At 36.7% G+C, this 288,358-nt stretch overlaps 15 protein-coding genes, 1 long non-coding RNA gene and 7 other non-coding genes across 32 annotated transcripts; 10 read left to right on the forward strand and 13 right to left on the reverse strand.

Annotated features, from left to right (window-relative positions):
* Nucleotides 1-7,773: 7,773 nt before the first annotated feature.
* On the reverse strand, nucleotides 7,774-10,365 carry LOC125064745 (U11/U12 small nuclear ribonucleoprotein 48 kDa protein-like). Its single transcript, XM_047671944.1, has 6 exons — nucleotides 10,150-10,365; nucleotides 9,850-10,012; nucleotides 9,578-9,640; nucleotides 9,055-9,196; nucleotides 8,526-8,670; nucleotides 7,774-8,327 (listed from the first exon to the last, which is right to left on the reverse strand). The coding sequence occupies exons 1-6, from the start codon at nucleotides 10,261-10,263 to the stop codon at nucleotides 7,806-7,808; spliced, it is 1,149 nt and encodes a 382-aa protein (XP_047527900.1). The 5' UTR covers nucleotides 10,264-10,365; the 3' UTR covers nucleotides 7,774-7,805.
* Nucleotides 10,366-10,817: 452 nt separating this feature from the next.
* On the forward strand, nucleotides 10,818-24,147 carry LOC125065014 (eIF-2-alpha kinase activator GCN1). Its single transcript, XM_047672407.1, has 39 exons — nucleotides 10,818-10,894; nucleotides 10,969-11,071; nucleotides 11,460-11,655; nucleotides 11,849-12,029; nucleotides 12,101-12,265; nucleotides 12,437-12,689; nucleotides 12,795-12,973; nucleotides 13,082-13,279; nucleotides 13,365-13,517; nucleotides 13,630-13,789; nucleotides 14,110-14,439; nucleotides 14,529-14,722; nucleotides 14,804-14,982; nucleotides 15,080-15,209; nucleotides 15,291-15,371; nucleotides 15,457-15,680; nucleotides 15,754-15,950; nucleotides 16,167-16,340; nucleotides 16,403-16,533; nucleotides 16,637-16,773; nucleotides 16,853-17,084; nucleotides 17,149-17,382; nucleotides 17,469-17,663; nucleotides 17,907-18,035; nucleotides 18,124-18,247; nucleotides 18,319-18,555; nucleotides 18,635-18,814; nucleotides 18,979-19,268; nucleotides 19,433-19,628; nucleotides 19,782-20,296; nucleotides 20,660-20,797; nucleotides 20,868-21,020; nucleotides 21,230-21,418; nucleotides 21,528-21,787; nucleotides 21,905-22,229; nucleotides 22,353-22,583; nucleotides 22,665-23,351; nucleotides 23,483-23,710; nucleotides 23,975-24,147. Exons 1-39 carry the CDS (start codon nucleotides 10,880-10,882, stop codon nucleotides 24,095-24,097), a joined length of 8,046 nt encoding a protein of 2,681 aa, XP_047528363.1. The 5' UTR covers nucleotides 10,818-10,879; the 3' UTR covers nucleotides 24,098-24,147.
* Nucleotides 24,148-31,824: 7,677 nt separating this feature from the next.
* On the reverse strand, nucleotides 31,825-32,806 carry LOC125064470 (selenoprotein M-like). The gene is made up of 2 exons (XM_047671523.1): nucleotides 32,549-32,806; nucleotides 31,825-32,474 (listed from the first exon to the last, which is right to left on the reverse strand). Exons 1-2 carry the CDS (start codon nucleotides 32,642-32,644, stop codon nucleotides 32,232-32,234), a joined length of 339 nt encoding a protein of 112 aa, XP_047527479.1. The 5' UTR covers nucleotides 32,645-32,806; the 3' UTR covers nucleotides 31,825-32,231.
* A 409-nt stretch (nucleotides 32,807-33,215) lies between these two features.
* Nucleotides 33,216-40,054, forward strand: LOC125064468 (caspase-14-like). 3 transcript variants are annotated; one of them, XM_047671520.1, is made up of 10 exons: nucleotides 33,216-33,361; nucleotides 34,997-35,284; nucleotides 35,505-35,691; nucleotides 36,048-36,128; nucleotides 36,797-36,913; nucleotides 37,200-37,378; nucleotides 37,835-38,061; nucleotides 38,294-38,469; nucleotides 38,533-38,768; nucleotides 39,406-40,054. In XM_047671520.1, the coding sequence occupies exons 2-9, from the start codon at nucleotides 35,153-35,155 to the stop codon at nucleotides 38,748-38,750; spliced, it is 1,317 nt and encodes a 438-aa protein (XP_047527476.1). In that variant the 5' UTR covers nucleotides 33,216-33,361; nucleotides 34,997-35,152; the 3' UTR covers nucleotides 38,751-38,768; nucleotides 39,406-40,054. The 3 variants fall into 3 exon arrangements, with proteins under 3 accessions (XP_047527476.1, XP_047527475.1, XP_047527477.1); XM_047671519.1 differs by lacking the exon at nucleotides 39,406-40,054 and having other exon boundaries at nucleotides 38,533-38,770; XM_047671521.1 differs by lacking the exons at nucleotides 33,216-33,361; nucleotides 34,997-35,284; nucleotides 39,406-40,054 and having other exon boundaries at nucleotides 35,553-35,691; nucleotides 36,048-36,144; nucleotides 38,533-38,770.
* A 129-nt stretch (nucleotides 40,055-40,183) lies between these two features.
* On the reverse strand, nucleotides 40,184-43,175 carry LOC125064469 (protein CNPPD1). Its single transcript, XM_047671522.1, has 5 exons — nucleotides 42,982-43,175; nucleotides 41,798-41,894; nucleotides 41,515-41,720; nucleotides 41,306-41,434; nucleotides 40,184-41,224 (listed from the first exon to the last, which is right to left on the reverse strand). Exons 1-5 carry the CDS (start codon nucleotides 43,030-43,032, stop codon nucleotides 40,469-40,471), a joined length of 1,239 nt encoding a protein of 412 aa, XP_047527478.1. The 5' UTR covers nucleotides 43,033-43,175; the 3' UTR covers nucleotides 40,184-40,468.
* Nucleotides 43,176-44,448: 1,273 nt separating this feature from the next.
* On the forward strand, nucleotides 44,449-53,272 carry LOC125065010. Of its 3 annotated transcripts, none has more exons than XM_047672398.1 (5): nucleotides 44,449-44,885; nucleotides 45,198-45,449; nucleotides 45,584-45,697; nucleotides 48,541-48,862; nucleotides 50,440-53,272. In XM_047672398.1, exons 1-5 carry the CDS (start codon nucleotides 44,748-44,750, stop codon nucleotides 50,622-50,624), a joined length of 1,011 nt encoding a protein of 336 aa, XP_047528354.1. In that variant the 5' UTR covers nucleotides 44,449-44,747; the 3' UTR covers nucleotides 50,625-53,272. The 3 variants fall into 3 exon arrangements, with proteins under 3 accessions (XP_047528354.1, XP_047528355.1, XP_047528356.1); XM_047672399.1 differs by having other exon boundaries at nucleotides 45,201-45,449; XM_047672400.1 differs by having other exon boundaries at nucleotides 45,216-45,449.
* A 493-nt stretch (nucleotides 53,273-53,765) lies between these two features.
* LOC125065011 lies at nucleotides 53,766-58,861 on the reverse strand. Its single transcript, XM_047672401.1, has 6 exons — nucleotides 58,457-58,861; nucleotides 58,245-58,370; nucleotides 57,337-57,378; nucleotides 57,197-57,264; nucleotides 56,610-56,813; nucleotides 53,766-56,535 (listed from the first exon to the last, which is right to left on the reverse strand). Exons 1-6 carry the CDS (start codon nucleotides 58,788-58,790, stop codon nucleotides 56,446-56,448), a joined length of 864 nt encoding a protein of 287 aa, XP_047528357.1. The 5' UTR covers nucleotides 58,791-58,861; the 3' UTR covers nucleotides 53,766-56,445.
* Nucleotides 58,862-59,383: 522 nt separating this feature from the next.
* Nucleotides 59,384-87,184, forward strand: LOC125064707 (vacuolar protein sorting-associated protein 13D). Its single transcript, XM_047671890.1, is given in 68 exon segments — nucleotides 59,384-59,527; nucleotides 59,643-59,833; nucleotides 61,394-61,573; nucleotides 61,655-61,903; nucleotides 62,180-62,347; nucleotides 62,470-62,623; nucleotides 62,737-62,918; nucleotides 63,040-63,383; nucleotides 63,467-63,784; nucleotides 63,859-64,033; nucleotides 64,108-64,297; nucleotides 64,717-64,837; nucleotides 64,956-65,079; nucleotides 65,270-65,428; nucleotides 65,546-65,662; nucleotides 66,332-66,510; nucleotides 66,587-66,744; nucleotides 66,826-67,128; nucleotides 67,207-67,340; nucleotides 67,844-67,985; nucleotides 68,088-68,318; nucleotides 68,393-68,588; nucleotides 68,683-68,811; nucleotides 68,929-69,091; nucleotides 69,175-69,327; nucleotides 69,395-69,547; nucleotides 69,881-70,001; nucleotides 70,084-70,220; nucleotides 70,336-70,569; nucleotides 70,676-70,855; nucleotides 71,274-71,415; nucleotides 71,496-71,790; nucleotides 71,871-72,033; nucleotides 72,237-72,438; nucleotides 72,526-72,705; nucleotides 72,792-73,108; nucleotides 73,287-73,411; nucleotides 73,480-73,617; nucleotides 74,090-74,231; nucleotides 74,384-74,554; nucleotides 74,641-74,743; nucleotides 75,388-75,551; nucleotides 75,625-75,723; nucleotides 75,807-76,012; nucleotides 77,417-77,582; nucleotides 77,681-77,814; nucleotides 78,103-78,337; nucleotides 78,423-78,573; nucleotides 79,332-79,563; nucleotides 79,933-80,113; nucleotides 80,547-80,732; nucleotides 80,831-81,034; nucleotides 81,102-81,320; nucleotides 81,513-81,863; nucleotides 82,904-83,127; nucleotides 83,470-83,577; nucleotides 83,668-83,779; nucleotides 83,863-84,097; nucleotides 84,567-84,734; nucleotides 84,867-84,910; nucleotides 84,912-85,088; nucleotides 85,172-85,341; nucleotides 85,444-85,618; nucleotides 85,705-85,887; nucleotides 85,967-86,141; nucleotides 86,233-86,364; nucleotides 86,435-86,879; nucleotides 86,968-87,184. Coding segments are annotated over 68 exon segments (12,453 nt in total). The 5' UTR covers nucleotides 59,384-59,430.
* Nucleotides 87,185-89,441: 2,257 nt separating this feature from the next.
* LOC125065009 (ester hydrolase C11orf54 homolog) lies at nucleotides 89,442-93,346 on the forward strand. Of its 3 annotated transcripts, XM_047672397.1 has the most exons (9): nucleotides 89,472-89,595; nucleotides 89,681-89,755; nucleotides 89,992-90,071; nucleotides 90,707-90,805; nucleotides 91,357-91,532; nucleotides 91,733-91,891; nucleotides 92,533-92,629; nucleotides 92,711-92,877; nucleotides 92,998-93,345. In XM_047672397.1, exons 3-9 carry the CDS (start codon nucleotides 89,993-89,995, stop codon nucleotides 93,169-93,171), a joined length of 951 nt encoding a protein of 316 aa, XP_047528353.1. In that variant the 5' UTR covers nucleotides 89,472-89,595; nucleotides 89,681-89,755; nucleotide 89,992; the 3' UTR covers nucleotides 93,172-93,345. The 3 variants fall into 3 exon arrangements, with proteins under 3 accessions (XP_047528352.1, XP_047528353.1, XP_047528351.1); XM_047672396.1 differs by lacking the exon at nucleotides 89,681-89,755 and having other exon boundaries at nucleotides 89,442-89,595; XM_047672395.1 differs by lacking the exons at nucleotides 89,472-89,595; nucleotides 89,681-89,755 and adding an exon at nucleotides 89,827-89,869 and having other exon boundaries at nucleotides 92,998-93,346.
* A 2,248-nt stretch (nucleotides 93,347-95,594) lies between these two features.
* Nucleotides 95,595-100,090, reverse strand: LOC125065008 (E3 ubiquitin-protein ligase RNF34). Of its 2 annotated transcripts, none has more exons than XM_047672393.1 (7): nucleotides 99,647-100,090; nucleotides 98,151-98,336; nucleotides 97,714-97,806; nucleotides 96,948-97,130; nucleotides 96,701-96,871; nucleotides 96,404-96,586; nucleotides 95,595-96,267 (listed from the first exon to the last, which is right to left on the reverse strand). In XM_047672393.1, exons 1-7 carry the CDS (start codon nucleotides 99,909-99,911, stop codon nucleotides 96,092-96,094), a joined length of 1,257 nt encoding a protein of 418 aa, XP_047528349.1. In that variant the 5' UTR covers nucleotides 99,912-100,090; the 3' UTR covers nucleotides 95,595-96,091. The 2 variants fall into 2 exon arrangements, with proteins under 2 accessions (XP_047528349.1, XP_047528348.1); XM_047672392.1 differs by having other exon boundaries at nucleotides 96,695-96,871.
* A 1,206-nt stretch (nucleotides 100,091-101,296) lies between these two features.
* On the reverse strand, nucleotides 101,297-101,378 carry Trnas-uga. Its single transcript has one exon. It is a non-coding gene; the product is annotated as a tRNA-Ser (tRNA).
* A 1,705-nt stretch (nucleotides 101,379-103,083) lies between these two features.
* Nucleotides 103,084-103,165, reverse strand: Trnas-uga. The gene has a single exon. It is a non-coding gene; the product is annotated as a tRNA-Ser (tRNA).
* A 2,158-nt stretch (nucleotides 103,166-105,323) lies between these two features.
* Nucleotides 105,324-105,405, reverse strand: Trnas-uga. Its single transcript has one exon. It is a non-coding gene; the product is annotated as a tRNA-Ser (tRNA).
* Nucleotides 105,406-107,539: 2,134 nt separating this feature from the next.
* On the forward strand, nucleotides 107,540-107,621 carry Trnas-uga. Its single transcript has one exon. It is a non-coding gene; the product is annotated as a tRNA-Ser (tRNA).
* A 1,238-nt stretch (nucleotides 107,622-108,859) lies between these two features.
* Trnas-uga lies at nucleotides 108,860-108,941 on the forward strand. Its single transcript has one exon. It is a non-coding gene; the product is annotated as a tRNA-Ser (tRNA).
* Nucleotides 108,942-111,537: 2,596 nt separating this feature from the next.
* Nucleotides 111,538-111,619, reverse strand: Trnas-uga. Its single transcript has one exon. It is a non-coding gene; the product is annotated as a tRNA-Ser (tRNA).
* Nucleotides 111,620-121,878: 10,259 nt separating this feature from the next.
* On the forward strand, nucleotides 121,879-170,232 carry LOC125064451 (probable GPI-anchored adhesin-like protein PGA55). The gene is made up of 6 exons (XM_047671472.1): nucleotides 121,879-122,074; nucleotides 149,205-149,281; nucleotides 164,964-165,008; nucleotides 165,350-165,529; nucleotides 166,197-166,388; nucleotides 167,019-170,232. The coding sequence occupies exons 1-6, from the start codon at nucleotides 122,067-122,069 to the stop codon at nucleotides 169,235-169,237; spliced, it is 2,721 nt and encodes a 906-aa protein (XP_047527428.1). The 5' UTR covers nucleotides 121,879-122,066; the 3' UTR covers nucleotides 169,238-170,232.
* Nucleotides 129,270-131,487, reverse strand: LOC125064452. Its single transcript, XR_007119590.1, has 3 exons — nucleotides 131,367-131,487; nucleotides 130,320-130,451; nucleotides 129,270-129,398 (listed from the first exon to the last, which is right to left on the reverse strand). It is a non-coding gene; the product is annotated as an uncharacterized LOC125064452 (long non-coding RNA).
* On the reverse strand, nucleotides 135,772-135,853 carry Trnas-uga. Its single transcript has one exon. It is a non-coding gene; the product is annotated as a tRNA-Ser (tRNA).
* Nucleotides 170,233-176,004: 5,772 nt separating the features above from the next.
* LOC125064746 lies at nucleotides 176,005-179,074 on the forward strand. Its single transcript, XM_047671945.1, has 3 exons — nucleotides 176,005-176,055; nucleotides 178,082-178,246; nucleotides 178,469-179,074. The coding sequence occupies exons 2-3, from the start codon at nucleotides 178,106-178,108 to the stop codon at nucleotides 178,610-178,612; spliced, it is 285 nt and encodes a 94-aa protein (XP_047527901.1). The 5' UTR covers nucleotides 176,005-176,055; nucleotides 178,082-178,105; the 3' UTR covers nucleotides 178,613-179,074.
* A 10,358-nt stretch (nucleotides 179,075-189,432) lies between these two features.
* LOC125064713 lies at nucleotides 189,433-203,710 on the forward strand. Its single transcript, XM_047671897.1, has 11 exons — nucleotides 189,433-189,487; nucleotides 199,281-199,331; nucleotides 199,452-199,664; nucleotides 199,849-199,929; nucleotides 200,012-200,236; nucleotides 200,375-200,584; nucleotides 200,651-201,404; nucleotides 201,474-201,904; nucleotides 201,983-202,096; nucleotides 202,169-202,363; nucleotides 202,548-203,710. Exons 1-11 carry the CDS (start codon nucleotides 189,433-189,435, stop codon nucleotides 203,525-203,527), a joined length of 3,309 nt encoding a protein of 1,102 aa, XP_047527853.1. The 3' UTR covers nucleotides 203,528-203,710.
* A 243-nt stretch (nucleotides 203,711-203,953) lies between these two features.
* Nucleotides 203,954-224,240, reverse strand: LOC125064911 (protein rhomboid-like). 3 transcript variants are annotated; one of them, XM_047672220.1, is made up of 7 exons: nucleotides 224,038-224,240; nucleotides 207,304-207,408; nucleotides 206,504-206,872; nucleotides 206,071-206,223; nucleotides 205,730-205,905; nucleotides 205,417-205,595; nucleotides 203,954-205,314 (listed from the first exon to the last, which is right to left on the reverse strand). In XM_047672220.1, the coding sequence occupies exons 2-7, from the start codon at nucleotides 207,331-207,333 to the stop codon at nucleotides 205,190-205,192; spliced, it is 1,032 nt and encodes a 343-aa protein (XP_047528176.1). In that variant the 5' UTR covers nucleotides 207,334-207,408; nucleotides 224,038-224,240; the 3' UTR covers nucleotides 203,954-205,189. The 3 variants fall into 3 exon arrangements, with proteins under 3 accessions (XP_047528176.1, XP_047528178.1, XP_047528177.1); XM_047672222.1 differs by lacking the exon at nucleotides 224,038-224,240 and adding an exon at nucleotides 210,951-210,969; XM_047672221.1 differs by lacking the exon at nucleotides 224,038-224,240 and adding an exon at nucleotides 210,927-210,945.
* Nucleotides 224,241-259,359: 35,119 nt separating this feature from the next.
* Nucleotides 259,360-264,254, reverse strand: LOC125064714 (UDP-glucosyltransferase 2-like). Its single transcript, XM_047671898.1, has 8 exons — nucleotides 264,114-264,254; nucleotides 262,232-262,319; nucleotides 261,450-261,627; nucleotides 260,958-261,134; nucleotides 260,427-260,649; nucleotides 260,131-260,350; nucleotides 259,759-259,978; nucleotides 259,360-259,633 (listed from the first exon to the last, which is right to left on the reverse strand). Exons 1-8 carry the CDS (start codon nucleotides 264,252-264,254, stop codon nucleotides 259,360-259,362), a joined length of 1,521 nt encoding a protein of 506 aa, XP_047527854.1.
* Nucleotides 264,255-288,358: the final 24,104 nt, after the last annotated feature.

A 288,358-nucleotide genomic window follows, 5' to 3' on the forward strand; every position in this document is an offset into this window, starting at 1 on the left:
TCGTCCGTCCCGACGTCGTGAAGGTAAAATAAGAATTTTATCTCGTGGTATTTTTAAAGCAATGAGATATGAACATTTACCAACCGATCTAAAATATGTCAATGGATATCTAAAGAAATGTACAAAATATTAAATACTGCATAGCCTATGTCCGACTTCAAATTATAAGTAAAAATGAAAGTTGAGTATCAATAGACTTTGTAGTTTTAGAACGAAACCGAAACAAACAAACCAACTGATTACATAAGTAATATGTACAACAACAAAATATTAATCAATTGTATCATTAATGTGCAGTTTTAACAATCTATTTTTATACAGTCGGCAGTCGGAGAAAGTAAGCACCTAAGTCATTATTCATGTTCAACAACAAATATTATATTCACGTAGGCCGCACTAAAAATTGCAAAAAAGAATGCCCATGAAAGTAAGGTAAGTACGTGGTCCCGCCATCGCATCGCTGAGTGATAGGTGCTGTGGTTCGGGAGTTTACTTTCCGGAAAACCACAAATTCACAAAATTCGCGCTCTCTCTTTGTAATATTAATATAGCGACCACCGAGTTCAAATTTTTTTAACAAAATTATGAAATTCATATTTGACCCGTGCGATGTTAGGAAAGTATTTGTCCTTATACCATCATATAAGTTATAACAACAATATACGAACTTTATAAGGAAAGAACTGACTATTATCAGTAATCTGTATACTCCTTATTTTTTTTAAATCTTTACTGTATATCAAAAACCACGACACGTAAAAAATTGTGATTGATAATTTTTGAATTAATTTATATGACAATAAAAACTAATAACTAAATATGTAGTAAAATTAATTAATTATATATATTTCACTGATTTTTTATGTGAGTTTCGTTGAATGTCACTATGAAGTTCATTGAAAATTAAATTCACGGGAATTCTTAACATCCATTGACATTTCACTTCGTTCGTTATCTCCAGTGGCGTAGCTATCGTAGGGCCAGGTGGTGCAGTGCACCAGGGCCCCTGAGCTCTGGGGGCCCTCTAACCTAAGCTATGAGAAGAGCTTTGAATAGAGATGAAGTATGGATTGAACTTACTAATGATATGTTCAACTCACTGTATCCTGTATCCTGTATTCTTATTACTATCTATAATTTTGAATGCCAATATACGTTAAAGAGGGGGCGAGGGCCCGATTCTTTTTTTATGCACCGGGGCCCTTACCCACCTAGCTACGCCACTGGTTATCTCTAGGATATTCTGTCATTTTCATGTGCACTACAACAAATTCTAGTCAGGCAGTTATGCTGCCATTGAGCTATAAAAATATTGTCAACTATCTTAGCAAATGGATTCCAAATTTTATACCAAAAAAAGCGCCTTATTTTTTATTCAGATTTAAATAATATTTCAATTTCTATCACCTAGTTCGTTTAAACAGAGAAAGATCTAAGTAGTATATGCAAACGTACGTTGCACAAACGATCGGCGCAGAGTACAGAACTGACTACACACACACTACACACTACAGACTACATATTATGCGCACTGCTCAGCGATCAGTCTGCGCACATCAGTGAGACACAATCAGTCATCTTCATGGTTATGCGCGTGTCTCGCTTCGTCGCCACTAATCATAAATTTTATAAAACTCGTGTTATCACAATATCGTAATTTGACCACTCGGTCGCAGTTCGTTAACTTGCCGTTCTGAGAATATGATTCATATTGTTGATACCGTTAGTTGAAACATTTAATTTGGTATAAAATACGCAGCGCAATTAAGTAATACTTAATGTACTTGTTAAGAGTTTTATCGACTCAAGATTCAGACGAAGGGTCAAATATTTGAAATTTGAGTTCATATTATATAAAAGCTCTGGCTTTAATAGTTATATATTTCAGACCTTTATATGCCTAACTAATGTTTTACTCTTGTGATAAGTTACCAGATTAAGGACATTATTTCTAAAATTGTAACTTGGAACATTTAATTTATGACGTGCAGTCATTCGTGAAGGTACGTTAGACTTGTGTTATTATCACTGTTTATTGTTCTACGAAGGCCTCTACTCTCAAGTTAGTTACGTGGAATTTCGATAAAGGTCGAGTTCATCCAGCCCCTACTCAAACAGTAATTTAGCACAATGCTAAATCCATATGTCTAATCATATATAATAAGTTAATCCCAGAGAAGTTTCCTGTAGTTTCCTGGCACAGGCTTTTCATATGCTTAAAAGGAGACTCCAACAACTTTATATTTAAGTACAAACTTGTTAAATAAAACATACTTTTTACTTTTACTTTACTTTAGAGATGTTGGAATATACAAAAATTCAAGCCTCTATACATAATAGATTTCTCTTTCATTATATTATTCAATCTTTCACTCATTCACTTTCGCTCACCACTCATTCAATCAACGAACAGCTTTACTTGATTATTTAATATTCATTATTAAAAACATTGTCAAACAGTGCAGACGTGTCTTATTATACCTACCCCATTTCCCTTCAGGTTATGGGCCCAGGTCATGTTTAAAGTTGTTTAAATAATTAAAATTAATAGTAAAAGTGTTACTCAAAATGGATTCGCGAAGTAAAAGAAATATACAACAATTTAACGGTGATCGCTATAGTACTTGGAAGTTTCGTATAAGGTCACTACTAGAAGAAATGCAGTTATTGCCTGTTATTGACGAAGAACCACCACCAATACCAGATAATGAGTGGATTAAGAAGAATATGCTAGCAAAAGGTACGATTGTAGATTACTTGGGTGACACATTTTTAAGCTTTGCAAGAGGTTCTTCTACTGCAAAATCCATAATGGCCGAACTAGACAAAGTATATGAGCGGAGGAGCTTAGCGACTCAATTGGCTTTACGTAAACAGTTACTTAATATGAAACTACAGCCAGATGTGACACTATTCGAACATTTTAACAATTTCGATAATATCATTACTGAATTAATATCGGCTGGTGCAAAATTGGATGAGATGGATAAAATATCACATTTACTTTTAACTCTACCCACATCATACGATGGTGTTATAACGGCACTGGAAACACTTGGAGAGGAACAATTGCATCTATCTTTTGTAAAAACTCGTCTTCTAGATCACGAAGTCAAACTAAAGAATACCACGACGACAGAACTCAAAGTTTTACATACATCAACGAATAAATTCAAATCGCAGAACAAAATTGGATTCGATAAAAGGAAATCATATAATTATTATAAAAAGAAGTCATACGCCGGAAATTCATCATATAAAATTTCAAAATTATATTGTGATTATTGTGGACGACGAAATCATATGAAGAAGGATTGTCGATTTTTCAAAAAGTTACAACAAAATGGAGGTAGTAGCGGCAGTAAAACAGCAGCTGCGAGCGCTTTGCAAATCAGAAACGATAACGAGGACAGTTTCGCATTTATGTTTTCAACGTGTAAGTTGTCAAATTCTTATAAATATCATATTAATAATATTGTTTTCATTTTAGATTCGGGTGCAACTGACCACGTTGTAAATAGTAAGGAATTATTTTCTTCCTACTCAGACTTCACAATACCGATTAAAATTGGTATAGCTAAGAACAATGAAAGCATTCAAGCGTTTGGTAAAGGTACAATAAATGTCACTACTAATTTAGGTTTTCAAGGGGCGATTAATAATGTATTATATGCGCCGGACGTGCCATGTAATTTAATATCTGTATATCGTATTCAACAAGCAGGTATGGTTGTTATATTTAAAAATAACAGTGTTTATATTAACAATAGTATCAAGTGTTTAGTATCGAGTGTTATCAGTAATAATTTATTTAAATTAGTTTTTCAAGTGCATACGCGATCTCAACATAATTTAAATTTGTCTCAAACTTCTACATCTTACGAACTATGGCATAAGCGTCTAGGTCACTTAAACAAAAATAAATTTAACATTCTAAAAAACTTAATTGATGATAGTTACCTAATTAATGATATTATGCCTAATGATACATTATGTGAGTCTTGCATACTTGGTAAACAGTCGCGGTTGCCCTTTGCAAAATCAAAAGATAAATCAGTCAGAAATAGGCCACTTTTTATAGTTCATTCCGATATTTGTGGTCCTATTACACCACCTACATTTGATGATAAAAATTATTTTATTACTTTTATTGACGATTTTACTCATTATACAGTAACGTATTTGATGCATTCTAAATCTGAAGCATATAAATGTATGAAAGACTACGTAACAAAATGTGAAAATTTATTTAATTCTAAAGTTGTTAATTTATATTGCGATAATGGCCGAGAGTACCTTTCAAACGAATTCAAAGAATTTTGTGTTGACAAAGGGATAATGTATCATTTAACGGTTCCTTACACCCCACAACAAAATGGTGTATCAGAAAGAATGAATCGTACATTAACCGAAATGGCTCGAACATTGGTTACAAGTGCGAAATTAAATAAAATATTTTGGGGTGAAGCTGTTTTAACAGCTACTTATTTAATTAACATACTACCCACTAAAACTCTGATAAATAAAACACCATACGAAATGTGGCATGGTAAAAGGCCGAAAATAAATCATTTAAAAATGTTAGGATCTACTGCATACGTTCATAACAAAGCTAGAAAAACTAAATTTGATGAGAAATCTTTCAAGTCAATATTGATCGGTTACGATGCAAACGGTTATAGATTATTCAATATCGAAAATAATCAAGTTTTTATAGCTCGCGATGTTATTTTTGACGAGTTAAACTTTGAAAAATCACGCCCTACACGTAGCAGTAGTGACAACATTGAAACCCTTTCAAAATTTAGTAAGCCCGAAATTGATTCGGCAAAGCTAAAAATAGATCAACAACAAGATTCTTTTAATGACAATTCGTTGGACGGTTCATCGAATACCACTAATTTAAGACGTAGCGAAAGAATTCGAGAATTACCCCCAAAGAATTATAAGCAAATGCACGATCCTGATTTATTTTTATCTCTTTTTAATGATACGCAATCTTTACCTACATCATATAAGAATATTTTCGATAGGCACGATTCTGATAAGTGGTTGAACGCTATACAGGATGAAATTGAGTCGCTTCGAAGCAACCAAACGTGGACATTAGTTATTAGACCGAAAAATGTTAATATTATAAGTTGCAAGTGGGTATTTACAATTAAAAATAATGAATTTGGTGAACCTACACGTTATAAAGCTCGGTTGGTTGCTCGAGGTTTCACTCAAGAGTATTTACAAGACTATCACGAAACGTTCGCACCAGTGGCTCGGATAACTACTTTTAGATTTATATTAGCACTGGCAAATCAGTTTGATTTACATTTACACCACATGGACGTTAAAACCGCGTTTCTAAATGGTATATTGAAAGAAAATATTTATATGGAAGTACCGGAAGGTATTTTAGCAAGTAATAACCAGGTTTGTAAATTGAATAAAACATTATATGGCCTAAAGCAGTCGTCCAGGTGTTGGTATGCACGGTTCGATCTCATTCTCAAGGAAATGGGTTTTAAGAACTCTGAATTAGATCCTTGTCTGTACATATTAGATAAAAATTGTATAGATAAAAACGTGTATATAGTTCTGTACGTTGATGATTTAATTATTACTACTAAAAATAGTAATTTATTACAAGCGTTTAAAAACAGTTTAATGCAAAAATTTCAAATGACTGATTTGAAGGACTTAAAACTATTTCTTGGTATTAGAATTCAAAGAACAACTAATACAATTTCTTTAGATCAAACAACATATTTGCAAAATGTTCTAAATAAATTTTCTATGAAAGATTGTAATCCATCGAATTCACCTTTTCCTTCTAAAATCAATTTTGTAGCTTTAAATTCAGACACTCACTATGATGCACCTTGTAAAAATGTTATAGGATGCCTTATGTATGCAATGCTTTGCACAAGGCCAGATATTTGTGCTTGTATTAATATATTAAGTAGATATCAATCTAAAAATAACGAAGAGTTGTGGAAATATTTAAAACATCTCTTACGATACATTAAAGGTACAATTAATTTAAAATTGGTTTATAAAAAATCTGAATATAAAGAGATAATAAGTGGGTATGCAGATTCCGACTGGGGAGGTGACGAGAACGACAGAAAAAGTACAACTGGCTATTTGTTTAAGGCTTTTAATAATTGTACAATTTCGTGGACCACACGAAAACAAAATACTGTCGCCGTCTCTTCAACGGAAGCTGAATACATGGCTCTCTTTGAGGCTGTGAGAGAAGCAGTCTGGATAAGGTCATTGTTAAATAGTATTTCTATACAAATAACAGAGCCTATTGTAATATTTGAAGACAATAATAGTTGTATATGTATTGCCAATAACCCCACAAATCACAAAAAATCTAAGCACATAGATATAAAATATCATTTTATTAGGGAACAAATCGCTAATCAAATAATAAAGCTAGAACCTATTTCCACAGGAAATCAACTAGCTGACATGTTCACAAAAGCGATACCTTCCAAGAGATTTATAGAATTAAGAAAGAATTTAAATTTGTTTTGAAAAATAATTCATGTTTTGTGTTAATCAAGTAAATGAAGGAATGAGTTTATTTAATAAATAAAACTATGGTTTATGTAACTAAATAGTTAGTATTTTATTTGTAAAAATGAGTAATGAAAGAAATTATGTTATGGTATTGTTATATTATATTAACTTGTATTTTTGAGGGGGACTGTTGGAATATACAAAAATTCAAGCCTCTATACATAATAGATTTCTCTTTCATTATATTATTCAATCTTTCACTCATTCACTTTCGCTCACCACTCATTCAATCAACGAACAGCTTTACTTGATTATTTAATATTCATTATTAAAAACATTGTCAAACAGTGCAGACGTGTCTTATTATACCTACCCCATTTCCCTTCAAGAGAAAATTTCGACTTATCTAGTGCACATATCAAATCAAATCTAATTATTCTTTGTTCAAGTCGGTCCAAAACCCATATACCTATATTATTGAATGTTAAATGTAAATATAAATATACCATCCATTATTATAAATCGATTCTATCGAGAAGAAACGGCAAGAAACTCTATAGTTTCCATATTCCCAAGTTTTTTTTTTGATAATGGTAGGCGGACGGTCAAATGGGCCACCTGGTGGTAAGTGGTCAACACCGCCCATAGATAATGGCGCTGTAAGAAATAATGATCATTCTTTATATCGCCAATGTACCAGAAACCTTGGGAAATAAGATGTTATGACCCTTGTCCTTGTAGTTACATTGGCTCACTCAACCTTCAAACCGGAACACAACAATACTAAGCACTGGCGTTATACGCAGTGGCGTAGCTAGGTGGGTAAGGGCCCCGGTGCATAGAAAAAGAATCGGGCCCTCGCCTCCTCTTTAACGTATATTGGCATTCAAAATTATAGATAGTAATAAAAATGGGATACAGGATACAGTGAGTTGAACATATCATTAGTAAGTTAAATCCATGAAGTATGGATTTATCTAACTCTATTCAAAGCTCTTTTCATAGCTTAGGTTAGAGGGCCCCCAGAGCTCAGGGGCCCTGGTGCACTGCACCACCTGGCCCTGCGATAGCTACGCCACTGGTTGTACGATAGAATATCTGATGAGTGGGTGGTACCTAACTAGACGGCTAACACAAAGCCCAACCACCAAGCTATTTAGGAGTAAAGGTAATAAGTTTTAAGGGTTTCCCAAGGTATCAGACAGTAATAAAAACTAATCTTATAAGAAAAAAAAATATTTTTATTACTTCATACACTTATGGTAATATTGACAGGCATATCTCTATCTGTTTTCTTTATGACGACTTTTGTCTTTGGTCGTGTGTTTTCCCAGTTTCCCATAGCGACTGTCGTAATCGTAATATCGCCTGTGCTCACTTTTCTCTTCTCTTCTATATTCATCTTTTCTGTCTCTATGTCTTTCTCTGTGATCATCGCTTCGTCTCTCTCTGTTCTTAGAACTATATATACGGTCCTCACTATGAGAATCGTTATTCTTTTCCCATCTTTTTCTATCATCATATCTACTACATCTTCTGTCTCTCTCTTTTGAATACGACGAACGTTCTCGCTCACTTCTAACTTCGGAGTGTCTAGCGTCCTTGTTACTGAACTTATCTGCGCTATCTCGTACGTAGTGCTCCCGATCATTGAAGTTTTCTCTCACATTTCCTGTCTTATACTTATCAATGTTTCGTGCGTGTTTGTCTTCATGTCTGTTTGTATAATTTCGTGACTTGTTACTAATTTTCTCACCAGTTTGCTCGATTTTAATTCCCGTATTTGAACCTGTGTATATTTCCATCTGTGAATAAAAGCACACATAATTAAAATATGTATATATGTTTTTGAATCTCATTCAATATCTTATTCTCAAATTCAGTCATTTAAAAGAGCCACGTAACAATTTTTAATATTCATTAAATTGAATAAATTTATATTAAAAACAATTTTATGCAATGCAGTAAATGTGTTAGGTTTATTTGTATGTATTAGTACACACTTGCGAGGCGATGAGATCCCTGAGTGTGCAGGAGTAGTTCCGGGCGGGCAGCGACACGCGGTACCGCGGGCGCCGGCGCCGCATGTCGCGCAGCTCGGCCAGCACCTCCAGCCGAGACTTCTGCTTGCTCTCCGATGGACCAGAACTACAGACGTTATAAAATATTTAAATATTACTAACATTCACTACTTGGTTTTTTTGATATGAGCTTTAAATTAAAGAATTTAAAGCTCATCAGTCTGGCTATTAAAGAATAGCCAGACTTAAAAATAGCTGTTAAATCTTATTATAGATATGAATACCGTGCCCCAGGAGGGATGTATTATTAGTTTACCTTTCCTCCTCATATCCGTACAATGATTGTTACTCTACTAAAAACATCCCGAAGGGAGTCTCAAGTTCCATATTTATAAATAGATATTTAAAATAGTAATTTGGTCCTGCAAAACACTTGCAATTTTAACTCTGTTCCAAACTAAATTCCCCTTAGAAAGTCAGAATTAAGTATAAAGTTCAATAACAAATATACCTGGGTAGTGCTAGATCGGAGAGGTCGTGAAATGATGGCATAGTGTTAACGACAGCATCGTGAATGGCTCTTCTTTCATCTGTTGTGTATGTTGTTGTAATCCGATCCAAAGTCAGTGGCTGAGACACTACACTTCCGTTACCTTTGTTGATGAGTTAAGCTTGCATTAAAGTTAAATTACCACATACTATCATATGGCTCTAAAGTAAAAGGTATTTCAATAAAATTATTTGTAAGTTACTATTAATATTGTTAACCAGAATATGGATCAGGTATATAAAACTTATTTTAATTTAAAATCAGTTTAAGACATATAGATAATAAATTGCAAATATGATGTCTCCATTATTATTTGTAGGACAAACAAATGTTATCTTATTAAAAAAGGATACATTATGTCAAGAGCATTTTCAAACTGCTATATACTGTAAGTACAAAAAGAAACAGAAAAGAAATTATATTATTGCAGATGTATAAAAACTATTTAATGTTATACTGCTTCAAATAACACATGAAACCTTACCTCTTTTAAACAATGAATCGTTTTCTGATGCTGAATCTATTATCTGTTTTATTTCATCGGAAGCTGAAAATAAGAATACAAAAATTATTTTTGTTTATTTGATTATTAGTAGTTGTTATTGCCTTGCTTGTTTATAAAAGACATCATTTTAAACAATATGTGAATTTAGGCATGGTAAATATAAAAGTAAATGACCAATTATTTAACACAGCATGTTGTATGTTTAATAAAAAAACCAACATTAAAGACTAACTATAATGTTAAAAACTTACTAAATTTTACAAGAGTCTTAGCACTTGGTTCCAAAGGCTCGGGCAAAAAGACATTTGAATGATATCCTTGATATTTAAGAAAACATTTATCTTCATGTACCTTTTGTTTTCTTAGTGGTATTCTATGATTTGTATCAAACTTGCATGTTACCAATGGCTCCGCCTTGAAATAAAAGTTAAAGGATAGAAATAAAAACATTTGAACTAACATAAATAAAATAATATAAAACGTATAAATATACATTGCTTAATTTTTAATGTAAATTAAACACTTATTTCACTTTTATAATAAACACTAACCTCCATTGATTTGTCTTTATCCCACTGTAAATTTTGAAGTATCATACTAACTTCTTCATCAACTTCTTTTATAAAATCTCGTAATTGTGACAAATACTCGTGTCGTGATTCCATCTTCTTTTATATAAAAATTAAGCATAAAAATTTATCTAATTAAAAGTATACAGACCCGCAAAGAAACATGAAAAAATAATGACAGTATGTTATGCCCATAACTATAAAATTATAGTCCTTACTCCTTATAATTTTATAGTTATATATATATATCAATTTGACAGTAAACATTCAACACATGGTATTGACGTTTATTACGATATTTCCGTTTAAAAATATAAACCAAATGAGTATGTAACGAACAAAGCTCAATATTAAAATTTTATTCAACTAGTATAAGTGTATTATCTATGATTTTATTTTAATCAAATTTACTTTAATATAGTAGAGATCCATTATGGATAATATATTAATTAATAAACATTTAAAAGATTTTTTTAATATGGTATCTATAAAATAACAAATTTAATTAAACCCATTTTATTTGCTCTTCAATTATTATCATAATTATGTAAATTATGTTAATAGGAATAAGGTTTGAGATTGTACATTTAGTGCATTTTTTTAAAAGGCTTTGACAGCTGTCATTACTTCAAGTATTCTTTTATCTGTGATGCCTAGGAAGACGTGTGCTTTTGCAGGCCGATCTTTCTGAAATTCTGAATGTTTTTAAAAAATGGCAGATTCTGAGGTAAATTCGATATTCACGCGATATTCGTTGCTATTGAACTAAAGTTTGTTCTTATTGTGTTTATTTTTTATCAGGTGTTGAAGACGTTAAAGGACATTCCATTTAAAATTCAGACCGCAAGTTTAAAAGAGAGACGCAAAGTTCTTCAAGAAATACAAATTGTTTTATCATCCCCTGGTAAGTCCATTAATTTTAGATAAAAGTAAATAACGTGATGTGAAAAATACGTGTCATATACTATAAAATAAAAAATATATAGTATAGTTAGGTTATCTAGGGTTTATAGAGTAGCTGTATTGATCCATTATTCTTTAGTTTACACTACGGAACTGAACATAGCTCCGATCCCCGGTGCATTCAACGAATATATTTCATATGTAGATGGCAGGAGAGTCCTGTACACTTAACTTCAGTGCAATATCAAAACTTCAGTAGCCACTATATATTTAAATTAAATTCATAAAATTTGTCTAAAGTTCAAATTCAAATATACTATGTATTTTCAAAATATAACTTAATAATTTAAACCTTTAATTATACAGATGTTTCTCTTATTTTTGTACAGGTATAACAGAGCCAGCTGTACGTTTTGTGTGTCGCATATTGCTTTTAACCTTAAACCGCTACCGGGATTCTACATCTCAGTACTATGTGAAGTGCCTTTTGGTATATCTCAGCAAAAACCATAGAGAATGGACTTTGAAAAATCTTTTGCCTTTATTACTGGAAGTATCTGAAAATTTAAAATGCACATCTCCTACGTAAGTGTCATGAAATGAAATATTATTCAATCGACTTTGAACATAAACCACAATGATTCTAACTATCCTAACTGCAGCATGCAGGAGGTAAATGCAAAAAAAACTATACCAAACCTCACTTATATTATGAAATAATACATTTTAATTTAAATACAATAAAATTCTTTGATTTAGCATTTGATTTTTTTTTTAGCAAAAGTACAAGTCAGACTGGTTTATATGCACTGCGTTGGACAACAATTTTAGTAGAGGGTTCTATTAATGCACCAGATGATGTCTTGGATTATACCACTCTGGTGCTGGCCCAGGCTAACTTGCTTGCTGTGGTCACCGCATATGGGGATAAAAAGAAAAATGAAAAAGGATATTCAATGGTAATTAAATGGAATTTTTTTTTCCATATATCATTAATTTTTATAATATTATAATTTATTTTTTTTTAAAGTTACATAATTCCTGGAAAGCAATGGGAAGTGAAAAACTTCAGAAATGGTTGAATGTGTTGCTCTCACAACCTCCGGATTCTGGGCCCCAAGTTTGTGTGGCATTCTCTGCATTGTGTCATCATGCAAAGCAGATAAAGGACGAAGTGTTTATCTCTAATCACAAGGTAAATATTGTACTTAGAACAAATCCATTTGTTAAATTATTATACTACTTAAAAAGATTAAATTTAAAACAGAAAAATCTACTTGAACTTATTAACAGCAATTACATTAATCCTGTCCATCTACAGCATAAAATCTCAATGGTTTATAATAATGTCCATACAACCTTGCAGGCAAAAATGCTCGACAGTTTGATCAAAAGCCTCATAACTGTCAAAGCTCGACCTAACTCAAATTTCATCAAGGGCTCATCAGACCTTCTACATTTGTTACAAACATCAGAAGTGCAAGAAACACTCCTCCCTGCTCTACAAAAAGCTATGCTTAGAAGTCCCGAAACCATAATTCAAGCTGTGGGGGAGGTGGTAGCCAATTTAAATGTGTATGTTGATGGAGCAGCTGTAGATATTGGCAAGAGTCTGATCGGTAAGAGTATTACTGTAGTGAATGCTGAACTATTATACAATTGAAAAAAAAATATCTAAAAGTGTTTTCTATACATAAACATGAATCTATATTCAATTGTGACAGTTAACCTCCACTCACGAGATGCGTGGGTGCGCAGCGAGGCGGAGGGAGCGTTGCGTGCTCTGGCACGGCGAGTGTCTGCTCCGGCGGCCGCAAGTGCTCTGCTCTCACATGCCTTCGCGCACTACAACGGTGCTAACGGGAAACTCACCTCCAGCGAGGACAAGATTGCCGTACTCAATGTGAGCTCATTTTTGGTCTTATTACAGAAGGATCATGGATTAAGTATAGTTTATCAGGCTAACAATCTTTATGTATAAGCAATATCAAATCATCAAAATCTCTCATAGGGCGTGAGCACATTGAAGGAGCTAGCAGTGTCGGAGGAGGAGCGCTCGAAGCTATTCGACGAAGTGGTGATACAGATATCCCGCGTGCTCGATAGTGAGTCTCACGAGCGAACGCTCGGGGCCGCTCTGGAGACCCTGCTCTGCTGGACGGAGAGCATAAATGCTCCATTACCTGAAAAGGTTCTGCAAATATACAAGGTAAGGTAGACGTTTTCTCGCCTCATCGGAGTCCCTGCACGGCACGGCGGTGGTGATTCACAGATCGCGTGGGCTCGTGTTACAGAAGGGGCTGTCCGCCAAGAGCGCGACGCAGGCGGTGCGCATCGCGTACACGTCGCTGGTGGCGCGCGCGCTGCGCCGCGGGCCCGCGCACGCCGACGCGCTGCGCGCCGCGCTGCTGGCCGCCGTGGAGCGGGCGGCGCAGCAGCCGCTGCAGGTACGCCGACACACTGACGAACTCGTCTCGCCTTCTGATTAATTTTAACTTTTGTTAACGAAGTATATGTATGTATATTTAAAAATGTAAAGATAAAATATGATACTCGTAGCACCTCGTCGTGAGCGAGGGTATCAGCGCGATGGCGGCGCTGGCGCAGCTGGACGAGGAGGGCACGCTGCCGGCGCAGGGCGCCGCGTGGGCGGCGCTGACGCACGCGCAAAAGCACGTGCTGCTGCACGACCGCGTGCTGGCCGCCGCGCCCGATGACGGTACTGTCCCCTTTCGCATCCCTTCATTCACTTCATTACTTCACTATTTTTATATTGATCTCTTTTACATTAGACATTATTATCAGTATTATATTGCTTTCGAGATATTGAATTGCGAGTTGACTATTATTTAAACATAACTAGCCAAGCAGTAAATCATTTTTAATTAAAAAAAAGTTTTATGCTTAAATTGTATTTTATTTATGTATTTTTATAGCATATTGTTTGAGACGAACGGCTTAATAAAGGGTTTCTTTTTTTATTTCATTTAATTGATGCATTTGCTCGAAGGTAGTGCTATAACATTTACCCCTTTATAGTCCTAACGCAGGTGGTGCTCCTATGCAGAATTGTATTGGGAAAGTACGAGAGTGTAGCGAAAGACCAAAATTCGCCAGTGATGAAGGCATTTATAATGGTACTTTTATCACCCATAAAGTCCGTTCGATCAGCCGCTCTAGAGGAGGCCAAATCGCTACTCGCTAATCAAGATAAAGCCTCCTTAGCAAAGAATCTAGTGGGGAAACTTAATGAAGTTCTGGATGAAGGAAAGATATTCAGTGTGAAGGAAAAGACACCACCTGAAGAGAAGGCTGATGTAACAGGGAAGATGATATTAGATTGTATTCACGCGCTGTGCGCGTTCAGAGGTGAGACTATATACTTCCAAATTTGATTTATAATGCTTCACTATTCCATACAAATGAATTGTATAATATCAAATTTTATTTTTGTATAGATTACAAACAAGAGGATTTAGAAATTCTCGCGCTTGAAGCACTGCCGTGCTCTCATCAGCCGCTAGTCGTCGCACTGGACAAGCGCGCCTGGCTCAAGGTGGTCGCCTATTTACGACTGGACTCTCAGCGTCTGGTCGCCTCCCATATCAACAAGTTGAAAAGCACATACATTACCGAGTTTACACCTAATGAGGTAATATACCATTTCAATTAAAGGAATCTATTTTTAAGCAATAGTTCCATTATCTTACAATGACATTCCAACTTCGGACAGACGGTGTGTGCGGTGGTGTCGACACTGGTGGGCTGCAGCGCTGAGGGGCTGGGCGGTGCGGCCCTGCGTGTGGCGCTGGAGGCGCTGCAGCGGCCCGAGCTGCTGGCCGTGACGCGCGACGACTACTTCGTCTACCTAACGCCGCAAGGGCACCTGTACGACAAGAGCGTCGTGCCAGGGTATGACGTCGATACTGTACAGTAGGACTCGTGTAGCACCAGGCATATCTATAAAATCGGAAAGGACTTGACTAACATAATATTATAATATCATTAGAAACGAAGACAGCAGGGAGATGAATTTAAAGCGCGAAAGCAAAGCCTACAGTTACAAGGAGCAGTTGGAGGAGATGCAACTTCGTCGCGAGATCGACGAGAAACGCCGGCGAGAGGGGAAGGTCAAGGAAGTGAGTACCGGTCGACGTCCGTCACGATCTACACTCGAATCGCTACCGATTTACCTCTCCATAACCCAAATGTATTCGCAGGTGCCCCTGACGGCGAAGCAGAAGGAAGCCATAAAAACTCAACTCGCCAAAGAGAGCGCCATCCGGGAACGCCTCACCCTGGTGAGCGGACACCTCTCGTTCCCGACGAGCACCAGCTCGTACCCCACTCGACGTACCCTACTCACACCCGTGCCCTCCTCGGCAGCTGAGCGGCGGCGTGGAGCGGGCGGCGGCGCTGCTGGAGGCGGTGGCGGCGGGCAGCCCGGCGGCGTTGGGCGCGGGCGCACGGCGCGTGCTGCGCGCGCTGCTGGCCGCGCTGCGCTCGCCGCTGGCCGCGCCGCGCCTGGCGCCCGCGCACCGCCGCTTGCGCTTGGCGCTGCTGCCGCGCCATCCGCAGCTGGCCGACCACGTCTCGCGCGTCACGCTCAGGTCGACGCCCTCTCCTAGCGAACGTAGTCGTCCGCAGTGCAGGATCCCTTCACCTTGCCGTTTTATGTCACAGGCTGCACCGGCCGCAGTGCGACCTGGACCCCAGCTGGGAGGAGGAGGATCTCGGAGAGGCGACGATTCGCACCATTAATTTGGTATACGCCGCGACTGCTGCCAAGGCCGGCAAGCCCGACGATGATATAGTTCCCGACGAGACCCATCACTTTACCGCTCCCGGGTTTTGCTACGTTTTCCCTCTGATTAAAGAAGGTGCGACTATGTTTATTTATAGCACTTTTTTTTAACGGAGACTTATCATCAATATTATTTAACCACAAAGCATGTGTTAAGTTAACAATTATTCTGACTTAAGTGAGCGGATGCAGCAGTTCCAGGCTAAAGGGACATAACATAAATATATTATTTGCATATACTTCATATTTTACATTTCATGTCGTAATCTTCACGCGTTGTATGGAAATATAGGTATGACGAGCAGCTGGGCGTCCTCCAACGAGACGATGGTGATGAACGGGCTGGCAGTGATCTCTCAGCACGCATCGCTGCGCGGCGACGCCAGCTGCCTTCTGTCGCGCGAGCAGCTGCACCCGCAGCTGTTTCCCATCGATCAAATGTTCCGGCTTCTGATCGACCTCATCAGTGAGTAGCGCTCCTAGGCTCGTGGCTCCGGCCGGCCCGTGCTCACCCCCGTGTCCGTGCAGGCGGCAGCAGCGGGCGCGTGATGGCGGCGTGCACGGTGGCGCTGCTGGACACGGCCGCCTGCGCCGCGCGCGCGCCGCTCTTCTTCGACGACGTGCTGTGCCTGCTGGACGGCTTGCAGAACCCGCTGGAGGTTAACCCACTTGCATCATTTATACATATTTATATTAAATATCAAAATCATCGGAATGGTCAGATGTTAATGTACATTTTTTAACTATTATATATATATGCAGGTGGTGCGCGACGCAGCACTGAGAGCGTTGCTGTGCGTGATAGAGTGTCTGCCGCCCTTCCTGGAGGATCCCGAGTATGCGCTCTCTCTCACCATGCGCCTCTATGTGGCCACTTTTGACGTGGCCGAGGATAACAAGTGCGTTTATACGACATTGGTTTTTACATGTAGGCGTACAGAATATATTTAATCACGTTTCGATGAAAACGACGCGCAGAACCCTGGCCACGGTGGTATGGTCCAAGCTCCCACGTGCCGAGTCGTGGATAACGGACGCCGCCGAGGAGATGCTCGAGCTGCTGCTGCAGCAAATACAGCACCCCGCGGAGGAGCTGCAGCAAGCCGCAGCCGACGCACTGGCGGAGCTGGTGGCGCGCGCGCCCGACCCGTCGGCCGTCGCCGACAGAGTGCTGCAGAGTCTTCACGACGTCTACGACGAGAAACTGCCGGTGCGTCTCCCTCCCAGTCCCTCGCCACGCAGTCGAACCCTCGTAACGAGCGCCTCGCCCGCAGCTGATCCCGGCCGTGCTGGACCAGTTCGGGCACGAGCAGGCGGCGGCGGTGGATGCGTGGGGCGCGCGGCGCGGCGTTGCCCTGGCGCTGCGCGCACTGGCCCCGCGCCTGGCGCCCGCCGCCGTGCCCGCCGCCATGGCCTTCTTCGTGCGCCGCTCGCTGTCCGACCGCAGCGAGCCCGTGCGCGAGGCCATGCTGGCCGCGGCCATGGCGATCGTCGAGCTGCACGGGAAGGTAAGCGCTTTCTGATCGTTTTCATTGGTCACTCGGTTTGATGGATTTACTTACGTAAGACCCGACTGTCGCTCGATGCTATTCAGGAAACGCTGAGCAGTCAGCTGCCAGTGTTCGAGCAGTTTCTGGATACGGCTCCTAAGTCTGGCGGCTACGATGCAGTTCGTCAGAGCGTGGTATTGCTGGTGGGGTCGCTGGCGCGTCACTTGGCACCCGACGACGAACGTCTCCGCCCCATCGCACTGCGTCTGGTTAATGCACTGTCGACGCCTAGCCAGCAGGTAACGTGGTTGCACCTTCTAATACTATACATTAAACGTAAAGGCTCATATGAAACACTTTTTTATTAACTATTTTATTTTATAATTGTCTATCCCGCTGAGTTTCTTTCGCCGGTTCTTCTCAGGTCCGAGGTGCTAAATTCCGAACCGGTGGTAGATTTTTGACAATCAATAAGCAAGTGCAAACACTTCTATATTGAATAAAGATTTTTGACTTTGACTTTGACTATACATGTTAATCAGGTACAAGAGGCAGTCAGCAACTGTCTTCCTCATCTAGTCACGTCACCTGCACTGGAGACCGACATCCCCGCCATAGTCGCCAAACTGCTCAAACAGCTACTCACTGCCGAAAAATACGGAGATAGGAAGGCGAGTCCGCAACTTTAAAAAAGTTTTGGATATTTTACTACATCCAAGTGATGTCATGTGATAATAAATCATAATTTAATTTATTCAGGGGGCCGCTTACGGTATAGCCGGTGTCATCAAGGGTCTCGGTATACTGTCGCTCAAGCAGCTGGACGTGATGGGCAAGCTCACAGATGCTATACAAGAGAAAAAGAACTACAAATATAGAGAAGGTACTGCAATTGAAAATTTAAAAAATAGTACGCAATGAAACAATTCCACACTAACGCGAGCTCGGCCGCAGGCGCGCTGTTCGGCTTCGAGATGCTGTGCAGCAAGCTGGGCCGCCTGTTCGAGCCCTACATCGTGCACGTGCTGCCGCACCTGCTCATGTGCTTCGGCGACCCGTCGCAGTACGTGCGCGCCGCGGCCGACGACACCGCCAAGCTCATCATGAGCCGCCTGTCCGCGCACGGGGTCAAGCTCGTGCTGCCCTCGCTGCTGGCGGCGCTGCAGGACGACAACTGGCGCACCAAAGCCGGTACGCCGACGTTCTGATATTCTTGTGAATAAACTCAATCATCGAAGGCAGCATCTCTAGAGGAGTGCCGATTTTGCAGGTTCGATCGAGCTGCTGGGCGCGATGGCATTCTGCGCTCCGAAGCAGTTGTCGTCGTGTCTGCCGTCCATCGTGCCCAAACTCATAGAAGTGTTGAGCGACTCGCACATGCGCGTGCAGGAGGCTGGCGCGGAAGCGCTTAAGGTCATCGGTTCCGTTATACGAAACCCCGAAATTCAAGGTAATGTAGAGAAAAAATAAATATTTTTGAGTTGTTGCATAGTCTTCTGACAAACTTTATAAAAATGAGCTGAATGTATTTATAGAGTATTAAAATGTCGTCGTTTTGTACGATAGATTTAACACTAATGATAATGAATAAATAATTTTGGTTTTGTCTCGTAGCAATCGTGCCCGTTCTGCTGCAAGCGCTCCAGGACCCGTCCAACAAGACGTCGCTGTGCCTGCAGACCCTGCTGGACACCAAATTCGTGCACTTCATAGACGCGCCGTCGCTGGCGCTCATCATGCCCGTGGTGGAGCGCGCCTTCCTCGACCGCAGCACGGAGACGCGCAAGATGGCGGCGCAGATCATCGGCAACATGTACTCGCTCACCGACCAGAAGGACCTCCTGCCCTACCTGCCCAGCATCGTTCCCGGTCTCAAGAGCTCGCTACTCGATCCTGTACCTGAGGTTATTATGATTTTCAAAAAGTAAGAAAACAGAAGGTTCCAATAAAGTCATGATGGATTGTGATCTCACCCTATAGGATTATTCTTCGTATTTTGTTTGTGTCGCACTAACAGCGTCGGGTGTGTAGAGTGATAAGGTAACATTTCGTTACAATTCGCCGGCAGGTGCGGTCGGTGTCGGCTCGAGCGCTGGGCGCTATGGTGCGCGGCATGGGCGAGAACAGCTTCGAGGATCTGCTGCCGTGGCTCATGCTCACGCTCACCTCGGAGTCCAGCTCCGTGGACCGCTCGGGCGCCGCACAGGGCCTGTCCGAGGTAGTGGCCGGCCTCGGCAGCCACAAGTTGCATAAGATCATGCCCGGTACGCTTCTTATTTTAATCTTTTAGCTTTCGCATATTTATTTTAAAATGACGTCTTACTTTACCCCAATTTGTCAAAATTCCTATTGGGATTTTCTTATAAGAAACAAAAATGGTAATATATTTTAACTTGCCATATTTTTCATCTTAACAGATATAATAGCTACAGCCGAGCGCCCCGACATCGCCCCGCACGTGAAGGATGGGTACATCATGATGTTTATATACATGCCAGGCGCCTTCACCGACGAGTTCACGCCCTACATAGGGCAGATCATCAACCCGATCCTTAAGGCTCTCGCCGACGAGAACGAGTACGTGCGCGAGACCGCACTCAAGGCCGGCCAGAGGATCGTCAACCTGTACGCGGAGACCGCTATCACGTTGCTGCTTCCGGAGCTGGAGCGCGGACTGTTTGACGACAACTGGCGCATCCGATACAGCTCCGTGCAACTACTGGGAGATCTACTCTACCGTATATCCGGCGTGTCCGGTAAGATGAGCACGGAGACGGCGTCGGAAGATGACAACTTCGGAACCGAGCACTCGCACAAAGCGATTATACGAGCGCTTGGACCAGATCGCAGGAACAGAGTGCTGGCCGGTCTATACATGGGCAGGAGTGACGTGGCACTGATGGTCAGACAGGCCGCGTTACACGTCTGGAAGGTGAGCTTGAAAACGTTAAATTTCTTGTCAAATACTTATTTATCTTCATCGCGTTTGATAAGTATTTCAGCCATAATACACTGCGACGAGCCTTATTTATTATTATTTATGAGGAGGGTTAAATGAAACACGTGTTTGCAGCCTAACGTCTAAGAGTACATTTGATTAATTATTATGCTTTATTACAAGCTTACATGCACTTATTACTAATCATCTTCTTAATATAGAAACTAAAACTTAAACACACACTAGAACAACACCTCGTTCGTTGATGAACCAATATATGTCTCAAGTTAATTAAGCTGTGTTGTATAATGTTTAACTGAGCAACTCCTCTGGATAAAAATAATTATCTCACTTCAGGTGGTCGTTACGAATACTCCGAAAACTCTCCGTGAAATATTGCCAACATTATTTAATCTTTTACTGGGCTGTTTGGCGTCCACGAGCTACGACAAGAGGCAAGTGGCTGCAAGGACACTCGGAGATCTCGTAAGAAAGGTAAGTTTTAAATCAACCAGTATCATAGCATCGCTCTAAATATTGTATCCTAACGCACGCGTGACTGCAGCTAGGCGAGCGAGTGCTGCCCGACATCGTGCCCATCCTGGAACGCGGGCTACGCTCCGAGCGCGCCGACCAGCGCCAGGGCGTCTGCATCGGCCTCGGGGAGATCCTCGCATCCACCTCGCGCGACGCCGTGCTCAGCTTCGCCGACGGCCTGGTAACGCATGATACATTGTTAATTGGTACTCATATTCGATTTACATATCACATACTCGTCCCATTGCTGAAAGTTATCGATCGATACTCGAAGGGTCGACATTCGAATTAACACCCTCGAAATAAAATGGCTAATGTTCGAATATCGAATAGTTAAAAGTAGCCTTATCTGTTCGTTTGTTAAACTACATGTGTCACGTGGTCCCGCAGGTGCCGACGGTGCGCACGGCGCTGTGCGACGAGCTGGCCGAGGTGCGCATGGCGGCGGCGCGCGCCTTCGACTCGCTGCACGCCACCATCGGCAACAAGGCGCTGGACGACATCCTGCCGCCCATGCTGGACGCGCTGAGGGACCCCGACCCGGCCGTCGCCGACGCGGCGCTCGACGGACTCAAGCAGGTCTGCGCTGCGTACTTCAGAGCAAACTAACAAAATAAGGATTTTTATTCAATCGCTACCATAAAACTCTGTACAAAATCACTCAAATATGGATGGCACTTCGGCTCAGGTGATGGCGATAAAGTCTCGTGCGGTCCTGCCGTACCTGGTGCCCGTGCTGACGGGGGCGGGCGGCGGCGCGGCCGACACGCGCGCGCTGTCGGCGCTGGCGGCGGCGGCGGGCGGCGCGCTGACCCGCCACCTGCCGCGCGTGCTGCCCGCGCTGCTGGCGGCGCTGGTGGCGGCGCGCGGCACCCCGGCCGAGGCGCGCGAGCTCGACTACTGCCGCGACGCACTTCTACCCGTTATCGACGACGCCGGAGTCAGAAGGTATACATACTTACTATTTATACTATACTTTATTTTCATAGAATCTAGATTCAAATATATTCTTATAGGATTTAGTAGTAATTTTGGTATCATAAAGTTAGTTGCCTGACTTTGCAGTATTATCGACACCCTGATGGAGTGCGTGCGCGGCGAGGGCGAGGAGGGCAAGCGACGCGCGGCGGCGGCGCTGCTGTGCGCGTTCGTGACTCACACGCGCGCCGACCTCATCCCGCACGTGCCGGCGCTGCTGCGGGGCCTGCTGCTGCTGTTCGCGGAGCGCGAGCGCGACGTGTTGCTGATGGCGTGGGAGGCGCTGTCCGCTCTCACCCGCATGCTCGAGGCGGAGAAGCAGCTCGGCTACGTGTCCGAAGTGCGCCAGGCGGTGCGGTATGCGGCAGCCGATCTCAAAGGAGAGCCCTTGCCCGGCTTCTGTCTCCCTAAGGTAATGTTGAAAATATTTAATAATCTTATATCAGAAAAACAGTCTGATCTTTTTTTAATAAATATTTTATATATATAAATACATATAATTTTTGTCTCAAATATATCTATTCATTATTCGTAGGGTATAGCACCAATTTTGCCATTGTTCCGGGAGGCCATCCTTAACGGTCTACCAGAAGAAAAAGAAAACGCTGCCCTGATGTTAGGCGAAGTCATCAAGCTGACGACAGCCAGTGCTATTCAACCTTCAGTGGTTCACATCACGGGTCCACTCATCCGTATCCTAGGTGATCGCTTTAACTCCAGCGTCAAAGCCGCCGTATTAGAAACACTAGCCCTACTACTATCTAAGGTAACAATCTTGACTATTGCATATCTTTTAATTCTAGTTTTTATATGTTAAATCTAACTTCATGGAATTGGCGGTTCGCAGGTTGGCGTAATGCTCAAACAATTTTTGCCGCAATTACAAACGACATTCGTCAAAGGATTGAGTGATCCGAATCGACCAGTGCGTATTAAAGCCGGCCTCGCCCTCTCCCAGCTAGTACTGATACACACCCGTGCCGACCCTCTGTTCCTCGAAGTGCACAACGGAGTCAAGAACGCAGAGGACTTGAACGTCAAAGAAACGATGCTTCAAGCTTTGAGAAGTGTTATAACTAACGGTGGAGACAAAATGTCGGAACAGCTCGCCCTCACAGTGTTAGCGATGCTGACGTGTCCCGCACTGCTGGCGCACCCGGAGGACCCGCCCCGCGGCGGTGCCGGCGGCTGTCTTGGGGCGCTGCTGCACTGTCTCGCACCTGCGCACCGCGACGCTGCGCTGCTGCACCACGTGCTTGCGGCCGGCAACCCGACCAATCAAAATGCCGCAACGGAAGACTGGCTTCTTACACATGGGCGCTCCTGTGCGCTTTTTGTAGCCCTCAAAGAGACACCGGAACAGATATACCGTGACCACTTTGAAGAGAAAATAGATAAAGCTCTCCTAGGCTACCTCACCAGTGATAAGACTCCTATCGTGTGCAATGGCATCCGAGGTATTGGCTACTTGATTCGCCATCTACTCAAGAAGGAGAGGCCCGTGCCGCCAAATATACTCTCACAGTTCGTTAGGGTAAGTATTTTTTCACCACCGACAACAAAACATCGTTATAGTATAAGTTAAAATATTCAAACCTATGATCATTTAATAAATATAAAATAATAATTAACCGAATTGACGCATTGTGGTTGTGTGATCCACAGAGCATGAACCACAGCAGCAACGAGGTGAAACAGCTGATGGCGCGCGCATGCACGCTGGTGGGCCGCGAGGGCGCGCTGCAGGCCCGCGGCGCGGGCGCCGACGTGCTGCGCGCTCTGCTGCCGGCGCTCGTCAACGGCACCAAGGAGAAGAACACCTACGTGCGTGCCAACTCGGAGATAGCTCTGCGTGCCGTTCTACGCCTGCCGCAGGACGACGCCTTCCACCAGGTGACAATATATTCAAATACAAATGAAAGACGTTTTGCCATTTAGAATATTTTCTTTCACTTCGATCTATACCATTTTGTACTTTTATGCAAACAGTGGTACCCAAAACATGTCATTTGTCTGTTTATTTTATTTTTATGAATTTAATTCGATTGTTAAAAAAATATTAGTGCAGGCAGGATAATAAACATTTAATAAAATTAAAAGTGCTTACATAATGTTTATTTTGGTTTGATTTGATTTAACTTAATGTTTCGTCAATAGCAATGCATGTCGCTGCTGGAGGAGGGCATGCGCGAGGCGCTGAGCGACGTGGTGACGCGCGTGCTGCGGCGCGCCGTGGTCGACGGCCGCGACGAGGATCTCGACTGCACGCTCATTACCTGAGCGATTACAATTTTATCAATTATAAATAAATATATCTGTTTATAAATATATTTTTGCCTTTTTATTTAAACGAATGATTCTAACCTTACGACCTTTTCATGCAGATCTATATGATAATTTTTTTATGCCAAACCAATTTCTGCCTCTTCATTATAACTGATGTCCTTTCCATTATAATATTATACATCTAAATGCGTTTTATTGTGACATGTTGAAGAATGGATAAAGTATACATAATTTGACATTATCATTTCTAAATATTAATTTATAATATTTTTTATTAAAAATTAATAAAGCGATACGACGCTACATATGATATAAAGAGATCCAAATTATTTAAATAATACACAAATAATTTATTAGTTAATAATTGCCACTCATATCATAATGATCACCAAATCTATAATTACTTATCTTGTCATCAGTGCGGACTGCGGACTAGCAGGGGGACGGAAGGGACGGCTCGCCCCGATCCTCCAGCCTTGAGGGGCCCCCGAAAGCATCCGCGTTCCCCAATTTAATTCTAAACAAGACTAAAAATGTGCTTAGTATCTACGTCCTACATAATTTCATCAAAAACTTCACTCTTCAGTCATCTAGACTTACCGCGGTACTAATATTCTTATTATTCCTTTAAATCCCAGGAATATATTTGCACTTCAGTATATTCACTCTTGAACGCCTACATTATTTACACTCACTACATTCTATTTACGTCGAAAAATAAAGAATGGCCTCATTTAAAATATATTGAATTTCATTACGTTTATATTTAATAGTTTATTAATGTATACTGATATTTTCGCGAACTTGTAAGAGTAAGACTGTTGGAATATACAAAAATTCAAGCCTCTATACATAATAGATTTCTCTTTCATTATATTATTCAATCTTTCACTCATTCACATTCGCTCACCACTCATTCAATCAACGAACAGCTTTACTTGATTATTTAATATTCATTATTAAAAACATTGTCAAACAGTGCAGACGTGTCTTATTATACCTACCCCATTTCCCTTCAGGTTATGGGCCCAGGTCATGTTTAAAGTTGTTTAAATAATTAAAATTAATAGTAAAAGTGTTACTCAAAATGGATTCGCGAAGTAAAAGAAATATACAACAATTTAACGGTGATCGCTATAGTACTTGGAAGTTTCGTATAAGGTCACTACTAGAAGAAATGCAGTTATTGCCTGTTATTGACGAAGAACCACCACCAATACCAGATAATGAGTGGATTAAGAAGAATATGCTAGCAAAAGGTACGATTGTAGATTACTTGGGTGACACATTTTTAAGCTTTGCAAGAGGTTCTTCTACTGCAAAATCCATAATGGCCGAACTAGACAAAGTATATGAGCGGAGGAGCTTAGCGACTCAATTAGCTTTACGTAAACAGTTACTTAATATGAAACTACAGCCAGATGTGACACTATTCGAACATTTTAACAATTTCGATAATATAATTACTGAATTAATATCGGCTGGTGCAAAATTGGATGAGATGGATAAAATATCACATTTACTTTTAACTCTACCCACATCATACGATGGTGTTATAACGGCACTGGAAACACTTGGAGAGGAACAATTGCATCTATCTTTTGTAAAAACTCGTCTTCTAGATCACGAAGTCAAACTAAAGAATACCACGACGACAGAACTCAAAGTTTTACATACATCAACGAATAAATTCAAATCGCAGAACAAAATTGGATTCGATAAAAGGAAATCATATAATTATTATAAAAAGAAGTCATACACCGGAAATTCATCATATAAAATTTCAAAATTATATTGTGATTATTGTGGACGACGAAATCATATGAAGAAGGATTGTCGATTTTTCAAAAAGTTACAACAAAATGGAGGTAGTAGCGGCAGTAAAACAGCAGCTGCGAGCGCTTTGCAAATCAGAAACGATAACGAGGACAGTTTCGCATTTATGTTTTCAACGTGTAAGTTGTCAAATTCTTATAAATATCATATTAATAATATTGTTTTCATTTTAGATTCGGGTGCAACTGACCACGTTGTAAATAGTAAGGAATTATTTTCTTCCTACTCAGACTTCACAATACCGATTAAAATTGGTATAGCTAAGAACAATGAAAGCATTCAAGCGTTTGGTAAAGGTACAATAAATGTCACTACTAATTTAGGTTTTCAAGGGGCGATTAATAATGTATTATATGCGCCGGACGTGCCATGTAATTTAATATCTGTATATCGTATTCAACAAGGAGGTATGGTTGTTATATTTAAAAATAACAGTGTTTATATTAACAATAGTATCAAGTGTTTAGTATCGAGTGTTATCAGTAATAATTTATTTAAATTAGTTTTTCAAGTGCATACGCGATCTCAACATAATTTAAATTTGTCTCAAACTTCTACATCTTACGAACTATGGCATAAGCGTCTAGGTCACTTAAACAAAAATAAATTTAACATTCTAAAAAACTTAATTGATGATAGTTACCTAATTAATGATATTATGCCTAATGATACATTATGTGAGTCTTGCATACTTGGTAAACAGTCGCGGTTGCCCTTTGCAAAATCAAAAGATAAATCAGTCAGAAATAGGCCACTTTTTATAGTTCATTCCGATATTTGTGGTCCTATTACACCACCTACATTTGATGATAAAAATTATTTTATTACTTTTATTGACGATTTTACTCATTATACAGTAACGTATTTGATGCATTCTAAATCTGAAGCATATAAATGTATGAAAGACTACGTAACAAAATGTGAAAATTTATTTAATTCTAAAGTTGTTAATTTATATTGCGATAATGGCCGAGAGTATCTTTCAAACGAATTCAAAGAATTTTGTGTTGAAAAAGGGATAATGTATCATTTAACGGTTCCTTACACCCCACAGCAAAATGGTGTATCAGAAAGAATGAATCGTACATTAACCGAAATGGCTCGAACATTGGTTACAAGTGCGAAATTAAATAAAATATTTTGGGGTGAAACTGTTTTAACAGCTACTTATTTAATTAACATACTACCCACTAAAACTCTGATAAATAAAACACCATACGAAATGTGGCATGGTAAAAGGCCGAAAATAAATCATTTAAAAATGTTTGGATCTACTGCATACGTTCATAACAAAGCTAGAAAAACTAAATTTGATGAGAAATCTTTCAAGTCAATATTGATCGGTTACGATGCAAACGGTTATAGATTATTCAATATCGAAAATAATCAAGTTTTTATAGCTCGCGATGTTATTTTTGACGAGTTAAACTTTGAAAAATCACGCCCTACACGTAGCAGTAGTGACAACATTGAAACCCTTTCAAAATTTAGTAAGCCCGAAATTGATTCGGCAAAGCTAAAAATAGATCAACAACAAGATTCTTTTAATGACAATTCGTTGGACGGTTCATCGAATACCACTAATTTAAGACGTAGCGAAAGAATTCGAGAATTACCCCCAAAGAATTATAAGCAAATGCACGATCCTGATTTATTTTTATCTCTTTTTAATGATACGCAATCTTTACCTACATCATATAAGAATATTTTCGATAGGCACGATTCTGATAAGTGGTTGAACGCTATACACGATGAAATTGAGTCGCTTCGAAGCAACCAAACGTGGACATTAGTTATTAGACCGAAAAATGTTAATATTATAAGTTGCAAGTGGGTATTTACAATTAAAAATAATGAATTTGGTGAACCTACACGTTATAAAGCTCGGTTGGTTGCTCGAGGTTTCACTCAAGAGTATTTACAAGACTATCACGAAACGTTCGCACCAGTGGCTCGGATAACTACTTTTAGATTTATATTAGCACTGGCAAATCAGTTTGATTTACATTTACACCACATGGACGTTAAAACCGCGTTTCTAAATGGTATATTGAAAGAAAATATTTATATGGAAGTACCGGAAGGTATTTTAGCAAGTAATAACCAGGTTTGTAAATTGAATAAAACATTATATGGCCTAAAGCAGTCGTCCAGGTGTTGGTATGCACGGTTCGATCTCATTCTCAAGGAAATGGGTTTTAAGAACTCTGAATTAGATCCTTGTCTGTACATATTAGATAAAAATTGTATAGATAAAAACGTGTATATAGTTCTGTACGTTGATGATTTAATTATTACTACTAAAAATAGTAATTTATTACAAGCGTTTAAAAACAGTTTAATGCAAAAATTTCAAATGACTGATTTGAAGGACTTAAAACTATTTCTTGGTATTAGAATTCAAAGAACAACTAATACAATTTCTTTAGATCAAACAACATATTTGCAAAATGTTCTAAATAAATTTTCTATGAAAGATTGTAATCCATCGAATTCACCTTTTCCTTCTAAAATCAATTTTGTAGCTTTAAATTCAGACACTCACTATGATGCACCTTGTAAAAATGTTATAGGATGCCTTATGTATGCAATGCTTTGCACAAGGCCAGATATTTGTGCTTGTATTAATATATTAAGTAGATATCAATCTAAAAATAACGAAGAGTTGTGGAAATATTTAAAACATCTCTTACGATACATTAAAGGTACAATTAATTTAAAATTGGTTTATAAAAAATCTGAATATAAAGAGATAATAAGTGGGTATGCAGATTCCGACTGGGGAGGTGACGAGAACGACAGAAAAAGTACAACTGGCTATTTGTTTAAGGCCTTTAATAATTGTACAATTTCGTGGACCACACGAAAACAAAATACTGTCGCCGTCTCTTCAACGGAAGCTGAATACATGGCTCTCTTTGAGGCTGTGAGAGAAGCAGTCTGGATAAGGTCATTGTTAAATAGTATTTCTATACAAATAACAGAGCCTATTGTAATATTTGAAGACAATAATAGTTGTATATGTATTGCCAATAACCCCACAAATCACAAAAAATCTAAGCACATAGATATAAAATATCATTTTATTAGGGAACAAATCGCTAATCAAATAATAAAGCTAGAACCTATTTCCACAGGAAATCAACTAGCTGACATGTTCACAAAAGCGATACCCTCCAAGAGATTTATAGAATTAAGAAAGAATTTAAATTTGTTTTGAAAAATAATTCATGTTTTGTGTTAATCAAGTAAATGAAGGAATGAGTTTATTTAATAAATAAAACTATGGTTTATGTAACTAAATAGTTAGTATTTTATTTGTAAAAATGAGTAATGAAAGAAATTATGTTATGGTATTGTTATATTATATTAACTTGTATTTTTGAGGGGGACTGTTGGAATATACAAAAATTCAAGCCTCTATACATAATAGATTTCTCTTTCATTATATTATTCAATCTTTCACTCATTCACATTCGCTCACCACTCATTCAATCAACGAACAGCTTTACTTGATTATTTAATATTCATTATTAAAAACATTGTCAAACAGTGCAGACGTGTCTTATTATACCTACCCCATTTCCCTTCAAAGACTTTTTTTTAATTAAGATAAACACTTATTTATACACACAAATGTAAACTAAATAAAAAGCTTGTAAAACTACATTTTTTTTAAAGCTGGGCTGCCTCATTCATTCGGGCCTCTGATGGACTTAGTCCGCCACTGCTTGTCGTCTATTATCTCACGAAAGCACGCCATGTAAAATTAGTTTTATTTTGCAATTTTTTAAAATAAAATATGGGAATGTTTGAAAAAATGAAATCATTCCCCCTCTCCGCGTTCGGCCGTGGGAGGAGGAATCGTTGATTTCATGCTTCATTTTAGCATAGGAATACATTTCGCCGAAAATGTACTACATCACTGCGTTAAGTGGAGGTCGCTTTATAATAATGGTAAAAGTTTTGAAAAGTCACTCTGTGTACAACGAAAATAATTATTTATCCCAAATCTGTCTTCAACTTTCAGTTCTTGATAGATGTTGAAATTTGAAAGTTCATGACTATGGAAATAATATAACAAGAAATCTTTTTTTTCCGAGAACTAAACCCAACACAGCCAAAACAGCGTTCAAATCTTATTCATAGGAGCTTTTTTTCAAATGTGAAGATTTGTTCAAAATACTTCCCACTAAATACTTATAATACTTCTCACTTCTTGACTGCAAATCTTGCCGAAAAACTTATAGGTAGTAAAGAAATTACCATTTTATGTATACAGCATTTTGACAAATATCAAAAATTTGTATGTTTTGCCAAAACTCGATTTCACAAAATAGCAATTAAGCATATAATATCGTATACCCGATCCATCGTAATTTCGCTAGTACAAGGTGGGATCGATAATAGATCAAATCGCAAGTGTACCAAAACTAAACAACGCTTAGAGTCCGTTTCAATATAACGCCTGAACTTTTCCAAAATAAATATGGCGCAGCCAACTGGTTAAATTAGCATTTTAATTAACAGCAGCCGTTCAACCAGCGGCCTGAATGACATCGGCCAATACAACTTCCAGTTCCATTCATAGAATATGGAGTCACATGTAAATAATAATATTTATATTGATAGTTATCGCGCCAATTACGTCGTTCGCAGCCGAAGGACTTAAAAAAAAACCGAAAGTACTTTAAAAGTGAATTTTTGTTTGACATCATAACTTTTGTTAGTAATTACGTAATAATTAACGCCGCCGCGCCGCAGCAAAAAAAGGATTGAGCTTAAAATTACGCCGCACGATTTTGGGGAAACAAAGTGCTATATTTTTTTTTCTATGGCATTGTTGGCGGAAGAGCATATGGGCCACCTGATGGTAAGTGGTCACCACCGCCCATAGACAAAGGCGCTGTAAGAAATATTAACCATTCCTTACATCACCTATGCGCCACCAACCTTGGGAACTAAGATGTTATGTCCCTTGTGCCTGTGATTACACTGGCTCGCTCACCCTTCTAACCGGAACACAACAATACAGTGTAGTGTTATTTGGCGGTAGAATATCTGATGAGAGGGTGGTACCTACCCAGACGGGCTTGCACAAAGCCCTACATTGATTACAAGAATATAGTTATTGTGGTTTCTTTTGATCACTTTGCTAGAAGCCTCAGATTTATACATTTGATTGCGCAAAATTGTTACTATACCGAATCTCAAACTCTTAACTCAATTTGGTCTTGTTAGTCTTAGTCTTACGCGAAGGGTGTGCAGCACCCGCCTGATGTAACAAAGCACAGGCACGATGTGCCTGATACGGAAGGCGAAGGTGGTGCACATCCCGTAGCGCCGAAGACAACTTTGTTTTCCAAGTTGTATAAACAAGCTAATTGTATGGTTAGAATTACAATATTTATTTTTGCTAATATCTCAGGATCAGGGCACTTTAAGTTAGGAGTCAGATCAAGAAGACTAAATAGAGTTAGAGAGAGAGTTAGGGCTTTTTTAACCAATTTAAAAAGAAGTCTAAAGCAAGTTTCCATATTCTATGAACGGAAATGAATTGGCTAAGTGTCAATGAAGACCGCTGACTGAACAAGTTAGTAAAGTGGCTATGCGTTTCATTGGATGGCTAATTATGCTAGTTGCCTGCAACATATATACATGTTGTCTTTAAGTCAACATTACATTATTAACCTTATTTAAATTTAGATGAATCAAAGGTATTGGCTAAATGGAAGTACAACAGGCTATTCTTTACTACTTCATTTGGCTTTGGTTACAATCTGTAAACTCTTATTGTTAAATAAAATAATTAATACAATCAAATACAGGTACAAATACTAAGATAGTCAATTTTTTTTAAAATATTTATTACAGAAATACATACATTATGAAATATAATGCAATCAAGTAAATGCTAGTTGTTTTCAATTCTACTTTCTTACATTATAAGGAATGTAAATGTTTAATACATAGTTATATTACATGCAGAATAAGACTTAAAAAAATACTACAGAACATGTTTTAGTCATTTTCATAATCAATGATAAGATTCTATCAATTGTATCAAATACCGCCACACTCCACAGTCAAAACAAAATACATATTAAGGACAGATAGTAATCATAAGTTAATAAAAATTGCAAAATTATTCCTCATTAAATTTTAATGTACATTGTTTTCTCTTTCAATTGATTTGGACAGGAAATTATATTAATTAAGTTATCTTTTTCTAAATGTATTATATTCATTTTACCTTATTTCAAATAAATTGCAGATATTTTACGACAATTTTTTAAAATTCTTCTTTTTTATTTTTCTTATTAAATCCTTTTTGAAGAAGTATGTCATTACATTCAACTCTATTTAGTTTTGATAGAGCAATTCGTTCCAATTCATTATCGTTTTCACCCAGAATAATAAGTATTGGGGGAGCGCCAGTTATGAATTGAACTTCCAGGCGTTCGTAGAATGGGGCGTCTTCCATGACGAAATTTTTCACTTCAGGAAGACGATTCAAGGAACAACCTCTACATGTCTGTAATAAATATTTAGTTTAATATAAAATTTTAAGTAAATACAATATTAAGCCTAGGTATTTCAAATTATTACCTCGATTCTTGCTGATACAATATCAGAATTCTCATAGGCTAAACTCGAAGTTGCGATGCAAATTGTGAGTAATAATATTTTTATTATGTGGGACATTTTAGGATTAGTTTCAATATAGTACTAATAAGTCGATATACAAAATCGAAATGACAGTTTCAATATTTTGACTTACTTTTTACAGTCACAAGAATCCTAAATATAGATTAACGACCTATCTTACTCTGTTATCTCTAACAGAAAAAGCTATTGGTCATTGAGTAACCACTCAGTAACCACTACGTTTTATTTTGACATATTTAGTCACAGATAACTATAATGTACTGACTTATCATAAAAATAGAAATTAAATAAAAACTTTCATTGAGTGCATGTATATTTTCTTTGTTTTCTATGTATAGTTTAAAAACAGTTATTTCCCTAACTAACTAACCAACTAATTTTATATTAAAATAATGATTTTAATTTTTATTTTTTAAATGTAAATAGAATACGAAAAACGCAAAAAAAAATCATCGAACCATGTAGCACAAAGAACGATAACGAACAATTGAAATATATATATATATATATATATATAAATTGATCTTTCTCCGCCAATTTAAGACATCTACTATCTGTCGTCTAGTCTTCTAGTCTTTGTTGTCTGTAATCCTAGTGCCAAGTGGTCTGACAGCTGACTGGTTGACAGGACATGATACAATTTATAAAAGTTGTAGCAACAAAACAAACGCTATTTCCTCTGTTTTCAAGTGTTTTCTTCGATATCCCATTAGTATCGGAATTTATTTGCACCAGTATCGCCACTCCTATAAGGTATAAGGTACCATATTCCTATAAAATACTCTCTGCTACAATGTTATAATAAACAAACTTCATTAAAATACTCTTCTTGGAGAATTTTGATATTGTAACATTTGTCGTGCCAGATTTATTTAATTGTTTAAATTGGTATTAAGGACACGATCCACTTAAAAATTCGATTGATAAATATTTAAATACTTTCATAGCCTTACTTTTCTGTTCATACGAATTAACACTGAAATTGCATTAGTCATTCCTCCCAATGTCAATTCTCTGCAATCCAATATTATAAATGATCTTTTTCGCCCATGGACACTGGCGCTACAATCTTAGTTGATCTAAAATCCCCTGTATATATAAATTCAAATCAAGTGTAACCAGTGAATTAGTATTGGTGGTTTTCAACAAGAAGCTGCTGCAAAAGGTCACTGGTGGTGAATATCTGACTTATTATGGTAAAAGGCATTGTTGTTCTGCTTCAAACTGAGTTAACTATAGTGCAATCTGCAAATAATGTTGATTTTATGATTATGATATATGAATATTTTATTTGAAACCCGGCATAGAGAAGATTGTAGTTAAAATTACATTATTATGTTCACAATGAGTATGACATTGATTTGCACACCTTCAAACATTCTTCTGTTGTCAGTTGACTGATATAGAATTAAATCTATTTCTACTGTATATTTACTATAAGCAACAAAATGTATTTGTTTGCAAACAATTATAATAATTGTAATATATATTTGTGTAAAACATGAAATTGTATTATTAATTTATCTTAAAACTTACCACTCATATAACCTATTGGAAAGCAGCAATACTTTATATTTTTGTGTTTCGGTTTGAAGGGTGAGTGAACAAGTGGAACTACAGGCACGAGGGACATAATAACTAAGTTTACAATGTTGGTGGCACATTATTGATGTAAGGGATGATTTAAATTTCTTATAGCACCAAAGTGTATGGGTGGTTGTGAACGGTTTGCTTACCTATTTCATAAAAAAAAACAATGTATCTTGTAGTATGTAGTTTTATTGTTCTGTCCATTGTTGTTTGAGTAACTTATCTTATCTCAAAGTTATCAATGACAGAAACTGTGTAGAAGACACAGTAGTAACAAAGTAGTTATATTTTCATATTTATATTCAATAAAAATTGTATTAACTCTTAATAAAATTTCAATAGTTAGAGAGATATTAGGAGAAGTGATGTTTATCAATTAATGTCAGCCAAGCTGGGTAAAGATTTAAGTAAATTAAGAGAGTATGGAAAATAGATTGCAAATGACTTGTTAGGTTTTTGTATTGATAGATACAATATTTGAGAAACCATTACAACCAATTAATTTTAAAGTTTCAAGCACTTAGTTTGATATTACTCTGGATAAATTAATTTTCACACCCAAACACACAAATCATTATTTTAAAAATAGTTAAACAAAAGAAAAAAGTGTTTTAAAATAACAACAAGACTTCGTTTTTCTTCCTTCTCTATTGCCTTCCCCCAAAGAAAAAGACGTGGACTTACAAATATGAGTTGCACCAAATATATTCCCATTGAATAATCAATTAGGATTTTCTGATTCACAACTCTTCTTTCTTAGACTATTTTCCTTATATTTTATAAATAATTACTTTATAGGACAGCAGTATCCCGTGAGGCAGCAACAGTGCCAAAACGCTCACATAATTATTTTGCATTGTAACTGCAACGAGAGCAACCACTGTTAGATGCATTATCAGTCTCCACTGTGAAAATATTTCACTTATTATTAGTACTTAAGCAGAAATATTTAAAATGCAAGACGAGGATCGCAAGGCAATACAAAACAATTTTATATCTCTCGTGGAACAAACAGATCTGGATGTAATGGTCTCATCCCTGTACGAAAAAGGAGTTTTCTCTGAGCGGATGATTGAACCATATAAGGTAAAAAATGTATAACATAGTTTTATTGTCAATTGTTTGGAAACTTTACTTACTTCTAACAATATTAATTAAAATTTTATTTAATAGATGTAATTGAAACAATTGTAATCTTAACATAACCTAACATGGTTATATTAGGTAATCTTAAGATTAGAATTCTATCCATTATTATATAACCAAAAATATGTATGAAATTTTTTATTTGTTTTTTTTTTTTCAGGATGTAAGCAAAGATGCTAAGTATCGTAAGCGCCAGTTGTATTTGGATGTTACACGACGCGGACCCCAGGCTTTTGGTCATTTGTTAGACGCACTTTCAGAAAACGGGTATTGGGACATAGTGCGGGACCTCGACCCCAACAGCTCTCTGCATGCACGTCGACAAAGAAACCCCGTGCCGAGCACAAGTGAATATACCATAATAAACAAACTTGAAACTTTAAATATTAAATAACTGCCTCAGGAAATTACTAAAATATAAACATATCAATAATAATTAATAAATGAGTATTCAACAATGTTTCTTAATGTTTGTATAAATTTTATCAGCCCTCACTTATACGGGATTATGTGAACACCATGTACTGTTCCTGACATTCTGAGAGACCTATTTATATGTGATAATCGATAATGCGTTTTATTCTGAACAATTGTAGTCACGGCGAAAAGAAAATTATTCCTAGTAGAACTTAATGTTCCGCAGATAAAACTTATATCAAATGCATATACATGTGTACCACCTATGTTTTTTTTCTGTTTCTAGGTGTCGGCTCGAATGAAAAGAATTTCGTCAGCTTGTGCACCGAGAAACTAAAGACCAAGAATGCAACCGACGTCAATAAAAGTGGGTAACGGAACAAGTGCGTTTCTTTAAAATGATCGTCTGTGCAGTGGCGGACTAAGAGGGGGGAGGAAGGGTTGGCTCGTCCCGGGCCTCCACTCTTGGGGTCCCCAAATGAATCCGCGTTCCTCTGATCAAATTCTTAACAAGACTTTAAAAATGTGCTTAGTTCTTACATAATTTCATTAAGATCAAAACACTACTCTCTTCAGCCATCTAGACTTTTTACGCGGTACTAATATTCTTATCATTCTTTTAACTTCGCTGAATACGTCCAACCCCAGGAATCCCTGTATCAAAAAGGGCAAATAATTCACTCTTGTACGCGTACATTTAAATCCACTAAATAACGTCGAAAAATAAACAATGGCCTTTAAATGTAAAAAAAAATAATGAATTTTAAATGTAAAATTCATTCATTTTCATCACGTTCATATTTAATAGCTTATTAGTGTGTACTGATATTTTCGTGAACAGGTAAGACCTTTTTAAAAATAAACATTTTACACACAAATGTTAACTTAGCAAAAAGCTTGCAAAAATACATTTTTTTAAAGCTGGGGTGCCTCATTCAGCTTTGCCGCCCCGGGCCCCTGACGGGTTTAGTCCGCCACTGCGTCTGGGTGCGAGCCCATGTGCCGGTGTGAGTGTGTACGTGCGTGTGTCCGCAGACCCCGCGCCGCCCGCGCCCCGCGCCCCCGCTGCCCCCGCGCGCTTGCCGGACCCCACCACCATACCTCACTTCCATGTTGTCAAATCTACTACGTTTTTTGAAGATAATGACAGTGGTATGCCTAACATTTTGATCATATAAATACTTTAACGTCACAAGTCTTTAATCAAGGTCAAATTAATAGATTTAAGTTAACTTAAAGTTGTTAAAAGTTAATAAGTTTTTCACGACTTAAATAGGTTAATAAGTCTATATTCAGCATCTGTTGTGACAATACGTAATCAGTTAATAACTAAAAGGCATCATATGATGAAGTAAGTAATTATAAAAATGTTATCTGCTATATACCATACTATTATATTTTTACATATAAATACATAACGTGAAAGTCGTGTCCGCAGACATCCCGCTGTACCGCACGCGTGGGCGTCGGCGCGGGTTCCTCGTGGTGTTCAGCTACGTGGAGTTCAACAACCTGGAGCCTTACCGGAACGGCGTCGACGTCGACTGCAAGAACCTGAAGTACCTCTTCGACGAGATCGGCTTCAAGGTCATCTCCTACCAGGACCTCACTAAATCGGTAGCTATTCATTATAGTATCCCTCCAGGCTCTAGCATATCAGAGAATGCCTTAGGGCATTCTCTGATGCTAGTTGCTTAGGCAAGTACGCGGTGAACGTTGCCGAGTTCGTATTCGTTGATTTCTCTATGTATTAAAACATTATAGAGAATATTTTGACTTAGAATTTATGAATCAATTAGTATTCCTAGCTTCTTTCATATTAAAATACTTATAGCATACTCTTTTATATTGTGCAATCATGAAACTTGAGTTGATCGTTTTCGTCCTCGTCCAAAGCATCCAATACAAAGTTTCCGTTTTTCAAGACGATCTTTCGTATAACACAAAGTGCTCTACTTTATTTGATCCTTAAACATACGTTCCGCTCTGTGATATATTTATATAGGTCATGATATATTTAGCGTAATGTTACCCGATATGTATGTATGTTATCGATGAGCTTGTCGTTTGCAGCAAACCCTGGAGACGCTGAAGGGTCTGAAGGAGGTGGTGGGGGGGGCGGAGTGCGTTTTCATCGTGGTGTCGTCGCACGGGTACGAGCGTCCGCGCAGCTCCGACAACGACATCCGCTGCAAGGACGGTGGCCTCATCGCCATTAGGGACATCATAGACTACTTCAACAACAAGAACTTCCCCGCTCTACAGGGAGTGCCCAAGGTGTTCATCTTCCAGCTGTGTCGGTGAGCATTTATTATCTCTAGTGGTCGCTCATTGGTCAAGATTCGACCGTCATGAATTGCTTACAAAATATAACATGAGTTGATTTAATGACGCGAAAACGAAGGTTCAGCTGGATCATTATTACAATAAAAAAATGTAAAAGCGTAGTTTTCTAAAAAAACCTACAATATTTTTACTGTACGTTTATTTAAAAAAAAAAAAAAGTCGGTTAAATAAAGTTTGTGTCGGCAGCGGAAACAACGAGGAGTCCGTGTGGCGCCCGGGCGCCGTGACGGACGGCGCCAGTCGCGGCGCCAGTCGCGGCGCCCCGCCGGCGCCCGCGCCGCCGCTGCTGGCGCCGCCCGACGCGCCCGCGCCGCGCGACCGCGTGTACTCCGACATACTCATCGCGCACTCCACGGTGCCGGGTACGTACGCGGCAGGGCGGGGCGGAGGGCGCCATGCGTGGGGCTGACGGTGTCGCGGTGCAGGTAACGTGGCGTACCGCGACAACGCGGCGGGCTCGTGGTACATCCAGGCGCTGTGCGAGGTGTTCGCGGCGCGCGCGCACGACTGCCACGTCGAGAAGCTGTTCACGCTGGTGGACAAGCGCCTGCACGCCGCCTTCCTCGTGCAGACCTCGTCGGTCGACCGCTGGGGCTTCAACTGCCGGCTCTACCTGCACCCCGGCCTCTACGAGTCGCAGTGACCTCGGGAATCCCTGCCGGTGCGTGGATATTTAATGATTAACTCACTTGCCCGTAGCGAAGGGCCCCTTTGAACATCATATCTATTTTAAATGATTGACTAATACTTACTTTTCTCTCTTAATCGTAATTTAAATAAATTTACTAGATCTCTTAAAATTAGTCAATTTTTAAGAAAGTTTGTTCCACCTACGTGCATTTATGGTATTTATGTTTCAATTTACAAAATATAAATTGTGTTAACTTATTCTAATTATTATTTAATTAAAGTACACGCAATCATAACAAGTAAGGGCAACATCAATAAGGATCTACGCTCCAGCTCAATTTTTTCTATTATTGATAGAAATTAGAAACCATACGAATGAACATGTAGGACGACAAGTTATTGGGTGTGTTAGTTCGAAGAATCTTAGTAGCCCGGAGTCTGTAAGTTGGACAGAAAGCTCGTAAAATTGTTGGTTCCTGAACCCTGAAACCCTTCCGATTGTGTCGGATTGGTCGACCCATCGGATTATTTGAGTGAGGGAATAGAGAAACCCATAAATATATAGGATTCCTTATTTTATAACACAATTAGTTTGCGTTACTTACTTTATTTAATAAAAAATATTTATAAAGGTTTTTATTTAGTTAATAACATAAGCCTCCTTACAGATGTGCAGCCTACAAACTATAAATAATGTAAATACTGATTTACTGCCATCCCTAAGTGAGTACCGCCGCCTGAAGTGTGCACTGCGGGCGACGCGGACAGAAAGGGGGGAGGGGGTTAACTGTGCTCTCCTATATGCTGCAAAATTTCGTTGCTCAAAAAGCTCGCTCAAGTTGATCACTAGCATACTATGTAGTACTATGAAGTGTCATTCGAAAGCTTTAATTTTTTATCAATTTGAATTTTTGGTGTCTTTAATGATTGTAATTATATGTATGATTAATAGAATCGACAGATAATGGATTTATAACAATGGAAATGAAAACAATTATCTTTGGTATAGAACTGGTTCATTTAATTTGTAAGGACTAAAAGCGGCAACCAGATCAGTGCAGCCATTTTTTTTTTGGTAGAACCTACATTCCATACTTTTTGGCGTAATTTTTGTATGTAACTTGTAATATGACTTATTTTTTAAACTTGAACATTGTATAAATATTGAAACGTTTTAAAGACATATTCTCACTGAACTTTTTAATTTAACTGTACGAAATACGTAAGTTGACAACAAAACAAGGAGTACTGTCCAGTTCTTGTTCGTTATCAACACTATGAATATATCGAACTGATGTGACTGTATAATAATGTGTACTCTTTGAGTGTATTTTGAATATATATTTTTTAACTATTTATAAAACATAGGATAATAAAAAGTGATACCATTTTAAAGTGATGTTTCTTTAATAACTTTACATCAATTATACATCGAATACAAAAATATATACAGTATTTTTTTTTGTTCTTTTTTGTTACATCAATAGATCAGTTGTAAGGTTTCACATACTAAGTTCCAAATGTAAAAACTATGTCTCGTTTTGTAATTTTTAACTAAATTCTAGTTAATGTTCTAGGAAGGTGTATAACATTAATGACTGAATACCTCGTAACTGTAGGTGATGTAACAACATTGCTTTTTTTATTGAGCTTTTTAATAAATAACATTTTTATTTGGAAATATCGCCGCATCGTCGCTGATATGAAACACTCCTTCGTATTGTATAAAACTTATCGATCGGACATGGAAGCTACGAATACACTCAGCTTACTCAGATTGAGCCATTGGCTAACACACCGCGCCTCGCTGATCTTACCGTCGGTATTGCATCGACCTGAACTTGTATAAGATTTATCGTAGTCCATTTCTTTTTTCAAAAAATCGACAAATTGGTTTATCTTTTCCAACCATCTCTGCATAGGGTTAATTAATGAGCTCTGGTAGAGCCAATTTAGCACGGACGTCTTCGACCACCATGTTTCGAAAGATTTCCAGTCGTAAGCTACGACACCATCGTACCATGTCTTTTTAGGGGAGCTCTCTTTCTGGTACTTATACCACTCATCGCAGCATCGGAGACTATATGCCGTCGTCGATTCGTCTGGAAGGCCGTAAGTATGTAGATCGACAGTGGCGTTGGAGAGTCGCGATTCAAGATCCGATCGATAGCTGTGATCGAGATTCGCGTCGAGGGCCACCGACGAGCCTCTAGCGGCCAGGGTCTGCATCGCTGGCAACCACGTGTGCGATATGACGAGGGTTGACGTGACGAGGGTGAGCAGACTGCTGACGTAGCTCAGCGTGACGCCTAGGCAGGCGGTCGACACGCTCTGCGCCAACTCGCTCAGCAGCGACGTACTGCACGCCACCGCCAGGTCAGAGTATGTGAAGAAACCGCGAAGCTGAGCCTGTCGAAGTGCCACCTGCCGCTCTAGCCACAGTAGACCATCCTCGAATGATTTCTCGCTTACAAACACATTCCAATCCTGAAATTATTGTTGCTTTAACACCAATGAAGATTAGGTTCATGTTGGGAAATAAATGAAAATGAGGACATAGATACTCACAATAGCATTAAGGAATTCCACTTCGAGCTTTTTGAGCTGGTCCAGCTCGAGGCCACCCGACACCGCCCACTCGGAACATATAACTTCGTCGTCTTCGCCGTCGTCTTGCAGAAACTTATTGCTCACCATCTGCGACGACAAACGAACATTAACTGTAAAGGAACGTTCGTCGGATACGACAAGACTCGCCAAATATCGTAATTTATCACCAAGGAGACGAGAAAGAGATCAGCGGGTGCAGCGGCAGAGAGGTAGTCGGGGTTGCAGCGTTTGAGACGCTCGAGGTAGAGTATGGCGAGCACGAGCGCGCAGGGCGACACGCAGGCCGAGCGCGCGATGTCGGCCGCCGCGTCCGCGTGCAGGCGGCGCAGCGAGCGCCCGCGCTGCGGCACCGACCACAGCTCGCACGATATCTCTGCAAATGGCATTGGGTTTTGAAAAGTCGGATACCAAATTAAAGTTTGTCTCTCATATGACATAAACACTACATACCAGTAACAGGCAGGCTCAGACAGGGCAAAGTAGGTAGTTGTCCATAGTATAGCGTTTTTGATATCCTCTTTAGAAATTCCTTGTGGTCTCCCATAGACTGAAAAATTTATTATAAAGAATATAAATAAGTTCTGATATGTTATATAATCTATTTTGTAAATTTATTAACCCTTAATCGGGCAGAACTAAAAATCTGTTTTTAATGGCTTACAAATATATTCTTGGGTCATGTTGGATATCAGTGTATATAAAATCATATATAAATTATTGAAACTGAAAATAATGAAATGTATTTATCTAAGATTATTTTTGTGTAAAAAATACAACCTAAAAAGTTGCCATTACAAAAACATTTGGGCAATTACGGGTTAAATAAGATTTTGCTTTTCAAGTTTATCTATGTATATAGGTCTTTCTTAGACCCAAATGTAGCTTGGTGATGTAAAGCTTAACTATAAAAAAGATGAGCTATAGATTCGAGTCTCTGCAGTTTAATCTCATTATTAAGAATGTACAGCATCTTTGCTATTTCAGATTCCGGAAAGGGAAGAATGCTATTCCAGAATGAATTTTGTGGGATTTACATAGTTAAGACAATCAACATGTTCAGTCATTTTGTAAATCACATCTTCTACTATGTTGCAATCTGTACAGGAAATCTATTAAATATGAGTCATAGAAGTTTTAATGCAAAAATATAGCTATGAATTATTTTGAAGATGACAATTTAAAGCTTTGTATGATTTAGAAATAAAATGAAATTGATTCGGTTTCAAATTTACTATTGCCTAATGCATGAAGTAGGTTATTTTTAGGTACTGCTAGTCTTAAGCACCATTGAATAATTTTAGATAAATCTTCACGAAATAACGATATCATACAAATGCATATTAAGCTGCATGATGTTAAATAGTATGCAATATGGATATTATTTCGCTATTCTATAAAACTAATAGCATGTGAGTAATACGATAATGTTATCGTAATACGTCATCCAACCTGTTGACAAAAACACCGAGTGTTCTTAAGTTATTATGTTAAAACACGCATTTATAATTTAAATCAGCGAATAACTTTAAGGAAGCAATTCCAACATAACGTTATCATCGATATCGCAAAATTAAAATATGTTGATTTTGTTTTTGTGTATGATTCGGCTACGTCGTGTTTGACCTCCTTTTTACCTTTATTTTGGCTCTTGATCCCTCCTTTCTCCTCTTTGATACATTTGACATGGTGGTTTATGCTGTTTTCTCTTTTGTGATGTACGAAAACATCTATTTTTTGTTATGGATAATTTATAAAATACCTAAGAATGAAAATAAAATAATTCTTAGGTACCTATAGGCTGACCACAACCACAAATCAAAATGTTTGCTCGAAATTTTGACAGATGACATTTAAGTCACAATATAATAGTATAATCATAAATAATTACCTATAAAGAATAGTAATTAATTAGGAAGGTATATATAAATAAATAGTTATAGTGCAAGTTTTAACTAGACCAATGGTTGTTCAAGTATGCAACACTTGTATTTTTTTTTTTTTATTGGGGGCAAACGAGCAGGAGGCTCACCTGATGGAAAGTGATTACCACCGCCCATGGACATCTGCAACACCAGGGGGGTTACAGGTGCGTTGCCGGCTTTTAAGAAATAAGTACGCTCTTTTCTTGAAGGTTCCCAAGTCTTATCGGTTCGGAAAAACCGCCGGCGAAAGCTGGTTCCACAGAGTGGTTGTGCGAGGCAGAAAATGTCTTAAAAATCGCGCTGTTGTGGATTTTCGGACATCTAGGTGGTGCAGGTGATATTTGGAATTTTGAGATTTCCGAAGGTGAAATTCATCAGCCGGGATTAATCCGAACAATTCCTCGGAACATTTCCCGTGAAATATTCTGTAGAAGATGCAGAGCGATCCAACATCTCTACGCAGAGCCAAAGGATCAAGCAGATCGGAGATGGCTTGGTCGTCGATAATTCGAGCCGCTCTACGTTGAATACGGTCAAATGGAAGGAGCTGGTACTGGGGAGCACCCGCCCAGAGGTGAGAGCAGTATTCCATGTGAGGCCGAATTTGCCTTTGAAAAATAGTCTTAGACGATGGGCCGACGTGAAATACTGTCTTGCCTTGCTGAGCACACCGAGCCTGCCGAGTTTTTTGATGCCAATTTGGCTTTGCCTTCCAATTGACCGCGGAACTGAACGAGGCTCGAAATATCAACGCCAAGTATTCCGATACTAGCTGTGGCGGCTATCGGAATGTTCTCGAATCATGGAGATACGACGAATGGCGTTTTTGCGGTTAACGCGCAAACTTGCGTCTTTTTGGGGTTGAAATGGACTAGGTTTAGCCGGCCCCAGTTAGAGACTTCGTTTAACGAAGACTCGATTTCAGACACAAGTTTGTTTCAGACACATATTTGTTATTTGTATATGAACTTTCTTTCCTGTTTAGCAGGATGTGTATAATTTTTTTATTTTTGCTTTTTTTCAATCCACAAGACAGAAATGAATTCCGATTACGATCATCATAGCAATCAACATAGCCTACATCTCAAGTGTTGTTTTCATATCTGTAAATATACAAGTTCCTTCTGTCATATATGAAGTTTCGGTATTGCTGTCATGTTACAATTGACATTTGTTGAACTAAATGATTGCGGCGAAGACAGAGTTTGTTACCAAACTTAATTAATTTTGATATTATTTGTTTATCGAACGTTTATGTAATTCCTACATTATCAAAAAATAAAATGTTGCTTGTAATATAATAGCATTAATTCAAGGTTTTAATGTTTACATAATTTTTGGGGTGTGTATGCTCTGTCAGTGATATTGATTTGTTTTATTTTGCGAATGATTGTTAAACAAAAATGTAGGTAATATCTATTTAAATATAAAAAAACCGGAAATGCATAAGAAGGGCATTTTGTTATAATGCATTCATAATGAAAACGAAAAGCTTTCTACTGTTTTCTACGTCAGTTTTCGCAATAAGTTTATTTTTGATAATTTTCCACTCCCAGCCACCGCAGTCGTTTCAAAGTATTGTCACACAAACGCATCAGCACATCAAAGATTTTCAGGTAATTTTCTGGTAATTTGTTATTTATAATAATTACATCATAGAAAGAATGATCATTGATTGCAGCAAGATTGTATACCATACTTATTTACTGTCAAAATACATTTTGAATCAGTTTTAAGTCTTCTGGATACTGATACACCCTAGTGATCATTGTGTTAAACACCAAAGGACTATTCAATGAATCATTGATGTTTTTTGAATGAAATAAATGTAATAAAATAGTACAATTGTAAAGCTTTTCTTGTGGGGATTGGTTTACTTTAATTGTCACAGTGCATGTAATTTTAAAGGCATTAATATCACAACAAAGCAGGTTTCTCTGACCCAGGAGCAACTGCGAGATGAAGAAGAGCAGCATCTGGTGCAGGAGGAGAGATACCTCCGCCTCGTGGGGCTGGAGGGGCATACAGATCTCTGGCACAACACTACAGTGCCGGTCATTGTCACTCATGCACGAAACGATGACCATGCCAATGTTGTTTCCTTCGTGCGGGATGCAGCTCAGCTCCCATACACAGTTCTCGTATATAACTTAGGATTAAAACCATATTCTCTGGCTGTGGTAAGGATGCATACTTAATTTTTTTAAATTATTTTGTAAGACATTAATAAAAAGTAAACAGAATAATAATATGTATAGTGTGGTTTAATTAATTATTAGTAACTGTATGTAATTTCAATGTTTACTAATTCCAGGTGTCAAACTATTGCAACTCATCAAAGTGTGCCATCATTGATTTCGACCTGCAGCTGTTCCCCTCACACGTCAGCGATGAGAGTATCACTGCATATCGCCCGCTTATTATCCAGGTCTATAATTTATGTCATTATTTTAATTTAAACTAGTTTAATTGCTGTAGACATTAAGGTCAAAGTCAAAGTCAAAGTCAAAAATCTTTATTCAATATAGAAGTGTTTGCACTTGCTTATTGATTGTCAAAAATCTACCACCGGTTCGGAATTTAGCACCTCGGACCTGAGAAGAACCGGCGAAAGAAACTCAGCGGGATATATTTTTTTTCATTTTTTTTTAACCATTTTCCATGTAGGTACAATGATAAGTATATATTAGTTGTTTGAAACAGCCTGGAGGCGATCATTTCATTCCCAAGGTGTGCAGTCAACTAAAAAGTCATTAGTGTTGTAATATCCTTTAGCACACAAACGCTCTTTAACGACTCTTTTGAATTTTATAATTGAATAATTTTGAACGTTTTCTGGGATCCTGTTGTAAAAACGTATACATTGCCCCAAAAAAGAGTTACTAACCCTGTGTAATCGGGTACTTGGAGTAACAAGTTTATTCTTGTTCCTAGTGTTAATAGAATGTACGTCACAATTTCTGGGAAAATCATTTATGTTTTTGCGTACATACATAACATTATCAAAAACAAATTGAGAAGCGACAGTCATTATTTTAATTTCTTTAAATTTACCTCTTAACGAATCTTTTGGGACCAGGTTATAAATTGCACGAATAGCCCTCTTCTGCAGTACAAAAATAGTATTAATGTCAGCTGCATTACCCCAGAGTAGGATGCCATACGACATTATATTATGGAAATAACTGAAGTACACAAGGCGTGCCGTATCCACATCAGTCAAAAGTCTAATTTTTTTTACCGCATAGGCTGCAGAGCTAAGTCTATTCGCCAATTTATTTATATGGGGGCCCCATTGGAGCTTAGAGTCTATTGTCATACCAAGGAACTCTGTTGATTCTAAAACATCTAATGCTTCCCCGTTTAAACGTACACTCGTTTTGACACATCTTACATTGGGAGTAGTGAATTTAATACATTTAGTCTTTTTACTATTTAACATTAAATTATTAACACTAAACCAATTTACTATTTCAGAGAGAGTATTGTTCACATCGTCATATATTGAAAGACGTCTTTTTATTTTAAAAATTAAAGAAGTATCATCAGCAAACAATACTATCTCGAGTTTATCACCTAGGAGATGTGGCAGGTCATTTATATAAACAAGGAAGAGAAATGGTCCAAGAATTGATCCTTGAGGGACCCCCACAGTAACTGGAGACCCGGGAGATCTCTTTCCATTTACATCAACCCTCTGAATGCGATTGCTCAGATACGAAATCAGAAGACTGAGTGCAGTGTCCCTAATTCCATAATGACGTAGCTTCCTGACCAAAGTTTCGTGTTGCACACAATCAAAGGCCTTAGATAAATCACAAAATATCCCTAAGGCATCCTGTGACTCCTCCCAGGCCCTGTAAATATTTTTAACGAGCTCAACACCAGCGTCAGTTGTCGAGCGACCCCTTGTAAATCCAAATTGTTTCTTGTGTAGCAACTTGTTATATATATCTGTATAAACGGATATACATTCTGAGATTGATTAATTACTCCTGAAATTAAATGACTATAATAATCACAAAACACTATGGTCGTAGCTCTGTATATACAACGGTAACTCATAATTTTATGTTTTCAAAACCTACCAATATTAATAAAGATCTTGACTTATAAAATGCCAATTGAGTGCGACTCGTCTGGAAATAAAATTCTATAGCAAACAGGCCCTGCGCTGTATGCCGTGACATAAACACAATCCTGGAGTTTGAAATGACTGTTTTATATTACATGTTCAGCGTTAAAATTTATATAACAGGCCATAATGATTATTGAAACTTTTATATTTAAAGTTATGAAACATGGTTGGGCGATGAGTTTATTGTTGTGTTTTATTTATATAAAAGTGTAGCTGCTCCGTGCGTTCGAACAAACAAACCTTACACATTTATTATATTAGTATAGCATTGTAATGACAAACTATATGAAATATTCTGTTAGTACAATAAGGTCGTATGTAAAGGTACTTAACAGGAAAACACAATGATTAATTATTTCCTTCAGTTTTGTATAACGTTCATAATTTACCCACTGTGGTTTTAATGGTAATTAATTAAGGAATAAAATATCTACTTTAATAGCACTAGCAGTAACATTCAAGTACGAGTTTCTATAATATTTAAGTGTTCGTTATTTAAAACGTGTCACGCATACTATATTGATAATGAACACGATTGACATGACATCATAAAATCCATTAAGTACATTCTTATCAGCCGATCCCTTATCTTATCGATGATAGAATATGAGACGTCTTCATTTTATGTTTTTTCGATAAGCGGCTCGACTTCAGTCGCAGCTATAATATCAATTATCTCGAGTGATGTGTAGCTAAAATATCAATTATCTCGATGTGACGCCATGCGACACGCGGGTTGATTAAAGTTACTAGTGAGAGATACGCGCAGCCGGGTCTTATATATTACTTATATTTCTATTAAAATATTAATTATTAGTTTATTTATTTTGGAAAAGAGGACATTATGTATGAACAAATAGGCCATATGAAAGTGAGCCACTTTCTCCTTTAGACACTGGCTCCATATGATGATGATGATTCATACATACCACGCTTTATACCTCGGCCATGGAGTCTAAGCTGTTACCTGTCAACAAAAACTCGACCACGGGTTTGGGATAACGAAGTACATAAATATCTTCTCATTATCACCGTCGTCATCTCCTGGACTAGTGTCCTACTACTACTACTTTGCACGTGTGCACTGTCGTATTAACTCAAATAGTATGAGCTAATGAGTCCGCGGCTCGCAGCACGCGCTGAGCCGCACGGGCGGCGTGATCTACTGCGAGGTGTCCCAGCGCTGGGCGGGCACCGCGGGCGCGCTGGCGGCGCTGTGGGCGCGCGTGTCGGGCGAGGGCGCGCTGGGCGTGCTGGCGTGGCCGCGCCGGGCCGCCGTCACGTCGCTGACGCACCCGCGCATGTTCCACTACCTGCGCGCCAGCACCGACGACTTCCTCTTCGTGCAGATGCTCGACGTGAGCCACCTGCTCGTGGCGCCGAGGCCCGCGCTGGCCGACGTCATGCGCCAGTGGATCCAGTGCGCGCTCACGCTCGACTGCATCATGCCCATAGGTAGGTCTAGCGCTTGCTGCCTGCGCAGCGCAGTTGGAGGGCGATGCATCGACAGCACCCCTTGTATTCGCGTATGGTGATGATGATATCGCCCTTCACCGATTTCGGTCACAGCGACCGTTCCCAAAGCGCTTTCAGAGTCACGGTAGTATAAGCACTCCCAGACTCTGGGATGCAATATATTTATATCGGTTCGACCTCGGTGTTTACGGCCTACTATGCAAGCCACTAGACCACTGAGTTATTTTCGCATATAATAACATACATGATTATTTTTAAACCATTAATAACCTCGCAGGACGAACACACTACTAGCAAAAAAAAACAATTTATCATACCAAACATTGAAATAGTTCGATCGATTGATCCTAATGTTTTAGATATAAAATCTACGCGGTAGCAAAATAAATAACTTGATAGAAATAAATTAAGCAATTACCCATGGAGGGGGGTAGCTGGCGGGGCTAAGAATAGGGTGACGCTTGAACTTGCCCTATCTATGTGCGGCACCCGCATCTAGCTTAGACCAATGTTGCATATCGATATCAATCGATATATCAATAGTTAAAGTGTAAGGAATAGTTTATCGATACTGTTGATATCAGCGATACTATGGATTGTATTGCAAAAACCAATAAAAATAATTGATATTTTTTGTGCGAGCAAAAAGTTTCAATCTGTTATACTGATTAAGTGAACCTATATTAGCAACACTGTTGCTGCTGTTGATAAATATTTTTTCTTTGATTTAAAATCACTGTCTACCAATAGTCCAAAAATATCGATACTATCAATAGTGCTCACGGAGAGTTATCTAGTCTATCTATAGTATATATCTAGACTATCGATAGTAGTGATACAAGACGATACCATTGATATAGCACTATCGATATCGTGAATAGTTTTCGAGGTAAACTATCAATAGTCAAACTATCGATGGTTCTGCAACACTGACGTAAACTGCGTAAGCAACAATTAAGTACTATCTTTATTATATCCGCGTAAAATCATTTGCCTCCTGTACCATACGCGGCGATAGAGGACGTTTTTTGATTTATATACAAACTGATGATACATTTTTTTTAATATTCTTTATTTTGGATTTCAAATATTGGTGTGAATGGACTCTCTATTGTATATTTTGACTATACTCTTTACTGTATCTGTTCGCTCTGTGGCGCCTGCGCATTGCGCACGTAACCATTTATTTCAACTTTTAATGTCACTTTAACAACCCAAGGTTGGTTAGAATATAAATCTAAGGCAAGGCAAAAATTGTGCCTCACGAGCAATTTAAACTTTTATCTAGCGGTAAAAGCATTCAACAAACAATGTTAGCTAAGTTTATTTAATTTCACGGTCATCTGTCCAAGGTCGAGGTCGCTTCATAAAAATATTGATAAATAAGAACGTAATTCCTATTTTTGTTATGAGACATAACGCCCGACAGACCCTACGCTGCTACACAGGTCTACTGCCGAGTAACGTTTTCGTTTCATTCTGTAATTCTGTATACATTGACGCGAACGCGAGGGAGTCGTAATATATATGATAACGAGGCGACCCGCCGTCCACAGGCGCGCAGTCGGGGGGCTGCCGCTTCGACAAGAAGCCTCAGTACCGGTACTCGGGCTGCCACGGGCAGGACGCGTCGGCGCTCAGCATCGTGCTGGGCGCGCGCGCCGCCTTCGACGAGTCGCGCTACGCCGCGTCCGCCGCGCGCTGCTGGCGCCGCGCGCCGCGCAACCGCACGGCCGACTGACGCGTGACGAGACCGCTGGCCCGCTCGTACCCGCGACCTTTACCCGACGTCACTCCTTAGTCTCATAAATTCCGCCGTGACGGTGACGGGCGCGCCGCGAGTGCTGAGTGATTTGTTTTGATGAATTTACAGTTGGCATTCCCAATCACAGGTAACTTTACATTTTTTTATAGATTATACCTTTTCTTATCCATGTATTGAGTGGTTCGATAATGACACGATCGGCGCGTGTGACGAATGTATTTAATGTGACTCTATGCTTTGCGAGCATTTCAGTGATCTAAAACAGTGATTTTTTTTATTTTGACATTAATGTATTTGTATATATGAAAATGCTGTGGATACTAACACTTCCTCTGGTTTAACCGTTGAACGGCTGTCGGTTGTGATTTAAATATTGCTTTTTTTGTTAATTTTAGTGAATTGTCACACTTATCTGTTTATAAGTTCGTACGGAGCGACCCAGGGCGACGTGGTCCGCGCCAGACCGCGGCGACTGAGTTAGCACTCCATGATAATCATTCTTTTGTAAATTGTAAATATATATTAGCACTTTATTAGTTATTTATTTGTACAATATAAACCATAGCACCCTATATACCACTGATAAGTTATATAGTACGTGTCATAAATTTTACAAGCTTATGTATTGTGTACAATTTATAATATTAAGTACAAAAAATTTGTAAAATTTACATACAATTTATGTACTTAATATCGCTCATATAATGTAAGTACCGAGCGTGCGAAACGCCCGTACAGTTAGCAAGAACAATGACATTTCCGACGTTAAATGTACGTTGAAACCGAGGAGGGTTCGAACTCACGCTCACGCAGCGACCGAGCGAGGCGACGCGCGACACGAGCTCGTGTTGGGCCCGCAGGACGTCGTCGCCGCGTTAGAACATCCGAATTGCTAATCAGTTAAATGTTCAGGATTTCATTATTACTGTGGAGAAGCGGTGATAATCGACTAGCCACTGAATATTAATCTTATTATAAAATTGAAAATGCACAACCATTCATACCAATTCAATGGATGGAACGCATCTAAAGGTCGGCTGTCTGTGTGTGACTCATCACACAAATGATTGTATTGCTTCTATACGCTACTGCCGTTCTCCTTACTTAATATTTTTGTAAAGATCGCTTATAACGCATATATCGTTGTTTTGTCTCAGTTACAGTTACAATATACAATTTAGGTAATTTGTACAAAGAGATTAAATTGAAATTTCGTCAAAGTTATTTAAAAGTAGCATCTGTATGGCAGTATAATTACACGCCGATTTCTGTCTTTCTGTGATCAGTGAGCTGACATTCGGAAGAAGAATACAAAGCATAGTGTGGTTATAGGTTATACGATAATTATTAACGGGGCGGTAGATGTTACGTCAACGTATTTTAATGTAGGTAGGTTGCCTATTTAAAGGCAATTAGCAATCTTATCAGCAATATTTTTGTAAACTAATATATTAATAATATATATTGACAAAACAAACCGATAATATACGACAATGTGTTGCCCTGATCAAAAATTTTTCTAAGATAATTTGTTATGGGACAATAAGAGCCTCAAACCACCCGGTGTCGTTGCCCTGAAATTAATCTCCTCTTATAACATTTGTTTCAATAAGTCCGTTTATTCAAATTCGTGGCAGCTAACGTGACGTAATCGGTGTCGATTACAAAACAATGTTAAAGGGAGAAATTTTTGAAGTGCTCTAAGAACAATTTTATAAATAATATTAAAAATGTAACATTAAAATGTATATGTTTCTAGTTGTAGGTGACCGCTTATATCTCGAATGCACAGCACCATTGGCGTAGCGAGCCCTTAGATCCGATGAGGGTCTCAGAAATCCATACTGATAAGAGAAATTGAAAACATTTCGCTTGTTTGCAATATTGGTTAATTTTGCAATATTTATTCTTACTTGTGCAAACTCCTGTAATTTTGATAACTAAACAATTTAAATTATTAAACTAATTTTGATTTAGTATTCCTATCTCAGTAATGACCTCCAGGGCCGGGCTACGCTTATGCATAGTATTCGTTCAGCGGTTAATTAACATTCGGTATAAAGTGACGTCGAAGTACACATTAGTAACGTAAAGGATCTCATATTAGTATAAAGTAAGGAGGGAGTATATAATTATTGTAAAATTATATTCCCTTATAAAAGTTGTAAACGACTTTTAGCAGACATTATACTATAAGATAAAATAAATCGAATGTTTGGTTTGTGGGTTCCGTTGTGAAATTTTCACATATTAAGAAACTCTTTTATTTTATCACAAAAATATCTTAAGTATGGAAGTACTGTGCCAGTGACGGCATTAAGAGTACTGTGCAATTTTGGCTGTGAAATATAATTGAATACAAAATTTGTAATATTGTGTTAATATGATAATTGATTTGTAAATAAAGACGTATGGAACCCTCAATTATATTGTAAACGAATTGTGCCTGTTTAATTTTACTCCACAAATTCAGATTATTTTCCAATAAACCGGAAATCAATATCTCAACTCACTTAATTTATTTGTAGTACAATCGGTTTTTAAATGTTTTGTAACGAAATTATATTGTCATCAAATTCGATTCGAAATGTCAACATTATTTAATTAGAGCGGTGTATGCGATTTATCAAAAATATGTAACACTTTGTTTCTGTGAATAAATTATTATGACAATCGAATGCTTGTTTTTTTTCTCTTTTTGTTTTATTATGTAACAAACAAGTGCCTATACTTGGTGTGTTTGTTCTTTATGAAAATCCAAACTTTACAATGATAATTGATTTTACTTTGATTGCCATCGTTCGCAATTGTTTCCATTTCAAACAAGCGAAGCAGCCTGGAGCACCTTGTAGCGTAATACATTTAAAGGGTGTGCACTTGGACACTGCCGCGACTTCGTCTGATGCACCAAACTTCAGACATACTATTTCTGAGTCACAGTCATATTTGCCGTTTTAATTGGATTTTGTAAATAATTATTATTCATTTAAAGTAATTAATGTAATATTTTTTTTTTAATTTGTTATTTAGAAAGTTAATTACGTAAAAGGCTATACCTAATTTTATCAAATGTCATATTCAATTCTGGTCGGTAATATATTAAATGAAAAGTCTGTACAGTTTTATAATCTTTTATTTCTTGTCGATGCATTAAAACGTATCTATAAATTAACAAAAATTGTCTAAAATAAACATTATTTCTATTCATCAATAAACTTTAAATTCTCAAACAATACATTAATAGTAGTATTTGTTACGTATATTTCACCTCTAGATAGTCTAGATAGCCTAAGGGATACAAATTGTGCATCCTGGGCAGAGTTGTGGACAAACACCACGAGGGCATTTAGACCGCAACAAAGGCAAACATCGTGAGGAGCTTGCGAGGAGCTGCTTGTGCTATACCTCCACGTATGTATCCATAAGGCATCAACCCTTATTGCGGCACCTCTAAACCTAAAGAGGTATTTGTTCAGTGTACTCTTATATTAATATGTGTGATGTTTCATATGAGATATATAAGTACTAGCGCAGACGACATGTAATACTTGAATCTTATTTTTGTTAACCCAGTAATATAAAATAATTATTTATAGAATTTGCAATGTTTATATCTTTGGTAATGAAACAAATTTACACAACACACCTTCCCCACCGTAGATATAATAATATAAAAAGGTAGATACTGTAAGTGCGACAGATTGTATATTCAATACAGCACGATTTGGTACATTTGACAAAATCAAATCCTCTGTACCGCGAAACGTAAGCTCGCACGCGACCGTATCTGCTGCGTTTACATTGCGTATTAACGAAACAACGTTCGTAGCGCTGAGTCAAAGCAGCGATAGACAAAAAATTTTATATAAGCTATGTTTTTCCAAGATTAAAAGTAATAATTCCAATATAGATTAGAATTTATTGATAATCACATAATTTTTTAATTTATATAGACTATTAAATGATAAAAGATCTCTATTCGCTCCATAGTAGTCTCTAAATTATGAGTATTCACATTTTAGTACCCCTAACGACGCCGATCGAAAGCAGGGAGAATTTTATTTTATTTTAGCGTACGGAATTGCCTTGCAAAATATGAACACTTAAGGTGTACTCGCGTTATCTATCTAGACTTCGAGATGTGTGACCACCGAACAAATAATAAATTGCAAAATGCTTAGCACAGTTAAGTAAGATGTGCTATATTAAATATATAAGTATACATAAAATATATATAGTTAATGATAAGTATAGCGTACAGATCTTCAAATAAACTTAAATTAAAATATAATACATTTCCATAGTTAACAAATTGTATATTTTAATTATAAAACATAAGTTCAATGACAATACTAAATAACAGAGATTTATCAAAGCCCATTGTGTAAATTTGATTTAAGTAGCGAGAAATAAAAGTTTTTAGGTTATAAATGTAGATTGTTGAAATTGTTCACTTCTCCATTTTGTCCTCATACAAAATAATACACATAATTTTACTTGGGTGCGTTGACTCAACTGGCTAATGGTGTAAGATAGGACCGATCGATTCGACCACTTTTTCTGAGTAGTTCTCCAGTCAATAGAAGCAGATTTATTAGCTCGTACTACTTGGAGACCAAGAACAGTCGGAAATTTGCTCGATATGATCTTACCCCAACGCATATAACGATATCATATTAATATCTTAATAACCTAAATCATTAATAGTAATACACATTGAAGGCAGTCTAGGAAAATACTAAGTCAAGTCACGATCTCGATTCCGACTTAACTTAGGCGGATAATATTTTCTTCGTTAATGTGAGCTTGTACTACGTACATCGTACATAATATATAGTATAACGAAATGACACGTTGGATTGCTAATACAATTATTCGAACGTCAGTAACAACTTACTATGGACGGTACCCGCAGCATTGTTAAGCAAAGTTTTTCATGTTTGTTTCTCATAATAATTGATGATATATATAGAATTCAATAGCTTACGTTTTGTTAGTATCTAACTATTAAAACATTTGAAAGTGGTTTGTGTTATTTAGATCTTTAGTTAATATCGAATATATTAATAAAATATATAGCTATGAAAAGTTAACTAGGTATATAATTACGAATAATGTGTTTACACTTGTGCTCGATACTGTGATTAATATTAAATATTAACAGTGCATTTGAATTGTGCTTCTATTTTTATTAGTCTTTATTCACAAAAGGAATATATTTCATATAAAATTTTAATAGTATTTAATAATTATATACACTATACAAGCGATTATAGTTATTTTATTTACTTATTCTAAATAGGACTATGTGACAAAGCTGTTACTTTAACAACTTCTCGTCAGAAAGCTGAAGCCACTTTCCCAATCTAAGTAACAATCTAAGTCCATTACACGAGTCGAACTCCTAGGGAACAAAATACTCGCACCTCATTGGTCGATATGTGCGCTCTGTTAGACTATCCTAAGAATTTATTAGGTCAATAAAGGTCACACGGAATAACCTATGAGCACCCAAGCTCGGTTCGAGGAAGTGACTTAAGACGATGCGTTAACATGAATATGCATGTTCATATTCATTTACGGTTTAAAACCCTGACAGGTCCACGTCCAGTCTGTTGAGTAGTGTTTGTGATATAAATAGAAGTGTGTATCTAGTATAACAATATCAAAAAGTTTTTATTTTTCGCCTGCTTAAATATTATTTTTTTCCATATATCATAGCGTTCCATGCTTTACTGATTTTTGACATCGATGTCAGTAAGCTAGTACGTAAAATAATTTTCAAATAGTCACACGATTATTTAGTCTCAGTTTTCTTCTCCTCGTCCTTGAAGAGCAGCGGTATCATCCCCAGGAAGCAGCCGAGCGTGATACCTAGCACCCGACCCTGAAACCGAACGTCGTCATAAGTAACGCTTCCCAGGCGAGCTCTCGGCGGCCGTATCAGAGGGAGGCGGGTACCATGTTGGCGAACCGGCGGCTGACGGGCATGTCGAGCTGCACGGGCGACAGCGCGGGCGCGCCGAGGCCGAGCAGCGCGGCGGCGCGCTCCACGTAGTACGACGAGCCGATGCCGATCACGTCGCTGAACGTGTTGCCCAGCGCCGCCGCCGCCATCGTCGACAGCGTGATGTACGCGCTCATGCTGCTCTCTATGCTGTCGCCCTGGTGGCGGACACGGAAACGTGACTCATTCCGAAATCAGTGCGAAACGAAAAGAAGCTGAAGCTCCAAAATGGTGCTCTTGGGAAACGAGGTTTAACTTTTTTAGGAAAAATAACCCATAAATTTAGATAAAAACGATTTTATGTTTGAATTAAATCGAATTAAATCGCGTTAAGAAGACTTAGGTGTGACATTTATTCTAAAAAAAAACAACAAACCTCTTTTTTTCTAAAGTACTTTTTTGTTTTTTTTTTCCTAAAGAAGTTCCCTGTATAGTACCATATATTATATTATTATTATTTGTCTAGAACACATTATATATAATAAGTAAAATATTTTTTATTTATTTTGCTATATGAAATTACTAATAAAGTTTAACTCACAGCAATTATCATGATGAAATTATCCAGGAATCCGAAACCAATGAACGGTATAGAATTTGCAAGTGACACTGAAAATATATGCAAATATGTTTAATTACTTATATTTAAAATATAAAAGTCGATAAAAAAATAACACTCACAATGAAGCAATTCCCTCGTTGAAGGTATCGGCACTTTGGCAGCTATAAATAAAATTCACTCATTACAGGTAATTTTCTTAAACAAAAAAAAACCATGAATTTTGGTTATAGCAATGATGAATGAATCCCTAAAATTAGATACTACGACTAGATCATACGAAATTTCAATGAATGTCTTCAAATATTTTGGAATCAAAAATTGATTTATTCGCATTTCTGAAACATTTTGGATTTTGGCCTTACCAGCAATCAGTCATTTTCGTTAATCATCTTTAAATTTGAATGTTCTTTCTAGAGATCACTTGTTAAAGTACCTGCCTACAAGTAACAGGAATTTCTAAATCTTGATGAGTTGATAAGCAATCATACTTTATTTCTACGCTTTTGTTCTAAGCCGATACTGATACAATCTATTCGTTTTGCATGGTTTTTCCGCGTTGCTGATATTATACAATGTATATCTTGATACGTTGAAAACATTTCAAAATCAGTCACTGATTTTGATGTAATGTAAATTTAACACATTTCACATTACACTTATCATTACTATAGGCAGATGAATTTCCCAGAAGTCAGCTTTAAATTCAAGGGACCTAGGTGACTAGGTGTCACCTAGTCACCTAGGTCCCTTGAATTTACTATCACTATAACCAAAACAGTTGTTACTACAAAGTTATTAATAAAAGGAATTTTGTTTTATAAATGTATAATAATATATAAGAACTATTATACTTAAAATATGAATATATCTTTAAAATACTTTTGCAAATACTAATTTATCTCTTAAAATGAGGTTAAACGAAAGATAATTTTAATTTGAACAGGTAAAGATAATGTAACATCCAGATAGCACCAGTCTAATAATCCCACAAAATACCTCATCAGCACATTATATTTATGAAAATTACCATATTTTTTCTTTAGCCAGTCTTCAGGAACAGGACAATAGGATCCAGTGGGGTCGACGTCACCTAACGTAGGTACCTTGCTAGGTCTACCGAGTTTAGTCCTCCATCGCTGTCCAGCCAATTTGTCTGAAGCAATGAATTGATAATTTTTCAAATGAAAGAACATTTTTCAATAAAAAAGAACACTAAAATTTCTCAAAACATAACGAAACCTTCAAATTCTTCTTTGATTATATTCGATTCATACTCCTGTAATGCGTTAAATAACATTTTCCTCTCTTCATTATTTAAACGTAGGACGAGTTCTGTTGCGTGACCTTTTGTCAACGGCCCCGATAATTGGGTTGGTTCGTCAAAGTCCTTCGAAGTAGGTCCTAACCCTAAGCGCCGAATGTTTATAATCAGGGGAGTAAATTTTCTATAGTTTGTACATCCCATCGTCGCACTATGTCTAACGTAGAATTTGATAGGTTTTTTATGACAGCAAACATTAATATTACTTATTGAAAATCTACAAAATCTATTTATTAATCGCACTGAGTTCATTTTTATAAACGTCTATGACTCAAATTGAGTAAACAAACTAAAAAATATATATATTTTTTACGTAAATTATATTTCATTTGTGTTTTCGTTTCGTTTTACGGAAAGAATTGTCATATGTCATTTTATAAAAGCATTATGTATGGTGACCCATGTTGCGGACCTTATGATTTAAGTAAAATAAAAAGTAAGAATTATGTTTTCATTAGAAAAAACTTAATTTTTTAAATATTTTGACATCAAAACAAACATACATCTAAATATCATAATATTTTAATAAATTCAATAACATATAAATCCATGTTCATTATAAGTATTTGTATTGACTGAGGTCTGAGACATCGAGTCGACTTTGGATCGAACTGTCAAAGATTATGTCATACCAAATGAATTATGACATAAGTCAAAAATTGGCAAAAATATACCAAAAACAGATGTAAAGAAAGATCTTTACAACTGTTTAGTGACGATGTACTTCAGCTACGACTGTTTTAATACATATTTTAATTTATTACAGACAAAAAATTGTGTATTATATATTTTTTGCAAATAATAACACTATACAATAAATTCGTAATACTACACAATAAATTCGTGAAAGTGCGCGCTCTTGTTAAAAACGAAGTAAAGTTGACCATGCACGATGTTGGAAGGTCTCGTAGCTTGGGTTTTGAACAACTATCTCGGGAAGTATGTGGAAAATCTGAACACCGATCAGTTGAGCGTCGCTCTGCTTTCTGGTAAGCAAACGTTCTCTCAAAATAGGTCAAATTACATAAAATTTGGCGCTTATTTTTCAAAGTATATTAAGGAATTAAATAATAAAATTTAATTGTGAAACATTTCAAACTACAGGCAAAGTAGAGTTAGAAAACCTTCCTCTAAAGAAAGATGCCTTGAGATACCTGGGTCTTCCAGTCGAAATAAAGGCAGGCTTCATAGGCAAAGTTCAACTACATGTCCCGGTGCGTCAAATACGGTCAGCACCATGGCTTATTGCCATTGAAAAGTTATATCTAGTGGCGGCTCCAGTTAATTTAGATGAGGTAAGATTCCTACATTCGAATGTTTACTATGTTTATTAAAACTTGATAAATAAAAGATAAACATGTTAAAGCCATGTCACAACCTAGTTTTAAAGTTTTATAGTTGGTTTTTCTTATAATGCAAAAAAACATTTTAGTAAAAATATTATATTTTAATAAATAAAAAAACAAAACAGCAATTTCCTCACTTGAACAGTTGGCTGGCTTGGTAGGAGAACTGAATGACTATTTAGGGTAGTGGTTTTGTATGTTGAAATCCCCAATGATAGACTACTTTTATAAGGAGGCAGCATGTAGAGAGGAAAGAGATTAAGTGTTTGAATGATAAGTTTTTGGGAGAATTTAGTTGCACAGCATAGTCAATTATTATATCTAGAATGAGTTTATTTTGTCAAGGAATTTAAAACAACCAACACAAAAAAATATTTTTTTATTATTTATATTTTATTTATAATAATGTGAGGAATTTTCTACATAAGTAATACAATCATATTTGACCTTGAATTTGAACTCAGTGGTCAGATAAGATTGACAAAATATTTACGAAATATTTGATAAGAAAAATATGTTAGTTGTGCAACCTGTTTTTTTCTTATATTTATTTTTCATTGATTTACATTCCGGTCAAAACATTCTATTGATTTACAATACATTATTTTTAACAAATAATAACTAAGAAAGCAAATGTGAGTTAGTTTGTCACAGTTTGATGTCTTAATTAGTCCGATCATAATAAAATTTTGCATAGATACATGTTATCAGGCTTATAGAAAGGGACATACTCTTACATGGCCTTTGTTTATGAACATACTAGTGACTAGCCCTGGCTTTGAACAAGTGCAATTTATTAATAAAAAAACGATATGAAATAAATTTAATTTATGTCCTAAAGCATTCAGGAATATTGTAGCTTTCTATTAATGAAAATAAATTTAGAATTGGGCCATTATTTCCGGGAATTAGAAAGAGTAATCATAGAGAGTAGATCATAAAGAGGTAAAATTAGTGTTTGTATGTATATTAGTATATATCTAATGGTAATCCAATATGACACTAACTCTATCATAGGTTCATGTTACCCTTGCATGTTGATGTTTTCGTGTCAGAAACCTTCACGCACGTGCCACCATCAATTATTATACTAAATTTCAACTACAATCGGATGCGCACGCGATCTCTTAGAATACATATGTAAATATAAGATTGAGTTTAGTTTAACATTGTAAGTGCAATTATTGCAATGTAATGTATGTATTGAGTAATAGTCATTTGATGCGGTCTTGTTTACGTAATTCTAACCCAATTTTTGACTCTAAAAGCGAATTTCGTGATGGAACATATAATATCAATCCAAAAATAGTGAATAAATAATGAAAATAATATTACTTTCGAAGTTGGTCAGTATATTATAACTTAAAAACGTTTTGAATGACTAAAAATAAATTATTTTTATAAACGAATTTTTAAACAAATTATATGGAAAATTCTTGAGTCTTGAAAAAAGTAAAAGGTTTTTCGTATAAAATTAAATAAGAGTTTGGATTTCACTCGTGTTATCAGTGGGATAGCGCAGTCGAGGCGACGATCGCCCACGAGCGCAAGATGGCGCTGCTGGACGCACTGGAGGCGCAGTGGCGAGCCGAGCACGAGGCCAGCGACGCCGGATACTACGCCGCCTCCTACTCCTCCTGGCTGAGCTACGGCACGGGTCTGCTCGCCAATATTGTCGAAAATCTTCAGGTTTACTTTCAAACTCGCCGTTTAGATAAATAAGTTGTAAAACGATTTTATGAGACTAACTCTCTAACATCCGTTCCACAGCTAAAGTTAAACGACGTGCACATTCGCTACGAAGACGCACTGACGTGTCCGGGCCGCGCCTTCGCGTGCGGGCTGGCGGTGGAGTCGCTGGCGGCGGAGTCGTGCGACGCGGGCTGGCGGCGCGGGTTCACTCCACTCGACGACCCCTGCTCCTTCAAGTTGCTCGAGCTGCACAACCTCGCGCTGTACTGGGATCCCATGCCGGTGCCCGCCGGCATGATGGCCGACTGCACGGTCGCCGAACTCACCGTTAGTTGCAAACACCCAAAAGCATTAGTCCACATAGTCGTTATCGATGTGAAACATTTAATGCAGCGAGTCAGAAAGACTTGTCGTCGTGCATCGATGCGCTTTGTGATAGTGTGACACATCTAATACGGTGTGATGGCGCGTCGCCTTGACATAATTAACGGTTTATTTATAGAAATGCAGTTTCATAAGAAAAGTGAATCCGCATATCACTGAGTGGAGCCTTACATATAGGCTACATATTTACATGCGAGATTATGGGAGGGTTTGTCGCAGGAGCGCATGCGGGCCACGTGGTCGGGAGCGCACCGCTACATGCTGGCGCCCACCACGGCCAGCGCGCGCGTGCGCCGCGAGCGCTGCGAGCTGCCGCTGCGGGACCGCAACCGCCCGCGCCTCGCCTGCCATCTCACTCTCGACTCGGTGCAGATGCGCCTCACGGCGGTGAGTACGCCTCGCTCGTAGCGGTAAGTGGGGGCATCTGAGATCTAACGAATGAGCACGTCCGACGGAGAGTATCGAGCCATGCTCCCGCTCGCCGCACTAGAACGAATCGTTGGTTGCAGCGGCAGTACAGCGAGATGGCGGGCTGCGCGCGCGGGCTGGAGCGCGTGGCGCGCCTGCGCGAGCTGCGCGCGCTGCGGCCCGAGCGCGGCGTGCGCGGCCACGCGCGCGACTGGTGGCGCTACGCCGTCAAGGCGCATCTGCCGCATCACACCTGTACGTATACGTGCATGCGCTCGGATCGTAGCTGCGATGAGATACACCGAATAGGAGCCTCGGGCCCGTTCGTTGTTCTCACACCCGTCGATTACGTTCGTGTTTCGCGACAGGGATGGAGGCGCGGCCGACGTGGGAGGAGTGCGCGGGGCGGGCGCGGCTCGTGCGCGAGTATGTGGATGCGTGCCTGCAGGTGCTCAGCCAGCCCGCCGCCACGTTGCCGCCGGAGCGCCAGGCCGCCAAGGACGACTTCGAGTGGCGCACGCCGCTTCACGTACTCAAGGCACTGCGGGAGGTAATCGTCGATTCTTAAATTTATAAATATCTGTATAATATATATATTCATACTATTCTAAACGAAATACACAGTTGTGGCGCTGAAGTTATTTAATTTTGAACGTATTTTGGAACGCTAGGTGGCGATACGCAAAGTTCCAGTGTCCACCCCAGTATCGACTCCTGAGCAGTCGAGCTCGGGCCGCAGCGTGCTGGTGCGTTGGTTTCCGCAGTGGTGGGGTTGGTACGCGACTCCGCCCACTAACGAGCCGCGTCCTCCGAGTCCCACCACCCTCAACGCCACCGCCAGCGTCTCCACCGGTGCGACGGCCACCTCTCGACTCGAAGATGAAATTCTCGACGTCATCGCCGACTCGCTCGACGACAACACATTACTCAGACGCGACGCTCTTTTCGGACTCTTCGAATTCACCCTATCGAAGGGGTCGCTGGACCTCTGCACCGACGCCGATGAAAATGCCAGGTTCGTAACGTTCGTAACGTTCGCTCTGATACTTCCGAGTCGACGAGGAATGGCACACGTAACGAAGAGAATTCCGCACCCAGCGCTCCGAGCGGCGCGGCGGAGGGCGAGGGCCTGGAGCTGCAGTTCAGCACGGTGTGCGTGCGCGTGGAGTCGCGGCCCCGCGCGGGCGCGCACGCGCTGCACGTGTCGCTGGGCGGCGTGTGCCTGCGCGACCGCATCACGCCGCACACGCTGTTCCCCGTGCTGGTGGCGCCGCAGGGCCTCATCCGCGACGGGCTGAGCGCGGCGGGCCGGCGCGACCCGCACTACGCGCCGCAGCCGCCGCCCGCCGCCGGCGACGAGCCGCTGTTCCAGCTCAGCTACGAGAAGCGGCCCGCCGGGATCAACTGCGACTACAAGTGAGTGTAGGCCGGCGGCGCCCGGCGCCCGGCGGTCGGGCGTGGCGGGCGCCGCTGACCGTAGGCCTGTGCAGGCTGCGCGTGCGCTCGAGTTCGCTGGAGGTGGTGTGGTGCGCGGCGGCGGCGCGCTGGGCGCGGCGCTGGGCGGCGGCGGGCGCGGGCGCGGGCGCCATCGCGCACGTGCGGCTGCACACGCGCGCCACGCTGCACCACCACTGGGACCGCCTGCTGCACCACACGCGCCGCCCGGTGGGTTGCGCTCATTTCTTGGATAGTTCGAGGTTGCAGCTGTAGTTCTATTCGTTCTCTGTTTCGGCCCTCAGACCGAGCGTCGCTCGTGGCAGGTCGAGCTGGACATATCGGCGCCGCAGATCCTGTTCGTGGAGGACCTGTGCGATCGCGACGCGTCGGTTCTCGTCGTCGACTTCGGACGCCTGAAGCTGGCCAATGCCAACTTGCCCGACGACACCAGCACCAGTACCCTCAAACAACAGTCTCTGGACGACGACGAAGGTGACGACGATTATGAAAAATATTAATAATTATGTAGATTTCTTACATGAATATTTCAATATTTGTCTTCACAGTTACAGCCATACCTTTGGTTTCAATACTCCATTAGAGATGCAGATAGCGATGTTATCACGTGTACTAGAGCTTATTCCAATCGTAGAAGGAATACATTCCGTGTGATTAGCTAATATTTCTACTATTTTGTGGACAGTCCTTGATTAGTATATCTTTATTTAAAATACAATACTATTCAACTCATCTACATAAATGCACTAGAATTTCACTTTCAACTCTTTTAAAATCAATTCTGCGATCGACAATTCTTAGAATGTATTGTTTGATTTATTTGAAAGTGCAATAACATAGTGCGGTACGAAAGTTTTCTCTCACGTGCTGGTGCCTCTATCGTATGTGGCCAGAGATGTTCATGACGCCGTGCTCGACGCCGCCCGGCAGCCTGCTGTCGCCCGCGTCGCCGCCCGCGTCGCCGCCGCCGCAGCCCGCGCTGCACCACCACCTGCGCACCAGCCTCTACGACCGGTGAGCCGCCCCCTCGCCCCCTCGCCCCCTCGCCCACTCGCCCCCTCGCCCCCTCGCCCCCTCGCCCACTCGCCGCGCACGACTCCGAGCCATGTGATAATCTGCTGTGCTATGACAGGTACAAAATCGAGCTGAGCGAGCTGCAGATCCTGGTGGGTCGCGCGCGCGACAACTGGAAGTATGCGCACACCAAGACCACGTCCGCTCTGCATCTGCTCGACCGCTTCAGCATCTCGCTGCAGGTAGCACCACGAGTTCAATCTTGGCCGGAGACGAATGTGACTGACGAATTTCCAAAAAATAAATGTCTCAGGATATAGTCGTTCGCATTAAATAACGATCGGCACGTTATAGACGAGTTTTTGATGCCGTCGCGATTTATTTTTTCAATCAAAACTAAAAGTGTAAGCAATCGGCGTCGTCGGCCGGCAGGCGGAGCGGCGCGTGGTGGCCACGTCGGAGCCGCAGTACCCGCGCCTGGCGCTGTGCGGCTCGCTGCCGGCGCTGGTGGCGCACCTGAGCGAGCACAAGCTGTCGGCCGTGCGCGCCGTGCTGGCCAGCGCCGCGCCCGCCGCGCCCGCCGCGCCCGCTGCGCCCGACCAGTGAGGACGACTAAACGTTGGATGAATAAATGCTATGCGTGTGGATGTTTCTGTACGAAAGAGGTCCCATTCGATGCTCAGGTCGCCAAATCAAGAAGGCGCCCAGGACGAGGAGGAGGAGGACGGCAATGAAAACTCGGAAACGGAATTCTCAGATTTCTCCTTGAATCAAAACGCTACCCTGCTCATGTTACAGTTTGCCATCGATCAGATGTCTCTCGAGGTCAGTACTATGGGTTTCATAGATACAGGTGGAATTTGAACTTGGATGTATAGGTGTGTATGTATATAATTTGAACTTGCAAATTTTGAGGAGTACCACCTGCTAGGAATCGAATCCGTTGATTACGACATAGTTACTTAAAAATAAAAATCTATTTATTAAAATTCAACAATTTAGAGGGAATACTCCAATTGTCGCTTGTCAAATTTTAACATTTTTAAGCGTTTTCCTTGAGGCCTCGTCTGTGAGTTTAATGTCAACTACTATTGTAAAGTCAATCGATATAAACCATCTTCGTATTAAATTATTTTGTCCGTATATATTTTTATGGGATTTCATATTTACATATATAAACAGCGTTCAAATCACGATTAATTGTAAAATACATAATTTGTCAAATGTCAGTAATGTTTGTTTAAGATTTTTTCAATACATTCTATTAATACGAGACTAAATTTTTGTATAGTATTTTTTATTTAAGTCGGTTATAAATTTGGCTCACAATCCCATTTTAGAAAATCCGTGAAACGAAAACGGCTAATTCGGCATAAACGCCCTTATGTTTTCCTCAAATAATGACTTCCTAGAATTTGACCATTTTTAAGGGACACAAACCAATATTGCACGATGTCCGCGACTGAGTTATGTACGTCGGTCGTGGTGGCGCAGGTGCAGTCGCGCGGGCGCAGTATCGCGGAGGTGCAGGTGTGCGGCGTGCGCGCGGCGCTGGGCGTGCGCGCGGCCGACACGTCGCTGGCGCTGTCCGTGCACTCGCTGCTGCTGGTCGACGCGCTGCAGACCTACGGGCCCGACTTCGAGCTGCTCGTGGCCAGCCACCGGCACGTCGGGTACGCCCTGAGATTATTCATACGTGACGACAATCATAAGTGTGCTACGACGATTACGAGTGTGCGGGTTGCGCAGGATGGACACAGCGTCGGGCAGCATCCGCGGCTCGGAGCCGACGTCGCCCACGTCGCCTGCCTCTCCGGACGCGCGCTCACCGCTGCCGCCGCCCACGCCGCTGGCGCTGCACCGCGCGCTGTACTCTCTGCACCACGCCACCAGTGGACTGTCGTCCAGTAAATACTGACTCGGCCTGAATATAAGTTGCCATTATGACTACCTCGCCGGCTATCCATATTCTCCCTCCTCCTCATCAGATAATGCCGAACCGGGACGGACGAGTCCGACCCCGAGCTGGCCGACCGGTCCCAGTTGGAATACGAGTTATACCTACGGAACCGCCGGCTCGACCTGGGGAACGAGCTCCTCCGCATGGGGCCCCGGCGGAACGGGCTGGGGCGCCGAAGGCGCCTCCTGGGGGAACGCCAACGGCTGGGGTGCCCCGGGACTGGTCGACTCCGAGGCCCTGATAGCCGTGGAGCTCTGTTTCGTGAAAGGCGAGGGCGACTCCGAGGACTTGAGGATCGCGAATATCCTATTCAACAATTTGGACGTCATCGGTGAGTCAGACGACGAGCCCCAATCGCGAACGACATATATCATAAAGTGCGTATAACGAGTGCACCCGCCCTCCCCAGCGAACCAAGAGACCATAGTGGAGCTGATCGGGTTCGCGCACCGCGTGTGGGGCCCCGCGCGCCGCGCGCCGCCGCCCGCGCCCGCGCGCTCCGGCGCCGAGCCCGCGCCGCCCGCCGCGCCCGCCGCGCCCGCGGTACTGACTCGCACGATGCTACCGATCGTTTTACTCAGCCTTATATACTAGCACGAAATCCATTTTTTAAGCATTTAAACTGAGTTCTACCGTATTAGTAATGCATTAATCTTGAATCAATCTATAACTCCCATGAACATGCTGGATGTAGTGACCGTCATATTGCTCTGCCGTCGTGACGTCAGTTGCCTGTGTGCGCTATATTTTGCAACATATACATGTACATATGCGCTATATTTTGCCTGATAGTAAAAACTTGGTTCAATGTTACGAAAGGATGCTCACCTATTCCTTGCAAAATCGTTCGTATTTTGTTGTTTTCCGCCTCGTATCGCAATCGAATAATTATATTTAAATTTAGCAAATTAGAGGGCCATACTGTACATTTAGTAACTCAGCAGAAGAAAATCACGATTTGAAGATATTGAGTGAATGTTTTATATATATTGAGTGAATTCACTAAATCACTTTAACTGGCCGACTGATAGAGTGTTATTCGTCAGCAACGCGTGCGTACGGAGATCACGTTTGACTTTCATCGCCTGGGCGTTCTCCTGCTTCGTGCGGGCGTGCGGGACGGCACCGTGGTGGCCAGCAAGATCGCCACCGCCACCGTCGGCGACGCGCGCATACAGGCCACGCTCGGTCAGTTTTATCCTCGTCGATTTTAGTTCATGTTTTAAAGGTCGTTTTAAATTATAAAAGTATGCTCTATATAACTTTATTCATACGTCACTCGCGCACTAGACGGCGATCGAATCGAGGTGGGCGGTTCCCTGGGTGGAGTCCAAGTGATGTCACTGTCGGAGCGTGCGGGCATACACACGCGTGTGTTGTCCGCCGGCCGAGCACCCGCCGCGCCAGCGCATCACGCGCACCAGCCGCCTCGCCCGCCCTCGCACTCCACCAGCGACGAGAAGGCGTTGCTCTTCTCCATATCTAGGACTATAAGACCCGCCACACCGCAAGATACAAAAGGTACATGACCGGTTCTCGTAAAAAATTGTGTTTCCATTTTTTATGAGAGATTATTTTAATAACTGTACGCACAGGGGGTGAGGTCGAGGGGGTGGAGGTGGTGGAGGTGCAGGCGTCGGTGCGCGTGGCCAGCGTGTGGTACACGCACTCGGGCCCGCTGCTGCGCGAGCTCCAGTCGTGCGTGGCGGAGTTCCAGCAGTACCTCGCCAACCTGGCGCGCTCCATCCGTGCCGCCGCCGCCGACATGGCCATCGGCCTCGTGCATCCCAGGTGCGACTCTTGAATCTTCGACTTTGGCGTTTCCAAAAAGATCCGTCTAGTATAATCTGCGATGGTATTTAATACTTATTAATACGTGTTACAGAGGTGACTCGCTGTATGCAAACCCTCGTCTGTCTCAGTCGGTCGAAGGGGTCTCGCCCAGGAGACGAACTACGAGCGTGGGCTGTTCGCTCGATGAGCCCGATCGTGATTCGCGGCAGATCGTTTTTAGGTAAACTTTGATTTTCACTTCGTCAGTGAAATCACAATCTGACTTAAGGTTTATTGTACTTAACCAAAGTACCAACCAAACCGAATTTATGTGTCCGCTCTCCGACGCCCTCGGCAGCGTGAGCGTGGAGCTGGAGTCGCCCGTGGTGGTGCTGCCCCGCGCGGCTCGCAGCGCGCAGGTGTTCGTGGCGCACCTCGGCCGCATGAGCCTCAGCAACCGGCCCGGCGCGCCCAGCGACACCATGTACCGCGTGCGGGTGCGCGACATATCGCTGGTCTCTGTGAGTGTCGTCTCGATCTTTATGAAATAATATTAAAACGACTTGGATTTTTTTTTCAATAATTTTGTCGACTGAGCTTTCAGCTGGATGTGAGCGATAAACTGCGGAAAGGAAACATGTCGACCGCGACGGATAACTTAGCCGAAATCTACGACGTGACGTGCGGCCTGCCAGTGCTGCACGACAGCGCGCTGCAGCTGACCGTGGCCTTCTACGAGCTGGACGACGGCCCGCGGGTATGTCCCTGTCCCTCTCCCGGAGTACCATTTCGAGGTCACGGTAGTCACTGGTGTGTGTCCACAGTGCACGGTGGACGGCAAGGTGGTGGATGGGCTGCACGTGACGGCCAGTCGGGAACAGTACGAGCAGCTGCTGGAGACGCTGCAGTGGATCGGCGACTCGGCCGACGTGACGGACGGAGCCTCGCCAGCCGCGCCACCTCCACCCGCACAAGAGGTGCCACTACTCCGTTTGCTAAATACTTGGAGATTTTTAAAAAAAAATCGTTTTCGTAATATTTTATACATCATATATGCTTTCTGTAAATATTAACGACATTAAAATGTAGGACTAGGTAATGTTAGCATTTTTAAATTTGACAACTATCCATTCGCTCTAAGCTACATAATGCTCAAATGAATCATTTTTGAGCTTGAAATGTAATCCTACTCTACAGTAAAGAGTAAAGTCGATATTGCCACAATACCATATATCTTAAAAACCTACCTAAGGCTCGGCGATGCAGCGGAGCTATTGTGTGCGCTAAACGATGCGAGATTTGCGATTCAGACGAGTTCGGTGGTGGAGCCGGCCGTGCCCACGCTGCGCCTGGACCCCGCGCTGCGCGCCGCCGTGCTGGCCGTGCCGCCGCCCGGACAGCCGCCCGCCGCCGCGCACACGCCGCTCGAGGGTACGCCGCCCCGCCGCCCGCCGCCCGCCGCCCCCGCAGGCGCGGAGACGGGCCCGCGTGATACGTTCTTGTCTGGCCGCAGTGACTTTCGAGCTGTCCACGTTCACGGTGGAGCTGCGGGCGGACATGGGCGCCGGCGAGCGCAGCCTCGTGGCGCTCACCTTCCGAGAGTTTTCGCTGCGCCGCGACCGACTGCACCCGCACGAGTCCACGCTGCAGGTGCCTCTCTGAGAACTCCAATCGCTACTCGTTTCGTGTGTTGTCGTAAACGAAAAGAACGACGATGCGCAAACCGACATTGTGATGTACATAATTTCCCTTTCTCTCCTCGCAGGTGTCTCTCCACTCCATTACGATGGAGGACCTGACGAAGGATCCCGAGTCGAAGCACCGCATGCTGATGGTGTCGCACACGCCGCCCATGCCGCCCAAGGCCGTGTTCGTGTCCAAGTCGTGCCCCGACTTCGTGACGGAGTTCCCGCACGAGACGGGCTCGCCGCTGCGCCCGCGCCCGCTGTTCTCGTCGCTGCCCGCCGAGCTCAACGTGGTCGAGCGGGTTGACCGAGAGGTGACGACTGCATTTTTTTACCGATCATCTTATAAAATTTATTTAAATAGTTTTATCGTTAACTAATTTATCGAAGAGCGTAATCATTTTCCTCGTACATTCCCAGTATAAGCGTGGCAAAGAGGAAGAAAAGCAAGAGCGTCGTTGTCCCACGCCTCCGAGCTCCCCGGAACGTGGCGCGGGTATCCCGGGGGGATTAGTGGGCCCGTCGCACGATAATCTCGTTTGGGTGTCTGTGCACACGCGACACCCCGCCCACCCGCACTTCCATGACGTTTATAACAAGGTAACGACGCTCGCGTAGAGGACTTCGCAGTCGGATTAGTATGCTTTGGAGTAACGCAGCCGCTATCCTTACGTTATTTGTGCTGCAAAAGGGGACTATTCGCGCGATCTTTAACCTAGGAGCTAAATAATCATTGAGGCAAAATTTTAAAGCAATCGCGATATTGACTGTTCTTTCTCAATATATATTCTGTAATGTTATGTAAGTACGGAAAAATATTAATGATTTTATAAGACGATGTGATACACATAGTATTGGTCCAAGGAACAAACATTTGTTACCCCTGTTACTCGACTGCAGAACGAAGAGTCAATAACTCTTCTGTGGGACAATGTATACAGTTCTACAACAGAATCTCAGAAAGCGATCAAAATGCCTATGTTCTGATTCCATTTTTTATTTAAATTTTATTTTACAGGTGGCTAAAGTGACCAAAGTGGAATTTAACTGCCTAAAACTAGTTTTGAGTATCGACAGCTGGGTGGCCGTGCTCGATTTCTTCGGTATCGCGGGCGAGGACTCGAAGCAACGACCGCCCGCGCCGGAGTCGAACCAGACAAGTGAGCTACTCATTCGTCTCAGTGTTTACACACACTCACGCAATGATCACGGTATTATTACTATAATCTGTTTTCTTTAGATTCGACCGTGGAAAATGTCAGCGAGACGCTCGGCGGCACGGACGCGGGTGCCACGGAGACCGAGATGAACGTGCGGTCGCTGTCGGTGGTGGTGGTGGGCGCGCGCGGGGACGCGTGTCGCGCGCTGGTGTCGCGCGTGCGCGTGCGCGTGCGGGACGAGGCGCGCGCCGCCAGCCGCGACGTGCGCGCCACGCTCGGCGCGCTGGCGCTGGCCGACCTGGCGCCGCGGGCCGTGCTCTGGCGGGAGCGCCTGCGCATGCGCACCGCTCACGCACTCGATATACATTATCGAAGGTACGCTCCGATCGGTCACTGTGTTTCCTACGCGTAGATTAGAATGTTATGCAATCTGTGACGTCCGTCTGTTGCCGTAGATTGAGTGCCGCGGAGGCGGCGGCGGCGGGGCACGAGACGAGTCTGTCGCTGGAGATGGGCCCCGTGACGTACGTGCACACGCGCCGCTTCGTGCTCGAGCTGCAGGCCTTCGCTCGAGATTTCAGCTTGCTGCGGCGCGTTATCGCGCAGGCTAGACAGAAGGTGAGTTGGGATTGAGCTGATTATATGAGATTGTAGTTAAAACATTAAAAAAAACTTGTATCGTAGTTAGCAAAATCTTTAATGTGTCTGAAGTCCAATTTTGTTTTAACGTTTATTTCAAAAGGTGCCCTTTAACACAACAACACATTTACTGTCGATATATTAAGTCGATACTTGATTAATCGTAACATTTGTACATCAAGGTGACGAGCTCGTCCCGCGATGCGACTCAGCTGCAGCGCATGCGCCTGCGCGTGCGCTGCGAGGCGCCCATCATCGTGTTTCCTGTCTCGAGCCGCAGTCGCTCCGCGCTGGCGGCCGAGCTGCAACTGCTTCTCGTCGATAATTGCTTCCGTCGCGCCGGCGACCCCGACACCGTCAGCAAGCTCGTCGACCCGACCCTAGGTGAGTGGGTCCCCGAATTCGTGTCATGCGTCATGCGTATCAAACTTTACCGATTAAACCGATGACCTGATACAACTGCGTCCCCAGCGGAGCGCGAGGTGCTGGACGTGCGCTCGGTGCGCGCGGAGGGGCTGTCGCTGTGGTGCGCGCGGGCGGCGTGCGGCGCGGAGGGCGAGCTGTGCGTGCGGCGCCGCGGCGCTCCGCTGCTGCCCGCGCCCACCGCGCTCGCGCTGCAGCTCGAGCGGAACTGCTGCGCCACGCACAACGGTACGTGCTCGCGGAGCTCCCCGCATACCCGTCCCCCCGTCCCCCCGACGGAGCCCTTCGCCGTCTCACTCTCGCCGTGTGTGCAGTGCCGGAGATGACGGTGCAGGGGCGGCTGGCGACGCTGCGGCTGTCGCTGGACGCGGCGCAGTACCGGCTGGTGCGGGGCGTGCTGGCGCACAACCTGGCGGAGCCGTGCGACGAGCTGCTGCCCCAGGCGACCGCCCCGCCCGCGCCGGCGCCCGTGTGGCGCACGTGGTCGCTGCAGCTGGACCTGCAGGACGTTTGCGTGGAACTCCGCGGGCCGCGGAACGCTCCGCCTCTCGCCTGCATCAACTTCATCAAGTCGCGACTCGTCCTGGAGGCTTACTCTGACCTCGCGCAGGATATCGACCTAGTGTCGCAGGTAAGTCATCGCACTGGTGAGAAATCGTGCGCTGACATATTCGAATACATGCATGTCGTAGAATACGAAGATAACGTTATTGATAGCGACAACTACGAGTACCTGATGGTTTTTCATATTATTGATACTGTAAAGTTTAGGCTGAGAACTTAACTTCAAACGTAAACGTCTCCATCAGGAGATCCTGGTGAGCGACACGCGCTACGCGGCCGAGCCCGCCAACCGGCGCGGCAACGTGTTCAGCCACATCGTGCAGCCCATGCCCGACCACCGCCACAGCGTGCAGGCCGAGGTGCACGCCAGGTATAGTGGGCCGAGGAGCCGACGAGCCTCGGATGTTTCATGATGTTTCAATTGGTCACCTTCGACAGGAAACGGCAAGACTCGTCGGCGTACACGATACTCATCAACAATATGCGTCTGATGGCGATCCTAGATTGGTGGGAGGCCGCTAACCAGTTCATCATGCAGTCGCCGCCGCCGCCCGCTGACCCCGACCTGCAGCATCTGTGAGTGCATCTCTTTAGATTTTCAAAATATTTGTCATTTGTTGAGGTCTTGAATGATTTATGATGTTCGCTATGGATTCTTAAAGAAATGGCGTTGGTCGGCAAACATTAGACATGAGAAGTGATTTTGTATTTTAAATAAACATATAATAATCAAGAACTGTTTGCAGTACATAATATAGTAGAGCTATTTTATAGAATATTGTGTCGAAATCAGAGCTTGGGATTGTTCATTTCAGATTTATTTATCTCTCTCGGCGTTATCGTTGCCAATATGCTATAAAAAACACTTTCAAATTTGTACGAATACTTTGACATATTCTCGTGGTGAATCAGAAAAGTAGCAACAAGATAATTAATGTCATCTCTAGCATTTCGAATGTAATTTTAGCGTTTGTAAAATGTTTATCAAATTAAACAAAAAAAAATATATTTGATTCTTTTTTTATTATTTTAACTAATATATGCCAAGGGAGGACACTGCGGATGGTGCTCAGGGAGCTGTGCCGCCCGTCGCAGAGGGCGCTGTCGAGCTAAAACTGAACATTACTGACTCGCAGCTCGTGCTGGTGGAGGACGCCTCCCTGTGGGACACCAACGCCGTCATACTGAAGGTTCTAAAGGACTAATCCCCGACCCCATTAGATTGCCATCGTTAAATAGAGAGTTCGAAAGAGCCACCGCTGAAGAGCATATCATGAGAGAAAATTCAAAGTCAATTTATTCCAAATCACGTACATAATATTTCTTTTAATCACGAATGTAGAGCACGACCGTGATCACATACCGGCCGGCGGACGCGGCAAGGCCCGTTCTGTGCGAGCTCAACGAGCTGGAGCTGTTCTCCTGCGTGCTGGGGCTGGAGGAGGAGACGGCGCTGTCCATCGTAGAGCCCGCCGCGCTGCACGCCGCGCTGCGCAGCGACGCCGTGCTGCAGGTGCCTACCCAGCCACCCCCACTCCCCATTCATCTGCAGAGTACTCGTGCGACATACGCTTATTATTATTGTGTATTACTTTATAGATCGCCCTGGGCACCTTGAATCTGCGCCTCTCCTACCACGATATGCGCATGTTCGCTTCCATGCTACAGTCGCTCCCGGCGCAGGCTAGAGCCGCTCTCTCAGGTAAATTATTTATCATTTTCGATTCGGTACTTCTGAAGTCTATACATCATTAATTATAATATTTATTATAATTTGCAAAATATTTATCAATATTATATATAATCTTTTACCAAGATTAGATCACCATTATCGAATAAGATAATTATGTTCAAATAACTCTACTAAGATTTAAAAAGTTTATAGTATATAGCCAATTTGCAGGAAGTACATTTAGTTTAAATCGCAAAAGATTTAGGACCATTTACTTGAGAGAGAGAGAGAGCCGAGATGGCCCAGTGGTTAGAACGCGTGCATCTTAACCGATGATTTCGGGTTCAAACCCAGGCAGGCACCACTGAAATTTCATGTGCTTAATTTGTGTTTATAATTCATCTCGTGCTCGGCGGTGAAGGAAAACATCGTGAGGAAACCTGCATGTGTCTAATTTCAACAAAATTCAGCCACATGTGTATTCCGCCAACCCGCATTGGAGCAGCGTGGTGGAATATGCTCCAAACCTTCTCCTCAAAGGGAGAGGAGGCCTTTATCCCAGCAGTGGGACATTTACGGGCTGCTTATGTACTTGTATTTTTATAAATACACATAATATAGTACATAATAATAATAGTATATAATAAGAGTTGACGTAAGTAACGCCGCCACAGGTAAATCCGAGGAGGAGCCGGCCGACGCGCCCGCCAACAGCGTGCGCATGCGCAGCGCGGCCGAGCGCGTGTGCGGCGCGCGGCCGCGCTGGCTGCGCGCCGCCCCGCCCGCGCGCGCGCCGCCGCTCGCCAAGCCCGCCTTCTGGCCGCTGCGCGCCGTGCAGGTGCGCCGACCGCCCCGCCCCCGCCGCCCCCCTCGCGCCCGCGGCCCGCCTCTGTAATGTGACGTTGGTGCAGGTCGATGCGGAGTGCGTGACGCTGTGCGTGATAGACGACTGCCTGGACTCCGACGTGCCGCTTCTGGAGGTGTCGTTGAACGACTTACACTTGGAGCAGGTGAGTTGGAGTGACCGTCGAGAAAATAGAGAGAGAATAGAAGTAGGCGGGCCGTTCGGGTAATGAGAACTCGTTTCGATTAGGACTTGCGCAAGGTGGAGGAATCGTTCGAGGACCCGCTGCTCGTGTCGACCCCGTCGAGCGGCGCCGGCGCGATGGTGGTGGCGGGGAGCGCGGGCGAGAGCGGGGCCCGTGTGGGGGCGGGGGGCGGCCGTCTGCGCGCGCAGCTAAGCGCCGACTACTACAATCGCATACTCTCCGGTTGGGAACCCGTCATCGAGCCGTGGAGGTAGCGCAGTTGTATTTTATTTATTTCGATTCTCTACCAACTAGACATACACAGAAATCAACTAATATATATAATTTTCTAACATAATAATGTAATTAAGGTGAATACGCTTTGCAACACAAAATATATTATGTAAAAAAAATATTTTTTACTGGAATGACAAAAATAAAATAAAAATAACATTGGTCTATGTTAAGTATTATTCCGTTTTTCTTACATCAGTTATATAACATTGTCAATTTTTCCTGCAATAGGGTACACCAAAGATTTAGCGTTGGTGAGGTACCGCAGTTTTCATATGAACTCTCAATGATTTTTAGAACTTTGTAGCGTATGTGATAGTCGTCGATAGCGTATAGAGTCGTTTTAATACGATTTACAGTCACTCAACAATGACCACGAACATTTTGTTAGAACTTTTGAATCGTCCGTTTACAGAATAGGGTATTTTCGACAGTGAAAAAATATATGTATTGAATATGTTGATATTGAGACATAAAAGCGCACTATTAATTTATTATATTAAAATTCGTAATTTTTAGTCTGTAGTCGGGCGCCACATAGGCAAAAAATGTCATTACAATATCATCGGGCAACTATCAAATATCAACTTTTCCGGAGTTTTAGTACTAGTATTTGTACATTACACTCCAATATAGCGATTGTAATTCATTATTTTCCCAAAAACACAAAACATTTATAGCTGTTAACAATTGATTTTAACAATTTGAACATCAAAATGACTGACGGCGTTTTTGCGGCTTTATATTAGGAAAATCAACATTTTGAAGTACATTACCTATTGTATTAAATCTAAAGCTACCGGTTTGGAATGTATATTCTACCGAAAAGACGCGGCAAGGAACTCAGTTGTTACTTTTTTCCAACATTTGAAATACAAAAATATATCTATTAAATTAAATTCAAGAGTAGCTTCGCTTTGTCGAGACGCCCAACTTTCTCTGTTCGGTAATTTTCGAAAGTGGTAGAATAACGTTGGCGTGATAAAGAACATGTCTGGTTATTGTCAAAATTGTATTTCTAACAGGTTGTTTTGTAATTAAAACTTGAGATAATTCGACACAAAATGAGAAAAAGAAATAAAACTAGTTTTTAACGTCTTGCAAAACAGTTGATTTGGATAAGTGGACGGCCCTTCACTGAACTTGTTGAAATAACAACTAAATCAAAATGATTAATAACCAATTTATTTTTGCGGTATATATTATTAAATATATGCACAATGTAATGGCCACATCGTCTTACAAATAAATTGGTTGGATTTTTATATCTGAAACTCGGGTATTGTCGATTCCATACTTCGAGAATTTCGTTTATTGGATTGCAACATTGTATGATGTAATTTGCCCTAGCAATTGAAATAAATCGTGCCGACGTGCGCAGGTTCGAGAGTCGCTGGGAGTACACGCTGTCGAGCGGGCTGTCGCTGGCGCGCGTGCAGCTCGACGTGCGCTCGGCGGACGCGCTCGACACCAACCTCACGTCCGCGCTCGTGGACCTCGTGCGGCTCGTGCGCACCAACTGGACCGCCGACTACTACGCGCCGCAGGTGCGCAGCCAGTTTCATTTGACGAGTACTCTCTGATGTCTCGTCGTAAACTGAGGTCGGTAGGTAGACTATTTAAAACGAACGTTTCTGTCGAGTAGACGGCGACGTCGGAGCAGTCTCCCAAAAGTAGCCCGGCGGGACATCGACGACGATCACCCTTCGTACCCTATGCGCTCCGGAACCTCACCGGGCAACGACTGTGGTTCACTACACTCACGACCGCTTCGGACGAGTGAGTTCATCACCCCATCAATGTGCACACGGGATATAGGTGCCGTTTCAATCAACTAGCGGGTGTCGTTAGATTCGACTAAAATCGTTTTCACTGAGCGCATAATCGAGCAGGTAAGAGCGTCAAAGACTCGCACGGTTGCCGAGAATCAGTGCACCTGAAAAATAATTTTATTAAATGTCAGTGACATGTAGACATTTTTTCTAGATTTACTCCAGACACGCCACTGAAGTGAATACAAAATGTCTTGTGTGAATAATGTTAAAGCGAGTGTGTGTGCGCGCTCAGAGTGCGCGAGAGCGGCGAGGGCGAGCGGCGCGGGCCTCCGGACGACTCGTGGGTGTGCGTGCGCGCGGGCGACACGGAGCCCTTCTCGTTCGGCGCGCGGCGCGGGCGCGCGCGGGACGCGCAGCACGCGCCCGCGCCGCTGCACCGCCTCGTGCTCAGCGTGGACGGCTGGGCGCCGCCCGACCCCGTGTGCGTCGACCGCGTCGGCGTCTTCTTCAGGCACATCACGCACGCGGTGAGTGCGCCGTGCCGGCCGCGACCGGTGGCGAGCGGCGATAGCCGAACGCGCGTGACCCGTGACTCTGTCTCTGTGCGTGCAGAAGTCCGGAACGGAGGCGCGCCTGGTGCTCGAAGTGTCGTTGGAGGGCTCGGCGCGCAAGCTGGTGACGGTTCGGTCGGCGCTGCAGCTGATTAACAAGCTGCCGCACCCCGTTGAGCTGCGTCTCGACCGCGCGCCCGCCGCATCGTCCGGTGAGTTCTGTTCGACTTGTGAACTTATCTCTGTCTTCATCTCGATGAAACTTGTAATAGATCGCATTTGAGAAATATGGGTTTGATTGATATGTATTGATGTTTTTTATAACGTTCCATCATTCTGAGATGATTATAAAACAATTATTACATCGAAATGCAAATAAATGCTCCGAAACTATCACGAGGGAACCAGGAATCACTTTACTGGCCAGTGCGATTATAAGCTTTTCTGTATACGTATATTTTATGTAAGTAGTCGATCGGGTGCTCTTTCGTATAACTGAGCCACTCGGGAGCGATACAACGTGTCCGTCGTATCGGCCCGAGGTAACGCGCGGCGTGTGTAGGGCGCTGGGCTCCGAGCGCGGTGCACACGCACGTGCGCGCCGCGTGCGCCGCGCTGCAGCGTCGCGGCGCGCTCGGCGCACTGACGCCCGCGCGCACGTCGCACGCCACTCCCATATTTGTCAACTGCGGTGATGACGCTCTCGAGTTGTAGTCTTTGTCGTCCTAGATCCCATTATTTTTTATCAGCGTTATTTTTTAGTGAACGTAATTCATCCGTAAACGTTGCTTCGCCTAGAACGAATCAGTTTTTATTTGGCTTGTCTGTCACAATAGCGCTCGTTATGCTTTTGAATAGATCTGTTATTATTAGACAATTTCAATATGTCATCGATTCGCTCCCAACGACGAGTCCCGCTTTTCGGTTCCGAACCCGCGTCCTCTTGTACACTCCGAACGTGCCGCGCCAGGCCCGTGGAGCGGCGGCGGCTCGCGCAGCGCGCAGGTGGCGGCGGGCGCGCGCTGGGCGGCGCCGCTGGCGGCGCGCGCGGGCGCGGTGTGGGCGCGGCCGCTGGTGCGCGCGCAGACGGCGCCGGCGCCCGTGCTGGCGCCCGCCGCCGTGGACTGGCGCGCCGCCGCGTCGGCGTCCGAGCGCGCTCTGCTGCACATCGAGTGTCGGGCGCCGCACGACTACGTATATAGGTATCTTATTATATTTTAAGATAAACGAAATAAACTATTTATGTTAATTAAAAAACCACCAAAACGGGACCACTGTGTCCTGTCCCGTTCGAGCGACAATCGCTAATCAATAATTTGAAATAATATCAAAGAACAATACTTTTTACGCATCATAGTGCGCCTGAACTCTGATACTAGTGCGATGAATGGTACTATGCGTCCATTATGAGGACGCTTAGGAGGTAAAAAAAGCACCAAGTAGGCAAATAACGCAACGCATGTCAGTGGAAATCGTTGATGCAAATCACTATTATGATATTTGTGAATGTGAATTTAATAGCAACTGTCTTCGGTAAAGGTATCACAGAACCCAATGTACGTCTTATTTAGGTTTTGCTGCGCGATAGTGCGCGAGCGGTTCCCGCCGGACCGCGGCGAGCTGCTGGCCGGACACACGCTGACGCTGGTGCCGGCGCTGCGGCTGGAGAACTTGTTGCCGTTGGAGCTGCAGTACCGCGCCGACCACGTCTCGGGCACGCTGGCGCCCGCCGGCACGCAGCCTTTCCACCAGGTTGCGTTTTATATCTGATTATTGATATATGTTTTCCCAGCCCAAAAATAAATGCTGGTAATGTGAGTTGCATCGTTAACCGAATCAGTACTTATGCAATTATAAAGCTATTGATTGATTATGTTATTTGTTTCCTAAAAAAATTGTGGTTCTTAATTCGATTGTTTTTTTTTATTATTGTTAGTTCAGAACCTGGTACCACGCATTTGTTAGTTTAACGCACCACCTGCTTAAATTAAAAAAAACCCTTAGTTTCCTTATCGTATTGTATTTATTCTAAAATATAATTTGGTTACCATCTATAATTAGATTATCAGTGTAAAGGTTAGGGTAAACATTTTTATTTCTAAATTTGACCGCAAAACGACACCGTTAAATTGACTCATATAAAACAATTTTTTTATGACTTTGTGTAACGACAACTCTCGTACAGGTGAACGTCGAAGAAGGTGTGGAGCTGTGCGTGAAACTCGAAGGGTTCGCCTGGTCGACTGCGCTGAGCGTGGGTGGCACCGTCAATGCGGGGTCATTCTCTGCGCGGCTGAAACTGCGTGACCTGCGGGGGCGCAGACTGTATCTCAATGCGAGAGTCACCGTCAAGAAAACCGACGGAATTAAGGTACTAATTCCATTCTCAATACCATTCAAACTTAAATAGATTTAAATCTGCATACCGAATGGAGGAGCACAGCCAAATATTCCGACTCGGGTCCGCAGGTGTCGGTGTCGGCGGCGTACTGGCTGGTGAACCGCACGGGACTGCCGCTCGTGTTCCGCGCGGAGGGCGGCGGCGAGGCGGCGGGGCAGTTCGCGGAGCACGAGCTGGCGCGCATGGTGGCGCCGCTGCCCTTCGCCTTCGCCGACGGCGACGGGCCCACCATCAGCGCGCGCCTGGGCTCCGGCCTGGCCGCCTCCGCGGAGGTAGGCTGCGCTCCGAGGGAGCCGACTCCCCCGCTCGGCCACCGCTCACGTGACGCTCCCTGCGCAGTGGTGCTCGCCGTTCGGGCTGGGCCCCGGCGTGACGGTGAAGCGCCTGGAGAGCCGCGGCGGCGAGGGCGAGCGCTCGTTCGCGGTGGGCGTGTCGGTGCGGTCGGGCCGCGGCCGCTACCGGCGCACCAACATCGTCACGCTCACCCCGCGCTACCAGCTCCACAACAACACGCCGCACTGCCTGCAGTTCGCGCAGAAGTGCACCGCGACGACGCTCGTGAATATGCCATTGTTTCATGCCGCTTAGCTTGGGAGTAGCACTTAGATCTCCGACGTTAGCACGTCGATGCGCACAACATAGCATGCTCGTCTCATCGCTCATATAGTTGTAGTAAGACGTAGTGGGTAGAAATTTAACATTTTTTTCGTATGGCAATTCTTCAAGATTAGCCATTGTGATGACCGTCAGAACGACCCCGGCGCCATAGCGACGCACGTGTCGGCGGTGCCGGGCTGCTACCTGCCGTGGCACTGGGCGCGCTGGGAGCGCGAGCAGCTGCTGTGCGCGCGCGTGCTGGCCGAGCCCGCGCGCCCGCACGCCGACACGCGCGCGCTCACCGCCTGGTCCGGCGGGTTCCGCATCGACGCCGCCAGGAGTCTGCACGTCGCGTGCCGGGAGAGCGGCGGCTCGTACCAGCTGCTGCGCGTGGAGGTGGTGGCGCAGGGCGCCGCGCTGCTGGTGGTGCTGAGCGCGACGCGTGCGGAACCGCCCCCGCTGCGCATCGATAACTTCTCGCCCGTCGCCATCATGTTCCACCAGGTTCGCGAATCGTTTCCATAACGAGTTTAATATGTTATCTTTTACCAAATTATAACTTATCTTGTTTAGCGATTGGTATGACTACGGGTGTCTTAAATGGAAAACAAAAAAGTAACTATAATGGATGGATTATTTTGAGCCTTTTAAGGGCGCTTTTAAATTTGACGAGTCGTGTAGGGCTGGTTACACACGATTGATACACTTGATTTATGCCCGGGCGTTGTGTCGTACTGCAGCAGGGCGGTAGCGGTGGGGTATGAAAAGTCTAACAGGGCTTGCATTTTAGTGATGTGCACTTGGCTTCAGTCGAGCCACAGCTTACTACTCGAGCAGGCCTTGGCCGAGAGAAAATTACGCCGTCCTATCTCCGCATATATTTTTATAATATTTTAATTATGTATTTTCACAAATGTTTCCAAATTTAAAAGAGAATCCCTCTATTTTTATACCATATATCTTTACACTCATATACTATCCTTACGAAGACACGATCCGCTCTCCTCGCTAGTAGAAAACGCCAAGTCAAAAATTTTAATCGTTTTTTTTGTTTGTTACTAAAACATATATAAGATTTTTTCTGGTAGTTTTTATTAGGACGACACAGTTAATGAAACACAATTGAGTTTCTCTGTAAAAAGAGAGATTTATTTGTTTAATTTTACAATAATAAAAAATTAAATAAACGTTTGTAGTATTTACCTACGCATTGTTTTACAAAAATAATATTTACGCACCTGTAAAAAGAGAAACGACATTTAATGTTTATTTATTAACAATGTCTGTTCCTAATTCACAAGATACTTTATACTTTACTTTTCACAATCACGAGATTGATTCTAGGTTAATATTTTTCATGGCTAACAAAATTATTTGTCATGTCACCGCGCGTTCGATGACGGTTGATGCTCGGAATTCAAATTAAAGGAAAATACATTTTTTTTCTTTATTATTACAATTCATAATATACTAAGCTACTTTTTATCAAAAGTAAAACACTTTTACGATGCAATAACTCACGACGCGGATCGCCCGGGCCGCAGGTGGGCTGCACGGAGGAGTGCGTGGTGGGCGCGGGCGGGCGCGCGCGCTGGGCGCTGCCGGAGCCCGAGGGCGCGGCCGCGCTGGCGCTGCGCGCGCCGGGCGGCCCGCGCCTGGCGCTGCCGCTCGCCGCGCTGCACGACGAGCACACGCTGCTCTACCAGAACTTCATCTACGTGGCCTTCGCCGCCACCGCCACCGCCGCCGCCGCCGCCACCGGCGCCAGGTACCTATTTTCCTTGGTTCATGAGAAGGGAAATCGATGAACTCTTTAAAAGCATTGCTTAAAGCCTCAGCCCGGAGACCCAGACTTAATGCTGTGCGCCTTTTTAACGCGTTAAGGCTCGGGTCGACGCGATGTTATTGTGCAATATTGTTACCGTCTGAAAATACCCTATGACCTGCCCCTCCTGAAGAAAAACAGTGAAGCGAATTTACCGATCTCTTTTATCTGTAAATGAATCGGTATCGTATAAGTAATATTTTATAGGCCACGAGGACCTGAAGTATCCATTAAAAATATATATGGTATCAATATTTTTAATATGAACAATGGAAATCCTAATAGTGACGGTAAACAAGAGGGCGGCGCTGGCGAGGACGAGGGAGTCCTAGTCCTCGAGGTGCCTATGGGTTCGACTCGCGTACAGCTGGCACGGAAGCGTTATGGAGACAGGTGAGTTTTTAACGTTTTATCGATGGAAAGGATGGTTTCACCGGTTCACCCGGTTTTGTACTGTATGTAATCGTATCTCGTCGCGTCTAGGAGTCAGCTGTGGCGACGCGGGCCGGGCTCGCAGCTGCTGCACGAGGGCAGCTCTCCGCCGCAACCCACCGACGCACTCAGCGACGACTGCACGCTCTCGCCGCACGCCATGGTGCGCAATTTTTTTAATTAGATTTTCGATCGACGAGAGTAAGAGGAAATTACTGAGCGAGGAGGGCCCGTGTTCGGCGGCAGGTGCTGGACATCGAGGAGGCGGCCCCGCGGCCGGGCCGCGCGGCGGCGCTCGTGCTGCGGCGCGCGGACCCGCGGCGCGCCTCCACGCAGGCGTGGCGCCTCGTGCCCGCCGCGCACGCTCCGCTCGCGCCGCACGCCGCGCACGCCGCGCACGCCGCGCACGCCACGCGCATGGCCTGCGCGCACGCCAACCTCTGCGTGCAGCCCGAGAACGGCCTCATGGGACTCGCGCCCGGTAACTTTGACTTGTTGTATATGTGTCTATACATAATAAATAGTATGAAACAGAGGCGCTATTTGTTTCTGTCTGTATCTCCGCTAAATGCTTGTAAACCATTCAACGGATTATGATACGGTTCTCTCTAGGAGAAAAAACAAGGAAGGTATATAAATTTGTACAAATTATTGGTTACGTAAATGGCTTAGCTATGAAGGTGTTATGTAAAAAAAAAACAGTTTTCAATTACGATAAACTGACACACACACTATACAAAGAAACAAAAATTTTTTACTTAAAACAGACATACACAACAACAAAATTTCGTATGAATTTGACGAAGCGAGTTTTTGCGTCAAATTCATAAGGAATTACTACTAACTAATAAAAAATATACACACAGCTTGAAAAATGAACACAAAATAAATCTTTATAATAGAACTAGATAGAGTAATATTATATAACAGTTTATCACGCAAATGGGCAGGCGGGCGCGTGGTGCTGGGCCTGTCGGGCCCGTGGGCGGGCGCCGTGCCGCCCGAGCACGCGCTGCAGTGGCGCACGCTGCGCCCGGGCTCCGGCCGCCTCACCGTGTCGCTCGACGCCGACGGGCCCACGAGGCTCGTGCGCATCCGGGACCAGGCGGACCCCGTGAGTCGGCCGACGTCGATTATTTTTAATGTTCGATACGTTCTCTACCGCGAGCGACTCCGAGTTCGGCTTTCGATCACATAAAGTTCCATCGTAAGTGTCGATCCTTAACGTTATGGCGTCCCTCGGCTCGCAGCAGGAACGCGCGAGCGTGGAGGCGGGCTCGCGCGAGGAGGAGGCGACGCGCGAGTGGGGGCTGTCGGTGTCGCTGGCGAGCGTGTCGCTGTCGCTGGTGGCTCGCTGGCCGCCCGCCGAGCTGCTGTTCGCGCAGTTCTCGCGCCTGCGCCTCACGGCGGCGCGCGCCCCCGGCAGCGCGCACCTCGCGCTGTCCGTCGACTCCATGCAGTGGGACAACCAGGTCGCTACCGGATCCGCGATTAGTTCGTCTGCGTCGAACTATCTTCGTCGTGACGGCGAGTGTACGATCTGTGTCTTTCGCAGCTGACGAGCACGCCGAGTCCGGTGCTGCTGCACTGCCTGGACGACGGCGCGTCGGTGCCGGCGCTGCACGTGTCGCTGGAGCTGACGGCCGCTCCTCCGCACTACAACGCGGTGTACTTCACGCACCTGATCGTGGCGCTGCGGCCGGTTGCCGTGCGACTGGACGAGAGGTTCCATGCGATAAATTTTTATGTGCGGAGTAGGCGAGCCTCTACTCCCTAATTTATCGAAAACTCTTTCCATCGTCACGTCACGAATGAGCGTACCCGCAGATTGATCCTGCTGGTGTGGTCGTGGGTGGAGGGCGGTGGCGAGGCCCCGGAGGGCGCGGAGGCGGCGGAGGAGCCCGACGAGGCGGAGTACGAGACACGACGCGTCCTTCACGAGCTCACTGCGCTGCATGCAACGAGATACTACTTTGCGCTCATCAAGATAATACCCAGTCAGGTAGACAGCCGCCAGCCCATGAGCTCTCGCGTGCCGATGTAAGTATAAATTTTCGAATTCAATTGTAAATCGCGTGACCTTCGCAGATCCGCCTGTCGATGTTCACGGCGAACAAGCTGGAGGGCGAGCTCAGCGCGTTGAAGCGCCGGCTCGGGCTCACGTTCATTCGCTTCGAGGACGCGGCCGTGGAGCTGGAGCCCTTCGTGCGCACGCACGCCTTCGACAGCGCCGCCGGCCTCGCGCGGCAGCTGCTGCAGCACTTCAAGGACGTCAGTATTAGACTACGCTTCGATCACGAGACCGACTCACGCGAGACGTCGTTCACTTATATCATTTTTCTTTTATTAGGAGTTGAAATGGCAGGCGGCAAAGATTTTGGGGTCAGTGGACTTCCTCGGTAATCCGTTGGGCTTCGTGGCGGACGTATCCGAAGGAGTATCGGGATTGCTGCTCGAGGGAAACGTCGGGGCTCTGTTCAAAAATGTCACCCACGGAATATCTAACTCTGCCGCCAAAGTCACAGGTAACGGTGCCTGCGTAGCATCGATGGAAGCATCATTTCGCTAGACGGGCAAAGTATTGCAGAACCGGTCGTAACTCGTTTGTCGGCGTAGAAACCTTGGGAGACGGGCTGGAGCGCGTGGTCGGCGACGAGGCGCACGAGGAGACGCGCCGCCGCATCCGCTCGGCCGCCGCCGGCGCGCACCTCGCCGCCGGCTTCCGCGGCCTCGGCCTCGGCATACTGGGTGAGTGCCGCCCGCTCGCCGTCGCGGCCCACCCCCCCCGACTCCATCTCACCCGTGTGCATTCGCGCAGGCGGCATGACGTCGCTGGTGAAGCACAGCTACGAGGGCGCGGCGGCCGAGGGCATGGCGGGCTTCCTGGCCGGCGTCGGCAAGGGGCTCGTGGGCACCGTCACCAAGCCCGTGATCGGCGTGCTGGACCTGGCGGCGGAGACGGCGGCGGCACTTCGCGAAACGTCGCGACGTTCGGGCGGGGCCCCCCGACGCGCGCGGGCCCCGCGTCTGGCGGCGGGCGGAGCGGGGGGTGCGGCGCCGCTGCCGCGGTACTGCCCCGCGCTGGCGGAGGGCGCGGCGCTGCTGCTGGCGCTGCCGGCGCGCGAGGCCGACGAGCGCTTCCTGGCGTACCGTACGGTGCGCGACACGCCGCACGACATCCGCGCGCTGCTCTCCGACACGTACCTGCGCATCGTCACGTGCAAGCACGGCCCGCCGCAGGTCGTCATGGAGACGCATCTCAGGTACGTCCTCGCCGGCTCCCCGCTCGCGCCCTCGCAGCGAGCCGGCCCCGAATGACTGAATGAATGAATGAGTTTCCCTGGCCGACAGCAACCTGGTGTCGTGCACGGCGGTGCTGGCGGAGGGCGCGTGGTTCGTGGAGCTGGGCGTGCGCGGCGCGGGCGCGGGCGCGGGCGAGGCGCTGCGGCGGCCGCGCGTGCAGTGCGACAGCGGCGAGCTGGCCGGCTGGCTGGCGCGCCACGCCGCGGCGGCGCGGCAGCTGCACCACGACCGGCGCCACACGCTGCTGCCGCACGCCGACCTGTAGGCGCCCGGGCTGACGTTAGTGTGTAAGGAGTAGTACCGTATCTGCACCCAGTGACGTTCCCGACGCGTGCGACGTGTCGTTTTCTACTCGACGCACAGCTGTGATGCCGACTTCTTTGCGTATATTATCGTCTTCGATGCGTACGATGTAGTATATACTTACGGCTAATACATTTGATGTACACTAGTCTTATTCTATTTTACACTTGACTTGATGTCGATACGAATTTTCGTTCACGTACAACTCTTTGACAATTGACTGACTGTTTTCCATGAAACAAATTAATTCGCATAAATTAAAAATAAAAACGATATCTTTATGAAAGGATTGTACCTTAAGCCAAACGAATAAGGATCTATTGCTCTTATGTAAAACTTAGTATTGTAGGTAGATGTAATATTATTACGCTTAATTCAAAGTCCTAAAGTAAATTTATGAATGTATGTATATCATAAATTATTTTTTTAGTCTTAGTAATGAGGTAAAGGACGCGCGACGCGCAAAGCAATAACGCACCAAACTATTATTTATTTATATTCATAGGTAATGTGACTTGTGGTAAGTGGAAAAAATAATTTTTATCTTATGTTTGACTTGTATCGAAACGTCGACGTTTGACTTGGATCGCGGCGCCACGCCGGGGAGATTACTGTTGTAAAACTGATTCGTCTGTGTAAATTTTTTTAGTATTTCATTGTAAACTTATTATTGTTATTTAATAAATAACATGTATTCACATTGTCCGTAGCATCTTACCGAGGAATGGCAACCGAATAGTTCAGGCACTTGTTTGCTTTCCGGTTTAGTTTTGTTTGTTGAGGATTTATAAATAATAAAAACGTCAAGGCTGTATCTAGTGCGGTGTACACGGAGGCGGTGTGTTAGTGAATCGAATGAAAGATTTAGCTATATTTTGGGTATCCTTTAGCTCTAAGTTATAATACTTGAAGTTTTGTTGGTTAAGATTTTTTTTTACTTATGTTATTATTTGACGGTAGAATCCTCGAGTTACGTTGTGTGACTGCGTTGCGGACCTAGTTGTTAGCAAAAGCGCTGTCTTCAATAGTCATTAAATCTGATGTTCACAATCTCTAAGCTAATTATGAAAAAAACAAAAGACTTACTACCTCTTTTAGTTCCACAAATGAGAAAGAGATAGCAACAATTTTAGTTCCGTGAAATTAGGGTAGTTTAAAGATTGTGCACATCAAACTAAGTAGCGTGGGTGTCCATCCACCCGTGTTGCTTGTAGCAAAAGATTGGATAAGAAAGGATATTTTTATTTATTTTACGATGGTAATAGTTTTAGTTCTGCGAAATAATTTCTTTTTGGAGTGCGTACATCACACTTAGCATCATTGATACGTAAATATATGTATATTTTTTGTATTGTAAATTAGTAACAACTTAATTTTAAAAGCAATTACAGTGTTTTAAATTTCTTTAATCGTTGAATCGACGGTGGTTGTGGTGGTAAAAAACCATTGGTTGAATATTCATCAAACCACAGACAAAAACTATTCAATGTTCGTCTCTATCAAGATAATTTTTTTATTATGCTGTCCGATCTTAAAAAGTATTCTTATCGCAGTATTGGATATTCGTCAGATTTGATGAATACGATTTTTAAATATTAATCTGTCGCGCACACAAATTCTGAAAATATAATAATGTTTTTTATTCAGACTTTTTTATATTAGAGGTAACATGTAAAAATATTTTATTTATTAATAGTTTTATGGGGACCTGGTTGTTACGAATATTAATGAATATATATTTAAATAAATAGATAAAATTATATTTAGTTTTACGGTTTTTTTGTAATAATTGGTGACAGTAAGTTTATCCAATGCTGAGCGAGCACTTATAGTGATAACCCGTAGATACCTAATTACTGTGCAAGGTCCTCCTCTTCTCGTTGAGAGGCTTAGCGATTATCACACCATCGCGCCGCTGTCTGCCTGTTGGCCGAGCTTATAATTCTTTTTTTTAAATTCGCTCTGCATTCGATAAAACTCTGCCAGTGCGTCAAGGTATTATTTATTGTTAGTGTAATAATTTGAGTGAGACATGAAAACTTTGAGCTAATTGATGCAAATATAAGCGAAGCAAAACGATCCTTTTTTACTAATAACAACATTTTCTTACTAATAATAATAAACTTCTTTACATCCCGTGTTTCATTTGTTCCACCCTGACCTTCACTTCAATCGCAATTAAGTAGTGTATAAAATGTTTTCGAGTGATAACTGAAGTTCAACAGCGTAAAACAAGTTGTTGTGGAATCAATAGCCGGTGGGAGGTCACTCGGAGCCGGCCGTCGGCGCGTGCGCACGTCGCTCCTACATTACACTAAATAAACCGCCTGCCGTGTAGTAGTCAACAGTGGCATACCGAGTGAATGAAACAAAGTAGGTATTTTATAAGATTTGACCATTACAGTGATAAGGTTTTTTAGTTAATATACGTTAAAGGTCGATGACTTTTGACCTACAGATAGTTAACTTAACGTCAAGTAAAGTTTACGTTCACTTCGAAGCTAAAAGTCGTGAGTGGTATAACTTATTGAAGGTAATTATTGAACATGCAACTATTTAAATACATATTAATTATTGTTTTTATTCAATGTGTATTACTAATTGTCACGGACTCTGCGGCCTTGAGTGACATAAACAGTACGACGAGGTAAGACCATAAGACTAAGCCTTGAAAGTAACACCCGCCGGTAAAATATAATTGAAGCGGTTTCACGCGTGTTGTTATAAATATAATAATATGGAATAAATTAAATTATTTTTTTCAAATAGCATGGCGTCCATAGATTATTCTACTGTTGAAATAAAAGAGAAGCCGTTATTTACACCACCCTTGGAGGAAATAGTGGAAGGTAATTATTTTGTTTTAATTAAAATATATTTCTCATACGATATTTTAACACGAGGATAAAAATATCTATATTTAAATATGTATTACGTAATTGACAACACGCCTCGCTTGAAATAAAAAAGTATATAAAATAGGATGCTTTTTACTAGCTAGTGTCTAAATGTTGAACAGTTGTTGAAGATTCATCATGTAATTCATCCTAAAATATAATTAGGAAATAAATTAATTTGATACTTTTGTGGTTGCTGATCGGAATTTGAATTTTCTATCTATTTTATTTTATTTATTTGAATAATATACATTTTTGACAAAATAATTCACTAACTTCAAAATAAGAGTATCTAAGTCCTGTGTTTAACAATGAAATATTCAAGTCCTACACATACTCTTAACGTACAACATTCTGTCTTTAGGAAATTAGTTGTTTATTAGAATTCCATCAATATTTAAATTAGAATCAAGAGCGTGATATATGTACACAACCCTAGGCTTACTTCCGCTTACCTCGTGTTACTATTATAACACCACCATCCTCTTAATTCGGGCTTCTCCTGAGACTGGACTCTAGAATGGACTTCAATACGCGACTCGATCACGCGAATACGTACCCTATAACTCATTGTTTTGTTCCTTTAGTGCTCTCCCGCAGTCTGCCGTCCACCTTTGAATATGTAAGTGTGACGGCCGAGGAGACGCCCGACCTCACGCAACCCCCGTACAATCTCATGGCACCAGGTAAGATACTGTTCAATAATTTTATCATCATCAGATTCAACCCAATTTATAGTTATGTATTAAATGTTCACCATTGCCCAAAGGCTTTGGCGTTATAAGAAATATTAAAAAAGTAAGTAATTAATAAGTAAGTAAGTAGATAAATGTAATATTGTTTACTTTCGTAGACTTGTTTGAATAACTCTTCCAGTAGCATGTAAATAATGATAAGCGAATAGTAGCGTTGTTATCATTCAGATTTTGATAACATTAAGTGTAGCCGTCAGCTGTTATCAGCGGTACGTGCGGTGGGAAATGTTTTAAGTCAGACAATCTCACAAATGATTGATATTTTTTGCATTGATTTTCTCGATTAGGTTCAGGCAGAGAAAAGATTCGACCGCACTCAATTAACGCAGACATTATCTTCAAAAATATATGTTATTTATTTTTATTGGGTTCATATAAATAAAATATATTGTTTTATTTCGATTTGCTTCGTTACATATTTTATTAATAATTTAACAACAAGACGTGGTTGTACTGATAAACGCCGACGGCACGACGAGCAGGGCTGACCGGCGACGCGAAGCTGGTGGAGCTGGGCGGCCCGCCGTACCTGGTGCCGCTCGTGCGGCGCGACAAGCTGTACGACCTGGCGGCGCTGCTGCGCCACCTGCGCCGCGACCCCGCGCTGCTCGTGGGCGCCGGCGCCGGGCCCTGGCCCCACGCGGGGACCAACTGCGAGGTGACTATACGCGGCGCCGTGGGCTTCAATCTTAGAAAATCGCGTAGGCTGATCTATTTAAAAACGAGTAAATGTTCCACAATCGCTCCGACTAACAGCATTAAGAATTTAAGTCGGTACGAGTGTCACTCGATTCTCGCTACGTTGTAACCCGAAATCTTTGTCAAAGGACTTAAGAGACAAGCTATCTCGCGTCCTAGGGCATCATTAACCTGAAGATGGAGGGTGGAGCGGTCCGCCAGGGCACGCGCATCGTGAGCGTGCAGGGGGAGGGCTACCGGCAGGAGCAGCTCCCCGACACGGAGACTCGCACCGCTTTGCTTGGGAACTATCTGCTGTCGGAAGGAAAGCCTGGCAAGGTACGCTACATCATGTCTTCGATTATTTCTGTTAAGAGCTCAAATTATTAGAGAAGCACCCTCCTCTTGCTGTTTTATTTACTCTTTTACTTTACTCTAAGTTTAAGAGATTTATCAAGCTTTGATCTTTGTCAACTCTACAAAATTGATCAGCACCAAAGTATTCTTTATTCAAATAGGTTCACAGAAGCACTTTTGAAACGTCATGTTACAGCGTAGAATTAAATGCAAAGCTACCACTGGTTCGGAAAGCAGGTTCTACCGAGTAGAACCGGCAAGAAACCCGGTAGTTACTCTCTTACACCATTTCAATCACAGAGCACGTCAGTAAAGTACAATTAAATTTTTATATATCCTACCTAGAAATCAACAAAAACTAACTCAACGCTTCTATTATTACCGTTAATATAATATTGTATTGAGTAATGTATATTATTTAGCCACGTTTTTTTGACATGCGCTGTAATTCCATTTTTAATGGGTCAAGTTAAAATACTAAATATATGAAATAAATACAAAAGTTCATTGATATCATATTAGACACGTTTGTCCTAACGAGGAGGCGTCGCTCATAGATACCCATAAGCGTGATTTCGAGACTCTCATTAACATGTGAATCGGTTTGTTCGATCGACTCGCAGGTCATAAAAGTAGTGGCCAAGAAACGCATCGGAGAATCGAACTTCATCACCGCCATCAGAGAAGCTCTTAAAAATCACTACGGCGAGAAAGTTGTCGGTAATGTTCTTTTCAAATATGACTGCAACTAAGTCGGGCTCTCGAGGCGAGCACGAGTGGGCTAAGCGGCGTGTGTGGCAGGGCTGGGCGGCGCCTTCGTGCTGCGCGCGGGCGCGGTGCGGCACCACGTGATGCCCGACTTCTCGGCCAGCGCGCTGCGCAGCGACGCCGACGTGGAGCGCTGGCTGCGCTTCTTCGACATGCGCGCGCCGCTCACGCACGTCGGCACGCTCGTCACCGGCGACCTGGTGAGACCGCTACTTCCCCGGGGACACGGGTGGCCGCGTATCATTGAGCCGCGGCTCGGATGAATTCTGAGCGACTACCCCGTAGTGCTCGTCTGGATTAGTGACCGTCTGCTCCGCCAGGGCCTGGACCTGCGCGTGCAGCACTTCCACGGGTTCAGCCTGCACGGCGACGGCGGCCACTACCACTACGACACGACGCCCGAGCTCGTGCACTACGAGGGATACTTCGCGGTCGCGCGGACCGTCGTGCGCGTCGACGCGCCGAAGGAGACGCACCACATCGGCCGCGACTGACCGACGGCCGACTCGCCGACCGACGACACTTGCGCTTTAAGTATGGTTTAAAAGTCACCGTAGTTTAAACTTAATTTGTGTGCGTCGATCGCTTGTCTTGTACGATAATCGTTGATATTGTTTTGTTTTATATTTGTATAATATATTTAAAAAAAGAATTAGCATTACTAATTCTTTTATATTATAATTGTAACACGTGTTTGATATATTACAAATAAAATATGTTTTCGTTTGAAATAATCCTTCTTTTGTGTAAGTGACAAATGAACTACTATTATCGAGTAATATTTATTATATTTCCTGTTATCGTAGTCTCCTAAATTTCGGGTTATAGTTTCACGGAATATGACGTAAGGCTTTGTTGATTAACTATACTTAAATTACGTAACACTGTATAAACTATTCCAAGTTTATAAAACATTATTTACCAAAACTACTTATATTCACTTTAATTTACAAATTTCCGAAAACAGCTTAATCGCCCTCTAAAACACAAATTCCTTATGAATATAATAGATTATTCAGCCTCGACCAGTGGTATCGTCTGGATTCCATACCAAGTTTTACTTTTTTGACTTTCATTCTCTCATGGTTGGCACGAACTACACATACTTACATTGTTGATATAAAAAATAGTTATTTCCTTTTTTTAATTTTACAGTCTCATTTTTATTAGGTACTAACTAATTTACCGAGGTGGGGGTTAAATAAAAACAAAACAAGATGAGAAGTCCGATGTATTTACACTAATGATCATATAAAAAATTATCGCGGACTATTCTATGTTACAATATTTCAAACGGATGCTGAACAGTCCGGGACTCGACACGGACTCGGGCGTCGCGAGCACCCGAGGAATCAATTCCAGGTTAACCCACTTCCTAACTTTACATTTGAGAAAGAACATATTTCAAAGACAATTTATATAAAAATAAAGAACTTTTTTATTAATTTATTATTAAAATCACAATTTTAAAAGTATTTCCTCGAACCTTCGAATTGGACGATGAGGATATGACTAAAAACACCTTCGAAGCAAATATATTTACAATTGAACAATTTGATGAACTAGTAAGTAGTAACACGTGAGATCAATCTCTTGTTCAGCGGGCGACGGAGCCGTCCCGTCCCTTTTGCACTTAAAGATAACCAAACTGCAGCGATGCCTTCTCTACAAAACTACGGCTTGACGCATCAAATGCTCCAATACAGTTAAAGATATTCACATTCAGTTGGTACTGCTGGTGTCTACACTGGGGCCACACACGGTCCGGGACCTGTGTGGGCGGGTCGGCGGGTACGCACAGCCTGGGGAGCTAACGCCGCTGTACTGGGGAGGGGGTTGATATTGGAATCTAATTCTAATAACAGTGAGCAAAAACCCCACCTGTTGCCCCATTTGCTGGTCTGTCACCTACCACTGGTACTGTTTATAAATATATTTTAAAGTAGATAAATCGAGTGGGCAAAAAATAAATCGTCACACAGCCTAATTTTCCGCCGATCTAAACAATCTAAAGTACAAATTTTGATTACATAAAACCGATACATGCTTATTGCTTACATATTAGAAGATAAATAATAATAATTACAGATATAAAAAACAATAAAAGGAAATATTACATTCAAACAAATCCCATATAATATAATGAATTATTAAAAAACTGATCTAGCAACGAGAGGACGTTTCGATAGGAGGCTCGTCGCGGATTGCTCGCTACGAGGGGAGACGCTGGATTCATATTTGACACGTGTCTATGGAAAATAAAACTTAAAACACCTAATTTATAAAATACAGACAATTTGTATATGGAGCGAGAGCGACGGGCGCCGGGAATAGAGGAATGATAAATGTATCAAAGTATATCAAATACTATAAAAAATATTTTATATAAAAAGTGGATATTTACATAAATAAATAAATCTAAAAAGGATCAAGCTCAGCAGCTATATAAACATGATATCACACAAATAATTCAACTGACTCGATTGCCAGTGTGGCCTCTAAGTCTACAGGCTTCGTGACCGTTTCCTCGCTATGTAGATCTGCAACAAATGCCTCGTAGCAAATACGTCATATGGTAATTTTTTTTTTTAGCATTAGCAGCCCGTAAATGTCCCACTGCTGGGATAAAGGCCTCCTCTCCTTTGAGGAGAAGGTTTGGAGCATATTCCACCACGCTGCTCCAATGCGGGTTGGCGGAATACACATGTGGCAGAATTTCGTTGAAATTAGACACATGCAGGTTTCCTCACGATGTTTTCCTTCACCGCCGAGCACGAGATGAATTATAAACACAAATGAAATTTCAGTGGTGCCTGCCTAGGTTTGAACCCGAAATCATCGGTTAAGATGCACGCGTTCTAACCACTGGGCCATCTCGACTCATATGGTAATATATACCTGGTTTTTTTTTTTTAAAAAAACTAGCAGCCGAGCTCCCGGGAGCTTTGAGTTAGTGAGATTTACGACTCACAAACCGAACTAGCAGGAACGTCACGGAGGGGAACCAAAATATACATTTCATTGAGAAAATTACTGTTAGAAAATTGACTATTTTCTTATATAAAGTTAAGTATAATAAGATTTTTCGATTGTAATCACTTCTAATGACTTCAATAGGTCTCACTAGTTTTACTAGGACTTTTAAACAATCGATATGAATTATTGCAAATATACGCTGTCGTACACCAACATCTTGCGTGTTGCGGTCAATTTTCTCGCGATATTTCTTTACGTGTTCAGAGCAACAAACCATGCCATCCACTAGATGACTATATCATTAAAAGGAAGAAATGGAAGTCTAGAAACATAACCGAGTCTAGCCTAGCAGGCGCCTGCGCCGGCCGGCGGTGGCGGTGGCGGTGGCGGTGATGGCGGGTGGCGAGTGGTAGGTGGCGGGTGGCGGCGGGCGCCGAGCTAGGAGCGGAAGAAGCGCACGGCGCGCACGACGTACTGGCGGCAGATGGGGCACTCGGCCAGCTGCTTGGAGCACGCCGTGCAGGCGGCGATGTGCCCGCACTCCAGCAGCACGCACTCCAGCGGCGCCGCCATGCAGATCTTGCAGCTCTCCTCGAACGGAAGGTTGTCGATTTCTGTGGGAGGTCAAATATCACTCGCCGTTCCCTTTAGCTCTTGAACGAATGTTAAGTGTTTTAGCAGAGAAAAATATTAGTGTCAAACGAGCGTGTCACGAGAAGTACACGTAGACGGGAGACGGAGGAGTCTCACCATCTTTATACTTGACGTGGTTGGCCCAAAGCGTCTTGGCGCGCTCGAGCAGGTCCTTTCGCTCGAGACAGCCGCGGAACTCGACGCGATTCCTCGTCAGCAGCTCCTTCAGCTGCTTCACGCTCAGGAGGTCCAGGTCCGTCGCCTGCTTTATCTGTTCCAGCGTGAGGTGCTTCGGACTATCTGAAAATTGAGAGAAACGCTACGGTCACACACGTCGACCGCTGAAATCGTCCGGATCGGGAACTCGCTCGCGGCCTGCCGCTCGTTCTAGGTAGACAGGGAACGTACGGTTACCCAGGTCGGGGGCGTCGGGGCCGGCGGGGTCGGCGGGGTCGCGCAGCTGCGGCTCGTCCTGCAGGCTGGCGCTGCCGGCGGAGGCCGCGCTGCCGTCGGGCGTGTGCAGCTCCAGCTCGGACGCCGCGCGCCGCGGGGAGCCGCGCAGCGCCGCCAGCAGCACCTCCGAGTCTGCGGACAGGCGGCGCGTGAGGCGCGGGCGCGGGCGCGGGGCGCAGGGGGCGCGGGGCCGGGGGGCGCGGCGTACCGTTGGGCAGCGGCGCGGCGGGCCGCGTGATGAACTCCCAGCCGGTGTCGTCCAGGTCCTCGATCTCGAAGCAGTCGGTGGTGTCCACGGGCACCTCGGGCTCCCGCTCGGCGTCGGCCTCCGCCCCGCGCTCGGCCGCCGGCTCGGTCTCGGACGCGGAGACTCGTACGTCCCGTTCGCCGCCTGGATGACCGGCTCGTTATGAACTGACCACTTAAATGTACGAGGTGACATCGGGTATTCGTAATGGATTTCAGAATTGGGCACGAGTATATATTGCCTGTAACGATTCACGCAGACGCTCGAGTCGCCGATCGTCTGCTGTATTGAGAGAGAACCAGATTAGGCTGTTTCAAATAACTAAAATGGTACATGAAAAATGGTTAAAAAAAAAAAAAATATATATCCCGCTGAGTTTCTTTCGCCGGTTCTTCTCAGGTCCGAGGTGCTAAATTCCGAAACGGTGGTAGATTTTTGACAATCAATAAGCAATTGTAAACACTTCTATATTGAATAAAGATTTTTGACTTTGACTTTGAAATATGCATAGCGACTAAGCGTATTGGTCGTATCTTGTATTCAGTCGCGGCCAAATTCAGAACGGTAAAGTTACACTAAGCAAAGTATTGCGCAGTTTTGCTGCACTTTGATCGGTGAAAATATAATAGTCGTATACCCCGCGACACCTATAGAAGCGCGCTGTCCCGGGTGCGTCCGGTTCAGTCTCCATGTTTGGCATTATGTAGTAGCATATCCAGGGGGTTACCTGGCGTCGGTGTGAAGCGCCGGTCGGGGATGTTGGCGTCGGCCGCGGTCCCGTTGGTGGGCGAGTGTGCGTGCGACGAGTTGAAGCAGCTGCCTGAAACGTTATAAGAATACCCAATTCATATTCTTACCAAATTGGCAAACAAAATTTAACTTCTCTTTCTTTGTACTCATACCTTGTTTGAGTTCCGATTTACTTTCATTATGAGTAAAATTGCCTCACATAAAACGATAACTGTCGATTTTACTATTTGTTACATTAGATGCAGAGATGTGCGAACAAAAGTTAGAGCGAATTAAGGGTTTAAGTTTTAGCCAGTGACAAGAAGCCAAATGCAGAAGAGCTGCTATTATTTGTTTTTCTTGTACCTTTTTTAAAACAATGATATCTACAGTTATAGGTTAGTATTTGGTTGGTTGAATATTAGTAGCTCATACTTCTGTCGGCGGGCGGTGCCGGGTGCGCCGGGTTCCGCAGGTCGAAGGCGGAGTTGATGAAGTCGTTGATGTTGGTGGTGAGCCCCTTGAGCGAGCTGAAGGGGCTGGCGCCCGCGCGCGGCCCGCGCCGCCGGTACGCCGCGCTGTTGACGTGCGACACGCAAAGGCTCACTAGCTCCTCCTTTTCTGAAATATTTAAAAAGAGTTCGTGTTACATCTCACTTGATGACAAAGTATTCATATGTAAACAATATGATGAGTTATTAAAAGTGTGGGTTCCAGTAGAGTACAAAGGAGCCAACCCACCCAAAAAGATATATATTAACCACTAATTTTTGTGCAATAAAGTATAAATTAAAGTAAACAGATAAGAGGATAAGAGGTCCTATGTAAAGATAGATGACTTCCATAAATCAATACTTAACCTCTGGTTTTTAATATATTTATCAGAATATAATAAAAATATAAAAAGTGCTGTTATGCACATAGGGAAGCCAGAGCAACAGAACCAGCATTCTCACAGATGCATCATAAGCAATAAATTCAATGTTTAAGAATAGCTAATAATTGATGTTTAGAAATATCTTAACTATATAAGAATTCTGATTGACTTTTTGTATTAAGTTATATTTTAACCTCAGCTCAAATTATTTGTCATAAGTTACTGAGAACTAATTAAATAATATTATAATTTTAATTGTCTTTGTATGTAAATTATTATAAACAGATAATAGGGAATTACTTATATTACGGAGTTGCAATAAATCACAACACCCTACAACACTGTTGCAAATAATCAACAGAATTGCTTTGCAAGATAAAAATATTTTTGACTTTATAAACAACTTTGGGTTGAATTCTTAGAAACTAATTATTTATGTTGATAATACACGTTAATTATTTATCTAATGAATTTTAATATAAAACATTTTTAACTTTAAAATTATATTTTAAAAAATATTGTCATCAATGGTATGTGTACAGTATAATAACTGTTTTGTTTAAATGTAAATTATAGATATGAGAATATATATAGACAAATATTATCTACGTTAATAACACACTTAGTTCTTTTTTTAAAGATTAATAATATAGTGTCAGTACCGAGTTAAATGAAATCAGTGTTTCATTTTATTTTGAACTATAATAGATTTTACATTGACGCTGAAAAGTTTAATGGTTTAACATTGAGTAGACGAATTTTAATATTTCTGTCTTTTAATAATAGGTTTTTTTAATATTTCAAAGCAATAAATGTCTTGCTTTTATTAGTAGAAAACAAATGAGTACCCAGTTGTTTATATGGTATGAATTTTTTTTCTCTATTTTATATGTAGCATGTTGATAATATTAAACATTTTTGTCTCTATCAGCACGTATCGTTCCGTAACAATAATAAGTATGCAATTTAATTCAAGTGTCAGATGATCATCCATAGATTGTTCTAGAGTGCTTTATCATTGGGCTTATAATTATTTGTGTCATCGGGTACTTACCGACGCAGCCTCTGGTGGATACATTCTGTCGTTGAAGGAAGTATTGGAGGTCACGAACTTTTAAATGGGAGATACTCTGCCTGTATAGGGGTCGAGTAGAAAGCACCCTGCAGGGCCCACACATTGTACCACCACCTCTCCGCAAGCACCCGCTGCAGTAGTTTCGTTCACATTCTGAACAAGCTCGTTTCCTTTTAAATACGCTGAACTGCACCGCACAGCTTTCGCACGGCATTTTATAACATTCACGTCCTCGTAGTATCATCAGACATAATATATTATTTCACACTACAGAATACTTCATTTTTAAATATACGTAATCATTTTTCGATTACAAGATTCGTATTTGATTTCTTCCGAGAAATTACGTTGCATCAGTTAATATAAAAAATATTTCGAGTTAAAATTAAAAAAACCAAAACATCACACAAGTCAAATCTGCCATCATGAAAAACAATGTTACCAATTCAACAATGTTACAATTTATATTTTAAAACCACAGACTAAAACAAACTAGTGACTATAAATAACAGATGATTAACAAAAAACCGTGATTATGACAACTCATGAATGACAAGGATACAGATTTCCTACAGCCAAACATTGACTTATATTTAACACTATACATACATGTAATAAGTCAATATCTATGTTATACATATAATATATAATAGTCAATGCTGGCAAGTCATATAGCTGAATATGATTATTGAAGTGTTAGATCTTTTCTCTTCTCTTGCTTTCCTGCAATTTGTGAAAGCGATTTCGTAAAAGAGGACAGAAATGTGTATCGTATGAAGACGGAGAAGCGTGCACTATTTGATTTGACCAATGAGCGCGCGCGTTGCCAGATTTAGGGAAGATATAATGTTAATCTTATAGTTATTAAAACCCGATTAGTTAGAAAAATAAAAAGCTTGGGCTTAGGGTGCTTCAATTATATTATTTATGGCAACATTATGAATCATACTCCACTGAATAGGCACGCTAGTAAAAAATGTATTCTGTAAATACATTGTGTTGTAATGTAATTTGTAATTCAAATAAAAAGAAGTTTCTGCTATCATCTTACTTAAAAAAAAATACTTACTGCTCCATACATACTGCTCCATATTACTTAAAAAAAATACTTATTTCTGTTCATAGCATAATTGGGATTTATTCAGGGAAATAAAACCATCAAAAGCAGTATGAGTTTTAAAATTATTTGTTAATAATCATAATTATCAAAATCAAGGCAAGTATTACTAGGGTTACCACATAATGCCGTCCCATAAGAAATGGAGACAGAGATTGCATCTGTGTAATGGCACGCATTCGAGCATAATAAAAATGTATATTATGCTTACTGAAAGTATCCACGATGTGACTACAACTCGACACTCGTGTTGTCGCAATTTTTATCATAAGCACTTAACATATTTTTCATAATGTTGCCTGCTTACGTGATTTTAGTACCTTTGTCTCTAATATCGATATCTTTCCAAACATAAAATTAGAGATATTGACATTATAAAAAACTATTGCTCATCTCTTATATTATCAATAAAATTACCCACGCTAACTCATCCTTTAAACCGAAAAACAACAGAATCTAATAGTTTTACTCTTTGCCGATACATTACGTTTATTTTTTCAAAATGAAAGCCTCGCTGAGGACAGGATTCGAACCTGCGCGGGTAGAACCCATTGGATTTCAAGTCCAACTCCTTAACCACTCGGACACCTCAGCTGTCGACGATACAATACAAATTAGATATAATATTTTTTTGGGTAATTGTTTGCACAAGTGTTGGTATGTAATTTGTCATAGTTATGACAATAGTATGAATATTGGCAGCAAACCGTATACATACTTACGTATCCAATATATATGTATGTTCTACTTGTTCTCTGACTACTGGGAGCCATTTCTACTAATTTATAACGGATCCGCTCCATCATCTCACAAAGTGCTGAGGTGATAGGTATTGGCCGATAAATTGCCGAAAGTGAAAGCATGAGAAGAGATCGGTAGAGGCATATGTAGACTCGACTCTGACGAACCAAGTCCACGAGTACCACCGACACGGAGCAGGACGGGTCCTTCAAGAAGAGCACACTTTAGTATTTGTTTCGAATAACTCTTCAAGTCCTCTCTATCTCTATCTATCTATCTATCTCTATCTCTATATAAGTACTCTTCAATCCGGGATAATTAAGGTGAATGGTATCGACAGGCCGAAGTAATTGTGTTTTTGTGCCTGGTCTGTGAATTCTGATAATAACTCTCGCTTTCTCTCGGTTAAATAATGAAGGCGTCACTTTCCAGCGTTGCGTCCATTATACGTCGTATTACAGCTCGGACGCCCGTGAAGGCGTGAGGTAGGGATCTCAAGTACCCTGTTCTAGGCGGCTGGTATCAGCTGAGGTGTCCTAACTTCTAGTCTGGTTGCGTTCATTATACGTTGCTAGATGTAAACTACAAAGAGAAGAAAATGTAAACTACTAAGGAGTCCACTTCTTCTCCCATCGTGATCGTGACTTCTTCCGTGATCAGATCAAGCGGGCCTGCCGGGAACTTAATTACTACGCTGGCTGGTATTAACGACAGCAGTAATGATGAGGTGTGTTGTTGAGGGGAAGCTGTTGCCTTCGATTGTTCCGTTCCTTTGCCATTTCTTTCGGCCACTATGGAAACACATAGGGGATAGCTAATTCGTCCCGCAATCCACGGCTGAAAAATCCTATTAATAGGTACCAATATTAAAAAAAATCATTATTAAATTTAAAAAAAGTTTATAATAGATTAACGAAAGCGATATTATTTAGGTTGCGCCTGATATTTTAATAGAGCAAATGCTACATAAGTTAGTTATATTTAATTTTTAGGTACAGATATGCTAATGACTTTTATATCATACATATATTATTTACTATAGATAATTTGGGCCGTTTGGCGAAGTAAATCTTAGCTTAGCTTATATATTATGGAGGTGTAGAAGACGTCTCGAATGAATATACAACCAAAAGTATGAAGATCCACTAACAAACATAATTGTATAAAAGCAGCATGGAGAATACGCTCCAAACCTACTCAATAGGAACTATACGAATTTACATTATGTGTTTGCGGAAATCCAGTCCCTAAGCTATCTGTTCCGGGGACTGGATTTCACTATTCCAAGCGTGGCGATTATGGTATATCCTTGACAGATCCTTGGGGGAAGCCTTTATCCAACAGAGGACGTCTTTTGGCTGAGATGTTAATTATGTTGATTAACAATTTGCAATAAACTTAAAAAATGCATATTTCTATTAAATTATATTAAAGTATTGAGAATAAAAGAATAAACCGACCTAAAGCCACGATAAGCCTCACTGTTTAGTTTTTAAATAACTGTATAAAGTTATATATTGGCAATATTATCAGAGATAAAACGTTAAAATGAATGCATCGCTGAGGACAGGATTCGAACCTGCGCGGGTAGAACCCATTGGATTTCAAGTCCAACTCCTTAACCACTCGGACACCTCAGCTGTCGTTAAGAAGCTAAAATGTACGTGGTACAATATTACAGTGCAAATAAAATGTTTACTCAAGTGGCTAGCGTTTCTAGTTCAACTCAGAACTCGTTAAATACTATTTACTACATACTAAATACTTTTTCTCTAATACTATCATTTTAATGTCTTTAAGAATTAATTATTGTTCTTCGATTTTCTAAAAGTAAATATATGTTGCAACAAAAACCTAGAAAATATTTGTGACGTGTAGTCAGCAGACATGCATAGCTCCACTGAATGCAGCAGACACAGTGCGTTAGAGAATAGTAAGTAATAAGTATTCTGTAAAATCGAAACTCTATGTAGATTTCCATCGTAAAAAAATACAAACCATTGTCAAATAGTACCTGGTACCAAGGGCCGTTAAAATTAATTAAAAAATTAATGAGAATATTGGCGAAATTATAATATCTGTAGAAATCATTTAAAATGTATAGGGTTGCGGGGGTCAGGGACTTCAGAGCTTAAATTTTTTGGGTATATATCAAAGCCCTGCATTAGCAGGGGCTCTTATAATCGCGCTCGAATAGAGGAACGAAGAGGTGCCGAAATATAATCTCGCTGTACACTTTAAAGAGCTACGGACGGTTCTGGGTATAAGTAGCGTGTAGTTGTATCATAATACGGTGAATGAGCTTAACGATCGAGTCGGGCCTCAAATGTCTACCTGATTTCTTACAAATAGCTTTGTAGGTTGGGTATTAGAAGGTATGTTTTAACCCGAATGTTATTAGGTATCTTTAGGAAGATAATTAAACTTAAATGAATCAATATAAACTAACTTTTGCTATTTAACAGAAGGGTGCATTATTTATTTTACAAATTGGCAGAGAGAGAGTTTACTTTGTGTTAGCTGATTCATACGTTAAACAGGAATTTGTGTTGCAATCCAAACTCTGTGGTTGTCACTCAAAGCTAAAACGTGTGAAACAAATGCGGTTGTTGTGTTGGCTTACGAAGATGTATGCCTTACTATTTGAACTCGTGTTGTACACGCGTGTTTCTCGCTTTAAACTATAAGGGCAATGATGCACTTGAACATAATATAAATGTATAGTATGCTTGCTGAAAGTATCCACGTTGTGACCAAAATACGATACCCATGCAGTGGCGTAGCTAGATGGGCAAGGGCCCCGGTGCATAGAAAATAAATCGGGCCTTCAACCCCTCTTTCTACCCCTTTTTTAACTTATATTGCCCTTCAAAATTGTAGATAGGAATAAGAATAGGCTACAGGATACAGTGAGTTGAACTTATCATTAGTAGGCTAAATTCTCTCTTTTCAAAGTTTGGGTTAGAGGGCCCCCTGAGCTCCAGGGCACTGGAGCACTGCATTACTTGGCCCAAAGATAGCTACGCCACTGCACCCATGCTGTCGCAAGTGTTATCATAAATTCTAAACATATTCTCCATAATGGTGCTCGCGTGATTCTTGTGCATTTATTAGATACTTTATGATTTTTCTCTAATATCGATATATTTCCAGACAGAATGAGTTCGCCGAAGGGAGCGACGAATGAGATTATTACATTTAGTAAAGGCACTACATCACGAATGCATCTCAACGATGCATCTCAAGCAAATGTAGTGCTTTAAGGCGCTGCATATTTTTGCATGTACCTTCATTCAGACCAAGTGCAGTAGCTGCGACCTGAATGCTTTATGTGCTATTTGCACAAACTCGGATAAATGATCAACACCAATGTTGCGTATCTCGACGAGGATCTACTCTTAATACGCTTGTGCTTGAATTTGACGTAATCTTTAACGTAATATCGTAACTAGTGCTTTATGCAAAATACTCTTAGATATGCTTAAGAAAATATCATCTATTATTATTAATCATGATTATTTTTTTATGTGAGATTGAGATTATATTTTTTATCATATATTTTATTTAAGTAGGTAGGCAGACAGAGTAATAGGCCATCTGGTGGTAGGTGATCTCAACCCATAGATATTTACATTATAAGAATTATAACCCACCCCTTACATTATCAATGAAATTACATGGGGCAACTTATCCTTAAAACCGGAAAACAATAATACCAGTTTAGCTGTGCGGCGGTTGATTATATAAGCACTGTTATAATTCTGCTAAGTGACGTTTATTTCTTCAAAATGAAAGCCTCGCTGAGGACAGGATTCGAATCTGCGCGGGTAGAACCCATTGGATTTCAAGTCCAACTCCTTAACCACTCGGACACCTCAGCTGTCGACGATACAATACAAATTAGATATAATATTCTTTTGGGTAATTGTTTGCACAAGTGTTGGTATGTCATATTTCGTAGTTATGGCAATAGTAATATAGGCAGCAAATTTGCACTTACGTATCCGATATATATGTCCTACTTTTTCTCTGACTACTGCGAGTCATTTCTACTAATTTATAACGATGCCGATACGTTCTCGATTCTATTTCGATACAACTTGACCAAACTTCAACTGAATCTTTGTGTCACTAGAATAAGAAAACGACAACGATTACTTTTTTATTTAATTGCGATAGAGTGACAAGTTGTTAGAGGATTTGTAAATGACTGCACTGTAATATAATCAGTTTGCTAAATTATAACAAAATAAAAATTAACAAATACTTCAAAATTATTGAGTAAAAACAAATATTAGAAATTATAAATATTTAGGCGACATAAAATGGGCGTTTATAATATAGGGACTTTAGCAGTGTTCCATAATTAACGATTATGTATTGAGCTTAATGTATGTACAGTCAAATGTTGATATTATCTTTCATAAGATTATATAACACTTAATATTTCATTTACATCAATTGCCGTGAGGTCTGGCAGTAGAATAGAGCCTGCCAAAAACGTTTTCGTGCAGAGTACACGCTGCGTCAATGCCAAAAAAAAAAGTGCAACCGAATGACCTTGATTAGTTAGGTTATAACTTAAATAAATAAATGCAGCCAACATTAAAATTTATCTGTTCGAGAGTTTATTATATTAAATTTAACAATTGATTTCTGCATTTGTTACATTTGTATCTTCTTTCCAATTAGGTCTACTACGTCTCTACCACGCTTGTTTAATTTGATAAAAAGTAAATAAAACATAAGTACTCAATAAAATAGCAAATTTGTTTCTTGCAACGTGCAACTATAACTTATAAGTTTATCTTGTACATATTAACGTTAAGCTTTTATAATTGAACTAGCGTCCCGCCCCGGCTTTGCACGTTCACAGTTTTTCAGTCATTACAGAATACAAACCGCTATACAAAACGCAGGGACGTTTTATTACATGCTGTAAGGGCTATATTGATCTGTATTTAATACACAATGTATTTTAGGTACTTAAGTGTATAACGAATAATGCTATAGTGCTCAAAATCACTTCGAAAATTACATTATTTCTCGTAAAAAATAAAAGATAAAAAATGGTTGTTGTGGGATATCCCTAAGAGATAAACATATATCGCTGAATTTTGAAGACCTTTTTAAGGTGTACAATACTGTAAGTACATTATTTTGATCTATCTCGTAGGGTCTGCCAGCGTTTGCAATGTAAGCGCAAAAAAATCTGTTTATTTACGACATCATTTCAGAAACCCTTAAAATTATCAGTGTTTCTCTACTATATTGTGCATGTATTATACATATAAACCTTCCGCTTGAATCAATATATCTATTAAAAAAAACCGCATCAAAATCTGTTGTGTAATTTTAAAGATCTAAGCATACATAGAAGATTAAGTATATTTTTATCAAAGTTTTATTTAAGTTGTAGTATTTTGAAAGTATCTGTTTTTTTATATACTTAATGATGACTAACCTTAGGATTAACTGGGAACAGCATATGTCGAGAAATTAATTGAACTTTCTATTCATGTTTAATTTAAAAGCGATCTCAATGGCAACAATAGCAGAATAATACAGATTTGTTTTGTTTTGTTTTGTTTGTAGCGTAATATCGACGTACCGTTAAATGTTAATATTAAGTGGATAAATAATAATGAAGTAACATTTCTTTTGTTTTAAAAAGTTGGTCGCAGACTTAGCCTTCATTATACGAGGACAGTTCTGCAGGTTTATTAAAATTAATAAAGTTTTTAAAATAATAACGACATCATGGGTAAAAAAAGAAATTATGATTTTTAAGATGTTTAATAAAGTACTTTTCGATAAAAATCGATTGCTCCAGAACTTGTTACTTGTTATGCGCAGGAGTTCATGTTCGCGTTAATAAATATAACATTTATTAAATCAATTTTTTATCGCATACAGAGTGGGTCCTTGTATGAAAAACAATAAATAAAAATTATTTTTTAAAAGCAAAAAGTGTATCGTAGAAACTACTAATAAATTTTGCATACTCTCTCACAGCTGAGGTGTCCGAGTGGTTAAGGAGTTGGACTTGAAATCCAATGGGTTCTACCCGCGCAGGTTCGAATCCTGTCCTCAGCGGAAATGATACACCTTTAACTTTTTACATTATTTTTTGAATTTAAATAAATTGCATTGGATACAAATAAATATAGTACTTTGTTTTAATAAAAATCTAAATTACGTTTGAATTTAGAAGCAATCTAATGAGGTTTCTTTAATTGTACCAATATTTGACGTTGAACGAATTATATAATAAAAAAAAAACTTTTTAAAACATGAATCTCAAATTTAATTGTACATACAATGTCTGTGTTTATACAATGAATATATTAATTCAAATGTATATAATTTATACAAATCTAAACGCCGAATGTTATAACGTTAGGTTAGTGGAATATCTATAGTTAATACCCTCATAATGATTTTGGAACTATGTCAGCTCCAAGATCAAACAAACCAATTATATTTTGGAATATATTGTCAATCTGTATGTTACGTAAAAATACTAAAAAATCAGGTACTCTATAATCTTGGTAAGCATACCATTTAATATTAGGGGTTACGCGACGTATAAAAATAGTATTTAACTCAATAAAGACCTTGGGAGTCGAGTATCATTGATAGCTATTTATTGTTCAGTTTTATGAAAAGAATATTACATTTATTTATTTATTATAAAATAAAATATACCTTTGAGATCATTTGTTTGGCCGGATTCAGACAAAAAATAAGTCTCGTTATCGTTAGAAAATTGACGACGACTGTTTGCTTAGCATTGGCTGGGAAGTTACTACCATTTTGCATGTATTTTATTAAATAATCGTAAAATTAAAATCATAATAAATTAAACTGTTAGGCAGCGAAATATATAGATAATATAAATTAGAATTTTGGCGAACATTAAGATTAGTGTTACCTTTATAAATCTGTATGAACATTGAATGCGTAAGAATAAATATACCACGCAAACCAAGTCGTATGCTTTGTGCTTGGAATTACACTTGCACACTGTTCATTAGTCTGCGGTAGAGCATTGTACGTAATTATACCTAGCATGTATACTTGGTTATGTATCTCGTTAATATATACCTACTATAGAGCCTATGTGTGTTTGTAATGTATTGAAATTTGCGATATTTAATTGTTCGTAAAACCCCTTTTTAATTTCTATTTCATTGTTTAATGAGCTGTCAGAATAGATTAAATAGGCTAATTAGTTTGTTTTAAATATGTTATTGGTAATGCGTTAGCCACACTTGAATAAGTACGAGACTTGTATGAAATTTTACATTATATATTTCAATATAATACTCACAGCTGAGGTGTCCGAGTGGTTAAGGAGTTGGACTTGAAATCCAATGGGTTCTACCCGCGCAGGTTCGAATCCTGTCCTCAGCGAGGCTTTCATTTTGATTTTGGGAACGATGTCTAATCTATACGTATTCATAAAAAATGGTTTTTGATTATATTTAACATGTAATTAGTATATGTATAATTATAAAGTTGTTTTTTAATTACCCTTAGTATCTAAATACGAAAAACATTATATTTATAGCACACCTTGAAAATATTATTAATGTTTATGCAGATGAGATTATTATAAGTAATACCACTGAGGTTTGTAGCAGCACTTTGTAAGACGCCGTCGTTGAAACAAGATTAGTCCCGAAAAGGACTGTTTTTCGCACCGTGTTTATATTTCAAGAGTATTATTCAAGAAGCCTGAACTCTCCTCTAAAGGTTCATTAGGCTATTTTGAGTTTGAAAAAGTATTAATATACGTTATTGGTAGTTTTATAAATGAGATATAGGTATACCTGGCTGTAGTTAGAGCATTATTTCATAGTTAATAATTAATTAATCGATTTTTGTAAATACCTCAGCTATTAAACGTGATAATGATCATTGCACTATTTACATACATGAGATCAACTTATTGATTACACCAGTTTACGAACAAGTAACAAAAACTTATTTGCAAATAAACATATGTGTCGGATTTTAAACGGAATGCCAACAAAAAAGGATTCGTTATACGAGTTTTTAGCACTTCGCGCTTCTTGTTATTCACATCTTTGGATTTTTTAAGAAATAAGAACTCATTTTTGACATAAATTTTGTTAGGATATATATTCACAAACATCATGAGTGCAAAACTGCGACTTCATACATAATACTACATGTATATACAACTTGATCGCATAACATAAAGTCAGATTTGGAGTCATTTATGGTTATATTTAAATAAAAAGAAACTGGTTCCATGTGTACTTAAAGAGCATACGTACATATTTAATAACACGCAATCAGATAGCCTTCTCAAAACAGTGCAGTAAGCTTGGTGGATTACAAAATTAAAAATAACTTGAATTTTAGAAACGGATACATTATAAAATATGATAATAACAAAAAAACCTTTTCCAGGACCAAGCGGAGCACACACCCTCCCAAAAAAAAAAAAAATTGTCCAAATCGGTTAATAAACGAAACAGAACTGAAGTAATAAAAAAATAAAATTGAACTAACGAATTCTTTTTTTCAATTTGGTTATAAATAATACATTTCAATACGTGAAGCACCGCTATGATGGTTCTAATTATTATTATTAAGCACTTATGTGTATTTTACTAAGTCTTTCACAATATTTCATCTTTTTTAATAATATTGTTTGCAGACAGACGCCAATAAAATCACCACGTCAGTAAAAAATATGATACCGATAGGAAAATATATTTAAAAATAGCGATTTGCGAGTCGTAATATTTATATTACAAGGAAAAAAAGTCGCATCGTAGATCATTCTGTGAAATTGACTGATTCATATTTTAATAGCTTCTGAGAAGTAGCGGTCAGGATGCTGCGCGTGCGCGCGTAGGGTTCCTTATCTTTTGATATAATATGATTTTGTTGATTCTGTTTTATTGATTATAATGAATTATTTTAATGTTTGTTTTTGTAACAAATCCTTGATTGAGATTATTGTTATTTAGGATTTTTTCAAATAATTTATAAGTTCATGGTGTTTTCAAAATGAAAAAATCAAATGAAAAATAAATTAGAGAGTCGATTAATTTCGTTTTTATATTGTTAGTTTAATTTCATTCCTATTAATGTATAGTTATAGCTGCCTACTCCAGAGTTTACGAGTACGCATAAACTAATTCTTCAACGTGAAGTTTACGTGAAGTAAGATATGACAAAGAACTTGCCCAATGTTTTCGCTTTAACGCGGTTATAGATCTGCAGTTACTGCAGGAATTCACTCGTGTAATTTTGACAACCAACTGACGGCGATACGCGATTTTGATACGTGTATCCTATATATTTTATAATTTTATTACAGTTAATGTCGATTTTCCTTTTAAAGAATAGCTCTACTGGCAATCGTTTGCTATAAGTTTTGCTCATTTATTAAACATTATAAGTTACTCAGCTTTATCATTACTGTCCTTCGTGCTGGCCAAATAGAGCAATGAATTATTTCTTGCTCATTTGTGAATTTTTAGCTTATAATTAAAAACAGCCTAACAACATCGGACAACTATGTGTTAGATTTTCGGACCATAATTACAAATTTATCTAGGTCTCTAAAATACAATTGTATTTATATATCCTGCGTGAGTCTCAACAAATATTTATTTGTATAAATAAATGATACAAATACTAAATTGATACTTTTTATCATCTGTAAGATTTTATATGAGCAAAATGTATTATTTAATAAATTTTTTTTAAAAGAGTGATTTATTAATAAGCAAAAAATTCAGCAGCGGAATTTAGTTATTAGAAATGGGCCACATGACGGTGGATGGTGAACTCCGCCGCCCTTGACATTATGAGAATTTTAATAATATTTTTTCCGTCCCTCACGTTATCAATGAAATTTCACAGGCTAACTCATCCTTTAAGCCGGAAACCAACACTATCAGTTTTGCTGTTTGGCGGTACATCAGAAACGCACCGTTATAATTCTATTTCTTCAAAATGAAAGCCTCGCTGAGGACAGGATTCGAACCTGCGCGGGTAGAACCCATTGGATTTCAAGTCCAACTCCTTAACCACTCGGACACCTCAGCTGTTGGCGATACAATACAATTTAGATATAATATTATTTTGGGTAATTGTTTGCACAAGTGTTGGTATGTTATATGTCGTAGTTATGGCAATAGTATGAACAAAGGCAGCAAACCGTATACTTACTTAATCACTTGTTGGTTGTTTGGCTTTGTGCGAGTTCCTCTGGTTTGGTACTGAATGTAGTAGTGGTATACTACCAGTATATATATTCTACCGCCAAACAGTTATACTTAGTATAACAGGCATACAGAGTCGTCTCAAGCTATGCTGGGGCCCTTGGCCACTCATAAATTGGGGGCCCTTTTGGTAGATATTTATTACCATGTACAAATAATTTGCTTATCGCCATTCCTTAAGTATAGTGTCAAATATTCTAGTGTCAATTAATATATAGAATCTGATTGGTTGTACAATCTTAAGACTATATAGTATAACTCTTTCTATCACGAAGAGCACGTCTATAGCTTTCAACTTTTAATATCGACTATCCTCACTAGCCTTTTGATAAATATGTTAGTTATTTCTTACAAATATGACAATTTCGAAAATATAATGTATAGCAGTTAACGTGAGCATAAACATGTGAAACAAATTGTTAGTTCTTCGGGGCCCTAGCAGGATGGGAGCCCTGGGTACGTGCCCCGTGTGCCCTATGGTTAACACGGTAATGCAGGCATAAGGGACATAATGTCTTAGTTCTCTATGCTGGTGGCGTAGGTGATATGAAGAATAATTAATGTTGACCAATTACCATCAGGTGATCCATTGCTAGTCCGTCTACATTGGTAACAAAAAATATGTGAATAGGTATATTTGTTATACCTCGACTATATTTCAAATTGCAATGTGTGTGTTTCGATACTGTGTTTGTTAATTAATTAATTAATAGCTGTATTTATATAAATGAGTTAAGTTAATCCTTAAAATGATTTCGTTTTACTTAGTTAATAGTTTTTGGCTCTTTTGTCTTGGCAACGGACCAAGTAAAAAGGACCAGAAAAACTATTCATCACTGCTTCCGGACCTCGTCTTAGCTTCACTATGACATAATAAACTTTATCTTCGTCACTTCTCGCCATCTTTATTGCTGCTAAAACCTTGTCAGTATGTATAAAATACTTCTAATGACATTTTTAGGATAAATTACAAACATATTAAGTGGTTTTTACTTTTTGTTAATAACACGAACCAACTTGAATCGTGAATAAATATTAGGTATATCTAATTTATAACAAAATATTTAAAAATATTTTATGTAATGTCGTAACCATATCGACACTTGATATATAAGTCATTGGTTCGTTTGCGTAGTTTGACACGGAATCCACATTTCAGGGATATTTAATAGATCAATTATATATTTTTTTGTTAAACAATTGAACTCATACGTAATAAAAAGGATAAAAAAAACATTTCAATATTTTTTTCGGTCTAGTCGATAGATTTATACTCTACTCCAACCTACTTCTAATCCGTCTTCCTTCCTCCAATCTATTTTTCAAAACTCAAACTCAAACTCAAATTCCTTTATTCAATATAGAAGTATTACACTTTCTTATTGATTGTCAAGTTAAACACTACCACCGGTTCGGAAAAAGAAAACACCCTGACCTGAGAAGAACCGGCGAAAGAAACTCAGCGGGACTTTTTTTTTTACGTCAAATTAATTATATACATAATTATATATGAGTAGAAACAGCCAGGAGGCGATCGTTTTTCTAATTTCTAATCCGAGTAAATATATAAACACTAGTGACCCGCCCCAGCTTTGCACGGGTGCAATGCTACACAATGTGTTTATATACAACGTTCACAGCATTTATGACATTAGAAAATACAACCCGCTATGTAAATTTGTAATGTCTTCGAAAATATTCATGCAAAGTACCTGCTGTAAAGGGCCATATTGATCTGTATTAAATTCACAATGTATTTAAGGTTCATAATTGGATAAGGATTAATGCTGTATTGCTTGAAGTCCTTTCGTAAATAAGCCATTATTTCTCGTAAAAATAAAAGGATAAAGAATGGTTATTGTGGGTTATCCCTAAGAGATAGACATTTACCAACGCGGACTTTTTTATAGACCTTTTTAAGGTGTACAAAATGTATGATATGCCTTCATAGAAACTATCACCGTCTCAGAACATTCGAAAAAAAAAAACACCACCAATAAGTGTTAATGCTTTTTCTCATTCATATCATACAATATTATAAGACGTCGGGGTGAGATGGCGTTACGTGTTACTTGTAACAGATCGAATTTCAACAAAAACGGTTACGGTTGGTTTTTCCAAGACCCGCAAAACTCCTCCGATTCCATTCGATTCGTTTGCAATAAAGCATCGATCCTTGTCAAAGTCAATGATACATTTAAAATATTTTCCTTAAATAATATATCCGGTTACAATCAGTATTTAGACCAGTTTTGTTGGCAGTAAGAAAATAAATTTAAAGCTACTCATATGGAAGTAAAACGGATGGTGTCTGTACATCAACATCTGAAAAGCATTGCGTGGGGATCAGTGTAGTTTTGTTTGATCGTTATTAATCTATGAAGTTTTCTTAAATATAAATTGTTTAAATATCATCTGTCGATTTTTTTTTGTATTTTCAGGTAACACACCATTTTATAAAAAAAGTACGTTTTATCGAATCTCATATGGCGATTCATTCACATAGTCGTCCTTCTGCCTCTATATTATAAATATAAAAATATATTTGTGTTATTGCACAATTTAAAGAATCCAAAAAATGATTTGTTTTTATTTCGAGGGAAATCCCCTTTTTACTCTAGATAAGCAAATTACACTTTGGGTATGCTAATTAAGTACAATTGACAAAAAAATCATATTAGTAAACACACAAAGATATTTGTCCCTATACTAAATTAAAATAAACTAAATACTTAATTACTTTCTTACTTAATAACTAAATACTTAAGAGTAGGATATTATTGTAGGGAGTATCTATCGGCAAAGGGGTAGAATTGTAGCGATGGAATTTTAGGCTAAAATCGAAATCCGACAATTCGATCTTACCCAACTCATCCTAATTTTACAATAGAAAATTTTAAAAGTCACTATTTATGCATTTACACAGTGAATTAGATTATATTAAGTACTATATATTTATATAAGAAACGATATTTTGGCATAGTAAGTTTAAATATAATGAAAGTAATTTGTATGTAACTGTACCTACTTGTTATGATAGAATTCGTTTCGTGATTGCATTTATTTGAAATTCGACTCCAAGAAATCTGTCTAAGCGTGCGTCAGCGCAAAGACGACTGTAGGAATAGCAAATATTAATGGTCGTTGCGTAATCAGATCAATAATAATGAAAATATTTAATATTAAAACTTACTTAAATACTTCTTGTAATTGTGACATAACATACTGTTGGTATTTATTGCACCCTTCCCATGATTTCTTAGGTCATGGAATTGTGTTACAGAAAATATATGTTAAATTATACAACTTTAATTCAATTCTACAAATTTAATTGGCTTTGGATAATTGTTTATATTAACGTTATGTTATAAATGTTTCTATGCTAAATAACGTATTAATCTTGGGTTTACTATGAAAATATGCCAAATAAAACTGCACCTTACACGAAATATATTATTTTTTATGATCGTGTCTCCACAGACGTATGTACTGTATAGGTATTCTGAAGGAAGAAACTCGAAAGTTAACGCAGAACACGTAGGTACAGCAGCGTGAAATGTCAATATGTGAGACGGCTATAATTAAAATTATAAAATGTATAGGATGCACGTATTTAAGTGATGTACCACTGTAAGTTGGTCATCGACATTTCACATGTGAGATATGGACTGAATTCTTACAGCATCGCACTGCATCTATTAACTGCTCAACCGATCATCATATAACTTTGCATAACAATTCTCAGGGGGACAGGAAAGGAAATAACGTACCCATGACTTATCTCTGACCACGCGCGTCGCGCGGAGCCGCGGGTGGAATCTAGTACATATTTGAAAACTTACACAAGCGTACGTGTTATAGATTAAATAGCATAACTCGTCTTGAATCATAATAATTGTATGGTCAGTTTGACGTCATAGACGCACGCAGGCACACAAATATTTCTATTGTTATAAGTGACATGCTTAATCGATTAATAAAACTATAATAATTAGCAATAAATTAACTGTAGTCGAAGTAATACGTAACTCCTTTATCAATTTCTGCTTCGTTGCGGAAAGAAAATACCAGAAAATACCAGGAAAAGCGGAGTGTTTTAGAGGAAATGAAGTTAGGATACGCCATCTTACATTGGAGATCTTTTTATCAGAGAAAATGTTTCTTTAATATATGAAGCTGTTACTTTACTTTTGACTTCTAGTCTTAAATAAGTTATTGACCCACAATCCTTAAAACTCTTATTATTGATAAAGTAGTTTCTAGGAAATACTCATTACACGCAAAAACTGAACTATGAAAACGTTATCTATTGTTAACTGGTTGATATTAAAAAAGGTTGCATAAGATTCACTGCAAGTCAGCGTCAACGACCCGCTGACTCAGGCGGCGGTCACGCCACCACTCGACGTCTAAACAATCCTAATTCTAAAATGATAATTATGGGTTTAATACGAAATATGCATAATTATTACTTAAAGGCTATGTTCTCATTTGTTATTATTAAATATTTTTAATTAAATGTATTGACACTTTGAAGTAAATGTATCTTGAAGCAGTAACCTGACCATTATAATATATTTTCTGTTTATAAAGTAACTTATATTTAGTAAAATTAAAAAACAATTAATTCGCATGTAAATTATCCTAAAAATGGAAAAGAAATAGAAAGAAGATGACTTTTTCTGCCTATATTTTTTCCAAATCTTTTAATAATTATTATTGAATATCAAAGCGAACATGATTAACTATTATAATAAATAATATGGGCGTGATTAAAATAGATAGGTATATTTATATACAGATGACATTTCCAGATGAAAGTTCATCTACTTGCCGAGGCGTGCTCTCATCCTGATCGTTTAGCGTCAGTTCGACCGTGAAATTAGCTCTCTAAAATAGTCATCTGCGTCTGAGGCTGACGTTACTATGTGTCACTATGTTATGTAACTCGTAAACCTGTTAATTTGACTGTAAATGGAACCGTTCATATTAGTATTTTTATTGATAAAAATGTTATACTAGGAAATGAGCCATCAGTCGGAAGTTAATTGGTCCATATTTTTTGTAGTTGGGTTTGTATCTTTCTTAAGACTAAATTCTACTTATTTTTATGTAAATTTTCTTACACAATGCAGGAACATCGGTTGAGCTAAATCTAGTCGTGTGAACGTGTGTATTAGGAATATTTTTATACGATGTAATTTATTCTCATACACCATTATATGTATTTTCAAGATATTTCAACTCAATCCTGTAAAAATTAAACGTATTACATGGTTGATTAAATATTATATTAGAATGTTTAGTGGCTATGAAATACTTATTTGCTTATTACGGGATGTAACTTGTTTACATTTTTTTATAATATTAATACGTAACGCATGATTTACGTAAATCGCGGTACTTATCTCTGTTTTAAACCAAACATAAGTGCGCGTGCGCAGGGGTCGCGTGCGTCCTGCGGAGCGTGGCGCGAGGCCGCACGCGCCGGCAGCGTAACACTGACGAAATAAATTTGGAAACAATTTTGACTGACTTTTGGACAAACTCAGTATGACGGTCAAAGGTTAATTATTGTTACTTGTTGATTAAATAAGCATCGTTTAATTTCGTCTACGGATTATAATTATACTCTCAAGGCACGAGGTGATAAATTATGCCGAAGTTTGTAGCCTCAGACCAGTTGAACATGGCTTCAGTAAACTTCAGTAAAAAATGCAATTATAAAAAAAACGACTTTTAGAAAATTTCAAGCACGATTTTTTTTTAATTCTTCCTCACCAATACTATATAAATATATAAATGTGCCTAGGACACGTGATCTTAACTAAATCTCTGTGGGTTCACTTTTAAGTTGTGATGTACTCGGCGGTGAAGGAAAACTTCAATTTACAAATGTTAGATGATTCTGCTACATTTGTATCCACCAAATCGCGATGCAACAGCGTGGTGGAATAAGCTCTAAACCGTCTCGCTGAGGCTTGCCTAGCAGTGTGAGATTTACAAACTGTTGCTTTATATATTTATATATTTTATTTATTTATTATTGTTTACCATAAAAATATATTCACAGGTTTACATTTTATGATATATATAAACAACATATGATCATGAAAATGTAAAAGCTCATTTCTCAATAAATTTAATTTATAGGAAAAGACTTTATTTGTGTCGGTTCACAATCTCTTGAACCGTAGTGGTCGTATATGAAAAGATCCAAGAACGATTCCTCATGTAAGTTTTAAATAAAATTGTATTTATTGAAGGTATCAATACCGATTCCGGCTTCTAGACCTTTTGAAACTAAATAAGATCATATTAATTGTAAGTATAACTCTCTAGCTTCATCTGTTCCAGCTTGTGTCGAATCGGCCTCAACAATGTGCACTCGGTGTTTTTCAAGTGTTTATGTGCACTATAATAAACTCAAACTCAAACTCAAATTCCTTTATTAAATATAGAAGTATTACACTTTCTTATTGATTGTCAAGTTAAACACTACCACCGGTTCGGAAAAAGAATACACCCTGACCTGAGAAGAACCGGCGAAAGAAACTCAGCAAATATATTTTACATACTTATAAGTCGTAGATGTTATCAAGTAACCGCCTATCTTCTGTTACAAAGACCTAGGCAGACCTCCGGAGCGATGTATCAACACACATTGCAGACGTGTTCCGTGTAATCAATACGGATGGGCATCTCGACTGCGACCGCACTCGAGATCACATTACAAAATACCCCAGTGGCATGGGAAATAGAATCTATTCATCAAAATATAGCCGTATCGCGGTGTCTGGATGTGGGATACTTTCAAGATATTTAACTCAAAATACTACTAATTTTGGCTAGTACTTGACTACTACCTTCAGTACTAGTCAAAATCAAAATATTATTTTTATAGTAAAAGATGGGAGCAGAAATCAACAAACATTTATTCATTAATCTTTTGTAATCATTTATATAACATTCATGTATATCACAGAACTACATACGATGCACTGCGAAAATTGATTGCGAAAAGTTCAAAGAACATCACGGCCCTTTTTTCAGCGGCTAAAAGGCGTGAATTTTAATCGAAAATCGCGGGTTAAGCTCCGTTGAGTCTTCATGTGTTGATTTTTATTTAAAACTCGTCTTATAGCGGCTCTATATTTGCGACATATATAACCACTAAACTGCATTAGAGCAGCGTGCTGAAATAAACTCGAAAAGTCTGAGCCTGGGACCTTGGCTCAGCTGTTGATGTTGCTGATTCAACAGCGAAATGCTTGCCTGTACTTTTGTTACTTACTTATGTTTGTATAGTACTTTTATTCGTATATACTTAAGACGTAGTATAAATATTTCTTATGTAAATAAATATTTATAAAAATTCTCGTTGACATACACATATAGGTACATTCTGCACATATTTTTCTTTTACATTTGCGTCTTTGCGATCCCACGTCAACACGGCTTACGCGAAATTATATTTCTTTACATTGTATTTGCGGTTAAGCTGAATGAGCCGCAGGGAAGTATGTGGTATTTAATCAGTAGTATTGCAAGTTATTAGAGTGATTGCCTTCCATCGCATCTACTCATGGTAAGCACTTACTCGGCTGCAACAAAGTTACGACCCCTTAAATTGTTGTACTCCGGTTAATAGTAATACAACACATTCCGACGTCTTACAGTCAGAGTTCTCAATGAGTAATTGTGGCTCTCAATTATATACTCCACCACATTTTAACAAATTTAATATAAGAAACCATTCCTCGTTCATATGAAAGTAAGATAAAAATTTAGTTCATTTGAAAAATATATATTATGTATATGTAAGTATATTTCCAAAGTGCAGGGTACTAATTAGCTAATATCCTTCCGACCGATATCGGACGCGGCGGCCTTTCTCTGATTAGCCAAATGCGCTCGAGATTAATAAAGTGCAACAAGTATGTGCGTAAGTTCGTCTGTAGTCTATTACGATACTCACATAATACGATGAGGCGATTATTCGACACGAGCTTTGCTTTCCGAGGGGAAGTAAACCCATTTCCAAACTCCGGTCTGTTCCTGAGCGTCTAATGAAAGAAAAAACCCTTTTTTTTACTTAAATCGACCGTAGGTTTAGCTCAGTATTAGAGAATCAATAGGTTTTTCTCTGCAGAATCTATACTCCGAATTAGTAGGAGAAGGAAACTTGAAAGCACACGTGCCTGAAATAACTCAATTCGTTAGATAAAGTATATAAGCTATAATGAGACTTATTAAATCTTAATTCCAAATTATGAAAAGCAAAGATAATGAGATTATTATACATTCATGGTACAATATTCGCTGCCTGTGAGGGAATGCGATCCAGTCCTCACTAATGGCTGCTGCCGTACTTGAACTAGAAGTCGCAGATCTTGTTTATGTCTAAACAATTTATGAGTATAATGACTTATTCTATAATTGCAGATATTAGGTGTACATATAATGTGTTAAATATTTGTAATAATACAAGTAGACAGTGTATTTGTATTATTCTGATCTCGGATACGACATTCCATTGCGGTCGGTTTACTTTATAAATATTTTTATTGAAGAATGCAATTTAAGTTGAAAGAAATACTTGATAAAATAATACGTATAATAAAATTGGCGTGTATTTTTGTAATATTAAAATAACCGCTTTTTACTAAATGCATATGTATGCATACACGGTACATATACCAAAGTATCATTTTTTTTTAATTTTTGTTCCGGCTAATCTCTGGAACGACTTGACTGATTTTGACGGGACTTTCACTGGCAGTTAGTTGATGTAATAAGGAGTAACTGAGGCTACAACAGTATTTTTTTTTTATTTTTTAAACATTTTAAACGCTCTCGAAGCCGCGGGCTCATCAAGTATTTAATACAAGTTAACTTCCTCTACTAGTGACTGTACTCCTCTAGTCTAGTGGTTATTTATAGGGTTGTGGATAGCGCGTTCTCAGGATCGAATCAAATTAAATTCATAATTTTGCTTATTTACTTACATTATCATTAAATATTTACTTCGTTGACTTAAACAAAGTGTTAACTAACGGGACTGGATGTTCCGAGGTCCATGTTCGACCCAAAAAGACGCTTCCATGTAAATAAAATTAGTGTAAGATCGGAGTTAGGAGGCCGAATGTGGTGCAATGACGTCTCGGAAAGTACTTCAAGCTATCGTCTGGGCTGCTGTAACATCTGACTATGAGTGACAGCGTAGCGTGTCTTCTTAGCACACACACGTGCACTATAATATTTAATGTGCTGTTTTGACAAATTCATTCAAAAATCATCAGAGATTAAATAAACACAATATTTAAAAAAATATATTAACTCTCATATAAAATAATATAAAAGAAAAAAACAGACAATTGTAGGAGATTGTATATAGGTATATTAAAAAAATATGAATAGATGAATTTGTGGATTACTGTTTTTTCTTGTTTTTATGCCATTAGGAATCGTTTGGAATCTACCTTCATCGCTTAGTCGGTAGCTAAGGATGTGCAAGACATGTTTACAAACAAAATGTGGAGATTTCAAGAATTCGGAATAAAAAATCGCGCCCATTGCTTCAACAAAAATCATAAAATACTCGCATATGAAACAAGGGTCAGACACGCATATTAGTGTAAATATATACTCAATATGTATATTAGTTGTGAATAGTTTATATTGCATTTAATACCAAGACACAAAATTCAAATATTATCGATACATATTTTAAGTAATTATGTTTTTGTGAACTCATCGCTTGGAAGCTTTCCGTTAACCTTAATGTTGTTTCTTCTCAGTCGCTCTTTATTGAAATAAATAATACTGGTACTTCTGGCAAGTGACAAAATAGTTATCCAGATACGTACAGGCGCATCTAGTACCTAAATGGGTGCGAGGTAACAATAATATATCCCACGTTGTTTTAACTTGCATTCATTTACATTAATATATTCATTGCAATTAGAAATTAGGTAGGTGTCGATGACCTCCGTAGTGATGAGTCTGATCGCAAAATCCGCACTCCGCAAAATGCAGGTCGCGCTGCATGGAAGGCCGTTTCCGCGCAGCGCACTCGGCCTCAGCGACCCGCGGGCCCGCACTCGCGCCCCAGCTCTCGCCGCGCCCGCACGCGATGGCCGCGCCCTGATCGAACCGTCGTGCCATTCGTGCCACCCGTGCCACCCGCGCCAACCGTGCCAACCGCGACACCCGTGCCAACCAGAAACGCGTGTGCTGTGACTTATAAGCCATCCAGTACCTCTCGAGCATGAGCCGGTAAGTTGACATTTCACCTTGTTTGTGTCCCCGGCGTCCCGAAAAATCGCAACTGCGCCTCTCGATTCCGACTGCTTCTTTTTCCATAATGATTAATTTTCGCATGCAAAATTCGTATCAGGAAATCGACGGGTAAATACATAAAAGTCTTATAATGAATACTTCGCGCGTTTAAATATTTCGCCGCACAAATTGTTAATATAATTTCAGTAATTGGACGCTCGCTGTCACAATAGCTCATGTTGTTAGTCTCGGATGACAGGAAAATGTGATGAAACGGTTCGCGGCATGCCAGCGGCTCGTATGCATCTATCGATATTAATTATTATCTACAAACTATTAACTTACGCATGACGATAAAACGCGTGCATAGTTTGCAATTCATTTGTATGCTATATATCACACAAACGAATGCCCAGATATATATTTTTAAATCATTTTAGATTAATTACAGATTACGCGTAGACAAAAAGATTTGTAACGTGAAAATGTGTCGCTGGTATCATACACTCGTGATTAGCCAGCGATCTCGTAGATCCACGAAGGCTGCGCCGGCGCAGTGCGCACGCGTTGCAGCGGCGAATTTTAACTAGTGATGTAATGACCTCTGACAGTTTTTGTAAAGAAAAAAACAATAAGAATTGACGACTGACGGTATTTACGTGTCTCGATTATATACAATACACTATTTCAATATGAGTCACAAATCCTGTAATATTGATTACGATTCACGTTTACATAAAAAGAGGTTCAAAGGTGTACCGAAAATATGTTTTTATTTAAATTCAATTTAATTTTATCTGTTATTTTTTATAAATTATAATATTTAAAGCAGGAGATAGGTACTTAGTTTATTTTATAATTATATTTTATTCGTTTAAAAGTTTCGAACATTAAAATCTAAATCAAGACGTAAGTTAATTAAGAGGAATTTAGGAGGAATGAATTGAGTGTTTTCGAGTTATAAAAATTAAAATGTATAACAGTGGTTTACTATTAGGTTTGATCGGATTTGCTTTATACAATAAACTTGTTGAGTTTTATTAACTAAATTTACTATTTAAGACATTGTAGCTTCTGATGGCACTAAACTTTGACGCTCGTCTGAAAGTAAAATACTAGACTGATCACTTTTGCTATATCTGCATCTCCCGACTGCAAAGCTATAATCGCGTTTATATAACAGTCGGCCAGTGAGCTGTAGGATGTCCGCGACCACTACATAGTAACATGACAGGCCCTCGAGATCGCCTATGACGTTGATCTCCGCCTAAGGAAGGATGCGTCCGCGCGCCATTATTGTATGCAAATAGACATTGCATATTGTATTTAATACTGAAAAGAAATTGGCCGTGACGTGCTCAACTGACATATGTCGATAAATCGCTTATGCAATTAAAATAGTACAATTTAACGCCGGCGCTGGCGCATCGCGAATACCAAGTTTTTGGTGCGGTGTAGAACGCGGATACTTGCGTAATGTAATTGTTGGCGCGCCCGCTGAATCGCGACCATCTTTACACGACGCGACGGCGGTGTAGTCTAGGAGATGGCGGTGCTACGAAATGTTATTACAATTGTAATATATCGTGTTACAAGATACGTTTTATTAAGATAATCTACACTGCTTATTCAAAACTTAATAGGGATTTATATAGGGAAAATAGATTTAAGCACTACTTTTATTTCGATGGTTTGCCAATCGACCTAAGGCTCAACTTTACCCTACCGGGCACATACCGGGGGTCATATCTTAGATACTCTGGACTAAATTGTTATATTTAATAATTAGTAATAAGCCTTAAATGTGTTCTGCACTACAGAAAGAACTGGCTGGGGTAAAATCTTTTACATAAATTGAACTTTTTAAATTTACCCGACATCTAGCTCACGTATTCCCAGACGCTTCGTCGCTGGGGTGCGATGTCGCGTGTCGCGCGGATGTCGCAAGTCGCGGCGCTTGTCTCGTAGCTGCGTCCGCGCACTCAGAATTGCAATTAGACGACGACAAACTCCTTAGCAACAGATAACGACGAACACTCCGAACTCGCCGACACTCATAAGCCACTAATTGTCGCGACCCGTACACACTTGTTATTTTTAATGATATGCCTCGTTATTTTCATGTTATATATTTTAATATTTCATAGTTCACAATAAGGTAAGACAACGTAAGCTTCGTTGTTGACTTGATGTAACCGATATTACTCAATTCTTCTAACTTACATTTTTAGCCGAAGAGCGCCTCAGTCTTTCATTTGAAAAATTGGTATAAAATCATTAGACTACATATTTTTAAAAAAAACGTTTAAAGTTCACTAGTTTAGTCGTAATGATATAACAGGCGGAATACATATGTAATTATAATATTGGATTGGAAAATGGTGTACTTGGTATTGAATGGATAGGTTAGGTTAGTTACGTGGTTTGTTTGGTAGAACTGGTTAAATATAAAAATACGAGTTAGGAAAGCCTGTCGTCGAGCTGGTTCGCCTTTGTTTGCGTTTTTTTACTTTTTCAGGCAGATTTATATCAATAAGCTACAGTTACAGGATTATGATTCGAGTATAATTACGCAACGTTATTAAAAATATTACAATTATTGTCGATTGGATAATTTAAAATATATGCAGTATAGTCGATGTATTCGTTGAAGAGTCTGTGAACTCATCTCACGTTCCAATAATATTTCCTCTAAATTATTATTATAAAATTTACCTTATTGCAAAATATTTAATGTTACTACAAATGTATTTACATAAAAAAATATTAACATTAATGCCTTAACTATATACGAATGAAAAGTTACGTTAGTTGGTTAAAGTAGTTACCGTTATATTTAATTTTATTTGATTACATATTATATTTATTTTATTAAATATTGAATGATTCCATGTTTTGATTACTTAAAAAGCGAATTAAATGAAAACATTTTCTCCTCATAGCTAACTGATTATTTCAAATAAAACTCCACCGTCAAAACCGCGAGTAGCGATACAAGTAGTTTTAAATTAAAATATATTTTGCTTGGGGTCTGTCCGGTAGTGGATAGGAAAGGTTCAGTCGATAGATAGATTGATCGACAGATAGCATATCAGTCTGAAATCTATCAGAGTGAAAGTACGAACAACATGTTGCGTAAAGATTCATGCTCAGTAGTTTGGTAACGCGACAATTATATGATTATCTTGTCTTCTGAGATTTGGACGATACCTTACTACTCTTGCTGAATGAAAATTTCAACGATAACCCACTTGTAACGTATATTTATGTTCTATTATTGCTTAATTTTACTTACTTTTGTTTCAAATCTTGAAGATAAAGACGTTTATTGTAATTTTAATTGTTCAATGTATACAATTGTTATGGCCGTTACGAATTTAATGGAACTTTGCGGTGAATAATTTATATCTTTATCTAAAAAGTATCTTTGAGGATACACATACTTTTTTCTTACGATGGCGAAGATTCATATTGTGCTCATAATTATGTTTGGGCTAAAAGAGAATTGTGTATTTTAATATTCTTTTACTGTTGTCTGGACACGTGAACTTATTATGTGTGGGACAGACATGACGATCAGCTGGTTACCCATCACGATTATTGATTTCGTTGTTGCTATATATAGCCTGTGCATTATAAACCAAACACTTATCGATAAACAAGCAATTATAAACCGTCAGCGCTGACTTATAAGACTTGAAATTGAACAAATGAATGCATAATGTCTCTCAAATCGTGAAGCTTCTCCACTTTCCTTGGGCACACGATTGGAATAACCAATCTCCGTGTTGGTATGCGCGTACGCACGCTGCTTGACAGACACACATTCAAATACAAATGCAGTGTTAACAATCATACATAAATAATTGGAAAAGTACAACTTATAATATCTTTTCATTGCGGCTAAAGTCAATCATCAAGCAGTTGCAAAATGCAAGCGACAGTTGATGCAGACTAAAGTCAATAATTACGTTCAATACGTGTGTCGTGACAAGTACTAATTATATAAAATAAGCTCGAGTAATGATGTTTTATTGCACAATGATTGTATCCGCAGTTAGGGATTACTATCTATTCTATATTAGCGCACTCTCTATTCTCTTCCCTCTCGTAATCATAGGGAGGGTAATTCGACACGACCGTAGAGACAAACAGTGTGTTAATTATATTCTAAATTCAAATATTACATAAATCGTTTTTATTATTCAAAAATAAATCTATGAGTGGAAAACGGATACACGCTTTGTCACTAGTTCTATGTCTATTCCAAATATCTTCGTCCAAATGGAGAACCGATTTTAAATGTCATAAAAGAGTGTATCCAAAAAAAGATCAATTAAATCTTTTTCACTGCTAAACATTAGATAATGCCTTCAAAAGTTTGCCTGAAATCTACGTTAACACAAAATCTTAAAAATACATAGTCAGCGTTAGCAAAACCAATGCAAATTAAATCTGTTTCGATATGGGCACCAACTTGTTTATTTTTTATTTACGGCCTCAGTCCTATGTGCATTTATGTTCAATTTCCTAGATTTTTTCCCCTTTTTGCCGAGCGAAGCGCGTGGGTAACAACTAGTATGTGTACAATTTCGTAGATAGTTCTTATAATAGTTCTGCCGATTACATAATATAGTAAAATCGCGAAACCATTTTCAAGTAAGAGTTCCACAGATACTTTCTTTGAGTATTACGTGTAGACTTTATGGGGTAATTTAGCGGCTTAATGGTTCGTCTGAGTTGCTTTCTCACAAGACTCGGCCCAGCGGCAGCTGATATCGGCGAGTAGGAAGTAAGATGTATTATCTTCGCTAATACTTGTAGAATTTTTGTAAGTTTTCAGTGTTTGAGTCGACGGCACAGATACAGTTATTCATGAGTACAAATAAAATATTGTGTACACTTCTTCTTAAAATATAATAAGGAAAAATGTAATACAATGAATTGGCATTTTCATAAATATACGAGTATAAGTTATATACCTATGTTATGAAATATATTTCTGAAAATGACGATTCCATTTAATAAACAATGATACTCATTTTATTATATTCAACTCATCGATATTCGTTGTAAAACCTTACAGCGAAGGAAATTTGCAAAATATAATACACGAGCCGGCTCATCTCTCCACCGGTCGACCTCTCTTGCGACCGTGAAACCGCGGCGTGGCGGACACCCTCGGTCAATGCACACTCGTACTTTATCTCGGTAATCGATGACGTTGCCAACAATGCCAGACACTACTGTTCAGTTGGCATGCCCTTTTTTGTGGAGTTTCCTGGGCGGCAAGAAGAATCACTTTTGAATTTATAAGTTTTTTATCCAATACATTTTAACGTTTAAAAATTTTATTTTATGTATAAAATACATACATATATTTTACCGCTAAGTAGCAATACTTGGTATTGTTGTATTTCGGTTTGAAGGGCGAGTGAGCCAGTGTAACTACAGGCACAAGGGACCTAACATCTAACGGCGATGTAAGGAATGGTTAAATTTTTTTTGCGGTGCCTATGGATTGTGATAATCAGTCCGTCTATTTATACTTTAAGAAACTTGTATGGCAATTTATACTGATATGTTTTTAACGTCAATCATGGTTAAATTAATAAATCATTCATTGAATAAACGAAATGAAAGGCTCAGTCGTGTACAGACAGAACCATCCGAGTCGCTGTGACAAGAAAATGTGTGTCATAATGATTCATAAGAGCTCAAGCTGCGGCCGACGACGTGACTCACACAGGCGGACGTCCGACTGTAGTCTGTGCACACAATAAACGCAAGGGTTTAAAACAAGGATTCTCGGAGCATTCGTTGCCATTTAGATATAGGAAGATATGAATAATGGTTCAAACCATCATTATAATCTATACTAATATTATAAAAGCGAAAGTAACTAAACTAATAACTAAACGAATAAACCATTGAATCGAATTTGATGAAATTTGGCAAGAACCAAGCTTGAACCCCAAGAGAGGATTGGATACACACTCGAAACGCAACTGGATCGCTGTTTCAGTAGAAAGATTACGTTTCGATTCGATTTCGACAAAAACATACTAACTTTTTGTTGCTTATTGTTACTAGTTCGCTGTCGATGGTATTAATTCAAGTTCCAACTGGACATAAATGTTTATTTACCTTTAAATATGTTTATTAGGAACAATTTTTATTAAATAAAGAAAATTTTATGAATAATAATAAGAAGGAATCAAGATTAATTATTTTTTTATTTAATTGTTCATTTATTGTATATCACGTAAGGCTAAATTATTTAGTTACCACCTGAGAAGTAGGTCGGATGCAAAAATATTTGATCACGCACATACAAAATATTCCAATATGCCAGAGGAGCTAATCGGTATTAATAAATAAAAAAGTACTGCTCTTAGGTTACAACTAAGATTTAATGAGCAGAAAGGCGACCTGGATTCCTAGATACATGTTTTAGTTCAAGGTGAAGTTTGAGCAGGTGGAGCGCACTGGGTCATTGTGTTTGAGAGACATCCACGTTAGACTCATCATCCATTAGAAGCAAAGCGGATTTTTTTGCTTCAATGCTACAACTGTTTCTGTTGTTTCAAACAATAAACTCCGTTTGTAATTAATGTTTAATCTATTTTAGATATTTATATAATATATAAAGTATATTTCTATATAAATAAATCAATTTGTTAAATTACGATTCAAAAGTGCTTGTAAAAGCCTACTTGAATAAAGTATATTTTGATTTTGATAATAAGTAGAATATTTTATAATTAACGTTCGAAGTAATATCAGTGAACTCATAATATGAATTTTAGGAATAAAGACTTATTTCGATTCAATTTGTGGGAATGTACACGCCGTTTGTTGCTAAAATTTATAAATAAAAGGAAAGTAGAAGTTTGTGTGCAAGAGGTTGAGGTTATAACAGAATAAGTGAGATGGAAATAAAACTATCGCTTCCTGGTTGTTTGTTTTTAATACTTAAAATTGAAAACAGTTATGGTTTAACAAAAACGCTCCGCTGATTTTCTTTCGCTGACCCTTCTCTTATTTTTCAGATCGGTGGTAGTTTTTAGTTTATTAACACTTTTTTATTTATCATAAATGAAATAATGAATATCTAAATCATGAATTGTGAACATCAGGAACTAATTAAATTAACTCTTCTTGACATCTGTCGAATTAAGCGTTGTTTAAATCAGACTTGCTGTGCTCACAATAAGCAAATAGAATTCGATTATTTTCAACTTTAATCATGAGATGGTATGCACCTGTGCTGATGTGCTCTGTGACGCGTGACCTGCTTCGCCCCACATCTAATCACACGCTGAAATGAACACATTAATCAGATGGGTTTTTCATTTGCTTACGCGCCTTTTTTATGGCAGAGTATTTTTAAAGGAGCGTCACGTAAAACGATGTTTTTATTTTAGATGACTCTTAGATGTCGTTATGACCGTACATTCAAGATATCGCTTAGTTTACTATCCATTTAAAATTAAAATTAAACTTTAGAAGAGCTTGTTATAAATGTAGTGCGTTTCGACATGAAATATTTTATCAACATCATTAAAAGAGCCTCTTTTTATTTAAACGTTTTATATTAAACCTTGTGGGCGGCATTTATAACTCAGTAGGAATATAAAAGTTTATTGAAAATTTGTTTCATAATGACGTTTCAAAATAGCAACGGTCGTACTCGAGTCGAGTCCAGCGTGAAACTACCCTTGTAGTCTGTATTTTAATCTTTTGTATATATTCTATTGCTATAGCTATTATACACAATAGATACTCATTAATATTAGTAACGTAAACTGTCGACTTACACGTAACAGTTACGTATTTATAGAATACTGCCATTGTTTTGTCCTTAAACAATGTTTGCTTATTCCACACGTAGTACGATTTGTTATTTTCCTAATTTATTCCCATAATTTAAAATGTAATATTACTTTTACGCTCGGTATGTTATAATCTTTTCTTTCTAAGGCATCATGGCAATTAAGTAGCATTCGTATTGAAAATATAGGTTTATCTTTAAAGTGGACATGTTTTCGGGATAAGTGTATAAGGATATATTTTATAATATGTAATTCAAAATATTGTTTCTAAGTAGAAGTTATTGACCCATATCGAGTAAATACCAAATAATATAATTTTCAATGTCAGAGATTTGCTGTCCGTGGTTTTAATTTAAAACCGTTACGTAGGTAATTTCGAGAGCTATCAATCAATGCATCAGGGGTACCGTTACGGGCACTTGCGGGCCTCGAGCTGCGCTGGCGTGTGAAAGTGCGACACTTTCGCGTCTCGCTGCGCCCGCGCCGCCGCAGCCGCGCCGTTCGCCACCCTGCCGTGACCTTGTCTCCATACCGCTGAACTAATAACCGAAATAATTTATGTGTTTTATATTTCGTCCTAGTTTCAGATTTATGTGTGTTTAGTTCATTTTGACAATAACAATAATCTTAAATGTTTTAATCTACGACGCCATCTTTGTTTGAATTAATTAAATTAAAAAAAAGTAATCTAATATTTTAATCAAACTTAGTAATATACAGAATTGCTATTACATATGAATTTGACCTTGTTCAAATATGCGTTATTTATATATCATATTGTTAATTTGTTTTGGATAATAAACCGATAACAATAAATATTTTTTATAATAAATTTGTAAATAATATAATCAGCTTGGTAATAAGTGGTCACCACTAATCATAGACATTGGCGCTCTAAGAAATTTTAACCATACCGTTTACGACACCAATGTGAAACCAACCTTAGAATCTCATCATAATATTATCCTTGATTCATGGTTTGACTCACGACGAGTATGCTCCATCGATTTGACAGATTGGTTTTCGTTTGTGCTAGTTCCTTGGCGCTGTAGCGCCAGCGCCAGTCAGTGAATAATATTTCGTGTTAAATATTATATCTTAAGTAAAAATAATTATTCTAATCGCACAGTTCCTGTCCGATTCTCCGATGATATCGATGGAAGTTTTTTTTATTTTAAAAGCTTTTATTTAACTTGCAATGAATGTATATATGTATGTGCGGGTGGAATCTTGCTACTCAATTTTAAAGCATATATCTTTAACCGAGTTGGCTGAAATTTTGTATACACGTTAAGTTTGGATGACAATACACGATAATCTGATTGACGTCATTATAAGTCCAATATGGTGGAACATTCGAGATGGCAGAATAGTTATTTAGACTAAGACTAATTATTAAGTTTTAAATATTATTGAGGTTTTCAGTACAAAATCTGTTGATGAAATATACATACCAGATAATTTTAAACGTGATCATTGCAGATTTTCATACGATTGATATAAATGAGAGAAAAATGTCAGCGAGAAGTTACACATCAATATGTTAAATAAATTACGAATCAAGGTTTAAGCGAAGACTCGTCACAAACAGGAACAAACACCGCACGCTCTGACTCGTCAATGTGGTTTATTTTTCTAACAAGCTGACAATCAACCTCCGACGTCCAATTAGTATGTTTAGGAGCGTCCCGTTAGAACGTTTTCAGGAAACTGTGACTAACGCTGGGTTTTCCTCACAATTAGCGTTCAACCTCAATACATATCAATTTTAAATCTTATTTTAATTTATATCATACTAAATAAATTCGCCTTGACGGAACCTTCAGTCATGGTTATGATTAGTGGAGAACACGCAAACATATCTATATTGAAATGAATTTCGAATGCAAATCTAAGCATGTATAAAAAAACTAGCAGAGTTTTATCTTCGTTAAGTACCGGCCCTGGTGCGTTTTTTAAATTTATTTTAAAGAGGCGTACAATATTCTGAAACATTGTGAAGCATCTATGAAGCACATGAACACATAAAATAAGGACATATGTATATAATACGTAGGACGTACTCTTTTTAAATATATTTTAAGAAGGCAGACGAGTGAATCGTACTAGACACGGCGATAATAACATTATGCGAAAACCGACATATGTTGGATGAAAATCTGCCGCTTGTGTATCCAACTCACAAACCCGTATAAGACCAGCCCGGCTGTGGGTCATTTACAAGCTGTAACTTTTTTATTTAATTCACATTGTGACAATTAATAACGATTACTTAATATCGTGCACACGTAGCGTCTGTATTATTACATATAATTTATTTTAATTAGACTATAATTGCGATTCCATTTAGTAAATAGACATACAGACACAATTTAACTCTTCTGTCTCCGAAGTCTCTCTTTTGCTCTTTACGAAGCACAAAGGCCTACGGGCATTATAATTCTGTAATTCTTCACATTGTAATGCAGTTCTTGTTAAAAGGCAAAGCAGGCTCAGGTAAGAGCTATGCGGAAGATTCATCTCAGGAAGTTCACTTAGTGATACGTTGTTTATTGTTAAAAACTTATCACTGTACTGTATTTTACGATACTTTTAATAATATTCAGTGTACGTGTTTTTACAATAACAAGTTACCAAAATAAATAATATGACGTTTATTTCGAAGTTTTAACTCGTACATTTGTTTAATGTAATTTTTATTATATTTTCCGATAACATATTTCGCGTATGACCTAAATATACTCATACAATTTACATATTATGTTGTGTAAAACATATCGTCCATTAAGAGTTACTGACGTATATTTATTCAATATTTTTCACCAGAGATTTGATCTCCGCTTAATTTAATATCGTGACGTGGATTGTGATTAATATTATAATTAGATTTTGTACATACATACTATATTAAAAAGACAGCAAAATTCTAGGCATTATAGAAGTGAAACCAGTAATACCACAAATAACTCAGTTCTCTGGTAATAAAATGCCGTTCTACTCGTACTATCTGCATCTTGTAGATTTAGTCGTCTGGAATTTGCTCTACTTTGATGCCATCAATATCGGTCAATTAGCTTTTAAGAATAACCGTAAGTCGCAGTCACGACTTTTACTGCAATCTTTTTAGTCATACTTCTTTGTTGTTTTGAACAATCATTTACATTCTTATTGTTGTTCGATTTTACGTTTTCTTTTAATCAAAATCTGATTTTTAACTCGTTTTTACTTCCGATGGTTTGAAGGCGATGTTTTATTTGTTATTTTAGCACATCAACGTTCGTTAACGAATCATTTAAAGCGTTTCATTTATCCCATATATAAGTTATTAACCCTGTGCTACCTTGTGAGAACAGCGATTATAACTTAAGGTATTGGGTACTTGTGTTAATAATTCGTGCGTCATAATTTCTACAAATTCTTTAACATTTCTACAATAACATATAACACTTAATTGAGAAGTAATAGTCGATGTTATTTACTTTCTAATCAGTATGGGCCACATTATAAATTGCGCGAATTGCGATCTTCTCCAGGGCAAATATCGTATTGATATCGGCTGCATAACTCCGGTGTAATGCTATAGGAACAGTAGTCGTCTCTATTTTATGAATAATTTTTAATATAAGCTACAAATGCAAATACGGCTTTGATTGAATATTTGTCGATGACACAAGTGTGTTTGTGCTGTATGTGCAATAGGAAAAACCTAATGCGTAATTTCGGTTAATTGTATATTCCTTATTCGTGCCGCTGAAGGTCGGGACGAGAAGATACACGGCATACCGTTCAAAAAGGGTGTGAGATATGTACTAATTATATTCAATCTATTTATTGGTACATTTGGTGTATTCTGGTCGTGTCTTGCGTTCTCTTATATTTGACATTATACTAAAGTTGTTTTTGGATGGATCTGAGAATGATATTTCTCTTAAAGAAATATTTATATTTTTTTTCAATATTTATACTCTAAGTTATCAAATACATTTGGTCATATGTACAACACACATACACACACAAAGTTACTATTTACGTCCAACACCTTTGACCAGCTTCATTGATTTGTTGCAATATCGTAATGTAACTTACGATAAGTTTATTATAGGCTACAGCTTTATCGAACATCATTTTAGGTCTGATTGTTGTAAAGGATTTTGATTATCAATAATGTGTATTAAAAAAACAACTGAAAAATATGACAACGTTGTTTTGTTAAATTACTAGCAAATTCTAATAAGCGTTCCACAGGGCCTAGTTTTGGGTCGTTTTATAAATAAAACCTATATTAATGACTTCATATATTTTTTTAAAACATTTGAGAGATATTGTGTTCTTTGCATCATAATTATATCATAATTTTTCAATATAAATAGAGTAAGTAAATAATTCATAATTGAAAGTAAATATTTTTTTTTTGGTAGCAATATTACTCAGTGATAAAATTGTTAGTCACACCCAGTCTGGGAACATTACTCCTACTAAATAAAAATAATGAACGTTTAGTTTAGTTTAGGGGGAAAGTATTCAAAAACCATTAACGATGACGCAAGTTCCAGAAATTAAACACCGTTAGGCCGTAAGTTAACCTATTAAGACATCAGAAAAAATAATAATAGATCAGTGTTATTTAAGGATTGTTAGCAGTGTGATATAGGAAGGATATTTAAAATTATAAGCACACCGACGTGAACGACGAAAGGCCGCCATGATTCACGCTGTAGCAGACTCGTTGGCACGCCGGCGCGGCCACGTGACGCTGTTACAATTGACATTGTTTATAGAAATACCACTGATATCGCTTAAGAATCCAGCTTCGTCTGCGTCGTAACTAAGGCTGCTGGCCCAGCTATAAATATATCAACGACGTTTCATTAATAATAAGATTTCTTCGATATTTGTGCCATTAATCATGGCATATGATGTAATAGAGGAATGTCGTGGCTTGTTACTTAAAATTTAAACCCGGCCAAGCACCAATTTGGCATCACGCAAAACTTATCTATAAATTTCTGAGCATAATTTAAGACATAGCAGATCTACTTTACTATTACCCGAATTATATGTCAGTGTCGTAACACTGTCAGTGCTTCGTTTATATAAACATATATACATATTTTTAATAAAAAAATAACATATATGTACGACATAAATAGTGATACTGAAGTTAAAATGAATTCAGGAAACGTTATAATATGTTTAAATTGTGGGAACTATTAAACAATGTAGGCACTCGTATTTAAATAAAATTATAAGCTGCGTAATTCCTTGTTAAACCGCACTAAGATTGCTTAGGTGTTAGGGTCAAAACGCACTTGGACTTGTTCAGAGAATACTCAACATGTGAAAGTATCTTTATGAATTCATAGCATATAATTGTGTGACAATAGCCTAGTATTAACACAAAATTTAGTACTTAGCCTAAGTATAGCTAGTCAGGACCAAATCTATGCCATGCTTTTGCCAGTTTTTTTTGAAGCGTCATTTTGCAAATTACCTAAATACTTTTATATTATTCAAAAAAGTTTTAATCGAATTTGGATCATGATCACGGCCGAAGTAAAAAGTTTTCATTATATTAATTAATCGTGGGAGCCATTACTCGTGTAATTAATCTTGCGATTGTTGTTTAAGTCCAGATATGTCATTGTTAAGCAACGCGTGCTCATTCACGTGTTAAGTTATCTTTATTGAAATATTTGAAAATTATAAATATATCATTTTACATGAAACTATTTTATACTTATGGAATAGTTTCTTCGGTGTCTTGGCGTGGTAGATGATTCATTGTCAATAAAATTAATTTATCGAAAAATAATTATTTAGGCGAATTTCTATTATTTATAAAAAAAAATTAAAAAGTTCCGCTGAGGACAGGATTCGAACCTGCGCGGGTAGAACCCATTGGATTTCAAGTCCAACTCCTTAACCACTCGGACACCTCAGCTGTGAAGAAAGGCGCGAAATACCGCAATCATTTCTACGTCACATTAAACAGTGCGATGACATTGGGCATGACGTCATACAGAGATAACTGAAATGGCGTTGGTGTGGCGTGAATGTTGAATACGATTACTATTTATTTTGTGTTTCGCTATTGTGAGTATTACAGTTACAATGTCTGTCTAGTTTTAATAACCTACTGTTCGCGAGGTCTTCGAATGAAAGAGATAACAAATTTGTTACTCTTGTGCTAATTTTGATGTGATTCACTTTCACTCGATATTGTTCGTTGTAAAGTAATTTTATTGTATTGCTATTACTTTTACCTGAGGCTGATCCCAATAAAACTAGCACATATTCATGATAACCTAGAGACGATTAGGACGATAGCTATAAAGCACTACTTCGCATGTGTTTTTTATGGTATACTTTGGCGGACGGACGGACCACGTGATCCCACGAGGTCACTGCTACCCATAGAAAAGAGCGATGTTTGAAATACTTTTATAATTTAAGTGACAAAAAAAGTAACTACCGAACTTCATTCTGAACTGGTTATTTTCAATTGAATCTACATGGTTATTTTGCAATAACTATGATGATGGTAGCTTTTAATTTAATTTAATTTTGTGGGTACTACTTTCCCAACCGGTGATAGATTTTTCAAAATAACTAGACAAGTGTAATACTGTATTAAATAGACGAATAAAGATTTTGACGTTAGTTTTTTTTGAATTTACAATAATCACTTAACCTAATTAAGTTAAGTGCCACGAACAAAAACTAACTATTATATATTAACACGTATTAAAGTAACGATTGTTTAACTGCTTGTTAACAGATATTTAATTCAAAAATACTTTAGAAAAAAGATTACGCGATAAAAACGTTACTACACCGTAGCAAGGTTGCTTCACAGACAAAAATTAACAGGACTAAAATTGTATACTCTATTCCAACCAGAACAGGAAAAAAGCCAAATAAACAAAATTTGACCGAAAATTGACGCGATATCATTGATCGAGAGCTTGATTAATCTATGATTATAGTAAAAATGGCGTTTTGAACGTCGACGAAACTGTTATCGGAATTTTGGAAGTAAAATTAAAGTAGAAATAAGTGGTTAAGTGTAATAGTGTATTAGAAATAGAGATATATTAACATAAACTCTTAAGAGTGCACAACATAGCATAGTTATTAGCAAATCGCATGAAATGCGTAAATTTTAAATTTAAAGGCTTTTCTTTCTTTTTCCATTGGAATAGGCTTATAGGTAGGATGTCTTTTTCTAATTTCTGAGTCTTGTCAAAACCAATCTGCTACCGTGCGTGTATTTTACATCATAAGTATATATAATTATATATAGATATATAAACATGAAAGCGATGAAAGTTTCTTGTTTGTTTGTTACGTGTGCCGGGTACTGAAAAGGACATAGGGTACCTAACACCTTCCACCTCCACATGTGGGCGAAGCAGATGACGTAAATAGTATAGTAATAGTTTTAAGGTGCATGTAATTGATAAATTGATGATTTGGATGAAATGATATTAATATTACTTCGAGTTTCATATAAATCGAAGTAATATTCCATCAAAAAAATATTTTATTGATTTTTTTTTATGATTTTTTTTTAATAAAAAAACACTAAAAATGTTAATTGACCATAAACAGTGATGGATGAAAATTGCTCCGTATTTTTTTAATATATTTAATTAGTTGACTGGAATGTTTTAACGCATTTACAAAAAACTGGAGAGGAGGAGCAGTTACAACAATTATTTTTCGCACGTGGTTCCGTACTTTGTTAATATACTTCAACTTTTTCGATAGAGATTCGATTAATTTTGACACATCAAACTATCTGGCCTTTATTTGGATGGATTGTGTGAAAGACGATATGGTTAGAAAGAATGTTACTTGTGCGATGACGTATAACAGAGAAGTATGGAAGAAGAAGACATGCTGCGCCGACCCAAAGTAAAATTGGGATAAGGGCAGGAGGATGATAATGATGATAATTTCATTGTGTTTTTTTTTAATGAAGTTATTGCTATTAAATTCTATTATACTTATCAAAGTTAATTAATTCTTAAAGTGGCGTTGAGAAGGTACTAATTAAAAGCCTTGAGACTAAGAAAAGGCCGTAAGGCTAAACCTTCTTCAATTACAAATTTTAACACACTAATATAACACAGCGATTCAAGAATAATAATGTTATTAACTAATACATTGTTAAGTGCTTGAAGCGCTTAAACTTTACGGAGCCTCGCAATTAGCAGGTGTTAAGTTAGCCTAATCGCAACGACAGTTATTGCCTTGCTCTTTTAACGGATCATATTATTATAAAAGCACGGTTGACAGACTACGGTTAGGTGCAGGATATTGCGACTATCAAAATTGTACACGAGAAATTATACTCTGTTGTATTTTAAAAAGGATGAGAATGGCTTGGATTATTTTAGCTTGGATTGTCAATGCGCTCGGGGTTCATGCTGGCAATAATAACATCCTAACTGGGTCATTGACAACATTGCAGCGGACGTTAAACCTGCGTTTGTGACGATACCAAAATTGCAAGCGAAGGGATATAGTGAGTGTCGTGACGTGCTTCCTGGATAAGAATCTACAATAGCCAAATATTTAAAGTCACAGTAGTATTTTTATATCTTACAATTATGTAAAAATAATTTGAATTTCGGCCATTTAAAATGATACCTTGAAATCAATTTGACAATGGATTTTGTCAGGATTGTAACTGTGACCTTCATTGCGTAATTTCGTTCCAGAATTGAGATTAGTGAGCAATGTAATGGAAAACATTTGCCTCTTTTGTTTTAGTGCAAATTTGACGAACCCAACTGAACCCTAGTTAACTATAAACATCTAGTTAAGAAATAAGTTAATTAAACATTTTGAATTCTGTCGATGCGGCGAGCTGTGTTCAACTTCCTCGGTTTATTTTTAACACATAAAAAATCACGTTTCATAAAGTTTTTGCCTTTCGAGGATGCCTTCGACATTCATCGTGATTATTGTTCAATTAAGCGCATTGTTTCATTTATTACGGTTTGTTAAAATACGAGTATGAGGTTTTTGGCTATTTTACAAAATTTTCGCGAATTCAATTACGTACGAACGTTGCACTTAAAGAAATAGTTATAGTTCAAGGTTAAATCTGTTGTCACAATATATAGTTTGATTTATTATTAATTTAGATTTACTGATAAGTTAAGCATAAAAGATCATTATATATACATTAGTACTAAATTTAACTCATTCTGAGTTTAATTAAGTTTAATGGGCTATGGGTGCATAACAAAGGTGTTGTAAATTAAAACATTCAGTCATAATACTCTTAATAAGTGAAGCTTTGTTTACACTTCGCACAAGGTGTCGGAACGAGTGTCTTTTAGTTGTGAGGCCTAAACCATACGAAGTAAATACGAAATAAAGCGAACGATTCACAATGCGATTAACAGAATGGAAGACAATAAGTATTGTTTCTGCGCGGGTAGCAAATTCGATATTGTTGACGTTCGTCACAGAGCTGAGGGCATTGTGGAAGTGGCGCAGTTCAGCAGTATAGGTATATCATTTATTAGTTTTGTACAACGATAATTCCAATCATTTACGTATTTTATATTTAACAAAAATTGAAACTACTACATTCGCCTAAATCTACTATTCTACTATCTAAAATTAATTTATGGAGGTTACGATACGTTTGCGATTCTATTCCGATCCAATTTCGATGACATGTCGCCGCTGGATCGTTGTGTTAGAAGAATAGGGCAATGGCGACGACTATAAGTTTCAATTCGATCGCGATAAGTGACAATTTGTTAGTAGAATTGATCCTCTGATTAGTTTTCTCTCCTGCAACGTGTCTGAATAAAGTAATTACACAAAACCAGGTCCAAGGGTCATACAACTGAACAAAATGAAACTTCTCGAATTGTCCCAGTTCTGAGTAGTCGTCACCCGACGTCACAATTAAATATTGCAGTAAATAAGTATTTGCTTTACGTATTTTGTTTGGTCAGGTGTGAAGAATCTTCAGTTGGGAAGTTCTCATTTTAGGTTGTGTCGAGTTTGTCCGAGTATGGCGAGGGCGCTTGCTAGAGGTGTTGTGTGTCAAGTGGAGTGAAGTGCTCGGAAAGTGAGTCGTTATGTTTATTTACATGTTCTCGACAAAAAATAATTAAAGATTCTGACATTATTGGTCACAATATTAATGGTATGCTTAAGTTCTGTATAAGGAAGTTAAACAATGCCGATAATGTACATAATATAATTGAATTTAATTATAAAAATAGATAATACTCTAATCTCTAATCTATTGACGCACCTTATCTATCAAGTAATGTTTTTTTTTTACTAAAATTAATTCATCTGATGTAAGAATGTGAAATATTACGCAATTTAACAAGTAATATGCTTCAGGTCAGTCGTCGTTATATTCCAGATCGTAGTTTAGTCCCCACTCGACCATAACATTATGCTTATTTACCGATAGTAGTTTTACATTTATAATCTTTAAGAAATCACGTTTCAAAAGTAACACAATAGTCATAAACCTTCTATGCGTTGCAAGAAGAGTTTTACTCATTTACAGGGTGTCACTTTTTATTTTCATACATTATCATCTAATATTTACATGTACAAATATATATTCAATGATAAAAATATGTTGTCGACGGGCAAGTGATCTTATGGTAAGCACTCATCATAGCTCGTAGACATTGGCGCTGTAAGAAATATATATATAACCCTTCCCTCAAATCGCCTATGCGATGCATACCCTGGCAACCAAGAAGTCCTTTGCGCCTGTATTTACACTGACTCACTCACCCTTCAAACCAAAACACAATAATAGTATTGCTATTATGCCTTAGAATATGTGCTTAGCCACTCAACACACAAAGCCCTACCAGCAAGTAATAGTATATTGTATATTGATGTAAACAATTAGGTCGAATGGGTACGAATCCGTAAATATCGTTACAACAATCCTCGTTAAAAAATAGTTTCAAGTATGGATACGTGCAAATACCTCGGAGCTAGTTCAACCTGTTGCAAAAAAGAGCTAAAAAAACCCGTTGCGATCATGAGATGAGTCAGACGGTCTTCACGACGGAGATGCGTAATCGCCGTGCATAAAAAATAAAAAAATATATTAGGTAGGTATTTATAATATCTGTTAAATTTATTCGTTTAAAGGAATGCATACCTAACGTTTTTATCTTTTTATTTAGTTTAAAAACATCATTGATTGAATGATAAATTTAAAACGTTTTAATTTCCTTGATATTTTTTTTTCGAATATTTAATTAAATTGAAACATGTTAATTAAAATAATTTACTACACTAATCATGACCTGTGTGGAATTGTGTCAAGAAATAGTTGTAGGGTTTTCTAATCGAATTGTAGTTCCAAAATATGCGCGACAAATAAACCTTTTCGCTCTCAATAGGAAAGGCTGTAGTTAAAACATTGAACATTACATACATTAAATATATTGACGAAATGTATGGAACTAAACGTATATTATACAAAATGTAGGTTAACTCACTCTCACTTCCGACATTTGATCTAATTTTGAACTCGTTTTGATTGTCATTATTATCAAGAGAAGTTCCTATACATATACGTATAACATTTTTCTATAATAATATTTTCAGTCTTTTCCTTTCTTATGTAGGCTACCTATAATTGTTTTCAATAACATAGATTATAATGAAATGTTATGTTTATCTAATATCATTGTTCTGTATGTAAAGTAGTTTTTAATTTGACAATGAATAAGATTTATAGTAAATCAAAAATAACTACATATATCGTAAACAACATATAAATTTAATTCAACAGTTCAAAATACGTTTTTACGTTTTCTGGACTATCCTGGACGAATTCTTGCAAATATCTAAATAAGGAAACGAAACGATGGTGCAGAGGCATTCGAATAAAGTCGTTAGTACTCACAAATACCTTAAGGCAATATATAACTATACGGTATCTGTTTAGTTTCCATATATTACAAGAGTACGAAAATAAACAGACACTTGTCATGTATCGTGTAATAATCTAAGGATAGAATCATCTCGGAACCAGTCGAACGTGTCTCAATTATAAATAAACCAATAATAAAAACGGTAGTCAGTAGTCCGTCGTCCGTCCGTAGACGTAACGCAGGTAATGTGCCGTGACGTCATCGAGATGAGCAATGCCTTGCAAAAACAATATTACCTTCTACAATCATATTATTATTAGCTTGACGACTAGTATAGAAGAAATTCCATATTCGATCGATCAATCAAAATATACTTTGTTCAAATAGGCTCAAGATACAAATTACCAGATTCAATCACAGGTTGGGAATGTGAATGTGTGTGTGTGTGTTGAATGAATTTTGAGAAGAATTATTATAGAGTAGATTGTGTATGTTCGGTATTTGGTGGAGAATGCCAGCTTTACCAGACTCTAATGATATACTACTTTATCGAATATCTAACTTCCCGATCCATTTGATAGATTTGTATGAAATAAATTGTACAAAATAGTTTACCAAATTCCATAAATTATTAAGAAGAGGATATAATGAAATCTGTCATTAAAAAATTAGTATATCCGAGACAGGAATAGCAGGAAATAAACATCATCATCATCTTATTCTCGACCACTGCTGGACTTAGGTGTCTCTGATTGCACGCCACACCACCTAGTTGGAGGTGGTTCCACGGTACACTTTTCAAATAGTGGCCTCGAGTTGAGAACACGTCTACTGCCGCTTCAGCTTATAAGCTGTTAGTATGCTAATCAGAAGAAGTAGAAAATAGTAAGGTTACTCTTACTTTCATATTATTTATCGGGAAGCCAATATACATTGCAGAATTGCTCAAAAAGGCTTCAATGTGATCAAAGACACAAGTTTACTTATTACGCGCAAATATATATTTCATGGACACGGGTAGACTTATAACAACAATATACGAATTAAAAACTAGGTCAATGAATGTAAATAAGTATTATAAAGAGAAAAAATAAAATTGAGGAAACTGTAACTGCAAATAAATTATATAATCTTGCATAAACAGGAAGTGATCTGTTAGCTGGTACTTATGCTAAGCTCCTACATAATTTCACTACATGACACACGGCTGTTTGCTTACGTTTAAGCTGAAAGCCAGGATATATCGGTGTCAAGATATTGTCGAATGAACCATTTAAAGCTCAAGTGAAGTTCGCCGTAAGTATCGTTTGCGCAGACTTTAGCACAACTTGCTTAGGATTGACAAATAATTTGTTCGCCGTAAGTGTCGTTTAGGTAGATGTTAGTACATGTCTAGGATTGACAAATAATATAATATTGGTATATAATAATTATCAACAGGAATATTTTCTTGTTTCTTGTTGTTTGTTTTCGTATTTGGGTTTTAGTTTTTAATGTTTAAAGCCTCGATTTATTTGCAAAAATAAATAGTCCAATATTGAAGTATCGTAATACTCGCTATCTTCGTTCGTCGCTGTATTTAATTTATACTATGTAACGTTATGGTAACCAGGCGACACCAAATGCAACTATTAGTTTCTTCTTGTATACTACTAAAGTGATTAGAAATGTCGATTTTTTAGATGTCATTACGATAAATACACATATACCTATTAATTTAAAACTCTCCTTAATTTCGGGGACTGATACACACGCTAACAATATTTAAGTTGTAAGCTTATAATATAAATTAATATCTCAATTCTTCAACTGTGTAACCAAACATCGGTTACAAAGTTTTCCCGCTCAACGTTGACGATTAGTATCAGGTGTTCGTTATAACTTTCAGAGCTGTACATACCGTAGATTCACAATTCATGCGGTCATAAATTCATAAATATTAAAATACATAAACACTTCGTGTACGACATTGTCATAAAACTAAAGTATATTTATGTGTCAAGAAAAACAAACAGTATTAAAGTATTAGCACATTAAACAATAGCAAAATGTGTCATTATTCTTAACATCTTTTGTGTGCGGGCTTAGCTATTCGTCTTGCGGTAATTCCACAGAGTAAATACGATTTGTTTGTTTGGAATATTATCTTTAATCTTCTATATTTGCCGGATAAACTTCAGAACTGTCAATATTTGGTGCCGAATCATGCAGAACCAATATAAGGATTACTGCGATCACTATAATTTTAATTTTAGAAGTTTTTGAATACTTTGTTAGGGTGAAGTTTTATTACATTAATTAATGAAAATCAAATTTTCTCAAAATATATTCTGGTGTAAAAAAGATGAAAGTATTAATCAAACCTTATATTGATGTGTGTTTTTGATTGACGTGTGTTTCGTGATTCGTGGTTGTATCACGTTCGAATCAGTAGTAGTTTTTACAACTAAATCTAATGCTTCAATAGCCTAGAAATCTGAATTCTAGTTTGCGATGTAAGAGCTGAGCATACCTATCAAAATATAATGGATATTATAAATAAATGTAGTAGTTTCTGTTTTTTTACTCTGAATTTATTTAAAACGCGTTGAAATTGGATGTAAAACTAATTACAGGGCTGATAAAATGTCATTATTGCATTGTAATTGGAAAATATCAAAATAGACTTTTCGCTATTGTCACAGGATGTCCAAACGAGTCTGCAAAAACCGAGACCGCAATTTCTAATCAAGTCCTGAAAAAAAATCATGATGGCCATCGGTCGCGCGCTCAATTCTTTTTCGATTTCACGGTGGCGCCAAAACCGCTAGCCGCTAGCTCTGCGTCTTTATTAATTTTTTTTCACACTTTATTGGGTCAATGATCGCCGAAAGCGGCGACAATCTCGGAATGTGTATCGCAAATTTTCCGGTTTTAAAAAAATAAATAAACGGTCTCTCGAAAACAGGTACGACATAATGTACGGTACCTTTCTTTATCATTCCGAATCTGATTTTATTTTTTATTTAAGATATAATTTGTGTACATTAATGTTTTTTTTATCAAAGTGATAGTAAGAGTCGAATTTAATAACTTATTTTGATATTTTTTTATTATTTTGATAACTTAATTCCTTAATAATAATAATATTCCCCTGACTGACTCTCTAGACTAGTCATACGTACATTACTCACACTCGATTGGCACTGGCAATAGAAGACAAGATAAGGGTCAGGACAACGGTTCGACGTGCTTTCCGAATCACCTGAATTTTAAATACATCCTGTTTGAATAAAACAATAATTCGAATTACGCTGAAGCTGAATCAATTGTCGTCATAATAGAGTTGTATAATATAATTATACTTTTAAATATCGTCAACCTGTATTTATATACAATGTGATTTGAAATAATAACTCGTAAATCTATCAGCGATGTGTTATGTAAACAAAGCAGTGTATGATAACAAATCTATGACATACAACATAGAGACAATAATAGCAATTTCCTTTACTAAAACAAACTAAGTAAATGTGTTTATTTATATTCCGTCATCAGACATTGTGTCTCATTGAAGGGCCATTCAATCATTCGGATTTCTCCTCTATTCAATACATTTCCTAGCTGCCTGCTCTTTAGAATGACTAGGCAGGGCAAGTGGATTAAATGGAATTGTTGTTTTGTGTTCATACAATAACTGACGAAGGCTTTCGTGTTGTATAATAACATAGAGGCTTAGGAATCTCATGTGCCATTTTATAGATGAAGTTTTATCATTTGACATGAAATTTGAAAAGCTTCTTGTAGTAATACGTATCGAATTGAATTGAATTGTATTGTAAACTCTACAAATGTCTTATGAAGTGGTTTCTTCTGACGCTCTTCTTGAGCCTAAATTTCCTCAAGTTAGATTTTGCCCAGCAGTCGAAAATTTAGGGGCTGTTTTTGTACTAACTTCTTGTAAAACTTTTACACCTTTGTAAGCAATTTCTTTTTCTATTTTAGTAATGGAACTCAATAGGTACATTTGATTGTCACATAATGGTAACCTCATGGTGACCCAACGATGACCTGATGGTGACTAATAAATATAGATAGGATCACCTAATAGTGAATAGAGTGTTCAACTTAGTAATAAAAATAAGAAATAAGTAACGTAAACCTTTGATATTATTATATAAAATAAATGTTGAATTATTCGTGTATATTCCAAATGTAAATGTAAATCAATGATACGTCAGCTGAATAATCGATTTCAGATTTTCTATAATATTTTTGTTTGTGATACTATTCATTAGCCATATTTATTACATTTACAAAGTGTACCTACTCTACACGTGTACAAAAAGAATAAAAGAATTTCAAACAAATTGTTTCGTAACGATACGTTTTTGAAACAATATTCGTATTTCAAACTTCAAAGCACTATTCAAACAATTTTGCAATAATATTCAAATAAATTATGATTCATTTACTGTTAAATATGCATCTGGTTTTTTTACATCTTAAGACTTCTTCTAGGTAGTGATGTGACAGTTGAAAAAGCAAATCTCCTGAACTTTCACACGGAAGGCCGATAGTGAGTGTTAGCTGCGATTATTCAATTGGGAGCGCGCATTGTAGAGATTGGAAAATGACAACCGGTCGGACACCCGCGGTCAGCGCGCGCCGTGCACTCACTGGAACATATGCGATTACAAGATATATAAAGATATACATAATAGTTACATTGTTGTAAAAAAATACTTCACATGCATCCTTATCGGAGCGGCGTCCTGTCTCCACTGATTTTCATATATTTTCCGAAGTCTCTAACGCTCTCCGAGAACTAAAGTATGGTCATAGTTTGTAGAAGGCAGACCTCGGTTATCATATACAACTTACTTATTAGACAAGAATACCCATCCCTCATAGACAACGAAATAATTGCGTATAGCAATTGTGTTATTGATTGATGTGGGTACAAGTGGGTTAGGTTTGTCAACACTAATATGTCCATTCATATATGTAGATTTGAAACAAGTCTTAAATTTTAAGTGACCCGCGCGACCCGCAATGTTGGCTAAGCAGGCGTTACCAAACTAAAGTGAATCCTTTTCAATATAATTTATTCGCTACTTATGAAATCAATAAAATTACTGATCCTAAGTACTCCGACATCGTTTTGCGTTATTTTAGTCAATTTATTGAAGTATTTTATTTATTATGCACAATAATTATAATACTATCAGGGAGCATTGACGGCAAGTATGAAATAAAAATTGTTATTTTTAGGCAGTCTATAATTAATATTTGTTATTATATATGAAGGCATTAACAATTAATATCACACAGTTGATGATAGTTTTTGCATCGCTTATAATATCTCAACCGTGGAGAACAGGCTCCTTCCGCGTAACACGGTTCCCTCATTGTGATCGATTTGTTTTCATCAGATATGTGGGACATGGGATCGATCGGAACGAGGCTGATGAGTGTCACTCTTCATTCGAACGTCTGGCCGGCGAATTGATGAAAGTGGAATGACGGATGTAACTGTCAGTTGACTTTTTTTGATAAATGTACTTTCTAATAGCGTGTATCGGAACGTGTCGTGAACGCGTTGACGGGGTTGCTGTCTATCATGATTAATATCAATATAAGAAGCTTATAAATAGTTTAAGCTAGTTTTGGATTTTTGTTCAATCGCCTGTAATGTTCTTTGCTAAATTACATTTTATTAATCTATTGGCTGTACTGCATTAGTACAGCGGATTATAAGAAGTATAAACGATAACTTCTTCCAAGAATATCTAAGATGCTGTATACACTGTGTCTGTTATAACACCGGCTCACTCTTCCTTTTTAACGTAACAAAGTAACATTTATGTCACGTTCTGCCGCATGACATCAATATTGCTTTGTTACGTGGTGCCGATCCAGTCAGGCTCATAGAACTCATCTCATCCACAAGTGAGTTCATACACTATTTAGTTGCTCTCAGAGATAACACCCTCATCGGATATTAGAATATCAACGATCTGCATTGTTAAGTTCCACGAGGAAGGTTAAATCATTTAGTGGCTTATAGGAAGAAACTTGATGATATAATAATTCAGATTTCTGCGTCAGTACTATACAAAGTAGCGGTGCCTCACGATTTCATCAGCGCTTGATTTGGTAATTGTTCCGGTGTTCATTTTGAATTTAATTAAATCTAGTAAAATAAAATTAAAATCATCTTGTCTACGTACATAGGACCTTGATAAAGTATAAAATTTTGATTAATATTTGCCTATTATATACGGTTTGTCATATTATACATTCGTACATAACCGCTCCGAAGATATATAAATTTTAAGCCAAAAAATAATAATCTACGGAAAACTAAAACTTGCTTCAATTCAAAGATGTGGTCTTTGAGATTAGCGTGTCTAACCATATAAACTATGTAATAATTAGTCGTGTATAATGAGCTGTGTTATAACAAGAATAGTGACAGTTCTATGATCTCGATTAACGGACTCGACAATCTGTTATAATTAGTGTGACTAGTTCTCGGACTGCAACCGGATATAGTATTTAAAAGCTAATTTTTTTGCGATCGTATTTATTAGATATTATTCTTTTTATCGCAGACAGACTCGTATCTTCTGAAATTTAGGTCTCGAAATCGAATACGTAAAAGTAAATAAAAATGTAAGTGGAGATCTGAGTCTAGATAAGACAGTTATGAAATGTGTTGTTCTAAAACCTGAGCCGAGATGCCTTCACCCGCAGACACTTGCTACGTATTGTCTCATCGGCTACTGTGTCGCGATTTTTTTTATTATGAAATATTATACGAATCTTGTAGTATTCTTCAATATCTGAGTTTTAGTTTTACTTGGATTGGTATTAGATCTGGTTGGTTACATTATTTTAAATTTGAAATTAATTGCGAACCAGAAGATTCGTTATTTTTTAACACTTCTCGTATAAAACGTAAATGTTTTTAAGTAAGAATTTCTCGTTCGCTTGTGCGCGCACCTCAGAGGTACGATACTTATCTGTATCTTGGTTTACAATGTTAGTTGAGTACAAAGCAATCATTACGTGGCGTTATAGACGTGCCTGGCACAGGAGCGCGTTACGTCAGGATAGGCTGATCTAGGCGGTCAGTCGGGGGTCAGCGACCCCGCCCTTGCCTGCGCCTGCGCATCTCGTTAGCCTTTTTTTGCGATGCATCCTTTCGAATCCAGTTTATCTCGAAGCGATTACGTCTAGAATTGCAATGTTGTTTTATTATTACATACCCACGTACTGACTTATTGATTGAGTAATTAGATTTTGCAATAATACTTGCAATTTTAACTTTTATTATTCTTTTAATGTTTATATTCAACTCGAAGGTAATAATAAACATCTATTGCTTTATCTCAAGAATGTTGTTCATTGTTTCAGGTCGAAAGGCGACATGGCGTCGCCTGGACATTTGATTCTGATACTAGCTGCGTTTTACTTCAGCTCGTGTATTGCAGGTGAGTTCATATTCAAATATTCAAATAATGTATGTCTATGTTATGCCGGCCTATTATTGAGGGAGACTGTTACCTAAATTTGAAAAATTACCTATATTGAATTGTTACCTAAGTTCGAAATCAAAAGACACTTAGAATATTTGGTTTTGAATTAAAACGTGTATTATTATGTTCTCGTACTAATAAAAAATCCTGTTTTAAATTTTACTTTCAAATGGTCAACGTTCAAGATAAATTAATTATATAATACTTCAACGCTTATAAAATTTATCAATAGCTAGAACTTTTGTTACAAAGGGGAAAATTACATTTATTTCTTACTAAAACAATATTAATGACATGAATAATAAAATAAGAACACACGCTCATATTAATTCAAGTGAAACAACTACCCCAACCCAATCGTTAGCGTATATTTAAAAGATTACTTCTCGTAATTAGAAACTGTGAGATTAATACCGGCACGTATTATATAATAAGGCAATCCAATTCAGAGCAACATTTCAAAAACAACTTGTAAGTTTGTTTCGAATTTGAAGTATAATATACGCCACATATGACATCTACAATCCGTATTCAGCGAAGGAATTCGTGACATAACAAGAATGAGTGTTATTCCGAAGATTAGCGCACTGTGGGAGTGGCGTGGGTCTGACTGACGACGCCGGACATCTGACATGGGTCAAGGTTATCTGGTTTCCTCGGTTGAGGAATTGAGCCGTCAATCGTCATTCGACCTCATCCAAACAAAGATGACATTTTACGTGTTGCGTAGTAGCGACTTCCTCGTACACTTGACGACGATTATAGGATCAGAATTTTCCTGTTTACTTTCTAAAAAAAATAAAGCGGCTAGCATAAATCTTCATAGAGGATAAATCATCGTTATATATATATGTAATAATAAAGCAGTTCGCTTATATTAATATTAATTGAATTATATTAAGCACGGGCTGTCCCGCTGGGACAAAACCTTTTTTAACCAGATGGTTAAAAAAGGTTTTGTTGATTGGTTGATTACGAAATAGTTTATCCGATGTAAAAATCTGTTCATACCGGATAAATGATTTCGTAATACAAATATAGTTTAGATCTATCGTCCAACCTGACGTTACCCACAACCATTTAAAAACATTTAATGAACCGACATGTATACACAATATGAATAGTATTATGTATAAAAAGATAACATACAATAACGTAACAAGACAACATTGTTAATGATAGTATAAATAATTGATAATTATACGTAAACCATTTTGTTAATCGATTCACAGCTGGTCTATTGCGAACGAGATAAATATAGATGAATAATTAATCTTTACAAATATTATCTAACGTGAATTATGAATCATCGCGTGATGATTGTGTGCCATGGTAATTAGTGTGGGAATCATGATTCGTGAAGCGTGAGCCGTGGCATGCGATTCCCATGCTTACTAGACAGCGGACGGCGCGGAGCGGGCTTGCGGCCGGCCGGGCGGCATTCCGCGCGTGGCTCAGAGAGCGACGTGGTAAGTAGCGAGATGACCCACACGCAGCCCGTGTGTGGGTCATCATTATCAGACTTTACATAAAGTAAATACTGTGAGCCGATCTACATATTCGTCATTAAAGGCGGCGGCCGGCCGTAAAGGTTAAGTGATGAAAATATTAATGAAATTATCTTATGATACCTACATTTGGAATGTCGTGTTTCAAAATTTAAACAGAAAATACTGTAAAATGTCTGATTATTATGTTTAAATATGCAATACTTTAAAAGATATTATAGATAATTTCAACGTTGGAAGAAATACATTTATTTTTACAAATAAATTTCGTTTGTTTTGTAACATTTACACTTGATAAATGTTTACGGCAGAGGCTTGTGTGGATAATCGCTACAACACCGGTAAGTACGGTAATTGTCGGTAAATTTTACCGAAGTTATTGCCGCTACACGTGCCCTTCACTATATGTAGTAGATATTAACGAACGTTGATGTTAAAATGTAGTTACCGAGTTGCCGTGTTTACTCGACGAGATGAGTATATATCTATTAAATAATTTGTGTTGTTTTGTTTATTAAACTAGTATTTTGCATTAAAACAATTTGGTTTAAATATTTAGTATTAATCGGAATCGGAATAGATTTAATTTATATTAAAATATATGATGTACACGAAGGCTAGTTTTTAAATGATTCTGTCCTATACATACCATGTTGCGTCCGCGGCTCGTAATGACCGCGCACATCTCGCTATCCGTCTGGAATGTCTTGATCAAAATTGTGCCGGCAGCACCACTTCCAGTTCACTTGTAGTGCTATAAACAAGGACGTGCTAATTTATTTACCGTGAAGGTCATACGGTCGTTTGTGTACATTTTCAGGGAGAATGTTGTAACAATAAAGTCGCTTTCAAGTCAATTCATTCATTTCATATTTATTGTTCAACGGTCGACTGCGATTGATCCATATCTCGTCACAAGTGTTGGGTACGCGCTTAACGACACTATTTGTCAATCGCAGTGTGTTGATGCCTCGGTTTATGTGTTGCTCCTTTTGTTTATTTTCGACGTGATTAACATTCAAATTAAATTGATGTGTAATCTTATCGGTGGTTTTCCGTAGAGTGGAGAAGAGCCACCCTTAGAAACCGTTGGTGTGGCCGTGTGGTGAAAGTCGATTAAAGATAAAAATATGATATAAATTGTGTTAGGTGGTAATCTGTTGAGGCGAAAAACCAACAACCAAACCATTTCCATTGTGGTTTGACGTCAAGTTGACGGCTATCGGTAAGGTTTTTGCAAAATTTTCTTGCAGTGGTCTAAAACGCTCCGGACCAACTTACGGATATAAGACGGGAATTAATTATGTTGGAGGTTCTATATATTATATATATGCTACATTGCTATATTATATGCTCTTATTTTTTTATGCAAACTATTTTTGATAAAACACTTTCATTTCATTTAAATAGTAAAATTAAATTATTAGCTTAACATAATTGCCTTCAAAATATAATATTCATAAAGAAGATACTTTTTTTCAAACCAATCGTTAAAAGTAACGACCAGAGTAGACCGTATCGTAGTTGTTTTTATAACTTCTCCTAAGTATATCTTTAATTAAGGATATTTTATAGGCCCTAAAGAGCAGGTACAAGCGGGTTTAATTACCAGTGCTGTCAGCTAATATTAGCTTTCCTTCGACTCGTGTAATTAGCGTTAGTACTGATTAAGGAAAACATTTGAATAATATACATTTTCGTTATTTATAGTTTTAAACGAAAAGCATAAGAGTAATAAGTTATATGTAATATTTTCATTGTATATTCTATCGAAGTATAAGCCTTGGCGCTATGACTGGTTGGTACTACTTACTTCCCAAGCAGAAATAGGGACTTTCTATTGGTGTGTTTTGGTTTCAACGGTGAGTGAGATTCAGCACAATTGACAAGGGTCAAATATGTCACCCTTAGTTGGCGGCGCATTGATGATGAAAGTAGCCGTTTAAATTTTTAGGGTCCGTATCTATATACGAAGTTGACAGACTATCCCCTGCCCATGTGTTGTCTGCATTACTAATATAATTAAAGAAGAATTTTCGGTTCTATAAAATATTCTTTCGTAAATATATTCCTGGTGATTATACAAAATAGTCTAAACGTAGATTTTATTTATAATCCGACGCAAGCATACCTCGCCGTTTATTTTCTTTCACCGCTGAACTGAGACTTCGTTGACTGATTGAGATTGGGTCGGGTTTATATCCTTAAACTTTGATTAAAATCCTTACGTTTTATCAACTGGCTTATATAATATATGTAAATGTCATCTAGCCATTATTTTACAAACAGCTGTTGTAAAAAAACATCCTTTTTACTATTATTTCAAATATTTTATCATACACGATAATAAATTATAACGAGAGAATGATAATGTCAAGTATGTATTAACAACTGTTTATTTTAAATTCGTAATGGTTTCCTTAAGTAGCTAACTACAGCTTACAAATGGTACGAATATGAATCATCAAACCTAAAGCGATATTACAGTTGCTATTTATGAAAATTACACGTATTTTGCCTCGATGTTTTATGTAATCGCATTATCTGAATACAATGACTTATTTCAAACAGCGCTTAAACCTTTTTACAGCTAAATTGAACGTAGTTTTCCATAATACAAAATGTCTACCACTGCCTTATTAGAATACTAGAAAAAAATGAACATTATTTAAAATGTCTAAGTTATAAAGTTAATATAAATAATTATTTATAGTTTTTCTAAAGATTAAAACACACTGAAGATTCTATTCTTGGCGTGGGATTTTAATATTGAAAGATTTTTTAAACATAGAATTGAAAGAAATTAATCTTGAATCAAAGGAACTGAGAAACATTTCCTTTAGATAACGTCACTTCAAGCAGTTTCTTTGTGATAGTCGCAAGTATGTCAAGACTCAACAGTGAGTGTATGGGAGAAACGTGAATTTTGTCTGTCCGAGCTATCGCGTCTGCCGGCTTCTGTTCAAGCAGTTACGTGAACGACAATCATTACAGGGAGATAAGAGTACACAAGTCGTTCGTTCCTTGAATATTGGTTAATATGTAGACTTTTATATTATTATTAGGAAATAAGCTAAGTACTTAAGGAATAGCTAATTACTCTACTTTCCTATTGATGATGTATTATGGGGGATCTTTCTATCAGTATATACCGTAATGATACGAATGCTTTTAAGGTAAGAGAGGCTTTAATATTTACTGTTAAATCTAGAGTTCGTAATTTCTACGTCAGGGATAAAAACTTGTATTTTTACTGCGAGATATATTTCATTCAGAATGATATATTAAGGAAAGTGAAGCAAAAACAGGCTTCGGTTATTGCAGGAAAATGTATCAAGTGTAATATGTAACGACGCCTAATGTCTTCCGTGAGTTCAGCTCTATCTTTGATTGTGAAGAGAACTTTAAATATGTAAAATACGTTTTAAGTTTAGCTAAGTGATGTTTGTAGTTTTAAGTTCTTTATTTATTTTTCTGCGAATGTTATAATAAGTATTATATTTGTTTTGTGTAGTTATTTGAATGTCTTGTCATTCTAAAGTATCAAAATTTGTAAGAAATTTCTGTAAATAATTTTGCTGTTTTACAAAGTCAAAAATCTTTATTCAATATAGAAGTGTATACACTTGCTTATTGATAGTCAAAAATCTACCACCGGTTCGGAATTTAGCACCTCGGATCTGAGAACAGCCGGCGAAAGAAACTCAGCGGGATATATATTAAAATTTTATCAAACACTAAAATATTCTATAGGTCATTAAACACTTAGTATGACTAACTGCATCAAGATCGAGACTCGTCTGTAAACTCAAACTCAAACTCAAATTCCTTTATTCAACATAAAAGCATTACACTTATTTATTGATAGTCAAACTAAACACTACCACCGGTATGTATGTATAACAGCACAGTACGGTACAGCATAGTTTGCTATTGTTTATGTATTTTATATATAAAAATAAATGATCACCATCGCTTTATCTGGCTGAGGTAAGACATTTTTTTCTCAAGGAGGATGTCATGTAACGTTTACAGAAAAAATATTGTCGCTGAAAAATACTTTTATGTAACCCATTTATACGGCCGTTACTCGCTTTGCTGGACAGGACCAAGACCCAGGTCTTAGATTACCGGAACCCTACCCGTCACGTTTTGATATACCGTACCATATTAACCGCTAGTCTTCCAAAGTATTTCCAGGTTCTGAGACAGCCCTGACCAAGTATATGACTTAAATTTAAATAAAAAGGCGCGCTCAGTTAACATGTGCATCTCTTTCCTTTATCGACTATATCTTTTACTAAATGAATTCTAAAAGCGCTATCTACAAACAAAGCAAACGAAAGACATAGAACAAGCGTAAAAGCTACAAAAACATACGTACTATACTATATTCGAAGACGGACTCAGAGGGGCGGAGGGTCGTATCGATCGGGCGTGACAGCCTGTATCTAGGACCTCCCTGATGTCCTTTCACATATCGAACGCTATCGCCATGTCGATTATTCATCGCTGTTTTGATATGAGCTGTTCAATTAGCATCAAAGGTTTCGCAAGCAATGGATATGAAAATGTCTTACAAGTTTTTTGTTACATTTTTATTCGTTAGCTAAATGTCGTGAGAAGAATATTGGTACTATAGACACAAGTAATAACATAGTTTTAGATGTTTATATTTGTACAGCAATAGTAAAGTTATTCGAAATCCCTCAGCTTCTCTATATTTAATTATATTTTCGGGTATAACTTTTTGTATAAAAACCTTTCTAACATTTTGATTTTTATTTTTGTGTTTTGGGTTCAGTACATACCTACCCAAGGCGAAACCATTCATTTAGTATTGGACATCTAAAGTTTTTAATTGAAACTACACATATAAATCACATACATATATAGTATAGATATAATACGGAAAATTTGTCGTTAATCAAGGTAAACTTTAATGACACTAATAGCAAGGATTCAAGTGTATGCACAAAGCATATCTCGAACGAGAGCTTCAGAATTAAGAAGACAACTGTATGACGTAATATTGTGAGTGTATAAACGATTTATGTCTCGAGAACTGATGAATACATTACAGCTTAACCCTGAACCGAATTACTCATCCTCAACAGGTTCCAGTAACTTCGACACATTCACAATCCGATCACTTGATGTGGAAATATGGGCTTTAGTAAATAATAGATATAATAGTTTCAAATACCGCATAACAAGATAGTTTCACCTAATTTTCTTAACCTGGTTATGTCGCTATCGTGCTGAATTAACAGATAATTGAAGTTTTTAGATCTGAAGCCGCAATTTTGCTCTCACATTGTAATGTGTTTTGATTATTAAACTTAACTTCCAGAAACGAAACAAATACCTATCAATAAAACTGACGGGAATTAATTGATAAGCATAAAGTTAAAAAAGCGCTTCAAGCAACGCAAACAGCCTATCAAAGCAAATGCTTAAAGCTTGATCGACTGATCGCTGAATAACACAAAATCAATGTATCTCGGAGAGTCCTATATCTGAAACATTTATTAGATCAATACGAAAACATCTTATCGTTTGAAGGGGTTGAAAACTTTTGACCCTTCCTCGAAAGATTTCTCTCGAGATCTAACCGCTTGCTCGAGTTCGGAGCTAAATTTAGCACTACTTAAATTGTTTATAAAATCTGATTGAAAATGTTTATAAGTATATATATGTGTATTAATAATTGTGCGCCTTTAACATTTTCCTTGTTAGGCCTACATACATAAACATGTACAGTATATACTTAAAGTGTGTCTGTATTTTCATAGATAATACCTAACTATTACTATTATATTCATTTTCTTCGAATGAGTCTAATTTAAAAAAAATATATTTATTCTTTAAGCGATTTTGAGTAAATTTTTTTCGACCAGAATTGAAGAAGGTTGGTATTGTTACTACATCCTTATGTCATTATCGCTTTGTAAGCTGCAAGCGTAACTGGGAAATGATACGAGTGAATCATTGTTTGTCTTTCTAGTATACAGTAATGTACAGGCGGCTTGCGGTTGAATAAAAGCAGAGTCTATTTAAACTATATTTATATCTGGGTAATTTCGAGGTTGGTTATATAATATAAAATTTTTTCAAAATCAAAAACAATAATATCAATCGATATACTCAAGTAGGCATTTACAAGGGCTTTTGAGTTGACATTTGCAAAATTTAATTATGAGTAAAGTTATCATAATTTTTTTTAATAAAGAGTTCCTGTATCTTTGCTTTAAACCAAAATTTTAAAACACCCAAAAAACGGTGCACGCGTTTGAAGCGGTTAAAAGTATCTGTAAAAAAACTTAAGTGAATTTAGCGAATTAAAGACAAGTACCATTTGATATAGTCCGAGAAAGGTTTATTCGTTTTGATGTTTCCATTAATATATTGTTTATTTTGCGATCGCTCGATAAAGCTAAGCTTGTAAACTTACGGCGAAAGTCCGCTATTAATCTTTTAAGACTTAGGTGACGTAGGCAGTTGATTTTATCCTTTTACATCTAATGGTTATTTAATTCTGTATATTTTATCAAGAGTTATGTAAGTAACATATGAGGCGTGCTCGTGTGTGTCATATCTTGTATCCGAGATAGTTCTTCCTTGGACACACGCCAGGGTCTTCTTAGTATTCTAATCTAGATCTCACAGGAGTTCTAAAGTGCCAATGGCGCAATGTTGTATGGGCCTACTAGCGCTGTAAAAAGCAGCTGGTTCGATCTTGACCCCGTGGCCTATTGTCGTCCACACCCAAGTCAAGTTAATAAGAGGGTTAAACAGGAATATTAGTAATTTCTTATATTGGAGGCATTACAACTATTCTTTAAAAGAAATAATTTTTGTTGCCAGTATTTACATCTGGACTCTCTCTTGACCTGGGTATTAGGTGAATGCAAGAGCAAATTCGCAATGTCTTGTAAAAGTTCACCCGTACGTTTGGGTCAAATCCTGCATGCTAATAATAAACCAGTTCTACTTTTTCGATAAACTCGATATGATCATTGTACCTAAAAAGATAATTTCTTTGAAATATTTGCTTGTCGCAAAAAAAAAAAAATACTATGAGATAACTAAAGATATCCATTGCTAAGTATTGTAAAACCACTTGTATCGCAGATTTAGACAGAGTGGTCTAAAAAGTGATGTGAGTGACTAAATCAAATATGTGTGCAACACAAACAATTATTTCGATATTATTGAGGCTGAAGACAGACATTCCTATTTTACCCTAAGGTCGTCATCAAACTACCTGGAGTATTATCCTAATAAAAAAGATGGTCTGAATTTGAGGGGAATCAGAAAATAGCTGAGTCAATTACTCCCTCGCTAATGTGACCGTATAACATCCTGTCCATCTTCCACTTCGCTAACTACAGCTGGTCACGTTTACTTGGATGGCTCAGCTTCGTGTTTACAAAATTCGACCTAATCGTCTGCTTATAACGTTCTTTTTACAGTGACATATTGTTTACATATTAATATGCTGTTGGTATAAGCTTTATGATGCAATATATACATATGATTCTAATAATAAAAAATATACGTGCAAAAATAATAGCTTAAGTCAATTTTCATCGGTGGTTTTACGTTTTAAGTTTGTCATGTTGGCTTTTTATTAAAAATTTAAACAATAAGTAATTTTAATAATGTGAAACCTTTCGAATGATATAAGGTTTACTTCCGTACTTTTTAAATAAATTAAAAACGCACGACGGTTATATGAATATTTTTCTATTTATAAAAATAGCACAGTAATAAAATATTGTTGTCTTTGTATACATTAATTGTTCGGAAACGAATGATTAAAAGGTTATTTAAATAAATTATACACTAATACACAATTATTACTCGTGCATGAAAATAATAATAATGACGGTGAGATTTTTTCTAAAACATTGACTATACATATCTTGTGCGATGAATGGCTCAGCACGGTCATCCATAAAACGACATCTTTATCTAAAAAGCTCAAGTATATTCAACCTACGTCACCGTGAAATAACATATTAATATAAGCACGGAAGCTAGACCCACCTAACTAGACCTATCTGTTTTCATTACTATTAATTAGATCCCTCCCCCCAACTAATACGACCATGATAAGATCAAGTTAATGAACTCCCTCACTTAATTAAAGTATCATATTATGATGTACTATATATAAGTATACCTTTAGCACGTGTGTATATATCTGAATTCCTCGTAAACGGTTCGGTAAAAAAGTTTTAGTGGGTGGAGGTGCTGCGATCGGGAAGTAAATAAAATCTTATTGCATCCGGACGAGTTCGAGACGCGTAGCTAGTATTCCATATTATTTTATTACAATAATATGATATCGAATCATTTAACGTAACGAATGATTATAATAAATGTTCATTGATCGTAGGTTAATATAATCGCTGTAATAAAATCTAGTACCTACTTACATCACTCGACCATTTCCTCTGCTAAAGCTGACTGGAAGATATCGCACTGTTACCGTTATGGTTGCCTTTGTCGACAAATGTTTTGTTACATTTGTTTTTTTTTCTGTAAATGTTTTATCGTGTTGAACAATAAAGTGTTTTAATTAAAAAAAAAATATTACTTAATTAGATGATAACCCGCCTCCGCTCGGGTTTAAATAAAACTAAACAAATACGGTTAATCATTTATTAAGTTGTAAGTTTGTCATCTCCAACTTTATCTTTGCAAGTGGTATTCACCTTAATAGGTAATGCATTTAGTTTTAAGTTGTATTAAAATTGTATACCTTTGTACGTGTTGATGTATTTACCACTGATGAATCTTAAATAAATAAAATAAATTAATAATTTATTGTGGCTAAGTTTCCAGGGTCTTTACCGTACCTGCACGATATTATTATTTTGACATATCACACTTACTGAACGACCCGCAAACGTCAAACATGGCCCGTTGAACTATTGTGTCATTGAATTGTATGGATTTAATATCAAAATATCTCAATGTATATAAGAATTTTGCGGATATATATTGTCGACTTTAAAATGATTATTTTTTAACGATCTGTAATTGTAGATAGGTTTCGATCGGGTCCACTGTAAACCTGCTAAAATTATTAATATACTTGATTATTGATACTCTAGTATTGATATAAAATATGTTCATTTAATAATTACTAAAACAGTCTTAGTATTTGATTTATATATACTAGAGCGATTAGAGTCACTGAAAGAGCTATATTTAATGGAGTTTCTTCAAATGACACTTGAAATGATATAATAGTGATAATATATATGTGTAAATAAATTAAAGCGACATTTACCCGTATATTCAATTTTAGAGTTTTAAATGTATATAATACAAATGCATTTAATATATAACTAGCGACCCGCCCCGGCTTCGCACGTGTGCAATCGTGATTCTAAACATACTACAGAATGTCTTTATGCAACGTTCACACCTTTTTTGTCATTAGACAATGCAAAAGGTATGACCACATTAGAATCCTTTAAAATTATCAGTGTTTCTCTTCTATATTGTGCATGTATTATACATATTAATCCTCTTGTATCACTTAATCATCAAAATCAGTTGCGTACTTTTAAAGATTTAAGCATACAGCGAGAAGCGACTTTGTTTTATACTATGTAGTGATAAAGTTACTCTGTGTACAAATGTCTGTATTTAAAAATGGATTATATCGCCTTACAATTACATTAGCTCGTAGCCAAGTAACGTCGTTAGTTATTATAGCTTACTTGCTCCTGCACCGAAGGCAGTTTTGTTTGTTACACTGTAAATTTGAAATGACAATAGTATTCGACCTAAATAAGTTACGTACACGTGTATAAGTACCCATATTCGTGACTTCTGAATTGTTTGAGTTTGTGGAGAGGTCAGGGCGGCACTCCAAGTTGGGGCCTCGAGGGCCGAGGGTCTGTGTCGAGGTCGAGTCAATGTCGGCCGATACTCGACACCGCTGCAACGCTTCGATAGCGGGGCATTGGGCACGTGATATAAGGAGCTCCTCAAACTGAGATGCGCACGTCACAGCCAGATATATCTAGATAATTTATTTTATTGAATTCATAAATTTCGGTATTTTGTTGTTGTTGTTGTTTTGTATTTAAATGAAAATTGATATGCTCTTCAACTTGAAGTCTCGTACGTCACCAATTATTAAGAAACTTGAGATCATTCACTTCGAGAGAAGCTTTAGGTTGTCAAATTTATAAATTTGACAATAAATCAAATCCCTCTATTCAGTTTATATTCAATTATGTTAGATTTACAATAGTATATCCTTCTTATTTACCGAAGAAATTGCTGTTTTAATACTTTCCTTTCTGCTATTTTTATTAATAGAAATGAGCTTAGAAAATTACACCCTATACTAAATTTACACCTTTGGAAAAATGTTTGACTATTGACCGTTCACAAATGTTTCAGCAACAACGAGATCAAACTAAATAATATATATTTTTTTCACATTAAAGGGCCAGAGCTCCATTTTTCATTTTGACTTAAAAATGTTTCAAACACAATAAGGGCTTAAGGTTTCAAAGAAATTAAGGAAATATGTTAATTAACTGATCTTTTTTTATAATTAGACGGTATCGTTTCGTATATTTGTTCACACTCTATTTGGTATCAGATAGACGAATAATGTTTTTTGAGATATTTGAGTTGTGTCGTGTGTCAAATTCCTTATACACTTACAGCTACGTACCTACCGGCTATTATGTTAGCGTTGGCTTTTTCCGTAATGCGATAGTCTGGTGTTATGCCAACCGATTATGAAATACGAGACTGAAACATATTTCGAAATATTCACGCGGTCCTTAGGAAAACATTTTATTGATTTTGTAACTGTTTGTGATCAACAAATTTGTATTTTCTTATATTTAGTGAAGGTTGGAGCTTACAGCACCTCGCTGCTTCATTGCGGGTTGGTGTATTTTGGAAAAGCTCCTTACGATATATTACTTTAGCGTCGAACATGCGATGAATCATAAAAACAAAATAAGCGCTTGACTATCCGTGCTTTGAACCCGCACTGTTCGGGCGACCTGCGTGTTTTATCACTGTATCACTGAGCCTACGCGGGTCAAGAGTTATTCGAAGTGTTTTATCGTCATGTAACTTTGAACAAATAAATATTAGTGTTATTTAAATCAACAGTAGTATTAAGCATAGCGTGCTGCTTTTGGAAACTCGAACTGAAAAGAGTAAACTTTGCTTGTTAAACTTTACATAACGAAACAGGCACTTGTCGAGTAATGCGTCACTGCTGGCCAGAGCTTTCTGTTCTGCCGAAACAAAACATTCGAAGCACGATCCTCGCAGATACGATTTTATTTTTAAACTCAAAATTACTCTCACACTGAATACAACAATTAAGTAATAAAATTACATATAGTTAAATAAAATTTAATATTTTTAATCAGTATTCTAATCCAAAATCTTTGGTTAAAATCTGATCCTGGGTTATTTTTGACACTAATAACGGTGATAAAAGTGAGCATCACCCAAGTACCAAGTTCTATCGCCAAATAATTGGTTTTTCTATGTAACATTACAGTCATACAGTACATACAGTCTCTTCTCAGCCTGGTTTACTCCTCTTCGTGTCCAAGTGACGACCACTTACCATCAGATTGTCCATTTACAGGCCGGCTATCCGGAAATTAATATAAAAAATGCATGCAAACGACCCTTAATTAAATCCTGTGTTTGGTCGAAAATCCTACGAGTTTTGCGTTAATGAGGGCTCAAAGCCGGAGATGTTTCATCCTGAATAATTTCCCGTCGGTTTAATTTTTTTCCGTTAGCGTCGTTATTTCTTCATGGATAATTCTCATCTCCTGTTTATAAACATGATTTTTTTGCATTGTTTTCTAAAGGTTTATTTTTGTAAGATTTAGTATGAACACAAATATATAAGAGGATGTGATCTTTTTATTACTACCACACTACATTGTAACTTTCTGATTTATTTAACGTAAAGTTATACTTATATTATAATTGTTTGCTTATCTCTGCAACAAAAAACTGTTAAGCAGATTTTTACGGCCTTAGATTATTACAAATGGTTAGGTTAGGTAAATTATAATTATTGAAGTTCTTCACAGACTCTTAGTCCGTTTTAACAACAACTACAGGTTGAGATGGGGGGCCATATCATTCATTTCCTTTTTGAGACCACGTGGTATGGTTAGCTAAACATAATTATGCGTAATGCTTATTACAAATAAACTTTTCCGAATACATTAAACACACTCTAGCTGTCTAGAGATTGTTCTGCTGTTGCAAAGTATCTCGAACATTTTCTTCGAAATGAAAACTGTTATACAACGACGTACATACAATTATATTTAAATTTAACATAATTATTGAAACAAATGTATCCATTTATTCACGTTAAGGAGAATGTTGGAACAACGGCGTATTCATAGGTATACAGGAACTGCCATTATCATATTACTGCGAATCGATAAGTTTACGCTTTTTCTCATTTCGAATAATGCGTTCGTTAGTTCAAATTATTTACTTTCGTATATACAGATATGTAATCTGGATCATCTTTAATTTGAACACGAATGTATATCATTTTTTTTCTTAAATAATTAATTTCTGTCCTGTTTTAAAAGACTGAGCTCGAAAAACTAGGTAAATATGTGAGTGTGTATTTTATTTGTACGTTAAATATATTGTTACCTCATATATTTGTATTTATATGTAATAATATAAGTTTTATTTACTGTGATTTATAAATAAATACCGTATGTTAGGTAATTAATGGCTGCGTAACACACGCACACGTACAGACATTGCACGCCGCTCACGCTTGGCCGCCCGTCCGTGTTACTGATGAACTATTTATGTGCATTTTTCATTTTTATCAATGTTTATATCATAATATTACAATATAGTATAATTTTAAGCAAATTATTTATAAATTTTAATGGTAGTAATTTATCAAAATTAGTTCAGCATTTTTGTTTTCTGATATGAGAGGAAGGAAGATAATAACAGACTAGTATAATAACTACTCCTATAGTTTTTATGTCTTCTCATTCATTTTTGTCCCTTGAGCCTATTTCTTGTCTTTTTCAATAAATGGTTTAGAAAGAGAGGGCAAATGGACCAACTAATGGTACTTGGTTATCTCCGCGCAAAGACATTCGTAGTACAAGATATGTTAATCAATTCGAACACCGCCAATGCGTCGCCAACCTTGACAAGTAAGATGTTCATCCCTTGTCCCTGTTTTGTTACATTGTCTTGTCTCAATGATTACATGCCATTAATTTCGTGGATGGTATCATAAAAAAATCTAAAAGACATGTACATAAATAATGTATAGCATCATAAAACGAATTTAAATCAACGCGGCGTGCCAACGTGAAGGAGATCCAACCCTTACAATTTGCATCATTTCTCCGATGACGAGGACAGACGAAGGGTGAAAAATGAATTTCCCAAAAAATCCCTCGCATCCTAATCCTTTGCATAAATCATGCCCTGGCGATGTGTAAAGGAAATATTCACCTCGTTCACGTTACATGGGTGAGCTCAAAACGATTCGACTCAAGTATTAGTATATACTAAGCATTCAATGGAAGACAAACAATTTTCCTGCATACATGAATTTGGTAAAAGGAAAGATTACACTCGCATCGTATAAACAACCTCATTACTTATTCAGGCTTCACGAAAGTGTTCCCGGTGGATAAGAACCATCTTTTATTTTTCGGAATATAGTACGAGGAGTTTTCTAAAGGGTCGTTTGGAATATTGATGCAAAAAAATTTCGTTAGTAAACTTGTTTATGATGTATTATGAACTGCCTTGTTTGTCTAGCCTGTCCGGCTGTGGAACTGATGTCCCGGGTTTAAATCTCGGTTCGGAACAGTAAAAAATTTTAAGGGATTCTGTATAGAATATCAGTAACTTTAATACTGTCTTGGAAGAACCTTAAAGCGTTGGTCTTTTATCTGGTCTCTTACAGATCGAGGTCTGAGAGAACTAGCCTAGTAAGGGAACGGACACTCCTGTCCAAATTGTTATTCTAAGTTGGTAATGGCCGCTGCGGCAAAAATAATGTTTAATAGAATATTTATGAAACATATAATTATTTATTCCAGGTCCTCTGCCGAACGTGACTAGTGTGGACTTGGGCCTGAAAGAAGGTATCATCATTTGCTTTACGTTATACAATCAACATGCTCGCTGTAGAAGCTGGAAATATTTTATTTTTTTAATTTATACAAAATAGAATAAAATGTTGCTAAACATTACATATTAATGCTGTGCATGTACAGCTTAAATGATCTCATTGTAATAATACTTTCATAAGAAATATAATTAACGGCGAATGACGATTTCTGCAAGTACTCTTAATGTAAACCGCTTATAAGAACTTCCTTCCAATTATATTTTCAAAATAATTCTAACAATATTTTCAACTTTGTTTTTTAACATAATCGAATGATTTCAATGATTTCAAAGAACCTCTCTTTCGATATTCCAGGAAGCTGTGCTCTCGGTGACGTAGTATACATGCCTGGGGACCAGTTCCCCGGCACGAACCCTTGCGAGAGTTGTAAGTGCTCCGATGGCTACGTTGACTGCACCAGGCAGACCTGCGAACCTCGTCCTGGCTGCAAAGCACTGCACAGGCCTGACCACTGCTGCCCTACTTACCAGTGCGGTGAGTAATTACTATTTCTGGTCTTCCTATACACGACAATATGAGGGTATTATATGTTAACGTTTTACTATTATTTTTATATTAAAATAAAACAGAACACATATCATACAGTATATTTATTTTTGAAATAAAAATCAGTAAGGTACCTAACAAATATAGTCAAATCATGACCATATTTATGTACAACGTATATTACTTATTTTTAAATAGCTTACAAATATAATTAACCGGATAGAATTAAAATGCTAAGATTTTCTCACATCTGAAAGAAAAGGCGGGTATATCGTTTTTGCGTTTATTCTTGATAGTCGCGTAACTGTTTGTGTCGTTTTGAAGAAGTGTTTGAGGGAAGTTCAGGGTCGTTTCATTAGATGTTATTGAAATTTTGCTTCCGGTTAATTAACTATAAAACGTTTAAATTTTTTTATGTGATCATGTAAACGAAACCATGCGTATTATTTTATTTATTAGCGATTTCCATGTTTTTCATATCAATTAACAATGCGAAATGGAATAAAAGTCATTTTCTACATATAGGCTACCAAGAGGACATAAAATCAGCTGCGAGTCTCAAGGACTCAGTTGGCACATAGTGCCAAAGTGATCCATTTGTAGTACTTATTGATTGGTGATGAATTATTAATAAAATGCGTTTTTATAATTACAGAATGCGAACAGGAAGGCCGAATCTACGGCAATGGAGAGAAGCTAGTAGATCCTCTGGACCCCTGCCGCGTGTGTTACTGCCAGGGAGGAGAAGTCGTATGTCGTCGTATAGCATGCTTCGTGCGCGATGACTGTCAACCGCGCCTCGTGCCCGGCCGCTGCTGCCCGGAGTATGATAATTGTCCAGTCAGAGGTAAAAAACATTATATTTGGTATCGACTCCACACTTAAAAACGAACTATTAAGACGAGCAACTAAATTAAAAAATCAAGCTACATGCTTTCTCACATTTCTGTTAACAAATAAAATAAAATACCTGATGTTTTTTTTTTCAATTTTATGTAATCGAAAGAAACTTCACGATTCGGGAAAGTGGATGATGAAAGTGTTGTCTTCAGACAATGTGTTTGGTTTAGTCTTTAAAGGCCATAATTAATGATAATATGCTGAATGTGCATGTAATCATATCAAATAAAAATCAAACGTTTTTTATTCATGTAAACTTTACAATAAAGCGATTCACAAATAATCGTCAATATAATTAAACACTACCACTGTTGCGGAAAGCAGCCTCTAGCGAGAAGAAATGGCAAGAGAATCGCATACTTTCTCTTTTCAATTTCATTCACAATTATTGTTCAATAAATTCTGTGATGACGAGCATACAATGAATAATAAGATTAACGCATGCGCATACAACCGTGATGGAAACTTACACACCCTTTACTAATTATATTATAAGAACTTATATTAAATATTATGTAACTCATATTACTATTTAGTTTAAATAATTTTGTATTATAATATTTTTTTTATTTTCCAGATGGTACACCATTACCTGGTATGGTTTCGTCGGCTCCGAGCTTACCTGTCTACGACAATGTTGAGACGAGTGCTATTCCGTCACCACCAAGCGAGCCAATCAAACCAGAAATTACCATAAAGGAAATCACTCCCGTATCTGAAATTCCAGTTATCACCGATGTTAAGATAAAGGAAATTTTACCATCTCCCAGTATCGAGGTTTCTGAATACTCATCATCAAAATCTCCCCTAATTACACGAGAGGCGACCACAGAAAGGAATCTCTCTAGTATGGACAAAATGTCAAAAGTTGATACATATGACTTAAAGGATGGCCTTTCATCTATAACACCAGAATTATCTACGAGTGACCAATCATCTGAAATTAAAACTATAAATGACATGCCTCCATCAAAAATAAGTCTTTCAACTGACGATTCTATTAATGAAGATATGCCACCATCTAAAATACCTAATATTGTTTCAATGATGGGAGCTCCTTCTATTTCAGATTCAGGCACTTCAACCACCAAAGCACCTATACTTGAAGAAGAAGACCTGGATCATAATCCAGCTTTTCCACCAATACCAGATGACTTGTTTTTAGTTTTAAGCAATCATGATGAGGAGAGTATTTCCGACCAATCCTTAGATAATGAACACGTGCCTATGGACCATGATATAGTCAAAGTTCCAAACGTGCCAATTTCGACACAAGAGCCAATTTTTAAGGAATCTCCTGCAACCACGATTAGCTATATTTCAGATATTGTAACAATTACTAGTGAAAATGTACAAGATACCTCTGCTGAAACGAGTACTTTTAAAGATGCAACTGTTAGTACACAATTTCCCATAACGAAAGAAAATTCGATGTTGAATATGAGGTCAGTAATACCTACAGAAATATTAAATGTTCCATCTCTCATATCCGATGACATCACAGGTGACATGTTGGACGTGACTCAAAGTTCAATTACAGCAGTTGTGAACGATGAATCTTCTCCTACTGAAATTTCGGCAGCAGACATCTCAACCAAATATACTAATAATGAGCTCCAAGATAAAGGTGAAGAATCTTATACAAGCGTGAGCTTTAATGAAACACAAACAAGCAATGAAATGGATGAAACTACTAATACACTATCTAAATCAACAGAAATAATATCAGAAACTGAATTTAGTTCCATACCCATTGAAACTAGCGACCAAAATCCACATGATGTTGCAGAAAAGGAGAGTAAAGACAAATTAAGCGCATCTACAGTTAATCTTATAATGACTGAGTCTTCTACTTTTAAATCGTTGTTTAATGATGAAGATGCTGTGACAGTATCTAAAAGTTCTGAAAAAGAGGACCAACCGTTTGAAAATTCTGAAACGACAGAATATTTTCTTACGTCATTTGATTCACAAGAAAGTTCTACGGACATTGTTGAACTAATCAAGGCTTCGTCAAATGGTGAAAAAAGCTCAGCTATAATTGAATCTTCCCGTAAGAAAAATAGCAATGTTCTGACCGATCTCATAAACTTAGTGGGCGATGTTGCATCTATCAGTGACCACGCAGAAGGTCAAGATCAGCAAACACCGAGCCCTACTACTATTTCTGATTCTGAAGAATTAATTCCTGTGAATGTCGCCGCTGGTTATAAAAGTAAAAACAAAAATTGGAATTTGAATTCCATTACAGAAGTACCTTTGAAACACAAAGTTCCGATGATGGTTAGCAAGCAGAACGTGGTGGAAATTGAGAGTGATGATTCAGATGCCATAACAGATTCACCCCCACCAAACGACAATGTGGAACCAACTACGCGGCGGCCTATCATTGACAATGTATCTGATACTGACAACAAAACCGAAATAGCAGACAAAAAGGACATAGAAATTATAACACAATCTTATGTGCCAACAATTAATAGGCGACCTAATAAAGTTGTCATGAAAAAGAGCAACGAAAAACCGATCTCTGAAGAATCATTGAGTGATGTTGGCGGTACAACACCAGAAGCTACGGTTGAAGCGATCTCGAGCTCAAGCGAGCTCACAAATATTCCCGATTTCAATGTGAGCACAACCAAGGATGTATCGAACACTTCGGAAGTGGATGTTAGCACGTCCAGCGAGGTCAAAAGCTCTCCTGATGCTATCGAGTCCACTTCAGAATTGGAGGATGTTTCCTCCCTTCCAGTAAAGGAGCAGTCTACAGAATCGTCGAGCACTACGACTCAGTGAGCGCCCGCTCGAAACTGTCGACGGAACCTCAGCTTATCAGCATTTTGTAGTTATTAAGTTTCGTTCTTGAAACTATAAGTTACATAGAGACTACTAGGTTTATAGATTACGTGAACATTATCAGATTAATTAATCGTCAATTGGTGTCCCTGTAGCGTAGCGCAGCTGGACTCGTAACTGTAATGTAGGTGACAGACGGTCGGTTGAATTTATTAATTGTATTAGCTGGACAAATTATTTATAATCGTTAGAATAGTGGAGCGTGAGACAGCGGTAGGGCGCGAGTCGCACTTTCAACCTTTAAAAGATTAAACGAAGTAATAGCTTTTCGTGTTAGCATAAGTTATTTATTTTAGTGAGAGTAACGTGATTAGAACGATTGATAAGTAAGCAACCAAGCTAGTCAACTTGTGACCCTCCTCTCGACGCCACGATGCCATTATCTTACTATCGAGGTCACGACGAACGCTTCGGCGCGATCGTTCCGCATAGACGTAGTTCCTTTAGAACGAAATAAGAACACGCTCCTTAGTCGATGGACCGGGAGGCCCCTTCGGGAACGAATGTAACAAACTTGGTACAAAACGAATTTGATATAAAATATTCAACCTTATGAACTAGCTCTAGTTGTATTAGTGTATGTGGATGCACATAGACTTTATTTATGCACTTTATAATATTTACCCAGATATTGAGGAAAACATTTTATTCCTGAGAAGGCTCAAATTGTTCTAAGAATGTCTTTTATGGAAATATATTCACGATCATTAAATTGTATTCAGTCGTGTTTAAGTTGTCGTTCAGTTACTCCGAAGTGAGGTTGAGTTCGGTTGTCCAGCGCCAGTGTCGGCGCGGTCAGTATCGCTAAGTTGAGATCCTGGAATGCTCCTTCTTGCTCCGGAAGACCGTATCTTTTCCCGGGCAATAAGCGCATGTGCTCATTTGTATTTAATTTAAAAGTATTGTTTTTTTACAAATAAAACAAATTAGACTGATTATTGTTTTCTTTCGCACTTCAACCACGCTTTTAATAAATGATTTAATCACATAAAAGTAGTATTCATTGCACACCATTTAAAATCCATCTACGAAGTGGAAATCTTGTATAGCGTACACAGCACATAGGAAACATACAAATATTTAGACACGTAAATTTGTTTCCTTACGATGAAAAAAAAGGCTTTCAATTATAAATGAGGCCCTTAACATATAAATACTGCGTACCGAGGTACCACATCACCACGTACGCTGTAAACTTGTTACCTCCTGTCACCCGACTACAGAGGGCAATAATTATTTTGTGAGGATTATACTACTTGATCCCAGAAAAAAATATATCTTATATATTAATAACGTAAAATTTTTGTCCCATCCGTTAAGAATAAATACGTTATAGTCTTATTTCGATGAGCTTCAGCCGTAGATGTGCAGTAAAATAAAGAGGATTCTGGATTGCTATTTATTGAATTGTTATGATTTAACTAAGAATTAATTTTAGAGGGCGATAAAAGTTACTGGCCACGTAGAGAGTGGCGCTACGGCTGTAAAAAAAAAAAACAAACGTAAATTGTACGAACGTCGTCAGTTTACATTGAAATTAAATAAAAAAACCCGTCATAGGTTTCGAATTTTGTAAAAATCTGTTGAATAAACGACAAGTTTCGCGTGCAATCCACTAGTGTAATCAAATGGCATAAGAACCCGTTCATATTTTTTGAAAATAGAATATAAAGGTAAGATTATATACGATTTTCAGTAGTATTCAGAAAAAATGCCAAATCGTTATGTGAAGTATAAGGAAATATTAGACATCGGTGTTTAAAAGCGTAACAAAACTTCATTGGCTATCCAGAATCAGGTGTAAACAGACACGGAAAACCAGCAAAAACATGTCATTCCTACGTAATCCACATTGGTAACTACTGCCATATATTTGCAAGCCGATAAGAAACCAAGAACAAAAACATTTATAATATTTAAAATTATTTCTAATAAAGTACCTTAACATAAACGTGATCCGTATCCAGTTCTAAAGATTAATAGCAATGTTATTTACTGATACTATTGTTATACTACTGTTAAAAACATTTACTTCAATAAAGTATCCATTATTAAATTAAATAAAAGAACATTAGTAATACTACACACTTTCATAAAAGGTCATCATTTTCAATGTCCCTTATTCAGAAGTGTTTAATCTATGACATTACAATTTTGTATGACGAGAACTTCGTGAGAGACGGAAACAAACGAAACATCTTGATCTGTCACTATATCTGATTGTCTTTCTGTGATATGTATGGACGTCTGCTCCCCTCCTCAATCGGGACGTTATCCTCTACAAGCAAGTATTGAGTTGTATAATGAATATGAAATGATATCTTTATATTTTAGTATGATGTTATTTTTGCTTATGTATTTTGTGAGAATTATAAATGTAAATATGTTAAGGAAAGGATACATGGAGCAAAATTATAAGAGCAATCAATTTTTAAATACAAATTACGTGGTATAGTTATAACTTTCTACCTTAATACATTCTTTATATTCAAACTCATTCGATGAGTTATTTTTCATCATCTTTTAAATAAACAAAATATGGTAATTTATTTATATTTTTAAACATAAATAAAATAGAAAATAATTTACATGTCATAAAGAAATCGAGCAAAAGTCAGAGGTAGAAGGCTGTATGTAACGCAATGGTACGTGTACGCCAGCTAGTGTCAAGTATGGTGCCAGCCAAATGGGGATCATTGCTAAACAGTGTCATCACGGCGACCGCTCCCTGACCTCCACTTATTTCGTACTCTTGGCGTATTTAAAAAGTAATTTAGAAAAAAACCTGCTATTTTCAGTATCAAACTTCATTTTTAACCTCATTATGGTAGAAGTCGAAGGTTGTATCTTGTCTGAATAATACTTTTGCTTTGCCGAAAAGTGGGATGGATAGATTGTCTCGGAAGTGGACATTATTACCAATAATATATTATTAATGACTATCTTCGTACTATATAAATTATGTTTACTCCATTGTCGAAGAAATAATAGTTACCAAGAAATAAAGGTATATAATTTATTTATAAAATATCTCCTATATTATTATAAGTAAATTTCAATTATTATGTTTTTCTTCGAGACAGTCGTCTTGTTAAGTAAATGAAAGTTTACATCATTAGCTTAATTGGCCTCATTTAACAAAGAGCAGTTTGCAAGCAAATAACCGTCAAACAGCCTTTGCTCTTACCTCTTATCAGTGAAACAGCGAAGCCCGTCTATTCAGCATCTTGACCCGTTTCTAAGGCACGATGATGTAACTATAAAAGAGGTTTTATATATATACATTTATATATCTGGCCTTATATATTTATATATATTATAATTGTATACTTCTGGTTATGTATTTTATTACTGAAAAGACTTACTAGAAACTTATTATTTATTATTATTATTATTATTTGTAAATATATGAAATATTCCGAAATATTTCGTACATCATGAATATCCCGTCAAGCTAGCAAAAAAAATTGTCACCAATTACATAAACGACATATAATATATATCTGTAACGATCCCTTTATTACGTATAAATATTCAAGAGTTTGAAATGATTTTTAAGAAAGAGTAATTATAGAGTTTTTTGACCGTCTTCTCATTTAGGTACATTCCAAACCGGTGGTAGCACATACAATCAAATTATGAAGTAGGTAGGCGAACTAACATTTATGCTACCTGATGGTAAATGATAACCACCGGACGGTGGTCGTGGTGGGCGATAGGCGACTATTCCATTCATCAGAATATACGATGAATAGGTGGTATCTATCCAGGCGACACAATGCCAAACAACCAGAAAAACTTTTCATTTTACTTTTAATAACAATAAAAAAAAAAAAATTACGTATCATTAAAATTAACCTTGTAAAATAACGATTCAAAGTGCTTTTAAAAGCGTTCTTGGGTGTCGTTGATTTTGATTTTGTTAAGCTAATAATAAGTAGTAGTATTCGTCGTGATAAGCTGGTGACCTTTGGGAAACAATCGTGTGTTCCATTTACATGTTTGTGGATAAGGCCACTAAAGTAACTCAAACTTCTAGTCTGCATGTTATAGTACTTTTCCAATACCGAAAAACGATTCCAATAAACAAAACTATCTCAGTGAACAGCGTCCGAGCGATCGCGTACTCATAACACACCGGCACTTCTCCGCGTCATGTTAATGATTGCGGAAACAATCATCCGATGGTTGCACAAAGTACATTTGGCGCATGCGCCTTCACGCGCAAAAGTTCGACAATTAACGTTCTACCTTTCTAACTCACCTCGTAACCCGCGCCCGTAAGCAACTGAGCACCGGCCCTCGATTGCAAGAGAATATTTACGCAAATCTATACGTTACCTTAACAATGTATGTTAAATCTTTTGTAAAACGGTCACCATGTAGCAGTCAGCACAGAATTTGTATTATTCAATAACAGTGTCAGATTCTATCGTACCCTCTTCTATTATGAAGTATTCGGAGTTGATCTGTTATTACAGCATCCTCTTTAGCGAGTTATAAACAATTGTTAAAGATCCAAAGTAAATTACTGTTCCGAATTGAACCTATATATTGCACAGCCTGAATCTTATATCAACTTACAACTACTACTGAGGTATAAAGGATAATTTAGAAATATTTATCGCGAATGAATTATACAAATATTTGCGATTATATTTACACATACTAAAATATGACAGGTCTTCTGAAGATTTTGCAAACCGGTTTCCTAATAGTTGCTTCGGCTGTTAGAATATGATTAGAATGCTATTTGACATATGAAAGTATCGGAGACGTCACATTTGTCAAGGGGCCTTAAAGCACACTCGTATCCGGTTTTAGTAATTACTTTAATCGGACGATATCACATAACTTGTTTTTGTTTCTTGTTTTGTGGATATATTTTTACAATTTAATGCTTTGTGTCGGACGCAGGAAACTTTCTGAATTATTAATTCGTCTACTGCAAATGTTTTCTCACTACTTGTGCTAGAACTTCTATAAACTTTATTTGGTGGGTTTGGCTTTGTGTAATTCCATCTGGGTAGGTTACACCAATACTTTATGGTGCTGTGTTTCTTTGAATCGTGACCATAAGTCAGTGTAATTCCTCATGGGACTCGACATCTTAGTCATTGATGTTGGAGATGTATTTTTGGCGTAAAGGATTATTTATAACAGTGCCAATATAGGTATATGAGTAATGTTGACCATTGAGCATATGTTGGGCTATTTGTTAGCCAGCCTACCTATTTTAACTAACAAAAAAAACTACCACCCAGATTTTGCACTTGTACAATGCGCGTCATATATTCTTAATATGAACGGAAATCCAAAGTCCTGAAAACAAAAACTTATCTAAGGGAACATTTTTATATTTCATGTGATGAATAAATCGATCCATAGTAACCTAATTATTCTTGAACATAAAAGCATTTATTGTAAGTTATTTTAGAATCATAACAGCCAGTCAAAGGCTTGTGTGGCAAATTGGAGCAAATAGAATCAGTGCATTACGAAGCAGCTCCTTTGTAAGGTAACTGGTTACATCCGATGTCGCATGCAGCGCGGATTACATTAAGACTAGATCGTGATCTCTAGAAATGCTATACTTCAGCCATAGTTATACAACAATATTCTAAACTTAATCTTTTCAGTTTTCTTCAAAGATAAGTTGTTAGATATAGTTTTAACATAAGGAACACCTGCACCGTTACCTAATGATAGCAGATTTAAAGACGAGCACGCTCTTCGGACATTTTGTCATCTCGTGCTTGATGGTGGAAGAAAGCATAGTGCGTTAGCATGCACGGGTCGGATGAAATTAGTACATGTGAAAAATTAATTGAAAAAGCGAGTGATATAAACTCTTACTCTTTCTCGCAGACCTGCGAATAGCAGTGGACCATATACGGGTTTTTATTTAACGATGACATAATCGTTTAGTGATTTTATTGAAATAATCGGCCGTTAAGAGTAATGCATTAAATCAATTACATGTATCTGGGATCGGGGATCGGTGCATCAATTTTGGCGAGATCCACTTCAGATTCGCAATAATTGGACTTGATCCTTAATCGGCGCTGAGCCACGAGCCAAGCGACCTTAAATATCGTTTAACATATTACTATTACTAACTTGAATAAACCTTGGAACTTGGTAGATTTTTTTTTTGTAAACTACATAGTTTGTTCTAAACGAGAAAAAAAATGGAAATATTGATTATTTTAAATTGAACTGAATTGTATAAAAGGATTGTAGACTTTCCTACGTTATTACATACATAATAATATGTGAACCTGTGTAACTATATGCACAAGGGAAATAAAATCTTCGCTCCAAAGATTTCCTTATTGACGATATAAGAGGTGATATTGCTGCCAATATTTGTGTGGGGTAGAGTCCTTTTACCACCAGTTGGCCCATTTTCCAGGATGCGTACATATTTTAAATAAATAAAAACGAAACTATTTTAAAACAAAATACCATTTTAATAATAAAGTGCGTAAACCAGTTATTGGTTCGCCCATTTTTATTTTAATATATAAGTTACCAATTATTTGAATTATTACGATTAACCTGTATTATCAGTAATTATCATATATTAAAATAAGATGAGTGTATTTCGTAGCTTCGTATGACGAGGAGTTGCGCAGGAGTCGGTGGTCGTGAGACGTGGGGAGGGGGCGGTGAAAGTATCGTGAGAGGGGCGCTATATGAGGAGGCAGCGTGCGCGCGCGCCGCACTGCAAGTGACTGACGACTGCCGACTCGCAGGTGAGCCCTTACGCAAAAGGACATGGTCCTCGTTTAGCGTTACTGAAATATAAGTAAACACATTTTTATCAATAATATTATCCCACACTGTTGTTGAGTATTGTGTTCGTTGTGTTTTTTTTCAAGTTGATTAATTTATGTATTGTAGTTTTTATTAATTATTGTACGGTGATCGTTTAAAATTGATTCTTGAATTTAACATTTATCAGTAAGTTTTTTCTTTATACATATTTCATTATTTACAAAGGTAAAATGAGCTTAATTATTTTTAATTATATATATAATAATATTACTATCGAAGTGTAAAAGTGGTAAAAGTGTTTTGAACGTTGTTTTCCTGCGCACGCGCATAACACGATACAAATCGCCGCCGTGTTTATATAATCTCGAAGGGAAGTGATGTTCGCATCGAGAATCATCCTAAATGTAACATTGTGAACAGGGCTTTCGATAAGATCTTTTACCTTTACTTTTAGTCTATTTGAGTTTATATAGAAAAAAAATGTGGGAATTAAATATTTTATTGAAGTTGTTGTTATTGTTTGGGTATTCTTAAAAACTTTTTCGTTTAAAATTATTAGAGTTCTTTCGATTTTACGCGCGAAGACGTAGACTGTAGAAGAAATAGCGAAAATTTTATTTGTTTGTTACCTTTAAAATCTTATTGATTTCATATAAAAATATGCATATTATTTTAAAATCGACATTATTAATAAACAATAATCCGTTTATTTTTCAGTAAATTACGTTTAAAGTCTTAAATACATCATGATTGTAAATAAATCGTAGCGCGTTCGGTAAGATGTTCAGTTCAGATAGGTTTCGGTTAGACGCATGAAATTATTGACACTAAAATTTTCACTCTACAAAAATATTTGATAATCAATATTAAAACACAATTGTGTCCATGGAACGGCAGGACATTTATATTATTTTGTATCGTCCAAATTTATCTTCTATTTTATAAAAAATAATAAAATACATTATTGTTTTTTGCTACTCTAGTAACGAAATATACTTTTACTTTTTATTATATATTAGGGTCTCACGACCGCCTCGTTTTGCATACACCCTAACGCCGAACTTTCAAGTACCGACTCCTATCCATATTGATGAAGAGAACGGCGAACGAAACACTTTGAATTCGTGAGACATGTCAGGATCGTGACTTCACTTTCTCTCGTACGCATTTGGCAAAATTATCAACTCTCCAGTTCCGACTTACGTAATCGAGATGAGTCGCTCTGATTGTTTTTAGCTTCTAAATATATATATACAAATAAATCATGTTATTTGCATGTAACGACAATAACATTCGTGAAAGAACATTATTTCCATGTTAAGACTTTATCTCTGTATCAAATATTTTAATGAATTTATTCTATTAGTAGTTAGCGATCGTTGTTTACAATGATAAATAAAAAGTATATTGTATTTAATTACCAGTGTAACTTAATTATTGAAGAAGAGTTGAACTGCCTACTGAGTTTCTTAATGGTACTGTTTGGTAGAATCTACATAAGGAACCGGTTTAACATTTAATTTATTCTTCCAAATATACGATTTGAAGGAATCAACTCTAATTTACATTACATTTGATTTTGATTTGTATATCCTTGTATTGTATTGGTTTACTTCAGATACGTTATAAACATAGTGTTACTTAATAAGCGGAATAGATATTCAAAACTAAGCCGTCCCACCCGATGTTATAAAAGTTACGATCGCGGAAGCTTTTGATGCCCCAATTCTCTGTTCTCGTTCACTAAGTTTGTCAGTGGGTTTATTTACGTGACGCTCTCAGTTCATAAGAATGTAATATTCGACGGATATATTTGTTTTCGGTTTTTGTATATTCTATTACAATATTTGAAGGTCACATTTTCAAATCAGGTTAACATATTTGTAAGTTAATATTTAATGTTCTATAACGTCACGCGTAAGTGGACTGATCTAGTGATAAAATTATTAATAAACTTTTAGTAACTGTTTTCAATGTAATTAATGTTTTAAATTTCTTGTTTAGGTATTATTATATCATTCACTAACAATGAGGTCCATCGTGCTCTGTCTGATGGTGGTGGCGATGGTGGCTGCGGCCCCACAGCGCGAAGGTGCTGCCTACAGCAAGGAAGCTATCAAGCAGGCTCAGAGCACCCACCTTATCCCTAAAGATGCTGTCATCCAGAAGGTAAGTGTACTATTACAGTCCTGACATGCTTATTATGAAGACCTTATAAAAGTGTAAGGAGTAGAATACTACTCCTTACACTTTTATAAGTGTAAATATACTTTTATAAATAATAATTTAGGAAATGTTTTATTGTTTTGAAAGCATTTTGCGTCATTTTGTTAAAGTTTTACCAATATTATAAACGATCACTTTTTCATCTACATTTGTGCTTACCGTCAGGTACAAGAAGGCGTAGAACTTGCTGCTTATGAGTCTATTCCCGGCAACCAAAGAATTAACTTGTTCGAGATCCTCGGTGACCAGCTGCCCTCTGAGGTCATCAACAACCTTCAGTCTCAGATCGATCACGTCGGCCACCAATAGACCATATAGCCGTAGAAGAAGCTCTTCGAAACCAGTAACCAGGAAACAAGATATGAAATAATTAACGCGGGACATCTGGCGAAAGAAACAACACTCGTCATGCAGCACGTTGAGGCCAGCCCGCTGCGAGAGGCAGCAAAGTAGGCCAGCTGCTCGGGTGGTAGGTAGCGTGTTGTCATGTAGTCCGTAGCCTTCCTCAATAAATGGACTATCTATCACATAAATCGGACTGGAAGTTTCTGAGATGAATGCGTCCAAACAAAGTATTTAATTTTTTTAATATTAGTATTTATATAAGATAATGTCCTGCCTGTTACTGGTTCCGAATTGTGAAGGGTAAAGCCCGATTGTTATATAATATTTAATTTATTGGTGTCGCAAGTACAAGCAGAGTGTGATATTGTAACATCTTTATATGTTTGTAGATAAATTTCAATTAAAATAAATGGTCATTGTGTCCAATTCTCCGTGTTTTAATTGTGTTATGTAACAATAAAAAAGGTAGAGTAACAGCCTGTAAATGTTCCAGTGGTGGGGTACGACTTCCTCTCCGTTAAAGCAAAGGGCAAGAGCTTATTTCATGTGGCAGGTTTTCACCCAACGATCACGATGATTTCCTTCATTGTGCTTGAACACAAGATAAATTATAAACACAAATTAGGCACGTATGCTACGTGACAATAACGCATTTGCAATTGGAAAAAAAATATCAGAAGTACATAAACGAAATAATAGAGTTTACATTCGACATTCAATTTAAATCATTGGAATGAGAAATATATTTAAATAAAATATTAATATTAAATTAAATATTCCTAATTTAAGGCTATTTACGAGATTTGTTTTCTTACTTTTAAATATTATATTTAATGTAAACCATCACACCATCTACCAAGATAAAAACAGATGTTTTAATAAATGAAATACATTCGTATTCATTATTTACAAAAACATATTAGTAAAGCATGATGCTTATGACTTATGTATATACGAGCAGGCATTGCACATCCACATAATTTGTTTGAAGAACAAATCACGCGTTTTCAAAGCATTGAAGTCAATCGATCTTGACCCGGTGAACATTAATAAAGAATAGTATTTGTATTTATTGATTTCCCAATAAATTGATTCCGTACTTCAAACACAAATATTACAGTATATTGCCTTCTGATCATTGTCAAACATGTACACAAGTATAAGTACTAAAAAAAATGCACCTGCTAATCCTTTAAAAGCCAATCTTTATTTTATTTGTTGATTCTCAAAAAACTGTTAACCATTGGTTCGAAACATAGCACAGCAGATTTGTGAAAAGACTGATGAAAGAAAACTGAGCAGCAAAACTTTATATATATATATATATATATATAAATAATATACTTTATAAAGTATATTATATATATAAATACATATATATAATTTTGCAATTAAATAATTTCGATCGTTTCCTGGGATCCTGTTGTAAAATCGTTACATTTCCCAACAAAATATGTTTTATTGTTATTTTATTATATTTTACTTGATGATACAATGGATAAAGTTTTGTATATTCAACTACTTCTTATGCTATATATTATACCACCAAGTGGTGGTAGGGTTTAGTACCAACCACCCACTCATCATATATCGTATTGACAAGCAGCAATACTTAGCATTGTTGTGTTCCGGTTTGAAGAGCGAGTAAGCCAATGTAACTACAGGCACAGGGGAAATAACATCGTAGTTCCCGAGGTCGGTGGCGCATTGGTGATGTAAGGAATGGTTAATATTTTTCTTACGTTACTAATGTCTATGGACAGTGGTTACCGCTTACCATGAGGTGGCTCATTTGCCCGTCCGCAAAAAAAATATTCTACTGATTTAAAAATTGGACGGCGCTTTCTTCTAAATCGAAATTTATGAAAAGTTTTGAACTATAAATGACAATAAAAAAAAACTTCTAGATCTTCTAATTATTTAATATTCATGATATATTAGAATTTTTATTACAACAAATACGCTATTTAAAAAAAAAATAATATTAAATAAAAGCTTTATTAATTGGTAATAAGTGATGTAGGTAATAAGAGATGAGATGTATTCAATTAGTCAATCAGCAATTAAGACAATTAATTTTCTCAAGGACTTATTGCATCACTTCACTATATCATATTACCGTAGCATAATAAATCATATGGAAAAATTACAAAGTTCGACTTAACAGCCTCACGTTATATGATGCAATTTATATTCAAACAGCAACCATGTGACCATGTTTAGGTACATTTAGAACATTTTAATAGCAGAATATGATTACGATGTATGAAAACTAATGATTTCTAGCAGTTTTGGCAAAATTAATTATATAATTGATATATATATAGGTAACTCCGTATCCAACTTAAAAAAAGTATATAACACTCTCTCTTCCGAGGTCTAACCAGTATGGACTTTTCTTATTTTTATTTTTTCTCACTCGAATCACTCACTGGAATTCACTTAGGATTCCAAACTTCGTGTCGGGGCATGTGGGACTCATCGGTGCCTCAGACGCCTGGTATGTCCAGCACATCGGAATAAACATTAAAAACAGCTGTATCCATTAAAAACTCTGTCCCTTAGAGAGCATCGCAGCATTTGCGGGTCTCCAAGTTAACAATCAAGCTACGTAACACTTTCGAAGAAAGAGACCATCTTCATTCAGCACCCTCATAAACTTATGGCTTGATTAACACCATGCTCGGTAGCGAGAGGCCTCCACTGCCTATCACCAGAAGGGCATATCTTTGGGAGCCCTATGCGACACACTTCATCAGTTGTGACGCATCACATTCGTGGCAGGAGGGTGTCACCCGCTGTGCTATCCGGTGCAGGTGCACCTACCGAAGCAAACATGTTCGGAAAGCCCTTGTATCCGCCTAAATGTGAGTGTGTCGTAAGTCCGTTCCAACCAGCAACTCAAATAGTAGTGGATCACCTCCATTATCACCAGAAGCTCGACGGACGGGCGCCGCTTCTCCTGTCCTTCACTTGGAGTCGGTACAATTCCGCGAATAACGCGAACTTCTGGAGTTCCCAGGGCCGATCGTCAACGAAGGATTATTTTCCCTGAGTTTTTAATGACAATGCAAAATGTATGATATGTATACAATGCTGTAAGTAGCTGCAATTTAAAGTGCAATTATTTCACCATTATTGGTTATATATCTCAATGGTGTAAATTGTTCTTACTATTATTTTTTGATCAACAATAAATGAATAAATACAGAAAAAAAAACATAGTATATACCTATGAGTAATAAAAAAAAAAACTAATTCTAATTTGGAATCCTTTATAATTTGCCACAGAAGCGTTACACCCATTAATTGCCATATGATAAAATACTACTTATAGTAAAATATACTTTATTCAGGCAGGCTATTACAAGCACTCTTGAATCATTTTACATATTTTTTTAGATAATTTCGTTTATGTGTAAGAGATTGTCAATCAATTTTTTTTATAAGGTTCAAATTTATTGAATGGCAAACTTAAAACTGTCTACGGGATTTAGTGTAGATGCAAATACCTTGTCCCAGAAAGGATGTATTGACTTTGCCGAGATGGAAACTTGGTGATACAAGTTTAGCATCAAGTTAAGGTTAAAAAGAAGTTTTACAATGAACGTGACGTGGCTGTTCTTAATCAGTTATAAATTATTAATACAGAAAAATGCTTTAAAAAAGGTAAAATTATGACAAAAAGCATAATTTATGGTACAATACAATTACGATATCATTAACAATGTAGTCTTATATTCCCGCTGAGTTTCTGTCATTGTTTCTTTCTCAATCAGTGGTAGATTTTCTTCAATCAATAAGTAAGTGTAATGCTTCTATGTCGAATAAAGGTTTTTGTCTTTGACTTTAATTATATATGTAGGTTAAGGAAAATAAAAAAAATCATTTAGGACTTGGGTCATCACTGCAATGCAATTTCGCAACATTTGTCAAATGACTCTTTCCAAAGTGACTTCGATAGTATTTGTAGTGCTTCATCCAAATCGTACTTCTAAATATCTATAATAATTTCTAATAAGCATTTAGAATATTTTGTAACAACTATACGATATTATAAGCCGATTGTGGGATTTTAAAACTGTCATGTCAAGTCATAAATCATTAACAAATTTTAATCTTTTAGTACTTTGACAGTCTGATCAGAATCAAAGATATCATTGCATTCGAGTGTCGAAGTCTTCGAGTAAAATATATTATACTGGAAGTGGCATCAAAATATCGATTATTATTAACGTTGTTGCCGCGATATCACTGCTGGCAGCGATTAGTTTTTTAATAAAAATAGATTGGCAGTGTGTTCCATGAACACTGTTAGAAATATTCATTAGAGATAATAACATTATAAACAAACCTTAGAAACTATGATGTTATATTCCTTGCGCCTTTAGTTACAACGGCTCACCAGTGTAACTACAGGCACCTCCGAATTGGAACACAACTATACGTAAGTAGGTAGAGTAATAAGTAAGTGTTGCTATTTGTATGTAGGGCTCGCTAAAAGCTCTACCACCGGTATTTTGAGAATAAAGTAGATGTAGATTTGAGAGTGATCAAAGTTTATAGCCTTTTTTTAAATAAATTACCACATACATCTCTAGTTATTGGTACGGAGGGAAGTGTTGGCGCTACTTTATATTTTCAATACACTGTCAGCTATAGGATATAAGATTATTTGTTCCTGTCATTACACAGCACGTAGCATTGGTGTTTAGTGGTAGAGTTATTTAGTGAGTGGTTATTTAGGCGGATATTATCGAATGACCTATTGCAAAATACTCTTGATTAGTTCATTTTTCTTACAGTTTAAGGCTACTAAAAGTGGGATTATATTAATTTGCATTTCTATAATCCCTTTTATTCTAAGGTAACATCAATGTCGCTCGCGCATCGTCGATTACGCGACAAGTTGCGCCATTCGAGCCGCCCGAATAATAATAAATTTATATCGTTACGACTATAGAGAAAGTATGTGTGGGCACACTTACGCCATCTGATGTAAAATGTAATATATTGATGTATCGATATCAGCGTCGACGTCGATAAGTAACGTAAACAATAGCGTAGGAAGTTGTAGGCTTGTTTGTCTGAGCGAGTTATGGTGTACGGAAAGGGCTACGGTTGTCACAGAGCCCGTTTTTATTTGAGTTCTCGTCCAGTAACAACGAAAGTGAATGGGAAGCATATTTTCAACAAATATGTTGGTTTAACTTTGTCCAGTATATAAATACGTTATTAAGATATGAGGAACTCTGAGGAAATGTGAGTCCCGTATCACGATTATTTTCTATTTACCGGATGGTTGTGAAAAAACACTTATAAAGGTGTGTTAATATTTTCGTATAATATTATGTTACCTGTGATAGTATGACACTATTTTTCTATGCTTTTTTTTTAAATTATATTGCCTTTATTTACTAGCCAGACTTCGCAAGTGATTGAATATATATAATTATTATTATTTTTAATTCTTTCCGATGATATCTCTTCTCTCCGTATGATACTGTGGTTTTATTAAAGTACGAATATAGCGTTATTACAAATGTTGCGCCTGCGCAGCGCCATCTGTTAAAACTTGTGTAAGTTATTTAGAATGGTAAGCATTACTTTTTTTTGTCTCGAGATTCTTTGATGTCATCTTTAAAGTATAAAGAAGAGGGCTCTGTTTAATAAAATGATGTTCAAAACGCACTTTAACGCTACTTTTAAAATGCATACATATTTAAACGATAGTTGACAAGCATTTGTTTCTTTGTGTAACCAAGGGGCTGATTAATCAGTTTGACTTTTTTGTAGTTGAAAAAATAATCATTCAAAAAATTTATAAAATGTATAACATATACAAGTAGATTAATATAAAATTTTAAATTTGTGTATGTAAACACTACAAGCAATGTAACATACATTGCTTGTAGAGTTTACAAAGTAAGAACTATGAAAACACTTTTTAAGCTAATTATATGTATTATAAAATGTATGTATTAAAATATTATGTATCTACCGTCAGTGTTATTGTAAAGTAATTTAATATAACTCTATAATTATTGTGATGTAGTAAAGCTTCGATCCCGATCGACAGAGGTTCAATGACCTCATCGTTCAGGGCTTAGGAGGAGAGACAAACTGCGGTACTTTCCGCATTTTTATCTCACATGATTAGCTACATTGACACTGAACAGAATCGGATGGACGTCTGACTCACGATCTAACCACAGATATTGATAACACAATACCGGCTCCATCTCTTTTACATTCTTTCGCATGTTCAACACTTTTTTTTTATTGTGCAGGCAAGGAAGGCAAATGACACTGAATGTTATGTTGTGTTAACTACACTAAAGACTTTGGTCCCGCGAGAAATATTAACTACAGCGTCCATTTTGAATTCAGCGACCGCCAAGAGAAATAAGATGATAACTATTTCACCAAATAAAAAACCGGTGACAAATGACCTCGATGATGATGATCCTTAGTTGGCCTTTAAAAGCTCTCCTATCGTACGTCATCCCATAGAGATCCCTAATCCTAAATCGTCAGCATCTGAGACAAATCTTAGTGTTACGTACTGCATAATGTGACTATAAATATATAGTAATTTGTATATAGTCCGGGTAAATGATCACTGACAAAGTTTATATTAGTGTCCATTACAATTTAAACAAAGTAACAGTACGTATTATAATTTAATGTTTATATTTGTTAATGCCTTATTTGCATGTTTCTAAGTCATAAAGTAAACGCTGATTTCGTGCGCCTCATGCGCGTGTAGTGTTTGTGCTCTGCGTTGGGGGGCTACAGTTATATTTACACAGATGTCTGGACTGCTGTATTTTCGCTGGTATTTTATAAATTGCTTACGAAGCCTTTGAAATAAAAGTTGAAATGTTTCGCCACTAATTATGAATGTGTGAGCGGATGTTGGCGCGCGTCGTCTCGGAATCTAACGGGACGGCGGCGTGTGTGTCCTGCCTTAATTGTGACTCGAGATTAGAGATAAGAAATTAATAAGTAGAAAAGTAGTAATGTTGAATTAAATAGTTGCTCGTATTTTAGTTAGAAGTCTTCTTGTCGACCTCTTTATTACAAATTTTACTGATACTCACATATTTCGAAGCGCGTTTACAAAACTGTTTACTTATTAAAATATTTAAAATGTAATAATATTAATAAAATTCTTTATTGTACATCAAATATTTGAAAAATAATGTTACGAAGTAAGCAATCTTTAACGAACTGCAATGCTTAAAAGAAATTCCTATCAGAAAACCTACGGGATGAAATAAATGAATAAATTAGTTATTATATCTACAATGCATATATACAAAATGTGTGTCGCCACAATGATTATTTTCCTATTGTCATTTATTTTAGTTCTGATACAATGTTGATGTTTCTTTCTACGTAAAAAGCTTAATTTATAGTTAATAAGTAATTATTTTGACGTCAACTTGATTGCGTTTTCATATTAATCTTATCACAAACGCCAATAAAAGGGGTTGTTACTTTAGGGTGGGCTTTTTTGTTTTGATTTCTGATTTCTACGTCGATTTTATTCAAATTTAATTCATATCACTTGATGTGGTTTTGTCGAGTTCGTTGCTAAAATTTTTTTAGTTCGGAACTGCCGATGGATGCTGGTGAACTAAGTTAATCTAATAGTTTAAATGGACAATTTATTGTTACATTATAGGAGATATTACATTGAATATGTATACATGCGCTGTTTGGAATTTTCAACGCCCTGTCTTTCCGTGTCATCCGTTATATGTTAAAGGTATGAAATAATAAATTTTATAAAAAATCACCTATATCTTCCGTTGCTGATGAGAGATTCCATCAAAAACTCGACTGGTTTTAACTGTCAATCTGATCTGAAGTCTAGTAAGACTAATTATTAGTTATTAAAACCGATATCAGGTCCAGAGTACATACCCATGGGTATGTTGGGACTTTAAAGCAATAAATGGATTTTTAGGACAAACATTTTTAGCAGCAGCTAATTTGCCAGTGGAACTCTCTGCAGTAGTGTCTGATTTGCCGTCCAATCGGATTGTGAGAGTGAACATGAGTTAGTCTACACATTTGAGCATTAGTGATACTTCCTGCAACCGAGCAAATGTGCCACCTGACGGTAAGTGGTCATCTTCGTCCACTCAAACTGCAATAAGTATGTTTCATTCCTCATCGACAGTGCACTTCTAGATAAAATATGGTGGCAGTTGTTATATCCTTTTCTGCCTGTAATTAGACGGGCTCAATCAAATCAAATTATAGCAATATTGGCGGTGGATCCGAATTAAAGCCTACACTGAGCACAACATCCCAAAAACAAAAGACGAGAAGACAAGAAAACAAAAGCAATCACTTTTAACATTTATGTAATTTCAAATTTCTTGCTTTAATGCTATGAAAGCAATCCTCTATAACATTATTAATATATAATTAGTTATATTCTCTGAGGGCAATAAAGGTTTATTTATAGAGTTCACACGAAACACGGTCTGGTGTTAGTTTTTATCGCGAAATACCTCGCGAACCTTACAGATATTATGACCCTTCATTAAATAACTACGGCCTTTATTAGCCTTTAATGACACATAATGCCACCTATGAAATGTTTCATTGGAATCATAACAAATTATATATGAACAATGAACATTACACCTTTAAAGTGTAATGGTGGTACTTTTTATACCAGACTCGCTCCTTCTATACGTCTATCATGCACGTGTGTTTGGACAATTATTGCAAATTAATGATTATCACGTATTATGAATGCTTAGAAAATATCCCTTCGATGTCGAGTCGATGAAAAAAATTCAAATATAATACAGACTGTATAACCATAAGAAATTTTGAGGATTGAGCCAGTGTAACTACAGGCACAAGGACCATTACATCTTAGTTCTCAAGGTTGGTGGCACATTGGCGATGTAAGGAATTGTTAATATTTCTTACAGCATCATTGTCTATGGGCGGTGGTGACCACATACTATCAGGTGGCCCATAAGCTCGTCCGCCAAAGTATACCATAAAAAGGAGGTAAAGTTGCCTATCTTACGATTTAACAGAAGACGTGTACATAACCTTGAGTTGAGTGATCTGTACGATGATCACTGAAAACACCGTGAAGCTCTGTATATTAAAGATCTAGAGCTTTATGTAATAAACGTATAAATTATAATTGTACATTTTATCTCATGGATAGAAGCAGAGAATAAGTACTGTTATCAGCCAGTTTCAAGGAACTCTACTCGCCGAGAGGCGGGCGGAGCAGCGCGCAGTTCGCAGCTGTTTTTTCCTGCGCTTCGCAACATTGCTGCAACATCTAATTACGGACATATTTTTATCGCCTATCTACACTTCCTTTTTTCTAATTAACTTCAAAGGCCTGACTAAAGACGGCGCTTTGTGGTAATCAAGGCAATCCAGTCTCATGAGCTGGATCAAAAACTTTAACAGCAATTCTTGAATGCAATTAAGGGCGTAAGATTTTTCTTAAGTTATTCTAATTGTTAAATTAATAATATGATATCTGTACGTTATGTTTATATATGTATGTTTACCAAGTTTAAATAAATTATTATAATATAATTTTTCTCCATTGGTGTCAAGAGTTTCTGGAAGTTTACAACGTAGGTCGCTTTTAAATATGATTTTTATTATATCTATTAATAAATTATTATTTATATCAGGATGAACAAACGGTATGTGAACAAACATGTACAAATGGCCAAGCTGTGTATGTATGGGTGTGTGTGAGTATGCGTGTGTGTGTGAATATGCGTGTGTGTGTGAATAAAATTACATTAATCTGTGGCCGATAAAATCGTACACGAATTGCATAAAAGTACTGACCACCAAACAGCAATTTGCCAGCAAATATTAACTATCACTTAGAACACCAATGCGTCAGCAATCTTGGGAACTAAGATAGATGTCTCTTGTGCCAGCAGCTACTCTAGCATACTGAGCAGTAAAGTTACAAAAATAGTGGGAGACGTATTGATGATGTGAGAATTAATTAAATACGATCGTGATATGTCAGAAGGTTTTATGCAATTATAATAATCATAAGTTAAATAAATAGCGTATAAGTCGATCAAAATTTCACGAGTGAAATATGAAGCCGGTTCTCACAGAATAGAACTGCCGGTTGTAAAGTTGACTTTAATAAAATACATTTGATATGATTTGATTTTATTATTATAAAGGTTATAAGTAATGTCTGGGATAGTCCACATGACATTGTTATATATTCTTGATGTCTAATAATCTTTAACTAATAAGAATGATTGTACAGATTTATATATGGTTTTCTCACTTTTTGTCTGTCTGGCGCAGACGTACGGAGCTATATCACTGAACGGGTTTAGCCGAATTTTTATTAGCTTATTTAAAACGAAACCGAAGAGTTACTCTTGTATTATTTGTATTATTGCTTTGAAGAGCATCTATTTCATAAATTTAGAAGTAAGCACTAACAATATTATTGACTTTATTATTCTTCTTCTTGCTTCTGTGTCAAAGTTGAAGGAACACCTTTGACACAGAAGCAAGAAGCAGTCACTATGCATATTTCATACCTATGTGTACTCATGGCCACGTATAATCGAGACGTTCATGAATTGGTTCCCAAAGCTCGTAAACAAAAGCGAGGGTGTGCAAGCGCATTGGGCGGCGTGTGAAGATCAAGTTCGAGTTATATCCCAGTATCCAGTAGCCGTCTGCACGTCTAGTCACTAGTCAGTACAGCGCGGAGGAGCGTCGTAGACGCACGTGTCATGTCGCCGCCCGCACTCGTGATCGTGCTTCTCGCGTGCGTTGCCGCCTGCGCAGGTCCGCGAACCCGGTCGTTGACCTCTGTGATATATGTCTCAGAACATCATTTATTAGAACTGGCTTTAAATGTATTATTACCATACTTTAATATGTGAGAAGTTATTTTTAAAATATTGCTAAATGTAAGCCATTAATGCTTATTCACATGAATCAATTTAAGAGAGCCTCGGACTCAAGTCAACGGGCTCATAGAACCAAAAAAAAACCGATAAAACTGATCAAAAGTTATCACAGCGGTGTTTTGAGTAATAAAATTCATGCCAGTTCTAATATTTCACAGTTCTGAGGCATTAAGGATAAGCGCCATTCCTTGATCCCGATGTCATTTATTTTTTTGACCGAACCTGGATCGCGGATTTAGCCTTGAGACTCTGGGAACTTGTATCTTTTATTTTAAATGAATTCATCGACCGTGAGTATGTGAGGCTCGTAATTATCCCGACCGCGTCCTGTCGTAAAAATTGCTTTTTGAAATAGCCGTCTTTTATGCGAATTTAAACTGTATGCGGGTAAGCCGATGTAACTTTATTTAATATTAGGATTTGAATATAGATAAACCTATTTACATATTTTAATTTATGGACCTTGCGCATAAAAAAATATGATTACTTTTAAATCATCATCCGATCGAAGTTTTGTTTTTTGTTCCCGTTCATAATTATAATCTCAATGTACATCAAGAACATTTTGTCATCAAAAACTAATTTATAATATATAAATGTGTTTGGTGAATCTGGTGTGTCCCTTGGTGTTCGCTCATTCACGATAAAGAGTTCAACGCGCTTCGAAATAGGCGTTTCATTTTGTTTTTATAAATTTATATTTATTGTAAAATGTTATTAATTTATCTCTTCACAATAGGTTACGAGGGAAAGACGTATGTTGGAACGGTAATTAGCAGTCTAAAAAAAGGGCAAATAAAAAATAATTTAAATGAGCCAGCCACTCTACTCTTTTTGTATACCGCTTAAAAATCATCGGCAGAATAATATTTGTTTTTGAAAACCATTTGTATGAAATACAACTCTTATTTAAAAATAAAGATGTCGCTTTCGGCTGCTTCACCGTGTCTGTAATTTTTATATTATTATTTATTTCAAAAATAGTATTTGAGTGAAAATAAAGTTATTTTTGCTAAAGTTAATCAAACGACTTATTTTATTGATGAATAACATTTAATATTCAGCGCACGGCGGTTATTTATTTGAAATTTAAGTAAGCGTCTGCGCATTCGTTTGGCTTTGAACAGGAGATTCGCTTCGCTACAGCAATTTTTTGGGACTATTATTTTTTGCTTGAGGTTAAAGCCGTAAAAGGAATCCAAGTTCTTATTGATCTAACTATAACTCATTTGCCAAAAAGAGTTTTATTAGTCATTATCGGTAAGAGTGGCAACATAAGTACATATATATTTTTAATTTAAGTTATGAAGGCAGACGTGTAAACTGGTCACTCCCCGGCTCGTCACCTCCCACTGAATCTAGACATTGGCAATGTAAAATATATTAACCAATTCACAGCATCAGTGTTATGAATTATGCCTGTTACTCTGGTAGAATTAATAACAGGGTGGTACCCCGACTGGGTGTACGCAGCCGCCACGAGTAGACAAAATGGAATGTTTACCAAAACATTTTTTTTACAACCTGTAAACCTGTGATGATCAAATTTCACTATTTTTACAATAAGAATTCCATCTGCGCAGGATATATATATATATATCTTATTATAGCATTCTGTTAATGACATATATTGATGATTTCAATCTCTTCCTCATCCCACGAGACGGCAATCGCATAAAAAAATTAAGGCGCAGACATACGTACATCCTTTTAGAGGAACTGAAGTGCAATTCCAAATTCCAGATTGCTACTGAGAATATATTGCCAGAAAAACTCAATAACTTTTAATTGGCCTAGAGTTTGAGCTCAGCCACTTTGGATATCTAACCTTATTAGCAAGCAATTCGTTATACCACTGAGACAAACCATTGTTACGCGTATGAATTTTAGCGGGTCATTACTCCCTCCTCGTCCCTATTAATGCGAGCTTTTGACAAGGTTTCCTTTTATAGTTGCCTAGACTGTCATCTTAATTGCTACTTTATAAATACAAACAGTCAAAAGGAACGTTCAAGTATGTCAACGCCCCAGTTCTTCGCGCTAACGCCTAATTACCACAACAAAACAGAATGAGCTTAGACAAAGTGACTCTACTCTCTACTGCCATTTCTTTTTCACATAGATGTACGGTATATGAATCTGTTATATGTATGTTTGTGTATATGATTTAAATATATAATGTAACAAAAACTGAATTAATTTATATAATTTTTATGAATTAAATAGAAATACAATTTTAATTATATGATATATGAGTACACATATTATAATTCTGAACTGTAAACTTTAGTTTCAAATATAATTCGCAATAAGCTAATGTATTCATATATATATATATATTCAATTAACAGAATTATATTGATATAGTACAAAATCTATTTATGAAAAAATGTATGTTTAATATCCAGCGCTGAAAGACACGTGAAACAGCTAGTTACAATTCCAGATTCGTTCAATACTCCAGATAAGAATGAATCCATTAATGAAGACGAGAACCATAATTGACAGTGTGATTCAAATTTTCAGTAACGGTGAACGTGGGAACGGTTTCATTGTTTCCAATTTCTATCGTTTTAAGGCGGTCGCGCGGGAACAGTAATCATTACAGTATTTTCAATGAATAATTTTTACGTTGCCGAGTGTATTTTTTATGTTTAAATCGTAGTAGTAAATAAATTATTACATACGGAAGAAACTGTAATATTATTGCTCTGCGGATAATATTACAGTTTTTAGAATTCTGTTTGTGAGTATTATGCTTGTGGCAAAAATGGCTTCGCTCGTGTATTGTAGAGAGTATAGAGCCTTTAATATGAGTATAGAGCCTGAAAATCTCAAAAATAATATTTTTTTACGCAACAAAGAATGTTCAGTTTATAGAGTTTAGATTTTTACAACGAAATTTTAATGACACATTGAAAGATTTAAAAAAAAAACAGTTAGTGCACACATCATGAACGTAATTCAAATCAACCCTAAAAGTGCACGAATTCATCGACATTTCTTGTAAGTTGTAGAGCAAAAAAACCATCAATGAAGCGGGTCAGCTCAAGACGTGGGCGGAATCTCAATCACTTATAAATAATACCCATTGTTTGAGCAACAATTATTCTCATTAGAACGGAAAGTGTGCGGCGGTTGAACTCTTTGAGGAATACGATCGATTGTTAGATTGTTTTTATTATCGTACTGACTATAATGATTAATATATATACGGATACCATTCCGAGGAGCACGGAGCAAGCAGGAGAGTTGATTGGGTTTGCCCGACTATGGAACAATTATCAGCTGTGATTTTACTACACTTTACACAAGGACCCTCTTATGATGAAATAATTTAATAACAAATTTAATTAATAAGTGTGTTTCGTAGGATGTCTAAAGCAAAGATTTTTTCATTCGATTGTCGAATTCGCCAGTCTTGTGAAAAACGCGTTCAAACAAACTCTGCATTTTGATTTTGAGTGTTTGGCGAACTAATAGGTAACTTTAATAAGATATGTTTTTTTTTATCGCCGGATCGAACTCGAACTATAACTAACAAAGTTTATGTTCAACTTGTTGCCATTGTGAAAAGTAAATAATATACCTCTATACGGCTGTAGCGCGTCCACCCGCGGCGTTAATCTATGCAAATGTGCTGACCGCTTTTCTTGCTATCAAGAGTATTGACAAACAATAGTTTCAGTTCAACCTTATTCCCTTGTGAGAAGAGTCACCGGCCCCACGTAGGACTAGTGAATGACAATTACTTCAAATATTTATATTCAACCGGAATACTAAACGCCAGTTATAATAATACGGATTCGTACTCGTCATAGAACACATTTTCAAATTTGAATTAAACATTGTTTTATTGTTATTTTTGCTTAATTGAAACACCCCAGATCTGACAAAACCGGAGAAAGATAATTTTATTTTTTTTTGTTGTCAGATAACATGTAACAATGATAAATATTTTTATTTTTGAAACGCTAGCACTACTTACCTAGCCCTGTCTATCTGGGCTATTCGTATTTGGACGGATACAATAAACTGCTATACATTGTTTATTTTATGTAGCTGACGAGCAAATGAGTCTTATGGTAAGTGGCCACCTTCACTCGTAGACATTGTGAGAAATGTAACCAGTTGTGACAAAGTCGACGCGCCGCCAGTCACGGGATCCGAGCCCCTTGTTCCTGTAATTACATTGGCGGCAAGTGTTGAGCTGGTGGAACCCATACGGTAGTGTGATAAACGATAATTGTAATTACAGACCAAAGAGGCGTTACGACTTTGCTCCGATATTATACATTGTAAGGATTGTTGTTTTTTTTATCACCATTTTGCGGCCGCGGCTTATCAAATACTTTTTGGTAAGTACATATACATTAAATATAACATTTATTTTTTCTAATTTATGTTGCATCTTCATGAGAAGTCGTCGACGAGTTTTATAAAGCAAAAGATTGCATTAAACTAAGTTAATCTTTTTAGTAGACACTTTCTCGAAAACCAAAATGTCTATGTTCTTTAGATAAACCATTGGTTTTGTAAGTATTCAATATGGCTGTTTTCATCTCGGCAGGGGAAATTATATTAAGATGATAAAGACGTTCCTTTGTCTATATTTTATTCATGTGACATTACATTTATCTAGAAACATTTTAAATTGAACGCAATGACACTACCTCCACCGCAAAATGGGCAAACGTGTTTGTGATTGTATTTCTAAGTTGACGCCTATACTTTTCATCTCTATCGTAACTTTATGTAGAGTCCCCGGGCAAGTGAACACCGACGCCTGCGACATAAACTATGATAGTAAATTCATTGATCTCTTCCACGTTTTATAACTTTGGCTCCGACTCACGCCGATTGTCAATACAAACCGGTCCGCAGTATGTGATAAGAGTCGGTTCGGGTTTTCCCGATCAGTGAGGAAAGTCGGTGATAGTTAGAGATACTAAGTTTATCGACACCGACGCGATCTCCATAAAATAAAATAAGCAATTAAAGAATATTCAAATAAATATATTCCATTATTGAGATTTTATTCAAATATACTTTACTCGTGAATTGTAAATCCACACATAAAAACTAATAATACCTTAGTACATAGCACACTTTTTGCGTGTACTCGTGTACTGCTCGTTTTTCTACAAGTTTTTACGTTATATACAAATCATTAGTTAAAACTGATTACGAATGATTTTTAAAATAACTAAATATTTAAAGAGGTCTGATATTATAATATATGATTAAATGAAGATTTGCCCAATAATATTATTATATTTCAAAGAATAGTTTAACATAATCATTATCAAAGGAAGCGATCTGTCCGTTCGTACTGAAATTATAATGTTTTGGATGCGACATAATCGTCTAATTAATGTTTATTAAAGTTGTAATCAATTTCAAAACATACCCCGGCAAGTACATATAAATAAACTTTGTCTTAAACAATTTTTGAAAACTTAGACTGAAAAAGACACTCGGTGTTACTAGTTTACCTTTACACTTCGCGTTTGTATAAATTTTTTTTACTGTTTCTATCAAAAGAGATTTTATTAAAATTTTATATGAAAAACTATACAATTAGCCAAACGAGCTTCCTTTGTTATATTATTATGATCGTGTTTCGTTATTACGATAGTTCTGTCATAATTGTAATGTAATTTTCAGTCATATATTAAATTGTAAACTGGAAACAGAAACATGCGGGCGGACACAGGGCTCTATTGACGACACTAAGTGGTACTTAGATAGTGAAATATGCGGCAGATAATGGCTCCGCTCTTGTTATAAAATGCTTCTAGTTTGCGACAACACCATGTAAAAAATAATAGAAAATAAGCTCCAATTAAAATTAAAATCAAAGTAAATTACGTTTATTCAAAGCGGCTCTTACAAGAATTGATTAAATGCAAAGCCACCAGACGTTCGGAATGTAGCACCGAGGAGACCCTCAAGACGCTCAGTAGTCACTCTCTTTTAATAATTAAATGATTATTTATCGTGCCATAAATAATAGCGATAATATAATAATCAATAATAGAGTTGAAGTCTTAAACTTTCCGTCTTAAACTTATGGTCTTGCAAATGGCCATTATTTATGGGCCATTAAAGCATTATTATCGCATAATAATATACATACATAGGGGTACACTATATGTACACTATATGTACTACATGATTTATTGTTAAAACTTTGTAGCTTATTTTGTTCTATTTATTTTGTAATATATGTAGACGGTCGGTCAAACGGCGCTGTGAGAAATATCAACTGAACTTGGGAACTATGATATGAACTATGGGATGTTATGTAACTTGTTTCTGTGTAGCTACCTACACTGTCTCACTAACCGTGGAACAACAATAGAGAGTATAGTAGTAATGTAGCAGAAGAAGCATTGCATTTCATTGTTAAATTAAACACTACCACTGGTTCGGAAAAGAAAATACCCTGACGTGAGGAGAACCGGCGAAAGAAGCTCAGCGGGACGAGTATATTACTGTATGGCGGTAAAATGTATGATGAATTGTGGTACCTACCCCATCAAGAATAGACTCCAGTTAATAGCATTCGTTAACGTAATACTTTTACTAAAATACTATGTATATATTATAGTAACCCTGCTACTCATTATAAAGATACATCTTTAAGTCGAATAAACAAACGCATGGAAAACTTTAATTCAATGTTAATTCGGTCATTTTTGTATTTTAATATCGCATCATAATAGTTTAGCTGGTAGTTTAGCGGTCGCGAATGTAGACGCACGGAAGTTGAACTGCTCGCATGGCCTCATAGTACGAAATAATATATGAGAATAGTCTATTGTTTTATGTATTATATTTTCAATTCACTTTAAATAAGGTGTTTAGTGTGGAGGAGTTTGAATTTTAATCGATTTATATCACAATATTAAAAGTAACAGAAGAATATATGTATACGCATATATAATAAGATACCGGGAAATATAATCAATTTACCATTTACAAAATTAAAACAAAATATTAAGACTAAATTAACAAATAAATCTTATTATTCATTTAAAGATTACTTTAAAAAAAAAACGCCTGGGTTTATGCTCGTCATTACAGGACTGATTGAACAATAATTGTGAATAACAGCATTGTAAATCTGTTTATTTGAAAAGAGCAACTATGCGAGTTCCTTGCCGTTTATTCTCGCTGGAGGCTGCTTTCCGAAACGGTGGTAGTGATTACATATTGACGATTCAAAAACGCTTCATTGTGAAGTTTACTTGAATAAAATTGATTTGATTTGTTTTTGTAATTAGTAATTTTATATCACAAATCTGAACAAGATTTTAATGTTGTGTCCCACGCAGAGTCAACTCAAAAGTCTCATTAGAAATAGAAGCATTTCGCATGCTTTGGTAAGCACCCTGTCTTAAGCATAACCAGAACATAAAAAAAAAAGATTTAAATGGTTAAATTCCGATGGTCCAACATTGGGCAATCATCGGCAAGTCCTAAAGAGCGGTGCCCGAGTTCTTTGCATCACTTGTTCCCTGGATTAAGAAAAGCCTGCTTGTTTATCGATCGTAGAATAATTACCTCAGACGTCAGAGGAACCGGCGACAGGTACCCAAAACTATTAGTTATCCCGTAAAGACGTGCCTTTAAGCTGTCTTAGATTTTTCTAAATATAAAACTAGACGTGCGAATTTAGTTTTTATAAATCATTTAATTCTGAGAACTTCATTCGTGATCAACGATTGTTTTAAAAATTGTTCGTCATCGTTTAAAAAAGTGGGAATTTGTACTGAGAACATTCATTAAAAGTTGTAAAACAATTTCTTTGTTTCCACTCACTTTCTTTTACAATTTCTTAAATACAAAATTACCCAATTAAATGTGGACATTAAACTCAGTTCTTAAAGATAAAATTATACTCTCGCTGTTGTTAGCGCAAAAGGTCGTAAGTACAAGAGATATATTTTACAATGTTTTAATAATACATTCGTATCTCCCTCCTGTTGTCTTAACGGTGGCTATGTACGAATAACGTTGCTTTAAAAGCATTCTATTCATAAATTATAAATACATTAACATTACATTTCCCATACGATTTACAATGGAAGCTTATTTTTTAAGTATAAAGACACCTACTTTTGAGTTTTTCATTCAAAATACCTTATAGAACATTACAGACTAACACGTATAATTTCATAAATGTGCAATGTGTTGTGCTGCATCTTGATAGTGCGATGCAGCACAATACTTCGTCGATCCAAAGACGTCTATCTTCTAGTAGATTTACTACATATTATTTTACGGGATAAACTATAATAAACTGTAAAGAGTAGATGCTGATTTGACTCTTCATCAAAGTTACATCAATAAAATATATAAATAGGATTTTTAACGCTTTCACACTACTCGTAACAGAGTGGTATCTTATATATTATATTTATCGTTTTGTTTAGACAAATTATTCTTATGATTTCGTTAAATTATTGAACTCTATACGCCCGATGCGTCAGAGTAAACTTGACTTTTTTAAAAATAAGATCCACTGACATGGCGTGCGTTTGGTCAATAGGTACTGTTACGCGTTAGTAACCCGAGTGACGGCATTTTGAACCTTATTGGTTGGAAATAAGATACGAACGAGGAAATAACCAAGTATTCCTAGCGATCCATTCACGGCCGCTGTTCCCACGGTTTGTCGATGAACTACTATTTATTAATGATATTATTTGCAACATAATCCTGATTCCTGAGCGCCTAGTCGTTATACTCTTTGATTTATGAACGAGAGGTTTCCTCGCATACTTATGTGTATGTTACAATGTATGTAAGTATATCTGAGAAGCATGTAAGGTCCTGAAGCGTGAAGCTGATTTTAGTTAGTTATTGTTGCCTGTCGTACTCAGAATATACTTCTTACAAAATAGACATTTGGATAGGCTGTTTCATACAAAAAATTACAACAAACAATGGTCTCATGAGTTAGTTTCGCCTGTTCTTCTTAGAACTGTGTGGTTTTTTGTTTTTTTTTAATGGCAAAAAGTGAATATGTTTGTAAAACAATTAATAAGTATTCGTATTAAACTTCAAAAAAGTTTTTTTTTATTATTTTAAAATATAAAATTTATGTATATATTTTTTTTTGATCATACGTTTTTAAACGATACTATAACACGACATTATGTTGTCTGACTAAAATTAAATTAATGTAAATACACTAGCATTACTTTCATTCCCATTTGGGTGGTCACGTTGGTAGTAATGGTGCCGTAAAATTTATCACAACTCAAAGTGAAAGAAATTGAAGAAAGTATCACAGTGAGATACTCAAAGTGATCCTCTATATTTTAATATTCAGGCTTGATAAAGAAATTTAATTGTATGTAATTAGCATAATTAGGTCATTTAATTGGTGCAAAAGAGTAACTACTGAGTTTCTTGCTCCGGTAGAATTACGTAACAGCAAAATAACTAATTATTTCTTACATTATTTATAATATTTACGACATGAAAACATCATGACATTAGTCTGAAGCAATTTTTACGAATCGATATATTTTGTAGGACTACGTATGTAATTAGATAGCTTGGCGCTTATCCTTATCTAAAGGATATCCATATATTTATCCGTTATTTAGTTTTTATTTTTAATGTTCGTATTTTAAATAAAATATCTATTTCAGAGAGCTCTGGAGATAGCATTCGCGTTGATCGCAAGACTAAGGGATCTTTAAGTGAGTTGTTTTTCTTCGTACAAAACTTCATTAAAGTCGCTATTTATTTCATCTATTATAGTACATGTTAGTATTTTATTACTATTGTTTGTTTTATATTATTTGTTTTTTGGGCACTAGGTAAAGGAGACACACCAGCAGGATGTATGTACGAGGGTCGATGGTACTCAGCGGGAGGATCCGTGCGCACACGCGAGGCGTGCTTAGCTTGTGTATGTGTGCATGGCGCTTTGTCTTGCCGCCGCCGCACATGCGCACCGCTGGCTGAACCACCACCGCGCTGTCATATCGTACATCAAAGGGGAGAATGCTGCCCGGAGCTGCAATGTCCTGGTAATTGGATATGACTTGAGCTTACAACTTTAAGATATTCAACATACTTGAAGAAAATGTCATTCAGTACACGCGATAAGTTCGGATATAATAAAGCTAATAAACACAAAAGCGTATAATTGTTCATTAGCACATATATTATATATTTAAACATGAATAAATTTTATATGTTTTGTAACTCCAGACGGAGTAAAGGCAATGGAGTTGGGCCAATCAGCTCGACGTGACGACGCCGAGACAGAGACTCCCTCTTCAACAGGACATGGTATGTCATCGAGAGTAATAAATAAATATATTTTTTGTCAATTATTTTAACTAATAAACTATTGACTCGTGAGTGTTTCCAGCTTGCGTGGAGGGCGGGACGGTGTACGCAGCGGGCTCGGCGATGAGTTCGAGTACAGCGTGTGAGCAATGCTTCTGTCTGGGCGGCGCGAGGCGATGCGTGAGGCCGGTCTGCCTGCCTCCACCACCAGGTTGTAAAGCTCGTCCAGCGCCCGGCGCCTGCTGTCCACAGCGATATTATTGCGAGCATGCCGTAACTAAGCCTCCTAATGAAAGAAATCCTCATGGTAAGAAAATATCTTTCTGAAGACAAATTTAATTACCTAACTTCTAAAAATAAACTTGATATAATTAAAGTATTTATGTCCATAAAATATATACTATATATAATATAATAATAAATAAAGATAATGTTGTGTTTTCAGATTGCATAACTCCTGAAGGGAAATGGGCGTTTGAAGGGGAACGAGTGAAATCTGCCGAATCAGCTGCCGAGTGCATTCAGTGTTTCTGCCTGCGGGGTTCTATTCGCTGCCAACATTTATCATGCGCTCCTACTCTGCAAGGTTGCACACCGTTAGTACAGCAAGGGCAGTGCTGTCCCCATCAATACCAGTGCGGCCTCCACAAGAATGGTAAAAAGAAATATTATGTCTTCGAATAACATACAAAACAGATAATTTAACTCACAACATTTTTAGGTACAAGAATACAAAACTTAAATAAAAAACGAATGAATATATTGATGTCCTTAAAAGACGAAGAACGTTCACTCCATTCCTCAAAGTCAACGAAGCGAGAAACAACAATTAAAGAGTTGACTACTGATAAAAGTACATCGGCAATTACTAAGCCACAGTCAACCACCACTACGAAGATTAAAAGAAATACCGACGAACCGTTGATCACTAATCTTAAGATGGACAAAAGTAGTTTTTCGACTTTACACATAGAGCAAACTACACAAACACTAAGCAATGTACCTTCCGATTACACTACGGTTGAAGAATCAGTGGAAATTACAACCGAACAACCTGAAGGGTCGGTTAAAATAATTATAAACGGTACCATTAATTGCACAGCCGAATTGTCCTCCACATCATTACTTTTGAATGTTTCAAATGACGATAATACTGTATGGATTAAAAATGAAGGCCAACCTCGCATACCATTGACGAATAAAATTGAAAATGACACTTTCTCACCCACTGATATAATAACAGAAAAAAACTTCAATAGTGATTTTGATGAAAATAATTCTTTTACTATCAACGTAACAAGTTCACTTCGAACGAACACCACTCACACGACCACAACTTCCATGTCGTCGACAGTTCATCCTAAAACAGTGCCACCTGAACTGATAGGCGCTACCAATATTTCTAAAGTGAAGAAAGAGGAACAGGATTACGACTACACCGAGCCCACGTTACCTCCGTCGCTGCCGAATTTGAAGTAAATATTTATATTTTGTTACATTTTGTATTCATTTATAAGTAACTATAATTTAATGTATTTTTTCAGAATTATTCCCTTCGTAGCAGCTGATGCAGTTGTTGATGATGAAGTATCATCGAAAGAAAGTCTAGATTATCCTGAGTTGGAAGCTAACGATAAATTCCCTGTTTATTATCCAAATAAGGAGACATCTCAAGCAGCTTATGCGATGCGGAAAGAAGACGTATATAATCCAACGCAATACCCCGTATTTGTGTCTAAAAAAGTCGATACTCAGTACCCTAGCTTAACCCAAGAAGTGAATTCTGCTAATGTAAAATACTCCAGTTTAACTAATGAAAAACCGGCACAAGTCCATGAGTATACCGTCACAGCGTCTTTGGGGAGTTCATCTAAAAAAAGTCATGACATTGAAGAAAAGTCCTCCTTCGTAAATAATAAATTTGACGTAGAAACTCCTGCAGTCAATTTATTTTCACCACCAGTGGAAACGGAAGGTCGGTTTTCTATACAATTACATACACACGTTTTAATGACATTTTTTATTCATAATTTAATAAATTAAAATATTTTAGGTGGTTTTGTTCCAAAAGATCTAGGCATTGATGAGTATTATTCTGTATATCAAAGCACACCATCAGCGCCTATAATGCACCATTTAACAACATCAATGCAGTTGGAACCAAAAGGTAAATAGTTAATTAAAATTCTTTTATACACAATTTCATTTCTCTTCTTCAATGACATGTAATGGGTTTTAGATGAATGTGTATCCAGTGATGGAAGACACCTCTCCGAAGGTGAATCAATATCTCTAGCATGCTCGATATGTACATGTGCTTGGGGTGAACTGCATTGCTCTCCACGAGTGTGCAGCACACCTCCAGGTTGCTCGAGGCGTGCTGCAACATCAAGTACTTCTGATTTATGTTGCGGAGAACTAGTTTGTGATAAATGTGAGTAGTATAGTCATGTTAATTATACAAAAAAATATTATGAAAATTTATGATAAAAAATAGCTTGATTTAATTTGCTATATTTGTAGAATAACATACATACAAATAATATAAGGCATTCGTTTAAACTGTTTATTTAGTGTTATTGAGCCATTAAACTGATTAACTATTTTTGATTTTTTAGATAATGAAACCACAGCAGTTCCACTTTTCTCAACCCAAAAATTTGATCTTACATCGAGTGAGATAAAAGTTCCACTAAAAAATCAAAACGATATATCTACTCAACAGCAGAGTCCAACTACTTCGAGTACAATTTTCATGTCCAGATACAACAATTCAGATCGTGAAAATGTATTGAATGATTTAGCAAAGAAGGAGTTCGTTACATCTATAGAATCCAATAACTCTACAAAACCACCTGTCACAAGTGGACCAAATTCATCTGAGTCATCCACCGAAAATTTAGATAAAGAACTCACACAAAACAGCAGTCAGTCTATAGATTACGACTATGAAGACGACGAGGGAGGGCTTTCGTTGGGTAATGTTTTACAAATGTTACTTAGTGAAACTTTTGAGTCTACCACAACAAATTCGCCCACTACTACCACACGAAAAACAACTACTGTGACGCAATCGCCAACATATTATACCAATAGGCCGACTTCAACAAATAAAGAGAAAATAACGACCAATGACGAAAACATCGATGAAGATTTCGTACCTGTCACTCATCGTTTTCCTATAATACCTCCAAAGAAAATATATCCTCAAAGTGCAGTCAATAGAATTGATCATTTAATACTTGGAGAATCCAATTCTATTAGAAAAACTACCCAAAGACCAATATCTGTGTTTAAGCCCGTCCCGTACCCTACGACTCGGAGGCCGATTACTTCTCCAAAAACAACGCAGAGACCGCTTACTACGAAATTACTAGAAATAACAAGTAAGGAAGGCTTTGCTGGACAGTCTGTAGAAATTCGACCGCCTAATCAAATGACTTTGCCAGGGCTGAACTTAGGCCTGCCAAAACTTGCTGGGTGCAATATATATGGGCGCATGTATCGTGTCGGCCGGATAATAGCAGAACTGTCGTCCCCCTGTCAAGAGTGCAAATGTACAGAACTCGGTGTCCAGTGTCGCTCTCTAAGCTGTTGAGAGCACATCTGAAAATGCTTGGATGCGAATATAATGCAGACTGAAGAACAAAACGATTTAATTGACACACCACTGGGAGTGAACGAGAAAACGAACCGTGAAAAGTTTTCAAGTGAATAATTGTACAGAGAATGATTGTGTGTGATTTATAGATTAAGTATAATGTAAGGTTATTATAACTAGTAAGAGTATTTATACCTTTGAAAGTAACCGTTAATTGCAGTCGGCTTTGATCTCAGATAGTCATAAAACTGAACTCGATTTTTACCGTGACCAGATTGATAGTTACTTTGATCATTTTAAAACGAACTTGCCTCAATAGTAAATAGTACCTTTAGCCATCGAATAGGACACAATAAAAAATATTTAGCGAAATCTTCTTTTATTTATGCAAATCTGATTGCGGATTAAAAAAAAATACTTTGATTGTTAAAAAATGTTAGTTTATTAACGAACAATTACATAACGCGCGAGAATCACAAGAAAGATATGAAATGTTTAGAACAATTTTAATACAAAAGTGGTAAAGTACTTTGTAAATTTTAAAATTTAGATTAATAACCCTAACCTACGAACACTTTCGGAGGTCTTTTGTATTTTATCAAAAACCTTAACCACAGAATTTGGAACTTCAATATTTACATTTTTAAATATCAATAAACAAACCGCATGCTACGCAGGCAATACGCAGGAGTACGTTACGGTTACAAGTCTGTACAAGCGACAACAATTTTGAATATTAAAATTCGCACCAATTTGTATCGAACAATCGTTTGTGACTAGACAAATAATCTCTTTGGATAAAAACTAGAAACATAACTTTTAAAACAACGGTACTTTATACAATAACTATAGTAGAAGATTAACAGTAATTTTCTTAAAAAATATATGACTTTGTACATATTTAGTATCATTACGACAGTAAAGATAATTTGACTAAACAATTCCTAGGTTATTGAGAAACAAAATTAAATCTAAACAGTTACATTCTTAACCACTAATGTAATGTTTTGATACAAAACAAAGCCATCAATTTCACAGAAATCGTCGAATGTGGTGTTTATCGTCACAATGCCATTAGACTTGTCCACTTCAAGAATAAGTTTATTATGTTCGTTAGATACTACTAGTGCTACAGCTATTAAAATCACTTTGATTAGTATAAAAATTATACAATAGTAAGTACATGATTAGGTAACTTTGAGATCCAGTCAATTCGTCGTCTCTTTGGTCGGAAGACTTGTGCGTTTTATGTTCGGCTTAAAATATTGATTCGTTTGTAAACGGATCTGTACATAATATAGTTTCACCAACGCTCTTTTTAATTTTAAGAACACTCTTTTTGTACTTTAAAAGTTTTATAAAAAGTATAAATTCGTTCAAGCCTCACTGTTAGGTTGCGTTCATTGCTTACTGTTCGTATAAGCTCCTTCCACTTCTATTACTTCTTTGGTTATTTTAATTCTTAACCTGCACCGCTCCTCAGCCAATCCTCGCTGATCATTACTATATATTTAGTTGTCTCTATCAATTGCATTATTAGCATCTAATTGTGAAACCTTTGTAACGAATTAGACTCCAAATACTCTTAATGCATTGATAGCTTAATGTTCTGAAATGATATCAATGGCGAATCCTGTAAGACCGCTGTCTATTCGTATATCAAGTGAAGTGGTCGACGTCGTACCAGAACACGTAGTGGGTTACAGCCGCGATAACTCCCACGGCTAATATGATACTGGACGCTATGCGACACACCACGATGATACGTTTCGACGAATTTTCACCTACAATGCAAAAGATACATTAGACAATTTGAAACATTACGCATTAATATAAAATCTATTTCAATATTTTAACTTAAAATAAAAACGTTAAATTAAACGTACCTTTGAAAACGACAAAACCTAATGGCACGCCGACAGCAGCGCCCAGCGCATGCGCGGCCCACGCTACGTTATACGTGACGTGTGGGTCGGGTGTTCGCATGAGCGCCCAACAGCCTTCCGAAGCCCCTAATACTAGTACACTCAAGGGACGGAACCACCACAGTGGAATATGACCGAATCTGAAACAAAATATGTATGTATGCAGTATTTTTACAGAAGCGCTTGTTCATTTATAAGTGTTAAAAAGTCATTCCAATATCTAAAGTAATTAAAAGTATACTAAATGAAAATACAAAAAGGATTTAACATTTACCTAAGGCACACATTAGGAAGGTGTGCGGTTAGCAAGGCGTACACAGCTGCGGAGGCGCCCACTACGTGCACACGCGGCTGTAGTGAGCCGGCGCCGAGCGCGCCCGCCGCCACGCCGCCCACCCATATAATTCCCACCCGCGACCAGCCTTGCTCGTGTTCAAGCCGCCAGCCAACCTAAGAGACGAAAAAAATGTTGATAACTATATATCATATAAATCGGCATTCTAATAAACGTATGTTAGTACGTAAATGATATCTACCTCTATCTATCTGCCCTCAAAAGAAAAAAATATATTTTTGACATGTGGAACTAAACATATTTGATATTAAGAAACTTACCGCTAAAGCAACTAAGGCATTCAGTGCGAGATGCGCAGCGCCAGCGTGTAAGAATCCGTATGTAAGCAGCCGCCAGGGTTGGTGCCACCACGCACCCGGAGCCCATTCTAACTTGGCTCGCCACTCTTCTGGAGCAAAGAAGTGAAACAAGCCCTGCGGAAAAAAACAATGTATGACAATCGAACAAATTAATCTTCAATTAAAATTATAAAATTAAAATCAATATTTTAGAATTGAATATCGAACAATTACGGGTTAAGGCAGGGACAGGTATTTAAAAAAAGAAGAAAAATGTCATTGACGACAGATTAAATTATAATAATTTCTTATTTTTTTTAGTAATGCACTAGATCGTTATAAATTCTATGTTGCCTAATAACTTTTAATTATATATAATAACATTAAAATTTCAATAGATATATGGTTGACTTACAATAATATACAACATGGTGATGATGAAGTAGGGCAGCCTTAGCGCTTCTATTAATTTCTCCTTTCGTTTCTGGAACTTCGTCTTTGCTTGTGGTTTTCCATTTTTCAAGCTCGGTGTGCATTTCGATTGCTTCTTAGACACGCCCCACACTCCTAAGGTTAAGCCAGCTTGTAGGCGGGAGCTGGATTTCTGCAGTGGTTTATTTCCAAGAAGTCGTCGGTTCTCACCGGGGCTGTTAGTTCTGCTATCGTTTCCTGGACTCAACTCCTCGTTTTCTGTCCAGGCCTGCGCTGGTGGCGGCTCGTCGGGTAGGATTCTCCTCCCTTGATGTACTTGTTCTTCCTGATAGTCCCCATTCAGCCGCTCCACCTAAACAATATAATCTAATAAAGAACCACTTCAAAATGTTATGCATAAAATTTTAAATCTCTGCGCAATTGGGCATATAAATAATGAAAAAAAAAACTATTTTGGAACTAAGAATATCATTGAGTCATATTCTTGATTATATTTATATGATTACGAAATAAAAAAAAGCTAACAGCCTAATATTTATAAAAATAAATAATTATAAATAGCATTGAATTAAATATACATATATGATATTTGTAAGTCCAAATAGTCTTTTGTTACGTTTCATGTTTGTGTAATTTATGTAAATTTCTTATTTATTTGAATTTGTAAATTACGTCAGAAATAATCGGTTCGATAAAAAAAAAATTTTCCTTAGATGAATATGTCTCACCCTTGTATATAAATGTTATTTTAGATAGGATTGTGAAATTTAATTTCATTCGAACCTCTTCGCAGTCCTCCGCGTCCGGAGCCATATTTCACTTCGAACGATTCCTTTGTCATCTTCTGAATATCACGGAGCTCCGGTCACACCATACTCCCCGTGGATTCTGACAACAGATTGATGTTTAACGTTGCGTTGCCACTAATTTATACTAAATAAGAGGAAAATGAGATATTATATATAGATGCTTAATTAGGGATTCCCTTTAATTTGCACGGAAATTAAACTTATTAATAAATTATTGTGGTTTAGTATCGAGTCTCGGATACAGTGATTTGTTTCGATGCGTATATGTGAAATACTTTATCCCTGAAACTAAAATTACAGATGTATGACGATTTCCTTAAACAATTAATTAATTTCCTGAAATTACATGATGGGTTTCCGGACATTTTATGAAATGGAATCTGACTGAGATAAATAATATTAAAATTGAATACTGATGCAAATCAAAGTCTCTTTTGCTCACTGTTATAATCTGATTGGACGGCTATCCGACTCGACAAGAGAGTTCCGACTTATACGATTTGAAGATTTGATTGACTGATTTCTGAAGCTTTTCGTGTTTTCTAAGACAAAAACCGAATTTACATTATAAATTTCCAAATTTCAGACTGTTACTGATTGACATCGGACTTCAACCGACATATCAGGATCTGCAGCATCATAAGCGACCAATAATATAATACTAATTAAATTGTATTGATATGCACGATAATGAAATAAGCAGTCTTTATATTCTCTTTATATATAATAATTACATGATAATATTACCACAAGATAGTAATTAAAACTTCACAGTGGGAAGGCCACTATTGTATTGAACATTTAATTGTACATCGTACTGCACATACCATACTACTAGAAGCGCGTAGGATATTAGAATTCGTGCCGAATCTTTGAGGTGTACCTTTGTTTTGCAAATTATTATTATGTTAAACATTTCAATAATTCATTCATTTCATTAAAGTATAATCATCTGTTCAGTTCGACATTTCGTGTTGTTAATATAAAATGTCAGTTTCAAGTTTGACGCAGATGTCTAATTATTTTGTGGCTTTATGTTATGCGGTCATGACAATTTATTTGAATATAAAAAATATATAAAAAAAATCTATTTATTTTTGCATGTAAGAAAGTCTTAAATAATATTTTAATCAGCAGTCATGTCTACTTTTTATAATTTTCAAGCCATTTTTTTTATTTTGAATCAAATTTAATCGATCCGTTCGAAAGTCATCATTTTAATGAAACATGAAATGACAAATAAATATAGTTATAATTACATGTTTCGGGTAATATTAAAATGAAGTTAGTAAAATTACAGACTATGTATCCCATTCTTGAGGCATTTTTAGGAGTAATTGTTATTGCTTACACTTGCATTTTTATCTATCGCATGAAGATTTTCTTTGGATGTTTTAATGCATCGCCGAGTACGAGATGAAGACATAAATTTAGTACATGAACATTCAGTGGTGCTCATGCAGATTTTAATCTGCTATCTTCGGTTAAGATTTTCCAACCTCTGGGCCAATTCGTGATTTAAATATTTAAGAAAACGTTACGTTACCGTACGTACGGGAAAACCACTGGGTGGATTCTATTGAAACAACATTATAATTTATATTCTAGGACAAAATATAGAGCTTTTTATCCTGTATAATAAATGGATTACCTTGATATAATCTTTATGTCTGAGCTTGTAAGCAAAATTAGCAAGCGACATGTCTATAACTTTAGAATAATTAAACTTTTGAAACAAAGACGGTAACCAAATAAGTTCATCGTTATTGATGTTACGGTTCGCAAAAATAATGGGAAAAAATATTGTCGTGCGATGCAGCGGCGCAGTCAGTCAGTAATGAGTTATTTAATTCTTCGCCTTATGTAATTGAGTGTGAACATTGAGTATGCAAGTGTTGTGCGACGGCTGACAGTTGCCATTTTTGTTAAGCCCGGATTGGTATGTCTGCCTGTCCGCCAACAGATCCGCGATTGACAGATATGCATTTAAATAGCAAGGATTTGCGATAACATTAAGCTAATGAATATTTAGATTTGATTAGTGTTTATTGTTTAGACTACGCTCTATTGTGTACGAGGATTTGTTTGATCGTTTCGTATTGATGTCAAACTTGTAAAGCATAGTAGGTCGATGTTTAGCCGTTTGGAGACTATTTGTGTCGACATTAAGACGGTCGCCCACAATGCTGAGTGAGATTTAAAATTCCCACAGGCGACAGATATTTACTTTATCTTTAGAGTAATCTGTACCGGTTTTTATCATATTTACTTTAAAACTTTCAATGTTGAATATATATTAATAAAAGGTAATAAGTTAATGTTCTGACGTAATTCCGATTGTAAAATAAATTCGATGAAGAGACGCACTGAGAAAGGATTTTACGACATTATGCAGCTAAACACGTCTTTCGAATAAGACGATCACATATCGAGTCAAAAACGCAACATTATGTTTTGACAGCTTCGTTTCTAGTTGAAATAGTTAAGTTCATCTGTAGTATAGAAGTTGGATTATGAGAGAGTAAATAGAGAGTGCACCTGAGCTAGTGAACTCACTCGTGTACTGTATATGTCCTGCATGGTTGGCTGCACCCTGAGGACATCACATCAAATACCACAAGGAGTGCTAGTCAAATATATACGAACAATATTAAATTGATCGCGAGAAACTCAGCGGGCAATTGATAAGAGTATGATGGGATTAAACTTATATATTAAATTAGGAATTCAAACATATCTCTGTTTTTTGAGGAGAATTTTAGGCGCATTTTTCACACGCTGCTCCAATTTCCGGTTGGTGGATTTACTGTGGCCAAAAATTCGTTGAAATTAGACACATCCAGGTTTCCTCGCGATGTTTTCCTTCATCGCCGAGCATGAGATGACTTATAAACACAAATTAAGCACATGAAAATTCAGTGGTGCTTACCTGGGTTTGAACCCGCAATCATCGGTTAAGATGTATGCGTTCTACGCGAGGAATGCGGATGAGGAGGCGAAATGCGTTTTGTATAGATTATAAATATAAACAAAACTATAATTTATAACACAACTATGAAAAGACGGAAAGCAAAATAATGTGAAAACCCATCGGAAATAAATAGCGAATATTATTACAATAACATTATAATTGCTTAATTGCGCTTTAATTTAATTATATTCAGCGGTTGATTTCTAAGTGCATCAAATTCATAAACCCGAATAGCATTGTAATTATTTTTCTACCGATTTTCCTTTTATTCTCTTAATAGTAAAAAGTTACATTACATACAAAATATATTGATACCCCATGTATATGTATCGTTTACAACCAGAATAAATAATCTCTTCATTATTGTTTAATCAAAGTCGGCGCTAATGTTCGCTAAACACGTCGCCACCCACGACGACGCTGAATCATCAACAGCCAATATTTATTTAATAATAATATATGAGATCCACACATGTCTATAAGTTGATTTATTTTTAATTAAAATTCATATAAGAAATCAGAAAAGTCCAAAAAAGTAAGCGATTTTTAAAAAAGAAAAATATATTTCATATGGGACGCAAAAATTATATTGAAAAAAGCGAATATATATATATTTATATATATACTTTTGAATATTCGCTTCTCCTTACATCCAATCCTTACATTCGATAAAAATGGTTTTTTTTTTTCAATAATCACAATCACTTAAATAATTATCACAATATTTATTGAATTTAAGCAAATAAGCTGTTAATTATAAACGCGCACTTACGGCGGGCGGCCTGCGCACGCGCCGCTTCGTCTTATACTGAAATATTCAACCACCTGTCTCCAATCTTCAAAGCTTTGATGTAAGTTCGATTTAAAGTTATTTATAGGAAACATTATTTTGTGCGGCGAGTCGTTAAGTTTGATAGAAGAATGGATTATAACACATTTCGATCACTTATATAATATACATTGTTACTTGGCTAAGGCAGGTCGTAATTCTAAGTAACTGTGTGAGCAAAGAACATAACTTATGAAGATCTCATCTTATGGTATTATGCTTAAAACAATACAAGTTTTCTTAGTATTGTTTTTGCGAATAAAATATATTTTTAATAATATATGTAAGTATGCCGCCTATAGTCATCGGCGCTATAAGAAATATTAACCATTCCTTTCATCGGCAATACGTCAAAAATATTGGAAGCTAAGATGTCCCTTGTCCCTGTAGATACACGGATTCAGTAACCCTTCAAACTGGAATACAACAATACTACGTATTCCTTGGCGGTAGAATATCTGATGAGTGGATGGTACCTATATAAACCGGCACAAAGTAAAAATTAGCGTTTCTCAATAGACATAAATTGAAGATAAACATGTCTTGAGATACAAAAGGATTATTCTGAAAACCTTTATTATACTTACCTACAGCTTAGAAGATTAATTAGATGAATCTCTTATAGTTTGAACTGTGTTATTGCATGTTAACGCCCAAAATGTCACCAAAGTGCAAAACGTCAAACCTTGCTATTACTATTTTAAACAATATGTACCTAATATTTTAAGATCTTCCCGGATGAATTACCTAAATAATGGTGAGAACCCTATTATCTATACATCTAATAAAATCGTAACTGATCGAAATCTGTACATGGAAGATATTTGAGAAAAAATAGCACTAAGGGTATTTATTAACGCAATAGATCACATCGGTTAAAACCTTTTTAAAGAGTTCCAGAGTTGTTACATCATCCCTTTGCATTTAAAAATAAATACTATAAATATAAATAGGTACGGTGCAGATGTTTTTATTTTTATTCCCCGGTTCCTTCTCATTCTAAAAAACTTTGCGTTTACTTTTAAGCGAGTCCAGTTTCCAGTGCACACGGCTAGCTTTCTGTGGCTCTGTCGTGTGTTCGTAACCGCAAAAAAATTTATGCTTTAATCCCCGAGGGCACTACATGTAATATGGTGTAATATACATAATGCAGTTAGACAAACACATCATAACTTTTAATATTACGAGATTAAATTAGTTGTAATTAATTAGTAATTAAGTTCGGTTATTTGTAGTTTGATTTTTATCAAATTAGTCATGTTAAAAAAAGTCTATCTATAATGCACTCAGACGGAAAGATACACAGATATGTAAACCATATAATACCCCTACTTTTGAGGGTTAAAGTCACGCGAACGGAGTCGCGGGCATCAGCTAGCTATACAATAAAGTTTGAACAAACCGATAGAAAGGAAAAGTGACTTTGTTTTCATACTGTTGTAAATCATATTTTTAATCCGCAAATGTTTGTCAAAAGCGGTCATCGATCCCGCAGCCGCGGTTATTCCAGTCGTAGTGAATTACGCTATTACATCGTAATGTTACCAGCACCAATGTTATCAGCACCTATTACACTTGGCATTCATTTATAAAAGTATGTCAAGATCATCCCAATTAGTCATTAAATAATTAATTAAATTAACCCATTAAATAAAAGTGTGTATCGATTTTATCTTATCGAGTTAAGTGGCGCATGGCATTTTATTATACGAAAAGTAAATTCAATTCGAACACAACGATAGCGTTACCGAGAATTAGTGCTCCGTCTGTTCATAACGATAACAATAAAACGATGCGGTTGGTTTTTCATTTTTATTAAAAAAAAACAGAGCAAAATTCAAATATTATTGTAAAAAAATACTCAACCAAAATATTGCTTTTTTTTGTAGTGTTACAGTATATTATGGGAACAAAGCCGAGTTGATTTTAACCGATTTTAATTGTTAGATATTAACCGATTGAAGGCCTTGAAGGAATTGAAGGATTGAAGGGTCAGAATCCAGTTAAGCGCTACCGAATTTCCAAGTGCTTGCGGTGCAAACACCATGAGTTAAACTACATGTGTCATATTTGAACGAAATGGAATAAACTCCACACTGTTAGTTCCTGTTTACTGTCCTGATACATACGTGGAACAAAATCATCGGGATATGCAGGTTTGCTCAAGATGGTTTCCTTCGCCACCAACACGATATAAATTATAAACACACAGTTCTGTTCAAATCCATGAAATTCAAAATATTTATCATTCCAATACGCTACCTACCCTGGGAGCTAATGTCCCTATTGCCTGTTGTTCAACTGGGTCACACTTCAACCCAAAATACAACGATAAGCGGTTGAATATAATTATAATAAACAATAAAAAATAAACTATAATTACGCCTTTATTATTTTGGGTTCCTTTCTACTTTTTTGGATATTCGTTTTCCTTGTTAGCCTTCTGTGAACTAATCGATAAGTTTACACAAAATATTCTGAACATTGTTTTGTACTGATTACTCGGGAATGCCAAAAGCCCTGTTAGTAGATTACGGAAAACCACATTAAATTAACAATACCCCGAATCGAGTGAGACTTGTACATCAATACATTATCGTATCCTCAAATTCATTTGTTTGTTTACGTATATATGTAGATACCGTTACATACGTCAAAGTAAATTTTATTAGATAAACTGTAACCTTCAATTTATCATTCAATTTTTAGTTTTTATTACAACATTATTTATAAAACATAGTTTTGATACTTTACGAAGTACTATCAAAAGCAGGCGTCCGTATAAGTCACAAATTTCAGGCGGTTAATCGGACGAATTCAAGTCGGACGCAAACCATTATCTGTCTCTCGGTGTCAGCCAAATCTTGTCGATGTGAAAAATTAATGGCATATCTATTAAAACAGATTGCTATCATGTTGTCTTACATAAAACTAAATAAAAATTATTTTACTTTCTTATTCTTCAGTCATACTCATTTTAAATGTTATCAAGTAAATCAATTTGCTCGCCTATAAAGGGCGAAATGTCTAAGAAACATATGTCATAACATTTGTATCTTATACAACATCACGCAAATAAATGAATATTATTATTTTAAAAAAATACAAAAGTCAATATTTTGCTTATTATTACTGTCGTGTTGTGTTGGCACTGCCGTCATTGTTATTGTGGTTTACTTAGATATGAAATAAGACGTAATGACATCACTTAGAGGTCAAATCTTTTCTCAAGGCGAAGGCCACCTGAAATAGCCCCAGCAACGCCCTTTATAAATAGCGCTTAATGTAAACTGTTTTATTGCGATATTTACGATATTATTTCAATTTCTTATCTGTGACGCGATGCTCACACTCGAAATTTATTTAACGATGAAACGTTATTTTGTTTAGTGTTCGAAATCAAGTATAACGCATACACGTATTAGTCTCCAAGCTATGCACTCGTGTAACAACAAAACAGGAAATACTCGTTTTAAATATAATTAGCTAAAAAATGTTTTAAATGCGGTAACAAAAATGATAATATTGTTATTATTTAATTATTTAATATTAATGTGTATATTAAAATATGAATATTTAACTGAATTATTAATTGTTTAAAGGTCAATTCTGATTGTTTAGTGATTTATCTAAAACCTCTTTGTCCGCCTTTTTAATTGTTATTATGCCAACACTTCCGATGATATATATTTTTAATATTGAAAATTGAGAAAAAATTTAAGTAAAAATAATTCGCTGAATTTGTTCCGCCGTTTCTTATCAGATATTAGTATTTTCATTTCAAGAGCGGTATGATTTTTTTATTACAACGATGTCAAAATAAAAATGCAATAATTAAAAATTTTAATTCATTGTGTAGTATACAAATCGTTCTTAAAATATTTCCTCGTTTAGAAGGAATGCTGCAATTGCGAACTCGGGCACTAAATAAAGCAGCGAGCCTGATAACTCGGCGTAGGTAGCTCGAAGCGCAGACACATTGTTCAGGCTGTGCCTCCAGCATGAAAAATTAAAATAGCCAAGGCTTTTGTTGTTGTAATCAAGGGGAGTCAGTGAACTATCGATCGCCTGTGGCTGCACCGCAAGTCTGGCGGACGCCTCGCTCGAGCCGCTCGGTCTCGATGAGCCTCGATGTCGTCATTACGCATTGTTGTTTCGCTTTGGAAAACTATTTGTTTACGATAAAAATAATACACTACTTACAATAAATAAAAACATTAATCTTCTTAAGCAGATTCGATCATCACTAAAGTTATGTACGTGATAATAATATAACTAACTGTTGCGCGCAGTGCCACCCGTGTCTAAGAGTTTTTATTCCGTTCTTTTTGAAGCCGGTCAGGTAGATTCTTAGATTCTTTTTTCTTATAAAATTGACTTGAGCCATTGTGACAAAAATACTATTTACGTTTTTTTGTCACGTATGAGTATTATTGATATATGTATAAAAAAATTCGTCGGTCCTGAGTTTCAACCCGTAACCATCAATTAAGATTCACATATGCTAACTACTTTACCATCTACGTACTAACTACCTATACTATATATGTATATGTACATCAACAACGTAAACATGCTGTAATTATATACATTTAAGCTTAAGTGCAACCATCAAGTTATTTTTTCATGATCGATAAATGAATTACAAAGTGCATGTAACAGTCTGGCGGAGACAGGAGAGCGCTCGTGCACCCTTCACGTCTTAATGAAGCTCGCAAAAAAACCGTTCGTTACGAGAGGCGATGTTTATGCAAGTAATTATAACGTATGCACGTACATTACATTACATTCGCTAACAACTGTCTGTAAAGAGCGCGCTTTTAATCATTGTTGTAGCTTTTATGGAAAATGCTTTTGATTAATGCTATACTATTTTATTATATATTTATTACGTATTGTTTGAATGTAACTATTAGTTGTGAGTACATTGTTGCGTTTGTATTAAAATATAACAGATATTATACGGAAATGTGTGTCGGTGCAAAAGTAAATAATTAATGTGAGAGTCGAATGGCCTAGTAGTCGCAGATTGCGATTTTAAATCCTAGCTTACTACAGAATTTGTTCTTAATCTGTGTTTATATTTTTCGTGCTCGGCTATTAATTAAAACATCGTGAGAATACGTTCATAAATTAAATGAAATTTCTTCACATGTGTATCCATCAAGCCGTATTGGAAAAGTATGGTGGAATAACCTCCAAATTTTCGCAACTGGGAAGAGAAGCCTTAGTCGAGCATATTAGCATTTACTGTGTGATACTTTAGTTTTTTCTTCAAGTTATGTCAGTTATCATCTATGTTTACGTGATTAGGCAATAGTTTAAAGTTCCAGAGGGCATTGACACCATCGCGTAAGACCTACTTACCGTATAAGAAAACAAAAACCTGACTCACGCCGCTATCAGTCTAGGTCTAGGCATCTATTTTCAATGGCTTAATTCAATTATATTGTAGTCATGGCGCTCGGCCTCAATGGGGGGTGACGATAACAAATAAAGTTGTTAACGATAAATGTTAACGACCGAAATATTGTGACCATTATATAGTACAAATCGAGTTTTTTAGTCTTTATATATATTTGAAAGTGTATTGTTTCTACTAAGTAAGCATTAACATGTCAAACGCTATTATAAATGTAGGAATCTGAGCTTGCTATTAATTTTACTTCAGTACTGCGCTTTTTTCCTTTTTTATAAAACTGCAATTATGAGGTCCTGTGTAATACTACGCGTCGAACCAGTAAAGGACTTTGGAAGTAGGCATTGTCTTGCACTTCCGAGCGTGAAAGTAGACGCATTGTCATTCCATGCTACTGTGTTTGCGCTATAATATCTTGTGACTTGTGATCCGTGATCGATAACTATCAGGAGAAGAGCAATCATTTATAATAAAAATATCAGTATGCGAAGGCTCTCGGCAAGAGCAAATGCTTTCAGTTTCGTTACATTGTAAAAAAAATGTTTGATCCCCAACATATACGGATGGTATAAACATCGATGTTCAACAACAATTGTGTGCACATTAATGCGATTCAGTATAAACAGCCTGCTGTTTCGTTTGCGTATTTGGTCCATAACACCATAAAATTTGAAACCATTCACATTTCAGTTCCTTTCATTGTCAATTACAGTTGCAAAAAATACTGTAAATACTATATAGTTATGAGTTCATTTTCATATGTTTTCAATTTTAACCAAATTCGTTGATGTTAATTCATTTAAATAAATGTATTATTCACGATCCTTTCATCTGTGCAGGTATACATGTCAGGTACCAAGTCGTTGGTCACAATGACACAATTAACGAAACATTCATGTAATGTAACCCGAGATGGCCCAGTGGCATCTAAACCGATGATTTCGAGTTCAAAAGGCCAGCACCACTGAATTTTCATGTGCTTAATTTATATTTATAATTCGTCTCGTGTTCGGCGGTGAAGGTAAACATCGTGAGGAAACCTGCATGTGTCTAATTTCAATAAAATTCTGCCACATGTGTATTCCACCAACCCGCATTGGAGCAGCGTGGTGGAATATGCTCCAAACCTTCTCCATAAAGGAGGAGAGGAGGCCTTAGCTTATGTATATGTATTAATGTAATTATATAGATGTTGATAGGGATATTTCTAATGAATTAATTGATTTCCGCAAAGTAACATCTCGAAATGAATCATAGTTATAGAAAATACACAAGGAAAACAAATATTACGGGAGTCACGTGTAGACGCATGCGGTCGGCTTCCTAACGCCTATACCTAAATATGCGTGATGGTTCAAACAATATCCATGAGATATGGAAGAATATCATTGTTATTGACAATAACATAAAACACTCTTTATCACATGTCCCATAATCTATTGGCTAATCTCAAATGCTGCCGACCCTGAAGTCATGTGTTCACCCCGCGTAGGGCGAATGAAAGGTCAGGCGTTTGTCTGTTAAGATATCTAATCTAATTTTATAACAGCGACTTTGAGATTTTGGGATTTGTTACATAAAACCAATTGTATCAGAAAGGCTTTGGGCAAGCCTGTATTTGTAGGTTACTACCCTGATAGTTGAGTAGGTACTCTACACTGCCAAACTATACTTAGTATTGTTGTATTCCGGTGTGAAGTGAGTAAACATTTTAGTTCCCTACGGAGCCAATATATGATGATGACCACATACTATCGGGTGGCCCAATTACTATTTTACCGACTTTAAATTGTAAAAAATTACGCCCCCATCTTGTCTTACGCCTGGACCCTCTCTGGCCGTTTGCCTTGTGTTTGCGTGCACAAGTGTAACGTGTATGTATTATACGATTCCTTTCTCAAGGGAGATTAGTGAGATACCGTGACAAAGATCGGTCAGGAGTCCGTCATCACCATCTTTGTACGACAGTGAAACACAAAGAAACAAATAGCGGGAGGAAAAATAGCATATGTATAAATTTTTTGCACGTCATACGACACAGAGCTGTTTAAATGAATACAAATCCAAAACTAAACAACGATTACACGCATCGCTTCGTCATACAACTAGTATTAGTATTAATATATTTAAAAATAATTCAATTTTTACTGTAAAATGGCGCTGCAATCACGTCATCTGGGAAATATATTTAAATGAAAACGACCGCTTCAGTTACAAATCTACAAACTTCTATAGTTTGTCGTACAGTTATTATTGCTTGGTTTATAGATTTCATGTTTATCTTTCACTCACTTAATTAGTGATTAAACATTCAAGTTCAAAGTTATTTATAAACAAAAGTCAAAGTCAAACATTACGTGTGTAAGTAAATTAAAACATTTAAGTATAGCTTGAGATTTAAGATTTAAAATTTGTTCTTTATGTAAAAGAGGACAAAAGCTACATAAACAACATATTTTGACTTCGAATTGAAGCGATATCAATCGAGATCCTGAATAATATAATAAAATATATCATTAATTATGGATTTGAATGTCGACAAAGCTGTCATTCGAACTTTGGAAGTAAAATTAAAGTGAATAAAAGTTAAATGGTGCATTATAGATAAAGATATAATAATAAAATAACTTTTAGTAGTGTGCAATGTAGCTGAGTTATTAGCAAATTGCAAGGAAGACTTAAATCTAAGACTTGTTTATCCGTATTTCTTTTTCGATTGTAATATAATTGGAATAGACTCTATATAATGGCGTAGGGAAGCTTAAATAAACACATCTATAAGAAATCTAGAACCGTCAATTTAAGTACGATTACTTTTTTTCTAGCACAAACGGTAAATACGAGTTGTCTAAGGAGTTTGTTATTAAAATTAGCAATGAATTATTGCCAATCAATAAAAATGAATAATGCGATTTTCTCACTAGTTTTAGTTTTAGTTTTTATCAGATGTCAAATAATATATCGACAAATGTCTAGTCATTACTCGATAAAATACTAGGTAATTAAAATGCGTGGAGTCAGTGTTCGTTTTTGTTTGCGGGATAAATCAAGAATATAATGTTATTCTATGTATTTAATTTCTTTACTATCAATCGGAGATAAAGAGTAAGTGTTCTTGGTTGAATTTACATTCCGAACCGCTGGTGGTTTTGAATTTAATTCAATGTAATACGACGACTCAAAGGTGTATTGACGAGGTCCTGTGTTGCCAATTTGAATAAAGAATACTTTAATTTATAATAACGTATTGCTTGGATATATTTACCGATCTAAAAAAAGTACAAAATTTTCAACAGAAATAAACCAGAGGAGCTGATGTCGAGTTTGAAACTGTCGTTCTATTGAAAAAGTAGTAATTATTTTAAGTCGATTTAATAGTGGCTGAATTCGTAAACGTATATTTTTTCTACTTCCTATTGTGCTATGGCTCGGAGGGTTGCAGGCTGAATAGCTTTTTTGCAGACGACATGCTTGTTACTTTGTAAATAAATTACTATTTTTTTTATTAGGAAGGCAGACAGTCAAATTGCCTACCTATACCCTACACTAGTAGTCACTGTCAACTAATTTAACGCTTTTCGGTAATGCGTCAATGCGCTGCCAAATTAATTACACTGACTCACTCACGCTCTAACCTAAACACAGTGATACAGAGTAGTTATGTTTGTCGGTAATTTAAATAATGGCAGGGTGGGGCTTCCACCCAACCAGCCTGTACAATGCCGTTCTACTGTATAAAAACTCACGTGTAACGAGACCCTTGTATATGTATGTATGTTTAGCTAGCTGATACACTGTCCGTAGTCTCTGTTCATTGTTAACGATATTATAATGACATTTATCTTTTCTGTCCTGAGTTTATTGATAAAATCATTAATGTGATATTGAAATAGAAAATCCAGCAGTAACAATTACATTATGAAAGAATATAAAAATTTACTTCCTACAAGCGTGCTGGGTAGGTACCATACTTATTAAATATCATTCTACCGCCAAACAGCAACACTTTGTATTGTTGTGTTCCGCTTTGAAGGGTGACAGAGCCAGTATAACTACAGTCACGAGGAACATCTCAGTTGCCAAAGTTGGTGGCACATTGGTTATATAAGATGTGGTGATTGTGCAAAGTCTATTGGCCGTGGTGACCATTCCAACATATCATTAGAGGTACCCTATTGCTCATCCGTCAACTTAGAAAAATAAAAAATATATACTTTGCACCTGACATTTTTTTCACAGGTACACTGGCTCGGCTCAGTATTTAGATTCTACCGAAAAGAACGGCTGAAAACTCAATCATTTCAATTTTCTGTAGGCGGTTTACTTAAATGCAATAGAATTATGTATTATTTATGCTACATGAAAATCATTAAACACTAAACCCATGAATTTTATCATCTAATATATACATATATATATAATATTCTCAGTTACCATTTCAGTATCATAAATAGTTACAAAAAATAAGTAACTACGTTAAATTTAGCACGCAGGTCATTTCAACACGCACGAAGCTAATTACAGGCATGTTAAATATTTTTTGAATAACAAAATGCTCACAAAATTAAATCACATAAGTATTTAAAATAAATATAACTTGAAAGTTGTAAATAAAATTATCAATATAAGTAACACAATTGCCTCTTATATTCTACTTATATACAAATATAATTCACTCGTACACTCGTCGTAACATAGTTAGGTAACTGTGTTTTGTTGAATGTTTACAGTACTTAGTCTAATTGTCAAATACACTCATAATCATGTTCAAATTGAAAGCGATCCTGATAAGGGGAGATCCGAAACAATGGCTTTGTATCTCTCCTCAACTGTCAGAATGAACCCCTTTTGTAATGCGTCTCATTGTGTCTAGCTTTACCTCAATAAATATTATTCTAAATAAACTTAGAATACGAAATAGTCAAATTAACTTTTTATAGGTATTTGCCGTTTGATTTTTTTTAGGGCTTAAGATTGTTGTGTAATGTGTTTCACTAAAATACAGAATAACAAAATAATATATATTGAACTCTTGTCAGTTACGTTGAATGTTAAGTTGTACGTAAATGTTAAGAAAAGATTATTATCTTTAACTTTTATGTTCCTAGTTTTGAATATAGTATACAATAATAAAAAGCATGTTTAGGTAAAATAAACGTGAGGCAATCGAATCGACTGTTTGTTTTGACAGACGAATCCAATTGACTACACACTGACTTGGAATCTTATATACTAATAGCGTAAGCCGATTTTGTCCCAGTGATTATGGGGCGATGGCTGCATGTAAAAAATCGGTTATGGTCTCATTTTGAAGAGCTCCAGCCGCAGAGCTGCAGAAAATTAATGATATTTGTTGATTGCAATTTACTAAATTATTACGATATATCAAAAAAATATTTTTTTAAGGTAAAAAAATACGTAAATAAAATTAAAGTAAATTGTTTTCGACAAATTCTAAATCTAACTGAATTAATGTATACTATTTGATATTGAAAATTTAATTTAAAAGTGGTTCCATCATTTTGGCGTCAAACGTAGAGTTACTTGCAGTTTGAAATGAGATCAAACAAAACCTGTCATAAGTTTCGAAATTCCTAAAAACTCTTTTAAATTAAAAAAAGTTTAGAGGGAGACCGACTAGTCTATATGAATAAACGCCTTCTCTTCTTTCGCCTTCTTGTAAAGCCTAACAAATAAAAAATACTGAACCGTATACTGATACTGAATAGTATCTACATAAAATGTTAAATTCCTACACAATGAACTAAACTTATAACGTGAATATACGAACCTCCCGCCCAGACTTCGTCCAACTCCGTGTAATAAAAAAATTATTTGCCTTCCGATCGCAGCTCCGACCATAGTTTCCAATATGAACCATCCAGGATACCATACTCAAATAACACAAAAAAAAAAACGAAATCGGTCCAACTCTAAGAAATAATTTACAAAAACACGTACAGAAGATTTTATATAATACACAACATTATAATATTTTAAAATGGAACGACTTGAAATTACTATTAGTAGGTACCTAGTACTCAGTAATCTTCGCAGGCAGTTTTCGTTGAATGAATTTTTAAACACAAAAGAGACGTAGGTACGTACTTTAAAAAGCGTAATTAGTCGCTTTGAACGTTACCTGGTAATGCGAATTAGGCAGAAAAGGGGACGTCGTGGCGGCCACATTGAACTTAACTAGAATAATCCTGCTTTTATTCATTTCCGACTTCGACACGATAACATTTGAGTTATCTTTTGTTTACTGATCGTAATTAGTAGCTTTCTGTACCGATAACATTCATAGATTACAATCTTTGTCTACCTTTATGTAAACACGTTTTAAGACAATTGATTTAACTCTCGACAAAACTATAATAATAAGATAAAAAAACATGGACTGTTAATCTCCACAGCCATGGCACAGTTCTAGCCAAAGGTGAATTGAATCTGCGTGCGGTTGCAAGTTCATATCCGAAAAAAATATTATATAATACTAATTTTTCATATGCAAAAATGGGGTGAATATTTTTTTTTTTTATTTTAATAAAAATCAAAATATTGTTTATTCAAACATACATATGCACTTTTGAGTAATTTTACAATATTAATTTTAAGTTACCACCGGTTCAGAATGTGAATAAAACCGATAAGAAAGTGAAATCAATAACAAATATACAATTAAATATTTAAATAGATAACATTTTTATGAAAAGATTTAACAACCTACCTAATTATGTTGACCGAGGTTATGGTATTTCATTCGAATCATCGCGCATAGAAGATTTAAATTAAATCTAAAATAAGGAACGAAATAAAATTTCTTGTAACGTCTATCTTCAAATTAAAGATACAGACAGATCATGGTTCTCGTACTCGTTATTAAATAATGTGGTGTCAATATTATAAATTGTGATGACTTGATGAGTTACGCCCATTAACCCAGTGCTAAGTCGATGTTCATCTGGTACGACACTCGAGATACATCTTTATTACGTCATTTTTATCTAGACTTGTTTCGACTTGCAATTCATTGTGAGTTCATGTCACCTTCATGACGACTTGATGACTATTGTTAATTTGTTAATTCAAAGGATTATCTTATAAGTAATAAGCTATGATGTTAAATATTTGGATGTATCCTTTTCAGTCATGTTGTGACATGAATTCCTAGGCATTAGCAATGCTAATTCTCATTTTAAATTTTCTCGCTAAATTCAATCATGAAATGACCTAAGCAAACTATTTAGGAATGCTAAATTGCACACAATGTCTCTGAGAAATAAAGCATGTAAGAGTAAATATTGCGTGTCAACCAAAGTCATTTATGAATATCTCATTTTTTTAAGAAAAGGTTAAGGATTCCGTTATCGTACGTCAGGTGAGACCTACTACGGCAATATTTCTTAGAGACGAAAATTTGGATTATGTAAAATGACTTAAAAATATATATAAGTTTTAAGTTACTATTTTTAATATATGAACTTACTTCTTAATTTCTGCCAGTCGAAGTCCTTAACAATACACAACACAATCTAACATTAAAAATCAAAATTATATTAAAATAGTTTTCAAATATAAATTCACAAGATATCATATAAATAGTTATAGTAGTTAAGTGGTAACAGCACGTACAATATAAAAATATAATATAGAAGTTTTTGGCAATAGAACTAGAGACCCGAATCTAAGAAACACGTGCAACGCCGCCGGGCGTCGCGGTCGCACTGATAACAAAACACGAGCGAGAAAGCGCAGTGCAACTGATAAAAAACAGCTGACTCGCTGATAACGGTGGTCGGAATTATGCGTGCAGTCGGGCGTCGGTTTTAGTTATTGCAGATTTTTATATGAATTTGGCAAGTAATTAAATATAATAATTGTGTGTTTTTTGTAGATTATTAACGAATTTCTTATCTCATGATAATATGTAAAGAGACAAGGTGAATTTTACGAAAAAACTACTTGTATCGTAGCTTCAACTTTCAAGGTAGGTAGTTATATTTGTACTTTTTGACATCTTTATATTGATTATAAGGTATTTATTATTATCGATAAAGTCGGAGTAAGAATTGGAAGCGAATTGACTAAGGAGAGCATTACTATGATGCTAAAACAATAAAATATAATAAAACTTTTTTATGAAAATAATTTATTTTTCTAAAATAATAATCAAAATCATATAAAAACTTAGTACAAATGTTACGGTAATTTATATATATATAACTGAATTTTTAAACGGTTAGACCATTTTGATGGTTTTTTTTTGTTTCTGAGTGGGTAGGTGGCGCTGGTATCGGAAAGTAGGCAGAAAATATTATTCCATCCCGACGAAAATAGTTATAAAATGCAAATACTGCTTATAAAAAAAATATATTATATTTACGAGTATTATTTTAAATTGTCCGTTTATATTTTGAAATTTGGATCAGAAGCAATGATGAATTATTACCATTTAGTAAAAAAATATTACTTGAACAGATGAACATTGAGATAAATTAACGATATTATGTGTGAGAGACATCAATGTCACATGTGTTTAAGTGCAACAGATAACAAACATCTGGATGTACAATGTTACGACCTGTCTCGTCTTTACTAGACGTAATATTTGTGCGAACAATAACAACACTCAATTGAACTCTAGACCGGATATAGTTCTTTCTAACGCTTAAATTCGCAGGTAGAGCTCTGAGGGGTCTTCTACCTGGTATTCTACGGATAATGAGTAATGCTTTGTATTCCTGTTCGGTACGAGGCTTCCAGCCCTCCGTCAGAGTTATTAAAGACACAATAGAGGTATAAAGTTAAATTCCTCGGTCACAGCTTAACGGTGTGGCCAGAATTAGATTCGATAGACATCTAAGGCACAAATTACATTCACTATAAAGTTAATAATCTCTTATTTATTTTAATACAAGAAACCGTCGGCAGGCGTTCGTCTGGCTTGGTATATATACTAAAAGCTAATTCGAAACGCGCACCGTCTCTTGTATATCTTTTATGGTTTGGTTCAGAATAATAGTCTCTTCATTTGTTAATATAATCAAAAGATTAATCATACCAATATTATAAGGTGTATGTTGCATTGTTTATTTTCTACAGACTCACGCAAAAAATACTCATTCCTTTGTTATGGAACTCTAATGTGGCTTATACTTTAAGGACGAAATTTTTGAAATATTATACCAATATCATATCGGTCTATAATTATAATAATTAATAAAACGTATATAAGTGATGGAATTTATATTGTTATTTTATGGTACCAGTACCAGATAGTATGGCTGTATAAATGGGGAAGTCTGTGCTCAGGCTATCTACAATATGATAACAATCTTAACGTCGGAACATTGTCCCGCTCGAGACCCGCTGAACCGAATAATCAATGATAGCGAACTCAAGACCCGCCGATGAATTATTGTTGACTGCCTCGATGGTCTAGTGGCTAGCTTAAGAGGCTGCAGATCGGGATGGAACCAGTGGATCGGATAAAAAAATGTCCTATCAACATTCTCAGTAGCAACCCAAATTTTGGGAATTAGGAGACGGTAGTGATTCAAAGTTAATTTATTGCAAGATTGTAAATGATGACGACATCCGCGGGCCTCGGAAAGCACGTAAGGTTGTCGGTTCTGCGATTCAATCTATCCGATTGTGTTGGATTGTCGTTCTGCCTAATTAGGATAGCGATGGAATAAGGAATGCACCGGCAGTACATTTGGACACACTGTGCACTCTAATATACAATTAATAAATTGAGGTACTTTAGCTAATAATAAATTAGGAAATAAAGGAAATAATCAAAACATTATAAATATATATGCAACTTGAATTCTCGCTGATGTTAACTTATAAAACGCTCGTCAATACCAAAATCATCAACGCATCCCGATAGCATAATTCCAAAGGGTGATTGGTGCAGATTGACCCCCCTCCTCGCCGCTTTTGGTATCAATTACACCATATCCGTCGATAAAGTTTTTTTAAATCAATAAATAAACATTCTGGTTCATTAGGAGTTACTTACATCGAGCACTTAAACATATTATGCTAAGCCATCATATATACATAATTAAATAATTATAAAAAACTAATATAGAACAAAACTGTGCAATAACTATAATGACACTAAAACTAATAATTTTATTATAGAAAACGCAGGCCGCCTGAGAGACATTTCAGCTTTTAAAATAATACTTATAGCTTATGTAGGCAATATTTGTAAAACGAATAACAAAATTCACAGTGCAACTTTTATTTTCCAAATCTATGTTATAAATTTATGTTATAATAATTTAATTTATTAATTTCTAGTTATGTTACAGTTTTATAAATAGCATTTTTATTTCGGCTATCTAATTAGCTTCTGTAATGTGGGTAATGATTACAATGTGACCTCCATGCAAATAACCCGATTAAGTTACACTATTAACACTAACACAGTGACGCCGGGTCGATGGCCGTTTATCGAGTGATTACTGCGAGCGCTGATCCGTGACGTCATTAATCGTTTTACAAGAAAATATTTATTTGTATGGAATTGTAGGATTTTTATTTTTGTTTATAAAATATGTAGTCGGACGGGCTGATATACCACCCGATAGTAAGACAGTGGTCACCAGTGCCCGTAGACATTACGTATAGACGTATTAACTATTCCTTACACCGCAAAGCGTCACCAACGTTGGGATCTAAGGCGTTATGTCCCTTGTGCCTGTAGTTACACTGACTCACTCGCACTTCAAACTGGGACACAACAATACAAAGTATTATACAACAATATAAGTATTGGCGGTAGAATATATGACGAGTGGGTGGCACCTACCCAGCCTTCATAATAAATGTTTATATCACTTACTTAAACATTGTATATCTTATGCCTGAGGCGTTACTTGTGTTTTTGTTCTAATTATTCGAACAGGTTAATAAATATTCATTCATAAAAATACCAATACAAAAACAATTGAACAAAAGACTACTAAGTTTGTGGTCGGCTCTTCTCGTTGAAATCTACATGTTACGTAAACCTAAGCGCTTATCTCCTTCTGTATCTGAGTCGACAGTTTCAGGACGGTGAGGCGTGGCGGTGACTGCAAGGCAAATAAACTCGACTGTATATTTGTCTTTATTTGTTGACAAAGTAAAGATTTAGGTCCTTTAGACTTATTTAGTCTAGATCTTGGGATTCAATTGTTATTTCACGAAATGTTTTACATTGGGTAGATTATTACCAGTAGATGATTCTTATTTCCTGGCGATTGTCAAGAACATAGACAAAACATGCGAACAGAATTTGTATAATAAGCATGTCATTTTGTTTTATTATTGCAAATTCGGAGGGATTACTAGTAGCTTAGTGCACGCCATTTATATTTCAATACTTGCAAACTTCAAACCGATAGGATAAATAGATGCAGGTTAATCTACCTAAAACTGTTTACTTACAAAGTTTGTTAGTTACAAGCAAAGCTGAAAACCTGTAAAAAACTCTACTTTGAAATGTTTTTTCATTTCGTCTGCACGGTCTTTGTTGGAAGCATTTGCGTACCTCGCACAGTCAACGCGGCGCCAAACAGTAACTACGTTTATGGGTCCCTCGGGCTTTTTAATTAATTATTTCTTTACAGCAAAGTTCTTTGTCGTGATAACTTTTGTATTCATATTAAATGTATGTTTTTAAAAATGTAAAAATCGGTTTGATATAAATATACTGAGATACTCAGTAGCAGCCTGTAAATGACTCACTGCTGGGCTAAGGCCTTCTTTCTTTTTTTAAAAGAAGGTTGGAGCTTAATCTTTCAAAATGCTCCAATGCGGATGGTAGAAGCACATGTGACAGAATTTTAGTGCAATTACAAACATACAGGATTCCTCACGTTTTCTTCCACCAAGCAGGAATTTAATTAAAAAGACAAATTAATAACTTTAAAATTCAGTGGTGCCTACCTGGAATTGAAGCCGCAATCATCGCTTTATTTTCACATGTTAGCCTCTGGTACAAAAGATAAATACACGTACATTGAATATCTCGGTATATGTGTGGGTATGTAATTGCATATGTTGATAATTAAAGGGAAAACCAATTAAAGTGGTCGGCGCGCCTTCAGTACGGAATATTCGGGATAATAATTTGCTAAATGGTGCTCTATTTGACATGATACGGATTGCACTCTTTGTACAATCCAACACGTAGACAGCCTGCTATTGCCTGTGACTGTTGTTCCAAAACATTGTAATAGAAAACAAACTTTTTAAAGCAAAACAATGCAAAAATCTTTGACTAGAAACATTTCGTACACTCCACGTCAGAGTTTTCGAATATTTTTCAGAAAAGTTTTGCCACGTGTTCATTACTAATATTTCGTTTTTCTGAAATATGTGGGGGTGACTTTCGAAAAGGAACGGAAGTGTGAACAAGAAGGTGAATTTTCCGAGAGAACATAATATTAATGTTGCTTGTTACCAAGGTGACTTATCAGATCTACTGTAAGTAAATTTCATCAATTTCAGTTCAGTGGTTTGACCGTGAAAGCGTAGCAGAGTTACTTGCGTAGTTATAACATTCGATAAATTAAAGGCGGTGCGACCTAGTTAAGTATCATATGGCTTACTCAATAACTATAAATTATTTTTTAAGTTTTGCTCTTTATGTAAAACTTAGTAATTTACTATTTAAAGTTAACTTAATACTTTTGCAATTGCTTGCGCAAAGATCTGCAGGGTTAATCAGTACTATCGAAGGTTGACTGTACTTACAGTTTGGATCGATAGCAACCTTCGACTCGCACTGTGGCTTTCTTTTTATACGTCTGTCAATTATATACAATGGAAATATTTTTTTATGTAAATATATAATAACTAAACACGAAAATCATTTAATCTGTAACTTGTGAGTTGTGACTCGGAAAAAAAAGCCGTTTGCGATTGAATAAATTCCGTTTGTCTTAGACGTACTGTTCTATTGGCTGGCTAGTGGCTCCCTTAAGAATAGTCGCCGTGGTCACCATCATGATCTGCTGCGCGTTCCGAGGTCAGGTGCTAATTTTCCACTTCGTTATAAGCTGTCTTGGTCGGAATCGTCGAGGCGAATATCGTATCGTACATATATGAAAAATTTCAAATAATCAATTCACCAAATTGCTTTAATTTATAACTCTATTAAGCACAAAGAACAAATGGTGCCAATGAACTTATCGAAGCGGAGCTGTGCGAGCGACTCATTGATTTTCTTATTATCCGAAATAAAACAACGTAATCCTCCGTATTCCTTATTTGTTAAGGTAACGTTTTATACTTGTAGTCGGCTTAATTTTAATCTCGCGTGTTTTAATTTGATTGCGTAAAAGTACAGTCACCTAAAACATTTGTGCCCTTTACAATTTTTACCATGTGCTGTCATTTTGTACACATTTGACTGGTTATCGACCTATCACCAGTCTACCTCTAGCAGCAATTTACTCTAAATTTAACACTGGCGAGTGTGTCGGTTTAATTGCAGGACCGTACGACCTAACGTATTTAACTATGTTATATTTATATTAATTGATTTAAATCAAATACAAAAAATTTATAGGAGATAAAAAGGATTTTGTTTTCGCTGATTATTATACATATTTTGAGAAAGCAGGTGAATTGAAATTCATTAATTTATCTGCGGTGTCATCGGAAGGATACCGGGACAGTTTACCTCTACGTCTAGTGCCCATACAATGATTGCCTCACGAGGAGAATATTGTAATTGTAAAAATTTCTATAAAAACGGACAACAAAAATATGTCGTTCAGAGTGTATTGCTCTATTATCAATTTATTTGAGCGATGTTAATAGTCGGTAGCAATTTAATAGTCCTGTCATAAAATGTCTGACAAAGAAAGGTTTTTTTTTAATGTCTCTTCACAAAACCAGACCTTACAAATATTAAAAAAGCGATATGTAGATATATCTAACGACAAGTAAATCCATATTATGGCCTAGAAATTTCGCCTCGTTAGTGGGTTAAGACTATTCTCATATTTTTCTCTTCGTTACGTAACACTTTGTACGCAATATATATTTATGTGTTTAATATGACGTTTATATAAGAAATTATTATTTATCTTCAAAAAAAGTAAAAACCGACTAAACTAATTCAACTCAAAAAATTGGTTCATTAGCAAAAAAGCCAATCGCGAACAAACAAAATATACACTCGTATATACACATGAATTGAGAATCTTTATCGTTTTCGAAGTCGGCTTATTAATCGAAACGCAACGACCTAATAATCCGATAATTATTTCATGATAAATTATTACAGCAGTCTCTCTAAATTAATAATTTTGTATATTATCTGTTACTGTAATTACTTTATAAATTTATTATTTTTTTTGTAAGAAATATAGTAATATAAAGTGGCTCTGCGCACGTTTAGCGGTTGGTCGTCCAGTATTAGGTATAACAATAGTCTAAACTTAGCCTATGTCCTTCCTTGCAGTTTAAGCTTGTTTCTTATAAAATTCATCAAATTCGGTGAAGTGGTTTGACCGTGAAAGAATAATAGACAGACGGACAAAGTCACCTTCGCATTTATAATAGTAGTTTAGATTAAAGAACCCAGGGTGAATAAATAAGATCAACCTTTATTTTATCGAGTATTTCAAAATATAAATAAATTTAATATTTGAAATAGAAATGTGTTTTAACAGCAATTATTTTGTACAGAATAAATGATTTATTAACGAACATATTCGTCTGCTCTCCTCTCTAAGTCGGCCACATAAGGGTCACCCAGTTACCGCGTGAGTCACGACAAACTTTAGGACAATTCGTTTCGCGCCCGTCTGACTCAGTTACTTTGTTCGATAAATCCGAACTCTGTGATGTTTCCTTTAATTTGTTTACGTACTAACTTCTGCATTAGTTCGACGAACAATGTATCGGGAACGCCCGCTTATATCGTACAGTTCCTTCGTTTCTATGCGATTAGTTCGTTAATCATATGTGCGTTCTTTGAATAACATGATTAGTTTCGTAAGGGATAAAGTAAACTACGAGTATAGTCAATAATAACGACATAAGTTGTGAGTCGAATGGATTAACTTTACGAGGCCCTTTGTAAAGCCAAGCGCAAAGTATTTGTAACACGGGTTCAAGTGAAACTTTGCGAATTCCGTATATTTTTTTAACATCTCTTAGTATATGTCATACATTTTATTTATTTATTTTTTTTAGATTTTAGGGGGACATTTTATTTTAAATATTATGTAGCTAGTGATAACATATTTGTACTAATGTTTATCATCTAAATATTTATTTTCATTATACTTAATTATAAATTACATTCAATATAGGTCAGACTAAAAAATATGTGTAATTAATTGTTAAATATTACAACACGAGTATACAAGTTACTGACATTATTTTGTTTAATATTATAAAAGCGTATTATTGTTTTCGTAAATATGACTGCAGAAACAACTGAATATTTATTGTAACTATTTAAAACAAAGGAGATCTTAGCAGCGATGGAACCTGAAAGCGCCGTTACTTTAATCGTACAGTATTCTAGCTTTGGTTTAATCTGCAAATGTGTAGAGATATATTCTCTCTGTTTATTTTTCTTAAATATAGCTTCACAGTTTTCCGCATACTATGTGGTTTACATATTTACACGACGAGCCGTGAGATATTTGTGTTGTCGGAGGAGGTTGGTTTGCGGTTTCCGTGGCATCCTCGAAACTCCTTGATCTATTTTTAAACTTACTATTATGAATATTAACACGCCACGACAGAGCTGTGCAAATATGATGTGACTCGATCAGTTCCGCAATCTAATTCTGGTTTAATTAGTTCTGTTTATTCGAGATTGCAAAGTAGTGTAGTAGTGAACGTGAAAATTTATTGTAGCGACGTTATGCTGCTGTACCAACAACGTTATTTTAAACAAGATTCTTGTATGAGTAGGTTAAGCCTGAATTTGGTGTTGTACTCAACCAATTATGCATATCAAAATTTGTTACAAGTATTATTTTATACATAAAGATTCACTTATTTCGGTTCTTTTGAATTTTGATTTTGTTGTTTCTATATTCAACTATTTGATATTTAAAAGTTGGTTCAAATCCGGGCAAGCAGTAAGCAAGCTGTAAGCAGCTAAACCAATATTATGGTCACAATTACTGTGATGCACGAGAATTAAATAACTAAAATGTATCTGACTTATTAGTAAACCTATTCTGAAAGACCTGTAATGTCACCAAAGCACACGATTGTCAAATGTCAGAAAGTAATAAGCGACATTGAATTTTACAATGATTACAATCAAGAGTATAGGATACACGCACAAAAATCAAGAACCTAGTCGGTTGTCCAAACAGGAATGAAATAAGAATACTGACATGAGAATACTTTAAACATGAAACATGCCATACGCCACGTAGACGACAAATGTGTAATTAATTATAGAATCACAATTATGTAGAAATATTTATAAATGTGTACTTGTAGTATTTATTCTATTTCTTATCGCAGCAATGGCGAACTTATACTAAGTATGCTGTTAGTTTATTCGACGTAATTTATAACTAAACGTGTTAAATATCATGAATGTAAAATTTAATCCAATTAGTTTCGTACGTTGTATCGTGTGTTAATGTCGCCGTGAAGGTTGGCACAGCGTAGACATGGACTTCGCGATAATGAGGTCGAGCCGCTGATCGGACAGCATTTTATAACAAGTGACACTGCAAGCGACTACTAAGCTTCTTTATTTTCTCCTTAAGAAGAGCTTTCTCGTTATAAAAATAATTTTCCTGCAATGTTTTATAAAAGCGACGATTCGTGTGCAAGTAGATGACAAGAAACTAGGGCATGTCTTCGTCGTTCGGCTCACTTGTTGCTCGCAAGGATAACGCCGTGATTCCTCGAGACTTAAGATTCTTAACTCAAGACTCCCGTTCCTATTTTCACCAGAATAAAGTTCTCTCCGTGGCGTAATTACTCGAGAAGCGTCTCGTTTTCAACTCACACATTTCACACACACCTCTTAAAATTCATACGTTGATTCGTTAATTCATTTGTGTACTACAAAGCTGTAAGAAATATGTTTAATATAATATAAATCTTTATTTGGATCGACTAATCTTAGAGGACGTTTTATACGAGATTGTTCCAGAGATAACTGGAGCGAAACTCACTTTAAATGTTTCACGTCAAGCAATCAGACGAAAACTGAAATGAAAATGTTTTAGACTAAGTATTTCACTATTTATTTCACGCAAAAAAGTATATAAAATTGATATTTCACGATTGCGAAAAGCATAAGAACTACTGTACTAGATTTTGAATACTAAAAAATTTTTAAATAAAAAAAAAGTTTTTCACATTCTTAACCAACAATATATGTACGATACAGATATCACTTACGAATACGTTTTATCGTGATAAAAAGCCGTACAGTTATTTTGGCTTCGCTATATATTGCTTCTTTACTCGGTATAATCCAGTTAAGTTGAATTTTTAAACGTACATACATGTATCCTGTAGACTTTTCTATCGCCCATTGATTGTCGTGTGCCCTTCGAAATACTGTTGTCTGAACGATCATTATTAAAAAATCTCTTGAGCAGTAGGTACCTTAAAACTCCAGAGATTACAATACATCATTATTAGTTGGATATTATCACGATCACACTATTTTATGGTCAGTGAGTCTATCAGCATATTGCTTACACACTATTAGGTGAAGTCTTCTCAGGATCAGCAAGAAGGCCGTCTGCTTGATCGCCATCGTTAACGAAAGCGCTGTATGACACATTGCCCACACCTTACGTAGTCAGCCAGCCGTCAACAATAGGAACTAAAACCATTGTGTCAGTCATTACACTGGCTCATTGATCCTTTAAACCGGAACACAAGCTATTGTTGATAGTAGAAGTAACCGATCTTGTACAAAGCGCTACCTGTAATTACGCGTGCAGGTGCTCACCCAGTTGAAACATCGAATGTTGCTGACATCACTTAACTTCGACGATCGACTCTTAACGAGGATAAATTTAGAGTACAGTTAAGCTAAACGGCGATACAGCGTTATACCCATGTATAGTTAAGAACAAGAGATGACGCAGTTCCTATTAGGTGGTCCATTCATCTGCCGTCAATAAAAAAGTTCCCAGCCTTAAATTACGAATATAAGTTGTACAAATAAAAAAAGCAATAAATTTTCTTTATGATACCGTAAAAGTGATATCGTTTTATAGTAATGGATTATTGGTGGGTGGATAGTGGGTACTCGTGGCCTGCTCGCTTCTATCCAATTATAACATTTGCTAGTGAAGTTGTCGCCCGCTGTTTTACACGCTTTGTTATTATACTCCTGTCCGATTATATACGTAAGCAGTATACAAAGCGGTTCTTTAACTATGCCGCTTGTTTAGACGGCTAAAAATAATTCTGTCATTTACTTTACAATTAAGAACCATAAACATTAATTGTTATTGTGTACAGTGTATATTATTATTGAAATAAAAAGATATGTCCTTATCGATCCGTGTAAGGAGTATTAGTTTAATGCAAAAGGCGCTGGCCGAGTCAATATATTTTTATAAATACGACATTTTATATTAAACTCTTAAGTAAGGACAGTATAAAGTAATAAATATTAATTTAATTACCCAAATCGCTCGAAACTCTAGTCCAGAGTTGAGGAATGTCGGCTAAAATAGTTTTGTCTGACAGGCTATGGACGTGAAGTGGATAATCTTGGCATTCATGTAAATTGTTATTCGCAATAAATCAAATGAACGAACGAGTGGAACGCAGAACATTCTCTTATATATGCTTTTAGTGACGTTAACATTTATTACAGGTGCGAGTTATGTCAGCTTTACGACACATAATGTATATACAGTTGTTTAAGATGTGCTCTACAACAATCAAGGGAGTTTTTTTTTTTATTAGAGTAGGCAGAGGTAGAAATCTACTGGTTTATAAACTTGTTAAAGGTAACACTCTATTCCCTACAGCGTCCTGGTGCCGTCAACCAAGGTATCTGAGTTGTATCCCTAGTGCTACAGCTACACTGTAATGTACCCGACATTTTATCGAACTACTTCTTGCTGCTTTCTCCAATATTTATTAAATATATTAACCAAAATTATTTATTTATCAAACAAAATAGTTTTTGTCTTTAGCGAAGTATAGTTTTTATCCTTAAAATGAAGATACAATATAAAATGATACGTATTTAAAAAACGTTATTCTTAGTATACTGTTCAACATTGTTTTTAATTATTTTACTATCATAAATATTTCTCTACATATTACATATAAACGTTAAAAAGTACCTTTATAAGTATTTATTACATTTTGAAACATATAACAAAGACTTACTCCAGCGTGACAGTCACGTCATGAAATCCTTCAAATATACGTCCATTGGTACACTTGATCCAAATAAAGAGTAACTCCATAGCACTCGATACTCAACACATTAGTATCACTCAACATTATTATCTTAATCAAAATAAATTACACACACATCCACTCGACCACCACGTAATACAATTCACCCTTTTCACGCACACAAGCAATAATCCCCTACAGACTATTAATTTGACTGGTTTGAAAACGTTAAACATGACCACCGCATCACTGAATGACTTTCGCTCACTGGGGGACCTCGTCTGAGTTTCGTACACGTTATAAATAGGTTTAATTCTAGTTGTTTACAAATAAAATATGCAGGGCGGGCGTAGGGCGGCTAGGCGGAGACGCGTCGGGTCGTTGGCCGCGCCCGTCGCCATGACAACGCTTCGCTGCAGATCGCGGCGCTGATGCAGAATGTCAGATGAATGCATCTCTTATAGTCGACGAAAATTAGTTGCGATCATCGTTGTATCAAAATATATAATTTATTTTCAATAAATCATGTCTTTACGATTAGCAAATAACAAGAAACTCGCCATGAGCGTATATTAAGTAGTAAATATAATATTTACAAAATAATACGTATATAATTTTGATTACATAAATATTTGAACATGAAGTTTTGTGTTGGACGTCCAATATCGATTGAATTTTGAGAAGATTCGCGAAAAACATTATATCGTATATCGATCAACTATGGATGATTCATAGGAAGTTTCCAAATATCGGAACATATGTGCGCAGTGCGGTGACAAAAAATATTAAATATAAATGTTAAAGTATCTTACAAATAATCTTTTTAACAATATTAGTATTTAATGAATAAATTTTAAAAATGGTAATTCAACAACACAACTTCAGTAACAAGTAAAGTTTTATCAAACCAAAACAAATGTATTTTATTCAAGTAAACTTCACAATAAAGCATTCATGAATCGTCAATATTTAAACTCTACCACCATTTCGGAAAGCCGCCTGTAGCTAGAAGAAACGGCAAGATACTCGTACAGGCGATGCTCTTTTTCGTTCGTTTTATTAAATTATTTTAATAGATTGACATTTATATATTTTACAGTTACTCGTAACTAAATACATCATATGGTTAATAATATAATATGATTAGATAACAATAATTACATATTATAAAATAACCTTTTCCGTCGTAATGAAGTATTTATGTTAAAGTTCATTTGTAAAGAATTAAATCCGTAAGCCACAAATATCAATAATTATTAAATTAATATGAATCTCGTGCTATTTAAAGTTATATTAGCAGACAAATACAGACACATTTTGTATTGTATTTATTAAAAGTTACTTTTATCCGCGACGTCGATTTCGCGTGGTCTTATGGGCGCGTATTTATGGATAACACGTCGGTTCTTTTTTAAAAGAATCTATATTTTGAAGCGATGGCAGCTTAACATTTAATTTAATAGTAAAAAATAACGATTACCGAGTATTCCAATAAACAGCCTGTAAACCTATTTCTGTTCAAAGATCACCTCTTGTAAAGAAGATTAAGAGTTTATTGAATAGAGCTGGGTCGATGCGGGTTGATGAACGCGTAAACATGCGAAAGAATTTAATTCAACTAGTAATGGATATTTTAATGTAATTAAGGTTAACATTGTTATAATATAAGGTAATACCGTTACAACGGTATTAACATACAATCTAAGATTACACGGACAACTTATACAATGTTTGTTTAATCCCTCTGATGTTCGTAATGTTTACACATCGCCTCGCCCGTACAATTCGGTCAAGGCCCCTCTCCTGCACAGTTCCTATTAACCTAGTGGACTACAAGCTTATTTGTTTATTCTATAAGATATGATTCGAACCCAATTTTAGTGAGTATGCGATAATCAATAATGATGTTAAATATTTATTTCCAAATGTTTAAATTAACGGGAAACGAGAAGCAAACAAATCAAGCATTACTTGTAGGGACATCGATAAATTTAAAACCTAATTATTCGGATGTTTTAATGAAATACAAAAAGGAATGTATAAAAGGCTTTAAAGAGTTCTTCATCGAAAGATCGCAAAGAAGAGAATATAATACAAGACCAAACAGAGTGCTTCCTCTATCCCGTGGTTCAAGACTTAGGTTTGACGCGTCAACAAATTGTTATGACTCCTAGGCTACATTCTGGACATGTTCCACTCAATAAATTTCAATTCCTAATGAAGAAATTAAATTCTTAAGCTTTGATTTATGTGGGATAAATAACATACATCATTTCATTGTGGAATGTGCCCGAAATTCTGCCACGAGACAGGATTTGACGCGACGTTTCAGTGTAAATTTAAAGGATGTCGGCGTTTTTCAAAGCGCACTGCCTATACCAGACTTGGAAATGGCTAAAAATAAGTTATAATTATAAATTATTATTGTTGTTGGTGGTGGACTGGGACTGTCGTGTTGACTAGGCAATATCATGATATGATATAATGTTTATTTCTTTGATGTAAGAGGTAAGCGGACGGGAAAGTGGGCCACCTGATGGTAAGTAGCCACCATCGTTCATAAACATTGGTGCTGTAATATTAACCTTAGCAGCTAAAATATTTGGTCCCTTGTGCCTGAAGTTACAATGGCTCACCCTTCAAACTAGAATACAACAATACTAAGTACTACTGCTTAGAGGCATTTTTTAAGATATATTCAAAACCAATAAAAAGTTTAATAAACATGCGTATCTGTCTTGTAACGACATCTTCGATAATTCTCGGAGTAGACTTATTTTGGGTGGAATTGTTTTGACAGTGTCGTAATTATTAGCTACTAAATTGTTATTTAGCTTACGAAGTCCCTATTATTTGAAATTGTTCTAAGTGTATAATATATATCAACAACAGAACATACAGTAAATTATGAAGCTATGAATTGATTTTAAAAAGGCATTATATGTTTTATTTTAATAAAAGGTAACAATGGTAATATGCGACTTTTTACTTAATTTATATACTGTCTGGAAATATGATAACAGTTCTTATATCTTAATTTGCATAAATGCAGCTTATTGAGTGCACCAATTATAAGCTTACTGCACTGTATAAAAGTAACTAAAAATTCTCGGAATATTTAAAATTTTAGTACTAGTAATAAAAATAGTAATTTAAACAGATTTTGTTGTTTAAATACTAATAAAATTGAATTACGAGCTCGTTTATAAATAAAATAAAATATAAGTAAGCACGCTAAAGAATTGCACTGCCCATGGCGAGGACTCATCGAAACATAAAAAATATATCAGAAGTTATATAGTACATTTTCTTTATTTTTATCATTAATTACTGTACTGCCATCTACATTTACTTTTTATCATTAATACAACGTACAGCACACTCGTACCACCATGTGCCACCTGTGCTGCCATCTATAATGTTATAGGTAAACTAATGAATACCAGTAAACTGACACATTAAACATTTGCCGAGCAATTCATACAAAATTCCGCAAGGTGGCGCTACAAGTACTATAAGTACATTTATCCGTTAACGTATTTTTATTTGATTCGATAGAAAGTTTTGTGTTGTAATGTAGTAAAATTAAACAAAAAACGTTTTTTTTTGTAAGCATGTATGTTACATAAAAAAAACTTTATTACGTAAGTAGTTGAGAAACATTTTGAATTAGCTTTAAAGGATATTTTTTGTTAATTATTTTTGATTTTGATTTAAAGTTATTGCTTCCTGTGAATTTAAATATGTCATTTATAGCTTCCGGCTTGAGTAGCCAATATTGCTTACAACTAAACTATAATCGCCTTTTGAGAGATAAACTCTCGGGCACTACAAAACTACAGAGCACTTTTTAACTAAGTACGCTTTGAGATACCTACGTAAGAATTAACTCACTCCGGTTTATTAACCGGAGGAAGTAAATGTACATATATGTGTCCAATCAAATTTAAAAATGTTTCATGTACCAATCATGACCCCATGGAAAAGTGACGTAGATACGTCTGCCGAAAATAAACCAACCTGTGGAGATACATTATTTAATAACGAGGTTGCTTATTGGCTTAAAATACTATAATATTTTTAAAATCAACTGATTTTTTCTGCTTCTAAAATCCTATATCCGCTAAACGCAATTAAAATGAAGATAAACTGCCAATTCCTGAAGGAAAAGGACAAGATTCTTGTCCAGCCGAGGGAAGCTCACGCGCTGTTCGGAGATGCGTACGCAGGTGTCGCAATAATCGCATTCTACATTCACGTGATGAATCCAACGCGTTCAAATTAAATTATTAGATTAGTTTGCTTGATCGCGCCGTTTCCAGGAAATAATGGAATGAATAAATTTGTGTACATTTGTTTATTTTCGGAGCGCGAACTGCTCGAGCTTTCGACGCGATATTTTTACGCCTCATCGATTTTAATGTGAAATGTATTCCAGACTGCTTATTTATTAATTCTTTCTATCATAACGATAATAATATGTTCGCGAGAAAAACACGCCCTAAATTCATACAACTAGCGATCCGCGATGACTTTGCATATCAAACAGAACACAGATAATTATCATCTCACCGTGCATTAAAAACCAACTTTCTATTACACAGTAATAAAATTTTAATATAAATTAAATTGTATAAAAAATGAAAGCGTCTTTATAAATGAAGATGGGTTTTGTTTCATAAAGTGATTTAATTACGTATATTATTATATTACAACGTCCGTAAGCGGGATGAAGGTGATTGTATAGATCCATTGCTAATTCATCTAAAGCCGTCGTTTTACCGGTAACAGTAATTCCGAGTAATGTGTAACATTTTTAGCTCTATTTATAATTAACATCTTAAAAATATAACGATAAATTTTCTGGAGTCAGAATCTATAGATGGTTCGTAACTACGGGGATATTCCACTAAGGTATAATGATCACAATACGTTTCCATTCCGAGCCAACTTCCACTATATCTCTCAAAAATAAACCTCAGCTTAATCGTAACTGAGGGTTGATTCTACTTATATCGATTATGACACGACTTTTATATTCCGATCGAACTTCGACCGAACCGCAATTGGACCGTTGTGTTAGTAGAACAGGAAATCAGCTGAACGGCCACATTAGCGTTTCGATTCGATCGCGATAAAGTGATACTTTGTTTGAGCCCTGAACGAATCGCTCTCCTGCAGTATCGATGCGGTTACGAATTTTTGGATGAACTTACTTTGATAATTTAATTTTGAGTTCATTAGAAATACTATTTTTTTCAATTAATACTCTTCAGAGAATTTCAGTACTCTTAACAAATAAGCCTTTATAAGTAAAACGAGAAATATTCTATATATAAAATTGTGTTGTTAAATTATTCAAATTATTAGGTTACATACGAACTGTTGCAGTATGTTACCTACAAGTGCAACTTATAATAAAACTACAACAATCTGTTGTCGGTACTTTTATTGAATTTAATAAAACGTAATGTAGTATGTAATGTTTGTTATTGAATTTATTGACTTATTTTATTTCAATACAAAAATAGCTGCGATGATAAGTTATTATATATTGGGGTTAAAACCCATGAAATTAAATAATGACCATTTATTTCCTTCTTTATTTCATTTCAAGAAGGTATTTATTCAAGTTTTAACCGTGTTAATAACTTTTGTTTTATTGTCTGTTGCGGTTACGAGCAGACTTGAACTGGTTCAATAGCAAGATTAAAAACCAAAGGGCTTCTATTATTACAGGTCGCGAATGTATGTATGAATCCTTATTCAAGTTTACACGAACGTATTTGCCGCGAACTCAATCCCGTCCGAATTTAATACAATGAGTTGTATTGCTCGTACTTCTGATAACATCTGTGAAGGCGAAATTAATTTCAGTTAATATCTGTCAGTTATCAGAGATAAATCTCGGCGAGCGGTATCCCGGGGTCATTGAACGCGTGTACTTCCTTGTTTGTTTTTAAATAAGGTATTATTTACATTGTGCGTCGTGTTTGGGTGCGTGCGCGCATGTGGGCAGTGTGAACGTGTACTCACGTCGGGGTTATGTTCGCGTCGAATTGAAATAAATTTGTTGACAGGTTTTATGTATCTGTAAAAGAATCTTGTCGTCGAAATAGAATTTAAATGTTCATTTCTTAAGCTTCTAACCTAAATTTGTTCATTTTATATAAATTCACATTCCTAACAATAATTGTAATTACTTAGTAAATCTATTCATTATGTTATCTTTTACGTGAAATAATTGTATACAGTAACATCTTTAAAAATATAACAAAAAATCTTATCATAATTTAGCCAATCGTAGTCCGCGACTGGAGATTCACCAGGCCCCTTCTACATCGTTTGCCGCACCGCGGACTTCACTCAAGCAGTGTATACTATTATGTAAACTATATATTAGAAAAACAATCATAACATCATTGGACGATTTCGTGCGACACGTTTAGGCAAATCTGTCTCACGTGCAGACAAATTGAGTACTATGTGATTTTATGTAATCAGTTTGTAGCACAAAGGCCTCGTATCAATACAATTCAATTAGTTTACGATGTCGCCAGCGGCGCGTCTTGCCAAAATAAACTTTATATGAGACGTGCGGTGTCTGGGACGTGTTCATGTGGATACTCTATTGACTATTCCCTGGGTAAAAAAATGACCTGAAAAGCCACAAGAATACAGTTCTCAGTTGCCAGTTTTATAATAATCTTTTCGAGAATTTCTACTTCTACTAGAAATAATGAGAGCTCAGACGATGTGTTGTTGCGCCAGTTTAACTTTATATCATGTTGACTGTTATCCTATTTTCGGCGAATCGGATTTTAAGCCTTTGAATTATTTTTCCTTTGAAATATTTTATTAAACGTTGATAAGTAATTTCCGATTTTTAACTCATTATCATGCGCTAGAAATAATTATGCTCGCGTTCTGCCTTCTGAACCATCATCTTACTAACAAATAAATAAATAACAATAAATGTAAGTATAATAAATAATCTCGCGTATGCAAAATAAGCTCTCGTCTAAACGTAAAGAGTCACCAACTGTGTGTACTGGTCCTTTTAACACGCCAGTAACAAGCACTCGCGAAGAGATTCCTACAAGTTATCTAATGTCAAGACAATCAGAGACAGCGACACAGACTTCGCATTGTGTGCTAAACCTTCTGTTTTCAAAGCCATTGGCATAATACTCGCGGTTATGCCGCGGACAGTCAAGTAGGTATAATATTGTTATTTACAGACAACAGGTAAGATATAGTCTTAGAGAAACCATCTTTAATAATTGCTAATATTATTAATTATCCACACATAACGTCGAGACAGCGCAAGTTTCAAAGTTGACCGTGATATTTTAATACTAACAACAATACAGCAATTAATTTGTTTATAATACACAAGTTTACATAAAAACACACAGAAACTAGATTATTTTGGAAATGACATAAAACATATCTAATTCGTCGCACATGATAACAAGTATGTGATTTAATAAATAATGAATAGACTTTTGTGACCTTTTGTGTAGTACATATATTCAAAATTATTCTCCGTGATTTCTTGTTGTCAGATCATCTTCTAGCTGTATATCTTAAAAGTCTGTAGCCAGCACAGGTTATTAAAAGAAAAAAAACTAATATTTAAAACGGCTCGGAGACGATCGTAGTTTTGTTATCGTTTGCAAGGTCAGCGTTAAATAACCCAAAAATAAAGGATGTACAAAAGTAATCAATGAACTACAAAACTGGAGTAGGTCGCCGCGGCGGATTAAATAATTCAAATCCAGTTACCAGCTAATCAAAAGTTTCCTAAAGTCTTCCATCATTTCCATTAGTAAATGTCAATTTGAATAAATCGAAAGTCGGCCGTAACTCAACTAACTACATTGAAGCAACTTTTGCATTAAGTAATCGACTGTTAACGCCAGACACGATAGTTAGCAGGGTAAATGTTATAATGACTACTGATTTTTACTTTTTCACAAGTTAAAAATTGACATACATGAACATTCGAGGGTTGGTTCTGGACCTCTAACTTGGTATGATCCACTTTTTCGTCACTCGTAATTTTTTTATAGATTGGCGGACGAGCAAACGTGCCACCTGATAGTAAGTGGTCACCACCGCACATAGACAATTTCGTTGCAAAAAAGATTAGATTCCTTACATAGCCAATGCGTCACCACCCTTGGGAACTAACATGTTATGTTATTATCCCTTGTGTCACACAACAACTGAGAACTGCTGTTTGGCGGTAGAATATCTGATGAGTGGGTGGTACCTACCCAGACGAACTTGCACAAAGCCCTGCCATCAAGTAGGATCTCTATCTGTATGTATATAAACTATTACAGGCACAAGTGGTATTATTGTATGTTAGATCACTAGCTCACTGGCATATGCTTCTAGCAATGTTAGTGTCTATGGCGACTGTGACCTCTTATAATGGCGGCTAATATACTGGTTTGTCTTCTGTAACTAAAAAAAGGATAATATGCGTAAGCGATGAATTGCGAACCCGATTAAGTATATAAAAATACTTGTCTGTATTTAAATCCACAATCTTCGATTAAGATTCTCGTGTTCTAACAATAAAGCCACATTGGTCTCGTATGCTCCAAATTTTATAATATAATATGTAAATATATAGTATGTATCAGCTTTTGCAATGTAGGCTTAGAGTGTCGCAGTTCGGTTGAGTTCAAGGCACGTCGGCTCTGCACCAGACGTCGGCCGAAATGGCGCGCTTCCAAGTTTATTTGTGACAATTCCCTCTTCCTTGTTATCATCGTAAATACCTCGTGACGTTTGTAATCGATAATTTTCATGTATTGAAAGGTTAATATGTGACATATTTAAAATTATCCTTCGCTTTCAGACGCATACACTGTGCATAGAAATAGAACATATTCGGTTAACATATTTACTTCGTGACATTGTGCAAGCCCGTCTGGGACGTCTAGGTGACACCCACTTACTAGATACTCTATCATAGTGTAACTTCAGATTCATAGGACATAGGTAACTTCTTGGTTTTCAAGATTAGTGGCGGTCCGTATCTTGAAATTAAAAATATTTTAATCAATATTCATTACCATTTATTTTAGAAAATATATTAATTAAAATAAAATATTTATTTAATATATATATTTTTTTAATTTTAAAGTATTTTATTTGGCAGGTGGTTAGTTTCTTCATTCCACTAAACACTTGTTAACGATCGTTCATTAGTGAAAGATAATACTAATTGATATCTACATATTTTTAATTAGATTAAAAAATATCTAAATTTAAACCCGCTTCTTGTACAAGATAACACTTAATGTTGTCTTAGATTATCGCGTATATTAATTATTTTAACATCCCGACGACGACGACGTAGTACTACTACTGCAAAAAGTAGTTTAGTACTACTACTGCAAAAAGTAGTTTAGTTTAGTTACTACTGCAAAAAGTAGTTTTATTTCAAGATAACACTTAAAATTGAAAAAAAAATATTCGATGTCGTTACAAGTTTAACATCCTATTCGATTAAACATTCACTTTTATATAAGTATAATAAAATGCAGGAAACAAACTTGTACGACGGGATTTTAAAGTAATTTAAATAGCCTTCGACGGCCCGTGTTAGCCGATTTTGTTCGAATAATTATACATCTATGTAACTCTTGGACCTGTCCGGTATATTGACGAAATTCTTTGGTCATGATCATTATTAACGCAAAATAACTATGTATCTCCTTTTTTTATTAATCGTATTGAATAATCGTTTTTCATAGTGTCAAATATCTTATTACTGGGCGAAGGTCTTATCTCGGACATACTGCATTGCAACTCACAATTTTTTTTCGATTAATGCAAGATTCCCTCATCGCCGAGCACGAGATGTTTATTACTATCACAAATTAAACACTTAAACCCGGTGTAAAATCGTACTCGTCCATCTTTTTTGAAGTTTAAAGTCATTAGCTATTCTACTACCAAATAGCAATACTTTGTGTTCCAATTGTAATCATGTGATCACACATATGTGTACCAGACATATGGCACGTTACTTCTTTGATCCCGTGTTGGCTGCGCATCGGATGTGGAGGAAGTGTTTATACTTCTTACAGCGGCCGTCTGTTTGTGTGAAGATGACCACTTACCATTTGGTGGCCCTTTTGTTCTTTTCAATATCAAATAAAATAAAATGTTAAATGAAGTGAGAAAAATACGTCGATTTCATGAAAATACGTTACAAGTACCCACACCGGTCATATATTTAACACACTTTTGGATTCTCACAATTCAAACGTCGCTATAAAAATATCTCGAACGTACTTTCTGATACAAATATTTGGTATCATAAATTATAGATTAAAACATAACAGAGTGAGCCCACTTCACGATCTAGAGCGGGTCAGCTCATCGTCGGTCGACCTACGGGCTTTATTTTAGATCAAAACAATAACTTTGGTTCTACAACACATAAAGAGGTCGAGATTATTTAATAAATATTAGTAGATTCGTTGAAATTTGCTCTTCTTTCTTTTATCTCTTGCTGCTAGAATTGATGTTGTAACGCACGACTGAAGACGATGGAGTATCGAATGTTTGCATTCGAAATAAAATCCACTCTTGCAATTAAAATCTGCGATCAGTTTGAAAATGAAACTTAAGGTAAAAATGTTCATTGTTTCAGCAATCTTGTTAAAGAAACTATTTCGATTAGGAAATGATTGTTATTGTAAAATTTTTCGACAAGACATAATATGATGTATGAACATCATACATGCTATGATATCATTTGAGTTACGAAGTTATTAACTCACTCGGCACAATTATTATCAGTTATATAATAAGTGATCTAACTGTGTTTACCAACACCTGTTAATTTGAAAACAATTACGTCAATACGCGTATTCTATATAAAAGTTCATAAACTTAAAAAAAAAAACAATTGCACCGCCAAACAATTAATATATTTTACTGGTTATAGAAATAAAAATGAGCGTGACACTTTTTCCTAAATGCATTTCACAGTGTACATTATAAGGCAAACAGGCGGGACAAACTGTGGCAGGAAGCAGTCAGCTCAGTGTAAACAACGGCAAGGAATAGTCCATTACGACCCAGCATTTATATACGAGTGTGTTCAGTAAACAGACATCAAAACACCAAAGATCAGCATATATTGTATTATATAAGTGTACGCCTATATGTTACAAATACTTTATAAATGATGAATATTGAAGATACTTTAAGGTGATAGATAAAGGAATGACTGGTGCGCATACTATAGTAAACATTATAATATTATGTCATCGGCAAACAGCAATACTTTTTGTGCTGTGACATAACATCTTGGTTTTCATTATCTGTGGTGCGAGTCTGTAAGGATTGGTTAATATTTGTTACCGTGTCAATGTCTATAAGTGGCGGTTACCATATATGGCAAGAAAAGCTCCATCAGGTGCCAATTTGTCTTAATATATTTTATAGGTAACAGAATTAAAACATTGCTAGGTGCAAGCATCAAGTAGGTAACTTTGCTCTCTAGAAGTTAAAAAGGACACAAGACTGCAGAATTTCCTGTCACGTCGCACGAGCAAGTTTATGAAACTTCTTTCGGCTTAGTCGAGCGTGTTATCGACAGTAATATTTAAATATATTAAAACTCGCGTTCGTGGCAGATCTTCCCCCATTTATAAATAATTTCTTTACTGGAATGTGCAGCTCTTAGATTGACGTCAGAGCTGGTTCTGTATCGTTGTATATTTTACAATTTCCCCTTTAGAACGCGAAATATTCAATTACATACAGTTTCTATTAATCGGTTTCCTGTTTAACTATTCAATTTAAACTATTAAACTAATTGAGAGCAGCTTTACCTTTAACGAGAACCCTGTTAATAAAAATAATTAGAGTTTAGTTTAGTTCGTACAAACTTGATCTTTATAGTTTTTGGCATAAATGTTTTTATGTGAACAAATTTTATATTTAAATCATTTACCTAATCAGCAACTAACACCCGTCATGCGTGGTAATGGCTCATTATTCGTTTGTTATTCATTATATTGCGGCCCCGTTGGGGACACGCGAGTAGACGAGTTGGTGATGGTCGTAGATATGTCAGAAATCTTTCCGTATGTTTCGATAGCAGTGACACAACAAAGTTGCAGCTATATCGGATGAATGGAAACGTTTATTTATGTATAAGATGTTTATTGATGCAAATTAACTTCCGTTGACTTGCTTAATTATCGTATAAAATTACTCAACAAAAGCTGTGTTTTGTATTGGAAAACGTTCACGGCGGATAATATAAACACTAATTGTCTATACAACGCCTCTACAAATATTTTGCTATGACAGGGTTATAACAATGCCCACACTGTGTGTGTGTACTCCGATGTATTTTTAATCGAAATTATTACACAACACTAGAATGTATTGAATATATAAGTGCCGAGTTTATTTATTTATTCGTTGATTTCCATTTAGAATATAAAATACATCTAATTGTACGTAGTTGACTGTATATTTAATTTAGTAACTAAAATTAATTCCGCAGCGGTTCTTTTTTTTTATGGCATTGGTTGGCGGACGAGCATATGGGCCACCTGATGATAAGTGGTCACCACCGCCCATAGACAAAGGCGCTGTAAGAAATATTAACCATTCCTTACATCACCTATGCGCCACCAACCTTGGGAACTAAGATGTTATGTCCCTTGTGCCTGTGATTACACTGTCTCACTCACCCTTCTAACCGGAACACAACAATACAGTGTACTGTTATTTGGCGGTAGAATATCTGATGAGTGGGTGGTACCTACCCAGACGGGCTTGCACAAAGCCCTACCACCAAAAAGCCCTTAGAAGAAGAAAGAAGAAGAAGAAGTTCTTATCGGTAGAATTACACTACGGAGAAATCGTTTAATGTTGTCCGCGTTAAAACCGACTTAATAAAGTATTTTTTGATTTGTATTATAAATCAACAATTAAACTGTGACGTCATACTTACATTAGCGAATTGAAAGTTGAACAAAAGTATCATTTTTTATGACAGCATTCATAAACGCTATCCTCGTATTTACTCGGACTTCCTTTGAAAGTCTCTTAAACGAATATTACAAGAGATTTATTTGTGTTATTAAACCGAATTGTTTCACGAAGAGTCTTTAAAAAATATATTTTGATAGACTGTAAACTTAATGCGAAGCTTTTAGATTAATTACTTTTATTCGACAATAAATATAAAAGGCTATTTCGGTTTTTTTAAATATCCTAAATTAAATTAGTTTTTACTGTAACACGTCACGTGCCAGTAACATATGTTATTTATAATTTTATAACAAATAGTCGTGTTGAAGTGTTGATGAATCATTCGATTCTAATATTAGACTTCTCTTGTACCGTGCTCTGCGAGCTTTTTTTTTTTAATTCTGGATGTCTCATTCCGACGTTTTAACAATAAAACACTTTAAGTGCTAATCAAGTAAGCCATCTCTTCATTCGGAAGTTCCTCTTGAAAATGGTTTTGATATTAAGGCTTAAAAAAATACTGGTGAAGCTGTCCACCTGCCCCGAGACTCCCGAATTCCGTTTCGCAGGCCGTTCTCAAAGAAAAACTACAAGAATGGGCCAACTGCGCAACTGGTTACTGAGAATTTGTTGACTGAAAAACGCGATCACTTGTTATTGGCCGACGTTGAATCTCCAGACCTCGGGATTTGTAGGTTCATACGCTGGCTGCCAAGCCAACGAGGTAAACAAAAGTTTTATCATATTATATGTACTAATCTTAATAAGAAAATATAAATACAATTGTTTCGCGTGAATGTGCTCAAGGGACTAAGAGCATCCTAATTAGAAAACATTGATCCAGACAATTTGCTTATTACGGAGGACACAGAGTTTCTCTCGATGCGCGAAAACTAAATCTAAAAAGGTATTCCAGGCATAATTGTATCAGAGGTTTCTTATTGGTTCGGGTATCAGCTCTCAGATTTCCCCCGCGACTGACGCCGCCTCGCAATGATTGCTTATAAATAATATTTTTTGATTTTATCGAAATATTTACTTGAAACAAGTTCTAGTTTCAGATGATTTGTTATTATGAAGGAGATGAGCAGATAACTTGGTGAAAAATAAAAAACTAATAAACTGTCTAGTTTAAACTAAAACGTCACCTTCGCCGAGCTTAACATCTAAGATGTCCCCTTTGCGCCTGTAAATGCGCTCTCAGACTCATCCATCCTCCCAATCGAAATTAAGCATTACAAAGTTTTACCAGGGGACTATCACTCCATTTCGCATTAGAGGTGTTCAATATTAATAACCTACTTTACTTGGTGGTAAGTCTTTGTGCAAGCCCGTCTGGGTAGGTACCACCTACTCATCAGTTATTCTACTGCAAAATAGTAGTACTGTTCGGATTTGAAAAGGCGAGTGAGCCAGTGGACATAACGTCTTAGCTCCCAAGGTTTAGTATGATATAAGGAATAGTTTTTGTTTCTGTGTCTATGGGCGGTGGTGACCACATACATTACATCAGCTGGCCCATTTGCCCATCTATCTACCTATTTCATAAAAAAATGCCTTAACGAAGAGAAACAAGCAGTTTCTTCTAAGCACATTCAATTAGGAGTTATTTAGGGAAGAATCGAAGATAATTCACGCAATCAGTGCAAACTATTCAAATAAATGTGTTCGTGCAAATTTTGGGATTCCTAAAAGTTCCCGCTCTCCGAGAATTTATTAGTCTTCTAGCCTTTATAGACCTTTTTGATTTTCTTATCAGCACATAAAATGCGCGTTTCCAAATTCGTCAATTTATTACGTATGAATCGTTTGTTTATACTTATAAATATGTTAAATTTGAAACAAATGAATCGTGATTCATTTAAATTTGTTGATATTGCACGTGCAACTCCAGGTGACTTAGTACAGTACTATTTACGAAGATTAACGATCTCTCAATAAATGTACGTGCGTGCTTGGCCTCGGTCATGCCCGAAAACGATTCACATGAGCATAGCTCCTATTGCAGTGCCATAAGGTCTACGTAACGGTAACGCTCACGATAAAGCGGTTATCGGTTACGATGAAAGTCTACATCAAACGGTGGTCGTAAATTCTGATGGAGTTCGGTTTATTTGTGTTTGTATTTGCGATGCGGTCCTTTGGCCGCTTTATGCTCCTCCTCATTAGCCTGTAAACAAGTTACCTTGATGTTTACGAGTCGGAAGCGCTGTACAACTCGCTGCTCCCGGCGCCGTGGATTTTTCAGTGAAGATTAATGTGTGTTTCATCGACTCTATAAATGTTTATTTACGAAGGCTACCATGTTCTGCAACTTTTTAATACTTGTTATTTCGTTTCAATGTAAATAGACGTTGCGAAAATCTGCTTTATATTTACTTTAATTCGTTGTTTTTAATTTACATATATATTCATATAAATATTTGATTCTTCGTAAACGGTGGATATATTCAATGCCCAAAGCGTTAAACATCACATAGGTCCGTATGGATGTGTTCAATTTGGAATAAAGACATTTATTTTGTTATCAATGCCTACATTTAGCTGAACTTGAGAAGATGTTGCACGGTTATAGAAATTTTGAAATTATTTCTATATTTGCTTAATATTGGATGTCGATGTCTGCTATTTTGGGAAGTATAATTTTGTATAACAAAACTTATAGAACGAATTTCTTCTTACTTCTTATTTCTTATAAGCGACTACAATCTTTGGATAGGATGCAATAATTCTTGCTTAAATGCAACGCAACTGCATCATATTTTGTATTAATGTTTAAAATAATGCAAATTTGTGAATTACTCATCCGGCACTTCATCAGAATTCGCTTCTGCTCGACCTCGAACTGAGTTTGAGTGTTTTTCATTGTTTAGTCTGAAGATATAGCGAAGAAGCAGACCGTTGCACAATCTCGCGTCTCGCCTACGTATTTCTATAAACAAATCCTCGTATTTATAAAAAATAGAACTTGAAATAAAACAAATTTAATCTGTGGAGGTCGATGGATTAGCAAGGTCGTCCATTCACGAATGAATGAATGAATCCATAGTGTATAAGTATAACACACAATGCGGGTTAATTGATCATTCGGAACGGAAAGAATCGAAACGGAACCTCGTCATCCATTGATCTCTCCGCGCTTACTAAATGTAAGTTTTAACGCTGATTTGGGTTAATGACTGGTTGATTTGGGTGCTGTTACAAATTTAGATTTAACTATCAGAGATTTGAATAACACAAAGACATGTACAGACATTTTATACATTTTAATCTTTAATGGATATAGTATAGTTTTGAAATTTTACTTACTTTTCTCTGAGTTATTTTAACATTTGATACGTAAAATGAACGTTTTAAAACTGTTGCTGTGACTTTAAATTCAATTTTCAACCGTATTCAATCAGGCCATTTCAAATTCATTCAGCAGTCATTTCAGAGGAGCCCATTGAATTTGCTCAATCGAAGAAATTGAGTATTCAATGGAACGGCAGTGTGAGACGAATCGAATTAATAACTGAGAAATCACTTTTCATGCCATTTAAAAGTGGAGCCGACTGAGAGCCGACCTTAAAAGGAAACGATAGTTTGTATCACGATATTGGCTCACATTAAATAATATCAAAAGTGAATTTACGGGAATGTTATTTATTTTTTCATTAAACCCCGTATTCTCTTAGACGTATTTCTTTGTTTTAAAACAATCTTGAGGTTTAGTGGCTCGCTACTGAAGTCGTAAGCCCTGATGTATTAGGTGTTAGCCCTGATGTGTTGGGTTGATCAAATATAAAAAGTTGCTGAGTTTCTCAGCTGCCTGGTGTCTATGATTTGGCTGTGTTTATACTGCTTCTCCTCGGAAGCACCCAAAGGCCTGTCGTGTCTGATTTCTATTGTATCGGTTTATTTGAATGACGGAGTAGAGAGTACATTTGTTTTTACTGACACTATTCTGTGAACGAGGCGACAAGTTTGCATTTTAGCAAATGTGAAATAAATGTGAAATATCAACGATAAGCCACCGTGTTTAAATACCCCCGTGATAGTTTTTATTTAAGGTAATATATTTTCTTATAGTATATATATACATATATACACACAGTCAAATTGAAGGACTCCTCACAAAACAGTATGAATTATATGTTCTATAATTCCTGCCTTTATAGACGGACTGTCGAACTAGCGCATTTAGTAGTATTTCGTTTCTTTGTGTTTTTCGTAAATACCTAAAACATTGTCATATCATTACACATGAATCATTTGTCAAGGCCAACTCGTGGAACATTTTCGCACGGTCTTTGATTATTTAGTGAATAACAAGGAAATGACAAAAGTGAGAGTTAAGAGCAACAGCACGTAGCGAGTGACCCAGTGGACCTCAGGTCGAATATTCCTAATGGAAGAGGTAAACGAACGTAACTAAAATGAACCGTTTTAAATAAAGCTTCTAAGTTTCTAGTTGAGTATTTTTAGTAACGTTCTCGAATAATAATGAAATATACTTGGGATATTAGGATAAAACACCCGGTGTCATTTTAAATAAACACAATAATTAATATACTAAAATCACTGTTGTCATTAACCAGTAAATTCTGTTCAGCACAGACGGCTCTAGGAACCTCAAGCAAAACTGTTATTACCAACGTATTTTTGTCAGCTTACAGATTAAAACTGAATCGAACTGAAGATAAAGCTGACTACTTTAAATTTACCGAAGAAGAGTTTAAAAATATAAAACTTGGCATATAAATCAAAGACATAGATTCTTACATGTAGTATGCTGATGCCATTTCCATTAAAATTCGTTCCGAGTCGACTAAATGTTTGCAAAATAAACAAACGGCCGGTGAAAACCGCGAAAGTTGGCTCAGGACGGCCGGCGCTCATTGACTTCGAAGGCACTTCATGTGATTGAATTAACGGTTAATCATACCGTTATTGTGTACTCAGATTAACAATTTAAATTACCTCCGTAATGGGATTTGATTTAGAACATAATTTAATAATATATATATAGTTAATTTACGTCGGAATTGTGTATTAGTCTCTAAAATAATCTCCGTGCTCAAATATATACTAAATGTTATGACGGTTGAGCGGTATTAACGTATGTGTGCAGCGCCATATAGCAGCGGCCTATAACAAGGTATTAAAAAATTGTCACGAGAAACAATATCAATCAGGCAAACTATGTGGATGGCTTCTTTGACTTCACCAATGCTTCGCCAAACTTGGGAACTTTAAGATGTTATGTCCCTACCTGTACTGTCACTGGTTTGCTGACCCTTCAAACCGAAACACAACTATACTCACTATTGCTGTTTGGCGGTAGAATTTATAAAGAGTGGGTTCGTCCGGCCGTCCGGTCCGGTATCTTGATACACACCCAGACAGGCTTGCACAAAGAATTACCACCAAATAAAAGTACAGTTTTAAAGTATAAGAATCCTCTGATAGAACTTCTATTACAAAAAAATATTCAAAACTCTTAATAGACACGAACATGCACAACACTCACACGTAAACATAACACACACGTCTACTAACTTGTGGTATATATAGCTTTATAGAACATTCGTACATCAACATATAGTAGTTTATTCACACTTTACAACATATTTACGATTATAGCGATTCGAATACCTTCCCAAGCTTTACACGGCTTTATAGTATTAACGCTAGTTATGTTAGTTTTGCGCACACGCAAACAAAGATATTATGACGTCGTGAGATGACGCCGAAGCTGAAAGTCCAGCTCTGAGCGGATTGGCTACAAATTTTCGTTACCTATGTATAAATTCATGATATTATTCACACATTTACTTTACTATTCAGTTCGATATTATTTGAGACAAAGATTGTTGAACTCGACACCCCGCTGAAGCCGAAAGTTTCAAGCCGGTCCTGCGTAGATTGACTGGCAAATACATAATTCAACACCGGTCTTAGACTGCCAATGTAAGAAATATTACCATATTAACCATCCCTTATCTTGTGCCTGTACTTATACTGGAGTACCCGCATCACAAGAATAACAACTAGAATAGATAAGTGGGGGGAAGGAGGTAAAACTTTGTAATTCGATGCTTAGATAATATTTTTATAGACATTTTAGTAAAGTTTACAAGTTTATAGCAACACAACAATGATTTTAAATAATAATATAAAATATTTTGGACCGATATGATGTTCTGTGACGGTAAATTAACATCAGCTATAGAGTATTTGTTTCCGTATAAGTGCCTCACTTATTATTGTAGATAATGTTGCATATCATGTTTTAAATTCAACGATCATGTTTTCGAAATAGCTCGCGGTGTCGAAATTAATTTTATTGTATTGTTGTTTTCGAATACATCATGCCGCGCAGCCTTAATGATTTAAATTTTTTGATTCGAATATATTTCGAGTTTTGACATATTTTATTATGTAAATAATATGCATTGAATAGGCTAGATGTGAATAAAAATACAAACAAACAATATAAAATACCAATTAAGGTTTCTATATACAATTTTTGATTTGATTTTTGAAATCTCAATTACACTTAACCCGTCAAAAATATTTTAGAGAATAACGAGAAAAATTATCTTAAATTGCGAAACTATATTGCAGACTTTTAAATAAAAATTTAATCTCAGCTGTACGCGCCAATATAAAATTAATTACGTTACAGAATATTTCGCCTCGTTCAGAATTAATGGATACATTAAAATCTCCTTTTATGATCACATTATAACCTTTAATTACAAAAGTTTACGCAAGACTGGACCATAATCGGCCGGATGAAATATTTTCACGTCAACAAGAAACACGCGGCTGGATTGCAACGCGGATATAACGAACAATGTCATATGATTTCAATGCTTGTTATATTTGTAGCCTAAAGTATGGTGACCTTCGTATCAACTGGACATCGTAGAAAACTTTTTACAATGTATTCAATGACCAGTGAAGTCAGACAAGTTATTAAATTTGCTTTTGTTTGGATTTAACAATAAAAAAAAAACACACGCTTAGCATTGAATTACGTAATTGACTCTATCAGCATCAACTCTGCAAGTATCAACAATTGACAATTGACTATAAGCATCATGTCCTTATTTACTTAGAGCTTGTGTAATGTGTGATAACACTGCTAGATAAATGATTTGGCAGAATTTACGTCCTCCAACAAACTGATATCAACCCTTCATGGGAATATGCTTTTGCATGCGTTTTGTTTTCTTGCCATCGTATCTGTTCGGTTATGGCGCATAGCTGTTTGATTATAGGACATGCTTATAAAAAAATCCTTAACCGAAAGCCGTCGCGGGTTACGTTTGGTTAGGTTATAGGCTCACTCTATTTTACTCTGCCTTAAATACACGACCAATAAATAAAATATAAATAATACAAACTAATATAATTTTTCAATTATAATTTTAACCCTTCCGATCACTTAACATTTGATACTCACATTAAAATTACCAACAAACGTTCCAACTAAATAGTTAGTTGTTTATATATATGCTTATAGCAAAAATAATTGCATTTCACTTTCACTTATACTTACTTCCACCAATAATATTTTGCCCAGAAGTTCAAACGGATAAGGAATTTAATGACTGCAGACAGGTATCACAAATAACTAGAATTACATTTGAAATGGATCGCTCTACGTGATTAGTGCGAGTAAATCATTTGACCTCGATGTTTCTTGAAAGCTTTCGATGAAGTCTTCAATTAGAATGTGCAGAAGTCGAGCGTTTTCGGGAATCGATCGAGGTCAACGTGTTAGGGAAATGTTTGTCTCATTTATAGATCGATTATGAAAGATCATTCAAAGCGCGGATTGCGACAGGTTGGCATTTTGTCAAGAGATGGCTCTTCAATCGGAGAATTTAATTACATTTACTACGACTGTTCAATCCCTCAGACTCAACTGTAAGATTTTACAATAAAACATAGTTGATACTTCTACTTTTATCGATCATAATATTCTAAGCTTATGTTATAAAAACTTTAAGACATATCGCATATTTAAATGATGATAGATTAGCATTAACTTTAAACGCATTCGCTGATGCAGGTGACCGATTAAGTAGGAAACTATTAAATAATTAGATAATTACAAAAACGCTTACATTATTTATTGAACGTTTTAATAAATTCTGTAATAATAATAATTAGATTTAAATTATTTTGAATTGTATTGATAACATTGATACTAAATAAGAGGGTACTTTGTCTTTTCTGTTCAAAATTGCGAATCATGTAATTTGTAGTGAGCTCATATAAGTGATGGAAGCTCCGTACAGAACACTTTACGACTTTTACTTTTTCCTGGGCCAGCAAGGTGTTATCTTTTAAGGTACGGTATAATTTTGTGATAAAGTATAATTGTTATTGCATGTTAAATTATTGACTATGTATGAAATATACGAATTGTTTGTTTTGCAATTATCAAGATACAAAGTTTGTGTTATGGGAATTGGTGTTAATGTAAATATTAATTAACACAATATTACGATTACTACAACTATTATAATGGTTAAATAAATATTTGTGTTTCATATATAATCTTTTATTGTCTTATAACCTTAAAATATAATAAAGAAATAGAAATTATTTTTAAAATATAAAAAATCTAACACAGGCTTATATATGGGATAAAAATATCATTAAATATATTTGAAGAAAAACACTTCTTCCTTTTTTTGCTGATTCCACTTGACACAGTCTACTTATTAGTTGGTGCCGCCGGTGGCAGCCTTAGGAAAGCATTTACGCTACTTATCCAGTTTAATAAAATATATTTTGCCTTTGTTTTCAAATCAAATTTCTTTATTCAATAAAGAAGCATTACACGTACTTATTTATTGTCAAATTTAACACTACCATCGGTTCGGACACTAAAACAATGAGATGAGAAGAACCAGCAAAAGAAACTCAGCTTGTTACTAAACTATTTAAAAATCTGTTGAAATGGTAAGCCCTTAATTGGCAACGTAAATAGACACCACGGATAAATGCATTCTCCTCGTTTGGCAAAACGAGTTATTTGTTATATTTTTAGGAAAGAGAAACACACAATCACTTGCGTATCAATTCGAGTATTTTAATACAATTTTCTCAGCAAATTTTTATGTTTCTTCACAACATTTACGAAGTGAAAATAAAAACACGGCATTAACAAGTCCATATTCAAGCGTATCCAGGCGAATGACCTCTATAAACAACTGCTCTGCGGACGTAAATCCTATTAACGATCATAATGACAGACGATTGGAGGACGCAATCGGAATACTACGCCTGATTGACGATAATAGCTGTCCCGCGTTCTTATCCCGATAGGAAAAGGATGTTTAAAAGTATTTTAAAACGAATTTCAATGGCATTTTTTGCGCCTACCCCATACCTCAATTACAAGTTGAAAAGGGACTTCGTAAAGAAATTCACGGTATTAGGGTCCGCTTATTACGGCATAAAACGATTAAATTGAAGATTATTAACTTGTAACCGATACGAAAATCCAATTAAAAACTTAATATTCATTCAATCAAAATACACGATCTTTTATTTAAGGAAGTACAGAAATACGTTGTTTTTACAAAAAGTAATTTATAGTTTATTTATTTTACTAAAATAACCGAATACTTTTTTCCACTAAAAAAACCGTTAAGGTTGTGATTGGAGTGGGGATAAAATGCTGTGGCGGTTAGGATCGAACCAATAAATACTAGTCGCCCTTTGATCTATAAATGTCAAACAATTATGCACAACGTATGAAGAAGCGTAGAACAGATCTATAAATCTCAATTGTTTCCGTCAGTTGACGATCACCGAGACCTTGGCTAGGAAGTTCAAGTTCACGTGCGATCGACATCTTTGATCTGGACTCGGATGGACCACAAATAGACAGCCATTAATCAATCGATTCAAAGCGTCGTGATCTCGAAGCAACTACTTGGATTGGTTTAGAAATCAATAAATTACTATCAATTATTTTGATTGTGTTTGTGATACCGATTACAAAACATTTGTCATTCGAATGATTTAGAAAGTATTGTAACTGTTTTAATTTCTTTCGTCTTTAATTACCTTTTGATCAAAGTGAATGGTTTACGACACCAGAAAAAATATAGGTTAACGAGTTATTTGTAGAATATCGTTTTTATTAGCTACTCTAATAGCTGTAGCAGTTTAATATTGTAGATCTCACAAGATAATCACGTGTCCCATTTAAGATCGATCAATATAAGTTTCAATTTAAATGTAATCGTTATTAATGGTCACACAGATGTTCGATTTCCAAGAATCACCTTAATTAAAACAAATGAGATAATTAATGGGGACTGTTATTAAATAAGTGATCACTTTCTCAACTTATTTTTTATTATCATCTAATACAATAAAACTATACAAATCATAAGTCCTTCTTATCTAAATCATCACTATTATTATTAAAATGGACTTTAAATACCTTTATCACTTTTGAAAAGAACCAAAGCAACATAATAAGTAGTAGAATTATGTCAATATTGTATTTCTCTAAAGTCGAGACAGTTGGGTTTGAAGAGCGTAGATGTGGAGCTCCACGAGTGTTGATTATCATTTGGATCCAATGTTGGAATTCTTTCCGAGGAGATGTCAAGCGGTATCGAAGTATAGATTTTACTGCTGCCGCCTTCGCTAGAAAGCTAGGCAATGAAAAAATATAAGAATTTATTAAATTGAAATTCATAGTAAATTAAATTACATTAAGAGTCTTGATATTTGAAGACTTCTATATTTTCACATAAATATTATGTGATTTTTGACAAACCTTTTATCACTTTCAATTATATCAATGGCGTCTAGAATCTTCCACGATAATTTATTATTATAATCTATCTTGACCCCCCAGTTTTTTTCTATCACGGAATCCATGTTTGCAATCTGATCTTCCATCACTGGGATGCCAATTACAGGCACACCATAGTGTGCAGCTTCAATTATTGATACCATATCACCATGGTTGACAAATGCAACAGTATTTGCATGACCTGAAGCATCATATATGCGTTTTAAAATTTAGATTATATTTAAATCTTTAGTCGAGTAGTTGCTGAGACGACTTACACAATTATTATCTAAAGCCAAACATCCATCTACATACATTTTTTAAAATTTGTATGGCTGTAATCAAAAATCTTACTCAGAATGCTTTGCTGTGGTGGTTTCTTCATTGTATACAGATTCTTTGGTAAATTGACTAAGATTTCATCGTACTTCCATATCACAGTTTGTTTTATTTGACCAAACGCTTCTATTAACTCTTGCATAATGAATTCTTGCAAATGTTGACTGAATAGCCTTGTCTCTAAATCAACGTAGATTACACCATCTTTACATTCATCCATTATTTTTTTCAAATTCTAGAAGAATAATTTTTATTTTAAATTTAATACGAAAATTATTACAGCTCAGGTCTTTTATTTTGGCTTTCCTTACCTTTGGCAATGGCTGTGCTACTTCCTCCATATGATGACCTCCTATATATTTAGCATTTGTGGGTAAACCTGATAGTTGATCAAGATAAGCATGTGAGTTAATAAATAGGAACGAACTATTATGTACAACCATTTCATAGTTAGGTAGTACTCGTTCACGATTATGGAAAGCATCACGAAAACTTTTTTCATAAGCTGGGAGCTCTTTGGAGCTGATGTGGTAACTAAAATGAACGCAAAACATGTTTTATCTTAATTTTAATTCGTGATTGATTGATTTGTGGGTTTTTTCTGTCGAAAAATTCCCATTAACAGCCCGGAATCTGGAAGTTGGAAGTGTGTGACTCCTGTACCTCGAAAAGCTCTTCAAGCCATTGTTCACAGTGATATTTAAAATTTCTAAGGAATTTAACATTATTTCAAATTTGTTTAAGAACCTTTACTTATCAATATTTTTTGATTTTTGATACAGGAACAAGTATAAAAATACAGAAACACAAATTTAAAGACTTTAGTTAAAATATACACCTACTAATTCTGAACAATCCGGTTAAGCTGCGTCCAAATATAATGTATTCGTTCAATAATTGTCAACCCTGGATTATATAAAGAGAATTTATTCACTTCTGAGCTGACTAAGCCAATTGATTTCCAAGAACTATCTGTTGATGAGTACCAGATAAGGGGACACTTATACAGTGGTGATAACCTAAAACAAAAATTCGCAATAATTATATTAGTTAATTCTATCTTCCTACAAACTTAGGATTTCAAACTAATGTTGTAGGTTCAAATGACGGGAAGTTGTTGTTGCGTACTTAGCTTTGTTAGTAAATAATTTCGATTTGGTAGTGAAGAAAAACGTCGAGACTAAAAACACCCGTGTTGGTCAGGTAAAGTTCAGCATGTATAAACAATAAATTACAGAATAATTCAATATCTTCTGAGAAGAGGATTTTTGTCAGCAGTGGGACAAGTTACGGACTATTACTTCATTTAAATCACAAAAATTGTTTAATCTTACGGTGCTAGTAGTCCAGAGTAAAACCATTCAGCTATGATTAGATCGAATGAACACGTCGTATTCATCATCAACTCCTGCATGTTTGGATGCATCAGAGCTCGCTGCGCATATTTCAATCCAAGGTTCTCCATGTGCAAGGAGTTATTAGCTGTGTTTTCTGGCTTCGGCCAGTAGTCTTCTGAAATAAAACAGACAAGTTGCGAAAAAGTAAACAAGTTATTTTTTTGCCCCTTTTATAGAATACTAACAAGATGCAAGAACAATATGTAATAAGAATTGATGCGTCAATAGTCCAAAGATTAGGAGCTGTAGCTTTCACATAGTGAGTATACAAATTAGTTGGAAAAAAATAATATTACTATAAATAATACCAACTAATTAAGTTCGCACTCAAACGCAATGAGTGATCATTTCCAATATAGTATAGATATTAAGACGGGTCCTACTTTTAAAATTTTTAGTATTCAATCAATGTCCAGTTCATTTTGGTGTGAAAAAAAACAACTGCATTCAACATAGAGCATTGGATATTTTACTCCAGGAAATGAAAGTGTTAAATTCGCTACGGAGCAACGAGCCACACACGGCGTCCGCGGCCATTATCAAATAAACTGTGATGATATGACTCGCATTCTTGTATTATAATCATTTTGGTTCAAGCTTGAGCTATTTTAAATCCCTTCCCAACGGCTATAGTACTGAGAATATGTAAGATTACATTTTATTTAGTAAAGACGAAGTGAAAGGGTCTGTACTGAGTTAGTAACGCCATCTTTAATTACCTGAGTCATATTCGATATTTGAACTTATGTCAACATATTTCAAGTTGTGCACTTTCTTCTTTTGCGGAAACTTCGTCACATACGTCAACTGAAAAAAAAATTACAGTGTTAACAGTACGCATAGAATAGTGTAGGAATAGTAATATCAGATCACGGGTTTTATCGGAGTTTTCCGTGTGCGGCCGCATCCGGCTTTGATTTAGTCTGCTCGCTGTGGTCGGTTTTCAAAACATTAAAATTTTCTTTCATCTATCATTTTATTTTATTTACAGCATTAAAATATCAAATGTTAAAGACATTCATAACATATGGAATGACCGATTAAAATTCGTTTTTATGTCTTGCTAAAACCAGCGGTAATCTTTTTCGTTCGTCACATCACTTTTGAATGCTTTTCTATATACATATAATGCCATATTTTATTTGATTTTAAGTCTAAATCTAATGAAAAGTTTTATTTTCTACTCAGTGCCCTCTTTGACCTAGTCCTGTGATGGCCAAATGATAGAAGCCGCACAGCACAATTAAAAACTTTTTATATTTAATAAAAAAGTTCTTGTTCGGAGGTTTATATTTTTCGCCGTCATCAGGTACTAATGAGTTATCTCAACTGCACGAGGGCCCGTTATTTGTTGTACTTTGGAGAAACTTACTTTTTTATAAAACCAGGTTAAATACTATATTTATTATTCTTAGAATTTAAACTAAATTTTCATTTACAAGCTTAACCGTAAACAGACGTTGGCTGCTATGTATTATATCCTAAAAGCTTCTCCGAATCGAATTGCGTCTTCTGGTATAAGATTTATGTATACTGGCTTAGTATTTTCAATTAAGGAATACATTGTTTCCTCATTAATTAATATGAAAATGTATATATGAGTATAAATTAATGAGTCGACTTTATCTTATAAAGTTCTCGAATTTATGGTATTGAGAGTGTTGCGTATATTTCTTATTTCTTGTGGTGGCAAAATGGAGTACGGGTGAATAAAAATTGCGTTTAAAGAAATTTCGTTTATTAGTGCTTTACACGGTAAGGGCAGAATTCGAGTGGGTCAAGTACAAAGGTCGTCCGTATCCCTCCTAGACCGCTGCCGTGGTCACCCTATTGGTCTACTCGCGCTGACATCATCGTCGTCATCGCCGATCAGCTGACCAATAGGATATACCAATAGCGTTGCGCGATGCATAGATGCGTCGACAGAGAGAGTTAAGACCACAGATATGTTTTGAACATATAGCTGTAGTTAGCTAGTTATAAATTAACTGATTTATTAGCCTAGTGGCTAACTTAAATGGCATATTCATAAGAGAATAAAATGCATCGCTGATTACAGAAAAACTTATTATATCATAATATAGACTGCCGAATTGCAGGATGCCGTAATATTATAAAAAAATAAGGTATTTATCAATTCGGCATATTTGTTTTATTTGGATTTTTCTCGACTTTTTCGGTGAGTAGAAGCCAATTTTATTTGTTCATTTCAATTGGATATATTCATAAATACGAATAAAAACTAAGCCACTAACGTAGAGCGCTTCCAATTTATACTAAATACCACGTGCCACTTAAATATGCTGTCACATTAGATATTTTTTTTCAAATAGATTTACAGTCAACCTCTAAAAGCTGTTTTATTAACACCGACCATATACTTTGCTTGTTATATATATTTGTTATTTTTTGGATTACCTAATAAGACCACCTCTAATAAGTGTAATTGTTAAAGTCATCGACCATTGCTAATGCACCGCTAACCATGAGATCTAAGTGGTTATGTATTGTGTTTGTACCGAAACAACACTGGTTCACTTAACCTTCATACCGAAGATGTGGAGCTATGATGAAGTTTTTAGTAGATTTGAGCCTACTTACCTCGTGTCCTTCTTCCAAAAGTGCCTTAACAAGAGAGTCACTGAGGACGCCATGTCTCTTCTCCGGCACGGGGAATACCACAAGAATTTTACTACTATTACACAATCTTACAAAATATAATAATATAGCAAGTTTTAACATTTCGATTCAGTTTGGTCACGGCCTTTGTAAGTGTGTCAGATTTAAGACTAGCGCGTTGATTCGGCCAATGTTATCAGTTATCGAGATGATAACACGTGGCGTAATCTTTAGTCTCTCATCGTGTATGTTCTAAAGTTGAATAAGAGCAACGTTATAACTGTAAAACATTACTTGATAGCCGTTAGTTAGACAGACCACGAACACTAATCGATCACATTCCACTTTTCTAACTCAAACTAAATCTCCGAAAGATACCCGGGCCCTGGAATAGAGTGCAGGATAACATGGGACCATTATACACTCTATAAAGTATTTGCCTCGGATGGAAGTTTACTAGACGTTGCAAAATGTGATTCACTGTAATTACATGTACATAATTATCGTCTAGTCTTCTTTCTTCGTTCGGGTAAAATTCATACAAAGTTATCCCTATTATTTCCCTCTCTTGAGATAGATATTTCTTAACAACTTTATTTAGTGAGCGAAAAGAGTATAACGCCCATCAACTTTAAAATATTATCGTAGTGTAGAAAAAAATGGTTTGTTATACAAAAACATTAATTAAATGAAATTATAGATTTTTATGAAATTTGTCTGACGAGATGAACAAACCGACACAGAGTTGATTCTGAATCATCTTGTAAATTTATTAACAAACAGAAATGTGTGTCGAAGAACAAAAAGTGTGTCTCAAATACATGTCATTTAGGAATTTTTAATAAAATAAATTCAACAACATTTTTAAATAAGTTTGTGGTCTTAACTCTTTGTCACAAACACTAAGACTGTACGCACGACCGTAACCCATATAACGCACGCAGTTAATTTAACGTTTAGCGCGCCACAGTGAGTGAATAGATGACTATGTTATCTTTCAAATCGATTGAACCTGTAGTTTCGGAGATCTCGTGATGAGTGATATTGTGCTTATTATATATAGATTGGTTTCGGAATAAGGCTGCTAACTTTCCCTGTACCAACTATTGATTGTCAGGACGACGTGTTTGAGACGAGGCTTACCTGATGAAAAATGTCTACCAGGGAACTTGCAGGTGCGTTGCCGGCCTTCAATGGCGTGTGGCCAATAACTTGCCAGTGAGTGTCAGTTTTTGTAAAAAGTAATTATAATTTAAACAAATGTAATAATTTAATGTAATAATTTATTGTAATTATTATTATTTGCATAAATCTGTTTTGGTTTATAAGTGCCTTGTATGTATCTACAAATGTGGTTGCTATCTTTTATAAAATTTAATTTCGCTTTTAAAACCAAATCTCAGCCGTAATTGTTTGAGTTTAACATTTTCTCATATAAACGATACTTAATATTAACGACGGTCTTAGAACTTTCTCGTCGTAATCGTCGGTCTGTCTCGAACGGAACAACTAAGTTTCACTTCGAGATATCAGAAGTGATAACTACAACACGAGCTGTTGTAGGTAAATAACATTAATAGCTTGGATTACATTAGCTTACTCGAATATTCTCGAGCAAAAGATTTATAATAGAAAACCTTGTTTAAGATACTGGATGAAACACGCTGAAATAATTGTTATTACTTTAGTGCTTAGACATTAACAGTATATTTAAATTTTATCAAATTTAAAGCTCATTTAGAAAAAATACTTAGAAAGAATCATAGATTCAAGTCAATTGTAAAAAATACATTGGTAAGATATTATTCGATACAAGAGTACATTGATGATAAAAAAGCGCGGAGTTAATGCTTGTTGACTTCTAGGCAGGAGACATAACATACATATATAATTGTATTTAACTAGCATGACTGTATTTTTATATGTTGAAAAAGAGTAACTACTGAGTTTCTTGCCGGTTCTTTTCGGTAGAACCTACATTCCGAACCAGTATTAGCTTTACTTTAAATAGTTTGTTAAATAACGATTCTAAAGTGCTCGTAAAAGCCTACTTGAATAAAGTATATTTTGATTTGATTTGATTATTCTGAGTAAAAGTATACGAAGAAAAAGATCTTTTAGATAATATTCGTTGATTTTATTACAGAATTATCAAATTTAATTGTACGATTATTATGTATTTGATTTATGAAAAACAATAATTAAGGAGCTTTTAATCTGTTTGGCTCGTTAGAACCTACATTCCTAACCGGCGCGGCGGTGGCTTTAAATTTAATTTATTTTCCAAAATAGATACGAAATTGAACAGTGAAAATTCCCCAGTAACGTTGCTGCATAGCTTAGAAAAACTAGGGCACGGACGCTAAGTCTATGGAGATTTAATAATAATGCATAAAAAAGAAGTACATCTCGTAGTCCACGTGTCTACGTTTCACCCATTCTATAACCCATCACTAAACAAATCACTTATTGTGGAAAGAGTCCCTATACAATAATACGAAATTGAAACAGCTAACTGTCGATCGCACTCGTGATCACAATCGTATTGAAGTTGAACCTAAGTTGTAAGTAAGGAGACAGTGGAAGTGTGTGTGGCCTTTTTATGTACTTATTTATTAATTAGTTTTTACTCTTATGATGAATAGCGCATTAAGGTCGACATAAAACTTTTACAGCTATTGTTTTCCTGTTCTTTACGTGAAAATACACATATAGTGACATTATAATATAACGACATACATATAAATAGTCATTATTTATTGACATTAATTAATTATATATCGTCGGTATTATAAAACACATTATTCACATTATTTATATTTTCAAAGAAACAATTGCTGTCGCTTTGATATATTAAAATTATCTGCTTCGAGATATTTATGTTTATCATAAAATATTATTATGTTATAAATGATCACTTGACATATTATATTATTATACTTGTGCATCTAAAGGTCTCTGTTTCCGAGATTATTTGATATATTCTGGAATAAAAAGTATCCTATACAATATCTTTGATGATCGAATCGATGAAATAGTCTAAGTATACGAGTAATATGTTTGTATTTGTTTTTCAGGTGGACTCTGTGCTCATACCCACCCGGGGTATCGGTTATTCTACCGTATATCAATAGTGTACTTCGGTTTAAAGGATGAGAGCTTTGTTAGCACATCTTAGTATCTATGTTTGACATGATTGACGATGCATTGATAGCGATGTAAGAAATATTCGTAATGTCTACTAACAGAGGTGACCAATTAACCTCGAGACAGCCCGAAGTGTGCTCGTTTGTTTTATGTAAACTAATATAAACGTTGAAGCGTTTGTTTGTTTGTACGCGTTTGTTTGTAATCTCAAGTATTTTTTGCATTAGATTAGATTAGCCAATTTATTAAGAAAGGTTATATAATATATCACTTTACGAGCAGCGGTTGCGGATCAGTAACGTCAGTTTATAGCGGATAAAACCGAGTGAAGCAGCTGCTTTAACATAATATAGCAATCAATAAAATAGCCCCGTTGCAGTACTATACTATACTATGTGTTACAATAACGTAATAAATTCGTGTTGTAATTTTTTTTTAAACTCGAAAAAGTCGTGAATACTTGTCAAGCGGTCGGCGGACGTCGCCGTCAGTGATGGGCTCCGCCGCTCCACAGTACACCGATATTTATTTTCGCGTCCGTATGTCGGCCAAATGCCTCTGAATCTATTCCTAGCAGATGCGATATTTTTATTATATGAAATTTATTTCGGGTCAGACTGTCGGTTGTAAATCATTACGAATTCTTTTGCGAAACTATTTTATTGTTTATTTGTTAATGTAACCGATCTAATGTGTTTGTACTAAGTGATATGTTCTATGCGCTTCGGAACAACAGCTGCGCCCACATTTACTCCAGTAACGTTGGATAGTCTAAGACGATTCAAAGAATAATATCGAAATTATATCAATATTATAGAGCTTATATCACTCTAATGGACACTTCACGCATTTAAAATATAATGAGCAGATATGTGCAGGCTCATGACATGCAGGAGGGATATAGGTCATCGCCGACTGGCGATTTTAGACTAGGGAAATTCAATGAAATGTATTTTCATATACCTATGTATAATAATATCAAATAGTAAATAGTTTGACTGGAATAAAAGTCATAATAAATCGTCACTTTTGTCTATCTTTTTTTTTTGTTTTCGACGATAAAAAAATGACTTAGAGAGTAAATGGGCCTCTTACAAAAATGTAGTCCCCTTAACTCAACCTCATTCTCATTGTCATGAGGCAGACGCGAGCTGGTGGACAGTTTTATTTTAATGTACATGGATAAAAGACAGTCATTAGGAGTTAAAATAATTGGTGTGTATGTGTCTTTGCTGTACATACAATACAGAACATCCTTACTACATCCCTACTAGAAAGTAGTAACACGAATTCCAGTAGACAAAGGTTCCGCATAAAATCACTACTTTGTATATGCAAAGAAAAAAGCTACAAATTCATGCGGGCATTCACCCAGCTCTGCAGCTCACTAAAGAAAGCGGTGACCTGGAAAACTGTATTTCCCAAGTCTTAACGCGGAGATAAAGGGATTTACACTGAATCCTTAGTGGCTTGTCGTGATGGCTGAACGCGATTTTATTGAACCATTAAAATGTCATAATGTCTTTAGCCTCCAGTCTTCAGTGTTGCTCGCTTTCATAGCGATTTGTCTTTAGGAAATTTTAATATTTTTTACAACACGAGGAAGATTTATTGTTCAGATTATTATGCTTCGAAATTAGTTACTGCTGCTGTTAGTGTTAAATTAATGATATTTTAACAACTTGCTTAAAGTATACCTAACCACGCAGCATACATGCCAGTTTCCTCGGACTAAACCACTACTGGTTGGTGGTTCATTATTGTAATAATTTATTAATTCATTTATGACCATCAGACCATCCACCTGACGGTAATTGGTTACTACCATCCATATATATCTAGGTCAACTTTGTGATTTTGCCAAATTTGTGAACCTGGGGAACTGAGAAGTTATATCTCTTTAGCCTTTAAAGAAGTTGGATCACTCGCCGTTCTAAGCAATACGCAACAATACCAAAGAGAGTTGTTTAGTATTAGAATAAGTGGGTTATACCCAAAGTACTAACCAGACAACACTTATTAAATCTATCTATAACTCCTCTGACCGGTCATTAAATAATTATTTATCACAAAATAAAAACACAATTATTATTGAAAAGAGCACGTCATCATATAAATACCAATTTGAAAATATGACTAAGCAAAACACTTTCCGTTATAAGATTACTTTAATAAGACCTTTATACAAAACATGTAATTGTGTTGATTTCCAATTTCCCCCATACTTAACTTTGTTACCAATTTCCTCCCCCAAATCGCCTACCACTTTATAAAGGTTAGGTAAGGACTGTTAATCATTCAGAACATTATTGTGTATGTTTTAAAATGTCTGTCGAACTTATTGTCACTGCGATTCATCAAGATGATTTTCTTAAAATAGCTTTAAAATACTTGACGGTTTCTGAAAGGATCGCAATATGCAATCGTCCTTGAATAAATTTACACTTTCAATTCTACCTCGGTACCTCCTATAATACCTAAGCTCGTAAAATGCACTATGTTAAGATTGAATGATAACAATGGATTTATAATACAACTTTAATACCACCGCGTCTCGTTAATAAAACTTCAATCGTGAGACATGTCTTAAGTTATTATTATAGAATCCAATTACATCAAGCGAATATATAGCTATGTTTGGTTTCATTTTATTAATAACAGGATACGTTATTAATAATAATAACATTAAAGTTAAGTAATTTAATTTTTCCTTCAGAATGTCGTTAACATGTTCGAGACTGCAATATTATTAAATGAAATGGGAAATAATCAAGGATTTACAGTGGACACATCCGTCTATAATTTAATTTTTTTTAAACAAATGAATGAATCTTTATTTTAATACTTTGCTTTGCGCTGCGCTGCTATAATCTCTAGTCATTGCGAAGATACAAACAAAAGGCGAGTGAAATACTTCAAAGTCAGAATTAATTTGATTCCCGCAGGTTTCCAATAAAACGCCACCTGAGCGAGGAATTCTCTTCGTCAGAGCGAACGTGACGTGTGTACGGACGGACTTTTTATAAGATACTATGTTGTTTTAGGTTCAATTTTCGCGGTTGGTATATATTATTGAATCAAAGTTAATTAAATAATAATAATGTTATGTAATTCTGGAAGTATTGATTCACTAATGAGTTTTACTTATTTATCAGTCATATCCAATTCCAATCTCCTTTATGTTTAATTCCAAAATTCCGATAACAACTTTTACTTTCACAAATAAGCAATGTAATTCACAAATTGGCGAATTCAATATCGAATTTATGAATACCTGTAGTGATGTGATTTACATCCCGACGCTCCTCGGCGATGAGAACGTCTTCCCGATAAAAACCTTAAGTGAAACCAAATTAGAAGAAGTGAGGCTAATTTACTTGTAACAGATCTAGATCAGATCTCGCTATGTAATACCTACTCACTAGTTATAGATACATACCTACGCCAAACAAGAGTAAATCGGATATCAATTAATTTAATGGTGAGCCAGTATTTACAGACAAAAAAGAAAATAACGACTAAGATCGGTTCATATGAAGTCAAAAATAGTTCATAGTTCAGTTTGTATCAATGAGCACTATTGACATTATGGTAAGCTAAAAATATGATTTATAAAAAAATATATAGATGCCAAATTAGTTCCATATTGACTAAGTAAAAGTCCCGTTATTAAGAATATTTAATATAAACACAAATTATGTACAAAGGAAAGCTTATCTGTTTAAAATATTTCATCCAGCCGCCCTGCGCACGGTGCGGTCAGTATAATTATGTTACTGTACTAGTATGAGTGTGGCAAATAGTAAATTATTATGTACACATTGTTGTTACTATAATATATAGGTATGTTTACGCGCGTGATTGTTGAGTCATTGAAAAATATATTTACGTTCTATTTAATTTCGCCAAATCACTGTAATATTATTCTTATAAAAAGATCACGAGTATCAACGATATTTCACCGGCACCGGGAGATTTTATGACGAGAGGATACATAAATTGTTACTATCGTTACACTGACCGCTTTATGAAGTCTCGCTGTGAAAACGTCAGTTATCAAGTATGAGGAAAACAAGGTACTCGCTGGTTCCGGGTTGTATTTTTTACTGTTTATATCGTAAGTATTGAAATATTCTTCTTACGATTATGAAAATCAGCTCGATTACAATAAAAGCTTTTAGTAGCCCCTCTTTAACCTGATGCAGCTCAGCTGTCAATCAATATCTATTTATACTTCTTCAAGCATTTTTTTTTCTTTTTTTCTTTTTTATTACAAAAATAATTATTCCGTTTAATAATAAAATATTGCACAAGTACTGTATACATTCTGGACCGTAGTTCCGGCTAGAAGGACGTCTTTGTCGCATTCCATCGATGAATGTTTGTCATATTTCCGGAAGTTAACGAAACATTAGTTTTAAATTAAACATAATATTAAATTGTGCCTGTAGTAAACTACATAGATGTTTGGAATCTGGGTAATAACAGGCTTACAATTCTTACAAGCAAAAAAAGTTCAAGGGCTTCCAAACGTCGCTCCCATTAAAATAAATTCCACCCACCAGTAGTCGGCGTACAATATCAGTATAATCGTTTGAGTAGGACTTACTTGAAAAATCAGTTGCAAGATTTCAATACTCAGTATTTAGTAATACTACAAGGGTAAATAAAAAAAATATATCAAAAACAATTTTATGAGTCATCGTCTCAAATACTTTTTCAATACCCATAATTGTAAACATAAGGTTCCTGAAACTATTTCAATTACGTTATTTACCATTCGATAACCAGACCACGATGTGTGAGATTTCCCTTTAATAATATAAGATCTGTTTTCAGATCGCGTAAATTTTAAATTTGGTTTTTGATCTTGTGTGAATTAAATTCAGTTCACGTACTGGAGATCAAAACAATTTTCTCCATATGCGACCTACATTAGTTCGCATCAACTGGGCTGAAAAATTGTTTATGAAAAATATATGTAATGATAATATTACGTTGTATATAAAATAAACTTGTAAATGTGTTATTCATTTCGCAAGAATCGTTAGCAAGTTGCGTCCGCGATTCTGTCACCGTGAATCTAGTTTCGAACCACATAGTATAAGTGCTTATTCATGTATAATAGTTTATAAAAACAAATTTATGCAATAATACTACCCAAAACTAATCGAATTTCGGTCGAATCATAATTGGGTATAAGGCAAATTTTTGAACGGATTTTTGATTTTGAATTTGATCAACGATGAACATGTGACCGACGTACATACAACAATTTTGCTGCAGAAACGTTCCCTGAGAACATTGCACTTAAACTTAGACTCAACAATCTACTACCCCATGCTCCCAAAGTAGTATCTCTTAAAAAAAATTTTTTCTGACCACTTACATACATAATTAATATTCGGAAATATCAGAGTTAATTCGAGACACTAATAATGAAAACCAAGATACACGTGCTATCTTTTATCATTATGACTTGTGTCTGACGTTCGAAGCTCATTTAGTTAGTTAATACTTTTGAATCGATAGTTATTGCGAATAGAACGACGGTCGGATTTAAGTTGAATCTCTAATAAAAATAAATTGTATCTATTCAATGAAATGGATAATGATTCTGTTTTGAATTCCTGTAACTTTGCACGTGTACGCGCTAGCCGCGACCCGCGACTTCGAATACGAGCTCAGCCTCAGCTCAGTGACGTCGTCACTATCATTTTCTTTATCTTGAGTCAACGTAATACCGATTTCACGAAATAGGTGTTTATATAAGGTTACCGGAGTATTATGTTCACATTACCGACTAATACCATTTGCCAAATTCACCGCTTGAGAGTTTGATACAGATTCCTTTTCGAAGCTGGTGGTGCTACGCAAAGAAAGTTCCTGTTGAATATAAATAATCTTTCTGTTTGAATGTTTAAAATTACGGATAATAAAACTTTAAAAACTGCGTCGTTGGTTGACTTGCTTATCCACCTGCCGATCCAAAGTTTCTGGGTTTCAATGCTGGAATAATAAGCTATTGGGATTTTCTACCAAGATCATTTCAGTAGCAGTGTGTAGTGTTAAATGAAGGGTCATCATCTCGCGTCTCGTTGAGCACGTAAAGCCGCTGGTCTTCCGCCTAATCTGTTTCCGATCAGTGAAAATTACGCAGTGTACGAAAATATCTTTGAATTAATAACTAAGACTACATTGTTGTACAAATTTATTTCAATTGCGAAGTTCATATGAAAAGGTTAGTTTACATGAAAATACCAATAATATTATATTTTATAATAAAAGTGATGAGATTAAAGTCTTTGTGAATATAGTTATTTTACGTATATATTTTTCTTTTTGTTTACTCTTTCAGCCGCGGTGAATTTGTAAAATACCACATAAATAATGATAAATGCTAAAAATTTGGAATAACGACAGAAGCAAAATAACTTTTTTATAAAAAAAATTATGGTAGGTGGACGAGAAAAAGTGGCCATTGCTGCCTATTAATAATGGCGCTGTAAGAAACATTAACCATTCCTAACAACGCCAAAGCACCACCAGGCTTGAGAACTACGATGTTATGTCATTTGTCCCTATAGTTACACTGGCTCAACAACTGTTCATACCGGAACAAAACAACACTGATTAATGTTGTTTGGCGGTAAAATATCTGATGAGTGGGTGGTACCGGCCAAACGGGCTTGCACAAAGCGCTACCATCAAATATTTTTAAATGATAATTACTGACTGCTATGCCGTAACTTTTGATAAACGCACGCGATGCTGAATACAGGAATTAATGAAGAATGCGGAATAAAGAATAAAATATACTTTGGAAATTGGAATTCCTGCTGTAATAATCCAATTCACAATTAAATTTACAAAGATTCAGACAAAAATTAAAATCATGATTTTTTTTTTGTTTTGCTAATTTAAAATAAACAGACATTTCATGTGATTTATTTTTATACATCGAACTAATAATAATATATTGCCCCAAAATAAAGACAACCATACATTCTTTAATATACCTTATGATATTTTTGTCTTAAATACGCGCAGTGTTGTCTACAGTGAAAATTGAAATTCCACTAAAATGTAATTGTAAATCGGAACGAGCACAGTAGTGGGGTAACGTTCGTAACGTGTCCGTCTGACTGATGTGTGGTTAGACTCGGAATGTTGTAATGTAGTCGAACAATTCAATGAGGCGCTGGAAGCGAGCCAGCCGATACATCTGCGAATTGACACAGTGGAACTACACAAATATTCTACTCATTTTACTCAACGGGACTTTTCAAGGTTTGTTTTGCTTTTGAGCCATAAATGTAAACCACTGCCATCGATTTTTTAACAGCATATTTACCACGAACGTCGTGTGCTATGATTGTGTGAGTAAGATAGGTACTGAGCGCTTTAGTATTATAGCTCATCTATCGCTTCAATTTTAAATATTAGATATAGTAGGAGGTGCGCGATGGACACTAAAATTTGTCTTAAATGTCTGATGTCTCCAACCGACTCGAACATGATCGTTAGAGTCGCTCCACGCTCGCTACTTATGAAAAAAACATAACCCACGATTTGTACCAGGACCTCTAAAAAGTCAAACCTACCCTGAGACCACTCAGGCCCTTGTGGCCCGGTCCGACGATGGTCAACTATGAAAAGGCGTCGAATCCATGTCCAGACGAGGCGTCTAGTAGGATAAGGCCGGCGTTGTTGAAACATCGCGTAGCAGTTAGTGTAATAGAACAGAAAGATTTGTAAAGGTAACTCATTATCCACTTGCCATTATGGTGGTAGGGCTTTGTGTAAGCTCGTCTGAATGGGTACCACACACTCATCACATATACTAACAATACTCGAGTGGACTATGAACAACTGCAGGCAATTAGGGCATAACATCTCATTAGTTCCCGAGGCGCAATGGTGATGGATGAAATAACTAGTATTTCTCACACGGCCCATGTCACGACAGTCGATGGTGACAACTTACCATCGGCTCGCTCATTAGACTGACCGCCTGCCTATTTTTTAAAAAAGAAAAAGAAAAATTATGCTATTAGGGTTGTAGCAATATGTTAAAACATATATATAATGGTTTGATAGTTTTCCGCTAATATACCCGCATACTAATCGACCTTGTTGTCTAATGTAGGAAAAATTATTCATACTTATGTTTGAGAAAAATCTTTGTTTTGATTCAGGCGTAACACAGAACAGGTTTCCCAAAGCATTAATGTTTATAAAACTTTGAAAGAACAGTCGTTTCAGCGAACGATTAGCAAATATTTACATTTAAAGAGATCGCAATTTATAAACAATTCCAACAGTGATTTAAATTTAATGGAAAATTCGCTTGATAGAGAATTATACCAAACACCTTTACTGTTCCTACTACATAAATATTTGCTATCAACATGTCTTAGATGCTGAAGCTGATGTGTCTAAAAAGGTCCATTTGCCCGAATTTAGTACAAATTTAAAGAATAATTACAGGAAAGAGTTTGTTCGCAAATATATATCTTGTACTCCCACGGATGGCTGCTATTTCAAAGTTATTTAATTTGTTGTATAACTGGTTAAATTAACTCAGTCTTTATAAGACAAGTATCCATTAGGATTATTTTTTTAATTGGTTCAACGTTAACCTTTATAAAGTAAGGTTTTACGTATCAGGTAACATTCATTTCGTGTGAATTTTATTTCACCGGCGAGATAAATCTCTTGATTTATCGAAAGACGCGGCCGACACTAATTAAATGGCCTCGAAGAAGAGACGTCTTGTATCGACTAGAATTTGCTTCGCTACAGCCATTCAAGGATACCGTTTACGGTAATTGTCTACAACAATATATTTAATTGTTCAACTACATTATCCTCTTACAATTTAGAGGGTTTAAGTTTTAACAGAAACTACAATTTTATAATAAAAAAGTTTAGACGATCTAAAAATACTGAGAAATAATTTAGTTATTGAAAAAATATGAAATTGGAATGCGTTCCACATGCGTCGTGCTTGCGGCTTTGGTAATATTACCGCAATATTCCGAATTGTGGACGGAGGTCTTGGCACAGACTTGGACACAGTACTGCGGCCACGTGCATATCACGTGGTTATTCCCACCTATTTAATCCGATGACGAGAACAGATAATTGAACTGGAAGGTGAATGATGGAACCCTGGAATATCTATTAGCAAACCTATCAAGTTTGAACTCCTTATATTTGTTTTAATAAATTTTCTGCTCTTTATTTATTTATCCGAACTTGAATGAAGAAATTTAATGTGATATACTCGTACATAAAAGTGATTTTTCTAAAGATGCCGAACATCTTATTAAGCTTCTAGGCATATATTTCCCGTTATAAGTGCACGGTTGCCCGGTGGATCACGCAGTGCATACGTCGTCTAAGTAGATTAAAATCTCTTAGATGTAGATCAACTGGATTGTTCCAATATAATAAAGCTTTATTTCATTCGGGGTTGATGTCTACTCAGTCGCCGATGTTCAAACATTGAAAGATAAAAAGAATAAAACAATGAAATGCTCGAAATAAAATAACAGTTAAAAAATCTATGAATACGCTTTCATCAGGAGCGCGGGGCGTTTTTTGCTTAATTGACCGAAACTGTAAACATTCTGAATCACTATTGAAGAATCATTTATTACAATAAATAGCGGCCCACGTGTTTACAGTTATATATTAAATAAATTGTAAACATGGCTTACTCTGCGGCCCCAACGGGTAGACACAGAGAGCCGACTCGATTATTTTGTTTTAGTACTTTGTGTCGGTACTATAGGGTACTGATAGACGCGTGTTTACAGCTTTTTTAACTCTTATTTTTTTATAGATTGTTAAGTTCCTACCGGGTCTTCCCCGTATGCGATAATGTCAAGCAATACATATACCCGTCGTCTTTCAAATACTGTATTTGGTTTCCATGTATTTAGTTTACATATAACTGTGAAGTGTAATGAGACGGAAAGCGTGATTAAAGCGTACTCGAATGTTTTACTTCGACGAATAGTATCGGTTTAATGTTTAAGTTTATTTCACAGAAACGTTTGGTCGTGCGCGGCACTTACGTTACGACTTCTGAGACATTGTGACATATTTTGTATAATTAGCACTTGTTATGAAAATAGAGTATTGAAATGCACCGTCCACTATTTGACACAGCACAGAATTAACACGTTTAGGATTCGGAGAAACATATGAACAGGTCCTAAGTACTGGACAATTCCTAGTACTTAATAGTTCATTTAAGTGGTTGCTAAAGTATTATTGATTAACTTTAAATCCATTTATTTGTCACGCAATTAATCTGCACCGACAAATATTAATTTTTAGGATTATATCCCTCTGTGGTATGATCTTAGTCGAGTCAGTATTTCACAATCTATACAAATGTTATAAATGCGAAAGTAATTCTGTCTGTCTATCTGTCTGTGTTTTGATCATTTCCGACCAAAACGCCGAACTGAATTTAATGAAGTTTCATATGAAGCAAGCTTGAACTCCGAGGAAGGACATTGGCTACTCTTTTAAGACGCATATGGACAACGATTCCATAAAACGCGAGCGAAGCCGCACGCGACAACTTGTAAATATTCAAGTGTATGCAAATACAGATACATTATTTATTCTCCTACTCTCTTACTGCGAAAATAAACCGAGGCGCCATTCCTTTCCACGGCCATTACTGACAAAAGCCTACCTCCAGGCTGTTGCTAAAAATTTCTTGGTTGCAATCAAAATGTTTTTGATTATCCAAAATGTGTTGTCGATGATTACTAATTTTATTTTAATGTTTTTTTTTTATCTTATTTTAAAAACAATCATTTACACTATTAGGTAGTTATTAAATAAAATTTCCGCAGTCATTAGCATGGAGCAAATAATATAATGTTCGATTACTTTTATGGAATTTATTGTATCTGTGTTTATTTAGTACCGAGAATTATTTAATTGAACTCGAATCGAGATTATATAATCGGCATCGAATGAAACAAAACAATCATCTACTATGACAAAATAATGTTGTAAAGGGGTCAAATTTGTTTGTTTGTATGCAGGAGTAAAATTCGGTACTAAAAATCCAATAAAAAAAATCATTGTAGAATTATATTTACATCATCTCGTTTTCTTCATTAATAAATTGCAGCTGAGCGCCGGAGCGACCTTCACTACCTTCATGTTTATGTTGTCTTAGAATCTCCATGGCTTTGATGTATCTTGCTATTGTTTGGTGGAGTTGGTTAGTCTGATGTGCCGCAATGTTTGTGGTTCCGGCGTCACAAAAATCCCGAAATACTCTGCGTCGTAGATCTGATCCGATGAGATATCTGTATTATATAATGGCGACGATAAAAAATTATATCATAATGAATGTAATGTTTGTCTCTCGCAGACACGATTAATTAAATATACTCGGATAATACGAAGCTCAGTCACTGCAGATGATGAGGTGACATTAATGTCTCTAGCGCGTCGCAATTTTAACAAAACACTTGATAGGAACACAGAGAGCAAGGTCTATTGAGTATTCGAGTCTAGTCTTAGCGTCTCTCACGATTTAATATAGCATTGTTTAACATAAAGATTTGTAAATAACAATAAAATAGGACCTCTCTATTCAGAAATCAGTTAAATATAATTAGCATCAAAACATTGCATCATTTACTTTACATGGTCAACCATATGTTCAGTTGTTCAGTGTTTTGCAAAAAAACTGGTTTTACCACTTTGTTGTAAGCTGAGTGTTCACACGACTAGATGCGCTATAGCTATATTACTATATTTCTCATAGAAACAGGCCATAGAGGAAAATGTAAAGTATAGCTTATTATATATCTTTCGGTGTAAACATAGCCCGTATCTGAGCAAATTCACCCTCCCCTTTTAAGGAAAAGGCTTTAGAGGGACCCGTGCAGCTCCAGTGTTCCTTAGTAGATATGTACATATGAGGCAGACAGCCCAGTAGTACTCTCTCAGATTTGAGTCAGTGACTTAAAATTTATCTTGACGACTGATGTAATGTTTATGTAACTATTTTTACGAAAGAAAGGTACGCCTTAATAAAATGACATTCCTGGCGACACAACGTCCATAAAATGCTCACACTACGAACTATAAATAAGACGTGGCGACAACATTTGCATTTACACAATCGTCTCGTATATTATATGAGATACTTCATAGCGCGTCGCGACCAATGAAAAATGATTCTAACAAGAAAATCGTTGTAGTGTCCATATTAATGGTGATCAAAGCTCGGCTCGCATGCAAATGTACCCTCTCTTGCTCAACGCGCCTTATAAGGAGATACTTGAGCAGTCACACCACACTTCTTTTATTTTAAACGATCTCGCCATGATCCGAATAAACACGGATACGATGTCTCCGGCACACGACTTGCATTAAACTATCAAATGGTGTGTACACGCCCGAGACATTTGCAAGTTGCTAACGTTACAAGCGGAGAATTTCATTTTCTTTTTTGTACTGCCCAGCATGCATGTATGGCCTCTTGAATTTGATTGTATAAGCACGTATGTGATACTACTCGATATCTACCATAATGACACGCAACTCCTCCTCCGTACTAGGGTTGGGTTAGCAACGACTGCACCAACTGTCAACTCAACTGTAATGAATGGTTTGAAAATACAACACAAATAAAGTTATTAAACACATTGCTCAAAATATTGTCGACATTATAGACTTACTAATTTTAGCTTGTCTCTTGGCGCAGAACAAAAAATTCCTAGCAAAAAAATATATACGCGTATATAGATCAAGTAAATACTTGGAAATAAAATTAAAACGAGCCGTTGATTACATATAAACATTTATTGCTTTAGGTTTTATAAACACACTTATTTTTATATATTTTGCGAGCTCTGAAATATAGCCACACACAAATTTATTTCCGAAATGTGTTTACAGTGGATTTTTTAATTACTATGAAATATTAGATGTCATAAATTTTTTATTCATATACACATATTCTAGAAAAACAGACTAGCAAATATTCCATCTTACGCAATGGTGGCAGGTTTTAACCAAAGACATTAACACTGCCAAAAATGTAATATGCCTTGTATACATGTACATGTAAGAATATCGACGTTTAAAGTTAGAATGATTAAGTGACCGTGAAGTCATAAAGAAATAAGAACTAGTTAGTTAGAAATAATAACTAAAAATTAAACAAAATAATTTCGAGTAAATCGTCCAGCACATTGAAACACGACCAGCAGTTTAGTTAGTAAACAATTTAAATAATTAGAAACCCAACTGCAGTGGCTTGTCCGAGGATTAACTAACTAACAAAATTAAGTAAGCACTGACCAGTGTAGTTGCGAATGAGTAAATACTTTGTTTTTTTTTTATGACTAATATTCATGCCGTAATTAGCTAATAATTAAAAATCTCATTATGTTTACCTTTATATTTTGATATTCTTTAATCGACAAAATAAAAGCTGGGACAACTGAATAGTATCGTTGTCATCAAAGTAATTAACGATGTCAATTACAAGGAATGCGCTTCATTAAAACAGCTTGAAATTAAAACTCTCGTAATTAATTAAACAGCGTTCACTCGAAGTCAAGCGATTATTGAACATTAATATTTTTTTTTTAATTATATTTTTATATAAAGCATCCGCTCCGATTGAATAGTAATTCCCATTTTAATTTTTTCCCGATCATTTCAAGGTCTGATACTTCTTTAATATGTATTGAGGCACTAAAACCCATCATCAAAGGATTAAAACCACTGACGTAAAAAGCAAATACAATCACAATCTAAAGAGAGGAATTATTTTTGTCTCACATTGTATCTTTATAAATCCTTGAGATTAACAGTCTTACTTCATTTTTTCATTTTCGTCCAAAGCGACCATCGGGAGAATTACTGCCGGAACTAGATGGGAACAGGCACTCAACGCTTACTTACATAATCAATTGATCAAACCCTATACATTTTGCACGATTTCAGAATTGTCGCTAGTCAAAAACTTAACGACCTCCGTGGTCGAGTAGTGTTGTACACCGGTTTTCCTGGGCACGCCACTCCGAGGTCCCGGATTCGATTCCCGGCCGTGTCGATATAGAAAAAGTTCATTAGTTTTCTAAGTTGTCTTGGGTCTGGGTCACATACACCCACCGTCGTTTTTTCTGATTTTCCATAACACAAGTGCTTTAGCTACTTACATTGGGATCAGAGCAATGTATGTAATGTTGTCCAGTATTTATTTATTATTTATATATTTAAAAACATGTTCCTTAGAATCTATGATAATTTTCTTGATCTTACTTTAGTAAAGTAATTTGAATGAGCTCTATCTACTAACTTAAAAATCTATGATGAATAAACAAAAGATGAAATTGTGGTCATTATTTGTCTAACGACGATCCCACGACGATCTACGAGAAGTAACTATGAATAAGCTTATTAGAGCCATAAGTTTAGAGTGATAACGTTCATACAACGATCAGGTCGAAGCTGTGTTATAAGAGCGAATCGATAGTCAAAAATGGTAAACAATTTTTCCAGCTGTAATAATGAGTTTCCTAACCACCTAATATATTATATTATAACACACGATCGTTCATAATTGACTGAATTTAAAGTAACAATTAAATGAATTTAAAGTCATCAAAATATACATACATACATACACACCGTCGTAATATTGTAAATGAGACTGTTAGGATGTTTATTGCTTAATCACGCGCTCGAACGACTGCACGGATTTCACAGTGATAAAGACGTCGTTAATTTTTTACGACACAATATTTTGTGAAGTAGAAAATATCGGAATACTTTTATTTAAGCTTAATAATCATACTTGGCTGTGGGACTCTGTCTGAGTGTAAACCCATAATATATTCTATCTGTAATATTCTGGTTTAAAGGTTGAGCGAGCGAGTGTAGCTACAGGCACGAGGGGCAACGTCTCAGTTGTTAAGGTTGGTGGCGCATTGAAAATGCCAAGGATGTCTAATATGTATAGTGCCAATGTCTTGTTGTGTTGGTGACACACATATGGCCCTTTTGTCAGTCAGTATTTCTATTTAAAGTAAAAATAAAATAGTTAAATACTATAAAAAAGGGAACGCTCAATATTTCAGTACAGATTAGAGCTAGAGGTAAATATACACTCCACACAGTAATGTTATTTAAACGTTCGTCATTGGTGTGCTTTTTAATAAATAAATAAGTCTCTCTCACCAATATTTTTACCAAAAGTTGTCTTCGAGAGTTGGCTTTAAGCGATAAGATCGTTCGTTTTATTTGTCTCACTTTGATTGATTTGTTATTATCTTATGTCAATGTAAGATATAAACAATTGTTATGTTTACAATAAAGTAAAAATAATAATATCAGACAGCAACAGTTAGCCGCACGTGAGTAATGTTAACATCAATTTCCTCCGCATTACCGTTTGCTTTTCCGGACGAGGCAATTTCCCGATGGACCTGAATAAAAACCTGCAGCATTTTATACCCGAGGCTAATTCCAATTCTCATTCTTATTTTGTACTGCATAAAGTTTACATTTCTTCATTGATTATTTAATCGAGTATACATATATAAAGTTTATTATATATACATAACTCGTATATATAACTATCAAAAGCGATGAAAACATTTTTATTTATCGTTAATGTGAATATTCATAAGCATTTACAAAAAAAAAATTAAAAAAATGATACAAGCAATGTATTTTCAAAATCGAATATTAACAAACTGCTACTTTCCTGTATGAAATAGATTGATCAAGTTCCCTCGGAAGACGTCAACGATCAACAACGAAACGAATTCTAATTCGTTATAGACATCAGTATTTCCGAAGTCCGCTTATCACAGAGTGCAGTCATAATTTATATCTTAAATAGATTCATCCACGCGCGGCCGAGACTCTCCTCGCCTCGATTTGGCAGGATTTCAATCGTTTAGTTGAAAATTATGATATTTATCGAATAGAAATATCGTCTGAACCGCTACTTCGAAGAAATCGAAACTGTTTTATTAACTACCGCAATAAAACCTTGAATATGACGCTTGGATAATTTAGGAAATATTTTACTACTTAAATATTGATATTTTGCAGATTAAATGATACTTGTAATGTTATTAATACCGTTTACGACAACAACAAGCAGCTGTTACAAGGTCGTGTTGTAAGTAACGTCCACCTCCCCGAAACTCGATGGCCAATCTCGAAAGCTGTCATCTACATGAGAAGTATGATAGTGCATAAGTTTACAATATAAGTGCACTCTCTGTTGCCTCATATATAGTATTCCTCACTCTCGTAGTCCGATGCGACCGTAATTCGATTTAACCAGAAACGGATCAGATGCAGGATTGACAATTCATTGAAAATTCAATAACTATATACAATGAAAGTCGATAACTCGGTTCTCGGAAACGGAAACCTTCGACAGATCTGACTGGATCTACGATGCAGTTTACAATGTACTTGGTTGTATCAAATTGTAATAAAATTTTATAAAAATCATAATAAATTTTTATTTAACTAACAATAAAAATGGTAGAAAAAAAAGTTACTTAGTGTATGTAGTTGCTTGAATCAATTATTAATAATAAAATTTGAAAGTACCGTAGACGCTGGATCAATGAGTATGTACGACACGAATCTTTTTTAGGGTTCCATATCCAAAGGATAAAACGGGACCCTATTACATATATATAAATATTTAAGGTGGGCTCCCATACAAAAAACGGCATTATTTGTCTATTTTTTCGCGATATCAATTAATGTGTACCTACTGTTGTTCACCTACTCAAAGGTACGGCGCCCTTCGTTCGCACGAATCCGACTCGCACTTGACCGGTTTTTATATATCTCATCGATATATAAAAACCGTAACATCGTAGGGTTAAATCCCACTTCATCAGGCGATCTAATAAAACAATTAAAGGCATTCCATATTACATAGAAATTGCTATATTTCTTATCCAATGCTAATTATACACTGCAGATAACTTGCCGTAATTTGACGTGTCTGTATAGATACTGTAATTAAAATTCTTGCTGAATTTAAAATAGTTTAAGGGAAACCCAAAGAAAATACATTGAAACTTTGTCTGGTAGAAAGAGAAAAAAAAACAAAGTTGAAACGATGAATGTTTTATTGGCTTTTCACGTCTCTAGTGTTCAAGTTGAGAGAATTATTTTTCAAGTTTTAAATGTGGCTTTGAAGGTGAAGTCACTAAAAGTTATTTTCTTTCCATTTCCTTTTAATGCGAGCGAGGGATTCGAATTTGTCGGATGGATTTATAAAAATATAACGTTTTACAACGAGGACGTGAGGATTTAGATCGAGCTGAATACTGTCCAAGTTTCAACTTTACGTCTATAAGTACTTTGTATTGCTGTGTTCCGCTTTGCAGGTTGAGCGAGCCAAAGTTACTTCAGGCATGGTACAGGGACAGGGGAGATGTGGTCTGAATTTATGACGGTACATTATGGTAAATTTTATTGATGAAAGTGTCGGTTTACCAGGCTACCTCTCAGCTAAAATTATCAAGTTGTACAAGTTCCCGGTTTCAAAAACAAACGCATTCATAATCCGAGGCAGGGTATTTCTATTTCGGTGATATGGGATGACATCCCAAACTCAACCACGAGTAAGTACAATATAATTAAAATATATGGCAACCCATAAATTCCATTAAAAAGTAACAATCACGTGCAACCCATCATACTTTAAGTACCTAATGTAGTAAAAACAGACAAAATTGGTGAACAATGAATATTCAATGATGTAATCCGACCCCGCGGTCAAGTGCTAATAACGCTTTATAATTGAGAGGTTTGAAGTGAAGTCCTGCAAGACACTCAACCCTTACAAGACATACAATACCACACTTATCATATTACGTTTTTAAACCCTTCTCAATGAATATTTCAAAAGCTTAGAAAACAAAACCATTTCGTTCAAAGTAAATGACCGAGACCCGAAATGTTATTCGCTTATATTTTCGAATTAGTCCATTGACATTGCACTTTGACACATATAATATACGTAGGTGTATAATAGATGCAATTTTTGTATTTGACATACGGTAGAAATGTTAAATACCTAATAATCCTATATTGGTACATCGATAATATATTTTCTGGTCAAGAACCGGTCTATTGGCTCTTTTGTTTATTTAATCTACACTTGAATTAAGAAGGACTTACTTACTGTCCGTCAAAAATAGATGACTGACGACGACGACCACTCGAGGATAAAGGACGGCAAGGCTGCAGATGAACTGATGATCTCTCTTTTATCTTTTAAATTATATGTTCCGATAACGTGGTGTATGTATCGGTTGCCTAGAGTAACAAACTAGTTTTAATAATTCTCAACTACACCCTGAAACATACTATCTCAAAATTATACGTTTCAATCTAAAATTGGTATCGAAGAATTTCCCGTTACATGCAGTAGTAATTACTGCGAAACTATGGCGTACAAAATGACAGGTTTATTTCCAATTTGAGCGAGCAGTGCCCATAATAATCTGTCCCGTTAGTGGTACTGGTACATCGGAACCGGTGAGCCTTCGCTGTAACGCTATGACGGATGCCAACACCGAAGGCAACGGGCTGCGCTGATTGCGAAACATCGAATACTCGTATGGACAAAATAGCTACTCATATGTAGTTGTCGCTTTTATTTTAAATTATTTAGTATGACGCACTGAATTCTATAAATATATTCTATACAAGATAAAAATACGAGTACATCAAATGTTAGCTAACCGTGTTCGAAGCTATACTGAATGAAATAATTTCAAGATTGTCTTATATCTGATGAACACGAGATGTATTTATTTTGTCATGATCCGAATATTATCATCAAAACTTAAACAAGTCCTCAATATAATTACTAATATTGAAAAAAAACCTGTAAACGCAAATGAGCACCGGATGATAAGCGGTCACCTACACGAGGCAATGCCATTGTTAATGTCATGCGTATTGATTTTGAACTATACGAGCACATGGCCACTAGTGAGGGTAACAGTTTAACATTCTCATGAGCCAATTAGTATTTCATTCAGGGCTAACTCACACTCATACACGGGATTTTATCTTAACCGTTTACAATTAAACTTAATGTTCAAATGAGAACAATATTATGGTAAAAAATAAAAACGAAATACAAATCAAAACGCTGATTAAAAAAATTGTATGGACTCGGTGCAGGTTCTGCGATGCGGCCAGTCCAGAGCAGTCGGAAGCGATGTCTTCTGAGACTATTATTAGTACGTGACAAGTACCGCTAGCTTGCCGGCAACATATATCCGATCTGATCAAGCACTTCATAATACCAACGGTTACCTTTTTGGAAAAAACTCAGATTTCAATTAAGATACATGATCATATACGGTTTAAACTGAACAACTTAAAATAATAATTTATAGAAAGTATTTTAAGTTCCTTTTCTTTTTCAAACAAATATATGTACGAAAATAATATTGTGTGTCAACTCATATCATATATTAATTTAAAGTACATTAGCAATTACAGTAGTCGCCTATAAGTAGTTATGTACTAAATTTGTGTTCACAAATATCTGGTGCTCGGTGTGGCCTGTTCGTTCGGCCGGGCTTCGGCTAGTCGTGAGGAAATGGGTTGATCCCTACGAATTTACTTTAGCATAATTAAATTATCTTGCAAAGCTTATCTTGTTGTTAGCCCCCAGATTTTAAATAAGGTTAATTAATATGGTCAGTTACGTTTCGCCGCGCGGAAAATATTGAAATAACAAAAGCCTCAGCATTGACTAACGCAGTATCAGTGTGATATTAAAATCTTTAAATTTCGACGCCATTCGGCAACACCCACTGTTCCAGTTCACTTGATATACAATACACTTATAATGGGCTCATACAAAGAGGCCAGTACTTCCTAATCACGCGTCGAGTCTCATGAGTAACGTGCTAGTTCTGTCCGTTAGGTGTGCTTAATAGCAGTGCTCGTTCCCAGGAGACATGACGACGGGGTTTCTAGCGTTATCATGTCAGGTCAACAGGGAGTAACGGGCTAACGCGCCTAGATCCATTTTTTGCTCAGATTTGAGCATTATATTGCATTTGTCATTTATGTTGCATTGTCGAACAAAATACCGATTATTTGTAGACCTGAATCGATAAAGACATACATTTTGTATTTTTTACTGTTATTTTTTAAACTATGAGATGAAACAACACGTTGACAATTAAATTAAATTTGTTGTTAATTTTTACCATTTTTTAAACATAAAAATTGTTAGTATGAAATTGTATTACCTCTTTATAATATAAGTGTGACGTGATACGGACACAGGAAGTTTGAAAATACCCGACAGACAGAAAGTCTGATGGGAAACGTTATCTTATGTGGACATGTAGTGTGGAGGATGAATGTCATATTACAAGAAACGTGTTAATATAAGATTTAAAACAAAAAAAAAGAATGCTGGATGATATGTGCAATAAGCAAGAAACCACGGGGAGAGGAGAGAATAGATATAGTATTTTGTCTGCCCGTGACCACGAACACTGCAAAGTGCTCGAAACGTCGGGATGTTAAAATAATTAATATACGAGATTAAATCCGTTAAAAACTAGTTTTATTTCAATAGTATTTTGTAGTTTGTGTGGTTTTTGTATATCATTTTAAATAAGTTTCTGTCTACATTTATTTTGAAATCAATTTTTTTTTATTAGACTTATGATACAGGATTGCATTAGATGTAAAGCTACCACCAGCTCTTAAGTTCTTTTGAGACATGCATAATGAATTGGAATTTTAGGCTTCGATCCTGATATACTCCGCTTAAAAATTTTGCGGCGATTATGAACCAAGTCCTATCACCTTCCTGTGCAGTACACAAAGTAGTAGAAATCGTGATTCGCATAATGGCTGAATGAGCCCGGAATGAAACTGAACGTCTTGATTTCCTTGACTATGTAAATAACATAAAAGTCGGGAACAGCATCTTTGCCTGAATATTTTTTTCTTGTCAATTTAAATAACAAATAGCTCTTGCTGACGACTTCGCC

This window comes from Vanessa atalanta, chromosome 6 (assembly GCF_905147765.1).
Source record: "Vanessa atalanta chromosome 6, ilVanAtal1.2, whole genome shotgun sequence".
NCBI lineage: Eukaryota > Metazoa > Arthropoda > Insecta > Lepidoptera > Nymphalidae > Vanessa > Vanessa atalanta.

Bases quoted from the DNA above. Each gene is read 5' to 3' on its own strand.
- LOC125065009 (XM_047672396.1), top strand. From the start codon at position 89,993: ATGGCGTCCATAGATTATTCTACTGTTGAAATAAAAGAGAAGCCGTTA. The intron at 91,533-91,732 runs GTGACTATACGC...CTCGCGTCCTAG, and splicing joins ACGCGGGGACCAACTGCGAG to GGCATCATTAACCTGAAGAT. The intron at 92,630-92,710 runs GTAATGTTCTTT...CGTGTGTGGCAG, and splicing joins CTACGGCGAGAAAGTTGTCG to GGCTGGGCGGCGCCTTCGTG.
- LOC125064745 (XM_047671944.1), bottom strand. From the start codon at position 10,263: ATGGAATCACGACACGAGTATTTGTCACAATTACGAGATTTTATAAAA. The intron at 9,197-9,577 runs GTAAGGTTTCAT...TCATCAACAAAG, and splicing joins CGATTCATTGTTTAAAAGAG to GTAACGGAAGTGTAGTGTCT. The intron at 8,671-9,054 runs GTATATTTGTTA...TAACGTCTGTAG, and splicing joins TCCGATCTAGCACTACCCAG to TTCTGGTCCATCGGAGAGCA.
- LOC125064713 (XM_047671897.1), top strand. From the start codon at position 189,433: ATGTCGCCGCCCGCACTCGTGATCGTGCTTCTCGCGTGCGTTGCCGCC. The intron at 200,237-200,374 runs GTAAGAAAATAT...TTGTGTTTTCAG, and splicing joins TAATGAAAGAAATCCTCATG to ATTGCATAACTCCTGAAGGG. The intron at 200,585-200,650 runs GTAAAAAGAAAT...CAACATTTTTAG, and splicing joins GTGCGGCCTCCACAAGAATG to GTACAAGAATACAAAACTTA.
- LOC125065011 (XM_047672401.1), bottom strand. From the start codon at position 58,790: ATGAACTCAGTGCGATTAATAAATAGATTTTGTAGATTTTCAATAAGT. The intron at 56,814-57,196 runs GTGAGTTAAACT...GTCCGCCACCAG, and splicing joins ATTTCATCATGATAATTGCT to GGCGACAGCATAGAGAGCAG. The intron at 56,536-56,609 runs GTACCCGCCTCC...GTTCGGTTTCAG, and splicing joins GCCGCCGGTTCGCCAACATG to GGTCGGGTGCTAGGTATCAC.
- LOC125065010 (XM_047672398.1), top strand. From the start codon at position 44,748: ATGAAAACGAAAAGCTTTCTACTGTTTTCTACGTCAGTTTTCGCAATA. The intron at 44,886-45,197 runs GTAATTTTCTGG...ATCACAACAAAG, and splicing joins AGCACATCAAAGATTTTCAG to CAGGTTTCTCTGACCCAGGA. The intron at 48,863-50,439 runs GTAGGTCTAGCG...CGCCGTCCACAG, and splicing joins CGACTGCATCATGCCCATAG to GCGCGCAGTCGGGGGGCTGC.
- LOC125064470 (XM_047671523.1), bottom strand. From the start codon at position 32,644: ATGTCCCACATAATAAAAATATTATTACTCACAATTTGCATCGCAACT. The intron at 32,475-32,548 runs GTAATAATTTGA...TATTTATTACAG, and splicing joins TTGTATCAGCAAGAATCGAG to ACATGTAGAGGTTGTTCCTT.
- LOC125064714 (XM_047671898.1), bottom strand. From the start codon at position 264,254: ATGTTAAAACTTGCTATATTATTATATTTTGTAAGATTGTGTAATAGT. The intron at 262,320-264,113 runs GTAAGTAGGCTC...TTTTTTTTTCAG, and splicing joins TTTTGGAAGAAGGACACGAG to TTGACGTATGTGACGAAGTT. The intron at 260,351-260,426 runs GTAAGGAAAGCC...TTATTCTTCTAG, and splicing joins TAGCACAGCCATTGCCAAAG to AATTTGAAAAAAATAATGGA.
- LOC125064451 (XM_047671472.1), top strand. The intron at 165,009-165,349 runs GTATCATCATTT...TCGATATTCCAG, and splicing joins GGACTTGGGCCTGAAAGAAG to GAAGCTGTGCTCTCGGTGAC. The intron at 166,389-167,018 runs GTAAAAAACATT...TTTATTTTCCAG, and splicing joins TGATAATTGTCCAGTCAGAG to ATGGTACACCATTACCTGGT.
- LOC125064468 (XM_047671520.1), top strand. From the start codon at position 35,153: ATGCAAGACGAGGATCGCAAGGCAATACAAAACAATTTTATATCTCTC. The intron at 35,285-35,504 runs GTAAAAAATGTA...TTTTTTTTTCAG, and splicing joins GGATGATTGAACCATATAAG to GATGTAAGCAAAGATGCTAA. The intron at 36,129-36,796 runs GTGGGTAACGGA...GTGTGTCCGCAG, and splicing joins TGCAACCGACGTCAATAAAA to ACCCCGCGCCGCCCGCGCCC.
- LOC125064469 (XM_047671522.1), bottom strand. From the start codon at position 43,032: ATGTCAAATGTATCAAAGAGGAGAAAGGAGGGATCAAGAGCCAAAATA. The intron at 41,895-42,981 runs GTAAAAAGGAGG...TAAATTTTTCAG, and splicing joins GATCAAGAGCCAAAATAAAG to TCTATGGGAGACCACAAGGA. The intron at 41,721-41,797 runs GTATGTAGTGTT...TGCCATTTGCAG, and splicing joins TCTGAGCCTGCCTGTTACTG to AGATATCGTGCGAGCTGTGG.
- LOC125065008 (XM_047672392.1), bottom strand. From the start codon at position 99,911: ATGATACTACGAGGACGTGAATGTTATAAAATGCCGTGCGAAAGCTGT. The intron at 98,337-99,646 runs GTAAGTACCCGA...TAAATATTTCAG, and splicing joins ATCCACCAGAGGCTGCGTCG to AAAAGGAGGAGCTAGTGAGC. The intron at 96,587-96,694 runs GTACGTTCCCTG...CTCAATTTTCAG, and splicing joins CGCCCCCGACCTGGGTAACC to ATAGTCCGAAGCACCTCACG.
- LOC125064746 (XM_047671945.1), top strand. From the start codon at position 178,106: ATGAGGTCCATCGTGCTCTGTCTGATGGTGGTGGCGATGGTGGCTGCG. The intron at 178,247-178,468 runs GTAAGTGTACTA...GCTTACCGTCAG, and splicing joins AAGATGCTGTCATCCAGAAG to GTACAAGAAGGCGTAGAACT.
- LOC125064911 (XM_047672220.1), bottom strand. From the start codon at position 207,333: ATGGCTCCGGACGCGGAGGACTGCGAAGAG. The intron at 206,224-206,503 runs GTAAGTCAACCA...TTTTTTCCGCAG, and splicing joins TCACCATGTTGTATATTATT to GGCTTGTTTCACTTCTTTGC. The intron at 205,906-206,070 runs GTAAGTTTCTTA...TTCGTCTCTTAG, and splicing joins ATGCCTTAGTTGCTTTAGCG to GTTGGCTGGCGGCTTGAACA.
- LOC125065014 (XM_047672407.1), top strand. The intron at 15,681-15,753 runs GTCGACGCCCTC...TTTATGTCACAG, and splicing joins GTCTCGCGCGTCACGCTCAG to GCTGCACCGGCCGCAGTGCG. The intron at 22,584-22,664 runs GTAACAATCTTG...GGCGGTTCGCAG, and splicing joins TAGCCCTACTACTATCTAAG to GTTGGCGTAATGCTCAAACA.